At 42.6% G+C, this 250,072-nt stretch overlaps 1 long non-coding RNA gene and 4 pseudogenes across 1 annotated transcript, besides 16 other annotated features; 2 read left to right on the top strand and 3 right to left on the bottom strand.

The window, feature by feature from the left end:
• Positions 32,791-33,083: a transcriptional cis regulatory region, noted in NCBI's record as "candidate enhancer chr1.10230 targeted for multiplex CRISPR interference". NCBI's record gives its function as "positively regulates GLUL gene expression with high confidence in K562 cells {active_cell/tissue: K562}" and the evidence as "EXISTENCE:mutant phenotype evidence [ECO:0000015][PMID:30612741]".
• Positions 33,615-34,162: a transcriptional cis regulatory region, noted in NCBI's record as "candidate enhancer chr1.10229 targeted for multiplex CRISPR interference". NCBI's record gives its function as "positively regulates GLUL gene expression with high confidence in K562 cells {active_cell/tissue: K562}" and the evidence as "EXISTENCE:mutant phenotype evidence [ECO:0000015][PMID:30612741]".
• Positions 34,169-34,804: an enhancer, noted in NCBI's record as "H3K4me1 hESC enhancer chr1:182306445-182307080 (GRCh37/hg19 assembly coordinates)". NCBI's record gives its function as "activates a minimal SCP1, AML or CMV promoter by ChIP-STARR-seq in primed H9 embryonic stem cells {active_cell/tissue: H9 hESC(primed)}" and the evidence as "EXISTENCE:reporter gene assay evidence [ECO:0000049][PMID:30033119]".
• EIF1P3 (eukaryotic translation initiation factor 1 pseudogene 3) lies at positions 35,600-36,256 on the bottom strand (annotated as a pseudogene).
• RPL18P2 (ribosomal protein L18 pseudogene 2) lies at positions 43,056-43,656 on the bottom strand (annotated as a pseudogene).
• On the bottom strand, positions 44,940-45,046 carry RNU6-152P (RNA, U6 small nuclear 152, pseudogene; annotated as a pseudogene).
• On the top strand, positions 58,053-168,169 carry LINC01344 (long intergenic non-protein coding RNA 1344). Its single transcript, NR_104175.1, has 3 exons — positions 58,053-58,166; positions 58,329-58,624; positions 168,009-168,169. It is a non-coding gene; the product is annotated as a long intergenic non-protein coding RNA 1344 (long non-coding RNA).
• Positions 68,081-68,130: a silencer, noted in NCBI's record as "silent region_1617". NCBI's record gives its function as "represses an Ori minimal core promoter by ATAC-STARR-seq in GM12878 lymphoblastoid cells {active_cell/tissue: GM12878}" and the evidence as "EXISTENCE:reporter gene assay evidence [ECO:0000049][PMID:35858748]".
• Positions 69,888-70,405: an enhancer, noted in NCBI's record as "NANOG hESC enhancer chr1:182270844-182271361 (GRCh37/hg19 assembly coordinates)". NCBI's record gives its function as "activates a minimal SCP1, AML or CMV promoter by ChIP-STARR-seq in primed H9 embryonic stem cells {active_cell/tissue: H9 hESC(primed)}" and the evidence as "EXISTENCE:reporter gene assay evidence [ECO:0000049][PMID:30033119]".
• Positions 78,726-79,020: a silencer, noted in NCBI's record as "tiled region #4291; HepG2 Repressive non-DNase unmatched - State 2:TssF". NCBI's record gives its function as "represses a minimal TATA promoter and a strong SV40 promoter by Sharpr-MPRA in HepG2 cells {active_cell/tissue: HepG2}" and the evidence as "EXISTENCE:reporter gene assay evidence [ECO:0000049][PMID:27701403]".
• Positions 79,889-80,388: an enhancer, noted in NCBI's record as "500 bp enhancer 10 fragment used in low-throughput reporter constructs". NCBI's record gives its function as "activates both an SV40 promoter and a TATA-containing promoter in HepG2 cells {active_cell/tissue: HepG2}" and the evidence as "EXISTENCE:reporter gene assay evidence [ECO:0000049][PMID:23512712]".
• Positions 80,066-80,210: an enhancer, noted in NCBI's record as "145 bp enhancer 10/11 fragment used in the MPRA reporter construct; PK_construct_1085". NCBI's record gives its function as "activates an SV40 promoter by MPRA in HepG2 cells {active_cell/tissue: HepG2}" and the evidence as "EXISTENCE:reporter gene assay evidence [ECO:0000049][PMID:23512712]".
• Positions 80,133-80,144: a transcriptional cis regulatory region, noted in NCBI's record as "FOXA motif; enhancer activity is lost when this motif is scrambled". NCBI's record gives its function as "necessary for full MPRA enhancer 10/11 activity {active_cell/tissue: HepG2}" and the evidence as "EXISTENCE:site-directed mutagenesis evidence [ECO:0005528][PMID:23512712]".
• Positions 109,425-109,633: a silencer, noted in NCBI's record as "fragment chr1:182231616-182231824 (GRCh37/hg19 assembly coordinates)". NCBI's record gives its function as "represses an EF-1alpha promoter that drives an FKBP-Casp9 reporter gene in an ReSE screen in K562 erythroleukemia cells {active_cell/tissue: K562}" and the evidence as "EXISTENCE:reporter gene assay evidence [ECO:0000049][PMID:32094911]".
• Positions 122,401-122,902: an enhancer, noted in NCBI's record as "H3K27ac hESC enhancer chr1:182218347-182218848 (GRCh37/hg19 assembly coordinates)". NCBI's record gives its function as "activates a minimal SCP1, AML or CMV promoter by ChIP-STARR-seq in naive H9 embryonic stem cells {active_cell/tissue: H9 hESC(naive)}" and the evidence as "EXISTENCE:reporter gene assay evidence [ECO:0000049][PMID:30033119]".
• Positions 122,647-122,846: a silencer, noted in NCBI's record as "silent region_1616". NCBI's record gives its function as "represses an Ori minimal core promoter by ATAC-STARR-seq in GM12878 lymphoblastoid cells {active_cell/tissue: GM12878}" and the evidence as "EXISTENCE:reporter gene assay evidence [ECO:0000049][PMID:35858748]".
• Positions 141,654-142,226: an enhancer, noted in NCBI's record as "OCT4-NANOG hESC enhancer chr1:182199023-182199595 (GRCh37/hg19 assembly coordinates)". NCBI's record gives its function as "activates a minimal SCP1, AML or CMV promoter by ChIP-STARR-seq in primed H9 embryonic stem cells {active_cell/tissue: H9 hESC(primed)}" and the evidence as "EXISTENCE:reporter gene assay evidence [ECO:0000049][PMID:30033119]".
• YPEL5P1 (YPEL5 pseudogene 1) lies at positions 188,981-190,076 on the top strand (annotated as a pseudogene).
• Positions 227,219-227,886: an enhancer, noted in NCBI's record as "H3K27ac-H3K4me1 hESC enhancer chr1:182113363-182114030 (GRCh37/hg19 assembly coordinates)". NCBI's record gives its function as "activates a minimal SCP1, AML or CMV promoter by ChIP-STARR-seq in primed H9 embryonic stem cells {active_cell/tissue: H9 hESC(primed)}" and the evidence as "EXISTENCE:reporter gene assay evidence [ECO:0000049][PMID:30033119]".
• Positions 227,887-228,555: an enhancer, noted in NCBI's record as "H3K27ac-H3K4me1 hESC enhancer chr1:182112694-182113362 (GRCh37/hg19 assembly coordinates)". NCBI's record gives its function as "activates a minimal SCP1, AML or CMV promoter by ChIP-STARR-seq in primed H9 embryonic stem cells {active_cell/tissue: H9 hESC(primed)}" and the evidence as "EXISTENCE:reporter gene assay evidence [ECO:0000049][PMID:30033119]".
• Positions 228,564-228,740: a silencer, noted in NCBI's record as "fragment chr1:182112509-182112685 (GRCh37/hg19 assembly coordinates)". NCBI's record gives its function as "represses an EF-1alpha promoter that drives an FKBP-Casp9 reporter gene in an ReSE screen in phorbol 12-myristate 13-acetate-treated (for megakaryocytic differentiation) K562 erythroleukemia cells {active_cell/tissue: K562(+PMA)}" and the evidence as "EXISTENCE:reporter gene assay evidence [ECO:0000049][PMID:32094911]".

Below are 250,072 nucleotides of genomic sequence, written 5' to 3'. Positions count from 1 at the left end.
TTTTTTTAGCTTGTTTTGTTTGCTCATAAGAGGTTTTATTTCAAATGTCTTACTGAAATTGATGCATTATGTCAAAATAAAATATTGTCCTTATCTGTTAGTCTGGAGACATTATTTGAAAAAAGAAAAAGAAAATCTGAGTTGTCATAACTTTCTCTTCATTAGCCTATTTGTTCATCATGATCACAATTTTTGTTTCTGATTACCACTTGAAACTTTGCTCTAATAATTTTTCTATAATTTTGCCAGTATTACAAAACTTGTCAGTCTCATTATCAAAATTGTATTTTAAGAAATGTAGGCTGGGCGTGGTGGTTCACATCTGTAATCCCAGCACTTTGGGAGGCTGAGGTGGGTGGATCACTTGAGCCCAGGAGCTCGAGACCAGCCTGGGTAACATGGTGAAACCCCAACTCCACTGAAAAATACAAAAATTAGCCAGGCATGGTGGTGCGCCTATAGTTCCAGCTACTCAGGAGGCTGAGGCATGAGGACCACTTGAACCCAGGAGGTGGAGGCTGCAGTGAGCCAAGATTGTGCCATGGAACTCTAGCCTGGGTGACAGAGTGAGACTTGGTCTCAAAAAAAAAAAAAAAAAAAAGAGAAAGAAAAAGAAAATAAAAAAAAAAGAAAGAAATGTGGGCAACATTCACCCAGCATATAGTATACTTCTGTTCTGAACATTTCTGCGTGTTTACTGAGAATGGTTCCAGGATCTCATTAGCAGGTATTTCTCCTTTTCCCTAGTCCTGGAGGGCCTCACTCCCTGGACCAGAGATTAGCAGGATTTTTGCTTCTTTGACTCAAGGGAGGATTGGGTTACTGGGTGGAAATGCAAAGCTGCTGCAAGGCCACCTCTCCAATAGTCCTTAGTGAAAGCTCAAACACTGAATCTTATGGGGAATGGGAGAGGAGGCTACCCAAGAAAGGGACCCCCCGAGAATCCTTGAAGGAAATATTCCCCAAGACAGAAAAGACATTGACATTGCTTGTGGGAGATGAGGGGATGCTGGGAAGGTGAGAGAACTTTTTAGAAAAATGGAATGGACTATAGGACCTGAAGAGGCTGGTTCAAAGAACTGAGCAGGCCACCTGCTTCCGAGAGACCACAGGATCTTTAACCATATAGCTGCAGCCACTTGCTACCTTTCCCTTGCTTTCTGGGCACTAGGTAATTCTCTTGAATTTATTTCCAAGTCTGGGCAGGGATACGGACCCCAGCAACACTGCAGAATTTCCTGCCAGGCTGACGGGATGAAGGCTCAGAGTTAAGTGAGAGCTTCATTTTTAAAAAGAGAGACAGGGCAGCCCTTTGGGTGTGAGGGCAGCTAGAAGACATATGAGGGAGCTGCGTTTGCATAGCAGGGACACTATTTTTACTTAGTTTGTAAATCTATTTGGAATGGCTGAGTAGGGATTCTAATGGTATTACTAAAGCCACCAGGCCATGTCTCAGCACCACCATTATTGGCTTCAGATTTAATTTGATTAAAGCAAATGAAATAAAGTGACATGGTGTGGGTGCAAATTCAGAACCCTCTAACCTGTTACTGGCATCTGCTTCTGGTGTCTAGCCAAGTTCCTAGAAGATAATCAGTAAATGTTGTTGAAGGAGTGGATGAATTCTTAGGGATCTAAGCTATTTGCTTGTATTCCTCTATCTTTTGAGCTTGTGCTTTAAAAAATTATAAGCTCTACAAAATTCTATATGATAAAAGACTTTATCTGAAAAGTCTATTGTTGGCCGAGCATGGTGTTTCACGCTTGTAATCCCAGCACTTTAGGAGGCTGAAGCGGGTACAAAAATTAGCCAGGCGTGGTGGCATGAGCCTGTGGTCCTAGCTACTGGGGAGGCTGAGGTGGGACAATCACCTGAGCCCAGGAGGTTGAAGCTACAGTGAGCCAAAATTGTGCCACTGCACTCCAGCCTGGGCAATTGGAATGAGATCCTGTCCCCTGCCCCTCACCCAAAAAAAAGGTCTGTTGTTTTTTTTCCCTGCATTGTAGTTGTTGCATGCTAAGTTGTGTTGACTCATTTAATTGAACAATAACTCTATGAGGTAGTGTTACTATTACTATCCCCATTTTATTATTATTATGTGTGTGTGTGTGTGTGTGTGTGTGTGTGTGTGTGTGTGTTTGAGACTGAGTCCCACTCTATTGCCCTTGAGTGCAGTGGCACCATCTCTGTTCACTGCAACTTCTGCCTCCCAGGTTCAAGTGATTCTCTTGCTTCAGCCTCCTGAGTATCTGAGATTATAGGTACCTGCCACCACAACTGGCTAATTTTTGTATTTTTGGTAGAGATGGGGTTTCACCATATTGGCCAGGCTGGTCGCGAACTCCTGACCTCAAGTGATCTGCCTGCCTCAGTCTCCCAAAGGGCTGGGATTACAGGCATGAGCCACTGTGCTTGGCCTTACTATCCTCATTTTATAGAGAAGAAAATTGAGGTACTTAAAGGTTAAATGACTTGCCAATGACCAAACACTGGTAAGAAGCAGTAAGGATCTGATCCCAGGTAGTGTAGCCCTGCAGTTTGCTAGGACTCAGAGTCTTTTTTTCTCATCCTTAAAATGGCAGTGAGAACTTCCCTATGTATACCATTGTATGAATGCGACAACAGCGTGTGTTTATTTTAGTTGCAAGAGTTACGGATCTCTTTCTGTTTTAATTTTTTGTGACATGGCACCGTTTTATTTTAGAAACTATATTCTTCTGCCAGACAACATGACTCGTGCCCGTAATTTCAGCACTTTGGGAGGCTGAAGTGGGAGGATCCCTTGAGCCCAGGAGTTTGAGACTAGCCTGGGCAACATAGAAAGACCCCATGTCTAATAAATAAATAAATAAATAAATAAATAAATAGCCAGGTATGGTGGTGCACGTTTGTCATCCCAGCTACTCAGGAGGCTGGGGTGGGAGAATCACTTGAGCTCAGGAGTTTGGGCTGTAGTGAGCTATGATCATGTCACTTCAGCCTAAGCAAGAGTGACACTGTGACTCAAAAAGAAGAAGAACAACAAAAAAGAAACTGTATTCTTGGTGCGTGGTCCTTTGCTTTCATGTCACAGAAAAGGCACATTTATAACTCAGGGAAGTTTGACTTCTTGGTGCCTCCGTGTTCTGTCTTCTCCCTTGCAAAGCAGAGCCGTCCAGTTTTTAATGAACACTGACTGGGAGGTGACTTTCTGCTGGGATAGAGAAGGGAGAGAACAAGAGAAGATCCTGAAGGAAATATGTCATATCCTTTTTCGCTTTCCTTTGTGATCTGAAAAGACTTAAGCGTAACAAAGATGGCTCTAATATATTTTTAAAGTACTGCAGTGGGAGATAAAATAAACAGATGGGAGGGAACACAAACAGCTTGAATTTTCCCCTATGATTCTCACTGTTCACTGGGCTCCCTCCATCTAAGTACTACGGGATAGCAAACCTGTCGCAGCTTCAGGATATTCCTATAAGGCAGGTAGAGGGGAGATTCGAGTAAAGAAAGGAACACAGCATTTAAGGGTGGTGTCCCTGAAGTCTCTAAAATGCTTTCTCAATATGAAAGTGGCAATTAGTATGCAGCGAGTATATTCTTTGGCCACATATGTTTTGCTTTTCAAAAAGCAAAGCACTTATTTGCATGCTATTTGTTTTTAACTGTCAGGGAGACACTAGACTAAGCTAGAAATAAACTTTCACCTTCCTTCCACCTTTTCCTCAAACATCACAACCATAGAAGAGTCAGTCCTCTGAAATTCCAAACTACCCAAGCCAAAGACTTCTGTGTTCTTAGCACCATTTCCTTTCTATACCTGCAGTATGAGATAATTGTAAACTTTAAAAATCACTCTAGACCTAACTCCAGAGGAGGGAGAGAGGGAGTATGTATTTTTATGAACCATCTCAAATGGTTCTTATTAGTTCAGTTCAGGAAATACCTAACAGCCGGCTTTAGAGTGCTGAGCAAAACCTTGATTTTGGACTCCAAGGACTTTTGGTCACTCTCCATCTGGCACTGATTTACTTAAATTCATCCAGATTAATTTTTTTATACTTGTAGAGTGGGAATTATAATACTCTAAACTGCAGATGAGAGCTTGTTGCTAAAAGCCTAGTCCCCTCCTCCGTACATTAAGACTATTCTGGACCATACTTTGAGCTGATTACCCAAGACCAATTCCATCAAGCCCCCTTCCCTGTTTTTCTGTTTTGTTTGGTTTTTTTTTTTGTTTTTGAGATGGAGTCTCGCTTTGTCACCCAGGCTGGAGTGCAATGGCATGATCTTGACTTACTGCAACCTCTGCCTCCCAGGTTCAAACGATTCTCCTGCCTCAGCCTCCCAAGTAGCTGGGACTACATGTGCGCACCACCATGCCCAGCTAATTTTGTATTTTTTAGTAGAGACGGGGTTTCACCATACTGGACGGACTGGTCTCAAACTCCTGACCTTGTGATCCACCTGCCTCGGCCTCCCAAAGTGCTGGGATTACAGGCATGAGCCACCACACCTGGCCTTCCCTGTTTTTCTGAATTCAGCAGAGCTTCAAACCTCAAATTTTATCACAGGGTCTTCACACCTACACTGCTCCACACAGTCCTTAATGCGGACCAATGTACTCTTCTCTTCCTCATATCACACCTTTCTAACTGTGCTCCCTGGGGCCCCTGGTTTGTGGCTTTGTTTAAAGTCCTAACTTATTCTCTGCACATTCCCCCCATCTCATTGTCTTAACAGACAAGGCTTTCCTTCACGGCCAGCTGGACGTATGAGTCCAGAGCTCTTGGCTTCCCAGATATCTCCATGGGTTCTTGGCTCTTCCTCATCCTCCACACCACATCTGGCCTTTCCTTTTCAATCTCTTTACCTGGCTTCTCCTCCTTTGACTGGCTCCAACCTCTAAATTTTTGAGATTTTCCAGAGCTCTGTTCTAGACTGTTTTTAATGTACTTCTCTCCATAAGTAATCTCATTCCGTTTACATGTCCCAATCTTTAGTTTCAGTCCATATCTCTCTCTTGGGCTCTGACTTGTACATCCCACTACCTACTTGACAACCCCACTTGGATTTCTCCCTTTTTTCATTTTTTATGACACCACACCATTGAATGGATTTCTAATAAGAATCTAAAACTTGAATATGTCCAATATGGAACTACTGATTTCAGAGCCCTTACCTTCCTTCCTTCCTTCCTTCCTTTATTACTTTCTTCCTTCCTCCCTCCCTCCCTTCCTCCCTTTCTCTCTCTCTCTCTTTCTTTCTTTTTGAGGCGAGGTCTTGCTCTGTCACCCAGGCTGGAGTACATGCAGTGATGCAATCATGCCTCACGCCAGCCTTGACCTCCTGGGCTCAAGCAATTCTCTTACCTCAACCTCTTGAGTAGCTGGGACCACAGGCATGTATCACCATGCCCTGCCAATTTTTAAACTTTTGTGGCAACAGAGTCTCACTATGTGGCCAGGCTGATCTCAAACTCCTAGACTCAAGCAATCCTCCAGCCTCAGCCTCCCACAGTCTTGGGATTACAGGTGTCAGCCACCACACTTGGCCTCAGACCCTCTTTCTAAGACTCTTCTTCCTTATCTCTCTGGCACCTTCCATTGTTACCCTACACCTGGTGATGAACCTTGATTTCTCCTTTCCACTTATGGCATGCTTTCTCCCCATCTTGTCCATCAGCAAATAGTGCACATTTTATTGACAATTATATTTTGAATCCTTCCATTTTTATCCTCTCTACCATCAATTTCTAGTCCAAGTCACCATCATCTCTCAGTCGTAATTATATTATACCTCATAAATGGTCTTTCTTCTTCAACTGTAATCTTTAATTAATTCCCCAACAGCAACCAGAGTAATCTTTTAGAAACCTAAATCAGATTATGTCCCATCTTTCCTCAAAATTTTTTTTTTTTTTTGAGACAGAGTCTTGCTCTGTTGCCCAGGCTGGAGCTCAGTGGTGTGATCTTGGCTCACTGCAACCTCTGCCTCCCAGGTTGAAGCGATTCTCGTGCCTCAGCCTCCCGAGTAGCTGAGATTACAGGCATGCACCACTACTCCTGGCTAATTTTTGTATTTTAAGTAAAGATGAAGTTTCGCCATGTTGATTCAGGCTGGTCTTGAACTCCTGGCCTCAAGTAATCCACCCGCCTTGGGCTCCCAAAGTGCTGGGATAACAGGTGTGAGCCACTGTGCCCAGCCTCCTCAAGCTTTCTAATGGCTCTCCGCCATTGTTGTAATGAAGTTCAAACTCCATTCTCTCATCTCTTAGACCCTGTACTGATCTGGACCCTCCCTGCTTCTCCAGCTTCATGTCAGAGCAGGGTGCACTTGCTCCTTGTATTCAGCTCCACTGTCCTGCTTTCAGTTCTCAGGCCACTCCAAGACAATGACCTTTGAATTTGCTGCTTCTTCAGGCCCAAGAGGATCATCCTGAAGTTCCAAGAAGAGCTGTCTGATTCTCACAGGTCTCAGAGAAGCCTTCTATCATCACATCATCTAACACCTCTACTCTTTCCTCTGTTAGGTTCCATCACATCAACTTTAGGATTTCTTTTAGGACAAGTATTATAATTAGCACAATGTTATCATCCTTCTTATTCATTTCTGCGTTTGTTATCTGTATTCTTTAGAATAATTATTATTTCCAGTATGATATACTAGAAAGAGTTTGGGACTTGTAATCTAGATTAATTTTAGGTGTCATTATCTATTACAAGATCTTGGCAATTTACTGTCTCTGTGCCTTGCTTTTCTCATCAGTAGAATAAGGTTAATGTAGAATTGTAAGGTTGTTGTTAGGATTGATGACATAACATCTATAAAATATTGCTAAAGATAATTTTTCCTACTACTGAACACTGGGTGTGGCATTTCTAAAGATGTTCACATTCACAAAATTACGTCCCAATAAGGTTATTTTAAGAATGATTTAAGAAGCCTTTATGGAATGTTTTTGCTATAGTTTCCTTCCCAACATAATGGCATGAATGAAGAAATGCTCTACGCACCTTCAATGTTCTGGGCAAACTAGTAGAATGGACAAGAAAGGAAGAAAAAGCTTTCTTTTTTTTTTTTTTTTTTTTTTGGAGACAGGATCTCACTCTGTTGCCCAGGGTGGAGTGCAGTGGTACGATCTCGGCTCACTGCAACCTCTGCCTCCTGGGTTCAAGTGGTTCTCTTGCCTCAGCCTCCCTAGTAGCTGGGATTACAGGCACCTACCATCGCGCCCAGCTAATTTTTTCATTTTTAGTAGAGACCGGTTTCACCTTGTTGGCCAGGCTGGTCTCAAACTCCTGACCTCAAGTGATCTACCCGCCTCAGCCTCCCAAAGTGCTGGGATTACAGGTATGAGCCACTGTGCCCAGCCTCAAAAAAAGCTGTCTTGACCCACATAGTGAAAACCCAGTGAGGCTCAGGGAGAGCATCAGGAGATCCAGTGCAGTCGAGGTAGCATTTTAAAGCAGCTCCATGCAAACTCCTGACTTGGGATGTTCAAAATAAGACTGGCCATTGGAGTTTTGGTTCCTTAGTGACTTTTATTCAAAAGTGTGCTTTCTTTTCTTTTCTCTCTTTTTAAAAAATTTTTTATTTTATTTTATTTTATTTTTTTCTTGAGACAGGGTCTCACTCTGTCACCCAGGCTGTTGTGCAGTGGCACAATCATGGCTCACTGCAGCCTCGACCTCCTGAGCTCAAGTGATCCTCCCATCTCAGCCTCCTAAGTAGCTGGGACCACAGGTGTACACCACCGTGTCTGGCTAATTTTCAATTTTTTGTAGAGATGGGCATCTCATTTTGTTGCCCAGGCTGGTCTCAAACTGCTGGACTCAAGCAGTCTGTCTGCTTTGGCCTCCCAAAGTGCTGGGATTACAGGTCTGAGCCACAGTGCCTGGCCTAAGAATTTGCTTTCTTTACTCCTAGAAGTTAAGCTCCAAGAGTAAAGACGCTACTCCTTCTATTTCATTTAAATTCTAACTTTCTCCCAGCTCCTTTAAATCATGTATGTGTGGAAGGGAACTTTTGTATAAAAGGAAAAATAAACAAACACTAGATTTAAAAACAAGTTTTGGGTCTGGGCACTGGTTCTGCTAGACACAATTTAGGTAGAGAAGGCTCCAAACCTTTCTGGCAGGTTGAAGTCACTGGCAGCCTCTCAAGTATGGTTAACGTAAATTGGGACATCTTTTGGGGAGCGTAGTTTTGCAATTTTAATCATTATTTCCAATGGACATGTCATTTTGACCCAGGAACTCTCCTTCCAGGAATTTATCTACAGATGTACTTGCATATGTGCACAACGGCATATGTACAGGAAAGTTCATTGCCCCATTGTTTATATTAGCAAACTACTGGAAGAAACAACTGATTAGATAATATGGCCCATCTACATATAAACATTATGCAGTTGTTAACAAGAATGAAACAGATCTATGTGCATTGGTAAGGAAATTGAAGCTATGCCGTTCAGTGAACAAAACAGGTGCAAAACAGCATATTGCATCCCACCATTTGTGTGTGTGTATATATGCATATATATAAAAGCACACACACACACTCCAGACGCATATACTATCCCTGGAAAGTCTACAATTACTGATATCAGTGACTTATTCTAGGAAGGGAACCTGGAGGCAGGGTTAGGAGAGAAATTTGTGTTGATGTTTTTCTCCAAGCTTAAAGTGTTTTTTTTTTAAACAATGCATTTATGATCTTTTCATAAGATCATAAGATCTTATGAAAAGATTTCAGTGAAGGAGCAGTATCTGATCTTATTGCCTTTGGCAAGTCAGTTAATCTGAGATTCAGTTTCATCGTCTATAAAATGGTTACAGTGATGTACAGCCCTCAGGATGAAGTAAGGCTGCTGCATTTACGTGACAAAGCACACTGTAGGGAACACAGCAGACATCTCCCTTTTTGTCCCCCCACCGGGGGTAGAGCCAGTGGAGCGTCATCTCTCACAGCTTGGGTTTCCTTTCTGAGGCCAGGAAAGTTGCTGTAGATGCTGTAGCTATTTAAATCGACTGACCTTTCCTTCTAGGGCTCCAGGACACCTCTATCTTAGGCTGGCAGTGACTAAGGTTACTGATGACAGAGGTTGCTGGGGGTGTGTTGGGAGGTGGGGCAGGGGTGGGAGTGAGCATTCATCAGATACGTATGACCCACTGGCTCACAGGCTTTGCAACTTTCTCTTGATAGAGATGCCTGCCTGGAGACTGGTAATCTCAGAGAAGATAGAAATAGCAGGGCTCTTGACTCTAAGTCCCTGCCTCTTCTAGGCCTGAAGTCTCTCCAACGCTGTCAGAGCTTTCTTCTACTTCATTGCCTTGGCTGCCTGAATCTCTCTCCTGAGGGTAATAGAGCTTTGTCAGAGGAGCAGGGTTGGGCTGACAGGCCTTCCAGAGGACAGGATAGGGAAACGGATAAGAATGTTTCATTGCTGGGTGTGGTGGCTCACGCCTGTAATCCCAGCACTTTGGGAGGCAGAGGCAGGTGGATCACCAGAGATCAGCCTGACCAACATGGCAAAACCCCCTCTACTAAAAATACAAAAATAAGCTGGGCGTGGTGGTGCATGTCTGTAGTCCCAGCTACTCAGGAGGTGGAAGTTGCAGTGAGCCAATATCGCCCCACTGTACTCCAGCCTGGGTGACAGAGTGAGACTCTGTCTCAAAAAAAAAAAAAAAAAAAAAAAAAGAAGAAGAAGGACATATCTCCTTAAGAGGCACTGACAGTATATCATTGTCCCACCTGGTTTCTTCAAGCCCAGTGATACCACCAAGGGAAGGTCTAGGGGACTTTAACCCCCATCATGATCTTCATCAGCTCCCCTCACCCCCATCCCTATCATACAATCTAAACAACACAGTGTGCTTGGCAGCTCCAGACAGTAAACTCATGCCACATAGACTACCATGGCTTACTGGAAAACAAGTGCCTCCTAGAGTTAAGCTCAACCTGCTCAAGGTTGAACATCTGAACTGCTTTCTACAAAGCTTTATGCAAATATTGTTCTGGTATGAGAAAACTCACACAGAGCTCCATAGCTTTTATTTATAAAAAGCTCTCATGAAGTGTTAGATATTTGATCAAATTTTACTCTGGATCTTCCTTCCTTCCTTCCCCCCCTTCCTTCCTTCCTACCTTCCTTCCTTTCTTTCTTTCCTTTCTTTTTTTTTTCTTGAAATGGAGTTTCACTCTTGTCGCCCAGGCTGGAGTGCAATGGCATGATCTCGGCTCATGCAACATCCCCCTCTCAGGTTCAAGCAATTCTCCTACCTCAGCCCGTGTAGCTGGAATTACAAGGACCCGCCACCACGCCCAGCTAATTTTTATATTTTTAGTAGAGACGGGTTTTGCCTCGTTGGCCAGGCTGGCCTTGAACTCCTGACCTCAGGTGATCTACCTGTCTCAGCCTCCAAAAGTGCTAGGATTATAGGCGTGAGCCACCACAACAGCCCACCCTGGATATTTCTGAGACGTGGTCTTAGATGAGATTAACATTTAAATAAGTGAACTCTGAGCAAAGCATTTACCCTCCCTAATGTGAGTGGGCCTCATAAAATCAGTTGAAAGTCTTAGAACAAAAGACTTGATAAAGACTTAGAACAAAGGATTTGCTCCCTTGAGCAAGAAGAAATTCTGCCTGCAGAATGCTTTGGTACTCAAACTGCAACTCTTCCCTGAGTCTCCAGCCTGTTGGCCTACCCCACCAGATTTTGGACTCCTTAAACTTCCACGACTGCATGAACCAATGCCTTAAAATAAGTTTTTTTATTTCTCTTTTTCTCTCTTTCATTTTACCCATTTATGCAGATATAGATATAGATAATCTCTTGTTGGTTCTGTTTCTCTGAAGAACCCTGACTAATACAGGGAGTATAATTTTGTCCTATGATCAAATAAAACCTAATTAGATGATTTTTATCAATTATCTTACCAAAGTCAAAATAAAGAAGAAGCATGCATTGAAAAAGCTGGCAAAAATATATTAAATGTTAAAATTAAATGGTGGAACTATGGCTGATTTTCCCAATTTTTTTTTCTTCCCAGAAAAAGGAAGCCTCTTACATTTTCTAAATGTTTAGTAATGAGAATTTGCTTTTTTATAGAGACAGGGTCTTACTCTGTCGCCCAGGCATGAGTGCAATGGTGCAATCTCAGCTCACTGCAGCCTTGACCTCCTAGGCTCAAGTGATCCTCCTGCCTCAGCCTTCTGAGTAGCTGGGACTATAGGCACGCACCACCACAGCCGTCTGATTTTTAAATTTTCTGTAGAGACAGGGTCGCACAATGTTGCCCAAGCTTGTCTCAAACTCCTGGGCTCAATAGGTTCTCCAGCCTTGGATTCCCAAAGTGTTGGGATTACAGGCATCAGCCACCATGCCCAGCTGAGAATGTATTACTTCCTAATGAAAACATTTAAAGGCACACTCACCCTCAGCTGGATTTCATCTGATTCCCACAACTCCTCTGCATGAGAGGTAGATTATCCTCACTTAAATATCAAGGAACTGAGTCTCCAGGAAATAGTGTGATTTGCTCAAGGCCACACAGCCGGGTAAGAGGCAGAGCCAGGATTTCAGCGCTGGTTTTCTAACTCCAACCTCAGTGCTCTTGCCTCTACATAATGGCTGCATTTTATGGGATCCTAGACCTGAGAGAGGGCAGCATCAAGGGTATGGTTCTTTCTAGACTAGCTTTTATGTTGGACAGAGGAAAATGGAGAAAAATGCACATGTTCAAAATTATTTTCTTAAAAACATTTTTTATATATATATATATATATATATTTCTCCAAAAAAGAGAAATGGTTTTGTTTGTTTGGTTGGTTGGTTGTTTTAGATATGGGGTCTCATTGTTGTTCAGGCTGGAGTGCAGTGCAGTGACTATTCACCAGCTTGATCATTGTACACTAAAGCCTTGGACTCCTGGGCTCAAGCAATCCTCCTGCTTCAGCCTCCTGAGCAGCTGGGATGACAGGGGTGTACATGATGAAAATTTTGCATACCATTTCTTGGGGCTCACTGTCCCCACCTCACCAAGTATCTGTGAATCCCACATTATACTCCCTGCTTAGACTAAGAGAACGGGAGATGTGGCCACTTCATCCCCTCCCCCTCTTCCTTGCGCTCAGCAGACACTGTAGACTCTGACCCTCTTTGGCCCATGCTCAGCCCCTTCCTGGTTCCCATGGTGTTCACACGGAAATCTGCATCTCCCTTTTGTTCTTCCTCTGCCGTTATTTTCACCCCTAAAAAAACTAAACTTCTCATCTGCCCCTATCAGAGCACAGGAGCAAGGCAAGGATGACCTGTTGACCCTGAGAGGAGGAGGCGGGGATAGAGGACAGTCGGGGGTTGGTGGGAGGAAGTAGCTTGGGACAATGGAGACAAAGCGCTAAGGGATGAAAAAGGAGTTGGTGAAGAGCACAGACTCTCTGAAGGCAGGATTATGTGAGTTCAAATCTCAGCTCTGCCCCAGGGTGTCTATATGACCACAGGTGAACGATTTAGCCTGTCAGAATATCTACCTCACAGGGTTGATGTAAAAATCAAATGAAGTAAAGATATAAACAGTAAATTTCCTGGTATATGCAGTCCATGTTTACTTTTATAATCCCTAAACTAGCTGTGTGACTTGGACCACTTATTTCCTCTCTCTGACCTTCAGTTTTCTCATTGATAAAGTAAGGGGTTTGGACACAAGTTCTTTTTCACTTTCAAGTTCAAGTCTCCTGACCTTCTTTTAGCCATTGGAGAATACACCCAAGTTTCTATCCAAGTGCTGGCTCTATGAATAGACAGCTGCCTATAGAGTGTAGTTTAAATGGTCACATTGCCCTTGCCACTTGGCATCTACAATTATAACTTTATGCTTTTGGATATTACAAATGCTCCACATTTTTAAGAGTGTCCAGGCCAGGCATGGTGGCTTACGCCTGTAATCCCAGCACCTTGGGAGTCTAAGGCAGACAGATCACTTTAAGGCCAGGAGTTCAAGACCAGCCTGGGCAAGCCTAGCGAAACCCCATCTCTACTACAATAAAAAAATTATCCGGGTGTGGTGATGTGCACCTGAAGTCCTAGCTCCTCAGGTGGCTGAAGCAGGAGGATCCCTTGAGCCCAGAAGTTCGACGCTGCAGTAGCCATGATAGCGCCACTGCACTCTTGTCTCACAGAAAGAAAAAAAATAAATAACAACAACAACAACAAACATAAACAGTGTCCAGTGAAGTTTATATCCTCTGGGAGATCCTAAAAGTAAAAAAGATGGAAGGACACTAACAGCAAAAAAGAGGCAATAGGTCCCCTGGGAGGTGGCCGAGGAGCATGACTGTAGCCTGTCACAATCTAAAATTCTCACTCAGCTTGCTCCTTCAGTCTTACCAGATATTTCTTTGGCCTAGACAGGCGTATCTTCCTTTTTTCCTTGACTCCATCACTTATCAAGATATTACCATATTTTTTTTCTTCTGCTTACTGCTAGATTTTAAGAAAGAATGGTCAACCCCAGCCACCTCCACTGGCAAGCCAGCTGGTCACACCCCCAACCTCCCTGCCTCTCTGAAAAGCTTGGCCCAGTTTTCTTCTCAAAATCTTCTTCCCCTTAGTGTCAGTGACCTGGCACTCTTGTCTCTTCTGACTGCTTTTGACTTTCAAACAGCCTCTAACTCTAGTCTAGCCAAGCCCAGGCCCAAAGGATTGCAAGGCTCAGGGAATCATGTTGGGGGATATTTGGCCCGTCCAAAAACATCAAGATTACCTTGGGGAAATGTGACCCTCATAAGAGTTTAGACCCTGCAATTCCATTTCGAACGTGTGTGCCATTCTTTTTCTTCTTTCTTCCAAGCTCTGTTCCTGCATCCCCATCCCAACTCTACTCTTCCCTCTTCTGCTTTTTAAGCAAATGTTCAGGGAGCTGCCTTGGCAGGTTCAAAACAAACAGCTGCCAAGAGCACCACTCCCTCCTCCTGCCCACCTGCTGGTGCTATAAATAGAATGGGATCTATACCCCCAAACACTGGAGTCAAGTTGCCAACGCTCAACCCTCTAGCAGGCCGTTCTGCTGCCCTACTCTTGCTTGGGGGATCTTAGGGGAATCTGAAGCCCCATAAATCCCCTGGCTCCATTTCATGATTCCCTCTGTCTTTGAGGGCTGTGGCTCCTTCTGGGCTGGCACATGCCCTGGGCCTCAGGGTATCCTAGGGTAAGTTAGGGTGGAAGAGCAATTCTTTCCTATTTTCAAAGCCAGGCTAGGCAAGCTAACTCCTTTCAGGTATCTCTATTCCTTCCTAAGGATGAGGTTTCCTAAACCCCAGTGAGTTCATTAAATTGCATTTGTCAGCATGGAATGAAAACTGACTGTGTGCTTAACAAAAAATGTTTGTTTTTCTCATGTAACTAGGTTAGGAGTAGTTACCAGGACTGTGCAACAGCACCCAGATGTCATGATGTCCAAACTTTTTCTTTTTTCTTAATTTTTTAAATTCTCTCCCCCAGATTGCTCAGCAGAAGTTTTTTTTCCAAACACTTTACATGTTTTTGCTTTGCCATCCTTAGAAAGTGGCTCTTCTCCTTATGGTCTATAGATGGCCTTTTGAATCTCCCAGCATCATTTCTGTAATCTAGGCAAGAAAAAGGCATGAATGGTAAAGGGCAAAAGGCCAGGTGGCACTTACTAGCTGAGGTTGCCCCCATCCCCCGTTGCTTTTGTTCTTCTGCCTCTGTAATTACAGAAAGGGTCTGCCCCTTTGACAAGCCCTTTCCTGGATGCAGCCCCTGTTTGCATCTCATTGGCCAGAACTGTCACCTGGTTGCCCCTAACATGCAAAGGAGGCTGAGGGTTTTTTGATTTAGGGACTTTGCCACTGAACACCAAGTCAGGGTTCTCTTAGAGAAAAGGAAAGGGAAAATGGATACTTCGTAGGTAGTTAGCCCTGTCTGCCATAAATAGGACTTTTTCTTTTTTTCTTTTTTCCTTTTTTTTTTTTTGAGATAGTCTTGCTCTGTCGCCCAGGCTGGAGTGCAGTGGCACGATCTCTGCTCACTGCAACCTCCACCTCCCGGGTTCAAGTGATTCTCTTGCCTCAGCCTCCCAAGTAGCTGGCATTACAGGCACCTGCCACCACGCCTGGCTAATTTTTTATATTTTTGGTAGAGATGGGGTTTCACCATGTTGACCAGGCTGGTCTTGAACTCCTGACCTCCAGTGATCCGCATGCCTTGGTCTCCTAAAGTGCTGAGATTACAGGCGTGAGCCACCATGCCTGGCCAAATAGAACTTTTTCCACAGTACCCACAATAAGTTCACAAATATTTCCAAGCCCTGACTCTGCCACCGTAGATCATCCATGCTCTCTCTATATTTGGGCAATACAGCATAATAGTTAAGTCTAGACTCCGGAGTCAGAAATGTGTTCCAATCCCTATTCTACCACCCATTAGCTTTGGGGGCTTGGTCAAGTCACTCAAGGCCCCAGTTTTCATACCTGTAAAGTGGGGATAACAATTGTTCCTACCTCCTATGGTTGTGGTCAAGATTAAACAATTTAATAGATACATAGCACATGCTATATAATAAGAATTCAACAAATATTAGCTATTATTCAGTTGTTGTACAGATCATACTGAATTATATTTTAACTTATATCATTTAAAAGATGGTGAGCTCCTTGAGCAAGGTTGCTACTTCTCTCCTCCTCCACTTTTAAGTGTTGAAAGCAAATATTTTTAACTACACAAGTGAGACATAAATTCATCTGCCTTGTAAAAATTTAAAACATCACAGAAAAGGCTAAAGTCCTCTTTGACAATCCTACCCTTTACCATCCCTTTCCCCAACCCCTGGAAGTACACATTGTTACCAATTTACTGTTTTTCCTTCTGACCGCTTCCTATGTATTTAATATGCATATATATACCCACAGAAAATAAGTGTTTTTTTTTTACCCCCTCTGTGGACATGAAGGTTTTAAAAAATGTCACTTGTATCACATTGTTTGAATCATCCTTTAACTCCCTATTAAAAAAAGAAAGTTCAACCATATAGCTTGGCAACCATGGCAAAAGTAAAAAACACGTGGTTTCCCAAGTTTTCTTTACTTTTCCCAGACTGCTTTCTGGTATTTCCTAGTATGGATAATACTATAGGTTATTTAGCCAATTCACTATTAATTGACAAATAGATTATTTTCAACTTATGCTATTGTGAAATAACTGCACAAAGAATATCTGTATACATATGCCTCTGATGCCTATGTAAATACCATAAAATGAAATGTCTGCGTTTCAGAATGTGAGCATCTTAAACATTTAAAGATATTGCCAAATAATCTTCTCCTCTCTCCCAGAGATAGATGTATCTAAGAAAGTTTTTTTCATCTTTAACTCAGGAATACCTTTGGGTCTAGCAGTCTAAGCTCAATAAATGTTTGTTAAATTGCACGCCCCACCAAGATTTTATCTGGTGATTACATACAGAATTTGCTATAATACATCCTGAGGTCTCCTTAGATTGTTTTCTGTGTTTGAAAATTCTGTTGAGTCTAATGTTATCTCCCTCTAACAGCATACTCTGGTCTTTTTCTGCCCCTTAGGTCAGGGAGGACAAATCTAATTCCTGTTTCACATGATGTGCCCAGCCTGTAACAGACTGAAATTCCTACCTCTTCCCCTACTACCCTCATTTTTAATTTTTCAAGGTTTTTGTGAAGATAAAGGGGATAATCTTTGTGAAACCAGTATCCAGTTCTGTTCAAGGCTGGAATGTAAGTATAGCACCAGTATGTCCCAGTTTTTTAAGACAGATTTCTCTTTCTTTCTTTCTTTCTTTCTTTCTTTCTTTCTTTCTTTCTTTCTTTCTTTCTTTCTTTTCTTTCTTCTTCCTTCCTTCCTTTCCCTCTTTCTTTTCTTTCTTTTTTTTTTGAGATGAAGTTTCACTCTTGTTGCCCAGACTGGAGTGCAGTGGCGCGATCTCGGCTCACTGCAACTCTGCCTCCCAGGTTCAAGTGATTCTCCTGTCTCAGCCTCTCGAGTAGTTGGGATTACAGGCGCCCACCACCATGCTGGCTAATTATTTGTATTTTTAGTAAAGACAGGGTTTCACCATGTTGGCCAGGCTGGTCTTGAACTTCTGACCTCAGGTGATCCACCCACCTCGGCCTCCCAAAGTGCTGGGATTACAGGTGTGAGCCACCGTGCCCAGCCCAAGGACAGATTGCTTTTTATGTAATGCACTTTTACTTATTTGAGGTTTTTGGATACGCATACAATCACGTGGTTAAAAATACGAAAAGGTATATGTTGAAAAGTCTTACTCCCATGCTTACCCCTCATCCTTTTGGTTCCCAACTCCTTTATCCATGTCCCAGGTAACCACTTTAATCAATTTCTTGAATGTTATTTGAGAATTTATTCAAGTACTGGTACATATGAAAAGACATTTTTCTCTCTCCTCTCTGAGCCCTGCTGAGCCCCACCTGTGTTCTACCCCTTGGTTCTTTCGATTCACATTATATCTCAAAGATATTTCCACATGAAAACACAGAGAGCTTCTCTATTAGAGGAAATTCCTGACAGCTTATCATTTCACCAATAAATATTTCCATAAAAATTTTCTTCTTTTTTTTTTTCGAGACAGAGTCTCTGTCACTCAGTCTGGCGTGCAGCATTGCGATCTAGGCTCACTGCAACCTCCACCTCCCAGACCTAAGCGATTCCCCCACCTCAGCCTCCCAAGTATCTGGGACCACAGACATGTGCCACCATGCCTGGCTAATTTTTTTGTTAGCTTGAATTACTGAGCTCAGGCTACCCGTCTACCTCAGCCTCCAAAAGTGCTGGGATTACAGGCATGAGCTACTGCACCCACCATTATTTTTAATATATATTAAAAATAATATATATTAAATTATATATATATATAATATACAATTTGGTAAGTGGGAATAATATGTATAATTTGATAAGTGGGAAATTTTGATAAGTGGGAATTGCTATAGGTATATGTATATATAGATAAAGATGTAAATATACATATACATACACGTTACTTTTTTTGTTATTTAAATATTTTATAGAAATAAATCCATTAATCAGAAAAACAACCCATGGTTTTAATTTTTTTTAATTTTTAATTTTTTAAATCTTTTGTGAGATGAAGTCTCACTCTGTAGCCCAGGCTGGAGTGCAGTGGAACGATCTCTGCTCACTGCAACCTCCGCCTCCCAGGTTCAAGCAATTATCTTGCCTCAGCCTCCCAAGTAGCTGGGATTACAGGCGTCCACCACCACGTCTGGCTAACTTTCGGTTTTTGTTTGTTTGTTTGTTTAGTAGAGATGGGGTTTCACTATGTTGGCCAGGCTGGTCTCGAACTCCTGACCTCAAATGTTCAGCCAGCCTCGGCCTCCCAAAGTGCTGGGATTACAGGCATGAGCCACCATGCCCAGGCCCCATGGTTTTAATCTGGAGTTCATTAAATCTAATCACTGCAAGCAGGGGCTGAGCAGCACTGTGAAGGCTGCCCTCTGGGAAGCAGTGCTGGCCTCTTTCCTTTGGGTCTTCTCAAATTGCTGTAGATTTTATTTATGTATCTATTTTGTAATATTGTTTTTTTCCTGGGAGCATAGATTCAAGTTTCCCTGAATACATACTTTCTTGATTTTAAATACCTGCTTATATTAATATTCTCACATTTTCATGATTAAGAAAGCCATTAATTTTCTGAATCCTATCCTTGGTTTTCATTTTACAAGATTTTTCTTACCTTACCCAGATTTCACTCCGTGGGTTTCAGCCCCAGCACTATTGGCATACTGGGGAATAACTTTTGGCTCTGGGGCTGTCCTGTGCATGGTAGGATGTTCAGCAGCATCCTTGGCCTTTACCCACTAGATGCCAACAGCATTCCTCTCCCCACATGAAGGCACGGACACGACTCACTGCAGCCTTGACCTCCTGGGTTCAAGTGATCCCCCCTGCCTTGGCTTCCTGTGTAGCTGGGACCACAGGTGCATGCCACCCCACTCAGCTATTTTTTTTATTTTATTTTTTGTACAGACAGGGTCCCACTATGTTGCCCAGCTGGTCTTGGATTCCTGGGCTCAAGTCAGCTAATTTTTAAAAAATGTATTTACCTTTTTACATTTTCTTTTTCTCATTTTAAGTTTAATTCTAAATATGGGACTCTGCTTGGTAAGGCTGACTAATTTTTTGATTGTTTGTAGAGATGGGGTCTCACTTTGTTGCCCAGGTTGGCCTGGAACTCCTGGGCTCAAGCAGTCCTTCTGCCTCAGCCTCCCAAAGTGTTAGAATTACAGATGTGAGCCACTGTTCCAGGCCTCCCCAACTTCCATATTAATAATCAAATATGTCTGCAGACATTGCCAAGTGTTTTTTAGGAAGCAATCTCCCCACCTTGAGAAATACTGCTGCAGCCTTAGAGCAAAAGAAGGAAAAATAGAAACACCTCATAGTCTACTAGCTAATATCCAAACAGAAAGAACTATTAGACTGAAGTATGCTTCTGTTTCATTTTCCGTTCCAGAGCCAAGTACTTGTTCACCTAACCAAGAAGCTCTAACTTATTAGTTTAAAGAAGATTTGAGAATAGAGGTGGAAGCCAAAGGATAATGAATAAATTTGTTAATTTATCTTTCCAGCCAGTGACTTTGGTTGATATTTCTTCGCAGTCACATATCTCAAGTACTGTTTGTCTTTTTACTTTTGATAAATCGTATTTTATATATGTATGTTGTGAATCAATGCCTTGTTTTCCATTAAATGTCTCAAAGTTAACTTGATGAAGTTGAAAGTTTTTTATATGTGACAAATTTATATCCAAGTCTTGATTAATTTCTGCATCAAAAGTTCTGTTTCCTTTTCAGTGTTTCTCAGAATGTGCATTCAGTTTTAGAGTTGGCTACTGGCTTTGGATGAGAAAGTGGAAGAGAAGTATGAAAGAGTGTCCTCTGTCCTCCTTCTTGAGACACAACTTGTTCTTCTTTTCAGAGGGAAGAATAGAACAGAATTTCCCAGCCTAGAACATAAACATGCTGTCAGATGCCTGGAAATCCTGCTTGGCTGTCAAAGACCAGTTCACTTGCCTGCTCTTCTATGAGGTTCCTGAACCGGCTAAGCAAAACAAGTCTGTCTCATCCTTTCTTTCTGGTAATGTTTCAACACTGCCTGACATCATGCTGAAGTGGGGACACATGTCCCCCTTTAACCTGGCCCCTCCATTTGGCTGTGAGCACTTTATGGTCATGAACTTTTTTATATGTATCCCTGGAATCTCCAGTGCCTATGATGGCACTTGGCACATACTAATTGCTAAACAAATGTCGTTTAGTTTGGATTGTTTAAATCATTGAACCTTCTCCTCTCAAACCTTATGACTGCTTTAGAAGTATTTATTGTTTCTTCCTTTTGGAGTTCATGTCTTTGGAATATTCCTTCCATGCCCAGAGATCAGCATTGCTTTCTTACATTCAGTGAAAGATAAATTTCATCATCACGATCATCATCATCATCACTATTAATAAGTAACTTTTATGTGCCAGACACTTTAACATAATCTTATCCAATATTTTGCAATTACATTGCAAAGCAGGCATTGTTATACCCACTTCTCAGATGAATTAGAAAGCTGAAGCTCAGAGAGGTTGAGTAACTTACCCAAAGTCACCAAATAATAAGCAAACTAGAATATAAAATCAGATCTCTAATTTCTAAATATTTACTCTTTCCACTGTGTCATTCCAGTATGTCACACAGGGTAGTCTCAGGGGAAGCTCCAATGTGGAATGGAGTAAAAGCTTTGGTCAAAGACATTTTTATTTTCTTCCCTGAGAGACATTCAAACCCCTAGTGGTTGCTTAGATTTCTCCTGTACAGAAGAGAATGCTTTACCTGTTAGGGTTGGAAGGACACACCTGGAAAATTAGTGTGTTTGTGGTGATTCAGGGACCCCTTAGAAGGGTCGCCTAGGGTAGTAAGAACTCTCTGGCATGGTCCAACCTCATTTCCTCCTGTTCAGTAGGTCATATCTCTGGGATTGTGCAAGGAAGGGAACATTTGAGGCAAGGCCAGCAGGAGAATGTAGAGTGGGGCAAGCCTGGAGAACATCACAGCTCTAACCAGAACTTTCTCATGCTGACTTCTGAGTGACCACTTGAGCAATTCATTGTGTAGTTTTTCCCACTCTTTTGCTCCCAGTGTATATTGGATAGTGACTAAGACAATTTCGAGAAGAGGGCACTACCAATAATTACACTGGGATATCAGATTGCAACTAGAACTTTCCTGGCGAGACCAGGATATACGTTCTCCCTATTTGGAAGTCCTGTTTTCATGGTTTCTCAAAAGCCCAGAGTGCGAATGCCTCTGAGACACTTTGGGTTTTGTTTGTTTGTTTTGTTTTGAGATGGAGTCTCACTCTGTTGCCCAGGCTGGAAGGCGGTGGCACGATCTCAGCTCACTGCAACCTCTGCCTCCCGGGTTCAAGTGATTCTCATACCTCAGCCTCCAGAGTAGCTGGGATTACAGGCACGTGCCACCATGCGCAGCTAATTTTTGTATTTCTAGTAGAGACGGGGTTTTGCCATGTTGGCCAGGCTAGTCTTGAACTCCTGACCTCAAAAAATCTGCCTGCCTCGGCCTTCCAAAGTGTGGGGATTACAGGCATGAGCCACTGCACCCGGCCCGCTGAGACCCTTTGAACTGGCTGGGAGACCTCACAAGGTAGTACAAATTGATGGGGCCTTACCCAAGCTGGATAGCTTTGGATAAGCCATGCAACCTCTCTGCATTCAGTTTCCTCACCTATAAAATGGGTACAGTGGTATTTATCTCAGGAGCTCACATGGAGCAAATGAAATATAATATATACCATGTCTAGTACATAGCAGTCCCTTTCTTAGCTGGATTGGGGGACCCCAGCAGGTACTGGTGGTGATGGGGATCATTGGATATTGGTCCAGGTTCAGGAAAACTCTGGAAACCCTGAGTAATGACTGGAGGTTTAGATTCCTCTGATTTGAGGATTCTTGGCTTACTCTCAGTTGATCAACATGGACCCCACTCATTCTGACTGGCTAAGGAATATCTATCCACCAGATGTCAATAAGGGGCAGGGGGACAGGTGGGAAGAAGAGAAGAAAGGGCTTTGAAATGTGCTTCTTGGACTACCCTGGAAATGGGTGGTGGGGGAGAAAGCCCTGACATAGTCCTGCCCAGTGACAACCTGGGAGAATATGGGAGCTAATCTTGGTTGCTGTTTGCAATTTCCACCCAAACAAAAAGGAACCAAAGGAAAGAGATAAGCACCTTAAGTCCAGGGCTGGAAAAGCCCTCAAGTTTTTCCTGTTTTTTTTGGGTGGGGGGAGGGGCAAGGGGCTGGCAATATGCTTTCAACCTCCTGACTGGACAATGATTATTTGGGCATCCAAGCTCAGGGAGCATTTTCCAAGACTCATTAGAGTTTAGAAGAAAATGTTTGGTGCAAGGCCCCCTCTTAAAGTAGCCTCCACCTTAGCCTTCCTTGCCCTGAGGGAAGGGGAGAAGGGGGCCCGCCTCTCTGCGATTCACTAGGTTTGCTCAGAAGGTAAAACTGTTGAGCCCTGTGCTTGCTTAGTCAGTCTTGGTTAGTTATGCCAGAACAGCTAGAAGATGGGCAATGTGACGTCTGTTCCCTGAGACCTCACTGGCAACACCAAGTAAGTAATAGGCAGGCCTTCCAAAGGGGCAAGGACAAAATTGACTCAGGTTACAGGCCTCCCATGAGGTAAGCACACAGCTGGGCCTGGGCTGGCACCAGGCAGGGAAACTGACATGCAAAGCAGTGCATTCTCATCTTCTGCCCTATCTTTGAGGCTCTTCCTGAGGCCTGGAGTTGTTTTCAGCCTTCCACGCTCCTCTTTGCCATTCCAGTGGGAGGAGAAGCTGATGTGCAGAAATACTAGAAGGCACATGGCTGGGTGCTATTTCTGGCCTGGGCTGAACTCACGAGTCCTAGAAAGAATGTTTCTGACACTGTTTGCCTTCCGAGAATCCATGAAGCCCAGGGACAAACCCTGCCTGGCTCTGTACTGACTCAGACCCATGGGCTTGCCAACCATGGCATCCTGAGGGGCTGGAGAAAGAGGGTGATGAAAACAGTGACACTGCATGGAAAGAGCCCCCAGCGGCTGGCTCAGAGCACACTGCACCCTTGGCTGCTCCTTTTATTCATTCATGCATTTATTAAGCAATTGTACCTATCAGAGGTTCTTCTAGGTGCTTGATATACACAAGAGAACAAAACAGACATTTCTGTTTTCAAAGATTTTACATTCTAGCAAGGAGAAGGCAGATAATTAAAAGTGAACATAATAAATCAGTAACATTTTGTTTGTTTGGTTTTTATTCGAGACAGAGTCTCGCTCTGTTGCCCAGGCTGGAGTGCAGTGGTGTGATCTCGGCTCACCATAACCTCTGCCTCCTGGGTTCAAGTGATTCTCTTGCCTCAACCTCCCAAATAACTGGGATTACAGGCACATGGCACTGCACCTGACTAATTTTTGTATTTTTAGTAGAGACAGGGTTTCACCATGTTGGCCAGGCTGGTCTCAAACACCTGACCTCAAGTGATCCACCAGCCTCAGCATCCCAAAGTTCTTGGATTACAGGCATGAGCCACCACACCCAGCCTAAAATGTTTAATATGTTAAACGGCATTAAATGTTAAGGAAACAAGAGAAAGCAGAGTAGAGTAAAGGAAATCTGTGCTGGATGGGGAGGCTGTAGCTTTAGATGGGGTGGTCAGGCTGGACGTCATTGACCTAGAGAGCTGCAAAGACGTGAAGGAAGTGGTTAACTTAGCCAGGCTCACAGCTGGGGGAAGAGTGATCAGGGTAGGGAAAACTGCTAAAGCAAAGGCCCAGGGATGGGAAGACGTGTGCTACATCAAGGAACAGCATAGAAGCCAGTGTAGCTAGAGCAGAGGAAGCAAAGAGGAGAAAAGTAGAAGCTTCAGAGAGGTGATGGGCACTGAGGAAATAACAGATCCTATGGTGCTTTGTAAGTCCTTTGTAAGGACATTGGCCTCTACTTTGAGTGAAATGGGGATTCACTTCAAGATTTTTGAACAGAGAAGCAGCATGATCTGACATTTTTGGAAAGAATCACTCTGGAAAGATGGCAACAGCAGTGTTAGCCTAGTTTTTGGATATTTCTGAATCCTCACATAAAAACAGAAAATAGAATGAGAACCAAAGCTGGGATCCATGGCTCATGCCTGTAATCCCAGTACTTTGGGAGGCTGTGGCAGAAGGATCATTTGAGCCCAGGATCTGGAGACCAGCCTGGGAAACATGGTGAAGCCTCATCTCTACAAAAAATACAAAAATTAGCCAAGCGTGATGGCATGTGCCTGCAGTCCCAACTACTTGGGAGGTTGAGGCAGGAGGATTGCTTGAGCCTGGGAGGTCAAGGATGCAGTGACTCAAGAAGGCACCACTGTGTGCTCCCATCCCCCTAAAAAATAAAAAATAGAATGAGAATGAAAACCCTTGGACAACATTTAGCTCAAAACTAGGTGATGAAGTATCCTTATGAACCCCAAAATAGAAGTGGAGAGAAACAAATTACTTATAGCCACAGACCTGGACAGGTATCAGCATCAAGGCAGAGGAAAGGGACAGAGTATTTGGTGGGCCTGAGAACAGGAGAGCCACAAAATAGCCAATAGTTATTGTATGGAAAGCACAGGAGGGTAGTTTGAAACACACTCTACTGGCAGGTGGTGCAACGACCTGCAGCAAGGTCTGCAGGTAGGGGCTGAAGTGCAGTACCCGGACCTGGGGAGCTGACCATCGCAGGAATCCTGGACACCATCTTATGTGAAGAGGAACTGCTGGGTGTGGAGTGAAGAACAAACAGGACAGCACAATAAAGAAACGGAAAGAGAAGGTCAGAGCAAAGTGGTGGAAGAGAACAGAACCCGGAAATCTCAGAAAACAAAAGCCTATGGGCTTTTGTTTGGTTTTGTTTTTTCAATATGACCCAAAAATAATACAGGAGGAAGCTCTGTGAAATTAGAGAAGCTAACTGAATCAAGGCTCCTTCTAGCAGTTCTAGAAAATTTACTTTCCATAAAAATGAGCAACAGAAATGTGTCAAATTCAAATTCAAACAGAATGTTTATAAGGAAAACAGTAATAATAATGTCCCCACAGATCATGAAATCATGACAGGAAGATATGCTAAAAGAAAAAAAAAAAACAGAAATATCCAAAATACCTGATCAAAATAATAGTATTCTTTTTTCAAAATGAAGTAAAAGACACTAAGAAAATGTCTTAAATTAGCTGGGCATGTTGGTGCACCTGTAGTCCTAGCTACTCAGGAGTGGGGCTGAGGCAGGAGGGTCATTTGAGCCCCGGAATTCTAGGATACAGTAAGCTATGATCACGACACTGCACTCCAGCCTGGGCAGCAAAACGAGACCTCATCTTTTAAAAAAATTATATAAAAAAAAGAGGCTGGACACAGCGGCTCACGCCTGTAATCCTAGCACTTTGGGAGGCCAAGGAGGATCATTTGAGCCCAGGAGTTTGATACCAGCCTGAGCAACATAGTGAGATGCCATCTCTAGTTTTAAAATAAAATTTTAAAAAATTAAAAATTAAAAATAAATAAATAATGTCATATCAGAATTAGATAATATACATCAGAATTAAATAAGCTCAGAAAGGAGGTGACAAAACTTAGGAAATAGAAAGAAAAGGAAAAAAATCAAAATAAAGATCAAACTAGAATGAATACAAAACCAAACAAATATAACAAATATAACAACAGAAATAGAAAGTCAAAAGGCAGAGAATTATAAGAATCAAAAAGGAATGCAGAAAGATTAAAAAGGATTTGAGAAAAATGACAAATATTTAAGACAGGCAAAAAGATATGATACAAAGATAATGAGAGTTCTGAAGAAGAAACCAAAACAAAGAAACAGAATGAATACTCAACACTATAACTCAAGAAAACTTTCCTGTCCCAGCTACTCGGGAGGCTGAGAGGGGAGGAAAACTTGAGTGCAAGAAGTCGAGGCTGCAGTGAGCTGTGATGGCACCACAGCCTGGATGACAGGGTGAGACTCTGTGTTAGAAAACAAAAAACAAAAAGCAAAAAAGAAAACTTTCTAAAATTGAAAAAAAAGATAGAAAAAAATATTTTTTTTGAGATGGAGCCTCGCTCTTATTGCCCAGGCTGGAGTGCAATGGCGCGATCTTGGCTCACTGCAACCTCCGCCTCCCAGGTTCAAGAGATTCTCCTGCCTCAAGGAAAAGATTCGAAACTACATATTGCAAGAGCACATAATGTGCTTGAGAATAAACATATATTAGTAAAGTTTTTGACATGATCTAACAGTTCTAGAAAATTTAGGATCATGAACAAAAAAAAGCCAAAAACATATATTAGTAAAATTTTTAGACTTTAAAGGAAACGAAGGAATCCATTTGGCATCTCAGTAAAAAGTGCATGTTACTTGTAAGGGAAAGAAAATTAGTTTATCATTAGACTTTTCAACAATAATGCTTAATAAGCAAATGGAGTAACATATTTAAGGTGCTCAAGGAAGGAAAATGTAAACTAAAGATTTTAAATCTGGCCAAACTTAACCTTAAAGCAGAAAGGACACTGATAAATTTATCAACATGTAAGAAGAACTTAAGGAATATCACTCCCATGAGCCCTTCTTAAGGAATTTATTAAACAATATGCATTAGACAACCCAAATGACTTGAGAACAATCAGCATAGAGATGACTGGTGAGCATTAAATATATAATCACTGGTAGAATTAGATTAACTGAAGGTTAAAAGACAGAGGGTATAGTATATGTAATAGTTATATGCTCTGACAATGCAAATTTAGTATAACCAGAGAATGTGTATAGGATCAGCAAAATTTTTTAAGCTGTTTTCAATAATCATAATGACTTGTGGTAGTATTAATATGGTCATTCTGAGACTATTGTATTTATAATGCAGGATAAAGCAGATGAGAAACTGTAGAATATTCTATTATCCTTAGGTCCTTGAGAAACAGGATTTTCAGAATTTGAATCAGAAATACCAGCCCTGATTCGAATTGGAAACATCACTATGAACTCATGAAGTATTTCATCTTGACATATATATATATATTTTTCCCCTACTCTGTCTATTAAAATCAGCCAAGAAACACTGCAGGCCTGGGTCACAAACTATTCAAGATGAGCCTGAAACACGTTTTCATACCACGTAGTGAAAAAGTTATCAAAGATTATGAATGGGTTTTCTAGGGCTGTTATAAGTGCCACAAACTTGAGTGTTTAAAACAACAGAAATTAGGCGGGGCACAGTGGCTCACGCCTGTAATCCCAGCACTTTGGGAGGCCAAGGCGGGTGGATCACTGGAGTTCAGGAGTTTGAGATCAGCCTGGCCAACATGGCGAAACCCTGTCTCTACTAAAAATACAAAAATAAGTCGGGCGTGGTGGTGCGCATCTGTAGTCCCAGCTACTTGGGAGGCTGAGGCAAGAGAATAGCTTGAACAAGGAGGTAGAGGTTGCAGTCAGCCAAGATCACACCATTGTACTCCAGCCTAGGCAAGCGTGAGACTCCGCCTAAAAAACAAACAAACAAATAAAAAACAAAACAAAACAAATTTATTCCCCCTCAGGCCTGGAGACTAGAAATCTGGAATGTAAAATCAAGCTGTTGGCAAGATTATCCCCTCTGGAAGCTCTAAAAAAGAATCTGTTTCATGCCCCCCTCCTAGCTTTTGGGGGTTGTTGGCAATTCTTGGATTCAGCTTGTAGATGCACCACCCTAATCACTCCCTCCATTGTTACATGACAAATGTCCCTCTTCTTTGTTTTTTTGAGATGGAGTCTTGTTCTGTCACCCAGACTGGAGTGCAGTGGCACAATCTTGGCTCACTGCAACTTCTGCCTCTCGGGTTCAAGCGATTTTCTAGCCTCAGCCACCTGAGTAGCTGGGATTACAGGAGCATGCCTCCATGCCTGGCTAATTTTTGTATTTTTATAGAGATGGGGGTTTTGCCATGTTGGCCAGACTGGTCTCGAATGCCTAACCTCGGGTGATCCTCTCACCTCGGTCTCCCAAAGTGCTGGGATTTCAGACATAAACCACTGTGCCCAGTCCCTCTTCCTTTAAGAACACCAGTCAGATTGGATTTAGGGCCCATGTGAATTCAATATGACCTCTTCTTAGTTTCATTACATCTGCAAAGACCCTATTTCCAAATAAAATCAGTCATAGGCTCCAGGTGAACAGGAGTCTTGGGAAATCCTATTCAACTTAGTACTGACTGCTAGGGTCAGGTCAAAAGAACAAAAAGAAGCTCACCCAGCTCACCTCTCCTGGGCAGCATTCCATGGCCCAGATTGTGCCCACCATCCTGATTTACCTATCCTGTGTCTCATTTTCTTAAACCCCTGTTTCCTGCTAGTTTGTCTGATAGATGATATCAAATCCATTAATGTTGAACAGGAGCTGTTTAGACATGGTCCACTTACATCTTCACAAATGTATTTTAAGCCATGACTGAGAGAAGGAAATCACGAAGCAATATCTGGCACTCAGCAGACATGGTGGACCTCACCGTTATGTAGGAAGCTCAATGCTCTGACAAAAAGAGGCCTCTCTTGGTTCTTGCCCTAAGAGTGAGGTCCTGATGATCACCCTGCTGGGTGCAGAGTACTTGCTCTAGTTGGATCTTACCCATACCTCTCTCGATTTCTCTTAGCCTCTGGAGGTTGAGCTCAGTTACCTAAGAGCTTGCAGTCACATGTTAGCTGCTGAGCACTGTTCAGCCCAGGGTGAAGGAGAAAAGGACATGGAGTCCACTTTCTGAAGGATTTTTCAGGTTAGAGGCTCTGAGTCCTAAGTTTTGAATCTGCTTATTAACACAGTGGGTCTCATCACTCCACTCAAGGCCAGTCTGGGCCCAGGGTTCAAAGTCATGGTTGTGTGAGGAGAACTCATTGCACACCACAATTTCTGTATTGTGCTTCAAAGAAAGGAGAGCAAAGGCATCTGGGCATCTGGTGTTGGAAAAATGGCCTGTATTTTCTTTCTTTTTTCTTTTTTCTTTTTTTTTTGAGACGGAATCTTGCTCTGTCGCCTAGGCTGGAGTGCAGTGGCATGACTTCGGCTCACTGCAACCTCTGCCTCCCGGGTTCCAGTGAGTCTCCTGCCTCAGCTTCACAAGTAGCTGGGATTACAGGTGCCCACCACCACGCCTGGCTAATTTTTTGTATTTTTAGTAGAGACAGGGTTTTGCCATGTTGGCCAGGCTGGTCTCGAACTCCTGACCTCAGGTGATTCGCCTGCCTTGGCCTCCCAAAGTGTTGGGATTACAGGCATGAGCCACCATACCCGGCCTGTATTTTCTCTACTCCCTCTTTGGCGTTCAGCCTTAGTTCTCTCAGCCTCACTGTGCATGGAGCTTGGCTCCTCAGCACCCACAGGTCCTGACAGACCCTCCTGTCAATGGGCTAGAAGGCATGTCCAGCCAGGGAGCCCTGATCTGGGAGCAGTGAACACTCCCATTCCAGCTCCAGCCTTTCACTAAGCAAACAAAGCAAACAACCCACTTTCAGTCCCCAAAAGTCATCTTTGGCCTCTGTTAAAAAAAAAAAAAAAAAGCGTGTTAGAGTATTTGTCCCCTAGGGGTGACCTATTTGTGTCACAAGATTTTCAGTGATGACTTCTTCTCTTCCTCCTTGTTCCCTGAAGATGCCCAAGAGGCAGGCATGGACTTATTATGGGCACAAATCCTTTACATAATAGGACTTTTATTTTCAGATCCCTAGTGACCCTCAGAGTACCCATGATCCCTCTGAAATTGTATGGGCATTTGAAAAATATCTTTTTTTTCCCCCATTGGAGAGTTTGGCTATGGCTTTAATCAGATTCTTTTTGTGTTTGTCAGACAAGAAAAAAAAAAACAGTCAGTAAAAACAAAAACACTGTCCTTTTATTATCCCTGCAAGATAAAACATAATCTCCTTTTCACTTTCTGATACCTTCTTCACAATTTTATTTAGAAATAATTTTAATATTTCCAACTGTTAAAATAACCCAGCCAGGCATGGTGGTGTGTGCCTAGAGTCCCAGCTACTCTGGAGGCTGAGGCAGGAGGATCACTTGAGCCTGGGAGGTCAAGGCTGTAGTAAGCCATGATAGCACCACTGCACTCCAGCCTGGGCAACAGAGTAAGACCCGGTCTCAAAAACAAAAACAAGCACACAAACAAAAACCCTTGTAAACTTATAAATATTTGTCCAGGGCTTTTGAGTATCCAAAGATCTCAATCTCCTTTAGCTTTCAGAGACCCTGTGAAGTTACATACTACAATCACCCCATTTTACAGAGGAGGAAATAGGCTCAAGGAGGCAGGTAGGGCCGGGTGTGGTGGCTCATGCCTGTAATCCCAGCATTTTGGGAGGCTGAGGTGGGCAGATCACTTGAGGTCAGGAGTTTGAGACCAGCCTGACCAACATGACAAACCCCATCTCTACTAAAAATACAAAAATCAGCCAGGTGTGGTGGTGCACACCTGTAGTCCCAGCTACTCAGGAGGCTGAGGCAGAAGAATCACTTGAACCTGGGAGGTGGAGGTTGCAGTGAGCCAAGATTGTGCCACTGCACTCCACAGAGTGAGACTCTGTCTCAAAAGAAAAAAAAAAAAAAAAAGGAGGCAAGTAGATGACCCAGGGTGATCTAGAATTCTGATTGAAATCTCTCCCTCTAGAGAAGAAAGCACTTCTCACTCTACGCAGAGCAGAAATAGTACAACAGCCTATCACTTCCTTTGTGCCAAGAGGCTGAGAAATTGTATGCACATTAAAAAATATACATGAAAGAAATAGTTTTTGGATGGGAAAGAAGGGCTTATTTTATTTGTAGACAACTTCTCTAGGCCATGTTACCGAAGTATGTGTGGGGTAGGGGGGTTTGGGGGTTGCTTTCTTGGAAGTGATTGGATCACTGGAACCCAGGAGGCAGAGGTTGCAGATAAAAAAAGCTAGGGTGGAAAAAGACTTGAAAGGAAGGATGCCCCCTTTCCACCAATTCCCAGGAAAGTCTCCTAACATGGCCTGTCTCCTCATTTTCATCTGTAAAGGGTCATGTCTGAAAAGAGCTTTGCAGTGAAGTTCAAACAGCTGCCCACTCACATTTTTCTAGCCCACAGACTGTTTCCCTACCCAACAAACATCGTTCCAATGTCACTGTGATTGCTATCTCTGTGGCAGTAACAATACCCTGAAGACAAATCTTAGTCCAGGAGTTCAGGTTTTTACTAAGTCTCTTACTCATTTGCCTCCCGTGTTTCTTTTTACTTGGCTATTTAACATTCCCCAGCCTTGAGGACAGGGTGCATGAGAATTGTGTAATACTGATTTAAAGCTAATGTTCTATGTTGTTCTCTTCAGTCTGTATCTGTAATCTCTAGGGGCTCTGCCACGTCAGGTGCCCTCTCACAGTCTCCTGAGTCCACAGCGACTTCCTGGCACAGACAGATGCAGCACCAGGGTGCTCAAAACCACCTCCCATTCCCTCCTGTGGTCCCCAAGCTCACCCTTTTCCTGACTGCCCCGTAGCCTGAGCCTGATGTACAAACACGTGGAATCCATCTTGTTATGTAAGCTTCCTGGTTGCTGAGCTGGGTGACTCAGTGCCGAGATTGTCCCTCACTCTTTCCCAGCCTCGGGCAGCATGCTAGCCCGCACCAGGTCAGCGGCAAACTGGAATGGAAATCTAGGCCTGCTAATGGGGTCCAGCTGAGTGGCCTTCATTTCCCAGTGGAGCCTGGTGAGCCCAGCAAGCCCATGGGAACTGTCCTGGAACTGTTGTAAACTAACCCATGGGTAGAATTCTCCATCTTCCTTGCTCATTTCCTTTTACCTCCCCTTCTCAGCTTTGGCTGAAGATCACAGAAGGTTCACATTCAGCAACCCTTTGCTCTGGGGCTGCCACCTTCTGGGTCCCTGTTATGGAGTGAATGTTTCTGTCCCCCTCCAAATTCGTATGTTAAAGCCCCAACCCGCAATGTGATTGTGTTGGATGGTGGGACCTTTGGGAGGTGATTAGGTTTAGATAAGGTTATGAAGGCGAGGCCCCATGACGGGATTAGTGCCCTCTACGAGGATAAGAGACATCTTCCAAAGAGGAAGATGTATGGTGACAAGGCAGCTGTCTGCAAGTCAGGAAGAGAGCCCTCACCCGTACCTGACCATGCTGGCCCCTGGTCTCGGACTTCTCACCTCCAGAACTGTGGGAGATAAATGTCTGTTATTAAAGCTGCCCATCCCATATTTTGTTGTAGCAGCCTGAGCAGACTAAGACAGTCCCACTGACCCGAGTCCTCACCTCTGGGTTCTGGCAAGGCTCAGGCAGTGAGTGGTACTGGTGTAAGAGGATGTGCTCAAAGGTTTTAACTCAATGGTAATACAAATTCTGTCTCCTTGGCTTGAGGTTCTCATCACACAGTAGGAAACCCATGGGTTGGGGATACTGTCTATAGAGAGGACAGACAGGCTGATTTTGGTGTCTTGCTGTCTCTCATTTCCCTCCCCTGTAGGTATGCGATTGTCTCTCCTCTCCCTTCCAGGACAGGGGCAGCATCCTCCTGACTATGGTACTAGGGGCCAGAAGGCCCCAAATTCTAGCACAGGTTCTGCCACTAACCTGGCATTAGGGGTTAGGCAGCTCACTCTTTCTCTCTGTGCCTCAGGGACTCGACTGACTATCATCTGCTTTTGAATTGTTAGGCAGCTCACTCTTTCTCTCTGTGCCTCGGGGACTCGACTGACTATCACCTGCTTTTGAATTGTTACTCGTTCCATTCATTAATGGAACCAGCTCTTCCTAGTGGTGGGGTATGGTGCTGAACAAGATGGCAGTAATCCCTGCCCTTACGGAGCCTCCCCATTCCACAGTGGGGAGATAGTCAACGAGGAAACGGTTAAATAAGATAGCCACCAACTATGATGCGTGCTCTGAGGGAGATAAGCAGAATGATGAAACAGATTAACTTGGAGGAAGTGATAATTATTTAAGACTCCTTAGGCTAGGCCCAGTGGCTCATGCCTGTAATCCCAGCACTTTGGGATGCCGAGGCGGGCGGATCACCTGAGGTCAGGAGTTCGTCATCAGCCTGGCCAACTTGGTGAAATCCTGTCTCTACTAAAAATACAAAAATTAGTCTGGCGTGGTGGTGGGCATCTGTAAGCCCAGCTACTTGGGAGGTTGAGGCAGGATAATCACTTGAACCTGGGAGGCAGTGAGCCGAGATTGTATCACTGCACTCCAGCCTGGGCAACAGAGTGAGACTCCATCTCAAAAAATAAAAATAATAATAATAATAAAAGCTTCCTTCTGTAAGCTGAGAAAGCACCAGCCCATCAAACAGGGAAGAGCTTTCCAGGCAGAATTATGAGCTAATAGAAGCAAAAATGCTTGAAAAATTATACAGTGCAACACAGTTAGCAAACTTAATCTAAGTAAAAGTGCCTTCATTCTCTGCAGCTTTGTCTCATTCTTTGATTACACCCTAGAATTGGCACAGCTGCCTAGCACCTGGAAAACAGTGTTAGGGACCATGAAATCACACAAGAGGCTAATGCTAAGGCTCTTGCTGGGCACGTGTGGTGGAAAGGTGGGTGGACTAAGTGTTCTGTTCTCTTTGAGGACCTGACGATCTAATCTACACAGAGAAACCCTTTACCTCTCACAGTCCCGCATACCCAACTGCTTCAGTCCTTTGTTAATCCTTCTTTCAACATTCAACTGCCGTTTATGGAGCATCTGCCAAGAGATAGGGATCCTCCCCTGCTCTGAGCAGGAACTCAGGAAGTGATACCCTCCTCCCCATGTCACAGTCCAGGCCGAGGCTACTCCCCCAGCTTGTTCAAATTTAGGTCCACGTTGGCTATGGTCCACTTTGCTTGCTGTTTTGCTCTCCAGCTAGATCTCTTTGGGGAGCCAGAGGGGTCATCTAGGGATCACAATGTTTAGCACGCATGTTCTCTCTCTGGACAAATGTCTGCAGGCGTGTGGGGTGTGGACACACAGTGAATCTCCCTCAGGGAAGCCCAGTAGCAAACTTCACTGACTGACCAACTGAGGAAATCCCGCAAGGTTGGGCCCAGTGCTGATCTCTGGGCACATTTTCTTAGTGACAAGGGCACTGGACAGAGTCCATAATATCAGGTTTCCACTTGCTAAGCATGAAGCCTGATCTGCAGTTTTACATGTCTTAGTTGTGCTGCCCCTTCGGCTCTGACATGCTATAGCTGTGTGACTTTAGGGGGACAGTGGTTTTCTTTCTTTTCTTTTCTTTTCTTTCTTTTTTTTTTTTTTTGAGACTGAGTTTCGCTCTATCGCCCAGGCTGGAGTGCAGTGGAGCTATCTCGGCTCACTGCAACCTCTGCCTCCTGGGCTCAAACAATTCTCGTGTCTCAGCCTCCTGAGTAGCTGGGATTACAGACATCTGCCACCACGCCCAGCTAATTTTCGTATTTCTGTAAAGACGGGGTTTCACCATGTTGGCCAGGCTGGTCTCAAATTTCTGACCTCAGACCATCTGCCCCCCTTGGCCTCCCAAAGTGCTGGGATTACAGGCGTGAGCCACTGTGCCCGGCCAGGACAGTGGCTTTCAAATTTCAGTGGGCATCAGAATTTCTTAAGAGCTTGTGAAAATGCAGATTCTTGAACCTGCTGAATAAATAGCTCATTGGATGGGGTGTGTGGGAATCTGCATCTTCCAGACTAATTTATTCCTACTCTCTGGCCTGTCTCTCATCCTCCAATACCTTCGACCCTTTCTCATCTCAGGGGCTTTGACACTGCTGTTCTTCCCATCTGAATGCCTTTTCTCCCGCTCCTTAAAAGGATGGCTCGTTCTGCTTCTTCAGGTCTCAGCTCAGATGTCACCTCCTCTGAGAAGCTCTCATGGACTTCTCTATTTAAATTGTCCTCCCTCATTCATTTTGCCTACCACCCTAACTTTAACAATCTCATTTCGGTGTTTGTTTATTGTTTATTGTTTAGTTCCTTTGGTTAAGGACCTTGTTTGTCTTGAACACTACTCTAGCCTCAGTCTTCAGCAAATATTTGCAGAATGAATAAATGAAAATGTAAAAGAGGATTTCTCAAGGCCAGGGGCTCTCAAGCTTTAACATGCAACAGAATCACCTGGAAGGCTTTTTAAAATAAGATTGCTCAGTCTTTGTTCCCAGAGTTTCAGATTCTTCTTATCTGGGAGTAGGGCAGTTCTAACAAGTTTCCAGGTGCTGCTGATGCTTCTTGTCTGGGAACTGCACTTTGAGAGCCACTGCATAAAATTAAAACCCCATCTGTATCCCATTAAAGTATATCCACTGGTAAGTTGTAGAGAGAAGTTGTAGAGAGGAGTCCGAGAGGAGGAAGTTCAAATGAGTTGGTCTCAAAGGTACTTGGAAAAAGTAACGGGCTTCAGGACAATGCTAAGGTCTCTTTCCTCTTGGAGATCTTGGGTTTCTGAGATAAAAGACTGCTCCCCGACACTTTTTTTTTGGCTCTTTTCAGTTTATTGCATGAAGGAGTTACACTAGTCCAAGTTAAGAGCAGACCCCAAACGGTTACATTACATAAGCTGTGGAGGTTTTCCAAGTTGTGACAAGGGACAGAAGGGAAATTCTACTCAGTGCAAGGAAATCCTCACTTAAGCTTCAGTGAGCCACAGGCACTTAAAACACATGAACCTTCAGCTGATCGTCCTTAGCCAGTCCAAGCTCTACGAGGAACTGGCATATGTTATTGCATTGGTCACCCTGAGGCTGAATTACTTCTCCATACTCTGGATGCTCAATTACAGTACCATTGCAGGCAAAATTCTTAAATGCCTTCACTAGTTTCTTTTTATCATAATCATCAGCAATCCCTTGGACAGTAGTAAGGGTCTTCCTGCCATTTCTCTGTTGAATTCTTATATGGATATAATCCTCAGTGCCAGCAGGAAGCAGGTCATCACCCTTACTTGCATCAGCAAAGGGGTCGAAAGAGTGGAGGTTCTGGATAGCGAACTTACAATACGATTCCTTTTCCTCGGTGGAAACGGCCTGCGGAAGGCAGCGGTGGCGGGAGAAGGCAGGCAGCCGGGACGGAATGTCAGGAAGTGAGGGGGCTCAAAAGGGAGGCTGCTGAGTCCTCGGTGGTGGCTCAGTGACTGGACCCCCCTGCTTTTTTTTTTTTTTTTTCTTGTAGAGATGAGATCTCATTATGTTGCCCAGACTGGTCTCGAACTCCTGGCCTCAAGCAATCCTTCTGCCTGGGCCTCCCAACATGTTGAGATTATAGGTATGAGCCACCACATCCAGCTCAAAGGCTGCTTTTCTGATGAGGAAGTTGTGGACAAATAAGTCTATTCTTCTTCAGCTACCAGAATAAGAAAAGCTTAGAAAATGATTCTTAGGCTCCCAAACTGAACATCCAACAGATTCTCAAGTTGCTGTGGTGACCTGTGTTTCTAAATCAAGTCCTGCTTCCACAATTCCAAAAGAGTAATTAATAAATCAGAGATTAGGAAATGGGAAAAGAAGAAATTCTTATCCTCATCCAAAGACAGCTTTTCCCAGAGTATATTCTGAAGAGCATTAGTTCCATAATTAACAGCAAGATGAAAGCGTTCCATGGTCCAGTGAAATTCAGTGATACCGAAAGCCGTATCCATTACTTGGAGGCTCACAGTACATACCTGCAAAGTCTCATAGTCCAGAAATCAGTTTAAGACAGTTAAGCTCCATCCTGGGCAACATAGTGAGACCCTGTCTCTACAAATAATAAAAAATTAGCTGGACATAGTGGTGAGCACCTTCCAGCTACTTGGGAGGCTGAGGCAAGAAGATTGCTTGAGCCCAGGAAGTCGAGGCTTCAGTAAACCATGATCATGCCACAGCACTCAGCTCGGGCAACAGAGTGAGTCCCTCAAAAAGAAAAATGCTGTTAAGCTCCTCCTTCCTTCTTTCCCTCCTTCCTTCCTTCCTTCCTTCCTCTGTCTCTTTCTCTCTCTCTCTTTTTCTCTCTTTCTTTCTTTTTTCTTTCTTTTTTGAGACAGGATCTCACTCTGTCACCCAGGCTGGAGTGCAGTGGCATGATCACAGCTCACTGCAGCCTCAATCTCCCCAGGCTCAGGTGATCCTTCCACCTCAACCTCTGAGTAGTTGAGATTTTTTTTTTTATTTTTTGTAGAAACAGGGTCTTGCCATGCTGCCCAGGCTGGTCTCGAACTGCTGGACTCAAGTGATCCACCGCCTTAGCCTCCCAAAGTGTTGGGATTAAGGCGTGAGCCCTAAACTGTCTTTTGATATAAAACCAAAGAGCATTTTTGCTCATCACATATCCTGAGGCACATATTTAGAGAAGCACTGCCTTTGGGGACCTTTTCTCTTTAATGGGAGAAATTTTGTTTTGTTTTGGATGGAAACTTCATGTAAACATGAAAAACACTCTGATACACACACACACACACACACACACACACACACACACACACACACACACACACATTGCCTTAGTCCCCAGATAGGCAGGAAAGACAATATCCGGAATGACCGTTCCAGTTTTCGTCCCTTCCAGATGTGAAGCTGCCCTGAGGTGTGTGACATGGGATGTTGTCTCTACCTGGGTGGGGACCTGAGGTTGCTCTTTGATTGGGCAGTTAGGGTGAGTGGAGGAGGAAGCTCTGGGGGTGAGTGATAGGCAGCCAGGAAAGTGATGGCTTGGGGAGTAGACAGTGGAATTTTCCCCTGAAAATCCTTTTGAACTGAAGCGGATTTGAATGTTGCACCCATGGTCACCTAGATCCCAGGGCTAAATGATTTTTCTCTTCATTTTCCAGTAATAATTAACATTGCTGTAGTGATCACAGGCAGTTTGGAGACAGTTTGTCTGGCTGTAGTGATGGAAACAAGAAGGAAACTCCTCCCCAAACCCCTCAGGGAAACTTTCTTTTCTCTTCTGACAGTTGGTGGGAAGAGGGGGACACTGAAACATTCCTTAATTGGCAAGGATTGCTCTGCCTTTTTTTTTTTTTGAGAGGGAGTCTCTCACTGTCGCCCAGGCTGGAGTGCAGTGGCATGATCTCGGCTCACTGCAAGCTCCACTTCCCAGGTTCATGCCATTCTCCTGCCTCAGCCTCCTGAGTAGCTGGGACTACAGGCACCCGCCACCACGCCCGGATAATTTTTTTGTATTTTAAGTAGAGATGGGGTTTCACCGTGTTAGCCAGGATGGTCTCGATCTCCTGACCTGCCTTTTCTTAAAATGCTTTTCAGCCAAGCATAGTGGCTCACACCTGTAATCCCAGCACTTTGGGAGGCCAAGGCGAGTGGATCACCTGAGGTTAAGAGTTCAAGAACAGCCTGGCCAACATGGTGAAACACCATCTCTACTAAAAATACAAAAATCAGCTGGGCGTGGTGGTGCACATCTGTAAGCCCAACTACTCGGGAAGCTGAGGCAGGAGAATTGCTTGAACCCAGAAGGTGGAGGTTGCAGTGAGCTGAGATCCTGCCACTGTACTCCAGCCTGGGCGATAGAATGAGACTCCGTCTCAAAAAAAAAAAAAAAAAAACAGTTTTCAGGATCTTATATTCTTTTAGCAAAACACTCATTTTCGGTAAATGAATGATGTTTTCATTAATCATCCAAGTGACACTCCAGAGGTGGTTTTAGATTAGGAAACAGAGGCTGAGAAGCCAGGAAATCTTTCTGGGGCAGGAGCAGGGAGGAATGTGGTGTCTTGTTTTCTAGCTCACTGGAGACCTCTGAGCCTCCAGGCATGTTGTCAGTGGCATCCTGCATTTCACTTTGAATATACAAGTTGGATTTGATAACCAGGTGAGGTCAGAGTCATGGCCATGGGATAGAATGCCCCTTTTTTTATTTTTATTTTTTTGAGACGGAGTCTTACTCTGTCACCCAGGCTGGAGTGCAGTGCTGCAATCTCGGCTCACTGCAACCTCCGCCTCCTGGGTTCAAGCAATTCTTCTGCCTCAACCTCCCGAGTAGCTGGGACTACAGGCACGTGCCACCATGCCTGGCTAATTTTTGTATTTTCAGTAGACACAAGGTTTCACCATATTGCCCAGGCTGGTCTCCAAGTCCTGACCTTGTGATCCGCCCACCTCGGCCTCCCAAAATGCTGGGATTACAGGCGTGAGCCACGGCGCCTGGCCTTAGAATGCCTCTTCTACAGCCTCTTGCATTGCAGAGGAGCTGCTTTATTCCTGCCCCAGCAGCTGAGCAACTCTAAAAAGCATGGCTTTGTGTTTTATGGTTTTAATTTTGTTGATTTCTAAAGGCTTTTCTCTCTCTGTCCTTCCTTCTTTTCTCCCAAGGAAAAAGGAAACGATAACAAAATATTAACATACTTGAGAGAGCCATCAGAATCTGCATCTGGGAGTGAAGAGAGGGCTTTCTTTTCCACGAGGCAGTGCACGCCATAGAATGTCCAAACAATGAGGGACCTCAGGGATTATCCTGCTCACCTCTTATAAGAAGGTGGAGGCCCAAAGTTAAGCTCTTGCACAGGACTCTTAATCGCAGCTCCACCTCTTTCTGCTACTCCAGGCTGGAAGGGAGAGAGCATTATTTGTTATGTAATTTCATGAGTTCTGCTGGAGCTCTGATGGGATCTCTGCAGCATGACTTGACGTGACACTATTTGGAACCATTAAGCTGGGTTATCTTCTGGTGTGCTGTAAAGCTGGGGTATCTTCTGGTGTGCTGAGGATCTGGCGAGCTTGCTTATATTTGTGGGCTGACTGGCTGAGTAAGAATGAGAGGACTTCGGCCTGCAAAGAAAGGCTGATTATCTATCCTAAAACCGGCTTGATGCTTTTCTTTTTTATTTTTTGAGAAGGAGTTTCACTCTTGTTGCCCAGGCTGGAGTGCAATGGCGTGATCTCGGCTCACTGTAACCTCTGCCTCCTGCGTTCCAGCAATTCTCCTGCCTCAGCCTCCAGAGTAGCTGGGATTACAGGCATGCGCCACCATGCCTGGCTAATTTTTTTGTATTTTTAGTAGAGATGGGGTTTCACCATGTTGGCCAGGCTGGTCTTGAACTCCTGACCTCAGGTGATGCACCCACCTCGGCCTCCCAAAGTGCTGGGATTACAGGCGTGTGCCACGGCGCCTGGCCAGCTTGATGCTTTTCTGAGCACTCAACCAAATTAGTTCGGAAATGTCTGAGGCTCCTATAATGGAGAAAGAGTGAAACTGAGCAAGGTGTGCAATTACCCCCCTGGTGAAAACCCACCAGATGCTGACATCACTGGAAGCCCCTGTGTAGCTCCAACTCTCAATTCTGTCACTTCTTTACTCCTCCTGAGTGACGGCTGAGTTTAAATTCTGGGTCTCTCTGCCATGCTGTGAAAAATTGTCTTCTGAAGAATGGCCACCATGTAATTCAGGGCCTGCAGCTGCACCAACACCTACCCATCTAGTTCCTCCTTCAAGGAGTTTCAGATCATTTTATGCTATGGAGCCACTGATGCAGAGTATGGTAATGTCTGTTTTGGATACTTTATTTCTTATTCTGGTGACAGGCTTTTTTTTTATTATGTAAACTTTTTTTCCCCCTGATTGGCAATATCATCATTATTTGTCAATCATATTCTTTTTGTTTGTTTGTTTTTGTTTTTGAGACGGAGTCTCGCTCTGTTGCCCAGGCTGGAGGGCAGTGATGTGTTCTTGGCTCACTGAAACCTTTGCCTCCCAGGCTTAAGCGAGTCTTGTGCCTCAGCCTCCCGAGTAGCTGGGACTACAGGTGTGTGCCACCATACCCGGATAATTTTTGTAGAGTGGGGTTTAGCCATGTTGCTGAGGCTGGTCTTCAACTCCTGGGCTCAAGTGATCCGCCCCCCCTTGGCTTCCCAAAGTGCTGGGATTAGAGGTGTGAGCCACCACACCTGGCCTCACATTCTTAAAATTAATGTGTTTTGACAGTAATTGCCTGTTAGTTGGACCTGTGACTACATTAACAAAAATAATCTTTCATGTAGCATATAGGGGTAGAGTGATAGGGAGGGCAGGAAGAAAAAAAGAAAAAGGATAGAGAGAGAGAGTTCTGTACGTTAAAGAGTGTGTTGCTCTTGGAGTCTCTGAGATCTTGGCCAGGCCCGCAACTAATTATGCATGTTGTTTTCTCTGGATCCTCAGTGACAATTTGAGCTATGAATAAGACTTAGAAAGAATAGGACATTGTATTTTCCAGAGCAGAAATATAAATACATGTTTTACAGCCTCAGAGTAATCCCCATAACTGAACTCACACTGTAGAACATAATTTGACACCTCCCTCAGTCATAGCCACTAAGAGTGACCGCCATTAGGAACCTAATGTTACTCAGAAAATAAGGACCATCAAATCCTAGGGTTGGGAGGATCTTGGAGGTCATCTTGTCCCTTTTATGCCTTCTAGCTCTTGAGCAATAAGGGAATCTGGAGCAGTGAGGGATGGGAGGGGCCAGGGGTGGGGAGCCTCTGCCTCTGACTTTGTCTTAAATATTCCAGAAATGAGGATGCATTCTTGGTCACCAAGATGCTATGTATCTATTCTAGCATTTAGTTTTAAGAAACCCCAGTGCATGGGTAAGAGTGATTAGTACTATCAAGAGCACATCATGTTGTGCCTGGCACCATGCCAAGCACTTACAACACATCTTACCTCATTTACTACAACAGCCCCATGAAGGTAGGCACTTTATTTATAAAGAGAGCAACACATAAAAAGGTTAGTAAGTTACTCTAGACTTAGCAAGTGGCAGAGCTGGGGTTCAAACTAAAGTTTGACTGGTTTCACACCTCAACCTTTTTTTTTTTTTTTGAGATGGGGGTCTGTCTCTATTGTCCTGGCTTGTCTTGAACTCCTGGGTTCAAGTGGTCCTCCTGCCTCAGCCTCCCCAGTAGCTGGAACTATAGGTGCACACCACCATTCCAAGCTCCTGTACCTCCAACTTTTCTGGTATTATTCTGCTCTGCCATTTGCAAGAAAGTCTTACTATTATAAAATGGTTCTTTTTATGTGCTGTATAATTCGTTTTGACTTACAAGCCAAAAGACATTTTCTTTGAAATTAACAAGAAGTTCATAATTAGGGTTGCCAGGCTTGGCAAATAAAAATACAGGGTACCCAGTACAGTCAAATTTCAGATAGACAACAAATAATTTTTTAGTTCGTGTGTCTCAAACATTTTTAGCATAACTATGTCCAAAATATTACATGGGACATACTTAAAACTAAAAAAAAAATTATTCTTTGTTTGATATTCAAATTTCCTGGTCATCCTATATCTTATCTGACATCTGTATTCACAATGAATGAGACCAAGTTGCTAAATTTAGTCCCTTTGTAGGCCACAGTGTTGCTCTGTTCCACGGCTGATGACTCTCTAGTGGGAACCTCTTCATCTAGGGCCTTCTGTAAACCCTTCAGTCCCATCCCTCAGTCCCATCCCTCAGTGTCTTTCTTTTTTTTTTTTTTTTTTTTTTTTTTTTTGTTCTGAGCCCTTTGTGTATTCCAGATTCTACTACTTCATTGGTTATGTGTGTGGCAAGTATCTTCTTCCAGTTTGTGTCTAGCCTTTTCATTTTCTTTTCTTTTTTTTTTTTTCTTTCTTTCAGCATCTGATATGGTTTGGCTGTGCCCTCACCCAGTTCTCATCTTGAATTCCCACGTGTTGTGGGAGGGACCTGGTGGGAGATAATTGAATCATGGGTGGGCGGGGGGGTCTTTCCCTTGCTGTTCTTGTGATAGTGAATAAATCTCACGAGATCTGATGGTTTTAAAAAGGGGAGTTTCTCTGCACAAGCTCTCTTCTCTTGTCCACCACCATGTGAGATATGCCTTCCACCTTCCACCATGATGGTGAGGCCTCCCCAGCCACGTGGAACTGTAAGTCCAATAAACCTCTTTCTTTTGTAAATTGCCCAGTCCCGGGTATGTCTTTATTAGCGGGGTAAAACGAACTAATAGAGCATCCAAAATGTTTTTAATAAGAGAGTAGGATCAGGGTTCGTTTTTATAGTGCGGCTGGCCCATGGGGCCCTGGCACAGTGAAAATTTCGGCCCTTGGAACCCACGTAGGGTTTGGTGTAGCTGTGTGGGGTTCCCGGGGTAAATGCCAGTGTCCCTATGGGCCCTTTCGAGGGCCAAAAAGCAAGATGGTGCCACAGCTCTTGCGGGAGTCCAGGGCCAGCTGCTCAAAGGTACGGATCTTGCCCCAGCCGTGGGGATGCGGCTGGGCCCTGGCCGCTCACACGCAGTGCGAGGCTTTACTCTGGGCACCTCCTGAACCCACACAGCCGCAGCTGTGGGCCTGAAACCACAGCCGTTTTGTTTTCCGGGCCTGGAAGCTTCATTTTCCGGTCAGGATCAGAGGTGGCTGGTTGGTGCGATTCACAAAAAGCCTCTTCAGTATAACCTGGCTGAAGGTGGACAGCTTGACCAACAGCCGTAGGTAGATGTCCAGCTCTTGGGCTCCCTGCACCCAACCTTTCTGTCCTTGCTGTGGTGGATGTTGACTCCCACGATGGCGCCTCCTGCTCCACCAGGTCGGGAAGGAGCCATTTCACTTTCTTTACGGGATCTTTTGATAAACACATATTCTTCAATTAAGGATAGTCAAATTAATCAGTATTTTCCTTTATTATCTATGTATTTATTTTGAGATGGGCTCTGGCTTTGTTGCCTAGCCTGGAATCCAGGGGCACGATATCACCTCACTCTAGCCTCCACCTCCCAGGTTCAAACAATCCTCCCACCTCAGCCTCCTGAGTAGCTGGGACCATAGGTGCGCATCACCATGCCCAGCTAATTTTTTGTGTTTTGTAGATACGGGGTCTTCCTACATTGCCCGGGCTGGTCTTGAACTCCTGGCCTCAAGCAAATGTTTTCCTTTATAGTTAGTACTTTTGTGTCTTGTTTAAGAAACTTGGCCGGGCATGGTGGCTCACACCCTGTAATTCCAGCACTTTGGGAGGCTGAGGTGGGCAGATCACTTGAGGCCAGGAGTTAAAGACCAGCCTGACCAACATAGTGAAACCCTGTCTCTACTAAAAACACAAAAAAATTAGCTGGGCGTGGTGGCGCACACCTGTAATCCCAGCTACTCAGGAGGCTGAGGCATGATAATCGATTGCATCTGGGAGGCAGAAGTGGTAGTGAGCCAAGATCATGCCACTGCACTCCAGCCTGGGTGACAGAATGAGACCCTACCTCAACAAAAATAAATTTTTTTTCCCTACTCTGTGAATATAGACGTGTTCTCTTATTTCATTATTATTTATTTTATTTTTTTACTTTTTATATTTAAGTCTTTTTTTTGTTTGTTTGTTTTTGAGACAGAGTCTTACTCTGTTGCCCAGGCTGGAGTGCAGTGGCATGATCTTGGCTCATTGCAACCTCTGCTTCCCAGGTTCAAGTGATTCTCCTGCCTCAACCTCCTGAGTAGCTGGGATTACAGGCACCTGCTACCACACCCAGCTAATTTTTTTGTATTTTTAGTAAAGGTGGGGTTTTACCATGTTGGCCAGGCTGGTTTCGAATTCCTGACCTCAGGTGATCCACCCGCTTCAGCCACCCAAAGTGCTGGAATTACAGGCGTGAGCCACTGAGCCTGGCCATATTTAAGTCTTTAATCTGCCTAGTATTTCTGCTTGTGTGCAATATGTTGGTGGGTCCTCCATTGTCCCAGCACTATTTATGAGTGATCCATCTTTCCTCGATGATCAACAATTTTTAAAAAAATCTTAAAAAAATATGGAATGTTGAGTTTACAATGAACTGTGATTGTGACACTGCACTCCAGTCTGAACAACAGCGCGAGACTGTCTCTTAAAAAAAAAAGAAAAAGAAACAAAGAACTCTTCACGAATTGGTGTGCCATCCTGGTGAAGGGGCCATGCTAATAGTCTCTGTATAGTTCCAATTTTAGTATATGTGCTGCTGAAGTGAGCACTAATCAAAAATTTTAATATTTCTTTCTGTGACTATTCCCACTGCTGGACTATGAGCTACTTTTATCTCTATATTACTAGAGTCTAGCATATAGGATTTGTCTCTGAGAGTGGGCTAAATAATTGTTGAACTGTGGTTTTTTTTGTTTTTGTTTTTTTTTTTTTTTGAGATGGAGTCTCGTTCTGTCGTCCAGGCTGGAGTGCAGTGGTGCAGTCTTGGCTCACTGAAACCTCTGCCTCCCAGGTTCAAGTGATTCTCATGCCTCAGCCTTCCGAGTAGCTAGGATTACAGGCATGCACCACCATGCCTGGCTAATTTTTGTATTTTTAGTAGAGATGGAGTTTCACCGTTTTGACAAGGCTGGTCTTGAACTCCTGACCTCAGGTGATCCGCCTGCCTCGGCCTGCCAAAGTGCTGGTATTACAGGTGTGAGCCACTGTACCTGGCCTGAACTACGTTCTTAATCCTGGGCACCATCTTGCAAAAATCTGGTAATATAAGTTAAGTAGTGGCTTAAGCAAAGGAAGATTTCTGCTCATGAAGAATTTTATCTAAAGTAGCTGTTGAATTTACTAAATGAGTTGCTGAGTCTTGTTATTGGAATAATAATTGTATTAGTTCTCGAATAGCTATAAAGAAATACTTGAGACTGGGCTGGACGCGGTGGCTCACACCTGTAATCCCAGTACTTTGGGAGGCTGAGGTGGGTGGATCCGCTGAGGTCAGGAGTTCGAGACCAGCCTGATGAACATGGCAAAACCCCATCTCTACTAAAAATACAAAAATTAGCCGGGCATGGTGGCAGGCGCCTGTAATCCCAACTACTCGGGAGGCTGAGGCAGGAGAATTGCTTGAACCTGGGAGGTGGAGGTTGCAGTGAGCCGAGATCATGCCATTGCACTCCAGCGTGGGTGACAGAGCAATACTCTGTCACAAACAAACAAACAAACAAACACCCGAGACTGGGTAATTTATAAAGAAAAGAGATTTAGTTGGCTTAGGGTTCTGCTGGCTGTACAGAAAATGTAGAGGCTGCTTCTGGGGAGGCCTCAGGGAACTTATAATCATGGCAGAAGGCAAAGGGAAAGCAGGCATGTCTTACATGGCTAGAGCAGGAGGAAGAGAGAGTGGGCCGGGGATGCCACACACCTCTAAACAAACAGATTTCAGGATACCTCACTCACTATCACCAGAACAGCTCCAAGGGGATGGTGCTACACCATTCATGAAAAACTGCCCCCATGTCCCAATCACCTCCCACCAGGCCCCATCTCCAACACTGGGGATTACAATTGAACATGAGATTTGGGTGGGAAATACAGATTCAAACCATATCAATAATAATATTTCAATAATAATTCAATAGATACCTTTCACTGAGATTTGACCAAGGCCAGGTGAGGCTTTACTCACATCCTCACTTTTCATCCTCACACGACACAGTCAGGAAGAAAATGTCAGCATCCCTATTCACAGAGGAAGAAGTTATGGCTCAGGGTCACCTGGTGTTCTGGAGGTCACACAGAGCAGGATGCAGGCTGGGACTATGCGCAGCTCTGTAATGACAGCTCAGAAAGCCTCTAACACAAACTTGACCTCATTCTGCCTCTTTAGCATCACCAGATGCCTAGAAATAGGGCACAGCTCTCCAGCTAGGACATTTCTATACAGGACCTGTAGTATCTATACAAAAGGGATCCTAGGTGAGAGTCTACATGTAAAGGTTAGTGGGGCTTACATTTTGGCCCAACTCCAGAAGAAACTTTCTAAACTAGAATTGTTTGAAGTGGAACCACTCCCAGCAGTGTTAGAAGCTTTGCACCATCCAGCTAGACTGTGCAACATCCACCAGGCATTGGAACAGGTCCTGACAGAGTAGTACCCACTCTCCACAGATCTCACTTCCAGGTCTCCATTCTCCCATTGTCCTGAGGTCCCCATTTCTCTCAGAGCTTCTGTATCTTGAGTATTCGATAAACATTGCTCGAACCCCTCTTAGTTGTCAGGTACTGTACCAGGTGCCAGGGGTGCAGACATGGATAAAAGAGAGTTATCCTCAGGATGGTCCACTGAGGCAGAGAGATTCATTAACATTATTTTATTATAATCTGGTAAATGTTAAGATGTGCACTGGCTCCTATAGGATCCCAGAGAAGGGCCCCGGTCCTAACAGGAGGATGTCTAGAAAAGATGCCTTTTGAGATGAATGCCTCTGGAAGGATGAGGAGATGTAAGTCAGGCAAAGAAAGGCCATAGTGATGGGGCTGGGGGTGATGGAGAACCCTTGCCACTCTAAGAACCAAAGAGTAGTGACTGGACGCAGCGGTTCATGCCTGTAATCCCAGCGCTTTGGGAGGCTGAGGTGGGCAGATCACCTGAGGTCAAGAGTTCGAGATCAGCCTGGCCAACACGATGAAACCCTGTCTCTACTAAAAATACAAAAATAAGCCGGGCGTGGTGGTGGGTGCCTGTAATTCCAGCTACTCGGGAGGCTGAGACAGGAGAATCACTTGAACCTCAGAGGCGGAGGTTGGAGTGAGCCAAGATCGTGCCACTGCACTCCAGCCTGGGCAACAAGAGTGAAACTCCATCTCAAAAAAAAAAAAAAAAAAAAAAGAACAAAAAAACAGAACCAATGAGCATCTTTGAATCCCAGCATAGACTGCTTCCCTATCCCTCAGCTTTTCCCCTTTCCCTTCTCCCTGGGACTTTTCCCAATCTTTTCCCGGGATAGAAAGCCTTGGAGTTCTCCCATTACCTGTAATTCTTACCTGTCTCCAGAAAGTCATTTATCTCTTGACCTCTGTTTTATTTTATTTATTATTAATTTCTTTTTTTGTTTTGTTTTGTTTTTTAAACTGAGTCTCGCATTGTTGCCCAGCTGGAAGTAGAGTGGCATGATCTTGGCTCACTGCAACCTCTACCTCCTGGGTTCAAGCGATCCTGCCTCAGCGTCCCTAGTAGCTGGGACTATAGGCGTGTGCCACCACGCCTGGCTAATTTTTGTATTTTTAGTAGAGATGGGGTTTTACTATGTTGGCCAGGCTGGTCTTGAACTCCTGACCTCAGGTGATCTGCCGGCCTTGGCCTCCCAAAGTGCTGGGATTACAGGCATGAGCCACCATGCCCCACCTTGACCTCTGTTTTAATTCTGATTATGTGCTGGAGTCTAAAAGTTCATTGTAAGGGAAACGCTCAGAGATAGTAACTCAGGAAAGGAGTGGAGAAGGCTCCAGACCCAGCATCTGCAGTGTACACTGGCCTGCGGGGAGAAGAGTGAGTGAACTGTGCATGGTGCACAGCACCACTTGAGGCCCAGAAACCCCTTGGCTGCCTAAACACCACTTAGCTCCTCCCTGGTGGCAACCAGGTGTGTGGAAAGAGCTTCCACTCCAGAAAGACCTGGAGTTAAATTCTGGCCCCATTTCCTAGCTTGTTCGCAGAAAGTGACTTGACTTGTCTGAGTCTCAGTTTCCTTATCTGTAAAATTGGTAGGAAATAAGTGCCCTTCAGGGTTGCTCTAGAATTAAACAAGATGGCCCATGGAAAGAACTGCCGGGGAGGTGCCCAATCAATGTCGCTTTCGTCTAGATTTCTTTGTGTGAAAGAACTGACTAGAAGAAAATACCCCACGGCAATCAATACTTTTTCCCAAAGCATTAGAATAAATGTAGAAATTTTTCACTTAAAGTCTTATTTGTGGTGGCCAGGCGCAATGGCTCACGCCTGTAATCCCAGCACTTTAGGAGGCTGATGCGGGCGGACCACTTGAGGTCAGGAGTTCGAGACCAGCCTGGCCAACATGGTGACACCCCATTTCTACGAAAAACACAAGAATTAGCCAGGCGTGGTGATGCACACCTGTAATCCCAGCTACTGAGGACGCTGAGGCAGGAGAATCACTTGAACCCGAGAGGCAGAGGTTGCAGTGAGCCAAGATTGCACCATTGCACTCCAGCCAGGGCAACAGAGTGAGACGCCGTCTCAAATAATAAAATAAAATCTTATTTGTGGAAAACGTAAGCCTAGGGATATTCCTAGGGTCAGAGAGTGGGCAGATTTAAAATTTTTTTAAAAAGCTGTAATATTTTCTACAGATGGGATCACACTATGTTGCCCAGGCTGGTCTTAAACTCCTGGCGTCAGGTGATCCTCCCACTTTGGCCTCCCAAAGTGCTGGGATTACAGGCGTGAGCCACCATGCCTGACCCAAAGAGTGGGTGGATTTTGGAGGCAACTGGACTTGAGGATCTTTTTCCAGCAAATACTAGAACAGATCATCTGAGAGATGAATGTTGGCCCTCATCCCACTACACCTTCTGAGGGATATTCTGCAAGCACCCACATGTCTGACTCTGTCTCACAGTCCTTATATTATTGAGAGTCCTTTCTGTTATCTTACTTAAAGTTTCTTGTGCTTCAGCATAAGTCATGCTCTCTTTTCATAGCAAGGGAGCACTGCTACAAAATGGACATTTTAACTACATAGTAACATCCTGTTTCATCTGAAGCTCTGTCGCTCCTTCATTTGCCTGGTTTAGAAGTTATGATACTGTAATGTGGAATGCTGGGCCTAGGCCAGACCTCTTCATTCACATGAGGAAACTGAGGCTCAGAGAAGTCCATTACCTAGCTATGATTCTACAGCCAGTATGGCACAAGAGCTGAGTTAGAACTCAAGTTTTCTGAGTCCAAATTTAGAGTTTTTTTTCTCTTCCCTTTCACCGAAGGGCTCCTTTTACTGGTCACATGTCTGGAATGACCCAGGACCTTTCATATGTCTCTAAGAGCCAATGTCAGATGTTTTATCCTGGGAGTCAGAAGACCCAAAAGTCCCAGTCTTAAGCCTCTTCAGAATTGCTCCTCTGGGCTGGGGCGTGGTGGCTCATGCCTGTAATCCTATTTTGGTAAGTCAAGGCTGGGGGATTGCTTGAAGCCAGGACTTTGAGACAAGCCTGGGCAACAGAGGGAAACCCAGTCTCTACCAAAAAAAAAAAAGGATTTTTTCCAAGGAGAATGACAGCAGAGCTTTTGTTTATGTGCTTTTTAGGGATAACAGATACCATTGGTGAAGCAGGAATGTCTTTTGCAAACTGGGACCTTTGCATGAGAAGATTCAATTAGAGATAGATAGATAGATAGATATAAAAATGTAATAATATGTATTGTAATTATATATGTATAAATTATGTAATATAATAACATATATTTTACATTTTTGAATATATGTATTTTGGGGATAAGGTAAGAATCATAACTTCCACCGATTTTTTTTTTTTTTGAGATGGAGTCTCCCTCTGTCGGCCAGGTTGGAGTACAGTGGCACAATCTCAGCTCACTGCAACCTCCACCTCCCGGGTTCAAGCGATTCTCCTGCCTCAGCCTCTTGAGTAGCTGGAATTACAGGCGCCCACCATCATGCCCAGCTAATTTTTGTATTTTTAATAGAGACAGTGTTTCACCACGTTGGTCAGGCTGGCCTTGAACTGCTGACCTCAGGTGATCCACCTGCCTTGGCCTCCCAAAGTGCTGGGATAACAGGCATGAGCCACCGTGCCCAGCCACTTCCACTGATTTTTTAAAAAGGGGTCTAGGACGTGAAAAAGTCTGAATCATTCATTCATTATTCATTCATTCAACAATTTTTTTTTGAATGCTTATTTTATGGAAGGCACTCTACTAGGGCCAGGTAATGTAATGGAAATATGGAAATAAAATACACATGTTCCTACCCTCATAGCACTTACATTCTAGTGAGAGAACTAAATGATAAACAATAAACAAATAACACACAAAATGTCACCTTAGGACAGACTGCAAAAAAAAAAAATAAGCTAAGAATTACTGATCTGACTATACTTTGTATTTCTCTCTGGATTTTATATTTTTCACTTTCCTTCTGAGAAAGTCAAATTTCTCTAAAAACATACCCAATTTAACTTCTCAGTTATAATTTAAAGGATAGTTAAGTCTCTAAGTCCTCCAAACCTCCACTTCAATGGTTTTTTTTGTTTGTTTGTTTGTTTGTTTTGAGACAGAGTCTCATTCTGTTGCCCAGGCTGGAGTGCAGTGGCATCATGTCGGCTCACTGCAACCTCCGTCTCCTGGGTTCAAGCAATTCTCCTGCCTCAGCCTCACAAGTAGCTGGGATTACAGGCACCCACCACGATGCCCAGCTAATTTTTGTATTTTTAGTAGAGATGGGGGTTTCACCATGTTGGCCAGGCTGGTCTTGAACTCCTGACCTCAGGTGATCTGCCCACCTCTGCCTCCCAAAGTGTTGGGATTACAGGCGTGAGCCGCCACACCTGGCAATGGGGTTGTTTTATCCACCAGGCTATTGAATAGATGAATGCTGCTTTCCTCCCTGCCTTGCAGCCAGGCAGGCAGGATCATTCCAGGTCTCTAGAAATGACAGGTCTGTTTGCCCAGCATGAGCAATGTGGTTTCCCATTGCAGAATCTCCCTCCCGGTAGATTGCAGCTGCTGCTTGTGCAAGACTGAATGATCTGAAAGACTCAGAAAAACAGACCACCAAGATGTACCAGTGAATTTTTAAGATTTGTGGGCCGGGCGCGGTGGCTCACGCCTGTAATCCCAGCACTTTGGGAGGCCGAGGCGGGCGAATCACGAGGTCAGGAGATCGAGACCATCCCGGCTAAAACGGTGAAACCCCGTCTCTACTAAAAATACAAAAAATTAGCCGGGCGTAGTGGCGGGCGCCTGTAGTCCCAGCTACCTGGGAGGCTGAGGCAGGAGAATGGCATGAACCCGGGAGGCGGAGCTTGCAGTGAGCCGAGATCCCGCCACTGCACTCCAGCCTGGGCGACAGAGCGAGACTCCGCCTCAAAAAAAAAAAAAAAAAAAAAAAGATTTGTGAACTGTCAGGATATTGTTCAAAATTGTATCAGAGATTAAATCTTTGCTTATTGCTAAGTGAATTTTTCATATGTGCATATCTGTTTTATTCAAATGCAAGTGATTTACACAAACCCCCATCTGCAATCCTTAAGACACTCACAGAATGATGCAGTGTTAGGTAACTAGAATTGTGTCTATTTTTTTGTTGTTGTTGCCTCCCCTGCCATACCTTTTTTTTGAGACGGAGTCTGTCTGTCACCAGGTTGGAGTGCAGTGGTGCAATCTCGGCTCACTGCAGCCCCTGCCATCCAGGTTCTACAGGTTCTCGTGCCTCAGCCTCCCGAGTAGCTGGGACTATAGGCGCACACCACCATGCCTGGCTAATTTTTGTATTTTTAGTAGAGATGGTGTTTCACCATGTTGGCAGGCTGTTCTCGAACTCGTGACCTCAAGTGATCCATTCGCCTCAGCCTCCCAAAGTGCTGGGATTACAGGTGTGAGCCACTGCACCTGGCCATCGTACCTGTTTTCGAACTGGTTGTTCTAAATTCATCTATGTGAGTGGGCAGTAAAAAGAAGGGGTGACCTGTCAAAAGTCTTACAACTCAAAGAAAACAAAAAATAAATAAAACAAAGAAAATAAAGTCCTACAACTCAATGGCAAAGGTGAAATTCAAATCTAAGACATGATTTCTAGATCTCTGCTCTCCAGGCACGAGATTAGATCCGACAGCCTGACTCAGATTACACCTGTTATGTGCATACGATATTATCAGAATGCTGTGGGGCTCCAGCCTATTAGAATTTTCTGTTTTAGCTGGGAGTGGAGACTCACGCCCCTCAGCATTTTCGAGGCTGAGGTGGGAGGATCTCTTGAGCCTAGGTAGTCTAGGGTGCAGTGAACTATATGACAGTGCCACTATACTCCAGCTTGGGTGACAGAATGGGACCCAGTCTCTAAAAAAAAAAAATTAAATTTAAAATCAAATTTTCTGTCCGGTGCTGTGGCTGCTCACGCCTGTAATCCCAGCACTTTGGGAGGCCACAGTGACAGGATCGCTTGAGCCCAGGAGTACAAGACCAGCCTGGGCAGCCTAGTGAGACCCCATCTCTCCCCGCCAAAAATAAAATATTTGCTGGGCATGGGAATGTGTACCTGTAGTCCTAGCTACTTAAGAGGCTGAGGAGGGAGGATCGCTTGAGTCTGGGAGTTCGAGGCTACAGTGAGTTGTGATCACACCACTGCACTCTAGCCTGGGCGACAGAGTGAGATCCTGTCTCTTTGGTTTGTTGTTATTGTTGTTGTTTTCTTTTGAGACAGAGTCTCTTTGTCAACACTGTCTCTTAAAAAAAATTTTTTTTCTTGTCCTTACTAGTTTTAGGGAAGTTGTCACGCCATTGACTGAAAGGCCAGTTCTGATTTAGAAAAAAATAAACCTTTTCAATTAAATATGAAGATGTAGTTGTAACACTTTGGTCCCAAAACACAAGTAAATGACACTTAAAAGATGTTGGTGAAGGGCATGGACATCACTTGGAAAGTGAGTCATGTAAGGTTAGCAATGAGATACCATCAGGTTCCCAGGTGAGTGTCTGAAGTCCCACTGGTTGTCCAAAGAGGGTCTGAATTGGTTTGAACTCAGCTGTTGACTTCTCTTTTTCATAACCTTTCTCCCTACATCCATCTTCACTGAGATTCTCCCTGCCATTTCTTAATATATTGGATTTGATGAGGAGATGACATTCCCTTCCTCTGAGAGTCTCTTTGGAGACAGGCTTCAGGTCATGGTATTCCAGCATTTAGGCTACATGGCAGCCCTCCAGTGAAGGCATTGGAAAGTGTCAGAAAAGGAAATGGGCCTGAACTGGAGAGACAGTCCAGCTTCCTTCCCAAGGAGCCATCGGATATTTATAGAGAGCCAGGCCTAGGATGTATGCCCATTGCTGAGAAGGTTTTGTGGCCCGATCTGGTATACATTAGAGGCTCTATCTTTCCATCTCCTCAGTTCATGAAGCGTTGATTCCTGGCCTAGGAGAGACTGAAAGCCAAACCAAACAGGGGATTTTTCTTCCTTCATAGTTATTGTGAGCCAGCCAATTCCAGGATTTAAGCTCAGGCTTGTTAGGCTTTAGTCCTTCTGGGAAATGCCATCTGTTCAGAGAATGGCTTTCTGGGCAGCACAAGTGCTATTAATTCTATTCTAGTGTAGTTGCTGAATGGCAAGGCTCATATTATCCTTCACCCTGGGGGCAGGGAGAAAGGGTTAGGATCAGGCATTTGCCACCATTAAATCCACCCTCTTTTTTGTACGGTCTGCCTGTTGCCCCAGTTCACTGCCACACCCTCACCCCACACATACACAACAGACCTCTCCTTTAGTTTTCAAGCCACTAGGCAATTGAAATGTTTGTGTGAATTTTCACATAAAGTCTAGTCTTTGTGTCAAATGTGCAATAAGCCTCAACATTTGCATAGAGCAAACAAGGAAGTCTTGTTAGGAAATTTGTTCCTTAGGAGCTTATGTCTTAAATTGGACTGGTGCCTTTTGTTGTCACAGTTGTTTTTATAATGACATGCACATAGGTTTGCCTTTCTGAATTCTTATGTTGAATCTACTGTTGGTTGGCACCTGCCACTAGCATAAATTTCTACTCTTTCAATCAGTGGGACAAATTCACATGCCAGTCGAGGCTGATTCACCTGTTTAGGGCTGTGAGTGATTTGAAGAGGACTACCTTCTCAGCACTTCTTTGGCCCAGAGTCACAGGAACCCTCTTCTCAAGAATGTGGTCCTGGTAAGAGAACTTGCAAAATACTTACAGATTTCAGGAGTCCACAGTCCCAGGCAGAAGGAGAAGAGATATATCTGCTGGTTTGAAATCCTGGAGACAAATTTTTGTCCAATGCCCAGGAAAATTGGTTTTCTGACCAAAGACTCAGGGAGACTGGAAACTCTTGGGATGTGGATGACAGAGGAAGGGGTTAGGGATGGAGAAGGGAGTAGAGATGCATGTGTTCGGGACAGAATCAAAGACAGCATTCTTGATTTCTCTCTCCTTCTTACTCTTCATAATCTATTAGCAGGCCCTGTCAGTCCCACTTTCAGATCATGTCCTTGATGTCATTCACATCTCCCTACCTTCACTATCATCACCCTAGCCAAGCCTCTGCCATCTCTCACCTGGTCAACCCCAATACCTCCTCTGACTAGTTTCTGTGTATCTTCTCTTGCTGCATTCTAATTCATTCTCCATGTAGAAGACAGGGAAATCTTTTGCAATTGCAAATTAGATCACAAGGCTTTCCTGCTGGCATCCCTTGGGCCACTCTCCTTTGTTCCTGGAATTCCATCAAGCCACCTACCATGGCCTACAGAGTCCCCGGTGTTCTGGCTCCTGCTCACCTCTTTTAAGTCTTCTCATTCCTCTCTCCCACAGCCACACTGCTCCAGTCACATGGCCTCCACTCTATTTCTGGCCAAGCATTTCGGTTTTTTGTTTGTCGTCTTCTTTTTCTTCTTCTCCTTCTCCTTCTTCTCCTTCTCCTTCTCCTTTCTTTTCCTCTTCTTCTTCTTCCTCTTCTTCTTCTTCTTCTTCTTCTTCTTCTTCTTCTTCTTCTTCTTCTTCTTCTTCTTCTTCTTCTTCTTCTTTTCTTCTTCTTTTCTTCTTCTTTTCTTCTTCTTTTCTTCTTCTTCTTCTTTTCTTCTTCTTCTTTCTTCTTCTTTTCTTCTTCCTCTTCCTCTTCTTCTTCCTCTTCTTCCTCCTCTTCCTCTACCTCTTCTTCTTCTCTTCTTCTGCTTCTGCTTCTTTCTTTCTTTTTTTAATAGGGAGTCACTCTGTTGCCTAGGCTGGAGTGCAGTGCAGTGTCCCAATCACAGCTTACAGCAGCCTCAACCTCCCAGGCTCAAGAGATCCTGCCACCTCAGCCTCCTGAGTAGCTGGGACCACAGGTGTGTACCATCACACCCGGCTAATTTTAAAATTTTTTCTAGAGACAGGGTTTCACCATGTTACCCAGGCTGGTCTTGAACTCCTGACTTCAAGCAATCCACCTGCCTGGGCCTCCCAAAGTTCTGGGATTATAGGCATGAGCTACTATGCCCAGCCTAATATGGATCATTTTAAGCCCTCCTTAATGTGCATTAAATACTGTACTTGTGTTCGGGCATGGTGGTTCATACCTGTAATCCCAGCACTTTGGGAGGCTGAGGCAGGAGGATTGCTTGAGCCCAGGAGTTCGAGACCAGCCTAGGCAACATGGGGAAACCCTGTCTCTGCCAAAAATACAAAAAAAAAAAAAAATTAGCCAGGCATGGTGGCATGCGCCTGTAGTCCCACCTACTTGGGAGGATGGTTTGAACCTGGGAGGTGGAGGTTGTGGTCAACCGAGATGGCACCACTGCACTCCAGTCTGGGTGACAGAGCCAAACTCTGTCTCAAAAAAAAAAAAAAAACAACTATACTTGTTTACTGAATGATTGTTTATTTGCCTCCACTTACCCTTTGAAATTTACCAAAGATAAGTGACTAGGATTATCAACCATTCTTTATTTCCCTGTTCCATCTGTTTTGAGTTAGGAGAAAGACAAAGCAAAATGCAATCTCACCAACAGCAATATCAACAAAAGAAATCCCTTGAGCCATCTAGCCCCTAGCAGCTAGACAAGGAAGGCAAATTGGGATTAGGAAGAAGTGGGTAACCCGGAACGGCCACAGTAGGGATAAGCAGCTTCAGCAGCCAGAGATTTTCCCTTACTCTTAGGAGGTGACATAAGCAACTTTCCCAGAACCGTCTTGACACAAGCAGTAAATTAAGTAAACAAGGCAGAAGGTCGCCAGAACCTGGTCTCACCCAGTCCTGCTGCGACTCTCTGGCATCATGTGGACTAGGAAGCTGGAGGGGAAGTCTTCTCATCCACCAGTCCACCTAAAAACAAACCTAAAAACCTTTCTGCTTGTGTGGAGGAGCAATTGCAGAACTTGTAGTCAAAGCATGGTGTTGTAAGGGAAATCACTGTGGGGACTTGAAACACCCTAATGATTTTTTTCCTAGCTCTCCTTTTAAGGGCTTCTGGAGACAGAAGGGGATTAAAACTTCAAATGAGGGAAAAGTAAAAACTCAGTTAACTCATTAGCTGGGCTCACCTAATTAATCTTGGTAGCCTGGGGCACAATTCAACCCAACAGAATTTACTTATCTATGGAGACTTTAATAAGCTCTGAAGCCAGAGGCCCTGCCCCCATTGCTGTGGGATGGGAGAGTGGGTGAGGGGAGAAGGAGATAAGGCTTGGAGGTGACTAGTTCTGGGGACAAAAGAGCCCTAGGCAGGAGGACCTGGCCCATGGCTTTGCTCCCTTCACTGGATCTGAGTCTTCCATTCTAACCTACTTTCAGCTCCACTTACTCATTCAGCCATTCATTCATTCCACAAATGTTAAGTTCCTGCTATGCCCCAGGCTTGCTAGGGCTGTAAATTGACTACAGTGTTAAACAAGATATGCAAGATCCCCAACTTCTGGAAATTTACATTCTAGTAGAAGGGCAGACAATTGAAAAATAAACAAGAGCCAGACATGGTGGTTGGTGCCTGTAGTCACAGCTACTTGGGAGGCTGAGGTGGGAGGATCACTTGAGCCCAGGAGTTCAAGACCAGCTTGGGCAACACAGCAAGACCCAGTCTCTACAAAAAATAAATAAATAAATAATACAAAACAAACGAAGCACAGGTAAGCTGAGAAGTTCTGTGGAACAATTAAAGTGCGTACCCACTCAGTAAAGACCTCTTTCAGGAAGTGACATTAAATCCAGTATCTGGAAGGAAGGCTTCCTCATTGCTTCATTTCATGCTTTGGAGATTTTATGAGTGCATTTCTCCATTCATCAAACATCTAGTGGTAGTATATAGATGAAATACTTTTTAAAAAAATTTAGTGAGCACCTTTTACGGCCAAACCCTTTGCTTGCTGGGCACTGCCAAAGGAAAGATAGACAAGTTAGGGATCTCCCCTAGAAGAATTTATAATTGAGTGGCAAAGCCTGACAAGTCAACAAGAAAACACTTACAAAGGATGATTTGGCACAGCTGAGCCAGATGGTCTCTAAGGTCATTCCTTTGTCTAAACATTCTATTGTCTAATAAGTTCCTACTGCATGTCTAGTACTTTGGGGATGCCCATTCTCTCCAAGGCTCTCATAGCCTAACTGTAGAGAAAAGGCTTACATGTATGACATATTAAGATTGTAGAAACCAGCACCTGTGGTAAATGATTCCTATGTTCTCACTTTGGCACCTATCTACCCTAGAGACCACTGAGGCTTTTAAGATCAATTAGGCCTAGCTCTTCCTCCTTAACCATTTTTTGGATTTCATCTAGTTTATGGCAAAATATACGCACATTGCGTTTTTGTTTTTTTTTTCCAGGGACCTCTGAGAGGGTCTGGAATTAGGGTTCAGGTACCATCCATCTGTTACGTGCTTTGAAGATGCCACTCCATCTGTGGGATTCAATTTACATAAACTGAAGACTATTCTTCTGAGTTGAAGTGAGGAGAGGCATCAATCACACTGGAAAATTATTTGATCTCCTGGAAGCAAAAAGTCCACCATGAAGTTGTTCTTGCCATGGACTTCTAGAGGAGCTGACTGTCCTTTGGGAAGCTACAAATACAGCCTTAAAATCTGTTAGCAGGGAAGAGAGGCTTTTTCTGAGTGATCAGGTAGGTGAATCCTCCTTTTCCTCCTTTTTTCTCTTTTCCATAGCCATCTGCAATCCCAACCACCCCAATCCCCTGATATTTTGCTGAAATCGCTTCCACTAAATTCCTGATGACCTCCAAATCCACTTGTAACTATGGAGCATCCGCATCTCTTGAAATTCTGTTTTTCTTTGGCTTTTGGGGACACCTCTCTTCCTTGGTTCTTGTTCTGTATTTCTGGCTGATTATCTTTTAATCTTCACCTCCTTTGGCTGCCCTTTGAAATGGGTATTCCTGGAAGTCCTTAGTTTCCTCCTTTACTCACTCTATTCACAGTTTTGGGGCATTGATAACCAAAATCATGACTTCAGTTTCCATGTAGACATGGATTTGAAAACGGTGGGATTAGCTCTCCAAAGTGCATATGAGGTCCTTATCTGTCATCTGATTTTCAGACACACGTATTAAACTGCCTGCTAGACTTTCATTGGGTGAATTTAATTCCTAAACCAGCTGTCCTTTGTTCCAGTCTTAGAGACTGGTACTATCAAAAACCTAGGGGCTATTTAGACTTCTGCTCTCTGTTATATCATTTGTTCAGTGGAAATATATTGATCTTTTACTATATTCTAGGCACTGGGCCATGTGCTATAGGTACAGCCTCTGCCCCAAAGAGACTCATAATCCAGAAGACAGGTAAACAATCAGAGAAACACACTGTATGATGTAGTCAGAGGGATAAGTACATGAATAGAAGCACGTACTAGATGCAAGACATAGAGAAAGCACAGCAGAAGGACTGACCAGGAGATAGAATAGGAAGAAAGTCTTCCTTCAGAAGCTGATGCCTAGGATGGGTTGTGAAACACAGATGGGACCAGGTGCAGAGGTGCATGCCTATAGTCCCAGCTATTTGGGAGGCTGAGGTAGGAGGATTGCTTGAGCCCAAGAGTTAGAGCATGTAATGTGCAATGATGGTGCCTGCGAATGGCCATTGTACTCCAGGGTGGGCAACATAGCCAGACACCATCTCATAAAAAACAAACCAACAAACAAAACAAAGGGAATGGAATTCCCATGACAAGCAGGGGAGGTGTGGTGTTTTAGGCATTTCAGACTTCATGTAAAAGGTATGGGTGCGTGAAACCAAATAACATTTAACTAAAAAATATGGTCGGGCGCGGTGGCTCACACCTGTAATCCCAGCACTTTGGGAGGCCAAGGTGGGCGTATCACGAGGTCAGGAGATCGAGACCATCCTGGCTAACACGGTGAAACCCCGTCTCTACTAAAAACACAAAAAATTAGCCCGGCGTGGTGGCGGGTGCCTGTGGTCCCAGCTACTTGGGAGGCTGAGGCAGGAGAATGGTGCGAACCCGGGAGGCAGAGTTTGCAGTGAGCGGAGATCGTGCCACTGCACTCCAGCCTGGGCGACAGAGCGAGACTCCGTCTCAAAAAAAAAAAAAAAAAAAAAAAAAAACACAAACAAACAAAAAAAATGAGCAGTTTGATATTGATGGAGTATAAAGTTTAAGGCAAGGGGAGATTTGACAGGAGGTGAGCCCAAAGTAGTAGGTAGAGGCCAAATCATAAAGGGTCTGTATAATAATAAGAGCAATAATAGCTACAATTGGCTGGGCTCTGGCTCATATCTGTAATCCCAGCACTTTGGGGGGCTGAGGTGGGCAGATCACTTGAGGCCAGGAGTTCGAGACCAGCCTGGCCAACATGGTAAAACCCCGTCTCTACTGAAAATACAAAAATTAGCCAGGCATGGTGGTGCATGCCTGTAATCCCAACTACTTGGGAGACTGAGGCAGGAAAATTGCTTGAGCCCAGGAGACAGAGGTTACAGTGAGCTGAGATCGCGCCACTGCACTCTAGCCTGGGCAACACAGTGAGTGAGACTCCATCTCAAAAAAAAAAAAAATAGTAATATTAATAATAATAGGTACAATTTACAAAGTACACTTTACCTACAGAACCACTAGTGCTCAATCACCCTGTATTATTATTCACACTTTACAGCAAGGGACCTAAGAAGCTGCATATCCGATAGTTGTTTAGCTGAAATCCACATCCAGGATTCTTTGATTCCAAATTGTAGGTGCTGGCCAAGAGCTTTGGCTTATGCTTATAATCCTAGCACTTTGGGAGACCAAGGAAGGAGGATCACTTGAGCTCAGGACTTTGAGACCAGCCTGGGCGACATAGTGAGACCTCATCTCTGCAAAACAATAAAAACAAATTAGCTGAGCATAGTGGCACACACATGTAGTCCCAGCTACTCAGGAGGCTGAGGTGGAAGGTTCCCTTGAACTCAGGAGTTCAAGGCTGCAGTGAGCTATGATGGTGCCATTGCACTCCAGCCTGGGTGGCAGAGTGAGCTTTTCTCCCTCTTTCTGTCTCTCTCTATATATACATATACATATATATATGTGTGTGTGTATGTATGTGTGTATATATGTATATATATGTTTGTGTGTGTATAGAGATATATATATAACCAAAGCTTAAGCTCTTTGCTGTCTACCATGCCTCACTTGCACGATGCCCAAATGTCCTTCCCTCATGGGGTTTATAATCTAGTGTAGGAAACATTAGCATCCACATGTCTGTCCTTTTGTGTGAGTCACTACTTCAGTTGGAGGAACTGGCACTGAAGCTATAAGGATGGAGGAGGATTACAAAAGCCAACCATGGCAAACCCATCCTTTTTGACAGTGGTTGGTTTAAAAACCAAGGCTTAGTCTATCAACTGATTAAAAGATATATAAAATGTGGTATATTCATACAGTAGAATATTATTCAACAAGAAAAAGGAATAAAATACTGATACATGCAATAACATGGATGAACCTTGGAAACATTATGCAAAGTGACAGAAGCCAGTCACTAAGGACCTCATATTGTATAGTTACATTTATATAAAATGTCCGCAATAGACAAATCTGTAGAGGCAGAAAGTAGAGTAGTGGCTGCCTAGGGCTGAGGGGAATGGGGGAGTTGGAGGATGGTGGCTAAAGGGTAGGAAGTTTATTTTGGAGATAATGAAAATATTCTAAAAGTGATCGTGGTGATGGATACACAACTCTGTGAATATACTAAAAGCTATTGAATTGAATACTTCAAATGTTGAGTTGTATGGCATGCGAATCGTATTTCAATAAAGCTGTTTTAAAAAAGGCTAAAGTTAACAGTCCCGTAGAGGAAAAAGTATTTAGTGCAGGGTGAAGAAGGCTGGATGCCATGAATTGGGAGGGGAAGGGAGATGACCTCTGCTGTTTGTGAGGTCAGAAACTAGGGTGAGGCTGCCTTGGCCACAGATGGTGGTGGCGTATGGTTCTGAGGTAAGTAGACACGTTTTTAGTTCCCTAATAGTTCTTTCCCCTGGCTTCCCAGGCTTCCTACCCTGCTTCTTCACCACCTCCCACTTTGCAGATCATCTCTAGCATCATCCAAATCTGACTTAGGCAGTTCCCTACTTAAAATCCTCCTGGGGACTCTTGCTGCTTTCGGGATAAGGCCCAAATCTTCACACTCCTTTGCCGGCCTATGAAGCGCCTTGTGGTGTTGCCCTCCCACGCCTCTGCTTTTGTCTCCCACATGTATCCACAGCCACACTGGTTTGTTGTCTCACACCTCTGCTTCTCCCAGGGTGCTGAAATTCCTGCCTGGAATGCCCTCCCCCTTGCCTGACTTCCTAATCCACCCACCATTCAGTGTGGCTCAAATATCACCTCCTCCAGGAAGATTTGGACTTGTCCAGGCTGGGCTAAAGGTCGTCCCTCTTTTGTGTTCCTAGCACGCTTTTATGTACATTCTGGCTGTCTAATCTATGCACTTGTTATTACCCGCTTCTAATTGTGTTAGTTTCAACTCTTAGTCTGAATTCTTACTACTTGACCTTGGCCAAGTTACTTAACCTCTCAATATACTGATCAAAAAGGGGATTAAAAACAATATCTTCTTCCTAAATGTGCTGTGAAGATTAAAGTTATTAAAAATATGAAAAAATGTGTTAAAGCCATATATAATATACTGTATATATTATATATTAAAAATATATGTTCAAATGCTTTGCACAATGTCTTGCACAGTGTAAGCACTACATAAATGAAGATTTTATTCTGGCTGTTATTATTGATCATTCATACTAAACTATAAGCCCCTTGAGAGTAGTGACATACTTATCTAGTCTACTGCCTGACATCTGGTATACTAGTATACTGCCTGACATCTGGTAAGCATTCAGTATCTACCTGGGTCTATGTCTCTCCCATGTTTTCCAGGCTGGCTTTGCCACTTTAAGTATTCTGTATTCACAAAGACTTGGTAAAACTATAACTCAACTCAATTTTTTTTTTTTTTTTTTTGCTTTTTCTTAAGTAATCCTCCCTCCTCAGCCTCCACATAGCTGGGATTACAAGTGTGTGCCACCCATGCCTAACTCTACTCTTGGACTTTTTGATTTTCAAAGAATGTGGTAGTGTGGGGGAGGAGGAATTTGCATGGGGAAAAAATCCAGCTTTCTGAGACAGTCCCAGAAGAGATGAAGAAAGATGAGTTTTTTTACTTTGCCTAGGTGCCTGGAGGCTGGGAGGCTTTATCTGAACAAGAATATCTGCCTCATCCTTGAAGACAGAGAGGGAATCATTCCTTTCCATGTTTTTATTGGAACATTTGGAAATCCTGAGAACCGGGAGTTCATTTGTCAGATAAAGGCTCAGGCGAATGGGGAGCTAGACTAGATGGAGTAATTATTGTGGGTATATTTTCCAAACTCCAAAGAGGACAAACTACGGCTCAAAAGAATTGTTTTTATCCTGATTTGTGATTTTATTTATATAGAAAGTTGTGCAAAGATATAAAACATTGAAACTGCATGAATGAATTATCTTTATTAAAGATAGACAAAAGAAACAAGTGTAGTCAAAAATACTTCAGTGTTTGTAATGCTTTATGATAAAGAAGGTTTAATTCACCAGGCACATTGGCTCGCATCTGTCACAAATAAATAAATAAATAAATATATAAAGGCCTGTTGTGGTGGCTCACGCCTGTAATCCTAGCACTTTTGAGAGGCTGAGGCGGGAGGATGACTTGAGCTCAGGAGCTCGAGACCAGCCTGGACAACATAGTGAGACTTCCATCTCTAAAATAATAAAAATAGGCCAGGAGTGATGGCTCATACCTGTAATTGCAGCACTTTGGGAGGCCGAGGCAGGTGGATCACTTGAGGTCAGGAGTTCAAGACCAGCCTGGCCAACAGGGTGAAACCCCATCTCTACTGAAAACACAAAAAATTAGCCGGATGTGGTGGTGCGTGCCTGTAATCCGTTACTCGGGAGGCTGAGGCAGGAGAATTGCTTGAACCCAGGAGGTGGAGGTTGCAGTGAGCCAAGATTGTGCCACTGCACTCCGGCCTGGGCGACAGAGTGAGACTCCATCTCAGAATAAATAAATACAGAAAGGAAGGTTTAATTCAAGTTTTATTGCCCACTTTCACACTGAGCTATCTTTTTTTTTTCTTACTAATTTCCAAGAGTTCTTTAAGAATATTGGTTATGATTCCAAATACATTATCTCACTTAGTGGCTTGCTTATTTATTTATTTATTGAGACAGTGTCTCACTCTCATCCAGGCTGGAGTGCAGTGGCGCGATCTCAGTTCACTGCAACCTCCGCCTCCCGGGCTTAAGCAATCCTCCCGCCTCAGCCTCCCAAGTAGCTGGGACTACAGGAACATGCCACCAGGCCTGGCTAATTTTTTATTTTATTTTTTGTAGAGATGGGGTCTCACTATATTGCCCAGTCTGGTCTCGCACTCCTAGGCTCAAGCGATCCATCTACCTTGGCTTTCCAAAGCTAGGATTACAGGTGTGAGCCACCGCACCCAGCCTTTTTTATTCTTTTAATGGTGTCCTTTGATTAACAGAATATTTACTTATTTTTTGTTTGTTTGTTTGAGACAGGGTTTTACTCTGTCACCCAGGCTGGAGTGCAATGGTATGATCTTGGCTCACTGCAGCCTTACCTCCTGGGTTCAAGTGTTCCTTCCACCTCAGCCTCCGAATTAGCTGGGACTACAGGTGCACTCTGCTACACCAGGCTAATTTTTAATTTTTTTGTAGAGACGGGGTTTTGCCATGCTGCCCAGGCTGGTCTCAAACCCCTGGACTCAGGCAATTCTCCTGTGTCAACCTCCCAAAGTGCTGGGATTACAGGTGTGAGCCACTGTGCCTGGCTCAGAATGTTTACATTTTAATGGAAGTCTACATTATCACTCTTTTCTTTATGGATAGGTATATGTGTGTGTGTGTGTGTGTGTGTGTGTGTTCTATTTAAGAAGTGTTTTCCAGGTGCAGTGGCATCTGCCTGTAGTCCCAGCAACTCTGGAGGTTGAGACAGGAGGATTGATAGAGCCTAGAGGTTTAAGGCTGTAGTGTGCTATGATTACACCTGTGTATAGCCACTGCACTCCAGCCTAGGGAACATAGTGAGATCTCATTGCTTAAAAGAAAAAAAAGAAATCTTTGCCTGTCCCAAGGTAATGATGATAGTCTATGTTTTCTTCTCAAAGCTTTATTAATAAAGAGAATGTCTAGATGGCTAATAAACATATGAAAAAATGCTCAACATCATTATTTATTAGGAAAATACAAAATACAAATGAAAACTATAAGAAGGTACTTCTACACCAGAACAGTTAAAAAGTAAATAATACAGGCCGGGCACGTGGATCACGCCTGTAATCATAGCACTTTGGGAGGCCGAGGCAGGAGGATCACGAGGTCAGGAGTTCGAGACCAGCCTGGCCAATATAGTGAAACCCCGTCTCTACTAAAAATACAAAAATTAGCTGGGTGTGGTGGCATGTGCCTGTAGTTCCAGCTACTTGGGTGGCTGAGGTGGGAGAACTGCTTGAACCCAGGAGGCAGAGGTTGCAGTGAGCTGAGACCATGCCATTGCGCTCTAGCCTAGGTGACAGAGCGAGACTCCATCTCAAAAAAAAAAAAAGAAAGAAAGAAAAAGTAAATAATACAACAAAAACTTAGAATATCAAGAGTTGAAAAGGTTGTAGAGCAATGGAACTCTCATATTCTGCTGGTAGGTGGGTAAATTGGCACAGTAGATTACTGCAATCACTTTGAAAACTTTTTGGGCCATTGCACTCCAGCCCGGGCAACAGTGCAGGAGTCTGTCTCAAAAAAAAAAAATTAAAAAAAAAGAAAACCTTTTGGGCAATATCTACCAAAGCTGAACATAAGCCTACCCTATGACTTAGCAATTTCATAGATAGGCTTATAACCAACAGAAATGTGTAAATGTATGCACCACAACACAAAACTTTTCACAGAAGTTGTACTCCCAGTAGCCCCAAATTGGAAACAATCCACAAGTCCATCAATAGTAGCATGGTGTGGCAGATATAGTCAATGGAATACTATACAGTAATGAAAAAGACCAAATTATTATTAAATGCAAAAGTATATATGAATCTAACCCATATAATTTTGAACAAAAATAGCTAGACACAAAAAAGGACATATTTTATGATTGTATTTATATGAAGTTCAAAAAAGAAAAGCCCAAGTATGGTGAAAGAATTTAGAATGCTGACTACCTTTGGTGGGAGTGGGGCCAGAGGTTCATCGCAATGGGGCAGAAGGCAGTGTATGAGGTGTAGATAATGTATATATTGATCTGAATGGCAGCTTTATGGTTGTATATATTTGTAAAAGTATATGAAGTATCATTCAAAGATTTGGGCAATTCAATGAAAAAGTTCAGGGAAAAAATGTTAGTTAATAAAATATTTGAATTGTAATTCTCACCATTTGTTTACAGTAGAAGTTGGTAGAGTATTGTTTTACTCATATTTGCGTGTTTGATGAACTCAGCTTACTAAGTCATTGTGATGTTTGCTAACTTAACTCTTTCAGATATTGTTTGTAGGAATATTAGAATTTCTGTGAAATGTCAATGATTTATGGGATCTAGAATATTTAAATTTGATATAGTCCCCAAAAATACAAGGAGTTAGGAGCTCTCTAAGATCCCTTCTGGTACTAAGATATAATGACCTGTCTGAGATCAAATATATATTATTAGTGACATATATTAATGTAATAATTTGATTATAAAAGTAATGAGATATAAAAACCAGTTTGAAGTCATGTATAGTAATCATAATAGTATCATCCTTTATTATAAATGCACATTTTGAGTTTTGGCTTCAGGACTGTTGACTAGATTTATATTGACTGCATTTTTCTTCAGAAAATGTTCCAAGTATTTGGATCTTATATTTTTGGAAGAGATTTTTCATATATTGTATGATCAGCTACTTACAACATATTGAATGAATGAATGAACAAAAGAACATGTTATTCATTTTTTGATGCTTGGTGCTAGGGTCGTAGTAGTAAAAAGGCAGACCAGCTCCCTGCCCTGATGGATGCTTAATATTCTAGTAGGAGAGACTGACCTTAAACAACTGACACAAGGCATTTGAGTGCTAGGAAATAAACATATAATCTGATCTAGGGGTCTAACCAAGCCTAGGGAATTGAAAAGAGTTCCCTGAAGAAGCTGGCATCAAAACTGAGAGGAGTTCAAGGTTGCCAGATAAAGTGTGAAAACTGAGGCCTCTAGGGAGAGGATTAGTACATTTCAAAGCCACAAGGAGAGAGAACAGCATGTTGCTTTGGAAGAAAAAAATTCCACTTGTTTGGACAAGAGAATTGGAGGAGAGATCTAGCAGCTATTAGATGTGGAAGGTGCTGTTTGTTCCTACTAAGGATACTGAACTTAATTCTAGGGCAAGGTGAAACCACACTGAAGGTTTTAAGCAAATGTATTAATCATATTTGTATTTTAAGAAATCAAACTAGAGTAGGAAAACTCTCTCTTTGGTAGAACCTGGGGATAAGAAGTAGAGCTGGAACTAGAACCCAGCTCACCAGGGACCTGGTCCCACACTACCCTAAGTTCTCCACTTTTTGTTGGTCTCAAGCTAAAGTAGGAAAGAAAGCTTGGTGTTAGAAGAGAAGCTTGAGAGTGCAGCCGCCCCCTTTTCCTTCTTCACTGGCACCGTGCCATTCACTGGAGAGAGAGGAGGACTGACTCCCTACGCAGACCCATGGCAGACCCCTTTACAGAGGTACCCATCCTGTGGGGTGTACCCTCACTCCCCCAGGGACTTTTCAATCTTTTTGTTGATTTTCTCTAGAAACACTTTTTTGGCAAGAGCAAAAACCCTGCAAATCATGGGTTCCTGTAAGACCCTCTTGGAATTCTGTGAAAGGGTAAATGTGATCTTGGAGAGTTATGAGAATGGATTGGTCTATTTTCGGAAAACAGCACCCAGTGAATTGAAAGCAGAAGTGTTTTCCAGGACAGACAATTGGTGTTTAAGAGAGAGAGAAAAAGAAACGAGGAAAGCATAAAACAGTTGTAGAAATGCCACTTTTGAAAGTGCATGCTTTACTTCTTGTTTCTATTTCTTCAAATCCACTGACTTCTGAAACCATGTAAATTTGTCTCTGCTCCTATTACTCTACTGAAATGTTTCCTGGCTAAGTCACCAATGACTCCTTTTTGCAAACCCAACAGCTGCTTTTTGGTGCCCATCAAAACCAATTGTCTGTCTTGGAAAACACCTCTGCTTTCCAGTTTATTAACCCTAGGCACTGAGTTCTGGAAGCAGGCCAATTGATTTTTATAACTCTCCAAGGTGACACCCTTTCACAGAATTCCAAGTGGGCTTTATGGGAATCCATTATTTGAGAGAGTTTGTGCTTTGTGGGGTTTTGTTTGTTTGTTTTTTTTTTTTTAATTCTCTTGACCCTCTCCAGTGGCAGAGAAACTTCTGAAACATCCTTCTTCGAGGCTTTGGCAATACTTTTCATTCTGGGTTCTCCTTTTTTCCCATCTTAGTTGGCTTCTCTTGCCTTGCATCCAATTAGATGCTGGTATTCCCTAGGATTCTAATTGTAGATTATTTTTTCCACACTTGCTGAGCCCATGCATGAATGATGCACGGGTCCTCTGCTGTCATGCATCATATACTGAAAGTTATTAAATGTCTATTTCTAGCTCCTGCATCTTCTGGGCTCTAGACCTAGAGTATCAGTAATTGCCTGCTGGATTTCTTAACCTGGATGACCTAAAACCATGTCATATGCTACAAGTCGAATACCACATTATAAGCCCAAATATCTTTTTCATCCCCAGTCAAACTGCTACTCCTCCACCATTTCCTGTCTCAATTAATGGCACCAATATTTGTCCAGGTACCCACTCCAGAAACCTGGGATTTATCCTCATACTCTTCCCTCTCTTTCAACTGTGAGTTCAATATATTGTGAAGTTCGATGAACTCTACATCCAAGATCTTTCTTCCCACCACACTTTGCTATCATCCATCACCCATGACTTTTTTGTTGTTTTGTTTCGTTGTTTTTTTTTTTTTTTTTTTTTTGAGATAGAGTTTTGCTCTTGTTGCACAGGCTGGAGTGCAATGGTGTGATCTCAGCTCACTGCAACCTCCGCATCCCGGGTTCAAGCGATTCTCTTGCATCAGCCTCCCAAGTAGCTGGGATTACAGGCATGTGCCACCACACCTGACTAATTTCATATTTTTAGTAGAGATGGGAGTTCACCATGCTGGTTAGGCTGGTTTCGAACTCCTGACCTCAAGTGATCCCCCCATTCTGGCTCCCAAAGTGCTGGTATTACAGGCATGAGCCACCGTGCCCAGCCCTTTTTTAAATCCAGGTTTTCTTTGTGTCAGCACATCCCTCCACGTTGCTTCCCATAATGATCATCTTCAAAGCACACATGTGATTTTCTCTCTCCCCTTTTAAAAATCTGCAAAGACTCTCCATCACCTCCAGGATAAAGTGCCATCCCCTGAGGGTGGTACAGAGGCTCCTCTGCAGTGCAGCCCCAGCTTGTCTCCTGGAGTCTCCTCCTGCACTCCCTGCTGATTGAACATGCCATACATGTCCTCCTCCCTCTTTGCTTTTGCCACTGTTATTTTCCTGTTCTACCAAGGATAAACCCTCTCTTCTCACCTAACCAACTTTCCCCACTCTTCAAAGCCTCCTAGGCCAAAGCTGTCACCCCCTGTGACTTTTCTTGATGCTCCTCTTCAAAACCTAGTAGAATAAATTATTTTTTGTTCCCTCAGCGCTTTGTTTATGTCTCTGTATAGGAATTATTGGATTATTTTATAACTACTTGCCTTTTTGTTTGTCTCTCCCTCTCTCAGGGACCTTTCCTTATTAATACATTACTGTAATTCCAGAGTGCCTGGCATATAGCAAACACTCAATAATGTATGCATTTTAATGCTTCCTCACTCTCTTCTTTCTAACCCCTTTCTAGTCAGCTGATTAAGGTATAAACAAAACCCAACTCATATTTTTTCCAGCTGAACCAGTTCAAATGAACACAGCAGGCCCTGAGAAGTTGTAATAAGAACGAAAGATCAAGGACTTGGAGAACAAAGAGCACATTGAGTTGTTTCAGTAGTGTTGACTGGGATTGCACCACCCCCAAGTGCTTGCTCAGAAAATAACAGTAATGCTTTATAGCCTAATCTGGTCTTACACTTTCCAAAGTGGAGGCCAGCTGGTGTTAACAGCATCACGGTGAATAAGCCAAGTGGTGTGTGTGGTGTGTGTGTGTGTGCGCGCGCGTGCATGCTGGTGAGGGTTTTTCAGTGACAGAGAAGGTGTTATCTCTATTTGGAAGGTGGGAAGCAGGGCTGGAATTGGACTGCTGATCCTCTAATGCAAGGCTGATGAAACTTTTTTTGTAAAAGGCCGGATAGTAGATATTCTAGGCTTTGTGGGTCATACATCTGTGTTGTACCTGCTCAGCTCTGTCATTGCAGCGGAAAAGCAGTCTTAGAGAAGATACATAAACAAATGAGTGTGGTTGTGCTTCAGAAAACTCATTTATGAACACTGAAGTCTGAATTTCATATGTTTTTCATGTGGCATGAAATGCTATTCTTGTTTTTGACTTTTCGTACCCCAGTGATTAAAAAATTTAGAAAAATGTTAACTCTTGGGCTAAGTGGGCAGCAGGCAGGATTTGGCCTGCAGCCATGCCATCGTTAGGCCCCATGCTCTAATGCTTAGTTCATCACGACATACCCGGAGTGGCTGGATTTGGGGTGGGGTCATACGGAGGGTGCTGACCTTATGCAGTACTGACTACGTGCCAGTCTCTGTGTTTCAGCACGGTGCATATGCCCACTCATTTCTTTCTTTCTTTCTTTCTTTTTTATTCTACTGCGTGTTCTCTGAACCTGTCATTCATTTCTTACAACAACTGTGTGAGCGAGGAACTAGTGTCACCCAACTTGGCAAGTGATCAGACTGCTCACCCAGCTTGTAACTGTCAGTGTCAGACTTTTACCCAGGTGTCTGGTTCTGAGGTGCATGTTCTTACCACCACATCCTACTACTGCCTCCTATAGCAAAATATCATTGCCATGGAGATCATATGTGATGGGTTATGTTTTTCAAAAACACAGACATTCTTATCAAAATGGGGTCAATTTTCCAAAAAAAAAAAATTGAGGACAAGGAGGACCGAAGGACAGATGTTGACATATCCAGCTGTGGGAAGATTGGCTCAGAATCCCCCAGGACTTAATATACTTTTCTGAATTTGTTATTGAGTTCTTTCTCCAGAAATTTGGAGGAATGCAGATAGTCCTCTTACCCTCTCAAAAGATCTTCCCTCTTGCTCCCTTTCCACCCACCCACCCTCCACCAACACACACACACACACACACACACACACACACACACAGAGTTCCTAGTTGTGCATATTAAACTACTGTCAAGTAATCTATTTGGCATTAGTAGCTAAAGAACAGATGTCAACTTATTGCTGCTTCCAGAGGGCCCTGCCAGATGAATGCAAAAGTTATCAATTCTCCCAGAAGGAATTACCCACAACACTTTTGTGCCTGCCCTTTCCTCCCTGCTGTTTCCAGTTTCTTCTCCTTGGACACCCACCCACTCTGAATCCAACACTTGACAGTGGCTCAAGGCTCTGACCACAGTGACAATGTAAGAAGAGTGGGTGGTCTCAGCCACCCTCTGCAGTTCTGGGAAGTTTACTCCAAGCTTTGCTTCTCCCCAGCCCCCAATTCCCCCTTCCTCCCTGACCTCATAAGCTCATTCCCTTCAAAAATCGGGGTGTGTCTGTCACCCCAGGCAGCAACAGCTGCAGGCCCTGGGAGCTCAGTGGATGGTGATGCAATTCAGTTGGGGGTGGGGGTAGAAGCTGGTGGCTGGGTGAGGGAGATAAGAGGAAACAAAAGGCAGTTAAAAAGATCTGTCAATGAGAAGGATGGTTAGAGCCAGAGGAGGACGTGGGTGTCCCTGAGCTGATGTGAACCTTGCCTCAACTCCTTGGCTTTCTCCCAGTCCTTCTCTTCTGACCCTCAGGGGTCCCTGGAAATCTGCTACCTCCTGAGCAGGGCACTCTCCTCTCCTCTCCCCTCCCCTCCCCTCCCCTCCCTTCCTCTCCCCTCTCCTCTCCTTTCTCTTTCTCTCTTTCTCTCTCCCTTCCTTCCTACCTTCCTTTCTTCCTTCCTTGCTCTCTCTCTCCTTCCTTCCTTCCTTCTTTCTTTCTCTCTCTCCTTCCTTCCTTCCTTCCTTTCTTTCTCTCTTTCTCTCTTTCTTTTTCTTTTTTGAGATGGAGTCTTCCTCTGTTGTCCTGGCTGGAGTGCAGTGGCACGATCTTGGCTAACTGCAACCTTCACCTCCTGAGTTCAAGTGATTCTCCCGCTGCAGCCTCCTGAGTAGCTGGGACTACAGGTGCCCGGCACCAGGCCAGGCTAATTTTTGTATTTTTTTTGGTAGAGACGGGGTTTTGCCATGTTGGCCAGGCTGGTCTCAAGCTTCTGGCCTTAAGTGATCTGCCCACCTTGGCCTTCCAAAGTGTTGGGATTACAGGCGTGAGCCACCGTGCCCGGTCCAGGGTAGTTCTAATACTTTCCCAGTAATCCCCTTTTTATCTCCTTTGCCTTGTTCCCCTCCTACTCCTCGAATCTTTTTGGAGCAAGCTCTGGGGGCACATTTAGGTTGGGGCATAGCTGTGGAGCCACTGGCCACAGGTCTGTCTCTGAGCTTGGTCCTACAGGCCTGTATATGCCTGAGCCACCTTTTCCATAGGGCTTTAGCTCACCTTCTGCCCTCATATAAGGGTGATGGCCTTCGCCAGACACTGTGCTAGACAACAGGAGGGAGCGCCTGTGCCATGGGGTTGGAGGATCTGAGGGCCTTAGTACTGAGGTCACTCCTCAACTTTCAGGATTTTTTTTTTTTTTTTTTTTTGAGACAGAGTCTTACTCTGTCGCCAGGCTGGAGTGCAGTGGCACGATCTCAGCTCACTGCAACCTCCGCCTCCCCGGTTCAAGCGATTCTCCTGCCTTAGCCTGCTGAGTAGCTGGGACTACAGGCATGCACCACCACGCCCAACTAATTTTTTGTATTTTTTGTAGACACAGGGTTTTGCCATGTTGGCCAGGATGGTCTTGATCTCTTGACCTCATGATCCGCCCGCCTCGGCTTCCCAAAGTGCCTGGATTACAGGTGTGAGCCACTGCGCCCGGCCAGGTCACTCAGCTTTCTTCTGGGCTTCTTGATGACACTGGGAGACAGGGAAAAGTGTTCTACATTTGAAAAACAAATTAAAAAATTATTAATCCCCACCATTACTAGAGTCACATTTGCTCACAGTAAAAGACTTGGGCAGCACAGAAATATACAGGAAAGAAGAAAGCAAAGATCACCTGTAACTCCAAACCTGGAGAAAACCTCTCTGGGCATTTTGGTGTATTTCCTTCTCTCTTTGTTCAATGCCTATCTTTATCTCTATCTCTGCTTATAATGCATGGTGTCTATTGGACGTCGTGCTTGTCTCCCCATCCACATTGGCATTGTTTTCTGAGTATTTCCCATTAAAAGTTCTTCCAAAGCAATGATCATTTAATGAACAGGTATTCACCTTCCAAGATGAAGACAATGTTTTTATCTAGGTATTAGCATTGAATTAGTCTTGACTAAGACAATGTTCTTATCTAGGAATTAGTATTGACTATATTAACATCCCCATTTAACACCACACACACACACACACTCATACATACACACACACACACTCACACATACATACTTCTGTCTGAAAGTTTATTAGGAAGGCAGGTAGATGAAACAGCCCTCACTGCAAGGCACAGGCCCTTTACGTGAGATCTATGGGGAGGATGTGGGGCAGGAGGCTGGGGTAAAACATGGGCCTGGGAACATGGCTTCCAGCTACTCGTTGCCCCTCTTGAAATTCCCACCCCTTGACCTAAGAGCTTCCTCTGGGATGGAGTGTGGACCAGCTACCTGACAGGTGGGACCAGGGCTCAAAACTATGTGGGTGACAGGGTGAGGTGGCTCATGCCTGTAATCCCTGTACTTTGGAAGGCCGAGGCGGGCGGATCACATGAGGTCAGGAGTTTGAGACCAGCCTGGGCAACATGGTGAAACTTTGCTTCTACTAAAAATACAAAAATTAGCTGGGAGTGGTGGCATGTGCCTGTAGTCCCAGCTACTCAGGAGGCTGAGGCAAGAGAATTGCTTCAGCCTGGCAGTAGGGGGAAGGGGGGCAGCAGTTTGCAGTAAGCCGAGATCTCGCCAGAGTTTGCAGTAAGCCGAGATCTCGCCACTGCACTCTAGCCTGGGCGACAGAGCGAGACTCTGTCTCAAAACAAAAACAAAAACAAACAAACAAAAAAACCCTATGTGTGTGTATGTTTTGATGCTCAAGAAAGTAAAATGGTCTCTGCAAAAAATAAAACTGGATTGGACAAGGGAGTTTTATCTGTTTTCCTGAGAGTGCCAACATTATGCTCCCACATCATTGTTTATATTCCACATTGCCTGGATTGCCCTTAATCTGGCACATACTCCAGAACAGAATGCACTGTTTTCCTCAGTGATGGTGGCCAGCATACCCTGAAGGCCACCAGCACAGCCTATGTGTCCAGTCTCCAGAGGCAGGACAGAGGTAGTCTTTTGGATTCTTTGGGACTAGCACAGGACAGGATAGTGGAGTGTAGGTGGGGAGGGCAGCCAACAGCAGCTGTGAACCCATCTCAAAGAAATCCCACACGAGGCTGGGCATGGTGGCTCACGCCTGTAATCCCAGCCCTTTGGGAGTCCGAGGCAGCCGGATCATGAGGTCAAGAGATCAAAACCATCCTGGCCAGCATGGTGAAACCCTGTCTCTACTAAAAATATAAAAATTAGCTGGGCATGGTAGTGCACGCCTATAATCCCAGCTACTGGGGAGGCTGAGGCAGGAGAATCACTTGAACCTGGGAGGTGGAGGTTGCAGTGAGTCGAGATCGTGCCAATGCACTCCAGCCTGGTGACGGAGTGAGACTCCATCTGGGGAAAAAAAAAAAAAGAAAAGGAATCCCACACGAGCTTCAAGGGGGTGTCCCAAGGAACGGCTCTAAGACTCTAAGGGTCATGTTTCTCAGCTTTGAGGGTTAGCAGCCAGACGACCCAGGGACTGAGACCACTGGAAGTGGGAAAGAAGTGAGTAGAAAAATGAGGGTGAAGATGAAGAAATAGGAGAAGGGCTGGATTACTCAAGAGGGATACGATCATTCTGAGCCATCCAGAAAATGAGGGAATCATCAGGGTTTTGGTGGGGTTTTTTTTTTGTTTTTTGTTTGTTTGTTTTTTGAGATGGGGTCTTGCACTATCTCTCAGGCTGGAGTGCAGCTCACTGCAGGCTTAAACTCCTGGGCTCGAGAGATCCTCCTGCTTCAGCCATCCAAGTTCCTAGGACTACAGGTATGCACTACCACACCCAGCTAATTTTTATTTTTTGGAGATGGGAATCTTATTTTTTTGCCCAGGCTGGTCTTGAACTCCTGGCATTAAGCCATCCTCCTACCCCAGCTTCCCACAGGCATGAGCCACTGTGCACAGTTTGGGAACCATCAGTTTTTTAAAAAATAGGATTTAATATTTAATATTTCACAAAGAGCATCTATGTATTGCCTGAGAGGATGGGGGAGGGTAGGGCAAAGGTAGAGAAGGGGAAGGTAATCCCTCACTTTTAGTAATTAGGGCCTCAGTTATTTTTAGTAATGCAGGCTCAACAGGTCCTGAATGGGCAGGAAGGAGATGTTAAAGGAGGAAAAAGAGAAAGATGGAAGATAAAAAAAGATAAGAAGATCAGTGTGGTGGCTAACGCCTGTCATCCTAGCACTTTGGGAGGCCAAGGCAGGAGAATTGCTTGAGCCCAGGAGTTCAAGACCAGCCTGGGCAATAAACAGTGAGACCCTGTCTCAGAAAAACAAAAACAAAAACAAAAACAAAACAAAAAATTAAAAAAGGAGAGAAAGCAAGTATGAGTATCCATTGGCAAATATATACTAAGTGTCTACTATGTCTTAGGCTGTGTGCTAAGAACTGGGAATGTAGAATTAAAACTTTCTGATCTGCTGAGAGAGAGAAGAAGGAGGAGGAGAAAGAAGAAGCAAAAGCAAGCAAGAGAGACAGAGGAAGGAAGGAAGGAAGGAAGGAAGAAGGAGGAGGAAGAGAAAGAAGGAAGGAAGAAGGAGGAAGAGGAAGAAGGAAGAAGAAGAAGAATGAAAGCTTTCAAGCCCTGCCTTCAAGGAGCAGTATGCCACAGAAACTTGGTGTACAGATTGTCACTGGTTGTGTTACTGGGCTGCTGCCGAGCTGCCATCCCTTTATGGTTGCTTGTTCTTCAGGAGGAAGTCCAGTCTCCACTGTTAGATGTAATTTGTCTTAGAATCTTTGGAGGGGCCGGACTCTATAAGGCAAACCAAACAAATATCCTTTTTCTTCATTTAAATAGGGTCTGGCATGTTTAACATTCATTCCTTTTTTTTTTCTTTTCTTTTCTTTTCTCTTTTCTTGTCCTTTCTCCTTTCTTCTTTCTTCTCTCTTTTCTTTTTTCGTTCTTTCAGATGGCATTTTGCTCTGCTGCATAGGCTGGAGTGCAGTGGTACAATCTCGGCCCACTGCAGCCATTGACTCTTGGGTTTAAGCAATTCTCCTGCCTCAGCCTCGGGAGTAGCTGGGATTACAGGTACACACCACCGCACTCAGCTAATTTTTGTATTTTTGTAGAGACGGGGTTTCGCCGTGTTGGCCTGGCTGGTCTCAAACTCCTGTCCTCAAGTGATCCGCCCGCCTCAGCCTCCCAAAGTGCTGGGATTACAGGCATGAGCCACCATGCCCGGCCTCATTCATTCATTTTTCAAACCTCGAGGTTACACCTTACTACTAAAGGCATGCTACAAAGGATCTATCTAACCATTTTTTTTTTCTTGGCACTTTAAAGAACAGGGACCCTTATGACAGCCTCTCTCTGAGGCATTGACTATCTTGGAAACCATAGATTAGATTAAGAAGGGAGGTCAAAACATTCTTGAATCACTTAAAACTGGAGACTACATGGTTTCAAGATGAAACCCCTGGGTTGCACATTGGGAGCTGACATGGGAAGTCTACTTGGAGCTTCCTTTTTTTGGCTTTCGTTGGTATCCCAGTGGCTTATTGCCTGAGCAGAATCACTGAAGGTGTGTGATATGACTGAATCAATGCTCTGCACTGGCAACCAGCAGCCACCTGCAGCCACCTGAACCACCAAAGACTTTTGGGACACTCTGCTGCTGTCGTGCAAGGCCCAGCTTACAGAGATGAAGAGAGTGTGTTCCCTTCCCTTGGGTTGCTTACAGCCTAAGAGAGGAAGCAGAGAGGTAAGCAACTGATTGCAGCTTGAAACAAAATCAAATGAGTTCTAAACTGTGGAAGAGGCACTGGGACCATGAGGACTCAGATGTGAGGGCACTTAATTTTGTTAACAGAAAACCTGATGGAGGGAATATTCATTTCAGCTGAGCCTTCAAGGATACATAAGATAGCACAGGTAGAAAAGATGGAAGGTGATTTTCCAGCTGAAGGAATTATAAGGGATTTGCACAGAAACATGAAAGCATGCAGTGGTTCCAGGAAAAGTAGCTCTTTGGAGGTGGCTTGAAGGGAGGGAGAGTGCATGGGGTGATTAAGTAAAAGTCATGGGCCGGGCATGGTGGCTCACGCTTGTAACCCCAGCACTTTGGGAGGCCGAGGCGGGTGGATCACCTGAGGTCAGGAGTTGGAGACTAGCCTGGCCAACACAGTGAAACTGCGTCTCTATTAAAAACACAAAAACTTAGCTAGGCGTGGTGGCAGGTGCCTGTAATCCCAGCTTCTCGGGAGGCTGAGGCAGGAGAATCGCTTGAACCTGGGAGGCGGAGGTTGCAGTGAACCAAGATTGTACCATTGCACTCCAGCCTGGGTAATAAGAGTGAAACGCTCAAAAATAAATAAACAAATAAATAAATAAAAAGTAAAAGTCATCTGAGAGACTCACAGGAAGAAACTACAGCAACCTGCCCACAGACGGATGCTTAGGTGGGAGGTAGTGCACGTAGCCTGGCATTCCAAGTCAGGCACACCAGAGTTTGTCTCTCAGCTGTCTTATTATTGCTGACTGATGTTGAACAACTTATTGAACCTCATTTTCATATTATATAAGTGGAAGATAATATATCTGCATTTTAGATGGGTGTTAAAGTGCTGAACAAGTGAAAATGACAGACCCTCAATAAATGTAGCCCTTTCTTTTTACCTCTTCAGGCGGAAACATAATTGAGCATCAGATGATTTTCTATATTGTCATTCATTTCACAAACAGTTATTGACCAACTTCTCTGCATTGGGCCCTGTGCTAGAAGCTTGAAGGGTATTCAAAAATGCAAGCCATCAAAGAAAGGATAATATGGTTGTGAGATGATATGAGGAGAGATCAAAGGAGAAGTCAATGTCCAAGATAGCAACCCATCAGAGCCCTCACAAGGCTGCGCCCCATTCATGAACAAAGGAGCATCCAGGCAGTGAGTGCTGTGCGTGATGTACAAAGAGTGGTGTGCATGGTGGACAAAGAGTGCTGTGAGTTCAGAGTACGGTGAGGTCACTGGGATGGGCTGGAAAGGTTTCAAGGAACAGGAGAAATGTGAGCCAGACCTGGAACCTAGTTAGCATTTGGAGAGCAGAATCACTGGACGTGTGTGAAGTGACTGAAGGAAGAAGAGAGGAAAGGAATGATTGTGTTAAGTGGCAAAAACCCAGCCATGGAGCGAGGTGAGCTTAGGGGAAGTCTGGTTTGACTGTATAGGAGGAGTCCTGGGAGATAGGGCTGAGAAGGAGATTGGTGTCAGATTATGGAAAGCTTTGGAGGTCAGGCTAAGGACTTCAATTTCCATGATAGGCAATGTGTTTTTCATTGTGTGCTCTAGGGCACACAGGTCCACCTGTCACCTACACCCTGCATTTTTTTAATGCCACTTATTCTGTAGTATTCATATATTGTACTATTTTCTCTATTAGAAATATGTGTCATACTGTGCCCTAAGCAAAACTATAAATTCCACAGGATAGGTCCCATGAAGATTTCCTAAGTTGACATGATTTAATGAGGTAGCAGATTTTAGAAGCTGGGAGGTAAAGAAGGTTTAGGGATGTCCATGGAGAAGCTGGGAGCATACTGCTCTGACGGTTTGTAGAAAGTGCCAGCCACTGCACTGTCTCCACACTTGATGCCTCTCCAAATGTTGATTTTAATGCTCTTGGAGTTGCCTTGATGGTTTGGACCTCTAGTTTGAACAATATCACTGTAGACCATATTTGATGTTACTTCCCATACACTAATATCAGAATCCTGAAATATAGGTGTGATGTGGTTTGGCTGTGTCCACACCCAAATCTCATCTTGAATTGTAACTCCCATAATTCCCACGTGTCATGGGAGGCACCCGGTGGGAGGTAATTAAATCTTGGGGGCGGGTCTTTCCCATGGTGTTCTTCTCGTGATAGTGAGTAAGTCTCACAAGATCTGATGGTTTTAAAAATGGGCGTTTCCTTGCACAAGCTCTCTCTCTTTGCCTGCCATCATCTGTGAAAGACATGACTTGCTCCTCCTTGCCCTCTGCCATGATTATGAGGGCTCCCCAGTCATGTGGAACTGTGTAAGTCCATTAAACCTCTTTTTCTTCCCAGTCTCAGGTATGTCTTTATCAGCAGCGTGAAAACGGACTAATACAAGGTAGAAGGCGCATTTCTGCTGAAGGGTCTTAGATCTTCCAGATTCTTTCAGATTTTGCCTGATCAGACTCCTTCACTCTCCTAAAACAAACCAACCAAAGTAACAATAGAGCAATAGTAACAAACTCTTCAAGTAACAATACAACTGCTGTGTGTTTATAACTCCCTTGCTCTCTAGAGACCCCTGTGCTTTGATATTACCAGTTGCTCTTTCTCAGCTTAACTCCGAGGAAGAAATCAACCAAGAACCTTGGGAATCAAGTGACCAAGGGCAGAAAGCAAGAACGGTGCAGTGCAAACATGGCCTGCCTGGATGTTTGCTTTGGTTTAAAGAGTTACTAGGGATAGTATACTAACCTTTTATTTTGCAGGGGCCTTTACTTTCCTGGTAAATAGCTGTTTTTAAAGTAGCAGTTTCTCCATGTGACTGGGCAAACAGATCCTTAAAATAGATCTGACCCTTCTTTCTGTGGATCAGCCAGGGTGGCAGCAGTGACACCTGGGCCACTGGTCCCAGTTGCATGCCAGGAAAATAATCAAGCAGTAGTGTCTGGGTACTTTTCTATCCAGGGCACAGCTGTTTATCTCACTGCCTCTTGAAGCCATAGCCTGTGGTGGCCCCGACTACCAACAAGTAGTGGACTCCACACACAAGTGTCTGCAGCCCCAGGCACTGAGAGAGACCCTCCCAGTGGGGCATGTGCAGAGACTGCCTCACTGGCCTGGAGTAGATCACTTTGGTTTCACGACTCTTTTTAATGTGGTTTTCCATAGCAAGGGCAGCTAACTGGGGTGGAGGTGAATATGGGGACTGGGAAGAGGCCATTCATAGTGGTTCCTACAAGGAACAAGGTCAGTGTCTCCCCTTCCCAACAGGAGCCTGCTCCTGCAGTTGGGGGTCTGTTGCTAGTAAGTTGACTGGGTCATGCCTAGCCCTCAAGGCCCTGGATGCTGACCATCCTCAGCCTGTTTTTCTGCCCCCCTCCATATGTATTTCCTGCTGGAGTAAGACCAGCTTTTTACAGGCACTCCCCAAAACATACACATATGTGAAACTTGTGCCAGTCTTCTCTTCTGGCCTTTGTTCATGCTGTTCTTTCATCCTGGTAAGTTCTTTCCTTTCTGTATCCATTCAAATCCTTCCCACCTTTCAAGGTCTCGTATAAACCTACTGCCTCCGTAAAGCCTCCTCAGAATGTTCCTGTTTGGCCCTGGTTCTTGTCTCATTTCATGTGGGTCAGTTCAATCTCCCCATGTAGTTTGCAAGCCCCAGGAAAGCAGAGTCCATGTCAGGTCCTTTAAAGGTGTCACCCACATCCCCTAAAATAGCTCTCATTTCCTGTATCACTTATCTCTCCTTTGTAATTCACTGTTTAAAAAAATACCTTTTTTCCCCCCATAAGTGACTGGGAATGATGCTGTTCACTTCTGAAATGCCCATAGCTACTAGCACAAAGCTGGTGATCAATAAATGCTTGCTGATTGGATAATTTATCAATGGCCTATATTGAAGAGAGAAAATAGTAACTAAAATGATAAAAGCTTGAGCATGATCCATGATTCTTACTTTGGATCCTTGAAGATGATCATGTCTAAACACATAATGGCCTTTTCATGCAGTTCTCTTTCATTTAATTGCTTAAAGAGGGAGTTTGACTCCAGCCTCTCTTATATTCAGCTACAACCATTCAAACTAGTAAACTTTAAATGAACATCCTCACTGTACTGGATCCTGCTCATGGGATCTGAGGCCCTGCTCCTGGAGAAGAGAGTGGAAGAGGCTTTATTAGTCACCAACCAATCATTTCCCGCTTAGCCCTAATGGGGAGTAAGCATGACAGCTATGAGCAGTAGCCACAGGCTGTTTAGGGCAAGGGAAAACACAGGGAAGGAGATCCAAGGGATGCGAAGCTGGAATGAAGGATTTCAGCTTCCAAGAGCACAAACTGATTGATTCTCAAAGTACATACCGTAACCTGAAGTGATTCATGACCAATTATGCAAGTGGCATAGCAGACACCAGAACCAAATGAGACCTCCAAGGGAGGGAAGCCAGGCCAAAGCTCTCTCTGGGGAGCAGCCAAACCTTCAACAGTCATGGAACAAAGTCAGGAAAAGGCCCTGAGAAGAGCTAAATTTATCCAGGTTGCCTGCGGTGCCTGAGGGCATGAACTTCAGGGAAAAAAGAGCAAATGAGGAATTACTCATATGCCAGAGAGAGAGAGAGAGAGACCAGAAAAGACAGGACAATAGCTATGGCTGGTGGTTTACAACAGCACAAGAGGGAAATCTCACTAATGTTGACCAGCAGCAGCTGCCTAGCCATATCACTCTGTGTGTGTGTGTGTGTGTGTGTGTGTGTGTGTGTGTGTGTGTGTGTGTGTTGGTATGGGTGTATGTCTTTAAACTGAGGACCTTTATACTAGGGATTTAGGGTGGACAGAAGATCAGGAACCACATCAAGCTTGCACTACCTCTGATGGCTCCTAGAAAGGTAGTATTTTCCCAGAGAACTACGTAAACAGCTGAGAGTTACAAAGGCAGGCCAGCTTATACCCAATGATTGGAGCATGCAATACCCAGGGTACAATAGCTTGGTGACATAATGGTAGAATCCTACCTACTGATGGATCACAGAGAAAATGCTGAGATCATTGTCAGTCTGGACAATGTTTCTAATTTGGAAGGAGTTGGAGGAAGCCATGATAATGGGTTATCTTGCCTACTCAAGGGTGGCTCTCAAAAGTAAGGTGGGCAGGAGGAAGCAGGAGGTGACGGAGCACTTGCTGAGTAGCTATTGGTAGTTTTTTGTAAATACGCTTTCATTCAATCCTTTGAGGTAAGTATCATCTCCAATTTATAGATGACAACACTGAGACTCATGGAGTTTACGTAATCTTAACAAGGTCACCCTGATGATAAGGATTGAAGTCATGGTTCCAACTTAGGCTGCTTGCTCCAAAGCCTGGGCTTTTTCTACCCTACTGCCATGGTTCCTAGCTCTCTCTACACCTCTCAAGTCTAAAATCCCAGCCAGAGAGAACCTCCAGGGAGAGCCTAGTGTAATCAGGACATGGGGGTTGAGATTGTGAGCTCTTTGCTCATAAAACCTCCTGGATCTTGGACCAATCAAAAGCTAACAATCAACCAACACCTTCCCTGGGCCGACCAACTACTTTCCTACTTGGAATTTCTTCCAAAGTGACATTTTTTTAGAAAATACACTTAATGAGATGAAAGGTGACTGTTGTTGCCTTTTCTCTTTGCTTTTAGCATGTGATAACCTTTCTTTCTGGTCATGTCCCAGTCTTCTTGGTCTTTGCCCTCAGCACTGTGAAAGTGCATATTTGCCCAACCTTTATACCACATAGCTCTGAGCAGTACATGTTCTGATCTGGACTAAGTTCACTTAGCAGAAGAGTGGGTGGCCTCCTACTGACCCTTTCTGGAAACACCTGTCTTCAACAGGTTCTCCTGAGGCCCATCCTGGTGGCAACTGTGCTAGGATGGGGGCAGAGTGGGTGGGAGCCCATTTCTCCACAGGAAATCCAGAAACAGTCCCACCAACTTCTCCAGGATTGACCTTAAATGCCTTCACCCTCCCTTAAATCCTCCCACTTCATTCCTTTTATCACTTCAAGCATTAGCTACATATCATTGTAACCCATGTTCAATACTCAAGAGGAAAAGAAACAATCAGAAACTCACACCTTGGCTTGCTTATTCAGAGACTAGGGTCCATTCTAGGAGTTCCCTGTATTTTCCCTTACTCTTCCCATCCTAAGGCTGGTGCTCCTTGGGATTTGGGCATCTTCTGTTCTCAGTGTATTCATTCTCCCCGGGCAATCTCATCCTTTATTATGACAATGATCACCATCTCAGATCTCTCTCTTCTTAGACCTCAGCACCCACCTCTCTACTAGACACCTCCATTTGGAAGTTCCTCAGGACAAAATACATGCTCAATAACTCATTGCTGAATGCATGGATTGTTTAAACCCCAAAAAATGGGCAGCTCAGGCAGAAGTAAGCCTCTGATTTGTTGGATTTTATAGTTCCCCCTTTATTTTATTTTAATTTATTGTTATGGATTTGTGAGGCAATTTGGAGTGGTGGAAGGATCAGAATCCTCAGAATTACAACTCTGTTTAGATCCTGACCTTGCTTTAACATCTATTTCTTTTTTTTTTCCCTTGAGACAGAGTCTTGCTCTGTCACCCAGGCTGGAGTGCAATGGCATGATCTCGGCTCACTGCAACCTCTGCCTCCTGGGTTCAAGTGGCTCTCCTGCCTCAGCCTCCCAAGTAGCTCAGATTACAGGCACACACCACCATGCCCGGCTAATTTTTTTGTATTTTTAGTAGAGACAGAGTTTCACCATGTTGGCCAGGCTGGTCTCAAACTCCTGATCCACCTGCCTCGGCCTCCCAGAGTGCTGGGATTATAGGCGTAAGCCGCTGCATCCGGCCTTTGACATCTATTTCTATCTGGCTATCTGAAGGTTACAGGCTAAGCTCTGAGCTAGGCAGTATGGAGCCCCATCCAGGATTCTAGATCTGGTTCTGTTGCAAAACGGCTCTGTAGCTTTGGGCAAGTCACTTTGCCTCTCTGGATCTCCTAGTCTCTGAATAAGCGAGCCAAGGTGTGAGTTTCTGATTGATTCTTTTCCTCCTGAGTATTGAACATGGGTTACAGTGATATGCTTGAAGTGACAAAAGGAAGGAGATGGGAGGATTTAAGGGAGGGTGAAGGCATTTAAGGTTAATCCTGGGGAAGTTGGTGGGACTGTTTCTGGATTTCCTGTGGAGAAATGGGCTCCCACCCACTCTGCCCCCATCGTAGCACAGTTGCCACCAGGATGGGCCTCAGGGGAACCTGGTGGTTGGATCTCCTGGTTGAATTGCTAAGTTGAATTATCTAAGACCCATCTAACACTTACCTTTCAGGGTGAAGTATTCTAGCACCTGTAGGTAGGAAGTGTTTTTCAGACTAACTAACTGATAGTTTTTTTCTGGAAGGAGATACTATGAATCTCAGCAACTTGGAAGAGTTCATTCTGTTTTTCTAAAGCTTTTTTCAGACTCTCTGAATGAGGGTGAGGACTAGAACTAGTTGTTGTTTTCAACACTATCCAAAATTCAGACTTCTGTCATGGTAGGTGTCCACATAGCAGGCTTAAAGATGAATGTGAAAATATCTGTCTCCACAGATGCCTATGTTTGTCTAGCTTGTCCACTTTCTTTCCTTCTGATACACAGACTTGCAGAGGCAGCTGTTGCCTGAATACACAGGCAAGAGTTTCTCTGCATGAGGCTTGGGCAGCCCCATTCCCCCACAGGATCCACCGCCACCCCTTCGGGTGTGACCACTCAATAAAAACAACACACTATAAAAAGTGTTTTTAAATCCAAAAAAAAAAAAAGAGTTTCTCTGCATGGATGATTGGCTGTAAGGGAGCTGCCACTGCAGGTTGATAACTGCTTGACAAACATGCCAGACCCAAGAACCATGGCTCTAAGTTAACTTTCCATGTATTCACCTCAGTAGGTATGTATAGGGATGCTAGGTGTTTGAGGGATACTATTTAATTCTGATAGTAAATTTATTTAAATTTTATTTTGTTATATATATATATTTTAATAGAGATGGGGGTCTCGCTACATTGCTCAGGCTACTCTCGAACTCCTGGCTTCAAGTGATCCTCCCACCTCGGCCTCCCAAAGTGGCACCTAGATCTCATTTAAATTTTAATCAAAGTGACACAGACCCTGAATTTAAACAAGTTAAATGTGCTAAAAACACTTAACTCAGCAGTCCTGTAGCCTCCTGACCACCTTCTCCATGTCCTGTTCCCCAGAGGTACTTGCATTCAAATCTTTCACTCTTTCTAATGATATGTACTTTCATATTTTATTTTATTTTTTATTTTTATTTATTTATTTTTTGAGATGGAGTCTTGCTCTTGTCGCCCAGGCTGGAGTGCAATGGCGCAATCTCAGCTCACTGCAACCTCCACCTCCTGGGTTCAAGCGATTCTCCTGCCTCAGCCTCCTGAGTAACTGGGATTACAGGCACCTGCCACCATGCCCAGCCAATTTTTTTTTTTTGTATTTTTAGTAGAGACAGGGTTTCACCATGTTAGCCAGGCTGGTCTCAAACTCCTGACCTCAGGTGATCTACCTGCTTTGGCCTCCCAAAGTGCTGGGATTACAGGCCTGAGCCACTGTACCCAGCCATACTTCCATATTTCAAAGAATATGCTCATACTGATGTTGTTTAATTAATAATTTGATACTACTATTATTAGACAGGGTCTCATTATGTTGCCCAGGCTGGAGTGTAGAGGCTATTCACAGGCATCACAGTGCACTACAACCTCAAACTCCTGGGCTCAAGCAACCTCCTGCTTCAGCCTCCTGAGTAGGTGGTACTACAGGTGAGCACTACTGTGCCTGGCTAACTTGAAATAATTTAAACATTTTATTGTAGATGGCGTTTTAGATCTCTATTGCTCCCTTTTTCTTTTCATACGATTCCAGTTCCTCCAGCAGAGAAGTCAAATAATATTCAGCATTTAGATTATTATGACTATTGAAAGATTGTTCATGCTAAGCCAAGTATTGGATTATAATTTCAATTTTTGATTTTTTAGGTAATTAATGATTGCCTGCTTACATCTTTTGTTTTCTTATTACTTTTTTTTTCCTTTTTCTTTTCTTTTCTCTTTTTTTGAAACAGGGTCTCACTCTGTTGCCCAGGCTGGAGTGCAGTGGCATAATCACGGCTCACTTCAGCCTTGACCTCCTAGACTTAGGTGATCCCCCTACTTCAGCCTCTCAAGTAGCTGGGACTACAGGCATGCATCATCACACCTGGCTAATTTTTTGTAGAGATGGGGTTTTGCCATGTTGCCCCGACTGGTCTTGAACTTCTGGGCTCAAGTGATCTGCCTGCCTTGGTCTCCCAAAGTGCTGGTGTGAGCCACTATGCCTGGCCCTTAATTTTTTTTAACCTATGGCTAAATCCCTCTACCCCATTAAACATCCTCTCTGTATAAAGTTCCATGTGGTCAGAGCAGGTGTCTGTGGAGGATGGAGATACTTTTACATTCATCTTGAAGCCTTCTGTGTGTACAGCTCTATTTTTTCTTTTTTTTTTCCCTGTAGACCTTCCTCCAGGGGCTTCTGTCTTCTTGCTCCACTTTGGGTGATCCTCCAGGCCTGTAGCAAAGCTGTCCTTGTGGGACTTCCCTTCACGGTCATCCCAGGAATTTCCTTCATCTTTCTCTTATATTGCATTCCCTATTTCCTGCATCCCATGTTTTCCCCTTTCTTGGTTTACATTTTCATTTTGGTTTCATTTTATTTTCATTTTGTCACAGTCTCTAGAAATCTCTAGTAAAGGATACATAGGAGGCAAATTTTTAAAAAGTTTTGTTTGTATGAAAATGTATTTTATGTTCACATTTAATTGGGACCTTCAGTTGGTAATAGTTGAAAATAATTTTTCTTCAGAAAAACATTTTTTCATCTACTAACTTTTAGTGCTGATATTGAGAAGTCTATTGCTATTATTATCATGTGTTTCTATGGAAACTATTTTCTTCCTGGAAGCTTCTGATTATCCCTAGTATGTTATAATTCATTGTTTTTATTTAACAGTAGGGTTTGTCAGAGCTGGGTGCAGTGGTGGGTGCCTGTAATCCCAGCTATACGGGAGGCTAACAGAGGATTGCCTGGGCCCAGGAGTGAGTTCAAGACTAGCTTGGATAACATAGACTCCATCTCAAAAAAAAAAAAGTAAGATTTGTCAATGGATGGGCTACATCTTAGGGTCCTCAGGTGGCAAGTGGGCTTTTCCATACACACAATTGGTCTTATTTGGAAGACAGGAAATGCAGTGCAAAGGCCAGGACTTTGAAACGGGGTCAATGAACTAGTGTGGTAAAAGTTTAATGCTTTTCCTTCTGTCATTTAGGTGGTTTCCGCTCCCCTCCTCAACTATTCTTTCACTTTAGAAATTATCAAAGGGATTAGGTAAGTGATTACCCCCTTGGGGTAATTTCAGATTCTGTCAGAAGCCTGGAAACTTGGACAGGATGTGAGGTTGGAATTTCAGTTCATTGAGCCTAAAGAGCACCCTCTTTGAGGATGGATACCAACAGCCACCTGGAAAAGACTGGAAGAATCCAATTCCACTATCAGTGGAATTGGAATCAATGTGATTATGCCAAGCAAAAGAGTGAAACTGTTGTATAGATATGAACTCCTGATGCTATAAGTTTTTACATTTTGTTTTCAAGACAGCAGCTTCTTGCAATATCACTCCATGATTATTGCTGTCAATCAGGAAGTAGCCTGTAACAGGATACTCATATAGAGAAATAATAGATAGCATTGCCTGCAGATAAGTTGAAATGCCTTCTCCCTGCTCTGAAAACTAGACATTTTTAGATTTCATTTATTTATTTTTGAGATGGAGTCTTGCTTTGTCCCCCAGGCTGGAGTGCAGTGGCATGATCTCTGCTCACTGCAACCTCTGCCTTCGGGTTCAAATGATTCTCCTGCCTCAGCCTCCTGAGTAGCTGGGTTTACAGGCTCCTGCCACCACCCCTGGCTAATTTTTATATTTTTAGTAGAGACGGGGTTTCTCCATGTTGGCCAGGCTTGTCTCAAACTCCTGATCACAGGTGATCTGCCCACCTTGGCCTCCTGAAGTGCTGGGATTACAGGTGCCAGCCACGGTGCCCGGCCTGAGTTTTCAGATTTTAAATGAAAGATACCTGATCTATGCTCCTTCTTCTAGCCACAGTCTGCCATGTAAACGTATTTGGTCTGTTCCTGAACCCAAGGGGAATTCTTTTCTCTTTCATCTATCCATCCATTTATGCATCCAATCATCCACCTTTATCCTACCTGCCTGTCAGACCAAGTCTAAGAAGCTTTGCTCAACTATTTAATTCTACTGATTTCTCCTTTTTTTGAATACCTGCCACATAGTTATTGCCATCCCTCATTTTAGCATGTAGCAGTTCATGACTTAGATTGACTTCAGCTGTAGTCACAAACACAAATGCCTACCAAGGGCCAGGTGGATGACGTATCTGAAGTCCGCTCCGTGAATCAGATAGTAGACCTCTGGGGACTGTGTGAACTGGAGAATGGGTGCTCTCAGTAAGGGACAGCTGCCCTTTACTCCAGCCAGTTGCTGCCCACCAAAAATCCAGGTAGATGTAGATCTTCCAGTTTTTCAAGAGAGAACAGATGTCCAAATTTTTATGACTTTTTAAAGTGGTGGTTTAATTTTACAAAATCACGGTGTAGGACAAACACAATGTGTGTTTCACACTGTACATTTGCAGCCTCTGAGGTGATGAGCTTCTTGAGCTTATTGTTTCTGAATTCCATATGGCAGCTCATACATTAACTAACATATACAGTAGGTGCCTGATAAATGCTTGCCACCCTTTCCAGAGCACCACATCCAAGCCAAGTAAAATTATTGCCTCAGCTGATTCTCTGTAGCCTGTAGGTGGTGTAAAAAGAAATTTTCCCCTAAAACTTATTTATGTATTAAAGATACCCTCCTTGCCCCCAAACCTAGTGGGGCTTGATGTATTTGCTTAGCAGGTTAAATGAACTATTAGTGTATTTAAATGTTCTTTTTTTCTTTTCTTTTTTCTTTTTCTTTTTTTTTTGAGAGACAGGATCTCACTCTGTCACCCAGACTGGGGTGCAGTGGTGTGATCACGGCTCACTGTAGCCTCAAACTACAGGATTCAAAGGATCATCTCACTTCAGTCTTATAAGTAGCTGAGACTGCAGGCACATGCTGCCACACTCAGCTATTTTAAATTTAATTTTATTTGTTGTAGAAATAGGGTATCACTATGTTGTCCTGGCTGCTCTCGAACTCTTGGCTTTAAGTGATCCTCCTACCTTAGCCTCCCAAAGTGTTGGGATTACAGGCATGAGCCACGCACCAGGCCAGTGTGTTCTTTACCATCTTTAAATGAAACCTTCCCTCAACCTTCCATTCCTCTACGGCTACCACTAATGGTATAAACTTGCCTTTTATTTATCACATCATTTGCTTTTCTGTTATCCTTCCACATATACTGCTCTGCAGAAATCACGCTCAGTAGGACCACCAGTGACCTCTTCATTGTTAAACACAGTGGTGCCAATCAGCCCTGGCCATCCTCTCAACTGACTTGAATCAGCTGATAGCATTTGATACTGTTGATCATTTCCTTCTCCTTAAAATTCCCACTTTTCCTGGTCTTTGCAGCTTTACTCCCTCCCACATTTTCTTCAGTCTTTCTGGATGCTTCTCATCAGGCTCCTTTTCCTGCCCAGTCCCTAAAATGCTGATTTTCTGCTGGTGTGATTTCAGGCTGTCTCCCCTCTCCCTCCACACATTCACCCTGGGTGACCTCATCCTCTCCCATGACTCTCCCCCTGCATGAGCGCTGATGATGCCCAGTTCCACCATCTCGCTCCAGACTCATCTAATCAGCTGCTTTCTGGCAGTGTCTGTCTCCATTGATACTTCTCACTCAGCATGTCCAAGGCTGAGCTCATCACTCTCGCTCCACCTCCCTTCTCCTCTTCCTGCATCCCTGTCCTCTGTGAGCAGCATCGCCATCTACCTTGTGGCCTGGACGTGAATCCTGAAACTTCCTCCCTGTGTTGGATTCTCCAGCGAGCACAAAAAAAGCATAGGCTTGGAACACCAAGGAAACAAACACAGAGTGCCAAAAAATTATTTCAAAAGTGTGTAGTGACTTACACGCATGTTTATAGCAGCACAATTTGCAATTGCAAAAATGTGGAACCAACCCAAATGCCCATCAACCAACGAGTGGATAAAGAAACTGTGGTGTGTGTGTGTGTGTGTGTGTGTATACATACATACATATATATATATATATATGATGGAATACTGCTCAGCCATAAAAAATTATTAATTAATGGCACAGCAACCTGGATGGGATTGGAGACTGTTATTCTAAGTGAAGTAACTCAGGAATGGAAAACCAAACATTGTATATGTTCTCACTCATAAGTGGGAGCTAAGCTATGAGGATGCCAAGGCATAAGAATGACACAGTGGATTTTGGGGACTCAGGGGGTAAGGGTTGGAAGTGGGTGAGGGATAAAAGACTACAAATTGGGTTCAGTATGTACTGCTTGGGTGATGGGTGCACCAAAATCTCAGAAATCACTAAATAATGTACTCATGTAACCAAACACCACCTGTTCCCCAAAAACCTATGGAAATAAAAAAAAAAAAGCTTAAACAAACAAGATTGTAGTGCTTTAAAAAAGCATCAAAATGCCACCCTAGAAAAAACAAAGCTTATTGGCTTTCTTCTACTTATTTTACGATTAGACAGTACTTTTATTGTGGATGTTGTATACAGGGTGGACATAAACTTTCCAGGCTTAGAGCCACTAATGTTCTTTCTACAGCCTGATCATCCTCAGCCACCCCTTCTCCATGCCCAATTGGTTCCTAAGCCCTATTGATTTTGCCTCATTGACAGCAGCTGAACTATCGCTAATACTGTCTTAGGGCTTCTGGTTGTCTGTGACCTGGATTGCTATAGCGGCCTCTTGACTAGCTTTCCCTTCCCACCCATCTATCACAGAGATGTCATCTGTTTCTTGTATGTCACTCTTCTTCCTAAAATCTTTTCCTTGCCATCTAGTAACTTCAAGGGAAGTTTCAATCCCTTAGCCTAGCTGACAGGCTGTGTGCTCCTTTACCTCCATGCTACTATTTCACATGCAGCCTTCACTCTAGATTTCCTACATTTACCCTACTCCATGCACCCCTCCCCTCTACCCCTCCCCAGCTTGGAAGGGTCTGCGTGACAAGTGAGAGAAAAGGTGGGAGACTCTTACCCTGTGTTCTCTAGGGAAAAAAAGGAATTCTCCCCATTTCGAAAAAGCCTCCAGAGGAGAAATGATCAGACATACAGAGATAGAGTTCAGCCAAGAAACATTTTCCTTCTGCCCTGGGCTTGTCTTTTGGTCATAGCTTTTGCCCTTAAAATGCAGGTAGATTTGTCACTGGGGCCACATGCAGAAGAGGGCCATTGTCTTCTTTCAATGTTCTGCTCAGTGAGAACATCTTCACGTCACCAGCCATGAGCAAGCCCGCTCAGCTGACACAGCTTATGTCCTCTATAAACAGGGCCCAGGAGAATGCTCTGTGTGCCTCTGGTCAGGAGCTCCGTGGCTCGGCCTTGGCAGGGAGAAGGGCATTACTCACTGGACCCCCGTCCTCTCCCCAACATTGTTTTCCCATTTTCACCAGGGGACTGAAAGGGGGATGGGGGAGGAGGGCGGGAGAACACAGGAGAGTGGAGCTGTTTGTTTTCTCCTTCCTGTTAACAATGCAACATCTGTTCCCCAGCCTGGCAGCTGGACCAAAGTGAATTGATGAGAGCATTCGTGCCTCTGGATCAGGGGGTGGAGAGTGGGAGAGGGAAGGAGGGAGGGCTGCCCCAAGGGCTGAAGCCTCTCTGAACAATAACAATAGCAACAATCATGAGAATATCTTCAACACCATTTGGCAGGCTGACTGTGGAGCCCACGGAGCCCGTGGAGCTGGGTAATTTGATGTTCCAGCAGATCCACATATTGTAACGAACACACCGAACAGAGATCTGAGTGCCTTCTTTTTTTTTTTTTTTTTTTTTTAAGAATCGCCCAATTAAAGGAATAGTGTTTACCTAGTAAATATCTATTTTGGCTCATGCACAGTGATAGAAAACATCTTTATTTACCTAAGAATGAATCTGAGAGAGGTGAAGCTGACAGAGGTGGAGTGACAGCAAAAAGGCAAAATGAGGGTTAACGAGGCAGCAGTGAGGAGAAGGAAGGGCCCACCTTCTCCTGGCTTCCTCCTGCCTCCCTCCTGTTCCTTCTAGTTCATCTTTGGCTACTTCCTTCTCAGCTCTGGTGTCTACTGGTGGCCTGTCCCGGGCTCAGTCTCTCCTCTACCTGTACTTACTCTCAATGTTTTTGTCTAGCCTTATGGCAGTGGGATCCACCTAAATACTGACCATTCCCAATTTATACCCTTGACTCAGACCTGTCCCCTGAAGGTCAGCCTCATGTATTCAACAGCCCACTTACCATCTTCAACTGAGTATCTAAAGTCATCTCAAAGCTAAGCATCACCAAATGAGCTTCTTGGGTCATCCATCCACCAAACTTGATCTTCCATAGTTTTCCTCATCTCAGTGAATGGCAATTACATTCTTCCTGGACTCTTCTCTTACTCTTATATCCCACAACACACTGTAGGCAAAGCCTGTGGGCTCTGTCTTAAAAATGCATCCCAGAACCTGGTCACTTCTCCCTGCCTCTACTACTTTGTTCCCTGTTCTAAGCCATCATCAGTTCTTTCCTAGATTATTACAACAGCTTCCTGACTGGTCTGCTTCCGCCTTTGTGCTGCCTTCCTCTTGCCCAGCCTGTTCTCAACACAGCAGGCCGAGAGACCCTGTAAAACCATGATTTTGATCAGATTCCTCCCCTGCTCAAAACCCCCATATGCTCCCCATCGCAGAGAAGTCTGCGAGGTTCTCTCCAGTCTGGCCTCCTGCTAACCCTCTGACTTGTCTCACTGCTAACTACTTCAGCATTGCTGGCCTCTTGTGTTTCTAGAACATGCCAGGCACTCCCAGCTCCAGGCCTCTTCCTGGATGGCTCTTCTCTCAGATGTTTGCTTATCTTGCTTTTTATCTTTATGTCTTTACCCCAGAATTCCCTACCCTCATTTTTTGGTCTATTTTTCTCCATAACACTTGTCACGCCTGAAAAGTTCCATCTTCCACTGATTTATTTTGTTTATTTCCACTTCCCAGTGATGACTGCACTCTGTGCGAGCAGGAATGCTTATTGTTTTGGACTCTGCTGTTCCCCTGGCACTGGAACTGTGCTTGGCACACAGAAGGCACTCAACAAACATTTGATGAATGCATGAACTGATGAATAAACAAACAAATAAATAAATGGATGCATGAATTCTGCTTTTGTTTCTGGCAGAATGGCTATGATATGGTTTGGCTCTCTGTCCCCACCAAATCTCATCTTGAACTGTACTCCCATAATTCCCATGTGTTGCGGGAGGGACCCAGAGGGAGATAATTGAAACATGGGGGTGGTTTCCCCCATACTGTTCTCATGGTAGTGAATAAGTCTCACGAGATCTGATAGTTTTATCACGGGTTTCCGCTTTTGCGTCTTCCTCATTCTTTATTTGCCTGCTGCCATCCGTGTAAGATGGGACTTGCTCCTCTTTGCCTTCCGCCATGACTGTGAGGCTTCCCCATCCACGTGGAACTGTAAGTCCAATTAAACCTCTTTCTTTTGTAAATTGCCCAGTCTCAGGTATGTTTTTATCAGCAGTGTGAAAATGGACTAATACAGGCTAGATTGCTAGAGGCGCATCCTACACCCTCTGAACCAAAGAGAAAGTGTTGAGTGTTTATTTTGGGTGTAGCATCTCTCTTCCCCTGAAAGAATGGTGGGTCAGAAAGGCAAGGTGGACTCTTTGGTCCTGGGGACCCATTATGGCTCTTGGGGAAAGGAATGTGGGGCTGCCCTCAGTAAAAATCATGAACAAAGACTTTTGTTCCAGTTTACTGAGCTACCTCCGGTGACTTTTTCAGATTGACTGCTATTAAGTAGTCTTGGGAAAAGGCAGTAGATTACAGATGAGGGTGATATGAGGACAACTGTCACCAGACACAGGAGAGAGATGAAGAATGGAAGCTGTCAGGTTAGGGCCTGAATCCTATTCCTCAGCAGGCGGTCGTGACCCTTTGCTCTGTAATCTCTCTTGAAGCTACCTGGGTCCTTGGACGGTGGTGACCTTTCATATGATTTTGATTCTTGACTCATCTCTTTCCATCCTTTAGAGACCAGGGCTGAAAGAAAGAAAATGCGACAGCGTGGCTTTTCCTTGGGTTAATCAAAGGCTTACATTTGTACAATTTGCTAAGAACTTCCATATGGACTCTTTCAACATTGTTTGAGGGCCAATTATATGCAAGGAAACTGTGCTAAGTATTAATGATACTAAAGACAGCTTTAATACAGCATGATGAATGCCGTGAAATGTTAATGTAATTAAAGCAACACCAAAAGGTTGGTGAAATGTTAATGTAATTAAAGCAACACCAAAAGTTAGGCAGCTTATTCCTTTTATGTAGGTTAAAAAACAGATTTAGAGATTAAGTTGCTCAAGAATACATTAGAAGAGGCCAGGAGTGGTGGCTCATGCCTGTAATCCCAGCACGTTGGGAGGCCGAGGCAGGTGGATCACCTGAGGTCAGAAGTTTGAGACTAGCCTGACCAACATGGCAAAACCCCATCTCTACTAAAAATACAAAAATTAGCTGGGCATGGTGGTGGGAGCCTGTAATCCCAGCTACCTGGGAGGCTAAGGCAGGAGAATCACTTGAACCAGGGAGGTGGAGGTTGCAGTGAGCCCCACCCAAACCTGGGCAACAAAGCAAGACTCCATCTCAAAAAACAGAAAGAGTACATGAGATTAGAGGATCCCTAGGAAATGGATTTGACCCCATATGTTCTGGTGCCCAGTCCAGTGCTCTGACCTTTATGTTATATGCTATTCAAGGGTGCCTTCCTTAATCATTTTCTAAGCCTACACATAGTCACACTAGTGCGTGGCCTTAGCTACCTGTTCTAGAAACACCAAGCAAAGAGGTGTATGAGATTGTTTGTCTTGAAGTCTGCTTGCTGAGGTGGGAGATAGGACCCAGACATCCTTCAATTAGGATTCTTAGGTTTCTGTCATTCACAATTATCTCAACTCTGCCACTTGTGATTGACACTGATGAAATTTTTTTAACCTTTATAAGCCTCAGGTTCTTCATTTGTAATATGGAGATTACAGTTCCTATATCAAAAGGTTGTTACAAGGATTAATGAGCGTATAGTTATAAAGCACTGTATTAGTTTGCAAGGGCTGCCTTAACAAAATACAACAGATGGTGTGGCTTAAGCAACAGAAAATTACGCAAAAAATAAAAAAAATAAACCAACAGAAATTTATTTCTTACAGTTCTGGAGTGTAGAAGTCCAAGATCAAGATGTTGGAAGGGTTATTTTCCTCTTTTATTTTTTATTTTTTTTTGGGACAGAGTCTCATTCTGTGGCCTAGGCTGGAGTGCAGTGGTGCAATCTTGGCTCACTGCAACCTCTGCCTCCCAGATTCAAGCAATTCTCCTGCCTCAGCCTCCCAAGTAGCTGGGATTACAGGTGTGCGCCACCATACCTGGCTAATTTTTTGTGATCCACCTGCCTTGGCCTCCCAAAGTGCTGAGATTACAGGTGTGAGCTGCTGTGCCCATCCTGGGTTAGTTTCTTCTGAGGCCTGTTTCCTTGAGTTTTGGATGGCCATCTTCTCACTGCCTTCATATGGTCTTTCCTCTGTGCACCCTTAGTGTACCTTTGTGTGCCCTTATCTCTTCTTTTAAGAACACTGGCCAAACTGGATTAGGCCCACCCTGATGGCCACATTTTAACTTAATGCCCTGTCTCCAAATACAGTTACATTGAGAGAATATGGGTATTAGAGCTTCAACATAGGAATGTTTGACGGACACAATTCAGGCTGTAACAACCACCTAACACAGAGCTTGGTATATAGTGTGTTAAATAAATAAATAAAAGTAAAACCTAACACTTTAATTGAATCTCTGTTCTCAGCCTGTGCAGCTTCTTAGGGATGGTGAGTCCTGTATGCTCGTTACCATGTGTGCTCCATCACACTTCTCCCTCGTAAATGCATCTCTCTCAAACTTCCAGAATGGTTCCTAGTCCTGTTATTTTTATACTGCTGGGTTTTGGCAGATTCTAAATTTACTCACTTCATATCCTTTGTGATTTTCTAGAATTTAGAAATATCCTCTCTCAGCTTTTAGCTTTTCAGATGGAATGGTCCCTGGCACAGCAGAAATATCCTGACCCGGGAGTCAGGAGATCTTGGTTCAAGCCTCAGTTCTACTGCAAACCAGCTTTGGACAAGTATCCTCAACTTTCTGAACTTCTGATTGTCCAGATAAAGACAGTGGGTGGGTGGGGGAGGGGAATGGATTAAGTGCTACAATTTAATATTCAGTGAACATTTCACAGAACATGGTAGATAAAAGCATGGACTTTGGACTCAAGACAGATGTGGCTTTAAATCCCACCTCTACTACTTTCTAGTTGAGTACCTTTGGGCAAGTTACTTGAGCCCCAGTTCCTCATCTGTAGAATGAGAATAATGGTACCTCCTTTCGTAGGGTTGCGGTGAGGCTTACATGAAATAATGCATATAGAGTTCCTTCAGTATAATGCTTGGATGTGCAAACTCCCTTCCTAGCTTCACTGTATTACTGAGCCATCTTTCCCTGGGCTTATCTTTCCAGAGAGCCAGCAACCAGACCACACACACTCTCTGCTCCAGGTGTAGCAAGAGATTGGTTTTGTCTGAAGAAAGAATAATGTTCTCCGTTTTGTTGCTGGTTCATAACGGTGTTCAGCATTTTGATTTTTTTTCACTAAAGTAATACATTAGTCTCATGCTCTCTGTGGGTCATAAATAGATCAATTCAACAGCAGGGGCCGGGTGCAGTGGCTAACGCCTGTAATCCCAGCACTTTGGGAGGCCAAGGTGGGTGGATCACCTGAGGTCGGGAGTTCAAGGCCAGCCTGGCCAACGTGGTGAAACCGTGTCTCTACTAAAAATACAAAAAAAAAAATTAGCTATGCATGGTGGCGGGCACCTGTAATCCTAGCTACTTGGGAGTCTGAGGCAGGAGAATAGCTTGAACCCGGGAGGCAGAGGTTGCAGTGAGCTGAGATCATGCCTTTGCACTCCAGCCTGGGTGACAAGAGCAAAATACCATCTCAAAAAAAAAAAAAAAAAAAAAAAAAAGAGAGAAAGGAAAAAGAAAAATTCAACAGCAGGGTGAACAGGCACACAACAGTGCAACTGCTCAGTTAAGGCCTTCATTATAATCAGGATATGAAAATCAGTGTCTGCAAGATTTTTTCACTGGGTTTTATTATCATACTTTTTATAGTTTCTTGTTATAGCAAAGTGTCAAATCATTTCTTTTAAAATTTTTGTCTAACCTTCATTGCAGTATATAATAAAAATTTACATGAAGAAGTAATATTAACTTTGCAGTATTAAATCCATTTTCCTTTCAATCCATAGAACAAATGAAAAAATAGAAAAAGTGTTATGCCCTCCTCGTTGTCAGTCAAGGAAAATATTTAATTAAAACTTTTTCTTGGTCCCATCTCAAGGGCTGACAGATGTCTAACCCCTAAGTACAAGTCACAGATCTATCCTAATAGCTCTTGAGATCATTGCTGGAAGATATGGTTGAAGGTGGTGGTAAGAAGTTGCATCCTGCTTAAAGTTAGTGACTCAATTTCAAACCAAACGGGTAACAGGTTTCAGTTGGGAGAACATTTTGAAGTTCCAGGTTTATTCCACTTAGTTGTTTTTAAAATCAGAGGTTTTAATGCAGCTGAATGTTCTTTAAAAAATACTTCTGGCATTTTGTAAAAAGAAAGTGCACCTAAAGGGATGTCAAATATTCATCTAAATTTGATTCCCAAATGATAGTTTCTCAAGCGTTTAAAGACAGTTGTTATGTCTTGTGGGCATCTGCAATTTTCCTGGCTAAATTCTTCAGCTCCTTCAATGACTTCTAATGTGACAGCATTGCCCAGTTCTGAATGTCTTGTTCAGTTGTCATTCAGTGTGCTTGTCAACCTGAAAGTGATGAAGGCACCCAGAGATGAACTTACCACTTCGGATGTGGATTGACCTGTGATAAATGAAGTCATTCTTCTCCCATCCCTCTGTGGAATTTTACACTTCCATGAACCCTAGCCACGTAAGCATTAGTTTGTCAACAACATCACAATATTAATTTATACTTTCTTTTAGTCAGCAAAAACCTCTAAATGATCTGCTGTTATTTCCTTCTCCCTAATAAGAGTAATTTAAAAAACCTTTGGTTTTGAAATAATGATAGATTTTCAGGAAGCTGGAAAGATAGTACTCAGAGGTCTGGAGTATCCCTCCCTCAGTTTCCCCCAATGGTTACATCTTACTTAGCTATAGTACAATAGCAAACCCAGGAAATTGATATTGGTACAATGTGTGGGTACAGTTTCATGCCACTTTATCTCTTTTTGCCTTAAAGGAATAATCTGAGCTCATTAAATAACAAACCCTATAACTACATAAGCATCTTCAGATGCCGTCCTCTTTTCTCCCATTTTGGAATCCTTTGTAACTATATTGTCAGAATTGAACTTTTGAGAGCTTCTCATTTAACTTGAACTTTCCTCTCTTAATATGTCTTAATCCTTCTCCAGACCGAAACAAAAAAAAAAAAAAAAAGAAAACAAAACAAACCAACCAATCAAGCAAAATCCTCCTCCCTCCGTTCTCCCCATATCGATAAATTGGCACCACCATTTGCTCAGTTACTCAAGCTCAGTTCTGAAAGACAAGCTTACTCCTCCCCTTCACTTATACCCTTTATCCAGTCCATTAGCAAATCATGGCAAATCTGCTTTCGGAATTCATCCAGAAGCCCCATCATGACCATCCCTGCCACATCGAAGCCACTGCCACTCTGGCCTCCACCACTGATCTCTGGCCTCCTCACTGACCTCTCCTCTTGCCTCCTTCCAGTCTGTTCTCCCCAGTGAGCATACAGAGAGCCTTCACAGGAGTAATCTAAGTCACTGGCACTCTTCAGCTTAACCTTGCCAGGGGCTTTCCACACAATAAAAGTTAAATACTTATTTATACCGCACTTATTATGTGCCGAAGGATGTTAGTGCTTTACAGATTGTCAGTCTTCACAACACTCCTGTGAGGCCAGCTGTGGCATGATCTACATCCTACAGCTATTATACATCCACCTATCAGAGAGGGCATATGACTATCCTGAGGTCTTACAGCTCCCATGTGGAAGAGTCAGGATAAGACCTCCACAGATTAGCTCTGGAGTGCACTCTATGCCGTCCTGCCTTGTGCCTCACCCACAAAAGAATTCACATTTGCGTGGCCTAAAGGACTGCAGCATCCTGCCCTAGTACCTACCTGACCCCATTTCCTACCACTCAGCCTCCTCTGTACACATTGGCATCTTTGCTGCTCCTTTGACATGCTAAGAGCATAGCAAAACCCTCTGCAGCAGCACCCTCCTGCAGCAGCACTTCCCTGCAGCAGCACCCTCCTGCCAACACCCCCCTGCAGCAGCACCTTAGTACCTGCTCTTCTCTCTGCCTGCAATACTCTTCCTCCAGAAAGACTCATGGCTTGGCCTCATTTTATTTAGGTCTCTGTGCAAATGTTTCTACCTCAGACAGATCTTCCCTGACCACCGAAAGAGCAGCCTTCCATCCTTGCCACTATCTCCCGAGCTTGCTTTATTTATTTTTAAAATAAACATTTTTTAGGAATAGCTCCTGATTTACAAAAAAAAAAAAAATTAAAAAGAATAGTACAGAGTTCCTATATGCCTCACATTGGGTTCTTCCAATTATTGACATCTTATTTTGGTATAATACATTTGTTATAATTAATGAACAAATATTCATACATTGTTACTAATGAAAGTCTACACTTTATCCAGATTTCCTTAGGTTTAACCTAGTATCATTTTCTGTTCCAGGATTCTATCCAGGGTACCACATGATATGTAACTGCGATCTCCTTAAGCACCTCTTAACTGCCACAGTTTCTCAGACTTTCCTTGTGTTTTATGACCTTGACAGTTTTGAGGAGTACTAATTGGGTATTTTATAGATTGTCTCTATATTGGGATTTGTCTGATGTTTTTCTCATGGTTAGATTGGAGTTATATGTTTTAGTTAGGAAGATCACGGGGGAAAGTGCCATTCTCATCATATCATATCAAGGGTACATACTATCGACATGACTTATCACTGTTGATGTTGACCTTGATCATCTGCCTGAGCTGTTCTTTGTCCTGTTTCTCTACTCTAAAGTTATTCAAGTTACTCCCCCACAACCCCTTTTCATACTGTACCTTTTTGGAGGAAGTCACCCTGCACAGCTCACACTTAAAGGATGGGGAATTAAGCTCCATCTCCTTGAGAGTGGATTATCTCCATGTGTTATTTGGAATTCCTCTCTGCCTGGAAGGTTTCTGTCTTCTCTCCCCTTATTTATTTATTTATTCAGTCATTTATGTGTACCAGTGTGGACTCATGGTTATTTATTCTGTACTTGGGTTATAATTCAATGCTACTTTATTTACTTTCCTGCTCAAATTGTTCCAGCTTTGGCCCTGGGAGCTCTTTCAGTTTGCTGCTGTGTCTCTTTGACGTACTGCCATCAGTGTGGGGTTGTTTTGTTTCTCCATTTTTGAGTACTTTCTTACTTTCTGGCACTGTGTTTTAAGCTTATCTTGTATATATCTACATTAGTCCTAGAATCAGCCATTTCTCCCAAGAGTTTGCTTTATTTTTCAGTAACACTTATCACTACCTGAAATTATATGGTATATTTGTTTGCAAATTTGCTTTTTATTACTCCCTCCCCCTATAAACAGCAGGTTCTGTGAGGATAGGAACTTTGCAGTATTCCTAGTTGTTGAGTAGTGCCTGATACAAAATATATGCTCAGTTAACTTTTTTGAATCAGCTTCAGAAGTTGGTTCTTCCTAACTCACAATTTACTTTTTGGCACATGGGAGTTTTGGCTGTCATGGTTATTTTTTCCTAAAGTTTTCCTCATCTTTGTAATCCTGATGCCTCCTTACTGGTTGATCAAAATTAATTCTGGAATAGCAGTTCCTTTATTGCTTCTTTAATTCTGTATCCAAAATAAGAATTTAGAGAAGTTCTGTTTTTTTTTTTTAAAAGAAAATGAGACATGCAACTTTTTTCCAGATAACTGAAAACAATTTCCTACCACATCTATATTTTCTTTCTTTTTTTAAGACACGGTCTTACTTTGTCACCTAGGCTGGAGTAAAGTGGCATGATCGTGGCTCACTGCAGCCTCGACCTCCACAGCTCAAGCAATCCTCCTGCCTCAGCCCTGTAAGTAGCTGGGACTACAGACAGGCTATATATATATATGTGTGTATATATACATATATGTATATATATACGTATATATATATACACATATATATATACACACAGAGTCTCACCCTGTCACCAGGCTGGAGTGCAGTGGCGCGATCTCAGCTCACTGCAACCTCCGCCTCCTGGGTTCAAGTGATTCTCCTACCTCATCCTCCCGAGTAGCTGGCATTACAGGCACACACCACCACACCCAGATAATTTTTATATTTTTAGTAGAGATGGGGTTTCACCATGTTGGCCAAGATGGTCTCGATCTCCTGACCTCGTGATCCGCCCGCCTCGGCCTCCTAAAGTGCTGGATTACAGGTGTGAGCCACCATGCTGGGCCGATTTTTGTATTTTTTTTCTGTAGGGATGGGATTTCACCATGTTGCCCAGGCTGGTCTTGAACACCTGGGCTTGAGCCATCCACCCGTTTCAGCCTCCCAAAGTGTTGGGATTACAGGCGTGAGCCACGGCGCCCAGCCCAAAATTCTGCTGGCATTCCCTCTTCTCTTCCTCTTTCCCTCTTCTCTTCCTCTTTCCCTTTCTAAAGAGGTGGCTACCAAATTGCCAATTTACCATGTGATAATTAAAACGCCCTTCAGGTTTCATAAATATTTATTGAGCACCTATTCTGTGCAAGGCCTTTATTAGGAATTACGGGTAAGGAAACTTTATGGCTCTTATAGTAGGGATTAATGGCAAGAAAGATATAGACAAAAATAATTAGAGCAAAGCAAAACATGTAAAATCCTAGTAAGGCAAAAGTAAAGTGCTTTGGAGGTTTGGGGCGCAGAAAACTGCATCTATTTGGCCAGCAGGGGAACTGGGAAACTGTCATTAATCCTGGGAATAGTTGTAAATGATGGTTATAGAAAGAAGATATATCTGGTAGAAGGTGCAGGATAACTCCTGACATGATGTTGGGAAATTTAGTTATGTTTTGAAAACAGCAAGGAAAATAGTTTGCCTAAAGTTTATGAGCACATGTAGAAAAGCAGTGACAGGCAGGACTCGAAGAAGCAAGGGATTACTTTGGAAAGAACTAGGAATGTAGGTAGAGGAATTTGAAGTCAGAGGTGTTTGAGTTTAAATCATACACAGGAATCCCAGAAGGCTTTTTAGGAAGGGGTTCTTTGAGGAAGAAGTTATCTTGGAGGAAGTTGAGGTGAAAGCAGAGAAAATGATCAGGCATGTTTTGCAATAGAGTTAGAGAGCATTAGTGAAGGCATAGACCAAGCTTGTGTCTGTGAGCATGGGAAGGTGAATAAAGATGCAAGGTGGAGCCTGACAGAAACTGACAGCCAGGGGGATCAAGAGGAAGGGGCACCAAGCATGACTGAAGAACTAAGAGTGACACCTAGGAGAGTGGTGGAAAGCCACAAACACAGACCAAGGGGAATGAAGAACAGGAAACTACGAAGAGCCCAGTTTTGCTCCTTGTTCCTCTGGTCTGTCCCATCGGGGCAGCCATTTAGAGGCCAGCTGTTTGGGAGGTCCAAATTCTGAGGACAGTGAGGGCCCTCTCTAGATAAGAGGCTGGAAGTTTTGCCTCTCCTCTCAACCACAGTGCTTCCAGAAATTTCTGATACAACTGACCACTTTGATTATACCTTCTGGTTCCTTAACTGCCTTAGGGAAAACTGCTGAAAAACAAGCCTCCTAATTCATTTGCCTAATGTTCCCAATAACATGGACTCTTTCTTTCAAGTCATAAAAACAATCTCCATGTACCTGTAGTACAACGACTGAACCACTCAGCTTCTTGGTATATATAAACTTGAACTATGGATTGCATTTTTCACATTGGAGTAAATATGCCTCCAGGATTACCTCATTTGAAGGTCCCCTACATTCAGTAAATGGATAAAGAGCTCCCAGTCTTGCTGACATACATCCCAAAACTGGGATTACCCTGGTCTACTTTAAAGGTAAAAGATTTTTTTAAAATGTAGTAAATTCCTATTTTTCACAGATTCTGTGTTTGCAAATTTTACTCACTAAAATTTATTTTCAGCCCCCAAATCTATGCTCAAGACACTTCCCTAATCATTCAGATGCATGTGCAGAGGGTAGAAATATTTGAGTAGCTGGACATACATGTTTCAAGCTAAGATGAAACAGGTGATGCTGTGCCTTCTTGTTCCAGCTCTCATACTATAAACAAGAGTCATTTTTGCAGTCTATTTAGTGCTAAATTTTCATACTTTTGCACTTTCTTTTGGTGATTGTGCTGTTAAAATGGCCCCCAAGCATAGGGCTAAATTGCTGTCTGGTGTTGCTAAGTGCAACAAGACTAAATGCCTTATGGAGAAAATACATGTGTTAGCTAAGCTTGGTTCAGGCATGAGTTATAGTGCTGTTGGCTGTGAGTTCAATGTTAATGAATCAACAATATATATTAAATAAGGTGTCTTTAAACAGAAACACACATAAAACAAAGGTATCTATTGATTGGTTAATGAAAATGTGGCCAGCGGCTTGTGGGAACACCATATTTCCCCTGGGAAAAATGGTTTGGCTGGCCTGGTGCAGTGGCTCACACCTGTAATCCCAGCACTTTGGGAGGCCGAGGCGGGTAGATCACCTGAGGTCAGGAGTTCAAGACCAGCCTGGCCAACATGGTGAAACCCTGTCTCTACTAAAAATACAAAAAAATTAGCCGGGTGTGGTGGTGGATGCCTGTAATCCCAGCTACTCGGGAGGCTGAGGCAGGAAAATTGCTTGAACCCAGGAATCGAAGGTAGCAGTGAGCAGAGATTGCACCGCTGCACTCCAGCCTGGGCAACTCTGTCTCAAAAGAAAAAAAAATAGTTTGGTATTCATACACTGAGGGCTTACAGAAACTTTATAGAACATAACTACTTCAAATGAGTATCAACTGTGATCCCTTCTAAAACCATAGCTACATGCTAAAACACAAGATGCGGACAGTCATAGATGGGCTTTGAGTTCATCTGAGCTGAAATCATTCCAGTGGATAGATAAAAATCTGTCCTATCCTGAAGATCCCATGAAAGAGGCATCAGTACCTCCATTCTTTCACCATTGTTTATGTATACATGTATGTACGTACATACACCTTCATCCAAAAAAAGGTTTGAAGTGACTTATTCAAAAGATAACATAAGCCAGAACTAGGTAAAATAAGAAGTGTTAAAGAGAAAGGAAAAGGAAACGCAGTGCTAGGCACAAGGTGGTACCAGGAATGAAGCAAATACAAAATGCACTCTTAGTCTGGGCCGTTGTGACAAATGTACCATAGACCGGATGGCTTGAGCAACAGACATTATTTATCATGGTTTTGGAGGCACTGAGATCAAGGTGCTGGGAGATCTGGTGTCCAGTGAGAGCCTGCTTCCTGCTGTGCAGATGGCTGTCTTCTTCTTGTAGCCTCATGTGGCAGAGAACAGAGAGGCAGAGCAAGCTCCCTCATGTCTCTTCTTATACGGGCACAAATCCCATTTCACCTCCCAATATCACCACATTGGGGATAAGGTTTCAACATATGAATTTGGGGGGCACAAACATTCAGTCCATAGCATACAGGATTGGATCCTAGGTATTTAACAAAGTTGGGTCATAAATCTAGCCCTAAGCTTTTGAGCAGGGAATGAGAAAAGGAAATGGATTCAGATATACAGGTCACAGGAATCATGAAACAAACATGACACTGTTTATTCAGAGTAGCTCAGATGTGTTTCCAAGTTCTAACAGCTTCCCACTGCACCTCTGATTCCTGCAAGTCCTTGCTGGACCCTGAAGCCTTGTCAGCCAGCACCTCCCTGCTTCTCCACCATGTTTCTCACCCCTCATCTCCTTTTTGTTCCTTGAACATGCCAAACTCATGCCTGACTTGAGGCCTTTACACCATGTTTTGTCTCTTCCTGGAATGCTTGTTCCCCACATCTTCACATGTCGAATTTGCCATTCAGGTCTCAGCTGAAAGTCCCATCTTCAAAGAAGTTTCTGACTTTCCAGTCTAAGAAGCCTCCCTTCCCTTATCTCCACCCTTGTCTTGCTTCACCTTCTTTAATTTTTTTTCATAACAGTTAATCACCACATAACATTCTTTTATTCACTTATTTAATCATTTGCTCATTATATATTTCTCCTATTATGTGAGGCCCATAAGCACAAAGACTGTACCTTCCAGAACACTGTCTGGCAAATAGTGGGATGCTCTGTAAATACTTGTTGAATAACGAACACTGAAACTAAAACTAGGGGAAACTTTTTCCAAAGGGTCCTCATTAAAAGGGACACTGAGCAATACAGTGGATATATTCTTAGCAGCACCCTCAAAGCAGACACAGTAAAGAGTCCCCAGAGATTCTTGTTTTGTTTTGTTTTGTTTTAAAGACAGGGTCTCTCTCTTTTGCGCAGGCTGGACTGCAGTGAGGTGATCGTAGCTCACTGTAGCCTAGAACTCTTGGGCTTAGGCAATCCTCCCACCTTGGCCTGCTGAGCCACTGGGAATACAGGCATGCACCACCACACCCAGCTTTTTTTTTTTGAGACAGAGTCTTGCCCTGTCACCCAAGCTGCAGCGCAGTGGCACGATCTCGGCTCACTGCAACCTGTGCCTCCCAGGCTCAAGCCATTCTCCTGCCTCGGCCTCCTGAGTAGGTGAGATTACAGGCACACCACCACACCTGGCTAATTTTTATATTTTTAGTAGAGACAGGTTTTGCCATGTTGGCCAGGCTAGTCTCCAACTCCTGACGTCAAGTGATCTGCCTGCCTTGGGCTCCCAAAGTGTTGGGATTACAGGTGTGAGCCACTGCACCCGGCCTAATTTAATTTTTTTTTTTTTTTTTTGTAGAGACAGGGTCTCGCTTTGTTGCCCAGGCTGGTCTTGAACTCCTGACTTGAAGTGATCCTCCCACCTTAGCCTCCCAAAGTTCCGGGATTACAGGCATGAGCCACGGCACCCAGCCCCCAGTGATGCTTAATTAGTGTCAAGTCAGCTCAGAGCAGGAGGCAGCCAAGACATACCAGAGTAGTTCTGTCTACACTTTCTAGTTCTACTTTCTCTCTGACTGTAATCTCTCTTGTTGCAACCAAAGTCTATTATGCCATTTCAATAGATTCAGATAATGGTAGGCTGTTATCATCTGCCTAAAAAAAAAAATCATTTTATAGATGTTTACAATGGCATCAATTTGCATTATTTGGAAGGTCCACTGAATTAATATAAAGGTGACTTTTTGGAATATATTTGAAAGAAGTATTTATTGTTATTGAGTAGACACTCAATAATTGATATAATTGCTAATACAAGCAGATATCTTCTGGGCCTATTCAAATTATTTAAACAAAACATTACGAATTAACTCATAACCCTATTTGTAAATTTATGTTTACTAAAGTCACTGACTATTCTGTACACTAGTAGTCATTAATATCTTTTTCATCAACTTTAAGATAGCACCAATTGTAAGCAACTCACATATTGATAAGAAAGAAAAAATCTAGCAAGTAACATTATAAGACTCAGTTTTAGGATGTATCTCAGTATCTATGAAAAAAATAAGAGCTAACATTTATTAAACACCTATTATCACTTAGGCACTGTGAGCTAAGCATTTTACATAAATGTTCTCTTTTATTCCCTGCAAAATACAAGGGATAGGTACCTTTATGATTTCCAGTTTACAGATGATGAAGCTGAGGATAGTTATTCCATTTCACAAAGCTGATATATGACAGAGAACTAGAGTGAGCTCAGAACTGTCTGACACTGGAGCCTGAGTTCCAAGCTACTATGTTTAGAATACCGTCTGTCTTAGTCTGTTTTCTGTTGCTATAGCAGAATAACTGAGACTGGATAATTTATAAAGAAAATATGTGTATTTCTTAGAGTTCTAGAGGCTGTGAAGTCCAGGGTATAGGGGCTGCATCTGGTGAGGGCCTTGTTGCTGCTGGGCACTCTCTGTGGGGTCCTGAGGTGGCTCAGGGCATTGCATGGTGAGGGGGCTCACGAGAGATGTCCAAACTGGCTTTTACAACAGATCCACTCCTGTGATAACTAACCCACCCCCTCCACAACCCATTAATCCATTAACCCATGAGTGGAATTAATCAATTTGTGAGGTTAGAGCACTCATAAACCAATCACCTCCCCAAAATCCCATCTCTCAACATTGCAGACATGAACTTGGAAGGTACACATTCAAACCGTGTCACCTTCTACAATCTTATTTACTCTATTGCTTTTCTTAGTCATATCCTCTTGGATCAGGGATGTGGAACCTTCTGTTTGTCTACCAAAAGAGTTAGTCAGTCTAATAGTGTATGCAAAATAAAAACAACCTAATTCAGTTTTCCCCCCTAAGAATCAAATTTATAAAGCCCTACACATTTTTCAAAATAAGAACTTAAAAATTTATTTAGTATGGCAGAGGCATTCTACAATGGCAGCTACTCTGAGTGATGGCATTGATTATTAGAGCAATATATTGAGAGAAATGAACCCAATGAAACTTTGGACCAACTTGCTCATTGTTCACAGACAGTGCTAAGAAAATTTTTAGCTCTAGGTTTTTCAAATGATGCAAATTTCTTAAAGGTGATGTTCACTCTAATGAGAAGAAACTGTATTTAAAGGCAGCCAAGTGACTTTCCTGTTTGTATTTCCTTGATTTATTTGTCCATTGCTCATAAATAGCTGGTGTAGGGATTCTCACATACTCCACTAACTTGGGTCTTACAGACATTACAATTAAACAACTATTCCATGGATTTAGAGGTTTGCAATTGGCTCCTTGACCAGGGGTGCACATCAGAATTACCTGGGAGCTTTCTCAAAATACGTGTGCCTGGGCCCTTCCCCCAGCCTACTTACATGGAGTTCCTAAGAATAGGCTGAAGTGTGTGCATTTTAAATCTCTCTTCTGGATACTTTTGATGCTAGCTCCAAGTTAAGTGGTCTGGTATTAATTTTCATCAGAGCCAAATTTCTAAAGAAAGTGGTGCCTAGAGATGCCACAGAGCTATCAGTCAAAAGACCTGGCTCTACTTTTCCAGTTACTCATGACAATTTTCTCGATCTATTTCTCTACCTGCAAACTTTAGAAATTATCAATAAACCAATCAACAAACATTCAACACATTCTCACAGTATGCACAGAACTAAACTATAGCCTGGAAACTGTTGCATACATGCATTCTCTCTTCTTCTTAATGACCTTGCTCTCTGCTTAAAAGGAAGAGTCCTTAACTCTTAGTCTGGCAAATTTAGCCTGGATCCACTTTTCCTGGATCATTCCAGGTACAAACCTCACAAACACATTCACATATACAATTTCTAATAGTATCTCCTCACTCCCCAGCATAGTAACACAAAATCCATATCATGATCTACATGACCTGCTTCTCCTCCTATGACCTCCCTGATTTAATCTCCTGCTGATTTCCTCCTCAGTCACTTGGCTTAAGCCACATTTTGCTATTTCTAAATCATGCCAGGCTTGCTCCTGGTTCAGGACCTTTGTGCTTGCTCTTCTGTCCGTCATGCTTGTTCCTAGATAACCACATGGCTCACTTCATCACTTCCTCCTGCACTTTACTTAAAGTGCTCCCCTCAGTGGGGCCTTACCTGGTCATGCTATCTACAATGTCAAACTCCATCCAGGCATTTCACATACTTCTTGCCTGTTTTACCTTTTCTCCCTATCCCTTATCACTATCAGCCTTCAAAGCCCATCTCAAATGTGAAAAGAGAGAAGATGCCTAAGAAAATGCAATAAAAACAAAAAATAGACAAAACCCCAACCAAAAACCCCACAGGAGTTTGGTATTTCATTGTATAATGAACAATGAGAGAGGATAAAATTCCAGCCAAAGGCAGAGTAAATCCAACAAAGATGAGGAAGAAGGCGACAGAAAGGATATTCATTTATATGAATAAGCAGATTTTCTACTTTCTTTTTCCTTTTTCTTTTTCTTTCTTTTTTCTTAGGGGGGACAGAGTCTCACTCTGTCACCCAGGCTGGAGTGCAGTGGTGCGATCTCAGCTCACTGCAACCTCTGCCTCCCGGGTTTAAGTGATTCTTGTGCCTCAGCCTCCCAAGTAGCTAAGATTACAGGTGTGTGCCACCATACCTGGCTAATTTTTGTATTTTTAATAAAGACAGGGTTTCACCATGTTGGCCAGGCTGGTCTTGAACTCGTGGCCTCAAGTGTTTCACCCACCTCAGCCTCCCAAAGTGTTGGGACTACAGGCATGAGCCACTGCACCTGGCCAGTTTATATGAATAAGCAGGTTTTCTACTTTCAGTACTACTTTATTTTTTTGCTCAAATTGTTCTAGTTTTGGACATTGGGAGCACTTTCAGTTTCCTCCTGTGTCTCTTTGACATAGCCCCATCAGTGTGTGTTTGTTTTGTTTATTTGGTTTTTTTTGTTTGTTTTTGTTTTTGAGCACTTTCTTACTTTCTGGCACTACAAGATGTTTTAAGCTTGTCTTGTATATATCCTGCCCTGGTCAAAATCTAGAATTTAAAGTATGAGAACACATCTCAAGGTAAAAGGACAAAATCAGATTCTATGAAGACTGTTAACAGTAGCAAAGAGAGAACACAGAAAATGGCCAACAAGAGGGCAGACATAAGAGTTCAGTAGTGATACTAGAGTTTAAGTAACAAAATAAGCAGTCAATTTCCATATAAGAATGCAAATGTGGCCGGGCGCAGTGGCTCACGCTTGTAATCCCAGCACTTTGGGAGGCTGAGGCGGGCAGATCACCTGAGGTTGGGAGTTCGAGACCAGCCTGACCAACATGGAGAAACCCTGTCTCTACCAAAAATACAAAATTAGCTGGGCGTGGTGGCATGCGCCTGTAATCCCAGCTACTTGGGAGGCTGAGGCCGGAGAATCACTTGAACCCGGGAGGCAGAGGTTGCCATGAGCTGAGATCGCACCATTGCACTCCAGCCTGAGCAACAAGAGCAAAACTCTATTTCAAAAAAAAAAAAAAAGAATGTAAATGCATTGTTATGGATTTCCCAGAGACTTGGTGGACAATGTTTGGTGACTGCAATGTTGCTGTGGGAGGGCATGCTTTTGCAGGTTTGCTGGGCCCAGCAGACATGGCAAGTCCTGGCTATCCATGAACTCAAGCACAGAAGCCCAGTGGGCACATTTAGGGGAAAGCTCAATACAAGGAAAACCAGTAGTAACAACATGGCAGGACTGAGGATGATGCTACCTTAATATAGCATAAAGAATACAGATGTGGCCAGGTGTGGTGGCTCGCGCCTGTCATCCCAGCACTTTGGGAGGCTGAGCAGTTGGATTAGATAACTTTAAAAGTTATCTGGAACTGCTGTGGGAGTCTCACAACTGTTGTAGTCTCCATAGGCCCTTAGCTCATGGGTCATTTCAGATGTGGCAAAGTCACTTCAGGCTGACCACAGCTCTCTGGTTCCCTCTATCCTTGGGCTGCATGAGCATTTGAGGCTTTGAGGAGAAGATACACAGGCCAGGGACCTTGTCAGGTAACGTCGACCACCCTGCTCCTTGTGCAAGCTGCCATCTTTTTTAAAAAAAATCTGTCATCAGTGAGTACAGAAAAATAAAATGTCAGCACTTCATATGGGTATATGACTGGGGATGGGGCAGGGGAGATTCACTTATGGATTAATAAAGATAGTGAACAAAGAAAGGGGACAGAGATTATTCTATGGTAATAAAGTAATTTATATCTGTTTTGCTATAAAATAACTATTTTTCTCTAAATCTAATGTTAATGTCAGCCAAAATCACCTCTATTCATTTATTCAATCATCAAGGGATATTTATAATCTCTTGAGTGTCAGTTTGGTACCAAGCACTTTTCTGGGCACTGGGATACATTATTGAACATGACAAGCTTCTCAGCCCTTCAGGACAGTTTGGAACATCTGGCTGTGGTGACCACAGTCTGTCAATGTTCCCTACTGTGCTGAACCTGGTGATTTCCTCTTGAGTATAAGACAATACCACTCAATGAACTGGACAGAGACTTCATGAAAGAGGACCCAGGTGAATGCAGGGAAAGAACTGGGATGTTGGTTTTGACTGGTGCAAACTTCTGCCATTTTAGTGTACAACTGAAAGGGCTGCACATTCCTTTGGCTAATTCCACAATGACACGACCTCTTCCTCTTCCAACCCGCTGTGAATCCTCTTTGCAAATTTTACACGGGCTTACATGTTAATTTTTCAAACCATCACCCCTTTCTTCTATTCCCTTTCCTCCAAAACAAATCCACAAAAACAAAGGAAAAAAAGCTCTAAAACAAGAAAGTGGAGGGTATATTTCCTTTTCATTATTTTGCCTTTTCATGCCCTTCACATCTGGCCTCTGCCACAACTGGTAGCAGAAATGCTAACCTATCATGAGAAAGGCTTTTCTGGGGGAGTGTGCCCCTGGCAGCAGCGACAGCAGTGGCAGGAAGTACAGGAAACCTCATGAGATGGCCTGTTCTTGAACACTTGCCAGCCTGCTTCTGCAGACTCATGAGGTTAAGAGAAACATGCAAGCTATCAGGGAGGTTATTGGGACAGAGCCCCAGTTGTCGATTGTTTGAGGTTCACTCATAACTGGCAAAATGACCACAGGGCACAACCACAAGAGTTCCAGTCATAGCCTGTGGCCCTGGTGCTACGTGTTGAGATGCTTCTGATGTTAAGCCCCCAGGAAGGCTTCTGGTTTGAAGCACCCAGGAAGCCCAGCAGTTAATGTTGGCAACAAAAGGCAGTTAAGTGAGGCTGGCTCTGCTAGTGCTGTGACACGTGGGCTCATGGTAAGACACTGTAACTGAAGCCTTGCAAGGTCATGTGAGAGGGGAGGGAGGCATGATAACCCCTCCCTGTTTTTATGAGGCAAGAAGGTGGCTGATTCTGAGGGAAAAGGGAAGAAGTCTGGGTCATAGACCAGAGTTAACCTCCGTGGAAGACTCAGGATGGGTCCCTGTGATTACTGTTTTGCATTTCTGGACAATTTAACTAACTGGTCACACGTGAATATAAGCTCTGAGATAAAGACACTGGGCCCAAGTCACCAAACTTCCAAAAGTTTCATCACTTATTATTTTTATTTTTATTATATTTTTGAGATGGAGTCTCACTCTGTTGCCCAGGCTGAAGTACAGTGGTCACGATCTTGGCTCACTGCAACCTCCACCTCCTGGGTTCAAGCAATTCTGCTGCCTCAGCCTCCTGAATAGCTGGGATTACAGGCTAATTTTTGTATTTTTAGGAGAGATGGGGTTTCACTATGTTGGCCAGGCTGGCCTTGAACTCCTGACCTCGGGTGATCCACCTGCATTGGCCCAAAGTGCTGGGATTACCGGTGTAGTCCCAAAGTGTTGGGATTACAGGCATGAGCCACCATGTCCAACATTCATCACTTATTTTTTTTATATTTATTAATTTATTTATTTTGAGATGGTGTCTAGCTCTGTCTCCCAGGCTGGAGTGCAGTGGCACGATCTCGGCTCACTGCAACTTCCGCCTCCCAGGTTCAAGAGATTCCCTGCCTAAGCCTCCCAAGTAGCTGGGATTACAGGCGGCCGCCACCATGCCCAGCTAATTTTTATATTTTTAGTAGAGACAGAGTTTCACTGTGTTGGCCAGGCTGGTCTCGAACTCCTGACCTCATGATCAGCCTGCCTCAGCCTCCCAAAGTGCTGGGATTACAAGCGTGAGCCACTGTGCCCGGCCTCATCACTTATTATTAAGAAATGGAAAGACAGAAAGAGAGGGAAGGAAGAAACGAAAGAAGAAGGGGAAGAAGGAAGGAGAGGAGGGAGGGAGGGAGAGAAGGAAGGAAGGAAGGAAGGAAGGAAGGAAGGAAGGAAGGAAGGAAGGAAAAGAAAGAAATAGAGAAAGAAAAGAAAAGAAAGAGAAAGAAATAAAGAGAAAGAAAGAAAAGAGGAAGGAAGAAAGAAAAAGGGAAGGGAAGGAAGGAAGAAAAAGGGAAGGGGTGGGAAGGGAAGGGGAAGGAAGGAAAAAGAAAGAAAGAAAGAAAATTATTCTGACAAATATTGTTTTCTGAACAGCAAGCTCCATTCTGAAAGTGCTGCATTAAAGCCAGCCCGGAAGGACTGGACCCAGACCTTAGCTCCACCCCATGTAAGTCCACCCAGGCACATGCCCAGCTACTGCACCCTTTGGTTTTCTGCCATATCTGGTCATCTGATTGCATACCTTGAGAGCTGGACCCCTGGGATGGTTTGGCTCTGCCTTTTGGACACAAAGGCACTAGGCCAGGCACAGCATTTAATGGGCCTAGGAGATGCCTTCTTCCAGCAATGCTGGTAGGTAGCCTAATTTGGAGGAAGAATGGGAGCCCAGCCATATCCCAAAGACTAGAGATAGGCCCTGGGCCAGTCACCGCTCAGGCCTTGGATTTTGAAAACCCACCCTGCCCCTCCTTTCTCTTGGAGGGGAACTCCCCCCAAGGCTGGAAACTTAAAGAGTAGAGCTGGGGATTGTGAGGCTGGATGAATGACAGCCCTGGAACTGGGCCTGTGAGTCAGGAGACTCAGAGTGGGGCCCAACATTGTTGTGCTCAGTTGAGAATTATCATCTGACTCCTATACTGGGGATGCTGATAAGGCCCTTAACCTGCTGGTGGGAGTGGTGAGAGGCTTTCTGGACTGCTGATAATTTGGACAGAGGTATTAAATAATTGAATTATAAAATGCAGTTGATGATATAGATGCTAAAACACTTAATTTGTCTTTTTAAAGCAAGCTCCAACATCATTATTAAGTGGATTCTCTTCTGTCTGCTCCCCACCTTACACAGCTGGCTTGGAGATTTGACTCATCTTACACACTCTTTCTCAATCTGCCGTCAAGCTCTAATAGGGAGCATTTCTTTAACAGATACCAATGCAGCTAATACAATTAAAGTGTATTAGAAAAAAAAAAAACAACGAAAAACAAAAAACTCTTTTCTAAAGCCTGGGTGTGACCCATTTATTTAAGATAAGAGGGGGGTGCTCAACTTCTGTTGGCTTGGGGTGGAAGATGCAGGGTTTATATCAGTATGTCTCCTTGGGCAACTACTAAAAATCAGCTGTCTCCACCACCATCACCACCAAAGACGTAAAAACACACGAGAAACCCTGCCACATAGATTGCTTACAGGCTGGCCAGGCAGATAGATTCTTTTGTTTTGTTTTGTTTTGTTTTTGAGATGGAGTCTCGTTCTGTTGCCCAGGCTGTAGTGCAGTGGTGCGATCTCAGCTCACTGCAACCTCCGCCACCTGGGTTCAAGCAATTCTCCTGCTTCAGCCTCCTGAGTAGCTGGGATTACAGGCGTGTGCTACCATGCCCAGCAATTTTTGTATTTTTAGTAGAGACGGGGTTTCACCATGTTGGCCAGGCTGGTCTCAAACTCCTGACCTCGTGATCTGCCTGCCTTGGCCTCCCAAAGTGCTGGGATTACAGGTGTGAGCCATCACGCCCGGCCTAGATTCTAAGCAGTATCTTCAACTAGAGCTATTGTTAAACATTGCTTTTTTGTTTTGCTTGAGATAAAATCCTTTTATAAGTAATACCATAGTCATCAAAAGGCTAGAATAAAAAAAAATTAAGTCTCTGCTCACCGCGAATGTATTTCCAAGCAACATCCAAAGTAACAATCTTTTCTGCAACAATAATGTTGTGATGGTATAATACTTTCACCAGCCTTATCTACTCTGATCCTTATGATGACTCCCGTGAGGTAAATTAACCCAGTTTTACCGTTCTCACTTTCCAGCGTGGATCAAAACCATGCAATATGCTGATGAAACATGTGCCTTTAAAAAAAATAACTCCAGACATGGTACTGGGCTAGAAACTATGATAGAAGCAGAATGCCTGCCCATGTGACACATCAGAACTGCTCTTTTTTTTTTTTTTCTGAGATGGGGGTCTCACTCTGTCACCCAGGCTGAAGTGCAGTGGCACAGTCACCACTCACTGCAGCCTTGACCTCCTGGGCTAAAGCGATCCTCCCACCTCAGCCTAGCTGGGACTATAGGCACACACAACCATCCCTGGCTAATTTATTATTTTTTTTTTTTAGAGACAGAGTCTCACTATGTTGCCCAGGCTGGTCTCTAGCTCCTGGGCTCAATGGATCCTCCCGCCTTGGCCTCCCACAGTGTGGGATTACAGGTGTGAGTTACTGCACCTGGTCAGAACTACTCTTCTTGAACTGGGTCCTGTCATATCCGTCAGTCATAAGGTCAGATGGGCCCAGCAAAATTCATTATACAATAGAAGTGGTATACACTTGGAACTGAGCAAAGCAGGAAGAGGGCACAGCAGGCTACACAGCCGAGAGCTCAGACTCCTGGCACCCACCACTGTTACACTGGCACCCATCCCTCTTCTAACACCCATGGCTATATGGGCAATTCTTAACCAACAGCTAAAGGAGGATCAAAAAGCCCAAGCTTGCTTTATGGATGGGTTGGCTTGGTACTCGTGCGCAAGTTGAATGTTGATGACAGCCGCACTTAGTGTCACTCAGGCCTGACCTTGAAAAAGACAGGGGTAAGAGAAAATCTTCCCAGTGAACAGAGCTTTGAACAATGCACATGCCTATCCACTTTGTCTGGAAAGAGAAGTGGTTCAAGGTTAGAATATATATAGAATTGTGTACTGGAGTATAACTCAGTCAGAGGTTTGGGATTTTATTTTCCAAAAAATGACCTTTGCCCCCTGGGGCAGCTTCCCTTAGCCCCCGGACTGGCCTGTCTCCTCTCTGGGGCCCTTGCTGTACTCAGAGTGCCCCTCATAGGGTTAGGTGGCCCACTCTCTCTTTCTAGGGAGCTGATGGGCCACGATGGCCTAGAGTCCATAGCTTATATAGAGAACATGTCACAGATACTTTCTGAAACTCTATCTCCAGCTCTGGGTTAGGGCCCCTCCTGGCACAGACTTCTGAGAAGCCTGAACAAGGCCCTGTCATTTTCTATACCAGAATTAGTTAAGAATAATACAGATCTAATGCAAACATATTTAGGGGCATGTGGCAAGTAGGTTTAAATTTGCATTTATTTATTCATTTTTAATTGTAATTATTATCTTTTTAGATGGAGACTCACTCTGTTGCCCAGGCTGGAGTGCAGTGGTGTGATCTCAGCTCACCGCAGCCTCCTGCTCCCAGTTCAAGGGATTCTTGTGCCTCAGCCTCCCAAGTAACTGGGATTACAGGCGCCTGCCACCACACCTAGCTAATTTTTGTATTTTTAGTAGAGATGGGGGTTTCACCATGTTGGTGAGTCTGGTCTTGAACTCCTGTCCTCAAGTGATTCATCCACCTTGGCCTCCCAAAGTGCTGGGATTACAGGCGTGAGCCACTGTGCCTGGACTAACTTTGCATTTATAACAGTCTGGTTGAGCTTTGCAGGGAGAAGGAGAAGGAGATTTCTCAATTAGCCACTTGATTGGTGATATAACTTAAATATTTCAGATTGCAATTTAGCTCACAGTCAGATTAAGGGAGAATGAAAAACTATGCGGAGATCTTTCAAGAAATTTATTTAATCGACAAGCGCCATTTCTTTATCATGGAAAGACTGGCCTAGGAAAGCCCTGACCCTTTCCTCTTCTGGTTCTGCAGCTGCCTCAACATCACCAAGCTACCGGGAAAGCATAATATAAAAAAGGGCTCATACTGGAGGATGATGCCCTTGTTGCCATTAATTCTTATAAAATTAAACTGGCAAACAAACAGGCAAGAATCATGATCATGATGACAGTAGTAATATTTAAAGTAATACTATAAGGTAAAATTGTTATCTGTGGTTTTCAGCCTTTACTTTATATAAGAAACACTTGGGGAGATTTAAAAGGCACAAACACCTGGCCTCTATTCCCTGCGATTCAGATTAAATTGCTGTTGAGAGAGGAGCTAGGCATCTATGTTTTGTTTTTTGATTGATAAATAATAGTGTTAGCAGCAGATCCATACAGATCTGCAGCAACCTCAATTCTTTTTCTTTTCTTTTTTTTTTTGAGATGGAGTCTCACTCTGTTGCCCAGGCTGGAGGGCAGTGGCACTGTCTCAGCTCACTGCAACCTCCGCCTCCCAGGTTCAAGCAATTCCCTGACTCAGCCTCCTGAGTAGCTGGGATTACAGGCGCCCGCCACCACGCCCGGCTAATTTTTGTATTTTTAGTAGAGACAGGGTTTCACCATCTTGGTCAGGCTAGTCTTGAACTCCTGACCTTGTGATCCACCTGCCTCCGCTTCCCAAAGTGCTGGGATTACAGGTGTGAGCCACTGCGCCTGGCCAGCAACCTCAGTTCTTGCCTCCTCAGAAAAAAGAATTCAACCCAGGGGCATAAGGCAGAAGGAGAGACCCAGGCAAGTTATACAGAGGGAGTGAAAGTTTATCAAAAAGTTTTAGAGCAGGAATGAAGAAAATACAGTACACTTGGAAGAGGGCCAATTGGGTGACTTGAGAGATCAAGTGCGCAGTTTGACCTTCAACTTGGTGTTATGTATGTTGGCAGGCTTTCCGGGTTGTGTTACATCTCTTCTGATTCTTCCCTTGGGGTGGGCTGTCCGCATGTGCAGTGGCCTGCTAGCACTTGGGAGGGGCCACATGCACAGTGTGTTTACTGGCGTTGTGCATGTGCTCACTCGAGGCTCTCTTCCCTTACCAGTTGGGTGTTCTAGAAGGTCATATACCAGTTAAACTCTGCCATTTTGCCCCTGAGTGTGCATGCTTGAGCCCACTCGCCCACCTCCTGAGATCTTATCAGGAAGCTGCTGCTCACCAGTTTCAGGTGTTTTCTGTCTATTGGGAGACACTAGCTGCAACCAATTATTATTGATTTAGCCACCACCTGACCATCAACTGATGGTCACCTGACATTCCTGGTGCAGGGGGAAGTGAGGGGGCACCTTGTCCTGCCCTTCTCATGTCTGCCTAACTACCTACTGCTATAACAATAGTTGAATCGTTGTACATGTAATTTTGGGGACCATGTGATATTCTGATACCTGTACACAATGTATAATGAGCAAATCAGGGTATTTGGGATGTCTATCACTCAAATAGTTATCTTTTCTTTGGGTTGGGACCATTATAATTCTTCTATTTTGAAATATGTAATAAATTATAGTTAACTATAATCTCTCTACTGTACTATCAAGTACCAGAAGTTATTCCTCATAATTGTATATTTGTACCCCTTAACCATCTTCTCTTTATTTCCCCTCCCTACTTTCCTTTCCAGCCTCCGGTAACCATGATTCTACTCTCTACCTCTATCAGATCCACTTTTTTAGCCCTTACATATGAATGAAAATATGCAGTATTTGTCTTTCTGTGCCTGGCTTATTTTGCATAACATAATGACTTCCAGTTCCATCTGTGTTGCTGCAAGTGACAGGATTTCATTCTTTTTTATGGCTGAATAATATTTCCTTGTGCATATATGCCATATTTTCTTTATCCATTTATCCATTGATGGACACAGGTTGATTCCATATCTTGGCTCTTGTGAATAGTGCTGCAATAAATATGGGAGTGCACATATGACTTTGATATACTGATTTCCATTCTTTTGGATATATACCCAGCAGTGGGATTCCTGAATCATATGGTAATTCTATTTTTAGTTTTTTGAGAAATCTCCATACTGTTTTCTATATGGCTATATTACCACACATTCCCACCAACAGCGTACAAGGGTTCCTCTTTCTCCACATCCTTACCAGCATTTGCCACTGTTTCTTTTATTTATTTTTTAACTTTTCTTTATTTATTAATATTAATTATTTTTTTGACGGCTCTCACTCTGTAGCCCAGGATGGAGTGCAGTGGCACGAACATGGCTCACTGCGTCCTTGACCTCCCAGGCTCAAACCATTCTCCTGCCTCAGCCACCTGAGTAGCTGGGAATACAGGCACACACACCATGTCCTCCTAAGTTTTTGTAGAAACAGTGTTTTGTCATATTGCCCAGGGTGGTCTTGAACTCCTGGACTCAAGTGATCCACCCACCTCGGCCTCCCAAAGTGTTGGGATTACAGGTGTGAGCCACCATACCTGGAATATTTTATTCTTTTAGAGACAGGGTCTACCTCTGTTGCAAGGCTGGAGTGCATTAATGCAATCATAGCTGACTGCAGCCGCAAACTCCTGGCCTCAAGTGATCCTCCTGCCTTGACCTCCCAAAGCACTGGGATTACAGATGTGAGATACCATGCCAGGCCTATTTTTTGTCTTTTTGATAATAGCCATTCTAACTGGAATGAAATTATATCTCATTGTGGTTTTGATTTGCATTTCCCTAATGATTGATGTTGGGCATTATACCTGTTGGCCATTTGTATATCTTCTTTTGAGAAATGTCTATTCAGGTCTTTTGCCCATTTTCAAATTGGATTATTTGTCTTTTGCTATTGAGTTGTTTGAGTTCCTTCTATATTCTGGTTACAAATCCCTTGTCGGGTGGATAGTTTACAAATATTTTTCTCCCATTCTGTAGGTTGTCTTTTTGCTTTGTTGATTGTTTCCATTGTTGTGCAGAAGCTTTTTAGCTTGATGTAATCTCATTTGGCCATTTTTGCTTTTATTGCCTGTGCTTCTGAGGCCTTATGCAGATAAATCTTTGCTCAAACCGATGTCCTGTACCATCTCCCCAGTGTTTTTCTTTTAGTTGTTTTATAGTTTAAGGTCTTACACTTAAGTCTTTAATCCATTTTGAGTTGATTTTTGTATATGGTAAAAATGAGGATCTAGTTTCATTATTCTGCATATGGATATCCAGTTTTCCCAAAACCATTTATTAATGAGGCCATTCTTTCTCCAATGTTCTTGGGGTTTTTGTCAAAAATGAGTTGGCTGTAAGTGCATGGATTTATTTCTGGGTTCTCTATTCTGTTCCATTGGTCTATGTGTCTGTTTTTATGCCAGGACCATGCTGTTCTGGTTACTAGAAGGTTTCTGTCTTTTTAAAAAGCCCACAGAAAATTTAATGTGCAGTCTAGGTGGGAAACCACTGAACCAGACCTTTACCTATTACTAGGTGATTCCTGTCCCCATAGAAGAAAATACACTTGTTGTGACTGGGGATGAGGTGGGAGGCAAAGATACAAAAACCACCAGAAACAGGCTCTACAGAAACCAGATAAATGAAGGCATATTTTCAATGATACCCCGTGAGTCTCTATATTCAACAAAGATCCTGTGAACCTTTCAACACACACTATTGTATAAAATCCACATTTCAAGCATTAATGTCAAATTGTTTATTAATAGACTGTAAAAGTAAGGATATTGTTTTAAAAATTTCTTTGATTTGAGTTTCTTAAATGGGCAAGAAAATTTCCTATTAGAGCTTTGTTCTGTTTCTTACATCAATGAGTTATTTAACTGAAATTCTTTTTTATCTTTAAAATGGAGATAATGATTATTTTAATAACTTGAAAGTAGTTGTGAGGCCAAATTAGACAAAAGCACTTTTCAAAGAGCTAAACATTTATATATAGTACTATTATTATTTACTATTATTTCATTACATTTTCATTCCACATATGACTTGACTCAGTGGGCCTTAGTCTTGTTTTTCAAAAGGAGAATTTGGGAAATTACTCTGGTTATTATAATCTATCTTCTTAATGTCCTTATTTTTATTTTGGTTAGCATCCTTAGTAGCAAAAAACTAGCAGAAGTGCTAAATAGGTGACCCCCACCAAGTGACTCACAAAGGCAAAGTATTATAAAGGGTTCTTCTCTCCTAGGTTATTTAATAGTACTTTTTCTGACCCTATCTCTACTCTCATACTATGAAAATACTCATTTGAAGGCCCAAGGAAAAGCCAGTGATTTTAGTACACATGATCACAACAACAGAGCTGTCCACAAAGGGCTGTTGTCAGCACAGAGTGAGAAGGTGAATACGAAAACACTTGGTAAACTATGAGGTGCTGGGCATGGTGGCAATGGTGGTGGTGGTGATGATGGAGATGATGATGTTAATGACAATGACACACACCAGTTTGCTAATCCTGCATAAATATGTAGGAACATGAACTACTGGTCCCCACTAGACTAATAGGTGTACCAAGGAGATAGGACAGCCTCAGTAAAAAGGATAAATCCTGTGGAGTGAAGCCAAGGACTGACCAGCTATGACGATGATAGTTCTAGGTCTCCACCCCATCCCTCTCCAACCTAGGAAATGCCAAACAACTTCTATAGCAGTCTTCATTGGGTTTTCTTCTGCATGTTACTATTTTTTTTTTTTTTTTTGAGCTGGAGTCTTGCTCTGTCACCAGGCTGGAGTGCAGTGGTGCGATCTTGGCTCATTGCAACCTCCGCCTCCCGGGTTCTAGCAATTCTCCTGCCTCAGGCTCCATAGTAGCTGAGATTACAGGCATGTGCCACCACGCCTGGCTAATTTTTTGTATTTTTAGTAGAGACAGGGTTTCACCATGTTGGCCAGGATGGTCTCGATCTCCTGACCGAGTGATCCTCCCGCCTCGGCTTCCCAAAGTTTTGGGATTACAGGCGTGAGCCACCGGGCCTGGCCTGCATGTTTCTTCTTAGCTAGTTCACTCGAAGCTTCATTATACATGCCTCTTGCTTAACTAAGCTCCTCCTCTCACACCATCTGGGCAGGTTCCACCCTGGAGACCTTAGGATGGGACGCAAACATTGTCAAAGGGCGGAGTGCAGGAAGGCAGGGGCGGCGGCGAAGGTCTGTTTACTGATCCTCTGGAAAGGTTCATGAATTACTTGTTCTTACCACCGACTGACTGCTCATTCTCTCACAGCTAAGCGCTCATAAAAGAGCCACACTTTTGAGAGGAAATCTGTGAGCTAAGACTAAAAGCCAGGATGCTTGTTCTGAGTCAGAAACTTTCAATGTGACTGCAAGAAAGTTAGTCTTAGGTTTCTCGCTTGGTAAATGGGAATGACAGTACCTACCTTTCAGAAGTTATAACCTAGAAGTTCATAGGTTGAAATTTTGTTTACAGTTGTATTTTAAGATTTAAAAAAAAAATGCTTTAAGCAGGACATATATTCAGACAGTCCTCATCATTCACTCCCTGTTGTTTTCCCAAAGTATTATCTAACTCAAAGCTTTAGTGAGGGGATACCTTGAGGTAATAAATGGAATGCCCAGGGGTTCATTCATTCCTTTAGCAAACATTTCACTGCTTACTAAATCCCAGAACCTAACCCAGCAAGGGCCCGGGGTTGCGGGGAGGAATGAGATGCCGTGGCCACCCTGGGGGAGTTTCCAGTTTTGTGGGGAAGGCAGACACAGAAAAGCACTGGAAATAGCAAACTAACGCAGGAACAGAAAACCAAACACCTCATGTTCTCACTAATAATTAGGAGCTAAATGATGAGAATTCATGAACGCAAAGAGGGGAACAATAGACACTGGGGTCTACTAGAGGGTGGAGGGTGGGAGGAGGGAGAGGAGCGGAAAAGATAACTATCGGGTACAGGGTTTAATACTGGGTGGTGAAATAACCTGTACAACAAACCCCCATGCCACGAGTTTAGTTATATAACAAACCTTCACATGTACCCCTGAACCTAAAATAAAACTTAAGAAGAAAAGTACATGCAGTTACCCCGAGTGCTCAGAGAAGGCAGCTGCAATTCCATTTTGGTGTGAAGATTTAAATGACTTCATAGGGGAACAGGAGTGGGAAAAATGGAAAAAATTGGGTTACAAACTAAACCAATGTGAAAGATTTATTAACCTTCCAAAGAAGTTCACTTGTTTTTTTTTTTTTTTTTTTGCAAATATAAGAAGTATCATTATCTCTTTTTTAAATATGGGGAAAGATGGTACTAAAATGATGTGAACTATATATAGGGTCAAGACAAAGAACATCTTGGCAGCCTAACTCCTAGCGAATGCTCTTTAAACAGTGCTCCTCAATTCTTGCACCTGCCTAAAAGTTGCCTTAACTTCTTCACCTCTTCTCTCTCTCACATTTGTATATCACCCTTCTCCGGGAATTTTTTTTTTTTTTTTTTTTTTTTTGAGACAGTCTTGCTCTGTCACTCAGGCTGGAGTGCAGTGGCATGATCATGACTCACTGCAGCCTCAAACTCCTGAGCTCAAGTGATCCTCCCACCTCAGCCTCTTGGGTAGCTGGAACTACAGGTGTGTGTCACTATGTTCAGCTAATTTGTTTTTGTTGTTTTGTAGAGATGGGTCTCACTATGTTGCCCAGGCTGGTCTCAAGTTGTCTCAACTCCTGGCTCAAGTGATCCTCCCACCTCGGCCTCCCAAAGTTTTGGGATTATAGGTATGAGCTGCTATGCCCAGCTTCCTCTCTTTTTTTTCCCCATGCAGATGTGGCCCAAGTTCTGCCTTCTTTCTCCCAACTCCATCACCTTCCTTTGACTCCCTCTGGGTATTCCTTTCAGGCTAAGCAGGTGGCTGGCTGTGAAATCAGGGAAAATAGTCACTCTCTCTAGCATCACAGCTTGTGGGGGCCTATGGCCATCCCACGCTGGTCTTATCTTTGAGGATTCTTCTGAGAAGTCCCATAGCTTCAGTAGCAGGTTTGAATGACTGAGGGGACGATTCTTTTGTTTCTTTAGGTCTCAGTGGCTCCTCTCTCTAAAGAACTTACATTGGATTGAGAAAGCAGAATCATCTCTATCTTGAGTGACCATTCCCGACTCTAGAGGGGACTTGATGTCATTCCTTCTTCTTCCTTTTTTTTTCATCAGAGTCTGGCTCTGTTGCCCAGGCTGGAGTGCAATGGCGCTATCTCGGCTCACTACAACCTATGCCTCCCGGGTTCAAGCAATTCTTGTGCCTCAGCCTCCAGAGTAGCTGGGATTACAGGTGTGTGCCACCATGCCCAGCTAATTTTTGTATTTTTAGTAGAGACAGGGTTTCACCGTGTTGGCCAGGCTAGTCTCAAACTCCTGACCTCAAGTGATTCTCCCTCCTCAGCCTCCCAAACTGTTGGGATTACAGGTGTGAGCCACCGTGCCCGGCCTCATTCCTGCTTCTCGAGGGAGACTTTCAATATACTCTGCACAAGCTTCCCATCCGATTTGCATATCACTCCTGAAAATTGGCTCCTAAAAGAAGCCAGCCAGTCATGTTGCGTGGTGTTTTTTCTGCATGGTCTAGCATGCCAAGTAGCAAGCTATACCTGCAGGCCAAATCTGGCCCACTGCCTGTTATGATGCAACCCATGAGCTTTGAATGGTTTTTACCTTTTGAAATGGTTGAAAATAATCAAAACAACTATAGTATTTAATGATGTGAAAATTATATAAATTCAAATTTCAGTGTTCCTAAAGTTTTGAATGTCATCAATAAAAGTTTGTGGAAATTTCTTTTCTCCTTTGCTATATAAGTATTTAAAGAATCTCTTTGAGTTTGTTTCTTTTCTTTTTTTTTTTTTTTTTTTTGAGACGGAGTTTCCACTCTTGTTGCCCAGGCTAGAGTGCAATGGCACGATCTCGGCTCACCGCAACCTCCGCCTCCTGGGTTCAAGCGATTCTCCTGCCTCAGCCTTCCAAGTAGCTGGGATTATAGGCATGTGCCACTATGCATGTATTTTTAGTAGAGATGGGGTTTCTCCATGTTGGTTAGGCTGTTCTCGAACTCCCGATCTCAGGTGATCTGCCCGCCTCGACCTCCCAAAGTGCTGGAATTACAGGCGTGAGCCACCACACCTTGCCTTGATTTTGTTTCTTAGCCTTTAAGGCCTAAAATATTTATTATCTGATTCTTTTTTTTTTTTTTTTTTTTTTGAGATGGAGTCTCGCTGTGTCTCGCCCAGGCTGGAGTGCAGTGGTGTGATCTCAGCTCATTGCAACCTCTGCCTCCTGGGTTCAAGCAATTCTCCTGTCTCAGCCTCCAGAGTAGCTGGGACTACAGGCATGTGCCACCACAGCTGGCTAATTTTGTATTTTTATAAAAATACTAGAGAAGGGGTTTCACCATTTTGGCCAGGCTGGTCTCGAACTCCTGACCTCAGGTGATCCACCCACCTTGGCCTCCCAAAGTGCTGGGATTACAGGCCTGAGCCACCGTGCCCAGCTATTATCTGATTCTTTATAGAAAATGTTTGTCAGCTCTGTCCTTTTTCCATTTCCTTCTCATTCCTCTTTTTCCAGGAAGGAGTTGAGCTTCAGCGGAAGAAGTTTATAAAACCTGCCTGAATGCCCTAAAAACTCCCCATTCTCTTCATGTGCTCCTAAATCCAAAATGTCTTTCTTCAGAAGGCTGAATCAGATGTGAAGGCTCTCTTCGACACTCTAGACCAGTGCTGCCCAATAGAACGTTGTGCAGTGATGGGAATGTTCTAGAATTGCTGCTGTTCAGTGTGGTAGCCACTAGCCACATGAGGGTATTGTGCATTTGAAAGGTGGCCAGTGTGACTGAGGAACTGAATTTTCAATTTCATTTAATTTTAATTAACTTAAATAGCCACATCTGTCTAGAAGCTAGTTTATTAGACAACATTACTTGTTCAGAGAACCTGAACAAGTGTCAGACTAATTCAAGAGGGAAGTAAGAGAAATTTTGGTGGTCAGCAATCTGAGTTCCTACAGAGAACCCTGATTTTTATACTGACTAGTTTTTAAGTTTGATTTGCTTATTTTGATTCTAATCAGCTTAGCAAACATTTATTGAGTACCTACTATGTTCCAGACATTCGCCCAACATTTACATATTAATGGTAGCATAGGTTCCTGATGTCAAGAGCTCTGAGTCTAGAAGTGAGATAACAAATTAGGCACTTATTCTCCAAAGCAGGAGTAGTGTTTCCTCAAGTGCCACAGCTTTTCTTGTTCTTCTCTCTCTTTTTTGTTTTTTTTTGTAGAGCCGGGGTCTTTATCTCATGCTCAGGCTGGAGCGCAGTGGCTCCTTCTAGGCTCACTGCATGCAATCTCAACATCTGGGGCTCAAGCTGTCCTCCCACTCAGGCTCCCAAGAAGCTGGGACCACAGGTGCGTACCACCACACCCGGCTAATTTTGTTTATGTTTTGTAGAGACAAGATTTCACATGTTGTCAAGACTGGCCTCAAACTCCTGGGCTCAAGCAATGTTCCTGCCTTGGCCTTCCAAAGTGCTGGGATTATAGGCACAAACCACTGCACCCAGCCTAGTCCCACAACTTTCTTCTCAGTGGCTGTACTGTCTCTTCACAATGGCGGTCTTACCCCTTGCTTGAACCTTCACTTTCTCAATTCTGGAAACTTCTACATTGCTCAGTGCTTCTTCCACATCTTGTAGATTCCTTATGCTTGGCGTTGGAAACTTCTTCCTCTAACAGTGGAGATTTTTCTTCAGAGAACCACTCCACCTGCCTGTTACTGGCTGATACATCTCTGACCAAAACAACTGTATACAGGACTAAACCTCAGTTCTTCAGGGTCAGGGTAGGAAGTCAGAGGTAAGAGATCCATAAATCTGTACTGCCCCCAAGCCACAAGCTGTCTCTTTGGATTAGCATAGAGTAGCAAATGGCCATGGGGCATGTCCGTTGGGTCACCTGAGTCTTGTGGAACTGGATTAGTGACATAACTGTGTTAGGCCCTGCTGCAGACAGTGATCTCTCTGGAAGGACATGAGGTGGTGTGAGAAGTCACACAACTCATTGTGAGACCACAGGGGCAGATAACGCCTCATCTGCCTTCATCACAATGCTTGAACCTTAATCCTTTGATGATAGCTTTGCCACATAACTTTTTTAAATCTCTGGACATTTTTCCAAACTCTGTTGAATTTCATTTTGCTGACTTCATCTCATCCTGTGTGTTCCAGGTACTGGTGTCTGGTAATTCTATTATAGCAAACTTTCTCTTGAGGGTTTTGGGGAAAAGAATGAGACATTCTTCATATTGACTCTGTTTAGAGGGAGATAGGGCAGGAGTCCAGGAGTGCAAATGGATAGACAGACACAAGAGAATGCTTTGCCTTTGAGCAGATCCCAGAGCGTCATGGGCATCCGTTGGGGATGGAGCTTGACCAGAAGCCTGGTAAAGACTTATCCCCTCCCTAACCCCTACCCAGGGTCACTGCAGAGTGAAATTCTGGCCCATGGTCTGTCTCCCACGTGGTCAGCATGGCCTCTGTGGCAGACTGCTCTGGCTTTGCAGGTGCAAGATTTCCCGTGAGGCCATGCTGGAGAGCATCACCAGAAACAATTAAAAACACCCTCAGCCTATTGTCATGGTCACTTGTGAAGCCAAATGCAGAAGGAATGTGAGGGGGTAAAGTTTGGAGGGGGGCAGGGAGTGAGTGGGAAAGAAAGAATATGAAAGATGTCATCTGGGTGAGTTTGGGCCCATTCACAAGAATGCAGCAAAGTGCAGAGAGGTGGGGGTGTCTGCATGAACCTGAAATGGGGTCAGATGACTGTTAATTTATTCTACATCAGAATTTCCCCATCCAATCAGTGACCTTCCAAAGGAAAAGGCTATAGTTTTGTTGAGTGTATTTTCAATGTATTGTATATGTGTTTTTAAAGCTAAATGTGTGTGTGTGTGTATTTTTAAAATCAATTTTTAAATGTAATATGAATCTTTGCTAAGTTCATATCCTGAGTACTCTAGGGTAGAATAAATTTAGTAGGTTTTTATTAGTACAGTAATAAGGGTGAATAGCTGAAAATGAATGCTTGAGGTTTGGAAGGTTGTATCCTCTCCTGAGTTTCTGGAACATTCTATTACAAGATTATTACAACCATTACTTTGGTTCCAACTTCCTAAGAGCCAATGGTTGAAGAACTTGGGCTCTTTCACCTTGGGCAGGCTAAGGGATGACCGAATTTCATGAAGAAATATAAATAACAATAACACATGGCTTCAGATTTGCTCAGGCCAAATCAAGAATAAATGAGCTGAAATAGCAGCAGAGAGAATTTTGGTTAAAACAAAACAAAACTCACAGACACATACATTGTGTCTTTTACTGCTCCAGTGCTGGCAGACTCTGTGGGTGAATCCAGTTTTTTGAGAGGGAAAAAAATCTGTGAAGATATGAGCAGAGGCAGGTAAGCAGACTGAATTCCCAAGATCCAGCCGATGCTGTTTCTAGGAGGCTCCTCCTTTCCCTTTCTGACCTTACCTAGCCAGAGTTGAAGCTGCACCTTCTTAGAGCAAATACCAGCAAAGCTCCACCTAACAGGCTTCCCAAAAGAGTACCCTGGACAGAATACCCCAGCCCATAGCCCAAGTTCCATTTGACTTAAGGCACCCTGGACTTCCCTCAAAGTAGTATGTGCTTAGAAGACACTTTCTCCCCATAGACAACAGAAGTCCTCAGTGCCCTACAAACATGTGAAGAATGTCAGGAGTCCATCATGTGTCATGGGCTGAGCCTCCAGAGAACTATGTTCTACCCTGGTTATGTTGTGAACTGGTCATCAAGCAAGGGTGGGTAGCCTATCCTGTTTGGGCCTTGCTATCATCACCTGTATCATGAGGGATATTTGACTAGATAATCTCTAAGATCCTTCCCAGCACTGACATTTTATAATTCTCCTGTAATGTGTGCTTTCCCTGTTCTACACTTAAGTTTCCAAACAGGGTCACATTAACAATGATCATTGCTGTCCGATGGGCTCCTGCATCCTCCACCCTCTCTGTGAGATCTCTCCTTTAGGTTTCATCAGGAATCCTCAGGAATCTTTTGCATGTGCCCACATGATCCCGCATGGACTCTGCCCCATGAGGGTGCTGATGTCTGCCAACGCTGCTGCCACCATGTCCCCAAAGATATAGATAGTTACAGTCTCAGAAGAATTCAAGATCCCCCAAATGCTGCAGGATTAGCACAGAAGCAGACAGAATATTGCTCCTTCCCACTTTAGCTACCTTTTCTCCCCCGGCATCAGATTGTGCTGTTCACATCTCCCCTAGCTTCTGAAAACTGGCTATTGCAGCTTCAGTGTACAGTTTCTTTTTACCTGGAGCCAAGGGAGGAGCCCGCTGATGTCTGAAGTACCCAAGCCGGCTCCACTCCAGGGTATAGACTCCCACCACCAAAATCCCCTTCCAAAGTGACCCTTGCCCCGCCTTTCTGTGACACACACGCAGACAGGTCTGAATTGCTGAAATGAACGCTATTTAGGCTGAACTGGGGGCCCTGATATGCTATTTAAAGAAAAAAGAAATGAGAAATCATAGGAATCTTGAAGCTATTCATCTTGAAGACCATTCACGGAAGCAGTGAAATTAAACATAGCATCCTTCAATATATTCCCTCCAAACATAAACTTGGGCTATTGTTCCTTCATAATGCCAGTTTACCTCTGGGAGTTTGAGAGGCGGGTACTCATGTCCTCTCAGCACAATCACCAAAGCACTGCACCAGGTATCAGGAGGAAACAAGAACAAATCTATTGTCAGGAAGCCTGAGGGTTGACCCAAACACAGCAGAGCTATGGAAAATTATTTTGGAAACTATTTCTTACATAGCTGCCTGCAGTTGTTCAACCTGATTCTTAGACTGGACTGGAAGAGGAAAACCACTCATCATCTGAGAAGCCTTCGTGTTGCTATTTTATTAAGGACAGAAACATAAAGAGAAAAAAATCCATGGTTCTGCCTCACTTTCTGCTCCCTCCTTGACTTTTCTCTCCAAGTCTCAAGTACTCTTTATGCTCTGTGGGCAGTCGTCAATAGGAAAAAAGACTGATTTGATTTAAACCCACACCTTACTTTTAAGGAGCTCTTTCCTGCTCACCTGCTCATTTGATTAACTGGGGGCACAAAGAGGGTAGGAAATCCAAGAGGCAAAAGTAAGGGACCCCAAATGATGCATGCAGAATCTTTAGTGGTGAACTGTTGGGCTAGAAAAGTTGTCACCGTGGAATCTAAAATGGGTCCTGTTGTTTGTAAGATCCTTTAACCATCCTACTTCTCTTAATAACCATGTGGGCTATCCCAAAGTAGATTCTGGTACCCTATTAGAAGACACAGAGGGTATTATGGATGTGTGTTTAAGCCACAGTTTGAGCAAGATTGCATTTCTGTAGAATCATGATCTATGAAAACTTTCTGGCTGAACTGTTCATGTTACTAGTAAATCAATTTCATCAATTTCATTTTAAGAGAGTGTAGGAGAAGCTGTGGAGGAATCCTGCCAATGGCAAGAGTGAAGATGAAGCTCTATATGAAATGAGGAAAGGGGCAGACCTGCCACCGCAGAGCTAGCCCATTCTTATGGATGAAAGCCAGCTTCTGGGCCTTATTCATTCATTCACCTTTCATTTATTTGCCCATCCATCCACTCCACACATATTTCTGGAGCCCCTACTAAATGCTAAGCACTGCAAGTCTTAGGGACAGGTCAGTGAACAAAATAGACAAGCTTGCTGTCTTCTTGGAGCCTGCAGCCTGGAAAGGGAGTCAGACTAATATGACACAAATAAATTATGCAATTTTGATCATGGTAAGTGTTAGGAAGGAAGAACATAGGGTGCTATGAAAGCAAATAGGAAGAATGGTGAAGGGTCAGAAAAGTTTCCATGAGGAAAGCTGAAGGGTTAGCCAGATGAAGGAGAGGGGAGCCTGGGGAAATGATTTAAGCAGGAAATGATCCATGACTGAAGGGAGAGGCAGACAAATATATGTGTTGTGTGTGTGCGTGCGTGTGTTTGTGTATATGAATCTCAATGAAATGAAATCATCAGTAAGAAGCAAGTAGGCAAAACTCAGTGAAAAGAAGGGAAAACAAAATACAAATCAACCCCAGTAGGGCAAGAATATGCTCCTAAAAGTTGCCAACTGTGGTGGCAGGAGAGTGAGTGCAGGGTGCCCTCCACTCAGGCTAGCTTCCATCCCTCCCACATTGAAAGCAAAAGGCACGTCGTGGAAGGATGACATTGTCTTTCATTACTGAATCTCCAAATGGCTCACTGAGTCAGATGGATGCTGTGAGTTCTTTATACATTTGATATGTTTATCAATGAGTAGAATGGCAAAGTTGGAGGTGGATATGAAACTAAAATTACTGAACATCAATGTTGAGGCAGGCAATGGCTAGGCACTTTGTGGCCATTATTTCATTTAACATTTAAATAGTCCTGCCAGGTGGATACTACACATTTTATAATCAAGAGAGGAACAGTAGTTCTGGGAAGGTGACTAAAAATGAATGAAGATCAACCCACTTAAGTTGGTCTGGCTTCCATGTCGTGGAATTTCTGCAGTGCCACTCTGCTTTGCAAGCTTAGGAGACCCCTGTTATGGTTTGAATGTTCATCCCCTCAAAACTCCTGTTGAAACTTAGTCCCCAATTTAGCAGTATTGAGAGGTGAAGCCTTTAAGAGGTGATTGGGTAATGATGGCTCTCCACTCATGAATGAATTAATCCATGTATGGATTAATGGAATAATGGGTTATCATGGGAGTGGCACTAGTGGCTTTAGAAGAGGAGAAATAGGCCAGGTGCTGTGGCTGACTCTTGTAATCTCAGCATTTTGGGGGACTGAGGCGGGAGGATTGCTTGAGGTCAGGAGGTTGATACCAGCCTGGGCAACATAGAAAGACCCCATCTCTACAAATAAAAACTTTAAAATTAAAAAAATAAAAAGTGGAGAAAGAGAGACCTGAGCAAGCACACTCAGTCCCCTCAGCATGTGATGCTCTACACCAGGCTGGGACTCTTTAGAGGGATCCTCTCCAGCAAGAGGGCCCTTGTGGAATCCTGAGCCATACCCTTAGACTTCTCAGCCTTCAGAATTATAAGAAATAAATCTCTTTTCTTTATAAATAACCCAGTTTCAGGTATTCTGTTATAAGCAACAGAAAATAGATTACAGCAAACCCATAGAACTCATTTGGTCCCAGTCAATGTCCTCCTCCAGAAAATAACAGAAAATAAAAAATAACAAAAAAACCCAGAAAATAACAAATTTTCTGGAGGAGGACATAGAGGCTTACAAAGTTTAAGGGATTCATGTAAGCCTGGAATTATGGCAAATGTAAAGTAGACCTCTGTTTTCACATTACTAATCCACACATCTTTCCTGTTTCTTACTGTTTTATAAATCTAGTAAAAACACATACTTACCTGTGAATTATTAGTTTGCCAAAAGTACATATACATTCATTATTTTTCTTGACTTATACCATTTTTTCTTGAGTTATCCCTGAAAACTTCAGAGTTGAAATATGTAGTGGGAACATCTTTTCAAAAAACAAAAACCCTACTATAAAATATATTTTGTAATGAGGCAATCATACTTTTATTATTTTTCTATTTTGAACTTTCTTAAAGCAGGAGATGTTTGTGTTGGACAACCAACTTGTGTTGTGCCTTTTATATAATATTCTATATTATATTATATTATATTATATTATATTATATTATATTATAGGAAAGGAAAAACAAAGAAGGAAAAACAAAATACAAATCAACCACAGTAGAGCAAGAATATGCTCCTAAAAGTTGCCAACTGTGGTGGCAGGAGAGTGAGTGCAGGGTGCCCTCTACTCAGGCTAACAAGAGTTTTGAGGGGATGAACATTCAAACCACAGCAGGTGTCTCCTAAGCTTGCAAAGCAGAGTGGCAATGCAGAAATTCCATGACATGGAAGCCAGACCAACTTGAGTGGGTTGATCTTCATTCATCTTTAATCACGTTCCCAGAACTACTGTTCCTCTCTTGATTATAAAATGTGTAGTATCCACCTGGCAGGACTATTTAAATGTTAAATGAAATAATAATATTCTATATTATGTTATATATAAAATTATATATATTCTATATTATATTATATAAAAGTTGGTTGTCCAACATAAGCATCTCCTGCTTTAGGAAAAGAGGAATATAATATTCATCTAATAAAATGGAAAGTCCTAAATAAAGTATGTTTACTTTGTTAGCTTCTCTAATAAAATCTCAAATCCAGAATAATATCTTGGTCCATACATCAAGTCGGTGAAATAATACCATAGAATCAGAAAATAGAAAATGGTAACCAGTGCTCCATTAGGGAAGAATTCTACATTTGCGATCACAGAGTCGCTTCTAATTAATTGGTTTTGACTTTAGACATATTGTTTCACTCTTCTGGCCTCAGATTCTACATCTGGAAGATGAAGGGGTTATAGCTGATGGTCTCTGTACATTCCCCTCTAGCTTTCAAGTTCAGTAAGATAATGGGTCTTGAAGGTATATTTACAACCAGCCCATCCTTTCCTTCTTGGTCAATAATCCCCAGCTGTCATTCTCACCTGCTAGTTGTCCCTTAACTTCAATTTCCCACTCTTCCCTATAGGATCTTAGAAATACTAAAGGGAACATCTAATATTCACAATTCCTGGGCCTGAGCACCCCCTGGGCACACAGAGATAAACTGCTATAGCCCTGGAAGAAATCAGGGCTCTGGGAAGCCGGGGTCTAACTAAAGTTAGCACCAAATCCCTGAACTTCCCTGTGTGTACTATGAGACAAGAACTGTGGGACTTTCCTGACTTGGGCAGGAAAGGAGCTTGGAAGAATGAGAGGGACTGGGTGGCAAGCTCTATCATCAAACAGGCGCTGCAGGGGCTCTGCAGGGCTGTCCCCAGACAGGTACATTTGGAAGGGAGGGAGATGAGGTAGGGACTTGGCAGATGCCCAGTGGGTGTAAGTCAGTGGCCACACAGTGAGTGTACAGGGGCTAAAGGGCAGCCACTTGAAAAAATGTGCTGTTCAACTGAATAAGTTCACAAGGAACAATCCAAAGATTACTAAATATCAATTATTTGTGTTGCCTGAATTGTCCTCCAATCCCAATAAATATCATGCGTGCATTTCAACAGGGATTTTATCTTCGTGTATTTACCATTTTTGATGCTTTCTTTCATTTCTTTTACTGGTTTGTATACACACCTTCTGCGTTTGTAGGCCATATAACCATTATTTTAAGCCTTTTAGGATATGGCTGTCCTGTAGTGAGGCACTTTTTGTAGAGTATGTGCATGAGCCTGCGTATGTGTGTGGTGTGTGTGCGCTGCGTATGTTTGTGTCTGTGTGTGTATATGTGTGTGTGGTGTACGTAAGTGTCTTCATGTGTTTCCGTGTATGGTGTATGTGTTGCACGTGGTGATGTGTTGGGTGTGCACGTTTGTGTGTGCATATGTGTGGTATATGGTGTTTCTCTGGGTCTTTGCATGGTGTGTCTCTCTGTGTATTTGTGTTACATATGTTTGTGGCTCTGTGGGTGTTTATTGGGTTGTGTATGTGTGTAGTGTGTATGTTTGTGTGTGTTGTATGTGTGGTGTGTGTGTCTCTCTGTGTTTGTGTGTGGTGTGTATATTTGTATCTGTGTGTATGTGTGATGTGTCTCTCTGCGTGTGGTCTATTTGTGTGTGTATTTGTGCTGTGTATATTTGCAACTCTGTGGGTGTTTATGTGGGCTGTGCATGTGTGTAGTGTGCATGTTTGTGTCTGTGTGTGTGTGATGTATGTGTCTGTGTGTGCTGTGTCTATCTGTGTGTGTATTTGTGCTATGTATGTGTGTGGCTTTGTGGGTTGTATATGTGTATGAGTTAACTCCTGTGTGCAGACTGCAGCCCCTCAGGCCTAGACTCTGGGCTCTTCTCTCAGGCCTTAGCATCTATGCCAGGCAACTGAGATTTCTCAGGCACTCCTGGGAACTGTGCCTCATGTCCCAGAGAGCGTGTGGAAAGCACTCTCTGCGGCAGGTGTCTGACAGCCTGCAGGGTTGCTATGTGCCTAGGGTGTGGCACACAACCCCTCTGCGGAGGATGAGTGCCTGTGGTTATCAGCAGAGTCAGTGCACTGAAGAGGCCATTATCACGGGCACCGGAGTGCATGAATCATGGGGTATGTCATTTTCTATTTTAGGAAGAAAAAGAAAACATCTCGAGCGAATCAATCAATTCTCATTAGGCCCATTCATAGCCACATTGCCTGGTCCTCTTTCAGGGGCTGGAAGAAGTGGCCCACATCCAAATCCACCATTCAATCCGTAGGCCTTTGCCCCATATTCCGGCCCCATTTCCTTGCTTGATGTGTGCACACAGCTCTGCCTCATGCTGTGAGTGTGCATACCTCCTCCGTGTCCCTCAGTCAGCCTCCTGCCTCCTGACTTGGGTCGCACTCAGGAGGTAAAGACACTTTCTCTAGGCCACAGCATTCTAAGTTGGTGTAATTTTCTGTTTAAACTCATGATGAATGAACTCTAACATTCATTCAGTAGGTGTGGCCACATGCAGAGTTAGGCATTCAAGATGCAGGGAGGATTAGAAAAAATGGTAGTTAAGGGCATAGACTTTGATTAAGATAGAACCTGTTTACATTGCTTCTTCACCCCTTCCTCTGTGACCCGGGGCAGACAAGGTAACTTCCTGAAGGCTCTGCTTCCTCATTTGTGAAATGGGCACTTACCTAACTGTGGTGCTGTGAGGCCAATGACAGCTGAAAGTGCCAGCTGTGGTGTGGATGGTCACTCAACCTTCATTCCTGCCTCTTGCTGGGTGAAGTTGGAAAGCTGAGCACCATGATTCCAAGGCTCCTTTGCAGTCGGGGTTCTAGAAGCAAGCTGTCTTCTGCCAAGTAGAGGCACTCAGTGCAAGATGTGCAAAGCAGAAGCTGCACCCCTTTGTAGCCATTTTGCTGGCCAGCAAAGCTGGGGAAATAGGAGGTTTTTCTGCATCAGAGTTCCAGAGTCCATTCTCCAGCTTCTTGGGTATCGAGAGGCAGGAATTGTAGCAGAGGCAGCAGTCACTTCTGGATTCCAGCACAGCTCCAGAGGTGCCCTAGAGGTGGTGGTTAATTTCTATACTGCTTTGTGAGCCCCAGCCTAGAACCTGCTCCTTCAGCCCTTCTAACCGTTTTGCAAGCACATTATCCCTTGACTAAATCCCTTCCTACTCAATGTAAGTGAAGCAATTTCTGTTTCCTGCACTGAATCCTAACAGATAAAGCTATTATTATTTGTATACAGAAGAACAAGTTAAAGTAATAGCAGCTGCCACATATTGGTTATACCATAAGTCCAGATTTTTATAGATGGTATCTAATTTCATTCTCCCAGAAAAATCACACAGCCCCTGAAGGGTCTAATCAGAGTGTGAACCTAGGTTTCTCTGGCACCAAAGGCGGGGTGCCAAACCATTATACTCCTCTGTTCATGCTCTGGAAGAGCTCGCAGGTCAGGAAGGATGCATTCTGGTGAATAAATGGCTACAGTGCAGTGAGAGAGATGCTGAAAAAAACTGTGGGCCCAGGCCTATGGAGCCCAGATGAGAAAATGCCTAACTCTGCCTAGCCTCGGAAGTCCAAGATGGAGTGTGATTCCCACCTTGGCAAGGAATCATGACCTCCAGGCTCCTTAAGATGTTGGGGACCTCTGCCTTGAAGCTCCAATATCCTGTTTCTCAAGAAACCATGATTTAGGAACTCCACAGAAGGAAGAAAGAAAGGGAAAAAGGAGAGAGGGAGGGAGAAAGCGAAGCAGGGAGGGAGGGAGGGAGGGAGGGAGCCCTAGCCTGCAGCGGCATTTGGCTACCTGGGGGGCTGAACCCTTTGTATCCTATTCTCAGCTCTTTTACCCAGGCTTTCAGGTACCATGGTTTTCTCACACACCTGGCCTTGCATAGATTGTACCACTCCTCACCCTTTTCTAGCACCTGGAAAATGGGTTTGCCTTTATTTGGTGGTTCCTTTTAATGTCTATCTTTTCAGGAATTGAGATAATTTTTCCTCCACCCTAATTTAAAGGCTTATGAACATATGTAAAAGCTTAGGAGTACCAATGTGTTTCTGAAAGGTTTTTTGTTTGTTTGTTTGTTTGTTTGTTTGTTTGTTTTGAGAAGGAGTCTTGCTCTGTCACCCAGGCTGGAGTGCAGTGGCACGATCTCGGTTCAGTGCAACCTCTGCTTCCCGGGTTCAAGCAATTGCCTGCCTCAGCCTCCCGAGTTGCTGGGATTACAGGCGCCCACCACCATGCCCAACTAATTTCTGTATTTTTAGTAGAGACGGGGTTTCACCATCTTGGCCAGGCTAGTCTTGAACCCCTGACATCATGATCCACCTGCCTCGGGCTCCCAAAGTGCTGGGATTACAGGTTTGAGCCACCACGCCTGGCCTGAAAGGTCTTTTAATACTGAAAAAACAAACAAACAAACAAACCAAAAAAAAACCAAGACTTATTCAGCTGCATCTCTAAATGAAACATGCATCCCAGCAAACAATCATAGCTGGCCTCCCTTATTAGGGACCTGGAGATCCTAGGCTATAGGAAATACATATCCTTTGCATTTGTATGCTTGAAATTTACAAAACAATTTTTAGTTGTTTTGTTTTTTAACTCTCAACTGATTTTTTAAAAAAAGATACAACCGATTGTTTGATCTGCTGCCTGCAAGATATTTTGAATAGGCACACTATTCCTGTTTCAGAGGAGTAGGTTGAAGCCAGAGTCCCACATCTTGTAAGTGACGGAGTTAATTGATGACTCTGAATTAGTGCATTTCCCTATTTTCCTTGAAAGTAAACCTTTCCCCAGAGCTGCTGGAATAAAAGGTATGGGGGTCTCTTTTTTGCTCTTCCTCTGCCTACCTGAAGCATGTGTGAGGAGCTGGCTCTGTTTCCCTGGCTGGAACCTGGAGCAGGAAGTCCCAACCTGTGGCATCAGCTCTGGAAGTAGAAGCAGGGTCCTGTGGAGGAGGTGGTTCCAGATGTAGGGCCTCTGATTTCTTGCCTCTCAGCTCCCTCATTTTCAGGGTTTGCTACCACCCCCTAATTTCCAGGTAATGGTCTTGTAAAATTTTATGAATTGGACCATCAGGAGTGATGTGGTTAGGTTTTATGTACCCACCCAAATCTCAGCTTGAATTAGAATTCCCATAATCCCCAGGTGTCAAGGGAGAGACCAGGTGGAGGTAATTGAATCATATGGGTGGTTTCCCCCATGTTGTTCTCGTGATAGTGAGTGAGTTCTCACGAGATCTGATGGTTTTATAAGGGGATCTTCCTCCATTGCTCTCCTTTCTGCAGTCTGGTGAAGAAGGTACATTTCTTCTCCTTCGTCTTCCGCTATGATTGCATGTTTTCTGTGAGGCCTCCCGAGCCATGCTGAACTGTGAGTCTGTTAAACCTCTTTTCTTTATAAATTACCCAGTCTTGGACAGCTCTTTATAGCAGTTATAAAACGGACTAATACAAGGAGCCTAAACCTTGAGCACATTTTCTAATTTCTAGCCCCTGGGTAACTGGCTCCTCTCTCCACATTTAGCCCCATGCCCATGTTCAGACCCTTAGCAGAGCCCTGGGCATGGGGCCAAGGAATTGCAGAAGATTCTGGTCCCAGGACAACTGTTAAATGATTTCAGAAAGGTAAAGACCACCACATATGTGCACCTCAAAATAGTTTCAGGACACACAGGACCTCAAATACCACAGTGTTTTATAGAGGGCACAAAAAGGGGGCTTAGAAATTATTAAGCCTTCAGAAGAAAAGATGATAGGAGGGAAGTAACAGTGGAGATAATGAAGCATTTGTAAGATAATGATATCAAAAATCACATTCAAATAGTATTTGCTGATTTCAAAAGCTTTCTCACCTATATTATTTCATGTAATTCTCAAAGTAATAGTCTAAAGCTGGGTGCTGTGACATGCTCCTAAAGTCCCAGCTACTTGGGAGGCTGAAGTAGGAAGATCATTTGAGCCCAGAAGTTCTAGGCTGTGGTGTGCTATGAATAGCCACTGCACTCCAGCCTGGGCAACACGGCAGGACCCTGTATCTTAAAAAAAAAAAAAAAAAAAAAAAGTAACAGCCTTGCGAAGTAGGCAGAGCAGACATTACCATGCCAGTGTAAAAGACAAAAAGCCTGAAGCTTGGGGTTGGGGTCTTCTGATCCCAAATCTAAATCTCCAGTGAAAATTAGGAGCAATATTGTATATAGCAACATCAATTTAAAAAAAAACTCTAATGTCCCAATTACCTGATTCTGGTTTCTGCCTGCTCAGTCTCCTGCAAATTCCCTCTTGATTGGTCCTCGGAGTCCCCAAGAGGTATTTCACGTGTGTGCTCAGGAATAAGTTTCCCTTCCGATGGCTTCCCTGGTTCTGGGGCCCTGATGAATGTCATACTGCCCTGGATCACTGCCCAGACCCCACTATGTGGCCATCACCTCCCTAGAGCAGTCCTCTTTCCTGTAGCCACAGGCCCCACCCTTTTTCTGGTAGCATTCACTTCCATTCCCCGGGATGTCAAGGTTATTTGGTGGTCTATGGCAGAACAGGAGAGAGTGGCTCTCTCTTCATGGAATTACACTTTGTTAGAGGCTCCCAGAGCAGTGTTAACATGATTCCAATGTGAGAGAGGTTAACTCAGACACCTAGGTCAGTTTTTATCTCTCCAGGGGGAGGGCTTGGGATGGATGCATTTAACAGCCATGCAATTCTGTAAAGTTCCACTCAGTATCTTTCCTCTGGGGCTTTATTCCTACCCTCTCAGTCTCTGTCAGTTTCTTAGTCAACTCAGGAACCAAATGGAGTCAAGTGCATATTTTGGATGAATTCTTTGTTGCTCAAAACTGAGGAATCAAGCAGAGTGGGACAACTCATTGTTCCTTAATCTCTTAATGCTACTATTTGGGTAGAGAGGAACTCTTGTCTTAATCCCCGATACATCAGTGTAGTTTGAAGCACTCGCAATCCAGTGACGAAGAAGATGGGCACAGTTCCTGCTGCCTTGGATGCTTCAGTCTGAGAGGTCGATGGTACCGTGCCTGCTTTCTTCTTTAGGATGAATGTTTCATGGGAAGCTTATCTAGATTATTCACTCTCCTCCTACTCCCCTACCTGTATCCTCCACCCACGCTCCCAATTTACAAAAAAAATTTTTTTAACTGAATTTTTATTTTAGATAATTGCCAATTAATGTGCAGATGTAAGAAATATTATAGAGAGATCCTTTGTATCACTTATCCAGTTTCCTCCCGTGGTAACATCTTGCAAAATTATAGAATAATATCACAACCAGGATATTGACATTGGCACAGTCAAGATACAGAACAGGCCAGGCACAGTGGCTCATGCCTGTAATCCTGGCACTTTGGGAGGCTGAGGTGGGAGGATGGCTTGAGCCCAGGAGGTCGAGGCTGCAGTGAGCCATGATTGCACCACTGCACCCAGGCTGGGTGACACGGCAAGACTTCGTTTCAAAAAAAAAAAAAAGAAAGAAGAAAAGATACAGAACATTTCCATCACTACAAAGATACCTCATATTGCCCTTTTATACCCACCTCCACCTCCCCTCTCACCACTCCATCCCTGATCCCTGGCAACCACTAATTTGTTTTCTATTTCTATAATTTTGTCATTTCAGGAATATTGCATTAGCAGAATCATACATCACGTGATGTTTTGGAATTGATTTTTTTTTTTTTACTCTGCATAATTTCCCAATTCTCTGGAGATTCATTGAAGTTGTTCTGTTTCTCGCTGAATAGTATTCCCTGGTATGGATATACATGTGTTCTTCCTTAATTTGGATACCATACTTGTATGAATACAGCTAAAGACTGCAAAGACCCTTTGGCAGGCCCTGTCCTTGATTCCTTGTTTTTCTGTGAGTTAATATTCCCAGGTTCTTTTCAGGTGAATACTGACATTTACATAAATATGCATCAAATTTTGTCTTGCTAGCTTCAGCCTGCCAGATACTTCTGCCACTTGAGTCTGTCACTTAACACATTAGGCACCTCTCCCAGTTTTGTGTCATCTGTGAGTGATAACATGCACTCTCAGAACAAATTTGATATGCAAGTATTGAAGAGGACAGGACACAGGCACAACTCGCCTTCAGTCTAGCATAGTACACTTAAGCCTCTTTGGGCTTAGCTGCTTAGTGAGTTAGGAAGCCACCTGTGTTCCCACATCTTGCCCATGAGACTACTGTGAGAGCTTGGGAAAAATGTTTTGCTCAGATCCAGCTATGCTACATTACCTGTTTGGTAATTCCATCAAAAAAGAAAATAGAGGCTTGATGGCAATTGCTCTTAATGATCTCCAGCTGGTTTCTAGCATTGTGGTGCCTGTTTGTAATATTACACCATCTGCCTCAAGCACTTAGCCTGGCCTTTTTCTTAGACTTCCTGCTCTGAACACAACCGAAACAATTATCTTTGTTGTCCTTAGGATTTTTACAAATCTCAGCTTTTTCTGAAACCGTTATTTGGAGGTCTTTGTTGTATCTCTTGTGCTTTCTTTTAAAATCCGAGTGCCCTGGACAGCCAAATTGTTAATTTCTCCATATTATTTTCTGCATGTACACACACACATACACACAAAGAAGATTGAATTATTTATGTTTATATTAACAAAACATTAATTTTTACAATCTTCTAAGCCCCTTGAGATATCTTATCTTTTGGAGTTATTGGCCACAGGATCATTCATTTTTGGTTTATTTTTTATGAAATCCACTTTTCTAAAGTTGAATATGTGACTAGTACTTCCTGGAATTCTCTTTCTTAACTACTAGGCTGGTGCAAAAAAAACCCCGCAATTACTTTTGCATCAACCTAATATATGGTCTTTAAAACAGCATGGCTACCCTTCACCGCTCTCAAGATGCCTAGTTAAGAAGTGAGCGTTGGAGTCAGATAAATCTAGGTTGGGCTTTTGGGTTCTTTATCACTAGCTATGTAACCTCTTTAACCCTCGGTTTCCTCATCTGTAAAATGTGGATAGTTTCATAGAATTGGGAGGATTAAAAAAGGTAATTCTCTGCACATAGTGAGTACTCAATAAATGTTAGCTTTTATAATTATTTAAAGTATTTATTACTGTGATCAAACATGTTAAGTGCTCAATAAGTGTAAGCTATTGTTATTTTATTTATTTTTATTTATTTATTTTGAGACTTGAGTCTCGCTCTATTCCCCAGGCTGGAGTGCACTGCCGTGATCTTGGCTCACTACAATCTTGGCCTCTCAGGCTCAAGTGATCTTCCCACCTCAGGCTCCTGAGTAGCTGGGACCACAGGCATATGCCACCATACCTGGCTAATTTTGGTAATTTTAGAAGAGATGGGGTTTCACCATGTTACCCAGGCTGGTCTGGAACTCCTAGGCTCAAGTGATCTGCCTGCCTTGGCCTCCCAAAGTGCTGGGATTATAGGCATGAGTCACTGTGCCCAGCCAAAATTTTTTTATTTATTTTACTTATTTATTTACTTATTTTTGAGACGGAGTCTCGCTCAGTCGCCCAGGCTGGAGAGCAGTGGCGCGATCTGGGCTCACTGCAAGCTCCGCCTCCCGGGTTCATGCCATTCTCCTGCCTCAGCCTCCTGAGTAGCTGGGACTACAGGCACCCGCCACTACGCCCGGCTAATTTTTATGTATTTTTAATAGAGACGGGGTTTCACCGTGTTAGCTAGAACGGTCTCAATCTCCTGACCGCGTGATCCGCCCGTCTCGGCCTCCCAAAGTGCTGAGATTAAAGGCGTGAGCCACCGTGCCCGGCCCTTTTATTTTTACATGAAGTATCACATTCATTTCTTTATCCATGCTTAGCCCATATCTGAAATCATGTTTTGCTACCAAACCTTTCTTATTTTCTCCAGCGATCAGCTGGAGACATTCACCATTATTGTTATTCTTTCTGTTTCAACACCCAAGATTCTCCATCATAACTAGCTATTAGTTTTATCTAAATCTTTTCCTCTCTCCTCATCAAATGTTAATGTAAAGCCCTCTTGATCAGTTAATGAACCTCCTGTCAAACTCTCTCTTCCTGTTCTGTCTCTTGGCAAGAACCCATTTCTCTATTATTGTAAGCCATGGTCCAGGAAAATCAAACCTGTTTTTCAACTTGTTTATGAAGTGCGCACTTCCCTTTCAGTATTAAGGTCGTTACTTTCAACTGGAATATGAGATAAAATGACCCTCAGTGGATCGTAAGTGGATGGCTGTTTGGCATTTTGTTTTTGATTTCACAGCCATCTGAGATACACCCCCAAATTTCTTTGTGCTGTATTGTCTCTCTCCATAAGGGTCAGTGACAGTGGGTAGTGGTCAACAGGCTTGGGGACTCTTGGCAGGCTCCTGTATGTTACAGACACCTGTGTCAAAAAATCAACAAACCTCCTGAGATTCCTGCTGGGCTCTTCCTGCTCAACACCTTTTTCACCTGGCTGGCCTCCTTGCTGGCTCTTAAGTATGGGCATGGCTCTGTCTTTGGGGGTCTTTCACCAGATATGCGCCAGTATCCCCAAGACCTCATCTACATGTCCATATCCTATGTTTCAATAAGGTCTGCCCTGACCACCCTAGTTACAATTATAAGCTGCAGTGCTCTGATCCCCCTATATCACATTCTCTTTCTTCTTTACCCAGCTCAGTTTTTTTTTCCCATAGCAAATATCACCCTCTAATATATTAAATCATTAACTTATTTATTACAGTTATTAGTTATTGTCTAATACTCCCACACACAAATTGGAATGTAAAATCAATGAGGCAGAGACCTATGTATCCTGGGCACTTAGAACAGTTCCTAATACTTATAGATGTTCAGTAATTGTTTGTCTAATGATAGATTACAATAGGACCCACAACCTACCTTTTTTATTTCCTTTATTCCTTTATTAAGTAAAGTTAGACTTTTCTAAGTATAAAATAAAATTGCTTGAAGTAAAAATTTGAAAAAAAATCATAGATAGTAAAAATAAAATTAAACAGAATCCTACCACCCAGAAGTAAATACTGATAGCCATTTAAGTACTCTTGAGCAAAAAGAACAAAGCTGGAGGCATCACATTACCTGATTTCAAATTATAGTACAAAGCAAGAATAACCAAAACCGCACAGTACTGGCATAAAATGAGACAGACGAACAGAATAGGGAATCCGGAAATAAATCATGCATTTACGGTCAACTCATTTTTGACAAAGGTGTCAAGGACCTACACTGGGGAAGGGACAGACTCTTCAGTAAGAGGTGCTAACAGAACTGGATATCCACATACAGAAGAATGAAACTAGACTCCTATCTCTTGCCATATACAAAAATCAACTCCAAATGGATTAAAGACTTAACCTTAAAACCTGAGACTATGAAACTACTAGAAGAAAACATTGGGAAACACTCCAGGGCATTAGTCTGGCAAAGATTTTGAGTAAGACCTAAAAAGCAGAGGAAACCAAAACAAAAATGGACAAATGGGATTGCATCAAGCTAAAATGGTTCTTCGTATCAAAGGAAACAACGATTTGCAAACTACCCATCTGATGAGAGATTAATAACTAGAATGTTAGGAGGTCAAATAATAGCAAACAAACAATCCTATTAAAAATGGGCAAAACAGCTGAATAGACATTTCTGAAAAGAAGACATACAAATGGCTAACAGGTATATGAAAAAATTCTCCACTAGTCATCAAAATAATGCAAATTAAAACTACAATGGGATATCATCTTACTCCAGTTTAAAGGGCTTTCCTCCAAAAAAACAGGCAATAACAAATGCTGGAGAGGTTGTGGGGAAAGGGGAACCCTCATACACTGTTAGTGAGAATGTAAAGTAGTACAGCTACTATAGAACACAGTATGACGGGCCTGGCACAGTGGATGACGCCTGTAATCTCAGCACTTTGGGAGGCCAAGTGCTCAGGCAGATCACCAGAGGTCAGGAGTTTGAGACCAGTCTGTCCAACATGGTGAAACCCCGTCTCTACTAAAAATACAAAAAAATTAGCCGGGTGTGGTGGCAGGCACCTGTAATTCCAGCTACTTGGGAGGCAAAGGCAGGAGAATCACTTGAACCTGGGAGGTGGAGGTTGCAGTAAGCCAAGATCACACCATTGCACTCCAGCCTGGGTGACAGCATGAGACTGTCTCAAAAATAGTATGATATGATGATTCCTCAAAAAACTAAAAATAGAACTACCACATGATCCATCAATCCCAGCGTTGGATGTATATCCGAAATAAAGGAAATCAGTATATCAAACAGAAGATATCTGTACTCCCATGTTTATTGCAGCACTATTCTTAATAGCCAAGATATGGAATCAACCTGAGTGTCCATCAATGGATGAATGGATAAAGAAAATGTGATACATATACACAATGGAATATTATTCAGCCATAAAAGGAATGAAGTCCTGTCATTTGTAACAACATGGGTGGAACTGTAGGACATGACGTTAAGTGAAATGAGCCAGACACAGAAAGCTAAAAATAAACTCATAGAGATAGGGAGTAGAGGCCAGGCACGGTGGTGCACGCTTATAATCCCAGCACTTTGGGAGGCCAAGGCAGGCAGATTGCTTGAGCCCAGGAGTTTAAGACCAGCCTGGGTAACATGGTGAAACCCCATCTCTACAAAAAATATAAAAAAATTAGCCAGTGAGGTGGTGTGTGCCTGTAGTCCCAGCTACTCAGGAGGGTGAGGTGGGAGGATCACTGGAGCCCGAGAGGTTGAGACTACAGTGAGCCAAGATCATGCCACTGTACTCCAACTTAGGCAACAGAGTGAGACCCTGTATTAAAAAAAAAAAAAAAAAGAAAAGAAAGAGTAGAATGATGGTTACCAGAGTCTGGAAAGTGTGGTGGGGAGGAGGGATAAAGAGGGATTGGCTAATGGGTACAAATATACAGCTAGAAGGAATAATATCTAGTGTTCATAGCATAATAGTGACTATAGTTAACAATCATTTATTACATATTTCAGAGTAACTAAAAGAGTGAAATTGGAATGTTTCTAACACAAAGCTGGGACTACAGGCACGTGCCACCACGCCCGGCTAATTTTTATACTTTTAAAAATATTTATTTATTTTTATTATACTTTAAGTTCTGGGATACATGTGCAGAACGTGCAGGTTGGTTACATAGGTATACACGTGCTATGGTGGTTTGCTACACCCATCAACACATCATCTACATTAGGTATTTTTCCTAATGCTATCCCTCCCCTATCCCCCTAACCCCCAACAGGCTCCCAGTGTGTGTTCCCCTCCTTGTGTCTGTGTGTTCTCATTGTTCAACTCCCACCTATGAGTGAGAACATGTGGTGTTTGGTTTTCTGTTCTTGTGTTAGTTTGCTGAGAATGATGGTTTCCAGCTTCATCCATGTCCCTGCAAAGGACATGAACTCATTCATTTTTATGGCTGCATAGTATTCCATGGTGTATATGTGCCACATTTTCTTTATCCAGTCTGTCACTGATGGGCATTTGGGTTGGTTCCAAGTCTTTGCTATTGTGAACAGTGCTGCAATAATCATATGTGTGCATGTGTCTTTATAGTAGAATGATTTATAATCCTTTGGGTATAAACCCAGTAATAGGATTGCTAGGTCAAATGGTATTTCTAGTTCTAGATCCTTGAGGAATCACCACACTGTCTTCGACAGCGGTTGAACTAGTTTACACTCCCACCAACAGTGTAAAAGTGTTTTTATTTCTCCACATCCTCTCCAGCATCGTTGTTTCCTGACTTTTTAATGATCACCATTCTAACTGGCATTGGAGGTATCTCATTGTGGTTTTGATTTTCATTTCTCTAATGACCAGTGATGATGAGCTTTTTTTATATGTTTGTTGGCTGCATAAATGTCTTTTGAGAAATGTCTGTTCATATCGTTTGCCCACTTTTTAATGGGGTTGTTTTTTTCTTGTAAGATTGTTTCAGTTCTTTGTAGATTCTGGATATTAGCCCTTTGTCAGATGGATAGATTTCAGAGTTTCTCTCTCATTCTGTAGGTCGCCTGTTCGCTCTGATGATAGTTTCTTTTGCTGTGCAGAAGCTCTTTAGTTTAATTAGATTCCGTTTGTCAATTTTGGCTTTTGTTGCCATTGCTTTTGGTGTTTTAGTCATGAAGTCTTTGGCCATGCCTATGTCCTGAATGGTATTGCCTAGGTTTTCTTCTAGGGTTTTTATGGTTTAAATCTTATGTTTAAGTCTTTAATCCATCTTGTGTTAATTTTTGTATAAGCTGTAAGAAAAGGGGTCCAGTTTCAGTTTTCTGCATATAGCTAGCCACTTTTCCCAACATCATTTATTAAATAGGAAATCCTTTCCCCATGGCTTGTTTTTGTTAGGTTTGTCAAAGATCAGATGGTTGTAGATGTGTGGTGTTACTTCTGATGTCTCTGTTCTGTTCCATTGGTGTATATATCTGCTGTGGTACCAGTACCAGTACCATGCTGTTTTGGTTGCTGTAGCCTTGTAGTATAGTTTGAAGTCAGGTAGCGTGATGCCTCCAGTTTTGTTCTTTTGGCTTAGGATTGTCTTAGCTATACAGGCTCTTTTTTTGGTTCCATATGAAATTTAAAGTAGTTTTTTCTAATTCTGTGAAGAAAGTCAATGTTAGCTTGATGGGGATAGCATTGAATCTGTAAATCACTTTGGGCAGTATGGCCATTTTCATGATATTGATTCTTCCTATCCATGAGCATGGAATGTTTTTCCATTTGTTTGTGTCCTCTCTTATTTCCTTGAGCAGTGGTTTGCAGTTCTTCTTGAAGAGGTCCTTCATATCCCTTGTAAGTTGTATTCCTAGGTGTTTTATTCTTTTTGTAGCAATTGTGAATGGGAGTTCGCTCATGATTTGGTTCTTTGTCTACTATTGGTGTATAGGAATGCTTGTGATTTTGGCACATTGATTTTTGTATCCTGAGACTTTGCTGAAGTTGCTTATCAGCTTAAGGAGGTTTTGAGCTGAGACAGTGGGGTTTTCTAAATATACAATCATGTCATCTGCAAACAGAGGCAATCTGACTTTCTCTCTTCCTATGTGAATACCATTTATTTCTTTCTCTTGCCTGATTGCCGTGGACAGAACTTCCAATACTATGTTGAATAGGAGTGGTGAGAGAGGGCATCCTTGTCTTGTGCCAGTTTTCAAAGGGAATGCTTCCAGCTTTTTGCCATTCAGTATGGTATTGGCTGTGGGTTTGTCATAAATAGTTCACATTATTTTGAGATACGTTCCCTCAATACCTAGTTTATTGAGAGTTTTTAGCATGAAGGAGTGTTGAATTTTATCAAAGGCCTTTTCTGCATCTATTGAGATAATCATGTGGTTTTTGTCATTGGTTCTGTTTATGTGATGGATTATGTTTATTGATTTGCGTATGTTGAACCAGCCTTGCATCCCAGAGATGAAGCCAACTTGATGGTGGTTGGATAAGCTTTTTGATGTGCTGCTGGATTCAGTTTGCCAGTATTTTATTGAGGATTTTCACATCAATGTTCATCAGGGGTAGTGGCCTGAAATTTTCTTTCTTTGTTGTGTCTCTGCCAGGTTTTGGTATTAGGATGATGCTGGCCTCATAAAACGAGTTAGAGAGGATTCCCTCTTTTTCTATTGTTTGGATTAGTTTCAGAAGGAATGGTACCAGCTCCTTTTTGTACCTCTGGTAGAATTAGGCTGTGAATCCGTTTGGTCCTGGACTTTTTTGGTTGGTAGGCTATTAATTACTGCCTCAATTTCAGAACTTGCTATTGGTCTATTCAGGGATTCAACTTCTTCCTGGTTTAGACTTGGGAGGGTGTATGTGTCCAGGAATTTATCCATTTCTTCTAGATTTTCTGGTTTATTTGCATAGAGGTGTTTATAGTATTCTCTGATGGTAGTTTGTATTTCTGTGGGATCAGTGGTGATCTCCCCTTTATCATTTTTTATTGTGTCTACTTGATTCTTCTCTCTTTTCTTCTTTATTAGTCTGGCTAGTGGTCTATCTATTTGGTTGATCTTTTCAAAAAACAAACCCCTGGATTCATTGATTTTTTGAAGGGTTTTTCATGTCTGTATCTCCTTCAGTTCTGCTCTGATCTTAGTTATTTCTTGTCTTCTGCTAGCTTTTGAATTTGTTTGCTCTTGCTTCTCTAGTTCTTTTAATTGTGATGTTAGGATGTGGATTTTTGATCTTTCTTGCTTTCTCTTGTGGGCATTTAGTGCTATAAATTTCCCTCTAAACACTGCTTTGGCTGTATCCCAGAGATTCTGGTACGTTGTGTCTTTGTTCTCATTGGTTTCAAAGAACTTATTTCTGCCTTCATTTCGTTATTTACCCAGTAGTCATTCAGGAGCAGGTTGTTCAGTTTCCATGTAGCTGTGCATTTTTGAGTGAGTTTCTTAATCCTGACTTCTAATTTGATTGCACTGTGGTCTGAGAGACTCTTATGATTTCTGTTCTTTTGCATTTGGTGAGGAGTGTTTTACTTCCAGTTATGTGGTCAATTTTAGAATCAGTGCAATGTGGTGCTGAGAAGAATGTATATTCTGTTGATTTGGGGTGGAGAGTTCTGTAGATGTCTATCAGGTCTGTTGGTCCAGGGCTGAGTTCAAGTCCTTAATATCCTTGTTAATTTTCTGTCTTGTTGATCTGTCTAATATTGACAGTGGGGTGTTAAAGTCTCCCACTAGTATTGTGTGGGAGTCTAAGTCTCTTTTTAGGTCTCTAAGAACTCGCTTTATGAATCTGGGTGTTCCTGTATTGGGTGCATATATATTTAGGATAGTTAGTTCTTCTTGTTGCATTGATCCCTTTACCATTATGTAATGCCCTTCTTTGTCTCTTTTGATCTTTGTTGGTTTAAAGTCTGTTTTATCAGAGACTAGGATTGCAACCCCTGCTTTTTTATGTTTGTCATTTGCTTGGTAAATATTCCTCCATCCCTTTATTTTGAGCCTACATGTGTCTTTGCCTGTGAGATGGGGTTCCTGAATACAGCACACTGATGGGCCTTGACTCTTTATCCAATTTGCCAGTCTGTGTCTTTTAATTGGTGCATTTAGCCCATTTACATTTAAGGTTAATATTGTCATGTGTGAATTTGATCCCATCATTATGATGCTAGCTGGTTATTTTGCCTGTTAGTTGATGCAGTTTCTTCATAGTGCCGATGGTCTTTACAATTTGGCATGTTTTTACAGTGGCTGGTACCAGTTTTTCCTTTCCATGTTTAGTGCTTCCTTCAGGAGCTCTTATAAGGCAGGCCTGGTGGTGACAAAATCTCTCAGCATTGCTTGTCTGTAAAGGATTTTATTTCTCCTTCACTTGTGAAGCTTAGTTTGGCTCCATATGAAATTCTAGGTTGAAAATTCTTTTCTTTTTTTTTATTATTATACTTTAAGTTTTAGGGTACATGTGCACAATGTGCAGGTTAGTTACATATATATACATGTGCCATGCTGGTGTGCTGCACCCATTAACTCGTCATTTAGCATTAGGTATATCTCCTAATGCTATCCCTCCCCCCTTCCCCACCCCACAATAGTCCCCAGAGTGTGATGTTCCCCTTGCTGTGTCCATGTGTTCTCATTGTTCAATTCCCATCTATGAGTGAGAACATGTGGTGTTTGGTTTTTTGTCCTTGCGATAGTTTACTGAGAATAATGATTTCCAATTTCATCCATGTCCCTACAAAGGACATGAACTCATCATTTTTTATGGCTGCATAGTATTCCATGGTGTATATGTGCCACATTTTCTTAATCCAGTCTATCATTGTTGGACATTTGGGTTGGTTCCAAGTCTTTGCTATTGTGAATAGTGCCGCAAAAGAATGTTGAATATTGTCCCCCACTCTCTTCTGGCTTCTGGGATTTCTGTAGAGAGATCTGCTGTTAGTCTGATGGGCTTCCCTTTGTGGGTAACCCGACCTTTCTCTCTGGCTGCACTTAGCATTTTTCCCTCATTTCAATCTTGGTGAATCTGACAATCACGTGTCTTGGGGTTGCTCTTCTTGAAGAGTATCTTTGTGGTGTTCTCTGTATTTCCTGAATTTGAATGTTGGCCTGTCTTTCTAGGTTGGGAAAGTTCTCCTGGATACTATCCTGAAGAGCATTTTCCAACTTGGTTCCGTTCTCCCCGTCACTTTCAGGTACACCAATCAAACATAGGTTTGGTCTTTTCACATAGTCCCATATTTCTTAGAGGTTTTGTTTGTTCCTTTTCATTCTTTTTTCTCTCATCTTGTCTTCATACTTTATTTCATTAAGTTGATCTTCAATCTCTGATATCCTTTCTTCTGCTTGATCGATTTGGCTATTGATACTTGTGTATGCTTCATGAAGTTCTCGTGCTCTGTTTTCAGCTCCATCAGGTTATTTATGTTCTTCACTAAACTGGTTATTCCAGTTAGCAATTCCTCTAACCTTTTTTCAAGGTTCTTAGCTTCCTTGCATTGGGTTAGAACATGCTCCTTTAGCTCAGAGGAGTTTGTTATTACCCACCTTCTGAAGCCTCTTTCTGTCTATTTGTCAAACTCATTCTCCGTCCAGTTTTGCTCCCTTGCTGGCAGGGAGTTGTGATCCTTTGAAGGAGAAGAGGCGTTCTGGTTTTTGGAATTTTCAGCCTTTTTGTGCTGGTTTTTCCCCTTCTTCTTGGGGAAAAACCTTTTGTCTTTGATGTTGGTAACTTTGAATGGGGTTTCTGAGTGGACATCCTTTTTTTTGATGTTGATGCTATTCCTTTCTGTTTGTTAGTTTTCCTTCAAATAGTTGGACCCCTCTGCTACAGGTCCACTGGAGTTTGCTGGAGATCCACTCCAGATCCTGTTTGCCTGGGTATCACCAGCGGAGGCTGCAGAACAGCAAAGATTGCTGCCTGTTCCTTCCTCTAGAAGCTTCATCCCAGAGGGGTACCCCCCAAACGCCAGCCAGAGCTCTCCTGTATGAGGTGTCTGTTGACCCCTGCTGGGATGTGTCCCAGTCAGGAGGCACGGGGGTCCAGGTCCCACTTGAGGTGGCAGTCTGTCCCTTAATAGAGCTCGAATGCTGTGCTGGGAGATCCGCTGCTGTCTTCAGAGCCAGCAGGCAGGGACAGTTAAGCCTGCTGAAGCTGCTCCCACAGTTACCCCTTCCCCAAGGTGCTCTGTCCCAGGGAGATGGGGGTTTTATCTATAAGCCCCTGACTGGGGCTGCTGCCTTTTTTTTCAAGATGCCCTGTCCAGAAAGGAGGAATCTAGAGGCAGTCTGGCTACAGTGACTTTGCTGAGCTGCAGTGGGGTCCACCCAGCTCAAACTTCCCAGCATCTTTGTTTAAACCGTGAGGGGAAAACCGCCTATTCAAGCCTCAGTAATGGTGGACGCCCCTTCCTCCAGCAAACTGGAGCATCCCAGGTCGACTTTAGACTGCTGTGCTGGCAGTGAGAATTTCAAGTCAGTGGATCTTAGCTTGCTGGGCTCCATGGGAGTGGGATCCGCTGAGCTAGACCACTTGGCTTCCTGGCTTCAGACCCCTTTCCAGGGGAGTGAACAGTGCTCACTGGCATTCCAGGTGCCACTGGAGTGTGAAAAACAAAAACAAAAACAAAAAAACAACTCCTGCAGCTAGCTTGGTGTCTGCCCAAACAGCTGCCCAGTTTTGTGCTTGAAACCCAGGGCCCTGATGGCGTAGGCACCCAAGGGAATCTCCTGGTCTGCGGATTGCAAAGACCATAGGAGAAGCATAGTATCTGGGCTGGAATGTACCATTCCTCAGGGCACAGTCCCTCATGGCTTCCCTTGGCTAGGGGAGAGAGTTCCCCAAACCCTTGCACTTCCCAGGTGAGGTGATGCCCCACCTTGCTTCTTTTTGCCTTCCGTGGGCTGCACCCACTGCCTAACCAGTCCGAATGAGATGAGCCAGGTACCTCAGTTGGAAATGCAGAAATCACCCGCCTTCTGCATTGATCTCACTGGGAGCTGCATACCAGAGCTGTTCGTATTCTTCCATCTTGCCAGCCCAGTCCTAATTTTTGTATTTTTAGTAGAGACGGGGTTTCACCATGTTGACCAGGCTGGTCTTGAACTCCTGACGTAAGGTGATCCGCCCACCTCGGCCTCCCAAAGTGCTGGGGTTACAGGCATGAGCCACCGCGCCTGGCCCATAACACACATTTTTAAGGTTTTTGCTGTTTACTGCTCTCCTTCCTTTCATAAGTTTATATGGAGTTAAAATTCTATGATCAGTGTATGAGTGTGTTCCCCTTACACTTTTCAAACTACATATTTCCATTCTGAGTAATCCTTTTTACAGCTCATCTCAACTAGCACTCAGATCAATATTTGTCCAGTCCTGCCCTTCCTTGTCCTATGTGTACAGGACACAATGCTCCTAGCAAGAAAGTTCACACCCAGTAGGAGGAATAACAGAAGTTTTTTTGTTTGTTTGAATCTAAAAATGCTGAGGGTGATTAATTCATGAAATCTTATTTTTTTTCAAATTATATTAGACTATCCTAAAGAAAAAAAGAACAAAGGCAAAATATTTTTACCTCAACCCATTGTCATATTGATAATCTTCAACTTTCTTTCTTTTTTTTTTTTTTTTTTTTTTTTTTTTGTATTTTTAGTAGAGTTGGGGTTTCACTGTGTTTGCCAGGCTGGTCTCAAACTCATGACCTCAAATGATCCACCCACCTTGGCCTCCCAAAGTGCTGGGATTACAGGTGTGAGCCACCATCCCTGACTGATAAACTTCAACTTTCAATATGCAGATCTACTTGTACATTTGTGATTCTTCAGAAATGGGACATGGCTGCTATTTTACCTCCTTTGAAGAAATCTAAACTTCTTGAGATCAGGAACCATTCTTCTATACCTTTTATAGAATAAGTTAGAGAACCATAAGATGGTAGACCTGGAAGCAGCCTCGTATTTCTCTAGTCTGAGTTTTTCTACAGATGAGGAAAATGAGTCCCAGAAAGGTGGAAGAACTTACCCATGATCAATAGCTATTTAGAGGCCAGCTATTAGAACCTGTGTAACCTGACTCCTCTTTCAATGCTCTTACCAGTGCCTGTCCTCAAAGGTAAATCTATGAAGAAGAGAGAACACTGCCTGTCTTAAGTAGGTTAATAAAAAGCGCTTCTCCGAATCATTCTGAATTCCGTTAGCTGGACTCATACAATGTTTGTAAGACTTGAATGGAATGTCTGCTTCCAAATAGTATGGCTTTCTCATGGGTCACTGGAAGGAATTAGTCATAAATGAACTCTCAGGAAAAGGTAGGATTCATCCACCATAAGGAGTTACTGAATATCAACCAATTAAATTTTGGAGTCTATTCCATCCAAGGACAATCATTTTTGTTTTGTTGTGTTAGTGTTGTAGATCAAATCTTTTATCCTAACCTTCTGTTGGCTGGTATGTGCTCACAACTCACCATCCATCCAAAGCAGATAAATACTTCAGAACATAAGAAAAACATATTTAGTTTAATTTGTTTGCATCCTGTTTTTAAATGACTTTTTTCATGAACTGGAAACATTCAGATTAATGAAATAAAGATTTTAAATGGGGATGTACAATTAAGAAAGAGAAAACTAATTTCCAGCCACCATAAGAGGCAAAGCAGTAGCTGGGATTAAATATAAAACTTGACCAAGACTATGGTTGTCATAGAAAAAGATTAAGAAAGGGAAAAGAAACAAAAAGGAAGAAAGAAAAAGAGACAGAAGGATTGATATAGAATAATTCTCATTATCTAAGAGGAGGAGGTATTAAGTGATATAAGGTTCTCTATATCAATCTCAGAGTGGACAAAAAAGTTGAATTCTCATGACAATTTTTGATAAAAGCCAACCCCCTCCACAAAAACATAAATATAGTAAAGGCATTTATTTGAGATGGTAAGGTGATGAGGTTCAAGTTTACAGGTATTTGGTATTCCAGGCTAATCTGACAATAAAAATTAAAATATTTAGAGGTATAGATAGATATCATGTTTCTCAGACTCTTAACTAAATGCTTAATAAATATAATAAGTTCAGCTAGATTTTTGGTATGACTTGAGAGTTGAAGTTAGACTTCCAGGAAGCTGTTCTATTTTGCTAATTAAAGACAAATGCATATGCTTGGGAAACTAGATAAGTGGGTGGAAGGACATGTGTTATAGCAATAAAGGAGCCTACCAATAATCTGATGAGGAAGGAAGTCATGCTTCTTCTAAATACAGGTGACCCGCTAGGATCTATGCTTAATGAAAACTCCAAAATTTGCTGGGCTAGAATGGCATGAATATTTCAAGTTGAGCCATCACAGCTTGGGAAAAACATTTGTAAGACTTGTGTGGAATGTCTACTTCCAAGTAGCATGGCTTCCTCATGGGCCACTATAATGAATTAGACTTAAATGAACTCTCAGGAAATTGTATGATTCATCTACCATAAAGAGTTATTGGATATCAACCAATTAAATCTTGGAGGCTGTCCCATGCAAGGACAATAATTTTTGTTTTGTTGTAGTTAGTGTTTAGCTCTTTTTCCTGGTTAGTGTAATAAAACCATGCTGTCTGCATATGCACTTGGGCTGTCCACTTACAATTGGGACCTGATACTTCTAAAAGACTGTTCCTGCCTTGCTGATTTTGGCAGTGGAGTTAGAATGCAAATTTTGCAGCTCTCTCTGGGAACCTACATTGAATTATTTTACAGCTTAATTCATGACCAGTGAATGGGAGGGATGCATTCTTCCTATTAGCTAGACTTGTGAAATATTTTTAAAGGATGTTTTGATTGATTGGTTGCCTCATTGTGTTAACTGGGGGGCACCTCTCCAGAAACACTTGGTTCTGAGGCATCTTTTACAATATAAATCACAACGGGTCACTCTGTAGTCAAAAATCTTTCATGCCAGACGTGGTGGCTCATGCCTATAATCCCAGCACTTGGGGAAGTGGAGGTGAGTGGATCACTTGAGTCCAGGAGTTCGAGACCAGCCTGGCAAACATGATAAAGCCCCATCTCTGTTAAAAATACAAAAATTAGCCAGGTATGATGGCGCATGCCTGTAATACAAGCTGCTTGGGAGGCTGAGGCACAATAATCGCTTGAACCCGGGAAGCAGAGGTTGCAGTGAGCCAATATCATACCATTGTACCACACCTGGGCACAGATTGAGACTCTGTCTCAAAAAGAAATATGTGTGTGTGTGTGTGTGTGTGTGAGTGTGTGTGTGTGTATATATATATAGATAGATATATATTTCATATCCTTACCTCACTCTTAAGTGAAATCTAAAGTCTTCAACATGATCCGTTAGGCCTATGTGGTCTGGCTCTGCCTCAGTCTCCAGCCACCCGCCTTTGCTAGATAGGTCGAGGATCCTTAACCTTAAAATCCAAAATCCAAAATTCTTCAAAATTCAAAACATTTTGAATGCTGACATGACATCATAAATAGAAAATTCCACACTTGACCTTATATGATGGGTTGCAGTCAAAACAGTCAAAAGTTTGTTTCATGCACAAAACCATTAAAAATATTGTATAAAATTACCTTCAGTCTATGTGTATAAGGTGTACTTGGAACATAAATGAATTTTGTGTTTAGACTTACTATGGATATGCAGATATTCCAAAATTCAAAAAAAAACCCTAAATTTGAAACACTTCTGGTCCCAAATATTTTGGACAAGGGATAATCAGCCTGTACTAGACTTTCTTATCTGCTTTTCCACCATGAGGCTTTTACCTCAGCTGTTCCTGCTGTCTGAAATGTTCAACATCTGGATAGTTCTTTCTTGTCTTCTATGTCTCAAGTTAAATGTTCCTTCCTAACTTGCTCCAATCCCAAGTTAGTTTCTCTAATTATGCTCTGTTACTGTGCCCTGCACTTTTTCTTTGCAGTGTCTACCTCTGTTTTCAATTATGGCATTTATTTGAGTAATTATAGCTTACCAGTGAAAGACAAGTTCCAGGATTTCAGAAACCTGTTTTTTCTGCTTGATGCCGAATGCTCAGGTGACAGGAATTTAGCATTTCCTGAATGAATAGAGGTTTATAGTGTCAGGGCATTGGCTCCCTTGATTTTGGTCGGACCAGTAGGCATTGTGCTTAAAATATTGTTCTGTTTTGTTTTATGGGGTAGGTTCTTTTTTTTTTTTGTCCTGAGATGGTGTCTCGCTCTGTTGCCCAGGCTGATGTGCAGTGGCACAATCTTGGCTCACTGCAACCTCCGCCTCCTGGTTTCAAGCGATTCTCCTACCTCAGCATCCCGAGTAGCTGGGACTACAGGCACATGCCACCAAGCCCGGCTAATTTTTTGTATTTTTAGTAGAGACAGGGTTTCACCATGTTAGCCAGGATAGTCTTGATCTCCTGACCTCGTGATCCGCCCACCTCAGCCTCCCAAAGTGCTAAGATTACAGGTATGAGCCACTGCGCCTGGCATTAGTTTAAGACAAACTGTATAGCAGACATTCTTTCCTTTCCGGCACTCCCTCTACCATGCCGTCACGAAGAAACATCTTCTTCCATGGACAGTGGGAAGGGGTGCTCACTCTCTGCAGAGAGGACATATGGGAACCCAGGTGCATGATCCAGGGCAGCATCTTCTTAGCTCAGAGGAGGGGTTGAGCTGTCTTGGAGGGCTGGGTAGAGTCAGGACCCAGTCAGCAAAAACCTGCATCATCTGGGTGCCACCCATGCCAGGAACAGTTAGCAGTAGCCACCTGCCCTTTCTCCCTTAGGGCAGCTATGGGCTGACACCTGAATGCTCCCTAGAGCCTCTAGACCTGAGGCCACCCTCAAGAGCAGTGTCTTCTGAGGGGAATAAGTGACCAAAAGGGATAGAAGCCTGGTAATGGCCTGTAATCAGTTTTTACACTAAAGGGAAAAAGTAGTTTAACCTAAGGTCTTCCTACTTCTTCATCCACCAAGGCTGAAAAAGTAAATATTATTTCATTAGGGTTTTAAGTTGACCTGAAGAAAGGAGGACCAAAAATGCTGTATCCTTGTGGGAGATGTTGTGTGCCAAGAAGAGCCAGGGCAGGTGGCGTAGTAAAAGCACAGGGCCAGAGAGTCAGGAGGTCTGGGTTTGAGTCTTTGGTTCAGGCCTCATCACCTTAGTCACTTCCCCTCTCTGGCATCCTCAATTTCCTCATTTTGAAGTGAGGGGCCTGAGTGAGATAACAACTAAGATCCCTGCTGAGTTAATGCAATATTACTTTAAAAAAGAAGAGAGAAAGAAGGGATGGAAGGAGAAAAAAATGGGAGGGAAGAAGGAAGGAAGGTGGGATCAGCAAGTAGAGTAGTAGAATAGAATTAATTTAACTATAAGTGACAGGAAACTCTAAATAACAGGGACAAGCAAGTTTGAGGCTTATTTTTCTTTCACATGAAAGTCTAGAGATTGGCTAAAAGGGAGGGTCAGGGACCCAAGTTTCTTCTATCTTGTTACTCTGTCCAGCATGGCTTCCATTGCCAAGTTTGTATCATGATCCAAGATGGTGGCCAGCCATCTACTTACACTCCATTGATGAGAACTTAGTCTTATGGCCACACCTGTCTGCAAGGGGATCTATCATATGTAGTTTTTGTTCTAATTAGCCATGGGGCTCCTACTGCTGAGGAGTAGGAGGAAGACAGATATTAGGGGATGTGTAACAGGCCCTGCTAGAATGGGCTTCCCAAGAAGCGTCAATTAGGGAGATGTCCAAAAATTTAGAGCAGAATATCAGTACTGTAAATGGAATCAAGATCATTTAGAATCTGCCTGTTTAATAGTTTGGGCAAAATATAGGGCAAATGGAGCAATTAGCTTACTCCACATCTCAGGGAAAGGAAGAGCCTTGGTTTTGTACGGAAGGGAAGTCATGGTCAACAAAGGAAGAGAAAACAGACTCTTAGGGTCTTCTGTAGACTTAGGAGGCAGGACAACATAAAAGATTATGCAAGGAAGGAAAAAAATTAAATAAAAATAAAATGAATGGATAAACAAGATTCCCACTGTCCCTACCTACTATCCAGTTAAATTTTTTTTTAATTAAGAAAAAAGAAGACTATGCAAGGAAACAATGAACTTTGGCCCCTTAACAGAAAGAATCCAGAATCAAAAAACTTTAAACAAGACTGAGGGAAAATTAAAGTAGCCAAAGCAATACTCCAACTAAGCCAGATGCCTAGAATTTTCTTTCTTATTGTAGCCTATACCTGAGATTCCTTGTGTTATCATTTCTGTGTCTGAGGTTGCTGGAGAATCACAAAAGAGGAGAAGGATAAAAGAGGTTAGAAAAACCAAGGCCTTTAGTCTCATGGTTGTAGCCCAAAGAGGGCATCCCTGCCTTCCTTCCCCACCTTCCACAAGCTGTGAAAAAGAGTGGAGGAGCTGGTGCCCAGAAAGCTAGGAGATGACAAGTGAAACTTGCAGCAGGGAAGAGAGGGCCTGACACCTCCACAGGTGCTCATCTGTTACGAAGCTTCGGCTCCCTTACATATACTTCTGCATTAGGAGGGAGACACCCAAACCAACATCCCAGGCAGAGGAAAGAGAGTAAAGCCACTTGAGAGAGGCCCATCTTCACCATTCAACAATCGCTTCTGACCATGGTCGCATCCTCACCCACCTCTCAGTTCTTTATAACTTCAGAGAGGAAATCACAAAGAAAAAAAAAGAAGACAAAGACAGGTAATATGTTAGTTAAGGTATGTGAGCTGCTGTAACAGCATAACACAATAAAAGTTTGTTTCTGTCTCACCCACCAGTCTAATGCATGGGAAGGATGGGGGAATTCAGGGAGCCATAGCTCTGCCATCTTCAACACATGGCTGCCAGCATTGTCATCCCACAAGCAGATGGGGAAAGAGCATGTGAGATTGCAAGTGGGAGGCTTTTATCAGAAGCCTGGAAGTGGCACACATCACTTCTGCTCAGATTCCACTGGTCAGAACTCAGACTCAGGCATGTGACCACATTTAACTCAAGGAAGACTAGAAGATGTCAAATATGTGTTTGCCCAGGAAGAAGAGGGAATGAGTTTGTGATCAGTCAGCAGCCTTAGCCTTAGTGGACATGAGAGGGCAGACAGAAAATTCAGAAATGATCTGTACCTATGGGGTAGTGAGGGTGCATATCTAATTTTGCCTAAATAAAGTATTTCAGACCACAGACTCAATGAGAAAATAGAAGGTTAGACTGGTTAGTCCTCCTTCACAAATCTTTGGTTTGTTTCCCTTAGTCCCTTGCATCATGACCCCAGTGTTCAGCTCAGATCCGATTATCTCTGAGAGTTAGTGCACTGTGATAAACAGCCAGAGTCTTAGGGTTGCTAAGAATGCCAGTAATTATCAGGCACATTTAAAAAATTCGTGAAAACCTCTATATAGTTGCTGCCAATACTTGAATACTGTCTGCTTGAATACTTTCTATCCTGGAGAACTTTTTGTCTTAAAAGACAACCTAAGCCATTAATTTACTAATTAAATATTTTTTAGAATGCATACCCTCCACCAGGCACTGGGAATACAAGGTCACAAAAAACTAGATCCAGTCCTTAAGAATATCACACTTTTGTACAATTTCTCTATTGTTTATGTTTGTTACATTGGGCCACAGTTCTGCTTCTGCTGATGGTACTTGTCATTACTTTCCATTGCAGAGGTTGCCCAGGTATCTGAGTGAATTGCAAGCGCAATACAGTAGTCCTCTCTCAGACCCCAATCAACCTCACCCTAATTACCCCTAGAATCACCCTAATTATCCCTAGAAAAGTCAATCCTGGCTCCCATGTGACATTTGAAAATTGCCTACATGGCATTTTCCAAACCCTCTTATCCTCAGAGGACTTTTTGGAATCAGTCATTTGTCTAGTTGCAAAATTACTTCTGCCTTTCCAGTTTGGGTTTCTAAATTCTGCCTCTAGGTCCATTTCAAAACCTGTAATTGGATCATTCAGGGGCTGAGCCTGCTGCAAAGCATCTCAGTGCCCTTGTCCATATTCATCTTGGAAAAAATCCACCCATCAGAACTCACTTTATATGGCAAAATATGCCCATGCTTTTCATTTCAAAACCACTGCAGGGGCTGCATCTGAAGAATGGCCACCCATCTTTCAGCCACCTCTCACTTTGTGTTGCTAATTCAAAATATAATCTGTGCCTGGAAACCAGGAGGGCTTTCAAAATTGTTTTAGAAGATATTATAAAGATGAGTTGCAAACCCTCAGGATCCTCTTCCCTGACTCCCCACACCCCAGTCTCCCTCACTTTAGCTTAGCCTGCAGATGATCTCCCAATCTTTGCTCTTGGCCCTGCCACTAGGAATTCTTCACTGATCAGTCTACCAAACTCTGCTTTAAATTTGGCATTTGGGGATTGGTAAGCAAAAGTTATTCCTAAATGTCCCTATTTCAACATTTAGGCAAAGCCCATTATGGTTTTTAAGCTCTACTTATTTCTTTCTACTGGGCTTTTCCTGTTCTAAGTGGCCCTGAAAGGTTTTAATGACACAAGGAAACCAGCAGGAGCACCAGCAAGTGACAGATGCCCTTGGGCACCTGGTGTGCAGTATCCCACTTAGCCCCCCCCCCCACCATCCTGCGAGGCTAGCTCTATCATCCCAAGGCTGCACATGAGAAAGTGAAGCAGAAACAGGTCAAGTAACTTTAACTTGTCTGATGTCACCAAGCTGGCAAGTGGAATTCAAATTCACATAGGCCTGATTCCAAAGCCAGAGCTCTTTTCTAACACTCCAACGAACTAACATCCTTATTTGAAGGTTGGAACTAGTAAGGCATATAATCGTGGAGAAGGCAATTAAGTATCTCTGAACCTGGGGTTTCTTCACAAATGAAGGTGGACTAGATGAATGCTAAGGTCCCTTTCCCTAAAATGCTCTCTTTCTATTGATCTAGGGCTAGTGGACTCTGGAGGGAGAGCTCACACCAATCTCAAGCAACAGCAGCAAGTAAATCAACAATAAATATTTATTTAGTGCCCACTCTATATGAGACAAATTATAGCTTTATTTTAATTATTCTAACAAGTCTGTGAGGGCCTGATTATTATCCTCCTTTTTATAGAGGAGGAGACCAAGGCTCAGAGAAGTTCAGAAGCATACCCAAAGTCACACAGTTAATAAGTAAACCCAGGAATGTCTGACTTTTTAAGTCCACGCTCCTGTGTCCACCACTTTATATTTGTAAGGAAGGTGGGGAAAGGATGGAGGGCAGGTATTGTAAGAGATGGTCATTTAAGGCCAGAGAAATACCTTACAGAGTGGTCACCTGGCAGAGTGGTCAGAGGTAAATCAGTTGAGATAAGCAGAGGTGCTTAGAACAGGTAATTAAAGCCCTGTTCTAGTCTCTCTTATTAGACTTTACTCCCAACCATAGGCAAATGTGCTACTTACTTCCACACATGGAGTCCTGCCCTGGAAGGAGCTTTGCCTGGGAGAGCTTGGCGTGGCATCCAGTCTTGCTTATGGAGACCACTTATCCCCTAAGTTAGTAAAACTTTTGTGCACCACCCTCCATTCCCCCACCATCTTGCCTCTCTGGACTTGTCTTGCCTCTCTGGACTTTAGCCTAGGTGACTTACAGAAATGCCAGACTTCTAGCCCAAGCCCTATTATGCCCAGTACTTTTCTGAGGCTGCTTCAAGTCTTGGTGTCTACTAGATAACGCTTGCTGGAGTATGATATCACCAGCTGTAATGGAAAGGAACAATCAGTGGTGAAAAAAAAATGAGACTCTGAAAAATAAACAAGGGTCCATGCCTGGTTATTCCAAGGTCAAGCCAGGTTTGCAAAGCAGATGCCCAGACTGATGGAGCACAAGCATGGGCTTTGGGACCTGGTAGATCTGGGTTTGGATAAGACTTGGCTATCCCCGCTTTCTGGCTTCAACTTAGAGTGTCAGTCAGTAAAATGAGGATGACTGGAACCTTGTAGGGTGGCTGTAAACATGGAAAACATGCACGACACTTTAAGCACTTTGGAGAGACAGAGAGGAAGCAGGTCCTGTTACCACGAGTGTTAAGGAAATAGCATGAGAAAAGCCTTTTCCCTGCTTTGAGTACTCAAGCAAGGATCACCATTTTTCACACTGTTTTGCTTCTCCAGAAACTGGAATGTGACTATTTGGTGAGTAACACCAACAATACCCACTGGACACTAATGTTCAGAAGGTAGCCAATCTCTGGAATTGAAAAGCAGCTCATGGAGGCTGCTGGAACACACCCCTCAGAGCCTTAATGAAGGGGTCTTACAACTTTTTACATAGGGAATTTTCAAAACTCACCTTTTTTCACTTCAAAATAGAGAAGCGGTAACTGCCTGAATGTGATTGTTATATAAGAAAATGAAGGAACATAGGCTAAAACCAGTAAAGGGAAAGGACAAATCAGACATAGTAAAAATATGTCATCTGCAAAGCAGGACGGGCCGAGAAATGTGGGAGGGACGTCCAGGATGGTAAATGGGCCCCTTGTCATGCAGGCAGCCCTATGTCCTGGTTAATGTCTTTGTCCTGGAATTGTTTTCAAGAGCACTGCCTTTAATTCTTAGAGCCGTCCCAGTGTGGATGATAAAGTCTTGGGTCACCTAGACATACAGAATATAGAGGAATATAGGATATCACTCACACATTTATGCGGGAGAGGCAAGCTATATATGCTCTTTGGGCTACAAAGCCCCAAGTTAGCCCAGGCAGATGGACACTCAGGGAAGGAACTTCCATAGCTACGCTGTCTGAGCCAGGGCACTCTTCCTCATATTTCTACTAAACCCCTCTGATTGTCACATAGGCTCATTTGGTGGCTGGTGAAATGGAAGTGGAGACAGAGGAGAAAACAGGAGGGTGCGGGGGCAAGGGAGGAGGGGCGGGATAAGCCCGAGGAGTCATAGCATCATCAGTCAACTATTCCATGCTATGGCATCAAATGGGGAAATGGACTCAATGACTGTGCTCGTCTGCTGTGGCTCAGTTTGTCTTTTTGGAAGGCAAAGGGATTACTTAGAGCATGGCACCATTAGTCAGTGGCCTGGCTTGGCCTAAGTCAGTGTCTCCTTACTTCACCCTTTGTGTTCTGAGATTCCTAGGAAGGATCTTAAAGAGGTCACCAGTTTCTGACCATTCTGAGGCTAGAACATGGGTTTTTGGTATTTGTCCCAGTCCCACCAGAAGTGAATATGTGTATATGTGTGTCCGGTGTGCCTCGTGGGTGTGCCTCACTGATCCAGGATGTGCACAAAGGCCTCACAGCCCCCTTGCCCCACCTTGCTGGGCCCCCTGTGTTCTATTTTAACAGCTCAGGGTAGCCTGATCTGAGGTCCTTCCATCCCATCCCCTCCTTGTTTACTGGAACATTGGGTCACCTCAGTGCAGCTGGAATGCAATCTCTGGGCGATTCAGTAAGGCCAAGGCGGGCCCTGCAAGGCGTCATGTCATTGCGTTGTTTTTCCTCCCCTCCCACTGAGTTTTCTTGGAAGTTCTGAGCCAGGCTCAGTGTGTATCTCCAAAGATGCATTCCAAATTCCCAGCTGCTTGCAACTCAGCAAGTCTCACTGCCTCTCCTTTTAAAACCCAGGCACCCTGAAAGGTTAGAGATAAAAAAAAGCCCACACATAGGCAAAGGGGGAGTGAAGCACTATATGGGGCCTGGAATGGGGGTGTCAAGCCTCTTGTGGTTTGCAACTGCCCATTGTCACATAGCATTCAACCATGATTTCCTCTCTTAAAAGCAAAGAGGAAAACAATCTCTGTGTAAGATGTTTTTGTGGCTTCATTGAAAAGAAAGATGGGCAAACTTGTCCCCAGTCTGTGCATCAGGCCCAGCTGAGGGGCCTGGAGGTGGCTGTGCTGCCCTTTTCCTCCCTGAGCACAGATCTTGCCTTATTCTCCACCATCCTGAACTCTGGTGATCTATCTCTGTCCATCTCCCTATTTCCCGCTAACTTCCCTGCCCCCATGCTTTTTTCCCTTTCATCTTTGTCTCTCCATTATGATTCCTTCCTTCCTTCCTGGACTAGAGGAAATAATGGAGGGCAGGGAGAAATAGCCAAACACATCAACTATTTAAAAATCACATTTATTTTTATCAAGAGTGAAAAAGGCACTGTGCTTTTCTTAGATCTGTTCTTGCTGTTGAGTGATATATTGATAACTTAGGGATGAGCTTTGGGTTCTCAATGTGTGATCATCTTCTGACCTACAGCATGAACAGCCTTGGAACCTGCTAGAAATGCACATTCCCCAGCCCCATCTCAGACCTCTTGGGGATAAGGCACAGAATCAGAATTTTAACATGTCCTCCAGGTGATTCTGTTGTGCATAAAAGTTTGAGAACTCCTGGTGTTAGAGGATTCTCCAAGGGGCTGGGGGTGAAAGGAGGTCTTGAGGTTTCTTTCTGCCCTCTGGATGTGAGGAGGATGGGGTCTGTCCTACACTGGTTAGGCCTGGCTCATGCACCTTGCCTTTCAAACTGGGGCAGGGGTGAGAGTGACAGTAAGGAGAGGAAGGACTGGGAGGGAGTTAATGGTAGCTCTGCTGGTGTTCCTTGTGAGCTGGATTCATGAGCAACCCTCTGGTCAGGGATCTACAGCTTTCTGATCTTCACATTGTGTTCAGCTTCCCTCTGAAAGCATGTGAACACCTGACACATGTTATGTAATGATGTGGATTCCATCACTCTGCTTCTCATCTGACCTTCAGCAACTAAGCTGACTACTGGTTGTAGATGGAAGTTGTGAAATCTATTGTTTATTTCTTTTCTTTTCTTGGACTAAAGCAAATAACTAAAAATAGGCTCTTTATCTTGTCAGTTCTGTTCCTATCTTCTGAAAGACTTTCAAGAAGAGCTCCAAAGATTATGAAGAGTGTTGGGATTATGAATTTAGACTCATGGTGTTTGGTTTGGTAGCTACTGGCCACATGGCTATTAAGCAATTGAAATGTGGACAGTTGGAACTAAGTCAGGCTGTAAGCATACAACACCCATCAGTTTGCAAAGGCTTAGTCCAAAAGAAAGTGTTAAGTTATTTCATGGATAATTTTTATGTTGATTTCATGTTGAAATGATAATGCTTTAGATATACTGGGTTAAATACAATATTTAAATTAATTTCACTCATTTTTTTAATATTTAAAAATGTGGCTACTAGAAAATTTAAAATTACAAATGTGGCCTATATTCATGGCTCACATTATATTTCCATTAGATGGTGCTGGTCTGGTATTCTGGGGTTCTGGGAGAGACTGTGCCAGAAACAAATACAAGCAGTGAGTGTAAATTATAGCATGAGTGTTCAGGTGAGGCAATGTAGCATAAGGCATGGTAGCTAATCTCTTGGCCTTTAGAGAAAAATATACTAGGGTTGAATCTAGATTCTGCCACTTACTTGGAAAAGTAACTTAACTTCTATAAACTTCAGTTTTCTCATCTGTAAAATGGGGTTGTCTGAGTTCCTAAATCAGAGGGCTTTTGTGAGCATTAGTTAAGACAATGAATGTAAAATATTCCTGACTGTTAATAAGTTCTCAATAATACCAACTCCCCTTAAGTAAGAAGAAATTCTGTTACAAGATGGTATTTGGCATTGATTATGGACTCTTTATTTCTGAGGGCCTTTAACATGTACCTGATGCTCCTCTATCTGTAATGGTTTGTGTGTCATCCTGCCCCAAAGTATTGAATACTTAAAATACCTTCTCAATGCTTCTTCAGCTGGAAATCCACAGCTGGCTATGTCTCACTCTCAACATCTCCTACCATGATACTACAGGTCCTTGTGGTGAAGAACTGGATTACATGGTGGACTGTTCCTGAACAGAGACCTATCTGGTATATTATGCTTACAAAACTTGACATTATATATGACATAGACAGTGAATGGGCTCTGCCAATGACAAAAGCCGTGTACTTTCTGAATGAGGAAAGCAGAGTCTATTCATTAGCAAATACTCCAGCTGAGCAAAGTCAGGACTGAGTGGAAAACTGGGAGGAAATTGTGATCCTGGCTTTGCGATTATTGACTAGCCACTAAAGAAGAGTTTTAGCCCTTCTGTCCATATGATAGCACAAAATATCTAAGTTAGATTCTTCCAAAGAGAAAACTGTTCTCTCATGAAGTTTGTATGTAGACGGGAATGAAAGAAAAGGAGGATAAGTGAGATGAAGAGTGGGGAAAATATCAAACAAAAAGGTGATATGCCAGGTTCCATTTTGAAAGACACTGAATGTTGCATCGTAGTAGCAGATCTCCAGATGCAAAGTCTCTGAGTTTGCAGAATGCTTACACTATGATAAAGGCTGTAACAATTTGTTAGCCACTAACAAAAATGGTCCTGAGTTTTCTTCCATGAGTACTGTTTAAAACAATTACAGGAATGAAGAAGCAGAGATCATGCAAGGTGTTTCCATCCAAAAGTAGGCATCTCATGTCATCTGCTCTGGCCAGTATTTAACCTTGAGAAAAGAAGAAGTGTAGAGATGATGTACTTGCCTGAGGGATGGATTAAAAAGTCTTTGGTCTTCTCTGAACGGTACTACTGAATTTATCCTCATCACCGTCATCATTGTCATTGTCATCATCATCATGAAAACAGGTACCTTTGTTTAGTGCTTCTTACATGCCAGAAATTTTGCTAAGTGCTTTTTATGGTTGATCTCAATTAATTTTCTTGACAGCTCTTAACTACTATTAGTAGGCTATTTTTGCAGTTGAGGAAGCTAAGGCATAGAGACATTAAGTAACTTGCTCAAAGTTAACACCCCTGACATTGGGCTTGCTGGAATTTTCATGCTCATTAAACAGAAATGCAAGTTGAGAGGGCTTGTGTATTACACATCACAAAGGGAATCCCCAGATTAGAAGTCTTTAACATTATATCAACTGTAAGATACCTTTTTATAAGAAATATTTCATAATACCACATTTATTATTCAGAAATAATATTATATAATCCACCTAAACACACAATATTTGAAAATCAATATTTTGTCGTAAAGAGACGTGAAATAGATATGTTTTACAATGAAGTAAATACATTTCAATAAGTAAACATTTGGGCACAATGAGATCATCAGATACTGGCACTTGTACACAGAATCACCATGAAAACTGCATCTACAAATGCTGACTACTCAAATACCAAAAGTGGTGTTGGCTCTCTAAAAAGGTAAGCAACTCTTAGAAAGTTTTAAATAAAATAAAGTACAATTCTACCTTAATTTATATGTTGATTACATTCTGGGAAAATTCAATATACATTAATAAAAACCATGCAAAAAATTCTTTGTGTTCATATGTAAGGTAAAGTTCCAGATCATATAAGTTTTTCAAGTTTATCAGTTATCCAGTAGGACATTCAAAAGGTGGAACAATTTTTCACTGTGAGGGAACTGTTCGAGGCACTGTAACAACATTGAACCCATATCCCTGCCAAGAAAATGGCAGTAACACTTTTGCCTCAATATCTGGGATACCAGGGATACTTTGCAAATTTCCAAAACACCTTTGGACAAAGGTTCTCTGCCAGCCTTGGCTGCATGTTAAAATGAGCTGAACTTTAATTCAAATACCAGTTGGTGCTTGGGCACAATCTGCAGAGACTCTGATGTAATTGGTCAGGCAGGGCTGCTGCCTTGCCATGAGCGTTTTTTAAGCTCTTCTGTTGAGTTTATTTAGTAGCCAAGGTTGAGAACCATGCCTTAGGGATGGTTCTGTCCCTTTGAGTACAACTGCCCCTAGCTGAATCAGATCACCAGATCATTGACCTGGTAGATTTTTGTCTTTTCTGTATCACAGAGTTATTTTCTGTCCAGATAGAGTCCAAGCCCCTCTTAATCTAAGGAAAAAAATCTCTAATGTTTACAAGGTAGGGAAGGGGGTATGTGACTCTAGGATCTGAGAAGTCAAGAACCAGTTTCAAGAAATCCCACAAGTCAAGTAAAGGATTAATAGCTTACTTGCAAATGTAGAACAAACAGGAAAAGAGTTAAACTAAATAAAAAACAAATAAACTGATTATTTGAGGAATAAACTTGTACTATAGTATGGCTAAACCCCTTCTAAAACCCCTAGTCATCTCTCCTTAGGCTAGACTTGGGCCTTTATCCTTGTAGGAAAGATAAACTTACAATCATCCTTCCTGGTCTGGAGGGGATATCCATTGAAGCCTTGAATCAGAATGGCAGGTACATTTTATCTCCACCAACAACTTTATATGGATCAGATGCGGCTGGAGAGGGATTTGGACTGACTAATTGAAGAATTCTAGGGTGGGTTGGTTAGTGATACATGTCATGGGCACAGAATGGGAAAAGGAGGGGAAGCGCCCTCATTTTTCCTTTAGACCCTAAGATTACTATGGGGAAGGATGCACATTTCTCAAGAAGAACAAGTAAGCTGCCTAGTTCTGGTCAACTTTTGGAACCTGATTGGATTTTATCATCACCATTATCATCATCCAATGACAGTTTCCGTTTACTCAGGCCCAGTTATGTGCCTTGCACTTTACACTTTATTTATTACCTCATTGATTCTTATAACAACTCTATAAAGTAGACATTTTAATCAGAGTCTGGGATCCCACAGGTGGTAGAAAAACTAATTTTCAAATCTGGTCCTACCTGACTCTAAAGTCCTATGGTAAAATAATATAGAGCGAAATGTGGTCTCAGACCGTCTTCCAAAGTGCTAATATTCTTTATCCTGCATCCGCATTGCCAGGATTCTTGCTCAAATGGTATGAGAGTTAACAAATACCAACTGTCAGGCTTACTGTACACATTCTTTTTTTTTTCTGAGACAGAGTCTCTCTCTCTCTCTCAACCAGGCTGGAGTGCAGTGGTGCGATCTCGGCTCAGTGCAACCTCTGCCTCCCAGGTTCATGTGATTCTTTTGCCTCAGCCTCCTGAGTAGCTGGGATTACAGGCGCCTGCCATCATGCCCGGCTAAGTTTTGTATTTTTAGTAGAGATGGGTTTTTGCCATGTTGGTCAGGCTGGTCTCCAACTCCTGACCTTGAGTGATCCATCTGCCTCAGCCTCCCAAAGTGCTGGGATTATAGGCATGAGCCACTGCCCCCGGCCTGTTATTGTACACATTCTTATTTCTCAGCATTTTCCATCATTTCCTAGTATTTGATCCTGTCCATGAGTTTAAATGAAAAATTACTTTTAAATAATAGGGGTATTTTTCTTATTGTTAATCTTTCTAAAATGTATTTTCCTGCTCCAGTGCAGTATAATAGAGGGAATGCAATTCATTGCCATAATACAACAGCTAGGGGGTACTGGCACATCATAAATACTTGAATGAATGAATTAATGTAATTAACATTTTTAGGAGAGAATATTTTTAATTTTTATGAAGTCCAATTGATCCATTTTTTCTTTTATGGTCTTTCCTTTTTGTGCTGAATCTGAGAAATCTTGGCCTAATCCAATGTCACGAAGATTTTATTCTATGCTTTCTTCTAGAAGGTTTATTGTGTTAGCTCACATTTAGCTCTCTGATTCATTTAATAGGCATTACTTTTTATTGTTAAGATTTTTGTAGACATCAGGGTTTGCTCTATAAGCACACCTTAATCTGCTTTGCAGACACACATGAAGCAGTTTAAGAGTATACATGTGATTTTCCTCTCTTGAAACATGGTCTAAAAGTTGTTTTTTCCAGACGAAAATCTCTCACAGCATTCTCATCTTTATCATTTGACTCTTTCTCCTCCCCTCCAAAATCTCAAGAAACAGAAGACTCTAGTCTAACTAGTGGTGTTATCTGATATTTTTCTGTTTCAGAAAAACCCTGTCTAAAAAAAAAAAAGAGGTATTGCTCAATACTTTCTACCCTCCATCCACTTAATCACCTAACAGCCCTGAGCACCACTCTCTAAAGTAATCTCCACATTGTCAACAAAATAATCTTCAACCCAGGGCTCAAGAAACAGACCACTGATAGGAACTTGAGGCCTGTGCCGGGGAGCTGCATTTACAAAGGCCAAAGGCCTTCCATTCTGGTTAACCTCTAACTACTCCTATTTCATGCTGTGAACACCCCCTGAACAAGACCTCACTATTTAGGGACTTTTTTTGAGGAGTTGAGGGTCGAGTATGTGATTAAAAGAATCTTGTCCTATGAATTTGTACAGCCCCTCAGAAGACTTGATTTCATAGCTGGAATGGCAACCAAGGTTTCTGTCCACTTACAATTCCAGTTACATTTTGTTTGTTTGTTTTTGAGACAAGGTCTCACTGTGTCACCCAGGCTGGAATGCAGTGGTGCCATCATGGCTCACTGCAGACTCTACCTTCTGGGCTCAAGTAATTCTCCCACTTCAGCCTCTCTAGTAGCTGGGACTACAGGTGTGCACTATGACACCCAACTAATTTTTGCATTTTTTGTAGAAACAGGGTTTCGCTGTGTTGCCCAGGCTGCTCTTGAACTCCTGGGCTCAAGCAATCTGCCCATGTTGGCCTCCCAAAGTGCTGGGATTACAAGTGTGAGCCACCATGTCTGGCCACCTATTTGCAAATTTATGCAATTTTACCCTTTTGACATTCTGGGAAGAACTGAGCAAAAGAAAATGGACTTTGTTAGATCTTCATTAGGTATATGAAAGAATGTTTTGCCTCTCATAGGTGGGCTTGTGTCCTTTACTGTTTCTTTCACACACCCTTGCTCACAATCACTCTCCTGGAAGAAGGACCTCCCCTTGCCTCTTCAAATCTTACCAATCCATTGGCCAGGACCCAACCCAGGTCTCTTCCTATGAATCCAACTACTCAGGTATTCTCAATGATCTCCCATTTCCCTATCCTAAAAAAGGGCACTAATATACTCAAAGGTCCAGTAGCTAGGAGGGATGCTTTAGTACATAGAAAAAGAAGACACAACTCATAGCCATCAGGGAGCCTAGCGAAGGGACCAGACACCAAAAGCTTATTTTAATAAAGTGTTGGGATAAGAGATGTACATCAAAGTCAATGGGAACACAAAGACTTAGCACTTAATACAGAGCAGGTTAGGCCAGAGGGTAGCATAAAGTCAGGGAGTGTTTTATAATGGAGGCAATAGCTTTTGTTGCATTTTGAGATTAACTTGATATAGAGTAGCAGTGGGGTGGTTCCAGATAAAACTATCAAAAGCACAGACAGAGCGTGGGAAATCCAGAGAATACAGGTGGTTCAGTAAGCCATGGCCAGCCCACTGTCAGCTGGCTAATAATTAGGTGCTTCTTTTGACCAGTTTTAGTAAATTTTGTTTAGAGGAGAAGCTAGATGTTACAACAGTGGATAAAGAGGGCTCTCTGATGACAATATGCAATTGTGCTTCTCTATTTTCCCAAGTAAGTCAACTCCTTGGTCCCTGACTCAATCAAACAAAATTCTGATATCTGGTGAATCTACTCTTCTTAGAAAGCCATTTGGATTTTTTTTTTTTTTTTTTTTACTGTTACTTAAGCATGTCACTGGGGGATATCACTTCCCACCCTTAGCAGTTTATTAGAGGATCTCACAAGAAGCCCTGTCTGACAATTCTCTTCTCTATGACTTGCTAGATTTCATATGTTAGAAAGCCTTAGCAATTGGCTTACCTGAAGGGCCTACCCTTAAGCCAGTTTCAGGAGTGGTGGAAATATGGAACGCAAAACAGAAATGGCAAGAAATGTGGTTGAGTAGGATGTGGGTGGGAAACCAGATTATAAACACCTTTGAATGCCAGATTAAGGAGTTTGGGCTTGCTCCTGGGGACAGGGGAGTCCAAAAGAAGATTAAGCCATTGACACATAAACTGAACCATAGAGATGAAGAATTGCTTATCTCAAATTGTTTTAAGGTACAAACCAGTCTCTTCTACTGAACGATGCATACATTTTCTGAGGGCAAAATTCCTGCCTAATATTTTCTTGGTGTCCTCTTTTTTTTCTTTTCTTTTTAAAAATAGAGATAGGGTCTTGCTGTGTTGCTCAGGCTGGTCTCAAACTCCTGAACTCAAGCAACTTTCCCATCTTGGCCTCCCGAAGTGACCGGGATTGCAGGCATGAGTCACCATGCCCAGCCACTTGGTGTCCTCTTTGATTCCAGGCACATGTTTGAACAAATAGGAAGTTGTCAAAAATATGTTGATTGGTAGGTTTGAATGGCTACCAAGAGAGGCTGTATAGACCTTCAGAAAGAGATCTTGTGTCTCATATAGAATTAGATCGTTAAGCAGCAGAGAGTAGAGTCTGCATTTTTACCTAGGATCTGAGGCTCCTCTTCAATTCCTCCAGCCTATTCTAAATGGCTGTGTCTCTCAATTTGTCTCCCACTAGGAGGCAGCATCATTCCCTCTGCCCTCAGGACAAGGAGCTTTTTAAATAAACATACATAACACATATGTAATTATATGCACATTCCCCCAATATAAACAAGCACGTTAAGTTTTGACCTTGATTGACTAGAAAAAATGTTTCTTGGAGTCTTGGTCAATTAGCCTCAACCTAAAGACAGAGGGTTCTGGAACATACGACTCTGACCTCCAACTATCCCTGGAGGAGCTGCCTCCTATACCAATAAAAACTACTTTCTGAGAAGCATCTTCATGCATGATATTAATAGATTGATTTTGCAAGCAGGAATTGGCAAACATGATAGAACCCTATGGTAGGGAAAGAGCATTTGGACGATGTTGGATTGCCTTCCTGTTGAATTTTATGCAACCTTGGGTCCCTAGGGAGTTTCCCCAGAAAGCTGGTTCAGAGTGTGCCGGCTCTTGTGTCCCAGCCTGCTGTTTATTTCATGGTGGCTGCAGTAGAGCAGCATTTATGCTTATGTTAGCAGCTTAAAGCTTCTCGGAAAATTTGGAAAGTAATGTTACAGCAAATAGCCAAAGTATGCTCTAAGCATGTTTTTCTCAAGGCCTGGGTTTTCCATATTACCTCTGCCAGGAGTGACAGGAAAATCCAAGAAAAGCTCTTTAATTTGATCATCATCGTTGATATACTTGTTGTACATTGAGAATCTCAAGTTGTCCTGGGAAAGATTTGTCAATCAATTCAGCAGAACTTCTCAAAACTTGTTACATCAGAGGAGTTCAGGTTATTTCTGTGTCACAAGAGAGTACAGCCAAGGCCAAGAACATGGTCAGCCCCACTCAGACGTACAATTCTGTCAAAACAAAACCTTGGGCTGGCTTCCCACTTAAGCCTTTTAAAGAATAATTTGCTTTGATAGGCGATTGGTGCCAAGCCCAAAATTAGAAACTCCTATATGTGTGGGAGGCAGGGACCATGAAATGTTTTAGGAGGAAATTCAGCTTTTCCTCTTTTGGCCTTTGCTGAAGTCCCTCCAAGGTTTTCAAAGGGAAAGCCAACACCATTCCTTCAACGAACATGTGCTGAGCCTGAAATCTTGACAGGGCTGAGGACTGTCACAGTCTTGGAGTACAGCTTTGTCCATCACACCTGCTGCAAAGGGGCTTGCACTCCAGCTAAGAAGCATATGCAAGGTCAATTCTTTCAGCTTTCCATGTAACACATTCATAGGAATAGATAATAAAAATAAAGGAAATATTACTTTTGAGAAGGAAATAAACATGAAAACAAAACAAAGACACCAACCCTGATTTCTAAGAGCTTCCATTACAGCGGAAGAGTCACACATGTATAAGATAAATTACCATAACAGATAATTGCCACCCTTATAATATAGGTATTTTGTAAATTACTATGAGTCTGCAGAAGAAAGAGTTATTGAGAGGAGCTTAATTCTTTTCCTACAAAGATTTTGTAATACAAATGATGGAGAAAGCCTAGTGGAATCACCTACCAGGAAGATAGTGGCTTAGCTTCAGGCAGATCTTATTCATTTACTCTACAAATATTTATTGAACATCTATCATGTGTTGTTAGGATATTGGAATCCATCAATGAATCAAAGAGAAGAGGATCCCTGTTGTGATATTCTAGGAAAAAAATAAACTAAAAAACAAAATTGGCAATGACCAATTAAAGCATTCCTTCTTTGATAACAGGTAGAAATTAATTGGTTTTTGGTTGATGGGGATACTAAAAGCTGTAGAACATCATACCTTTTGATCCTGAAGTCTCACTAAATGACCATGTCAAGCAGTATGTTAGAATAATGACCCACCCCAATATCTACATACTGAAGACCACCATGCCACTTCAAGCTACCAATGAGATGTCTCTGAACATACAGTTGGGAAGAGATGCATATAATAAAACAACCACAGAAACACAAAACCCTGAATCTTAGAACCAAAGCAATATTCAGTAGGTAAGGTGTCAATATTGATAAGAAATGCAGTGTTGCTGGCTGGCTTTCAAAAGAGAGGAAGAAGGTCATAACCCAATGAGTGTGGGCAATCTTTAGAAGCTGAAAAATACAACGAAACAGATTCTAACCTAAAGCCTCCAAAAGAAATGCCATCCTGGCAACACCTTGATTTGAGCCAGTGAGATCCATGTTGGACTTCCAAACTATAGAACTGTAAGAGAATACATTTAGGTTGTTTCAAGCCACTACATTTGTTACAGCAGCAATAGGAAACTAATACACAAGTGCTCCTCCACATTTCCTAGCCTCCCAATCATGTAGGTGGGGCCATGAGACTTCATAGAATGTGGGTAGACATGATGTGTACCCCATCCAGGCCTGGCTTCTGAACCTTCTTTTGCAACCTCCTCATAATCTCTCTCTCTGCTGGTTGGAGAACCAAATGCAGGAACTCAGTGGAGGATTTCAAGGAGGCTTTAGTGAATGGCAGAACCACTGGACACAAGCAGCTTGGGATCCTGAGTTGGCATTTGGAGATCTTTCCATGTCAGCATGTAGAGAAAGACCCAGTTCATTTTTTAGCAACTGGAAGATGATCCATTTTATGGAAGCACCATGAAGTATTCAACAAATTCCCAGTGATAGATTATTTGTATCCATTTGTTACTATAAACAAGAGTGTGGTTATATCTATCTATCTAGCTAGCTATCATCTATATATATATCTGTTATCCATATAATGATTTCTTTGCATACTTACAAGCACATTCTTACAAGCGGGATTTCTGGCTAAAGGGTACTTGTATTTCTAAGGCTTTGTACCAGCTGTCCCTCCAGCCTGGACTGTTCTTTTTTAAGATCTTCACAAAGCTAGATTCTTCTTATCATTCAGGTTTCAACTTAAGTAGTACTTGATACCATATCACCTGCTTTGTTTTTACCATAGAACTCATCACTACCCTGTCTTTTATCTTTTGATTTACCAGTTCATTTTTCCCTCTCTCCACTAGAATGTAAGCTCCTCTTGAGAGCTCAATAAATGTAATTGTTGGAAACATGAGTAAATGATGAATGAATGAATGAATGAATGAATGAATAAATGAGTGAGTGTTACATGTAGAAATTAAAAACAAGGCAGCAAAATGTTAACCGTGGTTATAGATGTTTTATTCTTTATGCTTATCTAAATTTTTTAAATTTCTTGACATAAAAATATATGCTTTTGTAATCAGAAAAAGATCTGAAAAAACCTATATTTTTAAAGCATGGCTGAACCCACACAACAGTTGGGAGAACATAGTGAAAAATATCAAGAACCAAACTTAAATATAGTTTTGGAGAAAAGGAATAATGCAGAATATTGTTTACAGGGTATGTCTGGTTTTTATTTATGTTTTTGGATGGAGATGGTCTCATTTTGGCTATTTAGTGTTTTCTATATTTAGTGTTTGGTTATTTAGTGTTTAAGAATTTATTATAGATCAAGTGTATGTACTAATTAATAGCTACGTAGTGTTTTTGCTATTTGAATTGCAAATATGCTTAATTTAAAGAAATCTGTTAAAAAAGATAGGAAAGTTATTAGGCTAAACCAACAAAGCTGAAGTAAAAATGTTTATAAAATCTATTTTTTTTTTTTTACATTTTTTGCCTTAATTTCCACCTTAGAAGGACCTTCTGTTGGAAACTGGTTGCTCTTTACTTTGCCTTAGACTCATTTCTTTCTCTTTTTTTCTTAATTTTAGAGACAGGGTCATTCTCTGTCCCCCAGGCTGGAGTGTAGTGGTGCCATCATAGCTCATTGCATCATCAATGTCCTGGGCTCAAGCAATCCTTCCACCTCAGCCTCTCTAGTAGGTGGGACTACAGGAGCGCATTACCATGCCCAGCTAATTTTTTCAATTTTGTAGAGATAGGCTCTTGCTTTGTTGCCCAGGTTTGTCTTGAACTCCTAGCCTCAAGCGATTCTCCCATCTGGGCTTCCCAAAGTGTTGGTATACAAGCATGAGCCATTTCATGGGACCTGAGACTCATTTCTTGTGTCTGATGAGGCCAGCTCCTCCTCCAAGGTGACGTGCTACAACCAAGGCACTGTAGCCCAAGAGTATCTATTGCTTCACATTGGAACTGGACAGCTGGCTTGTGGTTTCATAGATTTCATAAACATGTTTCAGGCACCGAGGTATCTGTTGCAACTCCAGATGCTAAAGCCAGCAAGGAAGCCAGCTCTATAATGATCAGTTGGAAAGCCAGAATTTGAACTCTGGACCTGATAAACTCCCAGTGTCAGCTTTAGGAGATGAAATACAAATTCCTTGGGAAATCTAAGTAGCACATTTTTTTTCCCAATATATGTGCCATGGCAGTACAAATTTAACTGAGATAAACTGATGGTCTGGATAGGTTAAAGAAGATAATCACATGAGGTCAATAGCTGGGCTGAAGTAACTCTTGAATTTACCTGCTGTTGCTAAGCCTTGACTGCTGTTATGAGTCCTGATGCATGTAAGTCTCTGGGATATTTCCAACTATTTAAGAAATCTATGGGATGATGCTATAGGCTGAACATTTGTGTCCTCTAAAAATTCATATGTTGAAGCTCTAACCCCCAATGTGACTGTATTTGGAGATAGAGCCTTTACAAAAGCAATTATGGCTAAAGGAAGTGATACGGTTTGACTCTGTGTCCCCACCTCAAATCTCACCTTGAATCGTGTAATCCCCACGTGTCAAGAGTGGGACAAGGTGGAGATAACTGAATCATAGGGGCAGTTTCCCCCATGCTGTTCTCATGATAGTGAGTGAGTTCTCACAGGATCTGATGGTTTTGTTAGCTTCACTCAGCTCTCATTCTCTCGCGTGCCACCATGTGAAGAAGGTGCCTGCCTCCCCCTCAGCTTCTGCCATGATTGTAAGTTTCCTGAGGCCTTTCTAGCCATATGGAACTGTGAGTCAATTAAACCTCTTTCCTTTATACATTACCCAGTCTTGGGTATTTATTCATAGCAGCGTGAGAATGAACTAATACATCCATAAGGGTAGGGCCCTGATCTGACACAGTTAGTGTCCTTAGAAGAAGAGGAAGAGAGACAGGAAGGTGCTCTCACTTTCTCTCTGTATGTCTCTGTCTGTCTGTCTGTCTCTTTCTCTCTCTGCTCACCCACACCGAGGAAAAGCCACATGAACACACATGGAGAAGGTGGTCATCCACAGACCAGGAAGAGGACCCTCACCAGAACCTGACCTGGCACCCTGATCTCAGACTTATAGCCTCTAGAACTGTATAAAAATAAATTTGTTTTTTAAGCCACCCAGTATGTGATATATTCTGTTATGGCAGTCCAAGGACATTAAGACAGATAGGGACAGAAAGATGTCTTTTGGGAGTGAAGTCCCACAGTAAAGGTTAAAAAGAAAAGTACCCATTCTAGTAAAGAAAATGTGCAGGCATCTTAGCCAGGGTCACCCTTTTTAAGCACAGGTCAGATTATATCACTCCTTAGTTTAGAAGCCTTCCAAGATTCCCTGGACCTTATAGGACAAAGTTGAAACTTTTTGCATGGCTAACTTAGCCCTCCCAGCTCTACCAGAGCCTACAATTGGGGGCTCTGCTTCAGCCACCATCATCCTGCCCTGGTTGTGGCATGTCACCTTGGAGTAGAAGCTGGCCACAAAGGACTCAAGAAATGACCCTGGGTCAGAGTAAGAATCAACCAATCAGCGTTTCCAACAGAAAGTCCCTCTAAGGTGGCTTCAGCTTCTCTGCCTCAGAAGTTGGCCACAGCCAATGATAGCAATCTACTCATGGGGCTGTCCCTTCTGTCTTCTCATTGGTTTCACATTGATCCTCTCACTTTGCTCACCATATTCCCCCTGACTGAAGCATTTCTTCTGCCGATCCTTTCAAGGCCACCTGACTTCCTCCGTGAAGCCTACACTGATGCCCATTTCCTCCATTGCTATTCCATTGTTTTTAAGATGCACATTTGTTCACATCCTATCTTCTGTAGCAAACATTGTTGGTGTTCTGCCCAGATCCTCTTGGATTCTTTGTAGATTTCTGTGCACCTTTCCTCATATAAATGTGGGCTTCTGCTTCCAACTGCCTGCCCTTGCTATTCTCTTCAAAAGACTGCTCTAGGGCTGCCCAGAGCAGAGAGCTGAAAATATAATGTCCCCGGGCATCCTTGGCCCAGGACTAGTGCAGAAGTATGAAAGTCCAGTTCCTTGCCCCAAATCAGGACAGACTCTGAGATGCAACTTCCACCCCAGAGTTCCCCCTGGGGAATCAGGCTGCAGCTGCTGTCTTGGGACTTTGCTTGGCTTCCTCCCCTTCCCTGGCCTGCTTTCCTTATTCCCTTATTGGGTTCTGCTGGGAGCCCTTCCTAATTAATCAGTTGCACATGAATGTTGGTCTCAGGGTCTATCTCTGGGAAACTTGACCTAAGACACCATTTCTAAAATTGGAGTTCATCTTCTTATCAATAGCATTTTAAATTTGGTAAATAAGATAATAGCATTCTTAACTGAGTTCTCTTTTTACTATATACCAGCTCCAAACATAGCATTTTTCACATGAAGATAGTTTACTGTGAATGCATGGCTCTCTCACTTGGCTCTGAGATCTTAAGGCTGTGCTTTGCATTCCTTTATCCTTTCATCCTGACTTCCAAGAATTTCTCTGTAAATGTGTGTTTAATGAACACATTAAACACAGTAGAAAGAAGGAACATGATTTTTCTCCCCCATACTGAAACAGAGGCTGTATCATACAGTTTCTTTCTATCTTAAGATATAATTATTTTAGGCCGGGTGCAGTGGCTCACACCTGTAATCCCAGCACTTTGGGAGGCCGAGGTAGGCAGATCATGAGGTCAGAAGTTCGAGACCAGCCTGGCCAACATGGTGAAACCCTGTCTGTACTAAAGACACAAAAAATTACCCAGGGGTGGTGGTGCATGCCTGTAATCCCAGCTACTTGGGAGGCTGAGGCAGGAGAATCACTTGAACCAGGAGGCGGAGGTTGCAGTGAGCCAAGATCATGCCATTGCACTCCAGCCTGGGCAACAGGATGAGACTCTGTCTCAAAAAAAAAAAAAAAAAAAAAGATTGCCTTTATGAACTGACCTAGCCATGTGAAGGGAGCAAAAGAGCAACAGCTATTCCAAAGTGAAACTCTGTTGTGTGTGCATGCATTTTAGAGTTGAATAGGAAAAGTACTCCATCAATAATATAAATAAATAATGTTTCAATCTGTGAGACTGTTATCACATCACTGAAAAGAACTTGTAGGATTTTCATCCAATTTGAAGAATAAGTTTGGAGACAGGCAGCCTTTTCTCAGAGCGAGTGAAACTAAGGGGCAGCAAGAGTGTCCCCCAGCCAGGAAGATGTGCCTTGGACAGTGGTTTAACATATGAGCCTGCATAGACAGAGAAGGGACAGATGATCTGGATTGCAGGTATTTGTGTTCAAGCTGCTCTTCACTTCAGCAGTTTTTATATGGTGTCCTCTCTATAGTGTAAGAACATCAGAGATCTATTCACTTAACAGTGGTTAGTTTCCTGAGAAATGTTGGGGAGATCCATCTGCTTATGGATAAAAACTAAAATAACTATCATTTATTGAGCACTTACTATGTGCCAAGCACTGTGCTCAGCACTTCATATGCATGACTTCATTTACACTTCATAGCCCCACTATGAGGCAGGTACTACTACTGTCCTCATTATACAAATAAGAAAACTGAAGCTTAGAGGGTGTGAGTTTCCCGAAGTTAGCAGGCAAAGGGACAGTATTTAAAATCTAGGGCTGCTCAACTCCATAGTTCCTCCCTAACCTGAAAGAACCTATCTATGCAGTTGAGTAGTTTTTTATCATTTTTTAAAATGAGTGAAAGAGAGGATGGGAGGAAGGGAGAAAATCAAATTATTTGAAGGTACCTTACATTTTTGTCTTGTTACAGACCATGTACAAATCCAAGCCTGCCATAGAAGTTGTTACCCTACATAGAGTCCATGCCTGTTTGTCCAGAGTTTGGGAAAAGTCAGAGCACAACCTAGAATAAATGCGATAATGTATCACATGTATTCTTTTCCCTCTTATTTACATTTCTTCTGACAGAGACCTGTGCTGCTTGTAGGACAAAGATGAGCTCCAATGCTTAAGTCTCATTATGTGTAACTTAGTAAAAATGTGAAGTTAGAAGCAAAAAACCACATTATAAGTGCATAATGACTGCAACTCTTTAAAGACATGAATATTTGGTGGGAGGAGGAAGAGAAGGAAATAAGTGAAAATGAAAATGGTCCTATTATCACTCATAATGGCATTATGAGTGATTTTTGCCACAATTTTTCAAACTTTCTGTGATCCTGCATGATTAGTCCATTCACTGAGTTGGTTGTGTAGTGATTGCCTCCTGTGTGTAAAGCTCTCTATTCGGCAGTAGGGACGCATCAGAGAACAATGCAATCCCTGCCTACTGGAAGCTCATCAACTAGTAGAGCTCATCATCTAGCAATTCAACAATAAGATCCAGTAAAGTGTGACGAGTGCTGTTGAAAAGGAAGTTCAGTGTGTGATAGGAGCACATACCATGGATAATTAGCCTATTGAAAGAAGGGGGAGAAGTCTTCCTGCATGAAGTGCAAGAAAAATGATACCTGAAGGCCAGCTAGGGTGTGGGGAAGTTGAGGATCATACTAAATTAAAGCAGCAGCACATTGGGATGAAAGCCTAGAGGCAAGAACTTGATGAGTTGCAAAGACTGAAGTAAGCACAGAGCACATTGTTAGGAAGTGACAGAGGCAAGACTAGAGAGGCATACAGAGCTGAAGCTGTTAGAGGCCAGGGGAGTGCAGGTGCTGAGCAGAGCTCTATCCCAAGTCAATGGGGAGCTGCAGAAGAGCTCTAAGGGCAGAGTGATCTGATCATTCTTGGATGAATGACCTGACTATTTTTAGATGGTAAAAGGGTATCAACCTTTGAGAAGAACAGAGAAGGTTTGATGTAGCTATCTTAGGAAAAAGGAGAGAGACCCAGTTGGTGAACCAATGGTGGATTGGCCCATGTTTTCCAAACTCAACTGGTTGCTGAAGGTCATCATCTAGCAATTCAACAATAAGGTCCATTAAAGTGTGACAAGTACTATTGAAACGGACACTGAAGGTCAAATTGAGGTTGGAAAACGTGTTTAATTAAAGATTCATCTGAACCATCTGCTAGACAAGCTTGTCCAATCTGTGGCCCATGGGCCACATGTCACCCAAGATGGCTTTGAATGCAGCCCGACACAAATTCATAAACTTTCTTAAAACATTATGAGATGTTTTTGCAAATTTTTTTTAGCTTATCAGCTATCATTAGTGTTGGTATATTTTGTGTGTGGCCCAAGACAATTCTTCTTCTTCCAATGTGGTCTAGGGAAGCCAAAAGATTGAATACCCCTGTGCTAGAATCCCAGTAAAGAACCAATTACACCAACCACTGCCTCCAAGAAGCTGGAGTTTGGAAATGTCTGAGTGAAAAGGGGTCAGTGTAGGGTCACTCTGATCAGAGCAATTGCTGGTTCTGAGGTGATTTCAGATCTCTGTCCCACCTGAATCCACATCACCATCTCTATTTTTGTTTGTTTGTTTGTTTGTTTCTTTAAGTGAGAGAGATAGCAGGCTGAGCACAGTGGCTCATGCCTGTAATCCCAGCACTTTGGGAAGCCAAGGTGGGAAAATCACTTGAGCCCAGGAGTTTGAGACCAGCCTGGGAAACATAGTGAGCCCTCCTCTCTACAAAAAATATTAGCCAGGCATGGTGGTGCATGCCTGTAGTCCCAACTACTCAAGCAGCTGAAGCAGAAGGATCACTTGAGCCCAAAAGGTCCAGGCTGCAGTGAGCCATGATTGCACCACTGCACTCCAGCTTGGGAGACAGAGCCAGACTCCATCTCAAAAGAGAGAGGGGCAGAGGGAGGGAGAGGGAGAGGAAGAGGGAGAGACTGCCAACGAGACTTAAAATCTGAGCCTGTGAAAGACTTGAGAGAGGTATCTCCTGGTTCCGGGCAGTAAGACATTGTGACCAGTTTTTACCACAGGAGGACATTGCTGCTTTCAGTCTTGCCTTTCCAAAAGCCAATGACAAGAAAATAGTTTTAGGGAACTGGCGATAAAGCATAGGTCCCTGCTCTCTAATTTACTTAGATGAAGCCACAGAGGCCTATAGTAGGATGAGGATGAGAGAATGTGAAAGGAGAAAATATAGAGAAATAAATATGTCACTCTCTTCTCCAAAGTCACAATGGCAGACAAAATTGTAACAGACAAGAATTTATTAGCCTGGAAAATGTGACAGAGTATCTGAAATTGGCATTGTGCAGTGTCTTAGTCAGTTTGCACAGCTCTAACAAATGTACCATAGACTAGGTGGCTTATAAACAGCAGAAACTTATTTCCCACAGTTGTGAAGGCTGAAAAGTCTGAGATCAGGGTGCTGGAGTGGTCATGGTCAGGTTCTGGCAAGGGTTCTCTTCCAGGTTGCACACTTTCCATCTTTTCACTGTATCCTCTCCTGTTGGAAGGAGAGTAAGAGAGTCTCTGGGGTGTCTTTTATAAGGTACTAATCCCATTCATGAGGGCTCTACTCTCATGACCTAGTCACTTCCCAAAGACCCCTCCTCCTAATACCATAATATTGGGGATTAGGATTTCAACATATGAATTTTGGGGGACATGAACATTCAGTCCATTGCATCAAGATATGAGTCATCTATGTTATTCTCCATAGTACCCACATCATCTAGCACAGTGCTTAGTACAGAGAAGATGCTCAAAATAATTGTATAATGAGTGATTGAATGGTGTTCCTAGGTGGAGGACAGATCTGCTCATCTCAGGGCACCTGCCTCCTTCTGCCTTATGCCATACACTCATGGAAGGCTGCTTTTTTTCCCTCTAAATATCCATGGGGATTTTCATGTTGAAAAAAAAAAATCAGACTCTTGGCTGAAGGAGAATTTCTTAGCCTGGTGACATTAAAACCAATAAGAGATGAATGTTGAGCCAAGGCAGAAGAGAATGGGTTCAGTGTAAAGACTGTGGGTCCAGTCAGGCTGGCAGGAAACCTGAGAACTTCAAGGTTCCAGGTCCGTCTGAAATGCCTGTTGCTATGGACTGAATTGTGTCCCACCACCAAATTCAGATGTAGGAGCTCTAACTCCAGTGCTCATTGTGATGGTATGGGAGATAATTAAGTTTAGATGAGGTCACGAGGGTAGGTCTTCATGATGGGTTGGGATTAGTGCACTGGTAAGAAAAGGAAGAGATACCAGAGCTCATGCACTCTCTCCTCCCCACCCCAACCTCTCTCTTTCCATCATGGGAGGACACAGCAAGAAGGCAGCCATATGCAAGCAAGAAAGAGAGACCTCGTCAGAACCTGATCATGCTGGGACCCCAGTCTTGTACTTTCAGCTTCCGGAACTAAGGGGAAAACATTTCTATGAAGCCATCCAGTGTGTGATATTTTGTTATGACAGCCAGAGCTGACTAATATACCCATAAATCAGCTGTAAAGGAGTTTGCCCACTGGTTTTGGTGGTGAGCTGCTAATATCATTCCGGTGGTGTGATGCCTGCTACCAGAAAGCTGCCATTAGAAATTCTCCCTGCATGAAAGTACAGCCCTTTCCAGCTGAATGAGCCTTGACAAACAAATTAGATGATTCATCCTATGCCTGAAGGCTGTTTGGCTTTGCTGGAATCCTTAGCATACCACTACTGAAGAATTTTTTAAAACATTATTTTGTTTTAAATAGAATCTATGTCAAGCATTAATTGTTATCTATGCATTGATGCTGGAAAAATTTATCATCTTGTCTGTCTGTAATGAATTTTTTAAAATTAACTTCTTTTTTATTTAAACTAATGGTCAGCACTAAAATGGTAAGCCCTCCTCTGATCTTCTGAAATAGGAAAAAGAAAGTAAATGAATAACAGCCACATACTAAGTTATTGAATTACAAGTGAACCAATTAATACTTAGATTTTGTAAGCATTATTGTACCCTAAGAATCATAGATAATGCATGGAATCTCCAGTAGATTACATGCCCTGCTGCTTTTGAGGATAATACATGGGAAGAAGTTTGCACATTTAAGGTTTAAATGTGCCTGCCAAAAAACCATGTGCTGGTAACTTAATCTCCATTGCAACTGTGTTGAGAGGTGAGGTCTAGTGAGAGGTGATTAGGCCATGAGGGCTCCACCCTCATGAATTGATTAATACAAACCTACAGGATTGAGTTCATTCTAAAAGGGTGAGTTTGGTCCCTGGTCCCCAGCCCCCTGTGCCTTCCACTATGAGATGACTTAGCAAGAAGACCCTTGCCAAATGCCAGCCTTTCCATCTGGGACTTCCCAGCTTCCAGAACCATAAGCCAATACATTTCTAATCTTTATACATTACTCAGTCTCAGGTATTCTTTTATGAAAGCACAACACAGACTAAGGCAGGATGGTTTGCATATGTCAACTTGATTAACCTGGAAGTATATTTCCCAGAGTTCCCCCCACCGATATGGTTCTTGATTGGAGTTGTCAAAAAAGAAATGTGCATGAGATTTGAAAGATTAAAGTGAAGCAGCATGATTACCTCTGAAAGTCATTGTGATTAGACATGACGACAGATGCAGAGGTGCTGGCAGGTTCCAGTTTGTCCTTGCTGTCATCTCCTCTACATTCTACCTATCTTCCTACCTGACCCCACTGATCAACAGTGGTCTGAGAGTCCAGGCCTATCGCCATATATTGGCAGTGGAGGCAGTTTCTCATGGGCTTCCCATGAGCTTGCCTTTGCAGTTTCACTTCTGCAGTAGGACATGCATAACTGTTACTTACTCTTGCTCTGATCTTTCAACTCTCCAGTGGCACCTTCACTTTCTCTGCTTCTTCCATAATTATGTAAGGTCTAAATTTTATAATAAATCCCTTGCTTCATAACTGACAGTGGTTCTTCTTTCCTGTTGGAATCCCAAGATGCCCCATGGGAGGGAATTATTGTTAATTACTGGAGGATTCCTGTTTGGAGAAGCATTACAGTTTGGACTCAGAGATACTGGGTACCCACCTCAGTTCTACCACTACCAGCTGGTTGACCTCGTACAAGATATCTAACCTCTCAAGCCTCATTTTCTTTTCTTTTCTTTTCTTTTCTTTTCTTTTTTTTTTTTTTTTTTTTTTGAGACAGGATTTGGAGTGCAGTGATGTGATCTCAGCTCACTGCAACCTCCACCTCCTGGGCTCAAATGATCCTCCCACATCAGCCCTCCTGAGTAGCTGGGACTACAGGTGCATGCCACCACCCCCAGCTAGGTTTTGTATTTTTTGTAGAGATGGGGGTTTCATCATGTTGGCCAGGATGGTCTTGAACTCCTGGGCTCAAGCAATCCACCCACGTTGGCCTCTCAAAGTGCTCAGATTACAGGCGTGAGCCACCATGCCTGGCCCCCATTTTCTTTTCTTGTAACCAATAACATATAACATATATATATATATATATATATATATATATATATATATATATATATATACACACACCCACACACACACACACATATATAAGCACATGTAACATATATTAACATATAACAAATAGCCAATAACATGAGCTACCTTATATGAGAGGGTCTTTGTGAGGTTTAGATGATATGTTGCATGTAAATCACTTAGTCTAGCAAATAGTAAATGCTCAGTAAATGTTAATTTTTTTTCACTGACAATTCTTGCTCCAGAATTGTTAGTTATTATTGAAGGAGCTTAATGCCTGAAGGGGAATCAGGTACTAGAGCCTAAAATATACAAAGAAAAGCAGACTGTTGAGCATAGGTGTTTTAAGGTTTGGGGAGAGCTGACGTTGGCAAGACAAGCAGGAATCAGCAACGGGTGGAGCACAACAGGGAGGCAAGACAGGAGGAATGGCGCAGCTCAGGAGAGAAGCTGTAAACATCAAGTACCCAAGCACCAGGGGAACAGAGACTTAAAACTGCAGGTTCAGAATGGGCATCACTCACTCTCTGCCGTGGAGCCCTCCTGCTAAGTCAAGCCAGGTCTCCCTGGGATCACTGGCTGCTATGTAGGATTTGGGGGATTTCTGGATCACTCTGCTAGTTCACAGCTGTTACTCTGCTTCAAGTATTGAAGAAGTTTTTTGTGGCACTAAAAGAAACGCAGAATGGCCAGCACCCATTTGGTCCCCTCTCAGAGTGTCACAGCAGCCATCATGGGGGAAGGAGGAGTTATGTCATACAGAAGCTCATACCTCAACCCTAGTAAAAGAGCAGAGATGCAGGGTGAATGTGCATGTGTGTCTGGGGTGGGTATAATGAGTGATAACAGCTAGGTAGATACCGTGTTCATAACCTCTACCTCTTCAAAGAGATCCAAGAAACTATGTTTGAGTTGGAATCATGCCTATGTTGGAGAAGAAAAAAGCCCACACTTCCTTCTTCCTGAACTAACTGCATTAGGATCGTGTGCAACTAAGGCATCACCCATAGGCAATGAAAAGGCTTTAAACAAATGGAAAAAAATCTGGATATCACATGGAATGAGAAAACATGATTAGAGAGAAGTGTAGATGTGTGACTTTACAGAAGGTTCTGGACGTACTAATAGCTATCTTTGGCTGTCTGAAAGCCTTCATGGGAAGACAGGTTGGACATCAATGAATGGAAATAAAGAGAAGGTAGGTTTGCCTCAGTGTATCTCTGTCATTGAGGATTTCCAAGGAGAAGCCAGATGAAGAAGAAGAGGAAGGGAGTGATGAGGAGGAGAAAAGAAAAGGAAGAAAAAGAGGAGGAAGAAGAAAGAGGAAGAGGAGGAGGTCAGCATTTATTGAGCACTTCCTATGTACCAGGCATTGTTTTAAATAAGCTAAATATATTATCTTATTAAAATCTTACAGTATCACAACCCAGCATCAAGGGAAGCCCAGGCCAGCCCAGTTATGTCCACTGTGGGTTGCGTCCTACCTTTCACTTGCTGTAGGGAGGGTTGGTGTGTTCTTGCAACCCCTTTATTCTACTCACCTATGCAGGTTTTTAAAATTTCAGCTCCAAAAATGGGCAGAATTTTCCTTGATTATATTGGCAGTACCCATTTGTTTTCTCGTGCAAACTGTGATATAATCCTGACCAATGGCTCAGAACTCAGCTCATCTCTACTAGGTGCACAGGCACCACTAGCAGGGCGTTTCTTTGTCACAAAGTAGTTAACCTACAGTATGGTGAAGTTCAAGATCGGATCATGCTCACTGGCTGCCACATGGTTCAAGGTGTGAGCTACAAAAACCGCAACAGCCAACTGGGATGGATCTGTGAGTTTGCCACTGAAGACAGCCAGCATTATAAGGAAGGCTGTGTGATTCTGAAATGTGCTCTAGTTAGAGAGAATGAGGGCTTTGAGGAGCATGTACCATTCAATAACTCTTGGAAGAAAATGAGCTCAATCCATCTTTTTCCAGGTTTCCTTCACTGAAAACAAAAATCTGCTTACACACACTGCCAACTTAGTATCAGAGTCAGGTTCATAAACTGTGGAACAAGAGGTTGTGAGAATCTAAGATGGAACCTTTCTTTCTTTTTTTAAAAAAAGTTTTGTATTTTCCATGTAATAGCAGAGTGTGGAAAGAGTATTATGCAGATGTCATCAATTTTTCCCTATGTTTACATCTTAAGGCAGAAGAGTCTGTCTGCAACCATGTGATGGGCTGTGTAAAGAAAAAATCTGGGCTATTAGAGTGGAAAAGTGTGTTTTATATAAAATTTGAAAGGAAATATGTCAAGAGCATGGGTTTTTAACTTGAGCTTCATTTTAAACTTATTTTTTAAAAACCCAATTATTTTACCTGATTTGCTACCTTCAGAGAAGAGATCCAAATCTGGGCCGAGCACTAAGGACTCAGTTTTGGCATTACCTGTGCCGGCCAATGTGCCATATTCTTGTTGGAGATGAACCATAGCATTTTCCTTGCCAGTCTTGACCCAAAGGTGTCACCATTCCAGTTATTTATCACCATGTAATTGGTGTTGATTGGAAACTTTTTGTGAAATGGGGAAGAACTGCTTTGTTGTCTTTTTCTTTGTAACAAGCATAGTAATATAAATAAAATAATAGTTGGGAAAAAAATCTTACAATATCCCTATAAAGTATTGAGGCACAGAGAAGTTAAATAAACTGCCCATATTTACAGGATTTGGGATGATGGAGCTGAGACTTAAACCCAGGAAAGTCTGTTTCCAGATCCTATGCTCTAAACCACTACACTCTTTGATTTATAATGCGAGGAGATTCCTGTATCCAGCAGGAGTTCAGGTGTTATTATTTCTGAGCTTCCCTCCAACTTAGATCACTCAAGCTCTTTCCAGGGCTAAGATGGTTGGTATCTAGTGCCATTCAACAGTTATGGAACACTGACCATTCACCAGGCTCTGGGCTGGGCACTAGGGGCATTCAGATAAGTAAGACAAGACAGTCCTGTAATAGACAAAGGTGCAGGGAACTTCCATGGTCCACAAAGACAGAATCACAGTCTTTCCTCTGAGAGTTGGCAAGCTTGTAAAGAAGGCAGTATTTGCTTTTGAAACACCCTGCTCTCACCTTAGCTCATTTTGTCACCACACTCTCCTTTCCAGTGTCAACCAGCAAACCCACAAACATCTCACTGTTGAGGGAGGGTTCCTGACCGTATGTGGCACTAAGAAGGCTGAGCAGCAGAGTGAGCATGGATATAACCAGGCAAACTTGTTTTCAAGGCTCAGCTCAGCCACTGCTGGGTGGAATAAATCATGTGTTTAAGGCAAAGCAGCCAGAGATATTAGCCCCCCTCCGATACCTGCCAGTTATGACTCATTCTCCCCACTTCACCTAAAGCTATCAGATCTGGACAGGAAAATAAAGAAGTATTGTGTAATCTGTGCAATCATTCCGAATTCTATAAACATGGGCATTATATTTAACTTCTCTGTGGCTCAGTACTTTATGGGACTATTGTAAGATTGTTTTTTCCCAACTATTACTTTATTTATATTACTATGTTTGTTACATGGAAAAGGACAACCAAGCAGTTCTGTCACATTTGAGAAAAATATATAGGTACACACACACACATATCTATATATGTGTATATATATATGTATGTATGTATGTACAATTGTCCTATAACTGAAGATATTTATTGAGCCCTTGCTATATACCAGGCAGCATTCATGAGCTTTACCCATCTTAGTTCATTAAATCCTTATCATAACCATGTTGGATCAGTGTCATGGCAGCTACATTTTACAGATGAGAAAATGAGACACAGAAAAATAAAGCAAATTGTTCAAAATCACGGGGCTAGTAAATAGGGAGTCAGTTTAGCACATAAACAATACTGTTTCTGTCACTAAAATAGAAAATTGAGGCACTGAGAATCAATAAATTAGCCTGAAAGCCATGGTAGGGCAGTGAGAGGGTCAGAATGCCACCGGTTAAGTGTGTTCACCATGTAGGGGCCTGTTTCTACCACTCCTGTATCTCCCAAGAGGACACAGAAAAGATCCTTGGCGATCCTTCCTCCAACAAACATGGCTGTTGGTGGCTTTGTGTAGTGATATACATTCCTCAATGTCTATGTATGCTCATGTATATATAGGTTGGTGCAAAAGCATCTGCAGTTTTGCCATTGAAATTAATGGTAAAACTACAATTACTTTTGCACCAACCTAATACTTGCTTTTCAGGGTCCCAGTTGCATAAAGGCTAATCCCTCTGCTCATCCATTTTTAGAATGTCAGATGCTAATCACTTCCAAAGAAGTGATTCTCTGCATTTTGCTCCAAGCATTGATCCATCAGTTGCCTTTGCTCTTCACAGAAGTGAATCAGGACACTGGAGATACAAACGGTGCCAAAAACCTCTGCCCCTAAGGAAAGAAAAAAGGAGCATTGGATTGTTCCCTTCACAATCTGACAGGCGCTTGAGAAGAAAGAGCCCATATTTAATATGGTTAATGCATTTTGACTTTAGAGAAATAATAATTTTCATAGAAAAAAAGGGTAATATATTTCAAGCGTAAGAAGTCATACCATCAAGATGAGAAAGTTCAAAGTATATCCATGAGACAGGAACTTAAATTCTGGACTGATTGTGCTTGTATAATCTATAGCAGGTAGTTAAACTCCATGAATCTCAGCTTTCTCATCTATGAAATGAACCGAGTTTTATAGATGAGGAAAGTTTGTCTGGCAGAGCATCACAATGCAGTAAATGCTAGTTTATGTTTCAGTAGTCAGAAAGAGTAACGCGCAAAAAAGCATATTTTCATATTTTTCTCTCTTTTTTTTTCTGACATGGAATCTTGCTCTGTCACTCAGGCTGGAGTGCAGTGGTGCAATCTCAGCTCACCGCAACCTCCACCTCCTGGGCTCAAGCGATTCTCCTGCCTCAGCCTCCCAAGTAGCTTGGATTACAGACGCACACTACCGCGCCCAGCTAATTTTTCTATTTTTGGTAGAGACGGGGTTTCACCATGTTGGCCAGACTGGTCTCAAACTCCTGACCTCAGGCGATCTGCCTGCCTCGGCCTCCCAAAGTGCTGAAGTGATTGCTTTAGTGTCTATCACCCAGAGACGGAGTTAATGGAGTTATAAGACTGCCTGAAAAGATTCTCTGAAACAAAGCCTCTGGCTTCATACAAAGCATCTCAACTCACGTTAAAAAGTTCAAGGAAGTAAATTTTAAAGTTGAAATTGTAGAACTTTTAGAAAAGAACCTACATCCAAATTCCTGCCATTTGAGGATAGTCAAAAATTTATTAGACTCAAAAAGCATAAAGCATAAAAAGTTAAAAATTGATACATTGGATTTCATCAAAATTAAAAATTTCTTCCCTTTGAAAGACATCATTAAGAAAATAAAAAAGTAAGCCAAATACTGGGAGAAAATAGTACCAATTCATATATTAACAAAGGATTTGTATCCAAGACATATGCAGAACTCTTGCAACTAAATCATAAGACAATCCAGTTAAAATGGACAAAAGACTTGAGCAGACATTTTACGGGAAATATATGAAGGGCTCCTAAAAGATGCTTGACATCGTTAGATAGACACACACACATTAAAACCATTCTGAGATACAATACATATTCATTGAATTACTAAAATTAAAAAGACCAACAAAATGTATTAGTTTCCTATTGCTGCTATAATAAATTACCACATACTTACAACAACACAAACTTAATGTCTTACGGTTCTTGAGGTGAGACATCTGAAATGGGGCTTACGGGGCTAAAATCAAGCTGTCTGCCGAGCTGCATTCCTTCTGGAAGCTTTAAGAGAAAACCTATTCTTTGACTTTTCTATTTTTTTAGTGGCTGCCCTCATTCCTTAGCAGATGACCACATCACACTGACCTGTTTTCATCCTCACATCTCCTCTAACACTTCTGCCTCCACCTTCCATATTTTAAGGACCTTTATGATTATATTGGCTCACCTGGATAATCTCTTCATCTCAAGATCCTTAACCAGGCTGGGCATGATGGCTCACACCTATAGTCCCAACACTTTGGGAGGCCAAGGTGGGAGGATCGCTTGAGCTCAGGAGTTCAAGAGTAGCCTGGGTAACACAGCAAAACCCTCTCTCTACAAAAAATAAAATAAAATAAATAGCTGGGCATGACAGTGCATACCTGTAGTCCCAGTGGGAGGATCGCTTGAGCCCGGAGGTTGAGGCTGCAGTGAGCCATGATTGCACCACTGGACTTCAGCCTGAACAACACAGAAGAGTTCTCTCTCAAAAAAAAATACTAAAAAAGAAAAAAAGATTCTCAATCACATCTACAAAGTCCCTTTTGCCATGTAAGGTGACATATTTACAGGTTTTGGGGATTACAACATGGACATCCTTTGGGAGCTATTATTTTGCCTACTGCAAATATCAACTGTTGGTGAGAATGTTGTGATGGTTAATTTTATGGGTTAACTTGACTGGGCTAAGGGATGCCAAGATAGCTGGTATAACTTTTTCTGGTATGTCTGTGAGGATATTTCCAGAAGAGATTAACACTTGAATTGGTAGAAAGAAGAAAAACACCCTTCAATGTGGGCAGGCATTGTTTCATCCATTGAGGACTCAAATAGAGCAAAAGAAATAAATAAGGGCAAATTCACACTCTCTGTTTAAACTGGGACACCCATCTTCACCTATCTTTGGACAAGAGTAGTACTCCTGACTCACTACTGGCTTTCTTGGTTCTCCAGCTTGCAGACAACTTCTTGCCCTCTGTAATTGTGTGAGCCAATTCCCATAATAAATTATATACATACATAGAATCTCCCATTGGTTCTGTTTCTTTGGAGAACTTTGATTAATACAGATGTAGAATACCTGGAACTCACACTGCTGGTGGGAACATAAAATGATACAGCTATTTTTAAAAGCTATTTGCCAATTTCTTAAAAGTTTCTTACCTAACCACCCAGCAATTTCACTGCTAGGTATTTACCCAAGAGAAAGGAACACATATATCCACACAAAGACTTGCACACACATGCAACTTTATCATGTCCACAACCTGAAAAACAACTAAAATGTCCATCTACAGGTGAACAGATTTTAAAAAGCTATAAGATACAATATTATATTATACTCTAATAAAAATGAACAAACAATGGGTATATGCAACAACGTGAGTGAGCAAAACACCACCAAACACAGAAGAGAGAGTACATATTGTGTGATTCCATCATATAAAATTCTAGAATAAGCAAAATTAACATGTAATAACAGAATCACTCGGGACCCAAGTGGACTGTAGACAGGAAAGAAGAAATTCTTGGGGTGATGAAAATGTGCTAAATCTTGATTGCAGTAGTAGTTACATGAGTGTATTCATTTGTCAAAACTAATTGAACTCCATCCAACAAAGGAGTGCATTTTGTTGTATATTAATTATACCTCAATAAAGTTCAATATTTTTCTGTTCTGAGAAGGATATTAACTGCCCCCTCTGATGAGGCTAAATAACTTCCAGGAATTTCTTCCTGTCTAGCAAGAAGTTCTTCAGGGGCCAGTAGGCTCCATTTCCTCTTACTTTGCTCTCAATTGAGGTTAAAAAAAAAAACTCTATGGAATTTGGATCTCAAAGAGATATCTGCACTCCCATATTTCTTGCAGCATTATCTACAATAGCTAAGGTGCGTAAGCAACTTAAGTGCCCATCAACAGATGAATGGATAAAGAACATGTAGTATATATACACAATGGAATACTATTCAGCCTTGAAAAATGAAATCCTGTCATTTGCAACAACATGTATGAACCTGGGGGATGTTATGCTAAGTGAAGTAACAGGCACAGAAAGACTAATATCACATAATTTCACTCATATGTGGACTCTCAAAAATTTGAACTCACAGGCGGGACATGGTGGCTCATGCCTGTAATCCCAGCACTTTGGGAGGCCAAGGCAGGTGGATCACTTGAGGTCAGGAGGTCGAGACCAGCCTGGCCAACATGGTGAAACCCCCATCTCTACTAAAAATACAAAAAATTAGCTAGACGTGGTGGTGCATGCCTGTAATCCCAGCTACTCAGGAGGCTGAGGCAGGGGAATCGCTTGAATCTGGGAAGCAGAGGTTGCAGTGAGCTGGGATCGCACCGAGACTGCATCTCAAAAAAAAAACTTTTTTTTTGAACTCATAGAAGAAGAGAATAGAATGGTGGTTACCAGGGGCTGGGAGGTTGGGGGCAGGAATGGGGAACTCTTGGCCAAATGGTACAAAGTTTCAGTTAGACAGGATGAATAACATCTGGAGATCTCTTTTACAGTATGATAACTATAATTAATAATAACGTATTGACTACTTGAAAATTGCTAACAGTAGATTTCAAGTGTTCTTACCACAAAAATTGATAAATGTGTGAGATGATTGCTATGTTAATTATTTAATTTCAATATGTATACTTATATCAAAACATCATAATGTACACTGCAAGTATATATAGTTTTGTCAAGTATACCTTCATAAAACTAGGGGGAGTGGAGAATGGCTCCTCAACAATCTTCAAGTGCTGTAAGGCACTTAGCCAGGACCTAAGTCCCCTGAAAACCATTCCTCCAGGAGGCTTCCTCCAACTGTAATTTGCCCCTGTGAATATGCCCATTCTCCCTATTGTGAAGAGCCCTAAGTTGCTCACAATTGGAGAAATGACTGAGCCAAAACAAAGGGATGAGCTGCAATGTGATCACAAATTTGGAAGGAATCCTGATGGACTGTCTCATTCTGATTTGTTCTGCTTTCTCCAAGCTGGGTCTGTTTTACTCAAGCAATTGAAAAATGTCCATGAAATGCCACATGCTATGCCTTGAATTAATTACAACAGCTCTCATTTATTCAGACCTTATTCTGTCCCAGGGGCCGGGCCAAGTACTTTATGTGCATCGTATATAAATTAATCTTCCTAGCAACCTCATGAGACAGATACTATTACCACCTTCATTTTATGGATAATGGATTAAAAGTCAAAGTGGTTAAGTGACTTCCTCTTTGTCAGTGGAGAACCATCCAGGGTTTTACAACTGCAGAGCCCATTAAACCATTGTCGTATACTGTTGATCCTTGTTCTCACAGATTTCAACATGTTGGGAGGATGACATAGAAACCTGAAACTAAGCATACAGGGAAGTGGGCTCTAGCCTATTTGAAAAGGCTCTGGAGGGCTGGGCGTGGTGACTCACATCTGTAATCCCAGCACTTTGGGAAGCCAAGGTGGGAGGATTGCTTGAGCCCAGGAGTTTGAGACCAGCCTGGGCAACATGGTGAGGCCCTGTCTCTATTAAAAATTAAAAAATTAGCCCAGCATGATAGTGCATGCCTGTAATCCCAGCTACTAGGGAGGCTGAGGCGAGAGGATCACTTGAGTCTGGAAGGTCCAGTCTGCAGTGAGCCTTGATCACACCACTGTACTCCAGCCTAGGTGACAGTGAGAACTTGTCTCAAAAAGAAAAAAAAAGGATAAGGCCAGGCACAGTGGCTCATGCCTGTAATCCCAGCACTTTGGGAGGCCAAGGCTGGCGGATCATGAGGTCAAGAGATCGAGACCATCCTGGCCAACATGGTGAAACTCCATCTCTACTAAAAATACAAAAATTAGCTGGGCGTGGTGTGTGCCTGTAATCCCAGATACTCAGGAGGCTGAGGCAGGAGAATTGCTTGAACCCGGGAGGCAGAGTTTGCAGTGAGCCGAGATTGCCCTACTGCCTGGCCACAGAGTGAGACTCCGTCAAAAAAAAAAAAAAAAAAAAGAAGAAAAGGCTCTGGAAAAACCCTTTTCTACTCTCCCCTCTCTAACCTGTGCTTTTTCCACACAAGCATCCTGGGCTTTTGTAATTAGCAGAATGCTTCCAGACTGATGAGCTGTATGCCTCATCAAATTCCTGATTCCTGATATACAGAAGAGAGACATGAAGGAGATGCTTTTTAAAGAGTGTTTGCAGAAAGCAAGAACATGGCATTCATTCACTTAATCATTCTGGAGCTATTACTAAGCCAAGTCATTGTGTTGGTGCTGAAGATATATTAAACAGACTTGGATCCTATTCTCAAAATGTCATGTTCTAATAATTATCACGTCCTATCACACCTTCCCTGTTGTTGGCCAAATTTCACCTCCCAATCTGAACTGTCATCGTAGCCTGACACAGCCAGCCCTGGCTCTGGGATGACTCTCTGAGTACTGCTTCCCTGATGGGAGTAGGATGGCTGAGGTGTGGCGTTCCTGTGGATTGGCCAAACAATCATTCAGGAAGGAAGGAACTGGTCTCCCCTTTCCTGTTCTCCCTTCCCTTCTCAGTGAACTATAAGGAAACAGTGAAATAGCGGTCTGGGACTAGCCGCAGGGACCCTTAATAAATTGCTTCTACACATCCCTCTTGCTTTTTAATGGAAAGAAAAGGGGTGGAGTAGATCTCTTATACAATTTCAAAATTGAATTGAGTTCAGTTCTGTAAAATAAATTCTAAGTTACATCATAATGGTATGGGAACATAGAGATCTGAGCCAAGGAAACATGAACAGACTGTTCCTAAAAATAAAAAATAAAAAAGTCTTGGTGCAAGAGCAAACATGAACAAGGAGTAATTAGCTTCTCCAGATGCTGGGAGTTACATTTCCCTGAAAAGAAAGAAGTTCTGGAAAGCTGAGCCTTGGCCAGAGGCTCAGGCTGACAGTGAGTCACTCACACAGAGCCTGGCACATTGTAGGCACACTCTGCAGGTGGTTGCAGCTGTCTTGATAGTTACAGAGGACACACTATTCAGGATCGTACCTACTTTAGAGGGAGGATTTCTGAATTTATTTTTTTTTTTAAGTTTTTGTAGAGACTAGGTCTTGCTATGTTGCCCAGGTTGATCTTGAACTCCTGGCCTCAAGTGATCCTCCTGCCTCAGCCTCCCAAAGGGCTGAGACTACAGGTATGAAACAACATGCCTGGCTTTGAATTTATTTGTGAATGAATAAACAAACCTGTCGTGGGAGCCCTTACTCTGTAGAATGGAGCAGGGCTACATGATAATTTAAAAGATACTACATGGCTGTGTCTGCCAAAAAAAAAAAAAAAAAAAAAAAAAAAAAGATGGTTTTACTAAAATTCAGAAATGCATTGAACTTTTTCTGCATTCTGAGCACATGTTATGGTGAGGGCAACAGTGAGTAAGAAATAGTATCTATTTTCTAAAAGCTACAATTTAGCATATGCATGTGTATGTATTATATGTATACGGGTAAAAACTGGTGCCATTTGGAATTTAAATGGCCACTATGAAATGAGAAGGGTGAGCTAGTGGGAATCAGGGGCCTTAGATGGACTCACTGGTTTATTCACTCAATTTGGAATTCATCCAAATCCATCACAATTTGTACTGAGGGGTGGCATGGGAAGGGTCAGTTATAAATGTAATAGGTATTATGAAATAATACATGTAGAGGAATAAAATCTATCACTCCTTGGAGAATCTAGGAAGTCTTTTTGGAAGAAGTTAAATTGACCTGAACTTGAAGGAGAAGTTAGGGCAAACATTCAAAGAAAAGGGAATCCCCAAACAAAAGTAGAAAGCTACAGGGATGGAAAGAATATTTGAGAAAGGGCTGAAAGACCCTGTAGAAACAACAATGAGCTGTTTGTCTTTACTCTGAAGCTGTGAATCCTCAGTGCTCTGGTAAGCAGAGCTACTGCAAGACCTTCATAAGCCCCAAGCATAGAAATTATTATGGTATTTCCCCATATGCTATTTCAAAGTACTAAATTACAAAATAAGGTTAAGTCCAATAAAGTTCTCATTTTGCCCATTAAGAATAGTTTAATCCTTTAAAAAAACCCAAATATCAAATTCTTTTTTAAAAATATGCTTCAGAATCTCTGGTTTGAGATATTATTTAGAATAGGAGAAGCTTTGCTACAGCAAAAATGAACTCTAAAAACTCAATGGTTTAACACTCATGAGTTTGGTCAGGGTAGCCCCTATGGGCAATTCTCCAACTGAATTCCACCTTTTAAAATTTATTTGTAAATTCAGAGATACGAGAGTTTGGTTTGCCATATACTTGCAAATATTCACTCTCCCTTTCATCCAACGAAACTTCCAGAGAGGCATGTGAAAGTGATTTTTAAAACCATATGGTGCACCCTTCAAATTGAAACATTATTATCAACAGTAACAAAGTGGAAAAATGCATACACTTTTAAATTATGTTATCAAGATACTCCTCTCAGCACCTTTATTCATTGGACTTCAGATTGCACTTCCAACTCTACAACCTTCAGCTAAGGAAATGCTCTCAGTTTTGGCTTCCAGGATGCAAGGCTGAACAGACTTGGTCTATGTTCTGGATGAATAAACCAGCGAGTCCATCTAAGGTCCCTGATTCCCACTAGCTCACCCTTTTCATTTCATAGTGGCCATTTAAATTCCAAATGGCACCAGGTTTTACCCTTATACATGTAATAAGGCCTTATATTCCAGTGACATTCTCAAATGAAGAAATGACGTGCCTCATAAATTCAGAATATAATCCCAACTTCAGAAATGTTCAGCAGTAGTAGCGTTGTAGAATACCATTTTTCTGAACTACATCACTGTTACATGGATCCAAGTGACTTTTCCACTGAATTATTCAGAAAATATTTGAGCACATCATGTTTCATACACTGAGTAGTGGACGAAAGTAATAGTTATCATTTACGTATTGCTTACTATATTCTGTGTGTTTACATAAACTTACTCATTTAATTCTCATAATGGTCATATGAGAGAGCTACTAGTATGAGTCCCATTTTACACATGGATAGGATGACTATCTTAGAAAACTAAGGTGCAGAGGCCATAAGTAACCTGATTAGTCTATACCAGTGGTTCTCAGCCCTGGGGTGATTTTTCCTGTCTTCCAGGGGACATTTGGCAATGTCAGGAGACATTTTTAATTCTCATGACAGGTGGTGCTGAGGGACTATAAAGCCTAGGGATGCTGCTAAACATTCTATAGTACACAGAACAGCCCCCACAACAGGAAGAATCCAGTCCAAAATGTCAGTGTTACTGCTATTGAAAAGCCTTGATCTATACCAGTTAGCACATGACATCCTTCTGGCAACTGTTATTAGGCCAATGATGAATGTATTACTTAATTTGGCCCAATCAGACTAAAGGAGGGGCCTTTGGGCAGAGGTTACTTCCATTCATTCTTTCCTACTGGATATGAACAGGAAGTGTGTGGCCAGCTGATATCCAGTGGCCGCCATCTTGTTGAATGAACCCATGCTGAGGACAGCAGACTGGAAGGACAGAAATAACCTCTGTCCCTGATGACATTACTGAATAGCACTGAACCGTATCTTTCCTGAAACCCAAGCCATCTCTGGACTTTAAGTATGTGAGACAATACATTTGTTTGCATTTTTCAAGCTGTGTGAGTGGGAGTTTTCTGTTTCAGGCAGCTGAAAGTGTCATAACCAACATATTTGGTTAATCACAAAGATTTCTTAGAAAATACAGCAAAGTCTCCTCCACGTGGTCAGATTCCTCTTCTGAAACTTATGCTTCTCCTTTCTAGCTGTACTTCGTCTTACGAGAAAATTAGGAGACAATGCTGTCAGCTAGGTTCTCCTTCTGTCTGAAAGACTACATAAGGTTGAGACTTCCTGGCACCCGTCGACAAGCAGTTAGAATACATGCCAGAGAAGGAGGGGAAGGCCAAAGGGGGATGCTGCCATCTATATGGAAACATAGAATAATAGACACATGGAAAAAACAGAGGGAAATGAATTGCTGAACTCTGTGGTAACGACACTCTGTTTATCGTAATAGATAAAATGGAAAAGAGGAGCTGGATATGTTTGGAGGAGATGAGCTTGGGAAGGAAGGCCATTCACGGTGTCCCAGGTGACTTGGGACAATGTATTGAAGGAATTGGAAGAGATAATCTTTAAACATTGTTATAGCCTAGCATTTTATCATTTGAAACTAACAGAGATGCCAGCCTGAACTGTTTGGCACTCATACAGCATCCTATGGACTCCGATGGTGGCAGTGCCCATTATTTATTCTGGAAACCACAATCTTGTTATTGCCCAAGTACCTGTATGAGGTAGCATAGAGGGGCCCACCTCCTTTTAGATCATTAGGCACATCTTTAGAAAAGGGAGGTAGAAGCTAGCTTGCCTTAGGAAACCTGAGAATGCCTTAAAGGAAGTGTGTGGAATGAGTTTCTTAAACATCTATGGCACATTAGGGAGTGTTCTGGAGCTGCCATAGACAGGTATCATTTTGTTTTGAATGTGAATTATTAGTTTTTTTTTTCTTTTTTTTTTTTTCTTTTGGAGACAGGGTCTCACTCTGTCACCCAGGCTGGAGTGCGGTGGTATGCTCGTGACTCACTGCAGCCTCTACTTCCCTAGCTCAAACAATCCTCCCACCTCAGCCTCCTGTAGCTGGGAATACAGACACACGCCACCATGACCAGCTATTTATTTTTATTTTTTATTTTTTTGGTACAGATGAGGTCTTGGCATGCTGCTCAGGTTGGTCTCAAACTCCTGGCCTCAAGCAATCCCTCCACCTTGGTCTCCCATAGCCCTGGGATTCCAGGCATAAACCACCACACCCAGACTTAGTTTGGTGTCTCAGCCCTGGAAAATATAATAATTTGAACATAATCTGCCAAAAATAACGTGTATTTATGGTGCCTGGTACTTGTCTCTACATTATATGTGCTTCCTCATGACATTCATGATTTCAATGAATGTCAATTCCCATTCTGGGTTTGACTATGAATAGCCAGTAAGCACACATTCCCCAGGTGGCTAACTTCCTCCAGACCTCTCTGACATGCACAGAAAAAAAATCAACAGAGAAATCAGGCAAGAGGTGCGAACATTCTGTTTCCCAGATCCCTAGACAACACAGCAAGAAAGACAGAGTTAGAAGCATGGTTAAGTGGGTGCAGAAGGCTCCAAAAAGTACAGGTGACACCACGTGTGTTCAAAGATTTCCTGACTTTAAATTCTCTCTGAAAAACTAGCATAGTCTATGGACTCCTCTCATTACTGAACTCTTTAGCAAGACCACAGAGTTTCCTGTTTTTGCCTTTTCCCCGATTTCCCAAATTAGCTTTGATTTTATAATTTTGCAGTGATATCCAAGAAGGGTGGACTTTGCTGACGGTCCATATTCAGTGTTCCTGCTGAAGTGCAGACACGTGATCCTGGGCTCTCCTGCTGAGCCTTGCCTGTAGACCCGTGGCTCACACGCACTCGTTTTGCAATCCATTTCTGTGCTACCACATCAGGCTTTTTCCCCTCTGAGACTGAAGAGAAATCGACCTACCCAATCAACTCTCTCACTTGCATAGGAGTCTCACCTGTCGTTAGTCCTCTGGAGCAAGCAGTTTCATCTTAACCCGGTGGTGACAGCATCAGACACAGTTCAGTATTTTTCAAACTGCAGATCTAGACCTATTCGTGAGTCCTAAAATAAATGTAATAGATTACAACCAGCAATAATCCCAGCTATTCAGGAGGCTGAGGCAGGAATATTGCTTGAACCCGGGAGGCAGAGGTTTCAGTGACCCAAGATTGCGCCACGGCGCTCCAGCCTGGGCGACAGAGTGTGACTTCATTTCAAAAAAAAAAAAGGTGAAATAAAGTAGATCAGATCAGAACTGTGGAAAGGAGTGGCCTAAAATCTTAGCGTGGCCTTCATGTAATAGGGACAAGTATTGTATCACAAAACTTCAATTGTTTCTTCTGTTATATAAATGCGTCAATATGAATGCACATATTATGTCATGATGTAAAACTATTTCTTAATGTGGGTTGCAATCAAAATAATCTGAAAGCTACTGAAATATTTAATTGGAATATCATTCTACTATCTCCAAATCTCTTTCTATTGGGAAGTGGCAAGTATGTTGTTTATTTAGGCAACTGGAGAGAAATGCTTTTAGTCATCTACTACATAAACCCATGGACTCTGATATTTCTCTTAGGGAGTCTGTGCCACATGCTACCCAGAAAAATGCTTGGTAGTTCAGCCACCTTCCCTTCCTTTGGCGCCTTCCACCCCCTTAGCAGAACCCTCAAGAGGAGCAGGCATTGGGACTGGTAAGCTAAATTGAAAGATTGGAGCAGATTCCACAACCCTCCGATGAAATCCACTCAAAAACATTTAGTATAACATCTGTTATGGTAAACATCTGCTACTGTACAAGATGAGAAAAGGACAACCATTCTGTAATAGGTCCAGAGCAGGGCAGCTGTGCAAAGAGGGAGCAGAAACTTCATCCACTGCTTGGACATCATTCTTCTTGATGCTTCAAGTTTTTTTTGTGTGTTTGGTAAAAATATACATCACATAAAATTTACCATTTTAACTATTTTGGTACCAATTAAAAAGCAGTTTAGTTTCATAAGAAAAAGCATGCAAATCCAGGTATATTGTTTATTCCAAAATATCCAGGTATATTGTTCATTCCATGTTACTTCATGACCATAATAGTAGAGGGTGGCCATTCTGGAAATTATGTTAACATATGGGTAAAGGGGAGATATAAGAAAAACCTTATGCATAGGCACATGGATGACTCTAAGACACCTTTTTCTTACGTGGTAAAGTGCATATATAAATGAAACACCATGCTGTTTTAAACCATTTTTAAGTGTGCAGTTCATTGGCATTAAGTATGTTCACATTGTTGTGTAACCATCACCATTATCCATCTTCAGAACTTTTCCATCACCAGGCACAGTGGCTCATGCCTGTAATCCCAGCATTTTGGGAGGCCAAGTCAGGTAGATCACTTGAGCTCAGAAGTTTGAGACCAGCCTAGGCAACATGGCGAAACCCTGTTTCTACAAAAAATACAAAAATCAGCTGGGTGTGGTGGCTTGTGCCTGTGATCCCAGATATTCAAGCGGCTCAGGTGGGAGGATCGCTTGAGCGCAGGAGGCAGAGACTGCAGTAAGCCAAGATCGCACCACTGCACTCCAGCCTCAGAGACAGAATGAGAACCTGTCTCAAAAACAAAACAAAAACAAAAAACAAAAAACAAAAGAACATTTTGATGATTCCAAACTGAAACTCCATATTCATTAAACAGTTCCCCGCTTCCCTTCCTCCCAGCCCCTGGCAAGCATCATTCTATTTTCTATCTGTATGAATTTGACCACTCTAAATACTTAAGTAGAATCATATAGTGTTTGTCTTTTTGAGACTGGCTTATTGCAGTCAGTATAATGTTGTCAAAGTTCATCCATGTTGTAGCATGTGTCAGCATTTCATTCCTTGTAAAGGCTAAATATCATTCCATTATTTGTATATATTCAGATGTCATTTAAAAAATACCTTTGCTTCTCCCTGGCATTCACTGTGTCATACTCATTTTGGAACAGGAGCAGAGAGAGGAATGCTATGAAGCTATTATTGTTCAAAAAAGACCTGGAGACAGCGGATTGAAAATCTCACAGCCAAAACGCAATCTGGTGACTACCTTCTCTGGCTCTCATTTGCTGACTTTGGAAGTTTGAAAAGGTTAGAACAACATGCTTTTTTTTTTTTTCCTTTTTTTATTAGAATGCCAAACTTCAAAACCTTTTGAGAATATTTTTGGTTCTTAACTCTAGAAGGAGGGCCCAGCATCCCTTGAAAACAAGCTGATTACTCTCCCAGAAAAGCATCTCAGCATCTGTTATTGGGAAACAGGGGAATGTGCCTGCTTTGGTTTCTTTGTTTCTGTCATTCAACTCCCTCATCCCATTTTCCTTAATGGAACTTAACTATGATTTTTAGGGAAGACCTTATGCTGAGTGTAGTTCCTCTCTTTTCCTCACTTTGCAGATTCTAGACAACCTAGATGCTCAGTAAGAAAGTGAACAGGACATTCATACAGAGTGGAGTTGTTAGAAATGAGACTGGAACAGGGACAGAGCAAGGAATCCTCATGTTTAGGTATCTGATCTCATTATACTGAATGATTCAGCAACACATTCAGGTGTAAAATGCTGCTTGATAGGAGACATAGATACCGTTCATGTTCTCAGGGGCGGAATCCCATCTGAGCATGTCTGTGGGGCTAGGAGCTGTAGTCCTCATTCTTTGATCGTGAACCAACCGGTTCTGGTCACTACTCAATCACGTAATCATAGTAATGTTTATTGGGCTCTTACTATGGGCTGGGCTGTTTCCTAAATGCTTTGCAAGCATTCTCTCATTTAATTCTTGCAGCAACCCTACAGCAGGTTCTATTATGATCCCTGTTTTACAGATGAGGACAGGTTGAGTAATTTGTATGAAGTCCCACAGCAATGGATGATAGAGCTGGAATTCTAGCTCAGGTGGTTAGGGTCCAGAGCCTGCCTTCATTTAATCCTTCAACTCAGAAGCCTAACGAGTGATCAAGCTCAGTCTTGCAGGTGCCTCTGAAAGATCTTATCCAGCCAGTCCCTCTGGAGATTTGTCATTACAAACATGGCAGGTACACAGGCATACGCTAAGGAAATATTGCAGGTCCCTCTGTTGTCACCTCACTCCAGGGACAATATCCAGTAAATGCAGCTTAAAAATAGCTCATTGAGGCATTAAAACCATCTACTTTTTAAAATTCGCCAATTAACGGCTTTATGAATACTTACTAAATGACTAGCATTGTACTGGAAACTATGATGAATACAAAGAAATGTCACACGATCCTTATCCTTCATTAAAACCAGCCCCCAAGAACCTATACATAAAAGTGCGTCATTTTGTCATACATGAGCACTAAGTAGTGGATGGGCCCCTTCAGGGAAATCTCTGTGTTAACTTTTTTTTTTGAGACCAAGTTTCACCCTGTCACCCAGGCTGGAGGGCAGTGGCATGATCACAGCTTACTGCAGCCTTTACCTCCTGGGCTGAAGTGATTCTCTGGAGTAGCTGGGACTACAGGCGTGTGTCATCACACTTGGCTAATTTTTGTATTTTTTATAGAGACAGGGTCTCACTATGTTGTTCAGGCTGATCTTGACCTCCTGGCCTCAAGCAATACTCTTGCCTTGGCCTCCCAAAGTGCTGAGATTACAGATGTGAGCCACTGAGCCCAGCCTGTGTTAACTTTTGATATGTAATGCCAGCACATTTCTGACAGAAATCATTATGCGTTTTTATCTCTAGAACAGACAGCCAATCACTTCCCACTTCCTCCGTACTGTATACTCCTGCTCAATCAATTCCTTTGATGACTGAAATATTCCTTTGCAGAATTTCTTCATTTTTTGCCATAAATAGGGTAACTAAGGCCAGATGAGTCTCAGAGCAAAATTATTCACTGCACACAAAAATTAAAATAATTCCATTTAAAACTAATCAGCACCAAAGAAGAAAGCAAGGTCAACACAGACATTTCTTCTATTTCCAACATAAGAGAAATCCCTCCCGGCTTTTTAGTCATGGTCATTTCTGTTCATTTTTTGCTTCATTTCATGTGCTTTTCCCTGGGTCTGATTTGGGTTGTTAGAATCAGAAATGACAATCAGTGAACCCACTTTCACTTAAGTCAAGCATTGCTTGAAGTTGGTTCTTGAACCCAGAGCCACTCTGGAAGAGGGAATAGATCACGTGTTCACTAGGAAGAAAACTGGAACCTCCTTCTTTTGAAAAGTTTTAGTGTTGGCTGAAAGACATTGAAGGATACTCACAGCTCCAAAGGGCCAGAGGAGTGCACACCCTGGGGTTGGGAAGGACCTCTCCTCACACCAAAGGACATTTTCTCCTACGTATCTGCCACCCTGGCCCAAATATCCTTGGAAGTCAGTTGGTCCCATGGCCTTGGCTTCATTCCAATCCAAGTGACCCCTGAGATGGTGTTTCTTTAGTGTGTCTAGCATCCACCAAAATCTGCATAAACCTGCGTGGGAATAATGTGAATTTTTAGAACTCCATTCAAGGCATAATGACTCTGAATCTTGAAGGTGGGGCTCAGGAGTCTACTGTCTTTAACATTCCCAGGGTGCCTTTCCCTTTCCTTTAATCTGTCAGCCACTAAAAGGGCAGAGGGACTTTGGCCAGCTCAGATTTAGGGGAGGGACCATTAATTGACTTGGGAACAGTATCGGGCAGCAGAGCATCCCTTCCAGCAGGCAAGAATGATGACTAGGGAGGGCCAAGAGGAAGTAGTGACCAGTGGCCTTTGGCTATAAAAGAGCCTTGGGCAAATGCCAGAACTGGAAGGAAAGTTGGGCTCAAAAAAAACACAGCCTGATTAAAATTTGCCTATGGATCCAACAGCTTTTAATTCTCCGACTTCATGTGAAAACCAGGTATCTTCTTCCTATTCCTTGACACTCTCTCCAGTATCTACCCCCACTCCCAGCACCTCTTATCCAACCTGGACATTATCCAAAGTGTAGGTTAGATACAAATGGCAAGTTTATGAGGGGAAAAGAAGGGGATGTGGAGGTGCTGGGGAATTGTTGGTTGCCATGGGAACCCCGCCTGCTGCAGGGTCTGAATGGTTTTCTGTTTGCTGATGTCCAGTTCTTTAAGGCAGGCCCTGGCATCGGCAGGGACTGGGCACCACATCCTCTGTGTCTCCCGTTTCCGGCATCCGGCCCAGTGGCATCCACTCCAGCAGGTCTCCAGGAATGAATGCTTCCTCCTGACCTCTTGTCCTGCTGCTGCTGCCCTCCCCAGCTGGGAAATGAAGGGAAGCAGAGGGTGTTTCCCAACTGTTTGAAGAGAGAGTTCTTGTTTTCCTCTTGCATTTCATTCTTTCTTCCCTTGTCATCCAAACATGAACCATTGGCCATTTGCCTGTCTCCTGCTGGCCAGCTGTCCTTGCCATTCTCAATTCTGAATTTTTATTTATCTTGTAGGAACTGCGGAATTTGTTTTCACTCAGCGTGGTACACTGGATGAGCTGTTGCTGTCTCTAGTTTGTCCTCTTAAATGTCACCTCCAGAAGCTGATTAGAAAGGCTGAAATGACCACCATCCAAAAGACCCAGGGGCATATTTCATGGTTTTAGTCTATTTGAAAGGTTGTTAGAGTAGGTTAGGAAAGACCAAGGCCTCTAGCTCAAGGTGGCCAGCTCATGCTGTGTATGGACTGTACACTATCATGTTGTAGGCCACTAATTTCTCATGCCAATCCCTCCAAGTGCCACTGGTTTCATATTTCTAGGCCTTTACATGGCCCATTCCTTCTGTTTGGAAAGTCCTCGATGCTCATTTTTACTTTGGCCCACCAAGCCCTGAGTGCACCGATCTTTGCTTCCCTCCCCAGCAGCATATCACAACCTCTCTCCTTTTCTAATTCACCTTGTTTGACACCAAGGTCTTTCTGCAGTTTTTAAAACAGACTTAGCCATTTTCTGCTTCAGGGCCTTTGCACACCCACGTCCCTCTGTCTGGAACTCTCGTACCTGGCTTTTCACGTGGTTCATTCCTTCTTATTGTTCAGAAACAATCTAATAACCTCCTCAGCAAGGACTTTCTTGATCTCTAACGGGCCCCCTTCTTGTTCTCCCTATCTTAGTATCCTTCCTAGCCCTTCACATTTTGTAAATATTTGTTTACCTATTTATTGCCTGACTTCTAACTAACTATAAGGGCCAGTGAGACAGGAACTGTCTTAGTCTGTTTTGTGTTGCTATAAAAGAACACCACTGAGTGGGTAATTTATAAAGAAAAGAAATGCATTTCTTACAATTCTGGTGGATGAGAAGTCCAAGGTTGAGGAGTCTACATCTGGTGAGGATTTTCATGCTGCGTGATCCCATGGCAGAAGGCAGAAGGGTAAGAGAGCAAGCATGTGTGCACGTGAGAGGGACTAAACTTCCTTTTAGAACAAACCCACCCTGCACAATAATGACATTAATCCATGCATGAGGTGGAACCCTCATGACCTAATCACTTCTTAAAGGGCCTACCTCTCAACACTGTTGCATTGAAAATTAAGTTTCCAACACCTGAACTTTGGGGGTCACAATCAAACCATAGCAGGGACTTTTTCTGTTTCCACCAACTCTGTACTTAGAATGCCTTATCTCAGTATATGGTGCAGAGGGTACTCTTTGAATATTTATTGAATATACGGAAGAGTGGCTAATTTCTACTCATCTTTTTAAATTCCACCCTGGAGTCACTTGCCTCTTTCTATAAATCCTTCCCAACTTCCTCTCCCACAACTCACTTCCCGGATCTAGGTTGGTGTCTGCCTGGGTGCTCTACTGTGTCCTGGGCCTACCTCCACATGCTGCATCATGGTGCCTGTTGGCAGTCCCTTTCTTCAAGAAGATGGTGAGCTTTGTAAAGGCAAGATTGTAACTTTGGTTTCTATATTGCAGGATCCAGAAAAATACCTGATATATAGAGATTGCTTTCCTTGACCAATGTTGGTAATATGAATGACTGGATGATTAAATAAATGACCGTTAGGTGACATTTCAGAGATGTATAGAAAATTTGGTGTGGGGGCTACTACCAAGTTCAAAAAGAGACAGGGATAAGTTTCAGTTCTTATGTTTCCTGGTCCTTCATTTTATCTGATGATATTCCAGTAATTTAGACAGGAAGTAATTTGGTAAAAGCCTTAAAGATAATTTAAACCAAGGAGTCCTGACTCTTTTATGACTGAAAAGACCCTATGTTTACGGGATATCATGATGTTCAATTTCCAAACGTTGAAACACTTGAGTGGGAATTGAGTTTCAGACACCTCTTTGGGCCTCAGTTTTTTCATCTGTAATCAGAAGGATGGATAAGATAATCTCTAAAGTATGTTCCAGCTCTAACATTTTGTTATTAAAAATAAAAATCAAGGCAACTAACATTAACCTTCCAATGCATTGAAAAATTCCCAGTGACTTTAGAGCTCACTAGAGATGCTCTAGGGAAGAAGAGAATCCTGGCTAGGAACCTCAGCTTTGAGCATCTCAGGTCTGCTGCTCTCCCTCAAGTTCAGAGTCACCTCCTTTCCCACATGAAGTGCGTCTTGGTTCAAGAGATTATGGGGGGAAAGCAGAATGTGAGACAAAGTGTATTAGGAGCCAAAGAGAGATGCTCAGGACATGACTGTAACTCATTGTTCCAGGGAGGAGTGATGCTAAGGGGGCAAGAGGCAGGCATGGCTGCTTCAGAGAGCATGAGAGGGCTCAGAAGGAGAGAGAGAACAAAGATGGTGGAGAAATTGTTATTAAAGTTCACATGAGTTGAGAGGAAGAAACATTGAGACAAAGGAAGAAGAGGATAAGAATAAAATGTAGCAGAAAAGTTACAAGTCCAGTAGTCAAACTTTGTATTTAGCTTAGCTTGGCCACTAATAATTGTGTGAACTTAAGAAAATCTCTTGACATCTCTGGTCCTTGATATCTGAATCTGTAAAATTGGGACAAATAACACCCTTCCCACAACACAGACTATTTTTCAAATAGAAATAAACATATGGATGTGAAACTGCTTGAAAAGAATTTTTTTAAATATAATAAATGAAACAACTAGACAGAAGATAAGGAAATAGGGGACTTAAACGACACAATAAATCAACTAGGTTTAACATACATGTATAGAACACTCTAGTAAACAACAATAGCATTCACATTCTTCTCAAGAACACATGGGACATTTTCCAAGATAGACCATATGTTAGGCAGCAAACTAATGCTCAGTAGATTTAAGAAGATAGATATTGTACAAAGTATATTCTCCAACCACACAGGGATGAAGTTAGAAATTGATAACAGAAGTAAAACTGAAAAATTTACAAATTTATAGAAATTAAACAACACAACCTTTAACAACCAGTGGATCAAAGAAGAAATCAAGAGGGAAATTAAAAATTACTTGGAGATGAATGAAAATGAAAATATAACATACCAAAACTTATGAATGCAGCAAAAGTAATAGTAAGGGGAAAATTTATAGTATAATTTATTACTTTATTTTTTAATTTAATTTAATTTTTTTTTTTTGAGACTGAGTCTTGCTCTCTGTCATCCAGGCTGGAGTGCAGTGGCATGATCTTGGTTCACTACAATCTCCTCCTCCCAGATTAAAGCAGTTCTCATGCTTCAGCCTCATGCTTCAGCCTCCAAGTAGCTAGAACTACAGGCATGTACCACTACGCCCAATTAATTTTTGTATTTTTAGTAGAGATGGGGTTTCACCATATTGGCCAGGCTGGTCTTGAACTCTTGACCTCAAGTGATCCTCCCACCTCAGCCTTCTAAAGTGCTGGGATTACAAGTGTGAGCCACTGCAACTGGCCTAATTTCCTTCTTTAAAAAACAAGAAAGATCTCAAATCAATAGCGTAACATACAACTTAATGAACTAAAAAAAAAAAAAATGGAAAAACAATAAAAAAATTAATGAAACCAAAAGTTGATTCTTTAAAAACAGCAATAAAATTGACAAACCTTTAGCTATATGGACTAAGAAAAAATTACTAAAACCAGAAATGAATGTGTGGGCATTACTACCAATTCTACAGAAATAAAAACAATTAAAAGAGAGAACTATGAAGAATTACACACCACCAAACTGGATAACCTAGATGAAATGGACAATTTTCTAGAAGCACAGAAACCTACTGAGACTAAATCATAAAGAAATATAAAGTCTAAATAGACCTATAACGAGTAAGGAGATTGAATCAGTATTCAAAAATCTCCCAACAAAGAAAAGCACTAGACCTGATGGAATCACTGGTGAGTTCAACCAAACATTTAAAGAAGAACTAATATCCAACGCTTCTCAAACTGTTCAAAAACTGAAGAAAAGACAACACGTCCTAACTCATTCTATGAGGCCAGCATTACCCCAATACCAAAGCTAGGTAAAGGCACTACAAGAAAAGAAAATTACAAATCAATATTTCTTATAAACATTGATACAAAAATTACCAAAAAAAATACTAGCAAACTGAATTCATCAGCATATTAACATGATTATTTATTATGACCAAGGGGGATTTATTTTTGGAATGCAAGGATGGTTCAACATACAGAATTGATCAGTGTAATATACCACATCAAAAGAATGAATGAAAAAAAAGATTATATTATTGATGCAGAAAAAGCATTTGACAAAATTCAACACTCTCATGATAAAAAACACTCAACAAACTAGGAGCAGAAGTAAACTACCTCAGCATAATAAAAGCCATGTGAAAGAAACCCACAGTAAACATCATACTTCATGGTGAAAGACAGAAAGCTTTTCTCTAAGATCAAGAAAAAGTCAAGGATGTTTGCTTTTACCACTTTTATTCAACATAGTACTGGAAGTTCTAGCCACAGCAATTAGGCAAGAAAGAAATAAAAGACATCCAAATTGGAAAACAAAATGTAAAACTATTTCTGTTTGCAGATGATATGAACTTGTATGTAGAAAACACTAAAGATCCCACAAAAATTGTTAAAATTAAATGAGTTCAACAAAGTAACCAGCTAAAAAGTCAACACAGAAAAATCAGTTGCATTTCTATACACTAACAATGAACAACCTAAAAAGGGAATTATGAAAAAAATTTCATTGACTATAGCAGCAAAAAGAATAAAATACTTAGTAATTAATTTAACCAAAGAGGTGAAAGACTCATATGATTAAAACTATAAAACATTGCTGAGAAAATTAAAGAAGACATAAATAAGTGGAAATACATTTCATGTTATTGAATTGGAAGACTTAATATTGTTAAGATGGCAATACTACCAAAAGCAATCTACAAATTCAATGCAATCACTTTCAAAATCCAAAAACGTTTTTTGTAGAAATAGAAGAGCCTATCCTAAAATTCACATGGAGTTTTAAGGGATCCTGAATAGTCAGAATAATCTTGAAAAAGAACAAATCTAGAGGACTCATATTTCCTGATTTCAAAATTTACCACAAATCTGCAGTAATCAAAACAGTGTGGTACTGGCATAAAGACAGACATACAGATCAATGAAATAGAATCGTGAGCCCAGAAGTCAGTCCTCACATATATGGTCAAGTGATTTTTGACAAGGGTGACAGGATCATTCCATGAAAAAGGACAGTATTTTCAACAAATGATGTGGGAAAAACTGGATATCCACATGCAAAATAATGAGGTTGAATCCTTACCTAACACTATATACAAAAATTAACTCAGAATAGATCAAAGATCTTAATATAAGACCTAAAACTATGAAACTCTTATAAGAAAACATAGGGCAAATCCTTCCTGACTTTGGGTTTGGCACTGAATTCTTGGATATGACACCAAAACACAGGCAATAGAAGAAAAAATTAGACAATTGGACCTTACGAAAATTTAAAAATTTTGTACATCAGAAGATGCTATCAACTTAGTAGAAATGTGGTCCACAGAATGGGAAAAATATTAGCGAATAGTATACCTGTAGAGATTGTATCCAGACTATATAGAACACTCCTAAAACTCAATGAAAAAGCAAATAACCAAATTCAAAAATGGGCAAAAGACTTTAATAGACATTTCTCCAAAGAAGATATACAAATGGCCAATAAGCATATGAAAAGATTTTTAACATCACTAATCATTAGATAAATGCAAATCAACACCATAATAAAATACCACCTCACCTCCTTTAGGGTGGCTACTGTTTAAAAAAAAATCACAGAAAATAACGTGTATTGGTGAGAATGTGAAGAAATTAGAACTCTTGTGCACTGTTGTTGGGAATGTAAAATAGTACAGCCACTGTGCAAAACAGCATGGCAGGTTTCCAAAAAATTAAAAACAGAATTTTTATATTACTCAGCAATTCCAGTTCTGGAGATATACCCCAAATAACTGAAAGCACGGTCTGGAAGAGATATTTGTACACCCGTGTTTTTGGCAGCACTATTCACAATAGCTAAAATGTGGGATCAACACAAGAGTCCATTGATAGATGAATGGATAAGCAAATGGTGGTATACAAATACAATGGAATATTACTCAGCCTTATAAAGGAAGGAGATTCTGACATATGCCACAACATGCATGAAACTTGAGAACATTATGCCAAGTGAAATAAGCAGCCACACAAAGATAAATACTGTATGATTCCACTTATATGAGGTAGTTAAAGTAGTCAAAAATCATAGACACAGGAAGTAGAATGGTGTTTGATGTGGACTAGGGTCGGGGGAATGGGGCGTTATTGTTTAATGGATACAGAGTTTTAGTTTTACAAGATGTAAGAGTTATAGAGATGAATGGTGGTGATGGTTGCACAACATTATGAATGTATTCAATATCACTGAACTGTACAATTAAAAATGGTTATGATGGGAAATGTTATATGTATTTCATCATAAAAATGTTATGTGTATTTAATCAGATAACAATTGTAAAAAAAGTTTACTATGTCAATTAATAAGTCAACAAGTTTGCAAAAAACTACTTAAGAGAGTAAATGGTTTCCAAGAGCTCTCAAGTATTTCAGAAAGGTACCTTTAGATTTTGATGGTAGAGTCACTAACTGATTAATAATGTTGATTTTTGTGCTAATTTAAAATTGTTCTAAATGCTATGTGATGTCCTACATTATGTTTCAGAACAGAAAACTGAAATGTGAATAAAGTGTCAAGTTTAGTTAATAGTATTGTACTACTAGTACTAATCATAATGCTGGCTTCTTAGTTTTAGCAAATGTACCATGGTAATGTAGGATGTTAACATTTAGAAAATCTGGATGAAGGGTAAAAAAAAAATGAATAAAAGCAGAAATGATTGGGTCAACAGGATTAAGAGCAGAAAGATTTATGGAATAATACAGCAAAAAAAACCTACCAATTAAAGACATGCTACCAGGAATTTATAAATCCAAGGAAATGGATCAAAGAGGCCAGATAACTGTTTTTCTCCCCAAAGGCTTGGTCATATTTTCCCAATTGTTTAAAAGAGAAAAATTAATAAATGTTATCTTTATTTTGCCCAATGGTAACTTACAGGAACTGGAAGGGTTGGGCCAGGACATTGGGTTGATGGATCAAAATATGCTTTGATGGAGCTAAATCCCAGGTAATTACAGCCCTGGAAAGATTCCCTGAACTCAAGGGCCTGGGCTAGTCTGCCCTCCAATCATCCATGCAGTCAGCCAGGGTGACAGAAAAACCAAGTGACCAACAAAGTTTGGAATCCAGAGCCAGAAAGGATAGGCAGAGGGGATGCAGCTCAAATACTGGACATTGATGGAAGTTGTAAAAGCTCATCACCAGGTAAGAACAGACCTTTAAATACAGAAGAGTGACAAATGAAAGCAGGCAGCTGCTGTTATTCCTACTCAGTTAGGGTTCAAATCCAAAATCCATACACAGGAAAATGGGTCAAGCTGGCCAAATCCATCTTCAGGGCCCCTTCTTGCATGGAGTGTCACCTCCAAACCAGGCCCTCCTCTAGTGTCTTGCCAACTAGGATGTCCTTCCTTGCTCCACACCCTTGTATTGGGCCCACCTGACTTTCCTCTTTGCTGTGGCATCCCCATCAGCATTCCATGTTATTGGTAAGCCCTCTGAGCCTTTACTGTCCAGCCCCCTAACCCTTTCTGTAGAGGCTTGCTATGTCTCCAAGCCAAGCACTAGCCAAACCTTGCTTATATGCAAATAGCAGAGGGCCAGAAGGAGCCAGCCCTCGAGGGTAGCCTCTTATGCTTCCTCTCTGTGGATTCCTAGAGCACACATCTATCAGCTTTTTTTCTATAATGGATCAGATAGTAAATACCTTAGGCTTTATGGGCCATATGGTTTCTCTTGTAACTACTCAACTCTATTGTTCTAAAACAAAACAAAAAAACATACACAAAAAACAGCCATGGATAATATATGAATGAATGAGTATGGCTACATTCCGATAAAATTTATTTATGAACCTAAAATTTAAATTTCAGTTAATTTTCATATATTTTGAAATATTATGCTTCTTTTGACTTGGCCCATGAGCTATAGTTTGCGGATCCCTACCCTATTGCAGCACTGTCTAGTAGAGTATTCATGGGTGACTCCTGAGCACTTAAAATGTGGCTATCTAAATTGAGATGTGCTGAAAGTATAAAATAGGCCCCAGATTTTCAAGACTTAAAACCAAAAAATATAAAATATCTCAAGAGTTATGTTGATCACACTGAAATCATAGCATTTCAGATATATCGTATTAAAATATACTATTAATTTCACCTAGTTTCTTTTCACTTTTTGAAATGGAGCTACTAGAAAACGTACATGTACATATGTGGCTTGCATTGTTTTTGTTGGATGGCAATGCCAGAAAGGGAAAGCTGCAGCCTCCCCTGAATTAATTCATAGGTTAATTAGAGCACCCTTGGAGATCATCAGGCCTGGCTCTGAGAGGTGAAGTACTCCTCTCAAATCTCACAGCTGCTTGGACAAGGACTCTGGAGTTCTTGTGCTATCAGCCTGTGGCAATCCCATCACATCAACTCGATTCAGGTGAGATGAGGGGTTCTACCCCTGCAAGGAGCAGGCAGGGCCCTGTGATGAGCCTACATCCCCCAGAAAGTAAACACCATTCTGCTCTGTCAGTCCCCGATGTTATGATAACTTCTTTACAATCTTTCTCATTTACCAGTTCTATTTTTTTCCTCAAAGTCTGCCCCAGGGCCACTGATCAGCATTCTTGATGGACTCGTTAAAATATACAGATTACCAGCCTTGCCCCCAGAGATAGCAAATCAGTAGGTGTGAACTGGGGCCTGTGTGTCTGCATTTCAAAAAGAAACACCTTGGATGATTTTTTTAAAATTGTATTTTTTTATTTTAAGTTCTGGGATACATGTGCAGAACGTGCAGGTTTGTTACATAGGTATTAGGTATTTCTCCTAATGCTATCCCTCCCCTAACCCCCACCCACCAACAGGCCCCAGTGTGTGATGTTCCCCTCCCTGCGTCCATGTGTTCTCATTTTTCAACTCCCACCTATGAGTAAGAACATGTGGTGTTTGGTTTTCTGTTCCTGTGTTAGTTTGCTAAGAATGATGGTTTCCAGTTTCATCCATGTCCCTGCAAAAGACATGAACCCATCCTTTTTATGGCTGCATAGTATTCCATGGTGTATATGTGTCACATTTTCTTTATCTAGTCTATCACTGATGGGCATTTGGGTTGGTTCCAAGTCTTTGCTATTATGAATAGTGCTGCAATAAACATACATGTTCATGTGTCTTTTTAGTAGAATGATTTCTAATCCTTTGGGTATATACCCAGTAATGGGATTGCTGGGTCAAATGGTATTTCTGGTTCTAGACCCTTGAGGAATCACCACACTGTCTTCCATAATGGTTGAATGAATTTACACTCCCATCAACAGTATAAAAGCGTTCCTATTTCTCCACATCCTCTCCAGCATCTGTTGTTTCCTGACTTTTTAATGATCGCCATTCTAATTGGCATGAGATGATATCTCATTGTGGTTTTGATTTGCATTTCTCAAATGACTAGTGATAGTGAGCTTTTTTCATGTGTTTGTTGGCCGCATAAATGTCTTCTTTTGAGAAGTGTCTGTTCATATCCTTCACCCACTTTTTGATGGGGTTGTTTTTTTCTTGTAAAAGGATGATTCTTTACACACATTAACCTTTGAGTTCTGCTATTCCTGAGGTGGCTTTGGAATCCTGATCTATAATGACACAGCACCAAATTGTTTTATATAGTAGGAAAATAGACTAAAGATTAAAATGGGTTGAAAGCCCTTATTTTGCAAGCACTATGTTCTCCTTGAGAGAAAGTAATCACATAGGTAACATAGTAACGACTGCAGCAGTAGCTTTTGGATAATCATGATTTCCCTTCTGTGTACACTCTCAGGTCTCTCGAAAAAAGAGCAATTTTGGATCTGAAAGGCAGCTTTGATGCCTTTGAATTCCTTGCAGATTGTGCCTTTTAGTACTCTGTACAACACCAGCTGCATGTGGGTGCGTAATATATTTTAAATAGTTTTTGTCAAAATATTCCCGGTGTGTGCAGAGAATGAAGGTTTAGCCAATACTCACCACAAATATTGCCATGGTTGACAGTTCTGCATTCTAGCATGAGCCAGAAATGCAGAACAATTTATGTGCAGACTTTAAATACTAGGGGAGATAAATTAGAATGCTGTTTCTTTTGCCATGGAAGGGTCTTTAGTTTGAGATTTTGCTGGTATAATGGTGCATGAAACAAATGACAACATGTCTATAAGATACATAATTTGAAAATGTGGCCAGTGCAATCTCAATATTGTAGGTAAGATAAGAGTACTTTCAAATTAAAGTTAAGCAAAGAAATAATGCATTTATGAGAGAAGTAGCCACATCCTGTTTCAAGATGACAAACACAGGCTTCCCAGTTATGATCCAGGAAAGGGTTCAATTTTCCCAAGAAGACTTTGATGTGCCACTGCAATTTTAGTGTTAGTCAAAATATTTTAAATGTTGGCAATTGCCAGAAGGATGTCAGATACAAACTAAAAGATATTGTCTTAGCTTTGTGTAAACTCATGATGATCTATTACTTGGAATGCCTCAAGCAGTTAGAGTTATATCATTCTGATAAAGAAATGGAAATGTTCTGAGAAAGAAGTCAAGTACAAGTATTTATGTATATATTAATTGATGCATTGAGCCAATATGTGAGTACCTAATTTAATGTAAGTCACTAGAAAATATATACAGAACTTGGTCTCAAGTAGCTAGGAGAAATATGAAATAGTGCGACCAAAATCCAGCAAGAAAGTGATAAGTATCATGTAAAGAATACAGGATATATGGTCCTATGGTGTTATTTCACTTGAGAGTGGAATCTCTTCCATCTGGGGGCCATCAAAAAAGGCTTCAAGGAGGGAGGCAATATTAACCCAAAATCTACACTACAAAAAAAGTATAGATTTTGCTATGAGGATACAGGGAATAGGTGTTGAAAAGGGAAGAGTATTTTTATTTGAAGGGTGGTGGGAAAATGCAGGCACATACAGGGAACAGTCTGGAGCTTGTTGGTTCACTTGGAGCTTGGGGTCAGGAAGTAAGGTGTTGAGACCACCGCCTTATATAAACACTGTACACATAACTTTTTGGCCTGGAAATATGAGACCTTTAAAGCATGATAAAATAAATCTAAAGAAAACCAAAGGTTTCTACTAGGGGAAATTGAAATTCACAGATCTTATTGTACTAGAATTAAGGACTACTCTGTAATGACTGAAGACAGCATTAGCTCAAATAAGAGGAAGCACATAGAAAGCACTAATCTAATGAGAACTGTTGGCTGGGCGCGGTGTCTCACGCCTGTAGTCCCAGCACTTTGGGAGGCCGAGGCAGGCAGATCATGAGGTCAGAGTTTGAGACCAGCCTGGCCAACATGATGAAACCCCGTCTCTAGTGAAAATATAAAAATTAGCAGGGTGTGATGGTGGGCACCTGTAATCCCAGCTACTCAGGAGGCTGAGGCAGGAGAATTGCTTGAACCCGGGAGGTGGAGGTTGCAGTGAGCTGAGATGGCACCATTTAACTCCAGCCTGGGCGACAGAGCAAGACTCCGTCTCAGACAAAAAAGAAAAGAAAACTGTTACTCAAGAGTTTATGTAAGCAGAACATTCGGATTCAAGAGGAATTGAATTATAGATAACATAAGACTGTCAGGTTGTTAAGAGAACTAAACAGTGTTTCAGGGGACCTTATGTGGTCAGTGGCTTGTAAAGAGTGTGATTCTCCCCCAAAAAATGCCTTAGTCCAAGAGCTTTTTTTTTTTTTTTTTTTTTTTTTAGACGGAGTCTTGCTCTGTCACCCAGGCTGGAGTGCAATGGTGTGGTCTCGGCTCACTGCAATCTCCGCCTCCTGGGTTCAAGCGATTCTTCTGCCTCAGCCTCCCAAATAGCTGGAATTACAGGCACCTGCCACCACACTGGGCTAATTTTTGTAATTTTAGTAAAGACGGGGTTTCACTATGTTGGCCAGGCTTGTCTTGAACTGCTGACCTTGTGATCCTCCCACCTCGGCCTCCCAAAGTGCTGGGATTACAGGCGTAAGCCACCGTGCCTGGCAGTCCAAGAGTTTAATTGATTCAAAGCTTGGGTTTGGGATTCAGACAGATCTGGGTCCAAGTCCTGTTCTATAGCATGCAAGATAGGTGACATTGAGCAATTATAGGTGAGCCTTGACTAATGCAGGGATTAGGAGCACTGACACCCAGTGCAATTGAAAATTCATCCGTGTATAACTTTTGAGTGGCCAAAAACTTAACTACTGATATCTACCATTGCTTGGAAACCTTACCTATAACCAGAAACAGATGATTAACATGTATTTTGTATGCTATATGTACTATACTGTCTTATTACAATAAAGTAAGCTAGAGAAAAGAAAATATTATTAAGAAACTCATGAGGAGAAAATACATTTATAGTACAGTACTGTAGGTATTGTTACTGTAAGTTTATGTTGTCTGTTTCTAAGATGAGTCCTCCATCTGAAATGGCAGATGCCACAGCTGCAGACCTCAGTCTATGGTACATATCAAGCAATTCAACTTCTTCTAGGAATGTCATGACTTTTCTCTATTTTTTGGGAGCACTTCCAACATTATTAGTGGCACCTCATATAAGTCCCACAGTGTTACTCAAAGTTTATAGGAATGCACTAAACATGATGAAAAATAAGTGAGAACCAATTTACTGGAGAGACAAACTGCTCACTCTAGATGATCAGCATCACACAGTGTTTTAAGTGGATACTCATGATATTGGAGCTCACTGCAATAGCAGCAGGGGGTGACTCCAAACGGTTAACTTTATGCAGTGACAACTTAATACTACATCTTTATGTTTGTTTGGATTTCTCTTGACTGCAAATGGCACTGGTCTGTAAGTGTGTGTGTAAATTTTGATAAATTTTAACTTATTTTTACAGATTTGTATATTTTATGGTAGTAAATGATAAAATAGACTAACATCTTTTTATTCTTTATGTATTTGTGACATAACCTTTTCTTAATTTTTTGATATTTTTAGGCTACACCGTTGGTCTGTGAGTTTTTTTCAAATTTTCACAAATCTCCAAACAATATTCCAATATATTTGTTGAAAAAAATTCACCTGTAAGTTAACCCATGCAGTTCAAACTTGTCCAAGGGTGATCCGTGCTTTATCTAAGTTCCCTACTTGTTTGTAAACTGTTGATGATGATATCCACCCCTCAGGATTGTTTTGAGAACAACCATAGTAAGGAAGCAAATGCTTGAGAAGTGGTTAGCAGAATGTCAGCACCATGTAGCAGATGTTGGCTGTTGTTATTGCCTGATTTGGATGGACCATGGGCCCAATTTGAGGTGACATTTCCTTTGGTCTAAATTTAGGGTTTCAAAGGAGTAAGTATGTCAGTGCCTGCCTTCATGAGGGATCCTAATGAGCATGCATGTTGTATGTCACATAGCAACATACCCAAGGACTGTCCCTCTGTGTACTTGTAGCATTGAGTGGCCTGGGTCACAAGTGAGTTTGATTTTAGGTATCTAAAGTCTTCAACTGTCAAGTTCAAAAATCCACACAAGACTAATCCTGTCTTGTTCCCAGGGCTGGGCTAAGACTTAGAGGTTTTTCAGGGCAAGAAATGAATAAATTAGCTGTAAGAATGTCAGGGCCAGGCTAAAACAACATGGTCTGAGGGAATGTGATATTGAGCTGGGATTGAAATCACAGGGAGCCATGGCTGGTCTATGCAAAAAAAGAAAGTTAAAATTGCTTGTAGGGGAAAAATACCAAAACACACAGCTTTCAGGAGTCAAGGCAAACAAGGAGAGTAATGGCCTAGTAAGAGAGAGGCCATGAGGAACCTACCTGGAAAGACTGAATGGCCAAACTAGAGGCCATGAGGATCCTATCTGGGAAGATTGAATTCAAAGCTGAATTCTTGAGCCAATAATTTACCCAAAGCTGGGCCGTGAGGGCCAGTCTCAAGAAGCTCTAAAGAAATGCAGTGGACAGAGAGTGGGAAGTTAACTACAGTGACTCAGCAGGGCTTGATTCAGCCGTCCCTTCCCCTTTGCAGACTGCTTTTGTCATGTGTTAGGTGATGTATGTTGTAATGGAGCAAGGATGTTGCCACCATGGCAACGTGAAGTCAGAGCTCTTCTGAGCTCATTTCTCGGAACCACTTCCCCCTTCCCTTGACGAGCTTTCTCATGGAGCCCTCTGTTACCAGTCTTTCAGAAGCACCTCCACAGAGATCTTCTGTCGTCAGATGCTCCTATCAAAGACAGCTCCTCCTCTTCTTCTGTCTTCCTCTAAAACCTAACCCCAGGTTCCCCTCAAAGGCTTCTTCCTGAAGCTTCTCCTGAGTTCACATATCTCTGTTATTTTGAAAAGAAACCCCAGTACTCAGTAACAGTCAAGATGTGAAAGAAATGAGACTGAATCAGAACAAAGTTGGACCTCGGATAGTGAACAATAATCACAACCTCCAATCTTCCTTTAGTATGAAAGCTCTGGTCTCTGAAGTCCCTCTCCAAGGTCACTGCCTGGTAAGGGTGGCAAGGGCTGACATAGGTCTTAGGTCCTTCCTAGCAACCTGGCTGTGCGTGGGAAGGAATGCAAGTGTTTTCTTACTCTCGTACATCTTTGCTGTATCTCTTAGTTTTCGTCCACTCCTGCCTCTTGTCCCTGCATGTTTATCTCCCTGCCAGCAGCCCTCCACCTTTAGAGCTTTCCCTAATAACCTGAGGACTTCCAGAGTGAAGCAGGAATAGGGAGGCAGTGAGATGTAATAGGAAGATCTTCCCAGAGCTGAGATGTCCCAGGTGTTCAATGAAATATTTTGGGTTTGGTAGAACATTTTTAAAAAATATTTTTGAACATTGGCACTAAAAATAAAACCCAAACTCATCCCTTCTCCTTTAGATTTTTTCCCAGCTCCTTTGCACCAGACATTCAGTAACTGATACTCCTTGAGCATCTAGTATGTGCTGGGCACTATAATAAGCTCTAATGAAACAGAGAAATCAGAGTTCTTGCCCATAAGGAAGGAGTATACAGTCAAAGAAAATTCCAATTATATTTATCATTTGCTCACATACACCTTAGAGACCTACTATGTGCCAATTCAGTTTTTATCAAACATAGTCTACCGGCCTAACCTGATAAGTTTGCTGGTAGAGGAAAGGAGGTAGGAAAGTTGGTGCCTGCCACTGAGGGGTAGGGTTTAACAGTAATAGGAGAAGGAAGTAGGAGGAAGGAAGGATGGGAATCGGGTAGGGAACCACGGTGTCCTCCTCTTGCCTGGGGCCATTGGAGACCCCCCACATGCTGTTACTCACACCCATGCAAGGGGCTTCTTTGCTCATCATCTGGGTTTCCAGGTAGGGCTGGGCCAGCAGAAATCTATAGGGGCAGAACATCCCACCCTGGTGCCTTTCTCTGAGGCCAGGGCCCATGGGAAAAGCTAAGGCAGGGCTGTGGCCTCAGATTACACTGTCACTCCCACGAGGCCGAGGAGTTTGGAGAACAGGGTTCTGGCACCGAGGAAGGCCTCTGAATTCTGTCTCAAACCCATGATTAACACTGTAATCTTAAGTCACTTGACCACTCTGTGCCTCGGTTTTCCTCAGCCGTAAAAAGGGGAAAGAGTACCTAAATCATTGGGTTACTATGAGAATTAAATAATTTAACCCTGCATAGCATATAGTTCATGCTCAGCAAGGGGTCACTGGCCCAGACAGTACACCAAGGACCCACACATGTGTCTTCTAGTCAAGCAAGCGTTCAACCAGACTCAAATTTTATCAAAAACTATTGTCATTATCTGAAGCACATGGTAATGAAGTCGTCTGAATAACTAGTTCAAAATTGTTTTGAACATAGTGATCCTTGGAAAATGAAAAAAATATATAAGTATTTTTCTAAACTGGAATGTGGCAGGGAGTAGATTAGGAACCCACTTTCCATCACTTTCCAAACATGACCAGATTTAACTGGACATATTCTGACACTCCATCCTGGAGATGGCTTCTTTAAGGAGCAGTTGTTGGGCAACAGCTACTTTCATCATTTTGGTTAGAAACTAACCCTGAGTAACCAGTCTTATGAGAGAAAACAGTTAATGTCTTAAAAATCTTTCTGACTCCAACTCCAGTGAGTAGGAATTTTAAGTCATGAATACTACTAATTGTAATACCCTGACTACTGATTATCATTATAGCTAACATGTATTGAGACCTTACTAAATACCAGGCACTGTCATAAGTGCTTTGCATGCATTAACTCATTTAGTCATCAGAAATAACCCCCAAATTGGTGTTATTTTCATTTCTGTTTGACAAACAAGGAACTAAGGCGCACAGATGTTGAGAAACTGACCTGTGGTCACACAGCTACTCTGCAGGCAGCTGGTACTGTGGCTCCTACGTGTAACTGGCCCTAACAGACATAGCTCCTCGCTGTTCTCTTAAACTTAGTACGTGGGGTTGAATATTCCTTTCTTATGGAAAGATTACAGTTTCATTTTTCTCAGTGAGGAAATTATTTTCATAAATTGATTGGATTTATTCTACACACAAGGTATTAGAATCAACATAGTTTTTTTTTTTTTAAGTTTCTATGTTTCCATTTTACTTTTTTTTTTTTTTTTGAGACAGGGTCTGGCTCTGTCACCTAGGCTGGAGTGCAGTGGCATGATCCCAGCTCACTGCAACCACTGCCTCCTGGGTTCAAGTGATTCTCCTGCCTCAGCCTCCTGAGTTGCTAGGATTACAGGCATGCGCCACCATGCTCGTCTAATTTTTGTATTTTTAGTAGAGACGGGGTTTCACCATGTTGGCCAGGCTGGTCTCGAACTCCTGACCTCAAGTGATCTGCCTGCCTCGACCTCCCAAAGTGCTGGGATTACAGGTGTGAGCCATTGTGCTTGGCCCATTTTACTATTTTTATGCTTACTTTGTATCTACAGAAGTGATATAGGTTTTGCATGTAAAGTGAAATTATCACTTTTACTTCTGAAACAAAATGATTTAAGTCAGAAAGTTTGCTTACAGGAAAATTAATGTAGTATGAAGCAGTATTACCAGGTGTCTGTGGGTGTGGTTGTGTACCCTGAGGGTATGGTACCGCGGGGCTGGTATGTGTACCCTGAGGCTTGGTGAGCACCTGGTCAGTGAGCCGGTGTTTGCCTGGACAAGTCTGAGCTGCAGTTGACACAATGGCCATTGGCCAAACTGGTGGAAAGTTTCAATGACAGGTAAACAAAAGACTGAGGACCAGGAGGGGAACAGCCAAAGAGGATGTAGGTATTACAAAGGAGAATTTGGGGAACATTCTACTAACCCGATAAGTAGCCGTGTGTTCAAAAATGTCTTTTGCCCTTCCCTGAGCCAGTCTTCCTTCAAAATGTTAACAATACCACTGTTTCTTTCATTCCAAGAAGCTTGATCTTCACACCTGACATTTCAGAGATCCTGTGTCTTACAATTGATGTGTATGTTTAACAGAGAAACATTTTTCTTCTCCTTTCCCCCTAAAAGCTGTTATTAACTCGCTGCTGTGTCTTAGTCAATGGCTTCTTAGAGTCTAGAAAATACAGTAAGAGTGATGTACGAGAATACGTGGTTTTGAATGTGGTGCTTAAGATACATCTTTGACTTAACAATTGCCTTAAAATCCTACCTTAACAAAAATTTAGCTCTTACTTTCAATTTTGATTTGCTTTTGATTAGACACAAGTAAGGAGTGAAGCCAGACACAAACCCAGCTCTTCTCATTTGAAGTTCAGAATTCTTTCCCCTGCATTCCATAATTTCTCCATATTTATCTCAGAGGACTATGCAGAATATGACAGTGGGTTACCATGGAATATCTGGGCAAGGAGCTCTAAGAGTAAAACTCCAGGCCAAAGACAAAACAAGTATTCAAATCCCAAGGCATCTCTGTGAGATGACAGATGCTCTTGTCTGCTCTTCAGATCCGAGGGGTTTCCGGAGGGCCAGCAACCATGCCCCCAACACGTAGATGGCTTAGCTTGCCTAAGAAGGGCGGGCATTGTAGAAATCTGGACAGTTCTGCTGACCTTCCTCTTTCTGTCTCCCCACTCTTGATTTTTTATGTTAGTCCCCATGGCACACCCTCTTTGTGAAGTCTCTCCAAATGGAAGCACAAGCTCTCCCGAAGGATCCCACACCCCACAGAGTGATCTCTAGGGTTGCCCATAGCAACAGCTGGTACCATGGAAAAAAGCCTTCCTTTCATCCGTCAGAGCTGGGCAGTAGGACCCTCTCCCAGGACCCCAGGAACAAGGTCTTTTTCTAGCTCTGCTATGGAAACTTGGGTGACACACATCACCTCTTGGAGCCTCAGTTTCCTCATTTACCAAATGAGGCTGATGTGAAGTCATTTTAGAGTCCCACTGAGGACCACTACTGTGATTTTCCTTCACCAACATGAGATACATGTGGCTGGTTTCAGGCTCTTTCCTGAAGCAGATCTTAGTACTGGGGAGGATGGACGGTGATGTCGCCACTGAGAGTGATGAGAGAGAGCAGACCCACCACCAGCTGCCCTCCTGATCCTTGGAAGGCCAGTCTCACATCTCAACATTCCCAGCCACCTTGTTACCAACGCTTGTGGAAAATTTGATTTGGACAGAAGGGACTCCAGCCCCTTTTAAGTATACATATGCACATGCTTTAATTATTAACTGCTTAATGTTGTCATTGAAAATATTTATTTTAATACTACTCTAAAAGAGTGAACATTTTTCACGTATTGACCCACAGCTGATTTCTTATCTGCTGTTACCAAGAACAAGAAAGGAGAGAATAAAGCTGAGGAAGGTGGCAGGCTCGATAAATGTTAGATTGAACTGTTCTTTTTCAGTGCATGCCCTGCCCTTATCACTGATATTGCCATTTTCTACTTTCTTTTTTTTTTTTTTAAAGTGTATTTTGAAGGCAAATAAGAAAAGAGAGCTATGGTGTAGTCTGGAAAACCAGGGTGTTTACCGTTTAGAGGAACCAGAAGTTCATAAGGGCCTGGCTGGACTAAGAAATGACAGCTCAGCACAGGGAAGGGGGGAAAAAAACCAACAGCAGCAGCAGCAGCAATGCAAGAACAAAACATTTTAAGAGATCTGGCCAGAACTGGTCTGTACAAATCCCCAGCTTGGCCTTCCTCCTCCACTCCCCCTGGCTCCCAGGCCTGTTTCCCGGAGTAGTAGCAGCCTTGCCTCCCCTTAAGAAACCTGCCCACAACTCACACTCCCTACATGCCAGTCATGCACACTCGTGTGTGTCACACCCTCTGCTCATCCCCCCACCCACTGAAGTCAGACCATGTGTGAGGGAGGATGAGAAGCCGGGGAAGAGGAAGACAGCTCAGCTGGCTGGCCCTGGCCCCTGAAGAAAACAAGCAGAGGCAGGGAGGGAAACATACTGTTCCCTGCAATCTGATCACCTCCGTGCAAGCCTCTGGGCTACACACCCAGGCCCAGGCCCAGAGGCCACGCTAATGAGACCAGGCAGGAAAAGTGAGCTGGTGACTGTTCCTGGGCAGATTAGAAACACATTGTGGAGAAGTGGGGGCACGGTGAGGGTGTGCAGGGCAGTGTGGTTGAGGCTGGGTGTGGGGCTGGGGCATGCGGGCCCAGAAAGGAGCAGAAGAAGGACTGCTGTCTTTCTGAGCTCTGATTCCAGCTCCTGGGGTGGCCCCCTGGCAGCTGCTGAGGCCTCACAGTGAGAAATCTGGAACAACAAAGGCTCTGGGACAAAAGACTCTCTGGCCAGAGGGGCTGCTGCTTTACAGGGGCCAAAAGCTTCACTTCTGAGGGGCACGTGGGTCCACCAGTGTGGGAGGCTGCAGGCTGAGAGGCAAATGGGGTTTATTGAGGAAAGGGAACAGATGTTTATTGGGCATTTGCTGGGTGCCCCCATTAAGCTAGGCTCTTTTTATGTATTTCACTGTGTTTGAGATCACTGTGAAATCCTCACTGCATCGGAAAATGGGAAGCAAATAGCTTTTTTCTTTTTATTAGGTCAGTGACACCTAGAGTTCGCCCAATATCACATCAGTGCCATTTGTTTGAAAAGTTAACCAGAGGCCAGCTGGGATTTTTGTCACTAGGAAAACAATGTAGCATGCGCTTCTTTAGCTTCCAGTCCAGGCAAGGACCTTCGGGGGTGTGAGGATGGAAGTATGTCTTCATGCTTTCTCCTGTGAGCCGCCAACCCACAGAACTGCTGGACCCTCAGCCCTTCAAATCCATCCTCCGGGAAGGTGCCTCTCAAACCTGCAGGGCCACCGCTGAAGTTCTCCCACGGACTCTACTCTAGCGCCCTCTGGTGGCCACCACTGCCAAGCCTGGTTGACTTGACTGGGAATTTCTGGTTAATAGCAGCTACGTTAATATCACTTAGCCCAGCTTTGTGAAGGTTCACTTGTGCTTTTACTTCACCTCTGATTTCTGCGTTATCATTACTCTTTCCATGTTTCCACAGCCTTTGTCAGTTCTCTGCTGCTTCATCTACGTTATTTTCATGGGGACCTGTGTTATTTTCATGGGAACCCCAAAATCAGGGAGATGTTTTCTTACCAAGATCTTTGTTTTGTACTATATTGCCAGTGGACCAACTTCGTTTTATTGGAATTTTTTTTTTTATTTTCTGGAGGATCTTTCTCCCTTCCTCCCCTTAGGAATTCAGGACACATTTCTGAAAGACTGGTTTTACTATGTGAGAAGCACAATGTTGTATACTATTTGAATTTGAGCTTCCCTTGTCCAGGGACGGAGTGTGGGCATGCCACCTCTGTTCAGTTATGGGGTGAGTTTCTTGGCCGCCTGGGACCCCTGCCTCCCGCCCAAGAATGCAGGTGAGAGCGTTTGCCCCTGGTTTTGACCAGGATGCCCAGTCCTGGTGTCTGAATTCCACCCATGAAGCCTGACCAAGCACAGTGGGAAAATCAGCCTATGGCCAATGGACATGGAGGCCAAGTTTGAGGGAGAGGGAGTTTGCCCAGAGTGGCAGCTGCAGATATGATCTGAAGGGTAAATGCTCACTGCAAAACAGGAGGGGAGCCAAGGTCAGAACCAGAGAGGCAGGGTCAGGCAAAGGGCATAGAGAAGAGCAAGAAGCTAGAGAGAGGAGAGGAGGCACACACACAGTTGGGACCAAAGAGGCCAGGTGAGATCTGGGAGGGGATGGTGAAGAAGCACAAGGCAAGGATGCCAGGGCTCTCATCAGGGGCCTGCTGTGTGTGGCATGGGTCTAAGTGGGTAAACCACAAGTCTGCAGATCTGACCTAGTTCACAGAGCCAAATGTACTCTCCAGATGTCAGGTTACTGTTTCTCCAGGGAGGCCCGTCAAGACCACAGGTAAATAGAATCCCCAGTAAGCCAGCCCCATGGCACAATTCCATGGATATAGAGCATGGGTATCTCTGGGGCCTTTGTCACACGAGTGTAGCTGGTGGATTAGCAGGGCCTTTATTTATGTCGGGCTTCATTTACTTGTTAATTTGTTCTTTAATCATTTATTCACTTCTATTTGACCAATGTTTTCAGGTGTCTACTGATGTTCTAAGTAAAATCCTGGGTAATGGAGCAGAAAGACAAATAAGATATGGTTTTGACTATTGTAAAGTCTGGATTTTCTGATTCAAAATTCAGTATCCCAGCCAGGCATGGCGTCTCATGACTGTAATCCCAGCACTTTGGGAGGCTGAGGTGGGCAGATACTTGAGGTCAGGAGTTGGCCAAGACTAGCCTGGCCAACATGGGGAAACCTGGTCTCTTTTAAGAATACAAAAATAGGGGCCGGGTGCTGTGGCTCATGTCTTAATTCCAACATTTTGGGAGGCCGAAGTGGCCAGATCACCTGAGGTCAGGAGTTCAAGACCAGCCTGGCTAACATGGTGAAACCCCCATCTCCACTAAAAAATACCAAAAAATTAGTCAGGCATGGTGGCAGACACTTGTAGTCTCAGCTACTTGGGAGGCTGAGGCAGGAGAATTGCTTGAACCCAGGAGGCAGAGGTTGCAATGAGCCAAGATCACGCCATTGCACTCCAGCCTCAGCGACAGAGCGAGGATCCGTCTCAAAAAAAAGAAAAAAAAGAAAAAAAAAGAAAAAAGGCTGGGTGTGGTGGCACATGCCTATAATCTCAGCTACTCAGGAGGCTGAGGCATGAGAATCACTTGATCCCGGGAGCCGAAGGTTGTAGTGAGCCAAGATCATGCCACTGCACTCTATCCTGGGTGACAGAGCAAGACTCTATCTCAAAAAAAAAAAAAAAAAAAAAAAAAAAAAGAAAGGAATCTCTGTAGTCTCTTTGGCTAATCTCCAAAATCCTGCTTTAGGCTCCCCAAAGCCAAACCTTTGCCAAACCTTTTATTTGAAGCTGAGGTGGCAAAAGGATAACCACACAAATTCCTTGAGCTCTGCAGGTAAACAGCTAGGTCCAGGGAGGCTACAGGGTGACCTCACCCAGCCTCAGGTCATAGGCTTATAGTAAGCCACAGCTGCAGGTATTATCTGCACCTTAGAGAATTTCTCCAGGCTTCACCACCTGAACTCTGCTACAAACCCTTCCCTTCTCTGTGCTGTTTTCCCTGGATCATGATCCTAGAGTCTCCTTGCCTAGGTCCTCTGCTTTGATGATGAATCTCTGGAATGTTGCCCATGAATTTAACTTCCATTTTTCCCTTGGATCCCTCCCTCACCTCCATGCACTACATCCCTCTGCAAGATTCCTGGAGCCCCAGCATCTCCGGTTTCTAAGATACAGCATCCCAGCCTCTGTCTAGCTCCTAGGGTTCCTGCTTGTTTAGAGAAAAGATCAGGGTTGGGTTCTACAGCCTGAGATGAAACTTGGCTGTTTCCACCCATTGCAACACAGGACCCGAGAGCCAAGAAGGATGAGAACAAAGTAAAAGTTAGTTAGGAACAGGTGAAGGAGCTGGGTTTTTGGTAATGGTAGCTAAGGCAAGCTGGGATTTTCAGTTTCTCTCTATGGGCCAGCAATCCTGAGTGCTTCAGATTGATTTAAAGGGTCAGAAATAAGAAAGGCAGATGGTTGTCAGCCTTGGTTGCACCTTAGGATCACCAGGAGAGCTTATAAAGAAAACCATGCAAACTCCAAGTAAACATGCTAGAATGCAATTTATGGTGGTAGATCAGCATTTGATGTCACTTGTTCAGGATTCCAGTGCTGAATCAGAATCTGAGGCTGCATCTGAGATAACATCACTGGAGTATAAGCCAAGGGCAGCAATGATCCCATCTCATGTGCCGATTCTGATTAATCTACAGTGGCTCCCTAGAACACTGTACTAAAAGAAGTTGGGAGGCTTGGTCTGTGCTGAATGAAAAAGAATGCAATGATCGGCTGGGCACAGTGGTTCACGCCTGTAATCCCAGCACTTTGGGAGGCCGAGGAGGGCAGATCACGAGGTCAGGCATTCGAGATCAGCCTGGCCAACATGGTGAAACCCATCTCTACTAAAAATACAAAAATTAGCTGGACGTGGTAGCGCGTGCCTGTAGTCCCAGCTACTTAGGAGGCTGAGGCAGGAGAATCTCTTGAACCCGGGAGGCAGAGGTTGCAGTGAGCCGAGATTGTGCCACTGCACTCCAGCCTGGGTGACAGAATGAGACTCCATCTCAAAAAAAAAAAAAAAAAAAAAGAAAAGAAAAGAAAAAAGAAGGAAGAGAATGCAATTATCAATTAGTGATATCTGGCCCGGGCAGGCTAGCATAGTAGCCCAAGAGCATGACTATTATAGCTAGAAGGACTGAAGTTCCAGCCCTATCTCTGCAACTTACTAGCCAAGTCTTTAAGCAAGTTACCTAACCACTTTCAGGCTTGTTTATTATCTGTAAAATGCAAATAGATTATAGCATCTGCTTCACAGGGTTATTGTAAGGATTGTTGAGATAATTCATGTCAAGTGCTTAGCACTGTATCTAGTAGAGTGCTCAATAAATACAAGTTGTTATTATCATAAATATTATGGGCCCAGATGTGGGGCAAGGCAGCTTGTATTCAGCATATCTGCCATCCCAGGTGCAGACTTATAGGAGTCCTTGAAAAGACTTGTGATTAAGACACCATTTAAGGGCACTTGTAGAGACAGTCAGGACTTCTTCGTTTCTAGGATATTATTACAAGAAGTTTTCAGTTGATGTTGATATTTTGCTTTATTCAGATTCTCTCCAAGAAGTCCTTTGAGCTCCAGCTATACTGAACAACTTGTTTCCCCAATTCATTGTGTTCTCTGCCTTTGTGCCCCTGCACGTACTGTTCCTGCCTGGGATGCGTGTCCCTACATTACCTACCTATGCCCTATGCTCTGGGATAGTTCACATAAGATTGGCATTATCTATTTCTTGAATATTTGATAGAACTTTCCAGTGAAGCAATCTGGGGCTAGAGTTTTCTTTGTAGGAATATATATATTTAAATAAAGGACAGATTCTCACTATGTTGCCCAGGCTGGTCTTGAACTCCTGGCCACAGGCAATCCTCCTGCCTCAGCCTCCCAAAGCACTGGGATTACAGGTGTAATCCCACTGAGTCTGGCCAGATATTTTAAATGATATATTTAAATTCTTTTAGTTAAAAATTGTTCGGGTTTTATATATATTCTTGAATTAGTTTTGATAAATTGTAGGTTTTTTCTTTTTAAAAAATCCATCTTGCTGTTTATCTCATAATCACAATACCATCAAAATATCTGGGGGAAATTTTTCAAGAAAAATTAGAGAACGATAAGTACAATAGAAATTTTTGGTTAATTTGGAAAGATCTAAAAAATGATAATTATTTAGGTTTCTAACTATAAAATTGTAAGTGACTAGGTATTGACAAGTTCAGAAAAGCTCAAGGTTTGTAAAAATGTTCAGCCTAGTAAGATTCCATAGTGTGACAGCCTACTTATTTCCATGGAGCCAAGGGAATTCAACCTGAAGGACAAAACTGGGACTCTCCTATCAGAATCCCTGCCACCTTCTCTGTGCCCTACTCTTCATGACTGGAAGAAATTTTCTCCTTCCTTAGAGATGGGAATGCCAAGTCATATTCTCTCAACACCATGCCTTAGAGTAGAACCCTATGCTCAGACCCCTAAAGTATTATTATTATTATTTTCCACACCAATAGTAGGAATAGAATTTCCACTGGGAAATAGGCCATCTAACTACAGAACACTTGTCTTGTCATTTTAAAAGATGTAATCAAAGTATAAATTACTAGAAAAATTAACAGACATAGACATAAGAGGTACAAGATTTTAATTAAATTCAACAACATAAAATTGCTCTGCCAAATTTCTATAAAAGTTTCCAAATATTCTCAATTCCTATACTTTATTGTTGCAGACAGTAACAAACAGTTCACACACAGAGATCAGAGCCTGGGTAGAACTGGTCCAGAACAAGAGATCATTCCTGAGCTTTCCATTTGAAATTAGACTCTTTGGGTCCATGAAGAGGAATTCACCTTGAAAGCCAGGATTTATTGAGAGAGAAAGGGTTTTGTATGTTTCCAAAGATTCCCTTTATATATCCAGAGCAGACCTGAGGGGTCTGAGCAAAGGGTTCTACTCTGAGGCACGGTATTGAGAGAAGCAGGATATGACTTGGCATTCCCACCCCTAAGGGAAGAGAAAACTTCTTCCAGTCATGAAGAGTAGGGCACAGAGAGGGTGGCAGGGATTCTGAGATGAGAGTTCTTATTTTGCCCTTGAGGTTAAATCCCCCTGGGTCCATGCAAACAGCCAAATATATTTGGGGAACCCCCAAACTGCTTCCCTGGGTCTAGCTTGGGAAGACTGTGGGTCTCTCAGAGTTGTCCTCACTCAGTATAGCATCATGTCAATCTGGCATGGAAGCAAAAGCCTGCCATGGCAGAGGGAAGTGTCTAGAATGATGATCCCAATAGAGCAATCTCAGATTCCATACCTATATGTGGCGTCAGCAGATCCAGTTCTGACTTTGTTCCAGTAGGGGAACATAGAAGTGCAGAGAGGCTTGTTGGATGGGAAGAGGCCTGAGGTCAGAGGGAACAGAGGGTCCTTGTGGGCACAGGCAATGATGAGATCCATAGTCTTTGGCAGTGAGAGCCACTAAAAATGTCTTAAATAACATAACACATCTCTAAGAATCATCAAAACTACAATGCTGAGACAAGCAGCATTGCCTTGTTGATTTCAGTTTTTGGAATGTAAATTTCTGAACAGTAACTGCTGCTGTAACTGAATGGAATGGCTTCAAAATGCTAAAAATTTGTTAAATAACCTAGGCAGGTTCAGCCAGGGCCGTGATAACTCTTCTAATTGAGGGTTGAGAGATACTGAGGACAAAGGCCTTGGAGTTAGACTGATCTGGGTCTAATCTTGGTTCTGCTATTTACTTGCTCTGCAACTTTGGGAACATAATTTCTCTCCTAAGTGAAACAGAGATAGGAATATCTACCTTGCAGCGTTGTGGTGAGGATTAGCAAGTATGCATGTAAATAGCCTTAACCCTGGGTATTCACTGAATACCTAGAAGATACTTGAGAAATGGAAGCTCTTTTTATATTGATTTGGGCTTTGCAAGCTGCTAAGAAACTGACACCCTCCTCTTTCAGTTCTACTTTCTTTAGAGAAAGAAGCAAAAGATTCTCATTAAATGTATTCCACGAAGAACAGACTGACACCAACCTCTTCATATGCCTGAGATTTCTATTTTCAGCAGAGCCCACTCCAACTTCAGAGGGAGAGTGTATTACAGTTTTACTATTAATCAGCATTATCTGATGACAGACTTGTTGACTGTGAAAGTCTGGTTTTACTTATTTCTTTTGTTTTATTTTAGTAGACAGAATGCCGTATTTTTTTTAAACAGCTTTATTGAGTTGTAATTTATGTACCATACCATTTACTAATTTAATGTGTGCAAGTCAATGGCTTTTAGTACATTGATAAAATCATGCATCCATCACCAATCTCAAATTCTAGAACATTTTCATCTCCCCACAAAAGAAACCTTACACCCACTAGCAGTCAAAGCCATTTCCCCACCTTACCCCTCAGCCTCTGATAAGAATGAATCTACTTTCTGTCTCTATAGATTTGCCTATTCTGGACATTTCATATAAATGAAATCATATAATATGTGACCTTCTACAATTTGGTTTCTTTCAATTAGCATAATATTTTCAAGGAAAATCCCTTATTCAATGGTGAAGATATCTTATTATGTCACAGGAGTTCAGTGAGGGCCATTCATTCCTTGGTAGTGTCTTCTTGAGGCCCAGGCACTCTTTGGATCCTTTCTCAAGCCCAAGTTTACTGTCACAGGAACCCCAGGTCCACAACAGCCACTTAAGAGCATCAACTTGCACCCCAGACTTGGATTTAAACACTTTGGATCACTGAATCCATATTGGCAGTGGAGCTGATGTGCTTGAAATTAAGATGCATTCTAATGCTCAGTCTCCGTTCAGGCACTATCATGTAGATCTCCCAAGGGGTCTATAGACCCACACAGGAAGCTGGCATAGTGGTGGCTTTTGAGGCAGACTCTATAATCTTGAGAGGTAGGTGTGTCATTCAAGCTCCTGTGGTTAGATAGCTCTGGGGGCTGCTAACAAAAAAGGAGAAAAAATGTCCTGAATGTCACAAAATCTGCACTGAATTCAAGTCCAGTCATTCAGCTACTCCATTCTCTGTTATTCTCCTTGTGGAACTGAAATCTCATAAAACAAGGTGTGTGCATCATAGTTCGCAGAGGTGCTCTGCAATGTCACTAGAGGAAGGAGGAGAGGTTGCAGCCTAAATTATCCAGGGCACCACGGTGGGGAGTCAGGGGGGTGCAGTTCCCAGAACAGAACAATCCAGGTTCAGCTAAATAAAAGGCTCCAAGAGACTTAAACTGTTCAACAGACAGCTTGGAACAAAAGTCACAAAACAAAATTGGCCTCAACTTCAAGGTTAACCAACTGAAAATAAATAAGCATATGTGTAAGAAAATCTTAAAAGCCAACTGGCAAGTTTTGCAGAGGCTAGGCAGTAGTTTGGCCCCAAGGCCAACGGTGGGGCTAAAGTTGGGTCTCCCCCTGGGTTACCAAGGAAGGAGCTTCTTTAGCCAGATAGGATACCAATAACCGAGAACAGAAGGTCAGCAGCATTCTGAAATAGATAATAGGCCAAGTCATTTTGTAAGATATCCCAATGTTTCCTTCTAACTTAGTGAGAAATTATCCCAGGCATAGCAACAGTCACCAGAATTTTAATGCTAGAACAAACCTCAGAGGTCACTAGTTTGATGTGCTCTGTTTCCAAATTGGGAAGTAGGGTTTAGAGAAATTAACGGACTTGACCAAAGTCATACAGCGATGGAGTTGCAGGTCCAGGAGATCCCAGACTACCTGACTCCAGTTCAGTGTTTTTTATATCACACAGCCTGATTCCTAATGTGTGGCCTCTGGGAATTCTTGTTTCCTAATGGCACTATGTCTCATGTGGGCTTTTATTACAAATCATATTTATAGTTAATAGCAACAGTATTAACAGTCCTCTGGTGGTAAGAACTACCTGCTCACCAGTTTTTGTTTTTCAGGCTGAACACTGACTACAGGAGATTGCAATATACACGTTTTTCATTTCCCTGTTGGCAAAAAGAGATTCCTAATAAATCTTGCTTTCTGAAGCTGCCTCTAGGGATTGTGGGTAAAATTTAGGATATTTATTCAATGTCAACAAGAAAACAGTTTCCTCATACTCAAAGTCAAGGTGTATATTATCTAGCTTAGCAACTAAATCTGGCCCATACAGAGAAGCAGTAACTCTATAAGGGTTGATTTGTGAGCTAAAATAATAAGCTCTGTGAAGTTCCTAGAGGAGTGCAGGTGAGTGAGGGGTGTGGGTGACAAGGGAGGGCTTCATGTGGGAGATGGGAAGGCTTCATGGCTTTTAGTATATTGATAAAAATCATGCATCCATCACCACTGTCAAATCCCAGACCATTTTCATCTCCCCAAAAAAGAAACCCCATACCCATTAGCAGTCATAGCCATTTCCCCACTGTATTAGTCTGTTCTCCCATGGCTATAAGGACATACCCAAGACTGGGTAATTTATAAAGGAAAGAGGTTTAATTAACTCACAATTCCACAGGGCTGGGGAGGCCTCAGGAAACTTACAATCGTGGTGGAAGCGAAAGCAAACATGTCCTTCTTCACATAGCGGCAGGAAGGAGAAGAATGAGTGCCCAGAGAAGGGGGAAGCCCCTTACAAAACCATCAGACCTCATGAGAACTAACTCATTATCATTAGAACAGGATGAGGGAGACTGCCCCCATGATTCAATTATCTCCACTGGACCCCTCCCGAAACACATGGGGATTATGTGAAATACAATTCAGGATGAGATTTGGGTGGGGACACAGCCAAACCATATCACCTGCCTTATGCCTCAGCCTCTGACAACAACTAATCTACTTTTTTCTCTATAGATCAGGGAAGGCTTCAGGTGGGAGGTGGGACATAAGCCAGCCTTTAGATAGAGTAGGATAGAGCTGATGAAGGGGGTCCTTATGCCAAGAGAAAGAAATATGAGGAGTGAGGGCAGAGCCATGGGAATGAGCAGAGCATTTTCATGATGAGATGGCTAAGCTGGAATAGAATTAGGTGTGGAGTACAAAGGAATAAGGCTGGATGATATAGTTCCTGGCAACCCAGAAAGAGGATCATAAATAGAAGCCACAGAGACATTTTAAGCAAAGAAGTGGCATTAATGTAGTTGTTCTGGCATGCAGGACAAATTGAAGGACACATAGACCAGAATCATGGGAACCAGTCATTACATCTCTATTGCAAGACACATCTATAAAGCACCAAGGGTCTGAATTAGGCATCCCAGTACAAGTAGAAAGGGAGTTACAGGCATGGCATACATTTCAAAGGAAATATTGGGCCCATGCCACGTGCTTGTGTTTCCTTAAGGTAGCCTTTGCTCATTCCTCCTATTGCTGAAACAACAAATAGTTTTACTTACAAATATTGTGTTTTCTAGATGTCTATATATTGATATTTGTATGTTTCTCATGATTTACTTGATTTTCCAAATGTCTAATTGCTTTAGATGAGGTTTAAATTTTTGGAAGAATTTTTCAGGGTGGAGTTATCATAATACTTTATAGTCTTCAAATGACACGTCAAATATTTTTGAAATCTTTAAATGCTCTGAAGTTTTCAACATATAGTATATTAGTCAGGCTCTTGCTGTTTCAGGCTACAAGAAAGAGACACGGTCGGGGGCAGTGGCTCATGCCTGTAATACCAGCACTTTGGGAGCCTGAGGGCGGTGGATCACCTGAGGTCAGGAGTTTGAGACCAGCTTGACCAACATGGCAAAACCCCGTCTCTACTAAATACAAAAAGTTAGCCGTGTTTGGTAGTATATGCTTGTAATCCCAGCTACTTGGGAAGCTGAGGCAGAAGAATCGCTTGAACCCAGGAGGCAGAGGTTGCTGTTGGCCGAGATTGTGCCATTGCACTCCAGCCTGGGCAACAAGAGCAAAACTCTGTCTCCAAAAAAAAAAGAAAGAAAAGAAAAGAAAAAAAGAGACACACCCAGCTTATGCTAAGTGTTGGAGCTTTATTGTTGGAATTTACAGGGAAGTAAGGGAATGGGTCAAGTGCTCAGCAGTTTTGCAACCATTCTGTGTTCCACATTCTGGTCCAAGGCTTTCAAAATGGAATGCACATTAGGCCTAGACTGGACTGGGGAGCAATAAAATACTTTGACATGATTCAGGTTACTGCAGAGACTCCTGTGACCCTCCTTTTCTGTAGTATCTTTTACATTTCCCAAGAGAGGATGTGATTGCATTGTTGCTATCCAGTGTGAAGGACCACCACTAGATAGAGTTTTTCCCCAACACAGCACATTGAGTAGTGCTCTGCATCATAGTTAATCCATACTTGATTGCGTTTGACTGAAGGCCAATTCCTATAGTAATTAGCTGTGGCAGGGCTGATATCTCTCATCACAGATGAACTGAACCGTAATTATTCAGGCAGAAAGAAATGCTTGGGGTCGCTTTGCTTGCAGAGGTCTATGGCAGACACTCAGAGCTTCCTGTCTAGTTTATATGGGTCGGATGATAGTAGAAACGAGTGTATGGAGATGGTATAGTGGGAGGAATTATCTTTACCCAAAAGAGGCATATGATAACTTTCTGAGTTTTAAACTTAGGAAGACTGCTGGGTCTCAAATGGACAAGGATTCCTACATATTTTGAGCTTATCCCTAGCTTCTGCTTACATCGAAAAGTAAAATTTTCCCTTTTCCTCCCCTAATGAGTCAGAAAATATGGTCCCATGGCATACGTGGGGATTGTCGTGACTGTATTTTATTGTGGCTGTTATTGGAGATTAGATATCAGAGAAGGTCAACTGATCGACTTCTCTTTTTTTCTTCCTGTAGTCAAAGATTATCTAAATGAACTTGTCTGAGGTTATCAGCAACCAATGAATATTTAGTAACTCCTTTATATAAGTAAGAAATAAATATCAGCTTCAAGAGGTCATCTCATGATTTCATCTCATAAAGTAGCTTTGACCTATTGGAGTGGTTCCTGGAATATTTTGGGTTGAAAAGGATTCTAAGGTTTTGGTCCTTCTCAGAAGGAAAGAATGCCCATAATGATTAGTGACGAATACTTGAAGACAGGAGGGAGGGAAAGCACCATGCATGTGGTACTCATCAACCTTCTTATACCCCTCGCGTGATTGTCAATAGGCACACTCTCCTCCATACCACATCCCAATTCACGAGATCTAAAACTTGGAGATGTTATGGAAGCCTGATTTTTTTTTCTTTTTTTTTTTAAGACAGAGTCTCTCTCCGTCACCAGGTTGGAGTGCAATGGCATGATCTCGACTCATTGCAATCTTCGCCTCCCAGGTTCAAGCAATTCTCCTGCCTCAGCATCCTGAGTAGCTGGGGCTACAGGCGCGGGCCACCACACCTGGCTAATTTTTGTATTTTTAGTAGAAACGGGGTTTCACCATGTTTGCCAGGATGGTCTCGATCTCCTGACCTCATGATCTGCCTGCCTCGGCCTCCCAAAGTGCTTTTTTATTTTTATTTATTTATTTACTTACTTTTTTTGTTTGTTTGTTTGTTTTTTGAGACTGAGTCTTTTTCTGTCATCCAGGCTGGAGTGCAGTGGCACGATCTAGGTTCACTGCAAGCTCCGACTCCCAGGTTCATGCCATTCTCCTGCTTCAGCCTCCCGAGTAGTTGGGACTACAGGTGCCTGCCACCATGCCCGGCTAATTTTTTTGTATTTTTAGTAGAGACGGGGTTTCATCATGTTATGCAGGATGATCTTGATCTCCTGACCTTGTGATCTGCCCACCTCGGCCTCCCTATTTATTTATTTTTTTTTTTGAGACAGAGTCTAGCTCTGTCACCCAGGCTGGAGTGCAGTGACACATTCTCAGCTCACCGCAACCTCCGCCTCCCAGGTTCAAGCGATTCGCATGTCTCAGCCTCCTAAGGAGCTGGTATTGCAAGTGTGCACCAATACACCCAGCTCATTTTTGTATTTTTAGTAGAGACAGGATTTGCCGTGTTGGCCAGGCTGGTCTCAAACTCCTTACCTCAAAGTGAGCTGCCTGCCTTGGCCTCCCAAAGTGCTGGGATTACAGGTATGAGCCACTGCACCTGGCCATGGGTGTCTGACTTCTTTTGCTTTATTCCCACTCAAGTCTGTGTTATTGACAAAGCCTTTTCAAAATCTCTCCTTTTTATTCCTCTAGCTCTAACCTTGGTCCAGACACCAGCTGTATAGACTATCAAAGCTGCTGTCATTTAGAGGGGAATAGTAAGTATAGTCCAGGGGATGTCAATTGGAAGCCCAGAAAAAGTCCCACAGTTAGCAGATCCCTGGGACTCTCACCATATCAAGATTTAGTCCCCCTCAGCCTTCCAGGTCTAAAAACTCAATAATGTCAGTGCCCCAAATTGGACATAAAGGGAAATAAGTTATATGAGTCAAGTCATCGGAGACTGATATATAAAGCATTACAGTAAAATATTTACCAGCCTTGCAGAAAACTGTAAAGTCCCCTGAGCTACACATTTGTCCCTGGTATGGACTCTCCTGGCAAGTCAGTACATGGTCAGAAGAGGTTCTGGTGAGCCTGAAACTGAAGTCGTAAGCTAGTTGTGTGATCCAAAGGGAATCAAGCCATGATGGCCCATCTCCACCCAGACTATCTTATCTCCACTTGCCCTGGGTTGTTCTGGGTGAGCACTGCCATGCTCCAACCTTTGCTGGCCATCATGCTGATGATGCACCCTCGTTAGCATGCTGTTTAATGGCATTGACATCACTTGGCTACTTTGGAGCTACTCCATTCACTTTGATTTGAACAACTGCCTTGTAATATGGAGTGCTGAGTTTTATTAGCTGAACACTTGCAGGTTTGGGGGTCCCCCACTCTCATGCCCACCTTGCCCGTTTGCTGACTGCTTAGCCAGCCTCACCACCTCCAGAAAAGCCCTTCCACAGACAGTGTCTCAGGAAGTCCTCACAATGTGCTTGGGGAGCAGGTAAAGCATGGCTTACCACTCCTATTTTACACAGTAGGGAGCCAAGGCTCAAAAAAAAAACAACAACAACAAAAAAAACAAGTTATCCAAATTGTCATAGTTTTGCTGCAGCTTATGTGTCCCAGGGCCAGGCCTGGGACTGTGTCTCCTGACTTAGGGGCCCATGTTTTTCCTGCTACCTGCCTCCCTGTTCTTTCTCCATTAAAGTTGCCAAGATAAAAGTTCCTACTCGCCGCTCAGAGTGAACTTCCTAACAATGGGTTTTCAGGCTGCCACCTGGCATCTGACTCCCAGCTCCCTATTCCCCTGATTTTCCTTTCTGCTCAGTAGGCAAACCCTGCTCCTGTTCCCGCTTGCCTCTTTGCTTCAGCCCCTGCCTTGGCAGTGCTAAGCACAGAAAAAACAAGTTCAGGGTGTGCTTCTGGGTCCCGTTTGAGTGCCCTTCCCCAAGCTTCACGGGATATCAGTTTGGCAGGTCACCTTCTGCTGGCACAGGGCTCGGGGACCTTGAGATGGCGAGGGGCGGGGGAGGGATGACCAACTGAGAACTGAATATTTTCAATGCATGTTTGACTCTCATTTCCATTCAAGGCTCCTCATTAGGCCACAGATGCACCGCGGACCTGTTCTTCCTTTTGGGTTGGCAGGCGCAAAGCCCCATTAGCAGTAATGTGCACCAGTGGGACTCCAGGGAGAGGAAGAAAGCTGAAAGGGCTGGAGTTCCTGGTCCAATTTTTAAAGAAAACAAGAGAATAAAAGGCCCATAAAACTCAGAAACACTTCTTCCCTTGGCTCATTCACATGGAAATGCAAGTCTGATGATCATGGACAAGGAGGTGATGGCTCCAGGAGCAGGGGTCAGGGTGACCTCCAGCTCCTCAACTCCAGCCCTGTGTGCACCAGCAAGGTTCACCCCCAAGCCACCAGTGCCAAATGGAAAAACTTTATTGTCATGTCTTTGAACACTTGGCAGGAAGTACCACGGGTGTTCCAATTATTAAACTAATAAGCACTCGACCTTGGTCAGCCCACTTTCTGGTGCACGTACTCCTAAGAGTTGGATGCAGGGAAAATTCCCGATCATGCATGAGGTGCCCCTTTGATTGCTATATTCACGATATGGGGCAGAATGAGGATAGCAGTAATGACTTTGGCAGTGGCTCTCCAAGATTCTTCCGAAGGGCTGTGCGTGCAGGTAGGGTGAGCTCAGGCCCGGGAGGTGCCTGGGATAATACTAGGAAAGGAAGCTTTAGATCTTGTTTCTTGAAGCCTAAAGAAACAGATATTGAAACGAGATCCATGTTTTGCAACCTAGCCTCTTAGTGACAGACGTAGAGAGAGTAGTACTGCCTTTGTTGCATCATTCCGCTTGTTACTTAACCTGTGAGGACACCTGCCCTGAGCAGAGCATTACAGATGACGCACAGAAAAATGCCAACCCTGGTTCCACTGGCACAAGCTTCACCTTCATTCACTGGAGCCTCAGCCCATAGCCACCCAGGGAGGCAGGCAGGGTGGTGTTAACCTTCCCATCTCACAAATGAGAAAACTGAATTGGCATATAAATGATTTGTACATGGTTAAGAGTTAAGACTTGAACCCAGGACTTCTGACCAACTCCAGTACTTTTTTTTGCAAGAATTTATGTTCTGAAAAGATCTCAAGCTAACCCACATGGTGAGGATTGGGAAGGGACATCAAATTTGAGACTACGATTAACTCTCAGTTTGAAGACAGCTTTCATGACATCTGGGATTCCCAAAGAACCACCAGTTACCAGGCTTTCTGTAAGAGGCCTAAGCTGAGACTCTCATCTCCAGGGATAGGCTAATACTAACATCATCAAAACAGATATGCTGTGTCCTTCAGTTTAGAAAACTGACTTCCCCTGCACAGTTTCACATTGTGCTCTCTACCTGGAGGCCAGGTTTCTCATCACCCCTGCCACTCACTTGAGCCTCCCTCCATGGCTGCTGACTTCTTTCTTTTCTTTCCCTGGGTTTATTGCCCTTCTTGCTGCCTTCTCCACTTTGCTATTTGAAGATGATTGCTGATGGAGATCAGAAAATTTTACATCAGCACTTTGTATACACTGGAGGAAAGAAAATAGAGAAAGGGAAGATGCAGCCAGCCATTTCTCTGTTTTACCCGCAGGCCTGGACAGCAGCCTTTTCCACTTGCCTCCTCCGACCTGCAGTCTGAATTCCATTACCAGGACAGGGCTTGCCCCAGGGAGGGGACCTCCTTCTAGAGCATTCAATGAAGCTGCAAGTATGTTGGTGTCCACAGTCAGCAGAACCTCTCATGACCATTTATTACATACCTGGGATCCTCTTAGATCTGTCAAATAGGAATGGTACTGTGGAGCTGCACCAGCTGGCGTGTAGCCTCAACAGCCTAGGGTGCTGCCTAGGGAATAGAGGGGCTTAGAAAAAGAGGTGATTCCTCTACAGTGACACACCAGAGGCAAAACCGAGGCTCATTTCTACTTGTATTAATCTCTTTTTTTTTTTCCTGTAATCTGTATGATTGAAGGATTGAGAGGAGTATTCTGCATCTTTTTAAATGGCAAAATAAACTGTTCAGGTATCCACTGTTAAGGTAGAGGGGAATGTGGTGTTGCAAGAAGAAAATTGCCCTGCTAGCACAGATATGAGAAGACAACAACTCCCAGAGCATGCAGTCAGCACCATTACTTTCCCTTAACTCCCCAAGGTGCCCTCCTTGCATTTATCTTTCTCTCCTACATTGATCTTCACTGGAGAATAAAAATTAGAGACAGTGAGGAATTGCATGTGATTTGTACTGGGTTCCTGGATCCACGCCCTCCTTCCTAGCCCTGTTCCTCCAGGCTGGCTCCACTGTGGCCTTAATAAACAGAGGGTGGGGGGCTGATGAAGACATGCAGAGAAGACTTGACTGCAGTCTGTGGTGTGGGCTGGCCTGGGTACAAGTCAGCAGAGGCACATTCCATCAGTTGGCAATGTTATGAGCATAATAACTTCCTTAAGTGATACAGGTTGTAGTCTTGTAGCCTAAGTTCTACAGAGCTTCTTTAAAATGTTTTCTAAGCATGTTCAGCAATGGCAGTTTACTATTAGTAATATAAATCATAGACCAGTCACAATGTTGTTTCTTTTTAATATTCCCAATTTTCTTACACTAAGTCTCTGACCAATATCAAAAAAAAAGATTCTTCAATTCATATCATCCTAATCTAAATGAATAAGTCTATGAAAAATGGCTGTTTCCATATTAGCTTCTTTGGACTACTTTGGAGCAGTTTTGGTTTTCGACTCTAGCCCCTCTCTTCCATAAAGCAGCCCTGTTAAAAGACTCTGTTTTAGATCCCTGATTTTGGCTACTGGTGAGAACCATCAAGGGAAACAGCCAGCCCTCTGTGTCTGTCCCACCTACAGACCTGGACAGTGGCCTTCTCCACTTGCCTTCTCCGACCTGAAATCTGCATTCCATTCCAACACAGGGCCTGCCCCAGGGAGGGGACCTCCTTCTAGAGCATTCTTTCCTACAGTCCCTGATGTCTGTGTTCTGAGATAAAGCAAGGCTTGTACTCCATCCTCTTTGCCAAGTATCTGCTTATCACTAGGCAAGGCAAATATTATTGGATGTTTCAAATTACCACTAATCAAATTCCAGTGCAGTCCAAATCATCTGGTTAATCATTTTGAGCAGTCCTGGTATTGACAAGCCCTTGAAGGAGGTCAACAGCTTCAATGAGGATAAATATCAGCATGCCCTTTTGTACTGAATGTGTGAAATTGACATTCAAAGATATAAGCTCCACCAGGGTAGGAATTTTCATCTGCTTTTTCTCTAATCTATCCCCTAGATACACCTAGAATGCTACCAGAACACTACCCAGATGAGTGCCAGGGACATAGTAGGTATTCAAGAAATGATTCTTACTATTTTTTTTGCAATTTATTTAAATTTTATTGTATATATTTAAGGTGTGCAAGATGACATTTTGATGTACATAGTGAAATGGTTACTGTAGTCAAGCAAATTAACATATCCATCATCTCACATCATTACTCATTTTTGTGTGTGTGTGAGGCAAGAGCAACTAAAATCTCTTTTAGCAAAAATCCCCAATATAATACAATACTATTAGCTGTAGTCTTCATGCTGTACATTAGATCTCTATACTTGTTCATTCTACATATCTGCTGCTTTTTATATTTTGACCTATATCTCCCTATTTCCTTCCTCCCCAGCCCCTGCTCTTGTAATTACTTTTTTATTCTCTACCTCCGTATATTCAACTTAAAAAAATATTTCATATGTAAGTGAGATCATACAGTATTTCTCTTTCTGTGTTTAGTTATTTCACTTAGCATAATGCCCTCCAGGTTCATCCATGTTTTTACAAATGGCAGGATCTCATTCTTTTTTAGGCTGAATAGTATTCCATTGTGTATATGTACTACAGTTTCTTTAGCCATTCGTCTGTCAACAGACACTTTGATTATCCTGGCATTGCGAATAATGCTGCAATGAGTATGGGGGTGGATATATTTTCATCTCTTTCAGGTATATACCAAGAAAAGGGATTGCTGGCTCATCTGGTAGTTCTATTTTTAATTTCTTTCAGAACCTCCATACTGTTTTCCACAGTGGCTACATGAATCTACACTCTCCCCAACAGTGTAATAAAGTTACCTTTTCTCCCCACCCTCACAAACACTTGTTATCTCTTGTCTTTTTGATAATAGCTATTCTAACAGTTGTGAGGTGATACCTCATTGTGGTTTTGATTTGTACTTCCCTAATGATTAGTGATGTTGAACATCTTTTCATATACCTGTAGTCATCTTTATGTCTTTTTTGGAGAAAAGTATATTCAGGTCTATTTTTTGATCAAGTTATTTATTTTTCTGATACTGAGTTGTACAAGTTCTTTATATTTTTGTATATTAACTCCATATCAGATATATGGTTTGCAAATATTTTCTCCCAATCTATAGGCTGACTTTTCATCTTGTTGATTATTTTCTTTGCTTTGCCAAAGCTTTTTAGTTTGATGCAGTCCTATTTATTTTCGCTTTTATAGCCTGAGTTTTTGGTGTGATATCTAAAAAATCCTTGCCAAAGTGAATGTCAAGGAGCTTTTTCCCTATGTTTTCTTCTAGGAGATTTTGGTTTCAGGTCTTACATCTGGGCCTTTTATCCAATTTGAGTTTATTTTTGTGTATGTGTGAGACAAATTCCAATTGGATTCCTCTGCATGTGGAAATTTAGTTTTTCCAGCCCCTTTATTTTCACATGAAATATTCTTTCCTCACTGTATTCTCTTGGAGGCCATGTCAAAAGTTAGTTAACCATATATGCTTGTGTTTATTGCTGGGCTCGCTATTCTGTTCCATTGGTCTATGTGCCTGTTTTTATACCAGTACTTTTTAAAATTACTGTAACTGTATAATATAATTTTAAGTGAAGTAGTGTGGTGCCCCAACTATGTTTTTTCTTTCTTGGAATTGGTTTGGTGATTCAGGGTCTTCTGTGGTTCCATACAAATTTTAGAACTGTTTTTTCTATTTCTATGAAGAATGCCATTGGAATTTTGATAAAGATTACATTTAATCTGTAGATTGCTTTGGGTAGTATGAACATTTAGAATATTAATTCTTCCAGGCCTGGTGCAGTGGCTCATGCCTATAATCCCAGCACTTTGGGAGGCCCAGGTGGGCAGATCACTTGAGGTCAGGAGTTCAAGACCAGCCTGGCCATCATGGTGAAACCCCATTTCTACAAAAATTACAAAAATTAGACAGACATGGTGGTGCATGCCTATAATCCCAGCTATTTGGGAGGCTGAGGCAGGAGAATTGCTTGAACCCAGGAGGTGGAGGTTGCAGTGAGCTGAGATCATGCCACTGCACTCCAGCCTGGGCAACAGATTGAGACTGTCAAAAAAAAAAGGAATATTAATTCTTCCAATCCATGAATGAAGGATATCTTTTCATTTATTTGTGTCTTCCTTCTTTCTTTCTTTTTTCTTTTCTTTCTTTCTTTTCTTTCTCTCTTTCCATAGACAGAGTCTCACTCTGTCACCCAGCTGAAGTGCAGTGGCACAATCTTGGCTCACTGCAACCTGCGCCTCCTGGGTTCAAGCGATTCTCATGTCTCAGCTTCCTGAATAGCTGGGACTACAGGCATGTGCCTCCACACTGGCTAATTGTTGTATTTTTTGTAGAGATGGGGTTTTACCATGTTGGCCAGGCTGGTCTCAAACTCCTGATCTCAAGTTGTCCACCCACTTTGGCATCCCAAAGTGCTGGGGTTACAGACATGAGCCACTGTGCCCAGCCAATTTCTTTCATTAATGTTTTACAGTTTTCTTTGGATAGGTCTTTCACCTCCTTGATTAAATTTATTCCTAAATACTTCACTTTTTTTAAATGATAGGATTGTTTTCTTAATTTCTTTTTTGAAGAGGTCATTATTTGTGTACAGAAATTAAACAGATTTTTATATGTTAATTTTGTATTCTGCAAAGTTACTTATTCATTTATTAGTTCTAAGAGTTTTTCCTGGAGTTTTTGGGATTTTCTACATACAGGGTCATGTATTCTGCATGTATTACTTCTTTCTTTCTGATTTGTGTGCCTTTTATTTCTTTTCCTTGCCCAATTGCTTGGTTGAGTACTTCCAATATTATGTTGAATAGAAATGACTAGAGTGGGCAGCCTTGTCTTGCACTGGAACTTAAAAAAAAAAAGCTTTCAGTTTTTCCCATTGATTGTAATGTTAGCTGTGAGTTTTTCATTAATGGCCTTTTTTTGAGTACCAAAACAGTACCCAGATGAGTTCCAGGGCCATAGTAGGTACTCAATAAAATTTTTAAAATTGTGTTAAACTTTCCTTCCAGTGAAATTCACTGATCATAAATATACTATTCAAAAAATGTTAAACAAATGTACACCCCTATGTTATTAGTGCCCTTGTATATGGAACACTTCCATTATCCCAGAAAGTTCCTGAAGACTATCATCACCCCTGAGGCTGCTAGGCTGGAATGTAAGAAGAATGTTAGTTTTCACTGGAGCATGAATCTCATTGAAATGAATTTGAGAGAAAAGTTCTAAAATCTAAAATCAAAAAAAGGGGGGCAGGGAACCACACAAAACTAAGAACTCCAAGTTGTTCTTGTCCTAATCTTATCTGCCTCCCACCCAGAATCCCACTGAGGTATATCTTAGACTGTTCTGCAGTAAAACCTGGTTGCTTTTCTGAAGCTTTCCAGAATTTCTATCTAGTGAACAGATGGCATTGTTTTCATACAAAGAGCAAAAGAATTTCATGTATTCAAACACAGAAAACTTGAGAAAACACACAGAGCATGGGTAGTTACTATAATAGAGGAAAGAACATGATATGTCAACAGAGAGCTAGACTCTGTCCAAAACAAGAATCCATTTGGATCCTTGGTTGGTTATCTGGACTCTGCAGGGGAGTGTCAAAATTGAGGGTGTGTGTGCACTGATGTGCTAAAACAGGTGCAGGCCTGGCTAGGGTTTCATTCACAAGCATGACTGAATTGTTCTTTCTATATACAAAGTTCCTATTCTATGATTGGCCTTGAAAACACAGAGATAACAAAAAATGTCCAGTTCCTGCCTCCAGGGCTTGCAGCATGGTGGTGGAGACAGACTTGTAAAAGAGCCACACCGCAAATGAGAGCAAAGAGTAGAAGCTCCTAACTCAGCCTGGAGGAATCAGAGGAGGCTCCTGGGAAGAAGATGTCTGAGTGAGGGTTATGAGGTGGCTGGGAGCTGGCCAGGGAAGGGGTGGTAATGAGGCAAAGGACAAAATGAAGGCTTTCCAGACTAAGGGGAGAGGGTGAGCAAGGGCGTGGAGGCCCCAGGAGCAGAGTGAGTTCAGGGAGGTCATACAAGCAGTTCCTCATGGCTGATAGGGCAGGGAGTAGCAAAACATGAGGCCAGAGATGCAAGCTGGGGGTTAGAAAATATCTGAATGTAAGGAAATATCTGAGCACAACATTATACAAGTTCATGC

Source organism: Homo sapiens, chromosome 1 (genome assembly GCF_000001405.40).
Source record: "Homo sapiens chromosome 1, GRCh38.p14 Primary Assembly".
Classification (NCBI taxonomy): Eukaryota; Metazoa; Chordata; class Mammalia; order Primates; family Hominidae; genus Homo; species Homo sapiens.
Note: the sequence above shows the minus strand (reverse complement) of the source record. Positions and strands in the feature narration are given on the sequence as shown.